Below are 269,283 nucleotides of genomic sequence, written 5' to 3'. Positions count from 1 at the left end.
TCCAAACCAAAGTGAAATAAACGTACTTAATACATACGCAACACTATAAGCTAACTATTTACACCCGTCACAATTTCAACCACATTAAATCAAGTTAGCCACGATGCCAGCAAGCGTTTAACTCAACAATCAGTGCACGTGAGCATCAAACAGTGACAAGCCACGCACTAGACGCCGTGGCTAAGCTATCGTTAGCACAGCTTCTTCACATTGACACAGTTTGGCGTCTTACCGGCTGCCTCTCTGGTGTTTGTAGATGCTCTGATCTGTATGGGCGACTTACAATGATAGATAAACAGTCTCTGCCTGGTGCTGCTGCTTGTCTGCTTCACCTGTGCTGGTGTGCGCCACTTATACCGGTCCGGCCGCGATCGATGTCACGAAGGTTCCGCCTCCCATTTTTGCTGACGTGTCTAAATCTCAAGTTTGACTTAACACCTCCCACTCGATCTTCCTATGGAAACACTGGGGAGATCGCCGGCTTTAGAGGCAAACTTGGTGGTCGACAGGATTGATTGCTGATTTAGCACTGATCCTCTGCAGGTAGTAAGACGATGAGTCGCCTGACGTCCCTGTGAAGGAGGATGGCTTGGATTTTCTCCCTTTCCTTTGGATGAGTGGTTTTCCTTTTCAGAGCTCTTGTCAAGGGAACGCAGTAGCTTGGGAAGACTCTGACGTTGACGTCCCTCACAATGCCTTCTTTGTCCGGATTTGTGCTGACGACTCTGCCAAGCTTGAACTGTCCTCTGAGCGCATTTTGGTCGCTTACCCAGACAATATCCCCAATGGCGACGTTCCTCTGCGCTGTGTGCCACTTGCTCCTAATGAATAAGTTGGGACCTGCGAGTTGGCTCCAGCTCCTCCAGAACTTAGTCACCTCAGACTGCATTGCTCTGAGTCTCTTGTAGGGGTAGCTGGAAAAGTCGAAGGTTTTGATGTCCCCACTCTGAGATGCTCGGCCAAGAAGGAGACTGTTGGGAGTGACATAATGAATGCAGTCCTCTCGACTCTGCACCCTGGCATCGATTGGCCGCTCGTTTGCAAGGTTGGCTGCAATATGAAGAGTTGTCTGGAACTCACTGTAGCTGAGTGAAAGCTCCTTCCCAAGACTGTGCAGCGCCCTCTTTACAATGCGAACAGCAGCTTCTGCAGCACCATTTCTGTGTGGAGAGTCGGCCGGATGAATTTTCCACATCCACTCTGTCCTGTTTTTGGCTGCGGTCTCCTCCAAGCCTGCTCTGTTTAGGTCGTCCAGGAATCTGTACATTTCCTCCAAGACTGGCTTTGCTCCCATGAAATTGGTGCCCGGATCTGACCAGATTTTCCTTGGATGCCCTCTGAAAGCTGTGAACCTTTGATAGGCCATGAGGAAGCCCTCGGTTGACAGGGTGTTAACTAGCTCGGTGTGGATAGCTCTACTGGCCATGCAGCAAAAGACAACTCCCCAGACCTTGAGTGTCACTCTCTTCTTGACATCATCTTTTACTTGATAGGGTCCAAAGAGGTCAACGGATGTGAATTCAAATGGTGCAGCAGGCTCAGTCCTCTCTGGCGGTAAGTCACTCATTACTTGCTGACATTTCTTTGCTTTTGCCTTTCTGCAGACTATGCAGCCATCAACAACCTTCTGAGCGATTCTCCTCCCCTTTATGACCCATGCCTTCTTCCTCATTTTGAGAAGGGTTTCAGCAACTCCGCCATGAGACTCATTGTGGGCCGCCCGCGCCAGAAGAGTGGACACCCAGGCATCATAGGGAAGGATGGGGACAACAATTTGATCTTCTTTGAAGATCTGCACTCTGCCCCCGCAAACCAACAGCCCAGAATCTTGGTCTCTATAAACTACCAGTCTGTCTGAAGTTGCTCTTGGGATCGTTGCACCCTCTTGTGCTGCAAGAAAAATGTCTCTTAGGGCATCCTGTCGTTCCCTTACTGTGACGACTCCCGTTGAACAGACTGCCTCCCACTTTGGACTGTCCATGGCTTGATTTTGTCGGACAAACTTTTTTGCTGCTCTCCAGATGAATGCAACCGTCTTGACCAGTCGAGTTAGATCACTGAACCGCTTGACATCCACTAGGCTTCGGATGATTGAGCCTGCAGGTGGTCTCCTCTGCTCTGTTTGGTTCTCTTTGAGACTCCGTCTTGGGTCCTGCTTGGGTTCTTGTTTCATTGCCTTTGCTCTCGTAAGTGCAGCAGCAAATGCCTTCTTTTGCAGCTTGTTGACACTTTCTCTGGCTGTGGCTGCAAGTCCTTTGGCAGACTGGATCGGCCATTCATCCATTGGCAGGCTCAGGAACTTTGAACCATTCTGCCACTCTGAGTTCTCATCCAGGTCCTGAGGAGTGGCTCCTCTGGTGATTCTATCAGCAATGTTCTGTGGGCCAGGAATCCACCACCAGTCCTGGATCCTTGTGTTACTCTGAATCTCCCCAATCCTGTTGGCAAAAAATGTCTGATAGCCATAGCTATCCCGTTGAATAGCACCAAGGACGGTCTGGCTGTCAACAAAATGGTACCACTTATCAACTTGGATGCGACTGTGACGTTCAAAGTATTTCTTCAGCCGTGAGGCAAACACTGCTCCGCACATCTCTGCTTTGACAGCTTCACCTCTTTGATCCAAGGGAGTTAGTTTGGCTTTGGATTCCACTAATCTGATGATTGGGCCCTGGTTTGTGTTCCACCTCAAGTAGATCACGGCTCCATAAGCGTGCTCACTTCCATCGGAAAAAGTGATTGCTGTGGGTCTTTCAGTGAAGCCTGGAGGAGTCAGTGCTCTGGTAAACTTGACTTTGCCGAGCTGGACATACTCCTCAAAAAGTTTTATTGCATCTTCCCTGAGGTTATCTGAGAGTGCTGTGTCCCATGTCTCTTTTACTGGATGGCCTCCGCCCTTTGCTTCTTGGAATGCTCTCCTAACCAGGATGGCTCCCTTCTGTTTTGCAGGAGTTACCAGGCCGAGTGGATCATACAGCCCTGATACTTGGCTGAGCAGCTCTCGTCGTGTCAGGGGGTTTGGTGTCTGGGCTCTGATTTGTTCTAGAAGAAGATCCTGGCCAAGTCGCATCTTTTTCTTTCTCTTTGAGAAGTTGATCGCGACCATGATATGGAGTTTGTCCTCTTCTACCATGTAGCCCAGACCAAGCGCTTTGTTGTCGTCATCACGCATTTGGTTTGGTAGGATCATGGTTCCTGTTGCTTTTTCCTCCAGCCTGTCACTGCACTCTTTCCTCCCACTTTGCCCAGAAAAGACCCAAGGCTTGAGCTCAAACCCTCCAGCTTTGAGGATGCGCTCCACATTTGCGGTTATGGTTTTCAGTCGGTCTAGGTCGTTGTGAGATGTAAGAATGTCATCTACGTAGCTGTCCTTTTGGAGAACTTGCCGCTCCTCTTGAAGGTGGGTGAAAGGAGGGAGGTTAGCAGTTTCACGCATTGCTAGTTGTGCAATGCACCCTGCTGGCTTGTCACCAATGTTTACTCTCGTGATGGCATACTCTCCCAGTTCCTCCTCTTCTGAGTCACGCCACAAGAATCTGTGCAGGTGCACCTCTCTGTCTTCCAACCAGACTGAATTATACATTTTCCTGATGTCCCCCAGAGCAGCATACTTTCCACCCCTGAACCTGAGAAGAACAGCACGAATCTGGTTGAGAACGTCTGGGCCTTTCATTAGCAGGTCATTCAGGCTCACACCTCTGAACTTTTGACTGCTGTTCCAGACGAGCCTTACAGGGGTTGTGACAGAGTGCGGGTTAGGAGCAATGAGATGGCTTACGTACCATACTGGCCCATCCCAGTTGATGATCATGCTGTTTGACAACTTGACTGCAGCCCTCCGATCGACCATGTCATGCACTTGAGCAGCATAAGCAACCTTCCACTTGGGTTCTTTGGCGAGTTGTTTTTCAGTTCTGAGAAACGTGGCCTCAACTGTCCTCTTATTGTTTGGTAAAGAGGCGGGATCTTCTAGCCATGGGTACCTGGCATGCCAGTGTGGTTCCCTGCTATGGCTGTCCTCCATGACATAAGTGAGGCCTTCTCTGACTACCTCAAGCTCCCTCTCCTCAGCAAGGGTCATTTCTTTACCTCCTGGCTGGCAGTTTCCACAGCGGCAACCTCCGCACTTAGGTTCACATGCCGCTCCGATGCTATCCCACCTCCACCACTCTAGGAAGTCCCGATGGGTGGCTGAAGTCTTTGACTCCTGGATCTGCATGGTGATTTGGCTGTTTGGTGGAGGTTTCTCTGGGTCCCTGTTGGTGAGTTCCTCATATTTAACAGCTGCTGCTCTCATTGATCTGGCAAAGTGTGTCTTGGACATGTGGGCTGACACTGTGAGTTTCTCAAAGAGTTCAGGATGTGATCCTCCAACAGTCTTTCCCAGGGGTCCGTCCCACAGCACGAGGTCCCCGACGGCTTTGACTCTCTGAGGTGCTAGTCGACCTTCCCTGTGGCTGATGAGCAGGTTTATTTCTCTTGGTCTCACCAGCTCATCCAGTGACACTTCTGGGAAGAACTTCTGGAGCTGACTTGGTGTCACATGCCTGTGGACGTCTGCAATGCTGTCAAGTCCATAACAAACTAACTGGTGCAGTTTGAGAGTGCCTCTGGGGGTTTTTACTCGAATCTTCAGGAGGTATCTCTTTGTTTCAACACAAGCCTTCATTCCCCCCACTCCGTGGACAACTAGTGTGATCACTTCACTTCTGAGGTTCAGCCTACTTGCAGCCTTGTGGGTTATGTAATTGGTATCTGACGCCAAATCAATTAATGTTCCAATCTTCTGGCCAGCATTTGCTGTTACCTCTAGAAGCATCATTACCACCGGCAGCTCTTGTAGCCCGCTTTCCATTAAGAGGCCCGGCTGGTCTTTTACAGTGTTGAAGACTCTGGACGCAACATTGGAAAACACGTCTCTACATTGGTTTGCCAGCTCAGGTGAGAGTTTACTGAAGAACTCCTCTTGCTCCTCTGTGTATCTCCTCCTGCCTTTATCCTCCTCTGGACCAAATCTGCTCCTCTTCTGACCTGCGTTATTTCCCCTTGTCTCAGCGTTGGGGCACAGGTAATAATGGTGTGCAGGAGTGCTTCCATCTTTGCAGTCTTGGTTTCTGCACAGAAAGCCAGGTTTGCAGGATGAGCTGTCATCATGGACCTCGAGACACTCTCTGCATGCCCCCAACTTTCTAACAGCAGCTTTCCTCTCTGCCAGCTTTAGGCCCCGGAACTGCTTACAAAAGTAAAGTTTCTTTCTGTGCTTTGGGTCCCCACAAACCACACACCCTACAGAGCTGCTGCCTGCCTTGACTGACCTGGTTCTGGCATGTCTTGGCTCCACCCTGGGCTCTCTCCTGCTTGGCTCCTCCTCTCTTAGCTGCTCAAGCTGCTCATATATGCTTTCTTGCTCTTTGAGGAATGCCAAGAGGCTATCGAATCGGTTCTCTGGGGCCACAGCATTCCTTCTATCAGCCACATAGACAAGCCATTCCTTTTTGAGAGTTTCTGGAAGTTTGCTTTCAATGGATTTTGTGACAAGAGGATTTTTGATAGCATCTGTGCTTCCAAGGTCACTCAGGTCCTGAAGTGCCTTCTCCACAGTTTGAATCAGCTCCACTATCTTCCGTGGCTGAGTACTCCTGACAGCTGGCATTTTTTGTAACTCTTCCACAATTTCAATGGCGATGGAGGTTTGGTTGCCATAGCGATTACCCAGGACACGGAAGATGTCATCAGCAGTGTTGTAAGTGGTGAGGTGCAGATCTCTTGTGATTTTATCATCAATGCTGTCCAGCAGCTGAATCTTCTTCACCTCTTTTGAGCCGGTTGGCTCCCCCTGCTTTTGAAGTGCTTCCCAGTCTTTCCTCCATCTGTAAAAGTCACGTTTGTTGCCAGTAAACTTGGGGAGGGCTGCTGGTTTTAACTTTATGGATGGGGTGGAATTACTCAAGTTAATCGATGACTGCATTTGTCTTTCAGCATCATCCTTTATCCTTGCCTGTATGACATCAGCCTTTCTAGACACCAACATGGGGATGTGGAGATCAAGCTCTTTTAGACGACATTGAAATTCATGCTGTGCATCTGGAGGGACCCATTGCTGCCACTGCCTGTACGCTTCCTTTGCAGTTTTTGCCAGCCCCTTCAGGTGGTCGAGCATGAAATCATACGCCTCCTGGCTGATGTCTAGCTGAACAGCAGCAACACGCTCACACTCCTCTTCTGCTGCCTGGACTGCGATTGACATCTCAATCCTTCCAAATTTGGCCCACAGAACTTCCTGGATTAGGCTTCTTGTCCCTTTTAGCTTCAGCTCACACTCTTTTGCAGTTTTTTCCAGATCGGCTTTTTGCTGATTGGTTAACACAGCTTCTTCACCTGCGTCCAACTGCGCCTCCAGCTCTGCAATAAGTCCAGCCTCCACATCATCATTTGCCTGCATGACCTTTCCAGCCTCAATTGTGAGTTTACTGTAGCTGTCCCTGAGCTCCTCTTCAGACATATCAGCATATGTTCTTGTTGTACTGTTGACCAGGCGAGAAAACAACCTCTTGGCTGTTGTCCTCTCCATTTTAAGTTGCTCCACAGCTTTTCCACTCGCTTGGTCCACCATGTCTCCACCTGCTGGTTGTTCACAGAAGTCCAACTCTTTTGGTGCCTTAATGTCTTTCTTGGTGACGCCTTTTCCCAGGCTGATTGTTTGCTTGTTTCCCGCCAGGACTCCAGATTTTTCCTCTAGCTGATCCAGCTGAAGCTCCCGGATTTCCACTCTCCTGGCTGTCCCGTTTCCCGGTCTCCCGGTTTTTCACTGTCAAGTTCCCTTTGGTTTCATACAATCCCCACTTGAAGGGGATGAGCCATCTACCCAGAGATGTAGGAAGCGTATTCACTCAATAAATAAGCGGCTTGTCCTGTTTTGCATCTTTTATTTTCATTTGCAATTTAGGGTGCAGTTTGCCAGTTGAAATTAGGTGAAAAACCTTTCAATAAAAAAAAAAAAAAGAAAGAAAAAGGAACACATTTAAATTCTGTGCAAAGTCACAAATCCCATGCCTTACAAATTACTGCAATAGAGAATAAGCAAATTAAGCTTTAATACAATACCAGGTAAGCATGAATCAGGTATGAATTCCACCACTTCCCATATATTTATTGCTGTTTTTATTTATATATTTTATATATATATTTTAATGTGTTCTTAAATTATTACCAATTATAATAAATAAATAAAATTCAGTTAGCTTTCAAATCATTTCCAAACCAAAGTGAAATAAACGTACTTAATACATACGCAACACTATAAGCTAACTATTTACACCCGTCACAATTTCAACCACATTAAATCAAGTTAGCCACGATGCCAGCAAGCGTTTAACTCAACAATCAGTGCACGTGAGCATCAAACAGTGACAAGCCACGCACTAGACGCCGTGGCTAAGCTATCGTTAGCACAGCTTCTTCACATTGACACAGTTTGGCGTCTTACCGGCTGCCTCTCTGGTGTTTGTAGATGCTCTGATCTGTATGGGCGACTTACAATGATAGATAAACAGTCTCTGCCTGGTGCTGCTGCTTGTCTGCTTCACCTGTGCTGGTGTGCGCCACTTATACCGGTCCGGCCGCGATCGATGTCACGAAGGTTCCGCCTCCCATTTTTGCTGACGTGTCTAAATCTCAAGTTTGACTTAACAGCCAGCCTTAGAGGGCCAGCCTTAGAGGGCCAGCCTTAGAGGGCCAGCCTTAAGGGGCCATCCTTAAAGGGCCAGCCTTAGAGGGCCAGCTTAAAGGGCCAGCTTAAAGGACCAGCCTTAAAGCTGTAGCCTTAAAGGGCCAGCCTTAGAGGGCCAGCCTTACAGGGCCCGCTTAAAGGGCCAGCCTTACAGGGCCCGCTTAAAGGGCCAGCTTAAAGGGCCAGCTTGAAGGGCCAGCTTAAAGGGCCAGCCTTAGAGGGCCAGCCTTAAAGGGCCAGCCTTACATGGCCGACCTTAGAGGGCCAGCCTTAGAGGGCCAGCCTTAGAGGGCCAGCCTTAGAGGGCCAGCCTTAGAGGGCCAGCTTAAAGGGCCAGCCTTAGAGGGCCAGCCTTAGAGGGCCAGCCTTAGAGGGCCAGCCTTAAGGGGCCATCCTTAAAGGGCCAGCCTTAGAGGGCCAGCTTAAAGGGCCAGCTTAAAGGACCAGCCTTAAAGCTGTAGCCTTAAAGGGCCAGCCTTAGAGGGCCAGTCTTACAGGGCCCGCCTTAGAGGGCCAGCCTTAAAGGGCCAGCCTTAGAGGGCCAGCTTAAAGGGCCAGCTTAAAGGGCCAGCCTTAGAGGGCCAGCCTTAGAGGGCCAGCTTAAAGGGCCAGCTTAAAGGGCCAGCCTTAGAGGGCCAGCCTTAGAGGGCCAGCCTTAGAGGGCCAGCCTTAAAGGGCCAGCCTTAGAGGGCCAGCCTTACAGGGCCAGCTTAAAGGGCCAGCTTAAAGGGCCAGCCTTAGAGGGCCAGCCTTAAAGGGCCAGCCTTAGAGGGCCAGCCTTAGAGGGCCAGCTTAAAGAGCCAGCCTTAGAGGGCCAGCCTTAGAGGGCCAGCCTTAAGGGGCCATCCGTAAAGGGCCAGCCTTAGAGGGCCAGCTTAAAGGGCCAGCTTAAAGGGCCAGCCTTAAAGCTGTAGCCTTAAAGGGCCAGCCTTAGAGGGCCAGCCTTAGAGGGCCAGTCTTAGAGGGCCAGCATTAGAGGGCCAGCCTTAGAGGGCCAGCCTTAGAGGGCCAGCTTTAGAGGGCCAGCCTTAAAGGGCCAGCCTTAAAGGGCCATCCTGAAAGGGCCATCCTGAAAGGGCCAGCCTTAGAGGGCCAGCCTTACATGGCCGACCTTAGAGGGCCAGCCTTAGAGGGCCAGCCTTAGAGGGCCAGCCTTAGAGGGCCAGCCTTAGAGGCCCAGCCTTAGAGGGCCAGCCTTAAAGGGCCAGCCTTAGAGGGCCAGCCTTAGAAGGCCAGCCTTAGAAGGCCAGCGAGGGTCAGCCTTAAAGGGTTAGCTTAAAGTGCCAGCCTTAAAGGGCCAGTCTTAGGGGGCCAGCGAGGGTCAGCCTTAAAGGGTTAGCTTAAAGTGCCAGTCTTAGAGGGCCAGCCTTAGAGGGCAGCCTTAAAGGGTCAGCTTAGAGGGCCAGACTTGGAGGGCCAGCTTTAGAGGGCCGGCTTAAAAGGCCAGCCTTAATGCGCCAGCTTTAGAGGGCCAGTGTAACCCATGTCTTCCCACCAGCCTAATCATGAGCAGCCATATGACTTGGTCAGCTGACGGTAGGTCCCCTCCTGATTGGCTGTCTGTGCTGCAAGGAAGCAGTAAAAGGCCAGCAGGTGCAGGTCATCAGTGGCTCCTGCTGTGGTTGGTCAACAAGCTGCATGCTCACAACCCTCTTTGATATCCATACCTACAGAAAACAACTTCGCGGTAAGCCTTTCCATTTCACCGGCCATGTCTGTGGCCGCTACATCTGAATGGATATATTATGTATATATATTATATATTATTATCTGTGTGTATATATATATTTCAACTGCTAAACTCATTGCTCGACAGTAAAGTGGGATGAATGCCACAAGTGAACTTTTACTGTCATTATGAAGGATGGCCATCTTGAATTGGATGTATAAGTGTTGGATTATTTACCGGTACATTTTGTAAAGTGGACTGACATGTTAATACCTGTTTCTGGCATTAAAGGGCCAGCCTTGAAGGGCCGCCTTAAAGCTCTAGCCTTAAAGGGTCAGCTTAAAGGGCCAGCCTTAGAGGGCCAGCCTTAAAGGGCCAGCCTTAGAGGGCCAGCCTTACAGGGCCATCTTAAAGGGCCAGCTTAAAGGGCTAGCCTTAGAGGGCCAGCCTTAAAGGGCCAGCTTAAAGGGCCAGCTTAAAGGGCCAGCCTTAGCGGCCCAGCCTTAGAGGGCCAGCCTTAGAGGGCCAGCTGAAAGGGCCAGCCTTAGAGGGCCAGCCTTAGAGGGCCAGCCTTAGAGGGCCAGCCTTACGGGGCCATCCTTAGAGGGCCAGCCTTAGAGGGCCAGCCTTAGAGGGCCAGCTTAAAGGGCCAGCTTAAAGGGCCAGCCTTAAAGCTGTAGCCTTAAAGGGCCAGCCTTAGAGGGCCAGCCTTACAGGGCCCGCTTAAAGGGCCAGCCTTACAGGGCCCGCTTAAAGGGCCAGTTTAAAGGGCCAGCTTGAAGGGCCAGCTTAAAGGGCCAGCCTTAGAGGGCCAGCCTTAAAGGGCCAGCCTTACATGGCCGACCTTAGAGGGCCAGCCTTAGAGGGCCAGCCTTAGAGGGCCAGCCTTAGAGGGCCAGCCTTAGAGGGCCAGCCTTAGAGGGCCAGCTTAAAGGGCCAGCCTTAGAGGGCCAGCCTTAAAGGGCCAGCCTTAGAGGGCCAGCCTTAGAGGGCCAGCCTTAGAGGGCCAGCCTTAGAGGGCCAGCCTTAGAGGGCCAGCTTAAAGGGCCAGCCTTAGAGGGCCAGCCTTAGAGGGCCAGCCTTAGAGGGCCAGCCTTAGAGGGCCAGCCTTAAGGGGCCATCCTTAAAGGGCCAGCCTTAGAGGGCCAGCTTAAAGGGCCAGCTTAAAGGACCAGCCTTAAAGCTGTAGCCTTAAAGGGCCAGCCTTAAAGGGCCAGCCTTAGAGGGCCAGCCTTACAGGGCCCGCTTAAAGGGCCAGCCTTACAGGGCCCGCTTAAAGGGCCAGCTTAAAGGGCCAGCCTTAGAGGGCCAGCCTTTAAGGGCCAGCCTTAAAGGCCAGCCTTAAAGGGCCAGCCTTAGAGGGCCAGCCTTACAGGGCCAGCTTAAAGGGCCAGCTTAAAGGGCCAGCCTTAGAGGGCCAGCCTTAAAGGGCCAGCCTTAAAGGGCCAGCCTTAGAGGGCCAGCCTTAGAGGGCCAGCCTTAGAGGGCCAGCTTAAAGAGCCAGCCTTAGAGGGCCAGCCTTAGAGGGCCAGCCTTAAGGGGCCATCCGTAAAGGGCCAGCCTTAGAGGGCCAGCCTTAGAGGGCCAGCTTAAAGGGCCAGCTTAAAGGGCCAGCCTTAAAGCTGTAGCCTTAAAGGGCCAGCCTTAGAGGGCCAGCCTTACAGGGCCCGCTTAAAGGGCCAGCCTTACAGGGCCCGCTTAAAGGGCCAGCTTAAAGGGCCAGCCTTAGAGGGCCAGCCTTAAAGGGCCAGCCTTAGAGGGCCAGCCTTAAAGGGCCAGCGTTAGAGGGCCAGCCTTACAGGGCCAGCTTAAAGGGCCAGCTTAAAGGGCCAGCCTTAAAGGGCCATCCTGAAAGGGCCAGCCTTAAAGGGCCATCCTGAAAGGGCCAGCCTTAAAGGGCCAGCCTTGAAGGGCCAGCCTTAGAGGGCCAGCCTTACAGGGCCAGCTTAAAGGGCCGACCTTAGAGGGCCAGCCTTAAAGGGCCAGCTTAAAGGGCCAGCTTAAAGGGCCAGCCTTAGAGGGCCAGCCTTAGAGGGCCAGCCTTACAGGGCCCGCTTAAAGGGCCAGCCTTAAAGGGCCAGCCTTAGAGGGCCAGCCTTAAAGGGCCAGCCTTTGAGGGCCAGCCTTAGAGGGCCAGCCTTTGAGGGCCAGCCTTAGAGGGCAAGCCTTAAGGGGCCAGCTTAAAGGGCCAGCTTAAAGGGCCAGCCTTAGAGGGCCAGCCTTAGAGGGCCAGTCTTAGAGGGCCAGCATTAGAGGGCCAGCCTTAGAGGGCCAGCCTTAGAGGGCCAGCTTTAGAGGGCCAGCCTTAAAGGGCCAGCCTTAAAGGGCCATCCTGAAAGGGCCATCCTGAAAGGGCCAGCCTTAGAGGGCCAGCCTTACATGGCCGACCTTAGAGGGCCAGCCTTAGAGGGCCAGCCTTAGAGGGCCAGCCTTAGAGGCCCAGCCTTAGAGGCCCAGCCTTAAAGGGCCAGCCTTAGAGGGCCAGCCTTAGAAGGCCAGCCTTAGAAGGCCAGCGAGGGTCAGCCTTAAAGGGTTAGCTTAAAGTGCCAGCCTTACAGGGCCATCTTAAAGGGCCAGCTTAAAGGGCTAGCCTTAGAGGGCCAGCCTTAAAGGGCCAGCTTAAAGGGCCAGCCTTAGCGGCCCAGCCTTAGAGGGCCAGCCTTAGAGGGCCAGCTGAAAGGGCCAGCCTTAGAGGGCCAGCCTTAGAGGGCCAGCCTTAGAGGGCCAGCCTTAGAGGGCCAGCCTTAAGGGGCCATCCTTAGAGGGCCAGCCTTAGAGGGCCAGCCTTAGAGGGCCAGCTTAAAGGGCCAGCCTTAAAGCTGTAGCCTTAAAGGGCCAGCCTTAGAGGGCCAGCCTTACAGGGCCCGCTTAAAGGGCCAGCCTTACAGGGCCCGCTTAAAGGACCAGCTTAAAGGGCCAGCTTGAAGGGCCAGCTTAAAGGGCCAGCCTTAGAGGGCCAGCCTTAAAGGGCCAGCCTTACATGGCCGACCTTAGAGGGCCAGCTTTAGAGGGCCAGCCTTAGAGGGCCAGCCTTAGAGGGCCAGCTTAAAGGGCCAGCCTTAGAGGGCCAGCCTTAGAGGGCCAGCCTTAGAGGGCCAGCCTTAAGGGGCCATCCTTAAAGGGCCAGCCTTAGAGGGCCAGCTTAAAGGGCCAGCTTAAAGGACCAGCCTTAAAGCTGTAGCCTTAAAGGGCCAGCCTTAGAGGGCCAGCCTTACAGGGCCCGCCTTAGAGGGCCAGCCTTAAAGGGCCAGCCTTAGAGGGCCAGCCTTACAGGGCCAGCTTAAAGGGCCAGCTTAAAGGGCCAGCCTTAGAGGGCCAGCCTTAAAGGGCCAGCCTTAGAGGGCCAGCCTTAGAGGGCCAGCTTAAAGGGCCAGCTTAAAGGGCCAGCCTTAGAGGGCCAGCCTTAGAGGGCCAGCTTAAAGGGCCAGCTTAAAGGGCCAGCCTTAGAGGGCCAGCCTTAGAGGGCCAGCCTTAGAGGGCCAGCCTTAAAGGGCCAGCCTTAGAGGGCCAGCCTTACAGGGCCAGCTTAAAGGGCCAGCTTAAAGGGCCAGCCTTAGAGGGCCAGCCTTAGAGGGCCAGCTTAAAGAGCCAGCCTTAGAGGGCCAGCCTTAGAGGGCCAGCCTTAAGGGGCCATCCGTAAAGGGCCAGCCTTAGAGGGCCAGCCTTAGAGGGCCAGCTTAAAGGGCCAGCTTAAAGGGCCAGCCTTAAAGCTGTAGCCTTAAAGGGCCAGCCTTAGAGGGCCAGCCTTACAGGGCCCGCTTAAAGGGCCAGCCTTACAGGGCCCGCTTAAAGGGCCAGCTTAAAGGGCCAGCCTTAGAGGGCCAGCCTTAGAGGGCCAGACTTAGAGGGCCAGCCTTACAGGGCCAGCTTAAAGGGCCAGCTTAAAGGGCCAGCCTTAAAGGGCCAGCCTTAAAGGGCCATCCTGAAAGGGCCAGCCTTAAAGGGCCAGCCTTAAAGGGCCAGCCTTGAAGGGCCAGCCTTAGAGGGCCAGCCTTAGAGGGCCAGCCTTACAGGGCCAGCTTAAAGGGCCGACCTTAGAGGGCCAGCCTTAAAGGGCCAGCTTAAAGGGCCATCTTAAAGGGCCAGCTTAAAGGGCCAGCCTTAGAAGGCCAGCCTTAGAGGGCCAGCCTTACAGGGCCCGCTTAAAGGGCCAGCCTTAAAGGGCCAGCCTTAAAGGGCCATCCTGAAAGGGCCAGCCTTAGAGGGCCAGCCTTAAAGGGCCAGCTTAAAGGGCCAGCCTTAGAGGGCCAGCCTTTGAGGGCCAGCCTTAGAGGGCAAGCCTTAAGGGGCCAGCTTAAAGGGCCAGCTTAAAGGGCCAGCCTTAGAGGGCCAGCCTTAGAGGGCCAGTCTTAGAGGGCCAGCATTAGAGGGCCAGCCTTAGAGGGCCAGCCTTAGAGGGCCAGCTTTAGAGGGCCAGCCTTAAAGGGCCAGCCTTAAAGGGCCATCCTGAAAGGGCCATCCTGAAAGGGCCAGCCTTAGAGGGCCAGCCTTACATGGCCGACCTTAGAGGGCCAGCCTTAGAGGGCCAGCCTTAGAGGGCCAGCCTTAGTGGGCCAGCCTTAGAGGCCCAGCCTTAGAGGGCCAGCCTTAGTGGGCCAGCCTTAGAGGCCCAGCCTTAGAGGGCCAGCCTTAAAGGGCCAGCCTTAGAGGGCCAGCCTTAGAAGGCCAGCCTTAGAAGGCCAGCGAGGGTCAGCCTTAAAGGGTTAGCTTAAAGTGCCAGCCTTAAAGGGCCAGTCTTAGGGGGCCAGCGAGGGTCAGCCTTAAAGGGTTAGCTTAAAGTGCCAGTCTTAGAGGGCCAGCCTTAGAGGGCAGCCTTAAAGGGTCAGCTTAGAGGGCCAGCCTTAGAGGGCCAGCCTTAGAGGGCCAGCTTAAAGGGCCAGCTTAAAGGGCCAGCCTTAAAGCTGTAGCCTTAAAGGGCCAGCCTTAGAGGGCCAGCCTTACAGGGCCCGCTTAAAGGGCCAGCCTTACAGGGCCCGCTTAAAGGGCCAGCTTAAAGGGCCAGCTTGAAGGGCCAGCTTAAAGGGCCAGCCTTAGAGGGCCAGCCTTAAAGGGCCAGCCTTACATGGCCGACCTTAGAGGGCCAGCCTTAGAGGGCCAGCCTTAGAGGGCCAGCCTTAGAGGGCCAGCTTAAAGGGCCAGCCTTAGAGGGCCAGCCTTAGAGGGCCAGCCTTAGAGGGCCAGCCTTAGAGGGCCAGCCTTAAGGGGCCATCCTTAAAGGGCCAGCCTTAGAGGGCCAGCTTAAAGGACCAGCCTTAAAGCTGTAGCCTTAAAGGGCCAGCCTTAGAGGGCCAGCCTTACAGGGCCCGCTTAAAGGGCCAGCCTTACAGGGCCAGCCTTAGAGGGCCAGCCTTAGAGGGCCAGCCTTAGAGGGCCAGCCTTAAGGGGCCATCCTTAAAGGGCCAGCCTTAGAGGGCCAGCTTAAAGGGCCAGCTTAAAGGACCAGCCTTAAAGCTGTAGCCTTAAAGGGCCAGCCTTAGAGGGCCAGCCTTACAGGGCCCGCTTAAAGGGCCAGCCTTACAGGGCCCGCTTAAAGGGCCAGCTTAAAGGGCCAGCCTAAAGGGCCAGCCTTAGAGGGCCAGCCTTTAAGGGCCAGCCTTAAAGGCCAGCCTTAAAGGGCCAGCCTTAGAGGGCCAGCCTTACAGGGCCAGCTTAAAGGGCCAGCTTAAAGGGCCAGCCTTAGAGGGCCAGCCTTAGAGGGCCAGCTTAAAGGGCCAGCTTAAAGGGCCAGCCTTAAAGCTGTAGCCTTAAAGGGCCAGCCTTAGAGGGCCAGCCTTACAGGGCCCGCTTAAAGGGCCAGCCTTACAGGGCCCGCTTAAAGGGCCAGCTTAAAGGGCCAGCTTGAAGGGCCAGCTTAAAGGGCCAGCCTTAGAGGGCCAGCCTTAAAGGGCCAGCCTTACATGGCCGACCTTAGAGGGCCAGCCTTAGAGGGCCAGCCTTAGAGGGCCAGCCTTAGAGGGCCAGCTTAAAGGGCCAGCCTTAGAGGGCCAGCCTTAGAGGGCCAGCCTTAGAGGGCCAGCCTTAGAGGGCCAGCCTTAAGGGGCCATCCTTAAAGGGCCAGCCTTAGAGGGCCAGCTTAAAGGACCAGCCTTAAAGCTGTAGCCTTAAAGGGCCAGCCTTAGAGGGCCAGCCTTACAGGGCCCGCTTAAAGGGCCAGCCTTACAGGGCCAGCCTTAGAGGGCCAGCCTTAGAGGGCCAGCCTTAGAGGGCCAGCCTTAAGGGGCCATCCTTAAAGGGCCAGCCTTAGAGGGCCAGCTTAAAGGGCCAGCTTAAAGGACCAGCCTTAAAGCTGTAGCCTTAAAGGGCCAGCCTTAGAGGGCCAGCCTTACAGGGCCCGCTTAAAGGGCCAGCCTTACAGGGCCCGCTTAAAGGGCCAGCTTAAAGGGCCAGCCTAAAGGGCCAGCCTTAGAGGGCCAGCCTTTAAGGGCCAGCCTTAAAGGCCAGCCTTAAAGGGCCAGCCTTAGAGGGCCAGCCTTACAGGGCCAGCTTAAAGGGCCAGCTTAAAGGGCCAGCCTTAGAGGGCCAGCCTTAAAGGGCCAGCCTTAAAGGGCCAGCCTTAGAGGGCCAGCCTTAGAGGGCCAGCCTTAGAGGGCCAGCTTAAAGAGCCAGCCTTAGAGGGCCAGCCTTAGAGGGCCAGCCTTAAGGGGCCATCCGTAAAGGGCCAGCCTTAGAAGGCCAGCCTTAGAGGGCCAGCTTAAAGGGCCAGCTTAAAGGGCCAGCCTTAAAGCTGTAGCCTTAAAGGGCCAGCCTTAGAGGGCCAGCCTTACAGGGCCCGCTTAAAGGGCCAGCCTTACAGGGCCCGCTTAAAGGGCCCGCTTAAAGGGCCAGCCTTAGAGGGCCAGCCTTAAAGGGCCAGCCTTAGAGGGCCAGCCTTAAAGGGCCAGACTTAGAGGGCCAGCCTTACAGGGCCAGCTTAAAGGGCCAGCTTAAAGGGCCAGACTTAAAGGGCCATCCTGAAAGGGCCAGCCTTAAAGGGCCAGCCTTAAAGGGCCAGCCTTAAAGGGCCAGCCTTAGAGGGCCAGCCTTACAGGGCCAGCTTAAAGGGCCGACCTTAGAGGGCCAGCCTTAAAGGGCCAGCTTAAAGGGCCAGCTTAAAGGGCCAGCCTTAGAGGGCCAGCCTTAGAGGGCCAGCCTTACAGGGCCCGCTTAAAGGGCCAGCCTTAAAGGGCCATCCTGAAAGGGCCAGCCTTAGAGGGCCAGCCTTAAAGGGCCAGCTTAAAGGGCCAGCCTTAGAGGGCCAGCCTTAGAGGGCCAGCCTTTGAGGGCCAGCCTTAGAGGGCAAGCCTTAAGGGGCCAGCTTAAAGGGCCAGCTTAAAGGGCCAGCCTTAGAGGGCCAGCCTTAGAGGGCCAGTCTTAGAGGGCCAGCATTAGAGGGCCAGCCTTAGAGGGCCAGCCTTAGAGGGCCAGCTTTAGAGGGCCAGCCTTAAAGGGCCAGCCTTAAAGGGCCATCCTGAAAGGGCCATCCTGAAAGGGCCAGCCTTAGAGGGCCAGCCTTACATGGCCGACCTTAGAGGGCCAGCCTTAGAGGGCCAGCCTTAGAGGGCCAGCCTTAGAGGCCCAGCCTTAGAGGCCCAGCCTTAAAGGGCCAGCCTTAGAGGGCCAGCCTTAGAAGGCCAGCCTTAGAGGCCCAGCCTTAGAGGCCCAGCCTTAAAGGGCCAGCCTTAGAGGGCCAGCCTTAGAAGGCCAGCCTTAGAAGGCCAGCGAGGGTCAGCCTTAAAGGGTTAGCTTAAAGTGCCAGCCTTAAAGGGCCAGTCTTAGAGGGCCAGCCTTAGAGGGCAGCCTTAAAGGGTCAGCTTAGAGGGCCAGCCTTGGAGGGCCAGCTTTAGAGGGCCGGCTTAAAAGGCCAGCCTTAATGCGCCAGCTTTAGAGGGCCAGTGTAACCCATGTCTTCCCACCAGCCTAATCATGAGCAGCCATATGACTTGGTCAGCTGACGGTAGGTCCCCTCCTGATTGGCTGTCTGTGCTGCAAGGAAGCAGTAAAAGGCCAGCAGGTGCAGGTCATCAGTGGCTCCTGCTGTGGTTGGTCAACAAGCTGCATGCTCACAACCCTCTTTGATATCCATACCTACAGAAAACAACTTTGCGGTAAGCCTTTCCATTTCACCGGCCATGTCTGTGGCCGCTACATCTGAATGGATATATTATGTATATATATTATATATTATTATCTGTGTGTATATATATATTTCAACTGCTAAACTCATTGCTCGACAGTAAAGTGGGATGAATGCCACAAGTGAACTTTTACTGTCATTATGAAGGATGGCCATCTTGAATTGGATGTATAAGTGTTGGATTATTTACCGGTACATTTTGTAAAGTGGACTGACATGTTAATACCTGTTTCTGGCATTAAAGGGCCAGCCTTGAAGGGCCGCCTTAAAGCTCTAGCCTTAAAGGGTCAGCTTAAAGGGCCAGCCTTAGAGGGCCAGCCTTAAAGGGCCAGCCTTAGAGGGCCAGCCTTACAGGGCCATCTTAAAGGGCCAGCTTAAAGGGCTAGCCTTAGAGGGCCAGCCTTAAAGGGCCAGCTTAAAGGGCCAGCCTTAGCGGCCCAGCCTTAGAGGGCCAGCCTTAGAGGGCCAGCTGAAAGGGCCAGCCTTAGAGGGCCAGCCTTAGAGGGCCAGCCTTAGAGGGCCAGCCTTAAGGGGCCATCCTTAGAGGGCCAGCCTTAGAGGGCCAGCCTTAGAGGGCCAGCTTAAAGGGCCAGCCTTAAAGCTGTAGCCTTAAAGGGCCAGCCTTAGAGGGCCAGCCTTACAGGGCCCGCTTAAAGGGCCAGCCTTACAGGGCCCGCTTAAAGGACCAGCTTAAAGGGCCAGCTTGAAGGGCCAGCTTAAAGGGCCAGCCTTAGAGGGCCAGCCTTAAAGGGCCAGCCTTACATGGCCGACCTTAGAGGGCCAGCTTTAGAGGGCCAGCCTTAGAGGGCCAGCCTTAGAGGGCCAGCTTAAAGGGCCAGCCTTAGAGGGCCAGCCTTAGAGGGCCAGCCTTAGAGGGCCAGCCTTAAGGGGCCATCCTTAAAGGGCCAGCCTTAGAGGGCCAGCTTAAAGGGCCAGCTTAAAGGACCAGCCTTAAAGCTGTAGCCTTAAAGGGCCAGCCTTAGAGGGCCAGCCTTACAGGGCCCGCCTTAGAGGGCCAGCCTTAAAGGGCCAGCCTTAGAGGGCCAGCCTTACAGGGCCAGCTTAAAGGGCCAGCTTAAAGGGCCAGCCTTAGAGGGCCAGCCTTAAAGGGCCAGCCTTAGAGGGCCAGCCTTAGAGGGCCAGCTTAAAGGGCCAGCTTAAAGGGCCAGCCTTAGAGGGCCAGCCTTAGAGGGCCAGCTTAAAGGGCCAGCTTAAAGGGCCAGCCTTAGAGGGCCAGCCTTAGAGGGCCAGCCTTAGAGGGCCAGCCTTAAAGGGCCAGCCTTAGAGGGCCAGCCTTACAGGGCCAGCTTAAAGGGCCAGCTTAAAGGGCCAGCCTTAGAGGGCCAGCCTTAGAGGGCCAGCTTAAAGAGCCAGCCTTAGAGGGCCAGCCTTAGAGGGCCAGCCTTAAGGGGCCATCCGTAAAGGGCCAGCCTTAGAGGGCCAGCCTTAGAGGGCCAGCTTAAAGGGCCAGCTTAAAGGGCCAGCCTTAAAGCTGTAGCCTTAAAGGGCCAGCCTTAGAGGGCCAGCCTTACAGGGCCCGCTTAAAGGGCCAGCCTTACAGGGCCCGCTTAAAGGGCCAGCTTAAAGGGCCTGCCTTAGAGGGCCAGCCTTAGAGGGCCAGCCTTAAAGGGCCAGCCTTAGAGGGCCAGCCTTAAAGGGCCAGACTTAGACGGCCAGCCTTACAGGGCCAGCTTAAAGGGCCAGCTTAAAGGGCCAGCCTTAAAGGGCCAGCCTTAAAGGGCCATCCTGAAAGGGCCAGCCTTAAAGGGCCAGCCTTAAAGGGCCAGCCTTGAAGGGCCAGCCTTAGAGGGCCAGCCTTAGAGGGCCAGCCTTACAGGGCCAGCTTAAAGGGCCGACCTTAGAGGGCCAGCCTTAAAGGGCCAGCTTAAAGGGCCATCTTAAAGGGCCAGCTTAAAGGGCCAGCCTTAGAAGGCCAGCCTTAGAGGGCCAGCCTTACAGGGCCCGCTTAAAGGGCCAGCCTTAAAGGGCCAGCCTTAAAGGGCCATCCTGAAAGGGCCAGCCTTAGAGGGCCAGCCTTAAAGGGCCAGCTTAAAGGGCCAGCCTTAGAGGGCCAGCCTTTGAGGGCCAGCCTTAGAGGGCAAGCCTTAAGGGGCCAGCTTAAAGGGCCAGCTTAAAGGGCCAGCCTTAGAGGGCCAGCCTTAGAGGGCCAGTCTTAGAGGGCCAGCATTAGAGGGCCAGCCTTAGAGGGCCAGCCTTAGAGGGCCAGCTTTAGAGGGCCAGCCTTAAAGGGCCAGCCTTAAAGGGCCATCCTGAAAGGGCCATCCTGAAAGGGCCAGCCTTAGAGGGCCAGCCTTACATGGCCGACCTTAGAGGGCCAGCCTTAGAGGGCCAGCCTTAGAGGGCCAGCCTTAGTGGGCCAGCCTTAGAGGCCCAGCCTTAGAGGGCCAGCCTTAGTGGGCCAGCCTTAGAGGCCCAGCCTTAGAGGGCCAGCCTTAAAGGGCCAGCCTTAGCGGGCCAGCCTTAGAAGGCCAGCCTTAGAAGGCCAGCGAGGGTCAGCCTTAAAGGGTTAGCTTAAAGTGCCAGCCTTAAAGGGCCAGTCTTAGGGGGCCAGCGAGGGTCAGCCTTAAAGGGTTAGCTTAAAGTGCCAGTCTTAGAGGGCCAGCCTTAGAGGGCAGCCTTAAAGGGTCAGCTTAGAGGGCCAGCCTTAGAGGGCCAGCCTTAGAGGGCCAGCTTAAAGGGCCAGCTTAAAGGGCCAGCCTTAAAGCTGTAGCCTTAAAGGGCCAGCCTTAGAGGGCCAGCCTTACAGGGCCCGCTTAAAGGGCCAGCCTTACAGGGCCCGCTTAAAGGGCCAGCTTAAAGGGCCAGCTTGAAGGGCCAGCTTAAAGGGCCAGCCTTAGAGGGCCAGCCTTAAAGGGCCAGCCTTACATGGCCGACCTTAGAGGGCCAGCCTTAGAGGGCCAGCCTTAGAGGGCCAGCCTTAGAGGGCCAGCCTTAGAGGGCCAGCCTTAGAGGGCCAGCTTAAAGGGCCAGCCTTAGAGGGCCAGCCTTAGAGGGCCAGCCTTAGAGGGCCAGCCTTAGAGGGCCAGCCTTAAAGGGCCAGCCTTAGAGGGCCAGCTTAAAGGACCAGCCTTAAAGCTGTAGCCTTAAAGGGCCAGCCTTAGAGGGCCAGCCTTACAGGGCCCGCTTAAAGGGCCAGCCTTACAGGGCCCGTTTAAAGGGCCAGCTTAAAGGGCCAGCCTTAGAGGGCCAGCCTTTAAGGGCCAGCCTTAAAGGCCAGCCTTAAAGGGCCAGCCTTAGAGGGCCAGCCTTACAGGGCCAGCTTAAAGGGCCAGCTTAAAGGGCCAGCCTTAGAGGGCCAGCCTTAAAGGGCCAGCCTTAAAGGGCCAGCCTTAGAGGGCCAGCCTTAGAGGGCCAGCCTTAGAGGGCCAGCTTAAAGAGCCAGCCTTAGAGGGCCAGCCTTAGAGGGCCAGCCTTAAGGGGCCATCCGTAAAGGGCCAGCCTTAGAGGGCCAGCCTTAGAGGGCCAGCTTAAAGGGCCAGCTTAAAGGGCCAGCCTTAAAGCTGTAGCCTTAAAGGGCCAGCCTTAGAGGGCCAGCCCTACAGGGCCCGCTTAAAGGGCCAGCCTTACAGGGCCCGCTTAAAGGGCCAGCTTAAAGGGCCAGCCTTAGAGGGCCAGCCTTAAAGGGCCAGCCTTAGAGGGCCAGCCTTAAAGGGCCAGACTTAGAGGGCCAGCCTTACAGGGCCAGCTTAAAGGGCCAGCTTAAAGGGCCAGCCTTAAAGGGCCATCCTGAAAGGGCCAGCCTTAAAGGGCCAGCCTTAAAGGGCCAGCCTTAAAGGGCCAGCCTTGAAGGGCCAGCCTTGAAGGGCCAGCTTAAAGGGCCGACCTTAGAGGGCCAGCCTTAAAGGGCCAGCTTAAAGGGCCAGCCTTAGAGGGCCAGCCTTAGAGGGCCCGCTTAAAGGGCCAGCCTTAAAGGGCCAGCCTTAAAGGGCCATCCTGAAAGGGCCAGCCTTAGAGGGCCAGCCTTAAAGGGCCAGCTTAAAGGGCCAGCCTTAGAGGGCCAGCCTTAGAGGGCCAGCCTTTGAGGGCCAGCCTTAGAGGGCAAGCCTTAAGGGGCCAGCTTAAAGGGCCAGCTTAAAGGGCCAGCCTTAGAGGGCCAGCCTTAGAGGGCCAGCCTTAGAGGGCCAGCATTAGAGGGCCAGCCTTAGAGGGCCAGCCTTAGAGGGCCAGCCTTAGAGGGCCAGCCTTAAAGGGCCAGCCTTAGAGGGCCAGCTTAAAGGACCAGCCTTAAAGCTGTAGCCTTAAAGGGCCAGCCTTAGAGGGCCAGCCTTACAGGGCCCGCTTAAAGGGCCAGCCTTACAGGGCCCGTTTAAAGGGCCAGCTTAAAGGGCCAGCCTTAGAGGGCCAGCCTTTAAGGGCCAGCCTTAAAGGCCAGCCTTAAAGGGCCAGCCTTAGAGGGCCAGCCTTACAGGGCCAGCTTAAAGGGCCAGCTTAAAGGGCCAGCCTTAGAGGGCCAGCCTTAAAGGGCCAGCCTTAAAGGGCCAGCCTTAGAGGGCCAGCCTTAGAGGGCCAGCCTTAGAGGGCCAGCTTAAAGAGCCAGCCTTAGAGGGCCAGCCTTAGAGGGCCAGCCTTAAGGGGCCATCCGTAAAGGGCCAGCCTTAGAGGGCCAGCCTTAGAGGGCCAGCTTAAAGGGCCAGCTTAAAGGGCCAGCCTTAAAGCTGTAGCCTTAAAGGGCCAGCCTTAGAGGGCCAGCCCTACAGGGCCCGCTTAAAGGGCCAGCCTTACAGGGCCCGCTTAAAGGGCCAGCTTAAAGGGCCAGCCTTAGAGGGCCAGCCTTAAAGGGCCAGCCTTAGAGGGCCAGCCTTAAAGGGCCAGACTTAGAGGGCCAGCCTTACAGGGCCAGCTTAAAGGGCCAGCTTAAAGGGCCAGCCTTAAAGGGCCATCCTGAAAGGGCCAGCCTTAAAGGGCCAGCCTTAAAGGGCCAGCCTTAAAGGGCCAGCCTTGAAGGGCCAGCCTTGAAGGGCCAGCTTAAAGGGCCGACCTTAGAGGGCCAGCCTTAAAGGGCCAGCTTAAAGGGCCAGCCTTAGAGGGCCAGCCTTAGAGGGCCCGCTTAAAGGGCCAGCCTTAAAGGGCCAGCCTTAAAGGGCCATCCTGAAAGGGCCAGCCTTAGAGGGCCAGCCTTAAAGGGCCAGCTTAAAGGGCCAGCCTTAGAGGGCCAGCCTTAGAGGGCCAGCCTTTGAGGGCCAGCCTTAGAGGGCAAGCCTTAAGGGGCCAGCTTAAAGGGCCATCTTAAAGGGCCAGCCTTAGAGGGCCAGCCTTAGAGGGCCAGCCTTAGAGGGCCAGCATTAGAGGGCCAGCCTTAGAGGGCCAGCCTTAGAGGGCCAGCTTTAGAGGGCCAGCCTTAAAGGGCCAGCCTTAAAGGGCCATCCTGAAAGGGCCATCCTGAAAGGGCCAGCCTTAGAGGGCCAGCCTTACATGGCCGACCTTAGAGGGCCAGCCTTAGAGGGCCAGCCTTAGAGGCCCAGCCTTAGAGGCCCAGCCTTAAAGGGCCAGCCTTAGAGGGCCAGCCTTAGAAGGCCAGCCTTAGAAGGCCAGCGAGGGTCAGCCTTAAAGGGTTAGCTTAAAGTGCCAGCCTTAAAGGGCCAGTCTTAGAGGGCCAGCGAGGGTCAGCCTTAAAGGGTTAGCTTAAAGTGCCAGCCTTAAAGGGCCAGTCTTAGAGGGCCAGCCTTAGAGGGCAGCCTTAAAGGGTCAGCTTAGAGGGCCAGCCTTGGAGGGCCAGCTTTAGAGGGCCGGCTTAAAAGGCCAGCCTTAATGCGCCAGCTTTAGAGGGCCAGTGTAACCCATGTCTTCCCACCAGCCTAATCATGAGCAGCCATATGACTTGGTCAGCTGACGGTAGGTCCCCTCCTGATTGGCTGTCTGTGCTGCAAGGAAGCAGTAAAAGGCCAGCAGGTGCAGGTCATCAGTGGCTCCTGCTGTGGTTGGTCAACAAGCTGCATGCTCACAACCCTCTTTGATATCCATACCTACAGAAAACAACTTTGCGGTAAGCCTTTCCATTTCACCGGCCATGTCTGTGGCCGCTACATCTGAATGGATATATTATGTATATATATTATATATTATTATCTGTGTGTATATATATATTTCAACTGCTAAACTCATTGCTCGACAGTAAAGTGGGATGAATGCCACAAGTGAACTTTTACTGTCATTATGAAGGATGGCCATCTTGAATTGAATGTATAAGTGTTGGATTATTTACCGGTACATTTTGTAAAGTGGACTGACATGTTAATACCTGTTTCTGGCATTAAAGGGCCAGCCTTGAAGGGCCGCCTTAAAGCTCTAGCCTTAAAGGGTCAGCTTAAAGGGCCAGCCTTAGAGGGCCAGCCTTAAAGGGCCAGCCTTAGAGGGCCAGCCTTACAGGGCCATCTTAAAGGGCCAGCTTAAAGGGCTAGCCTTAGAGGGCCAGCCTTAAAGGGCCAGCTTAAAGGGCCAGCCTTAGCGGCCCAGCCTTAGAGGGCCAGCCTTAGAGGGCCAGCTGAAAGGGCCAGCCTTAGAGGGCCAGCCTTAGAGGGCCAGCCTTAAGGGGCCATCCTTAGAGGGCCAGCCTTAGAGGGCCAGCCTTAGAGGGCCAGCTTAAAGGGCCAGCTTAAAGGGCCAGCCTTAAAGCTGTAGCCTTAAAGGGCCAGCCTTAGAGGGCCAGCATTAGAGGGCCAGCCTTAGAGGGCCAGCCTTAGAGGGCCAGCTTTAGAGGGCCAGCCTTAAAGGGCCAGCCTTAAAGGGCCATCCTGAAAGGGCCATCCTGAAAGGGCCAGCCTTAGAGGGCCAGCCTTACATGGCCGACCTTAGAGGGCCAGCCTTAGAGGGCCAGCCTTAGAGGCCCAGCCTTAGAGGCCCAGCCTTAAAGGGCCAGCCTTAGAGGGCCAGCCTTAGAAGGCCAGCCTTAGAAGGCCAGCGAGGGTCAGCCTTAAAGGGTTAGCTTAAAGTGCCAGCCTTAAAGGGCCAGTCTTAGAGGGCCAGCGAGGGTCAGCCTTAAAGGGTTAGCTTAAAGTGCCAGCCTTAAAGGGCCAGTCTTAGAGGGCCAGCCTTAGAGGGCAGCCTTAAAGGGTCAGCTTAGAGGGCCAGCCTTGGAGGGCCAGCTTTAGAGGGCCGGCTTAAAAGGCCAGCCTTAATGCGCCAGCTTTAGAGGGCCAGTGTAACCCATGTCTTCCCACCAGCCTAATCATGAGCAGCCATATGACTTGGTCAGCTGACGGTAGGTCCCCTCCTGATTGGCTGTCTGTGCTGCAAGGAAGCAGTAAAAGGCCAGCAGGTGCAGGTCATCAGTGGCTCCTGCTGTGGTTGGTCAACAAGCTGCATGCTCACAACCCTCTTTGATATCCATACCTACAGAAAACAACTTTGCGGTAAGCCTTTCCATTTCACCGGCCATGTCTGTGGCCGCTACATCTGAATGGATATATTATGTATATATATTATATATTATTATCTGTGTGTATATATATATTTCAACTGCTAAACTCATTGCTCGACAGTAAAGTGGGATGAATGCCACAAGTGAACTTTTACTGTCATTATGAAGGATGGCCATCTTGAATTGAATGTATAAGTGTTGGATTATTTACCGGTACATTTTGTAAAGTGGACTGACATGTTAATACCTGTTTCTGGCATTAAAGGGCCAGCCTTGAAGGGCCGCCTTAAAGCTCTAGCCTTAAAGGGTCAGCTTAAAGGGCCAGCCTTAGAGGGCCAGCCTTAAAGGGCCAGCCTTAGAGGGCCAGCCTTACAGGGCCATCTTAAAGGGCCAGCTTAAAGGGCTAGCCTTAGAGGGCCAGCCTTAAAGGGCCAGCTTAAAGGGCTAGCCTTAGCGGCCCAGCCTTAGAGGGCCAGCCTTAGAGGGCCAGCTTAAAGGGCCAGCTTAAAGGGCCAGCCTTAAAGCTGTAGCCTTAAAGGGCCAGCCTTAGAGGGCCAGCCTTACAGGGCCCGCTTAAAGGGCCAGCCTTACAGGGCCCGCTTAAAGGGCCAGCTTAAAGGGCCAGCTTGAAGGGCCAGCTTAAAGGGCCAGCCTTAGAGGGCCAGCCTTAAAGGGCCAGCCTTACATGGCCGACCTTAGAGGGCCAGCCTTAGAGGGCCAGCCTTAGAGGGCCAGCCTTAGAGGGCCAGCCTTAGAGGGCCAGCTTAAATGGCCAGCCTTAGAGGGCCAGCCTTAGAGGGCCAGCCTTAGAGGGCCAGCCTTAAGGGGCCATCCTTAAAGGGCCAGCCTTAGAGGGCCAGCTTAAAGGGCCAGCTTAAAGGACCAGCCTTAAAGCTGTAGCCTTAAAGGGCCAGCCTTAGAGGGCCAGCCTTACAGGGCCCGCTTAAAGGGCCAGCCTTACAGGGCCCGCTTAAAGGGCCAGCTTAAAGGGCCAGCCTTAGAGGGCCAGCCTTTAAGGGCCAGCCTTAAAGGCCAGCCTTAAAGGGCCAGCCTTAGAGGGCCAGCCTTACAGGGCCAGCTTAAAGGGCCAGCTTAAAGGGCCAGCCTTAGAGGGCCAGCCTTAAAGGGCCAGCCTTAAAGGGCCAGCCTTAGAGGGCCAGCCTTACAGGGCCCGCTTAAAGGGCCAGCCTTACAGGGCCCGCTTAAAGGGCCAGCTTAAAGGGCCAGCCTTAGAGGGCCAGCCTTAAAGGGCCAGCCTTAGAGGGCCAGCCTTAAAGGGCCAGACTTAGAGGGCCAGCCTTACAGGGCCAGCTTAAAGGGCCAGCTTAAAGGGCCAGCCTTAAAGGGCCATCCTGAAAGGGCCAGCCTTAAAGGGCCAGCCTTAAAGGGCCAGCCTTAAAGGGCCAGCCTTAAAGGGCCAGCCTTGAAGGGCCAGCCTTAGAGGGCCAGCCTTACAGGGCCAGCTTAAAGGGCCGACCTTAGAGGGCCAGCCTTAAAGGGCCAGCTTAAAGGGCCAGCTTAAAGGGCCAGCCTTAGAGGGCCAGCCTTAGAGGGCCAGCCTTACAGGGCCCGCTTAAAGGGCCAGCCTTAAAGGGCCAGCCTTAAAGGGCCATCCTGAAAGGGCCAGCCTTAGAGGGACAGCCTTAAAGGGCCAGCTTAAAGTGCCAGCCTTAGAGGGCCAGCCTTAGAGGGCCAGCCTTTGAGGGCCAGCCTTAGAGGGCAAGCCTTAAGGGGCCAGCTTAAAGGGCCAGCTTAAAGGGCCAGCCTTAGAGGGCCAGCCTTAGAGGGCCAGTCTTAGAGGGCAAGCATTAGAGGGCCAGCCTTAGAGGGCCAGCCTTAGAGGGCCAGCTTTAGAGGGCCAGCCTTAAAGGGCCAGCCTTAAAGGGCCATCCTGAAAGGGCCATCCTGAAAGGGCCAGCCTTAGAGGGCCAGCCTTACATGGCCGACCTTAGAGGGCCAGCCTTAGAGGGCCAGCCTTAGAGGGCCAGCCTTAGAGGCCCAGCCTTAGAGGCCCAGCCTTAAAGGGCCAGCCTTAGAGGGCCAGCCTTAGAAGGCCAGCCTTAGAAGGCCAGCGAGGGTCAGCCTTAAAGGGTTAGCTTAAAGTGCCAGCCTTAAAGGGCCAGTCTTAGAGGGCCAGCGAGGGTCAGCCTTAAAGGGTTAGCTTAAAGTGCCAGCCTTAAAGGGCCAGTCTTAGAGGGCCAGCCTTAGAGGGCAGCCATAAAGGGTCAGCTTAGAGGGCCAGCCTTGGAGGGCCAGCTTTAGAGGGCCGGCTTAAAAGGCCAGCCTTAATGCGCCAGCTTTAGAGGGCCGGCTTAAAAGGCCAGCCTTAATGCGCCAGCTTTAGAGGGCCAGTGTAACCCATGTCTTCCCACCAGCCTAATCATGAGCAGCCATATGACTTGGTCAGCTGACGGTAGGTCCCCTCCTGATTGGCTGTCTGTGCTGCAAGGAAGCAGTAAAAGGCCAGCAGGTGCAGGTCATCAGTGGCTCCTGCTGTGGTTGGTCAACAAGCTGCATGCTCACAACCCTCTTTGATATCCATACCTACAGAAAACAACTTTGCGGTAAGCCTTTCCATTTCACCGGCCATGTCTGTGGCCGCTACATCTGAATGGATATATTATGTATATATATTATATATTATTATCTGTGTGTATATATATATTTCAACTGCTAAACTCATTGCTCGACAGTAAAGTGGGATGAATGCCACAAGTGAACTTTTACTGTCATTATGAAGGATGGCCATCTTGAATTGGATGTATAAATGTTGGATTATTTACCGGTACATTTTGTAAAGTGGACTGACATGTTAATACCTGTTTCTGGCATTAAAGGGCCAGCCTTGAAGGGCCGCCTTAAAGCTCTAGCCTTAAAGGGTCAGCTTAAAGGGCCAGCCTTAGAGGGCCAGCCTTAAAGGGCCAGCCTTAGAGGGCCAGCCTTACAGGGCCATCTTAAAGGGCCAGCTTAAAGGGCTAGCCTTAGAGGGCCAGCCTTAAAGGGCCAGCTTAAAGGGCCAGCCTTAGCGGCCCAGCCTTAGAGGGCCAGCCTTAGAGGGCCAGCTGAAAGGGCCAGCCTTAGAGGGCCAGCCTTAGAGGGCCAGCCTTAGAGGGCCAGCCTTAAGGGGCCATCCTTAGAGGGCCAGCCTTAGAGGGCCAGCCTTAGAGGGCCAGCTTAAAGGGCCAGCTTAAAGGGCCAGCCTTAAAGCTGTAGCCTTAAAGGGCCAGCCTTAGAGGGCCAGCCTTACAGGGCCCGCTTAAAGGGCCAGCTTAAAGGGCCAGCTTGAAGGGCCAGCTTAAAGGGCCAGCCTTAGAGGGCCAGCCTTAAAGGGCCAGCCTTACATGGCCGACCTTAGAGGGCCAGCCTTAGAGGGCCAGCCTTAGAGGGCCAGCCTTAGAGGGCCAGCTTAAAGGGCCAGCCTTAGAGGGCCAGCCTTAGAGGGCCAGCCTTAGAGGGCCAGCCTTAGAGGGCCAGCCTTAAGGGGCCATCCTTAAAGGGCCAGCCTTAGAGGGCCAGCTTAAAGGGCCAGCTTAAAGGACCAGCCTTAAAGCTGTAGCCTTAAAGGGCCAGCCTTAGAGGGCCAGCCTTACAGGGCCCGCTTAAAGGGCCAGCCTTACAGGGCCCGCTTAAAGGGCCAGCTTAAAGGGCCAGCCTTAGAGGGCCAGCCTTTAAGGGCCAGCCTTAAAGGCCAGCCTTAAAGGGCCAGCCTTAGAGGGCCAGCCTTACAGGGCCAGCTTAAAGGGCCAGCTTAAAGGGCCAGCCTTAGAGGGCCAGCCTTAAAGGGCCAGCCTTAAAGGGCCAGCCTTAGAGGGCCAGCCTTAGAGGGCCAGCCTTAGAGGGCCAGCTTAAAGAGCCAGCCTTAGAGGGCCAGCCTTAGAGGGCCAGCCTTAAGGGGCCATCCGTAAAGGGCCAGCCTTAGAGGGCCAGCCTTAGAGGGCCAGCCTTAGAGGGCCAGCCTTAGAGGGCCAGCTTAAAGGGCCAGCTTAAAGGGCCAGCCTTAAAGCTGTAGCCTTAAAGGGCCAGCCTTAGAGGGCCAGCCTTACAGGGCCCGCTTAAAGGGCCAGCCTTACAGGGCCCGCTTAAAGGGCCAGCTTAAAGGGCCAGCCTTAGAGGGCCAGCCTTAAAGGGCCAGCCTTAGAGGGCCAGCCTTAGAGGGCCAGCCTTAGAGGGCCAGCCTTACAGGGCCAGCTTAAAGGGCCAGCCTTAAAGGGCCATCCTGAAAGGGCCAGCCTTAAAGGGCCAGCCTTAAAGGGCCAGCCTTAAAGGGCCAGCCTTAAAGGGCCAGCCTTGAAGGGCCAGCCTTAGAGGGCCAGCCTTACAGGGCCAGCTTAAAGGGCCGACCTTAGAGGGCCAGCCTTAAAGGGCCAGCTTAAAGGGCCAGCTTAAAGGGCCAGCCTTAGAGGGCCAGCCTTACAGGGCCCGCTTAAAGGGCCCGCTTAAAGGGCCAGCCTTAAAGGGCCATCCTGAAAGGGCCAGCCTTAGAGGGCCAGCCTTAAAGGGCCAGCTTAAAGGGCCAGCCTTAGAGGGCCAGCCTTAGAGGGCCAGCCTTTGAGGGCCAGCCTTAGAGGGCAAGCCTTAAGGGGCCAGCTTAAAGGGCCAGCTTAAAGGGCCAGCCTTAGAGGGCCAGCCTTAGAGGGCCAGTCTTAGAGGGCCAGCCTTAGAGGGCCAGCTTTAGAGGGCCAGCCTTAAAGGGCCAGCCTTAAAGGGCCATCCTGAAAGGGCCATCCTGAAAGGGCCAGCCTTAGAGGGCCAGCCTTACATGGCCGACCTTAGAGGGCCAGCCTTAGAGGGCCAGCCTTAGAGGGCCAGCCTTAGAGGCCCAGCCTTAGAGGCCCAGCCTTAAAGGGCCAGCCTTAGAGGGCCAGCCTTAGAAGGCCAGCCTTAGAAGGCCAGCGAGGGTCAGCCTTAAAGGGTTAGCTAAAAGTGCCAGCCTTAAAGGGCCAGTCTTAGAGGGCCAGCCTTAGAGGGCAGCCTTAAAGGGTCAGCTTAGAGGGCCAGCCTTGGAGGGCCAGCTTTAGAGGGCCGGCTTAAAAGGCCAGCCTTAATGCGCCAGCTTTAGAGGGCCAGTGTAACCCATGTCTTCCCACCAGCCTAATCATGAGCAGCCATATGACTTGGTCAGCTGACGGTAGGTCCCCTCCTGATTGGCTGTCTGTGCTGCAAGGAAGCAGTAAAAGGCCAGCAGGTGCAGGTCATCAGTGGCTCCTGCTGTGGTTGGTCAACAAGCTGCATGCTCACAACCCTCTTTGATATCCATACCTACAGAAAACAACTTTGCGGTAAGCCTTTCCATTTCACCGGCCATGTCTGTGGCCGCTACATCTGAATGGATATATTATGTATATATATTATATATTATTATCTGTGTGTATATATATATTTCAACTGCTAAACTCATTGCTCGACAGTAAAGTGGGATGAATGCCACAAGTGAACTTTTACTGTCATTATGAAGGATGGCCATCTTGAATTGGATGTATAAGTGTTGGATTATTTACCGGTACATTTTGTAAAGTGGACTGACATGTTAATACCTGTTTCTGGCATTAAAGGGCCAGCCTTGAAGGGCCGCCTTAAAGCTCTAGCCTTAAAGGGTCAGCTTAAAGGGCCAGCCTTAGAGGGCCAGCCTTAAAGGGCCAGCCTTAGAGGGCCAGCCTTACAGGGCCATCTTAAAGGGCCAGCTTAAAGGGCTAGCCTTAGAGGGCCAGCCTTAAAGGGCCAGCTTAAAGGGCCAGCCTTAGCGGCCCAGCCTTAGAGGGCCAGCCTTAGAGGGCCAGCTGAAAGGGCCAGCCTTAGAGGGCCAGCCTTAGAGGGCCAGCCTTAGAGGGCCAGCCTTACGGGGCCATCCTTAGAGGGCCAGCCTTAGAGGGCCAGCCTTAGAGGGCCAGCTTAAAGGGCCAGCTTAAAGGGCCAGCCTTAAAGCTGTAGCCTTAAAGGGCCAGCCTTAGAGGGCCAGCCTTACAGGGCCCGCTTAAAGGGCCAGCCTTACAGGGCCCGCTTAAAGGGCCAGCTTAAAGGGCCAGCTTGAAGGGCCAGCTTAAAGGGCCAGCCTTAGAGGGCCAGCCTTAAAGGGCCAGCCTTACATGGCCGACCTTAGAGGGCCAGCCTTAGAGGGCCAGCCTTAGAGGGCCAGCTTAAAGGGCCAGCCTTAGAGGGCCAGCCTTAGAGGGCCAGCCTTAGAGGGCCAGCCTTAGAGGGCCAGCCTTAAGGGGCCATCCTTAAAGGGCCAGCCTTAGAGGGCCAGCTTAAAGGGCCAGCTTAAAGGACCAGCCTTAAAGCTGTAGCCTTAAAGGGCCAGCCTTAGAGGGCCAGCCTTACAGGGCCCGCTTAAAGGGCCAGCCTTACAGGGCCCGCTTAAAGGGCCAGCTTAAAGGGCCAGCCTTAGAGGGCCAGCCTTTAAGGGCCAGCCTTAAAGGCCAGCCTTAAAGGGCCAGCCTTAGAGGGCCAGCCTTACAGGGCCAGCTTAAAGGGCCAGCTTAAAGGGCCAGCCTTAGAGGGCCAGCCTTAAAGGGCCAGCCTTAAAGGGCCAGCCTTAGAGGGCCAGCCTTAGAGGGCCAGCCTTAGAGGGCCAGCTTAAAGAGCCAGCCTTAGAGGGCCAGCCTTAGAGGGCCAGCCTTAAGGGGCCATCCGTAAAGGGCCAGCCTTAGAGGGCCAGCCTTAGAGGGCCAGCTTAAAGGGCCAGCTTAAAGGGCCAGCCTTAAAGCTGTAGCCTTAAAGGGCCAGCCTTAGAGGGCCAGCCTTACAGGGCCCGCTTAAAGGGCCAGCTTAAAGGGCCAGCCTTAGAGGGCCAGCCTTAAAGGGCCAGCCTTAGAGGGCCAGCCTTAAAGGGCCAGACTTAGAGGGCCAGCCTTACAGGGTCAGCTTAAAGGGCCAGCTTAAAGGGCCAGCCTTAAAGGGCCATCCTGAAAGGGCCAGCCTTAAAGGGCCAGCCTTAAAGGGCCAGCCTTAAAGGGCCAGCCTTGAAGGGCCAGCCTTAGAGGGCCAGCCTTACAGGGCCAGCTTAAAGGGCCGACCTTAGAGGGCCAGCCTTAAAGGGCCAGCTTAAAGGGCCAGCTTAAAGGGCCAGCCTTAGAGGGCCAGCCTTTGAGGGCCAGCCTTACAGGGCCCGCTTAAAGGGCCAGCCTTAAAGGGCCAGCCTTAGAGGGCCAGCCTTAAAGGGCCAGCTTAAAGGGCCAGCCTTAGAGGGCCAGCCTTAGAGTGCCAGCCTTTGAGGGCCAGCCTTAGAGGGCAAGCCTTAAGGGGCCAGCTTAAAGGGCCAGCTTAAAGGGCCAGCCTTAGAGGGCCAGCCTTAGAGGGCCAGTCTTAGAGGGCCAGCATTAGAGGGCCAGCCTTAGAGGGCCAGCCTTAGAGGGCCAGCTTTAGAGGGCCAGCCTTAAAGGGCCAGCCTTAAAGGGCCATCCTGAAAGGGCCATCCTGAAAGGGCCAGCCTTAGAGGGCCAGCCTTACATGGCCGACCTTAGAGGGCCAGCCTTAGAGGGCCAGCCTTAGAGGGCCAGCCTTAAAGGGCCAGCCTTAGAGGGCCAGCCTTAGAAGGCCAGCCTTAGAAGGCCAGCGAGGGTCAGCCTTAAAGGGTTAGCTTAAAGTGCCAGCCTTAAAGGGCCAGTCTTAGGGGGCCAGCGAGGGTCAGCCTTAAAGGGTTAGCTTAAAGTGCCAGTCTTAGAGGGCCAGCCTTAGAGGGCAGCCTTAAAGGGTCAGCTTAGAGGGCCAGACTTGGAGGGCCAGCTTTAGAGGGCCGGCTTAAAAGGCCAGCCTTAATGCGCCAGCTTTAGAGGGCCAGTGTAACCCATGTCTTCCCACCAGCCTAATCATGAGCAGCCATATGACTTGGTCAGCTGACGGTAGGTCCCCTCCTGATTGGCTGTCTGTGCTGCAAGGAAGCAGTAAAAGGCCAGCAGGTGCAGGTCATCAGTGGCTCCTGCTGTGGTTGGTCAACAAGCTGCATGCTCACAACCCTCTTTGATATCCATACCTACAGAAAACAACTTTGCGGTAAGCCTTTCCATTTCACCGGCCATGTCTGTGGCCGCTACATCTGAATGGATATATTATGTATATATATTATATATTATTATCTGTGTGTATATATATATTTCAACTGCTAAACTCATTGCTCGACAGTAAAGTGGGATGAATGCCACAAGTGAACTTTTACTGTCATTATGAAGGATGGCCATCTTGAATTGGATGTATAAGTGTTGGATTATTTACCGGTACATTTTGTAAAGTGGACTGACATGTTAATACCTGTTTCTGGCATTAAAGGGCCAGCCTTGAAGGGCCGCCTTAAAGCTCTAGCCTTAAAGGGTCAGCTTAAAGGGCCAGCCTTAGAGGGCCAGCCTTAAAGGGCCAGCCTTAGAGGGCCAGCCTTACAGGGCCATCTTAAAGGGCCAGCTTAAAGGGCTAGCCTTAGAGGGCCAGCCTTAAAGGGCCAGCTTAAAGGGCCAGCCTTAGCGGCCCAGCCTTAGAGGGCCAGCCTTAGAGGGCCAGCTGAAAGGGCCAGCCTTAGAGGGCCAGCCTTAGAGGGCCAGCCTTAGAGGGCCAGCCTTAAGGGGCCATCCTTAGAGGGCCAGCCTTAGAGGGCCAGCCTTAGAGGGCCAGCTTAAAGGGCCAGCTTAAAGGGCCAGCCTTAAAGCTGTAGCCTTAAAGGGCCAGCCTTAGAGGGCCAGCCTTACAGGGCCCGCTTAAAGGGCCAGCCTTACAGGGCCCGCTTAAAGGGCCAGCTTAAAGGGCCAGCTTGAAGGGCCAGCTTAAAGGGCCAGCCTTAGAGGGCCAGCCTTAAAGGGCCAGCCTTACATGGCCGACCTTAGAGGGCCAGCCTTAGAGGGCCAGCCTTAGAGGGCCAGCCTTAGAGGGCCAGCTTAAATGGCCAGCCTTAGAGGGCCAGCCTTAGAGGGCCAGCCTTAGAGGGCCAGCCTTAAGGGGCCATCCTTAAAGGGCCAGCCTTAGAGGGCCAGCTTAAAGGGCCAGCTTAAAGGACCAGCCTTAAAGCTGTAGCCTTAAAGGGCCAGCCTTAGAGGGCCAGCCTTACAGGGCCCGCTTAAAGGGCCAGCCTTACAGGGCCCGCTTAAAGGGCCAGCTTAAAGGGCCAGCTTAAAGGGCCAGCCTTAGAGGGCCAGCCTTAAAGGGCCCGCTTAAAGGGCCAGCCTTACAGGGCCCGCTTAAAGGGCCAGCTTAAAGGGCCAGCTTGAATGGCCAGCTTAAAGGGCCAGCCTTAGAGGGCCAGCCTTAAAGGGCCAGCCTTACATTGCCGACCTTAGAGGGCCAGCCTTAGAGGGCCAGCCTTAGAGGGCCAGCCTTAGAGGGCCAGCTTAAAGGGCCAGCCTTAGAGGGCCAGCCTTAGAGGGCCAGCCTTAGAGGGCCAGCCTTAGAGGGCCAGCCTTAGAGGGCCAGCCTTAAGGGGCCATCCTTAAAGGGCCAGCCTTAGAGGGCCAGCCTTAGAGGGCCAGCTTAAAGGACCAGCCTTAAAGCTGTAGCCTTAAAGGGCCAGCCTTAGAGGGCCAGCCTTACAGGGCCCGCTTAAAGGGCCAGCTTAAAGGGCCAGCTTAAAGGGCCAGCCTTAGAGGGCCAGCCTTAGAGGGCCAGCCTTAGAGGGCCAGCCTTAAAGGGCCAGCCTTAGAGGGCCAGCCTTACAGGGCCAGCTTAAAGTGCCAGCTTAAAGGGCCAGCCTTAGAGGGCCAGCCTTAAAGGGCCATCCTTAGAGGGCCAGCCTTAGAGGGCCAGCCTTAGAGGGCCAGCTTAAAGAGCCAGCCTTAGAGGGCCGGCCTTAGAGGGCCAGCCTTAAGGGGCCATCCGTAAAGGGCCAGCCTTAGAGGGCCAGCCTTAGAGGGCCAGCTTAAAGGGCCAGCTTAAAGGGCCAGCCTTAAAGCTGTAGCCTTAGAGGGCCAGCCTTAGAGGGCCAGCCTTACAGGGCCCGCTTAAAGGGCCAGCCTTACAGGGCCCGCTTAAAGGGCCAGCTTAAAGGGCCAGCCTTAGAGGGCCAGGCTTAGAGGGCCAGCCTTAAAGGGCCAGCCTTAGAGGGCCAGCCTTAAAGGGCCAGACTTAGAGGGCCAGCCTTACAGGGCCAGCTTAAAGGGCCATCTTAAAGGGCCAGCCTTAAAGGGCCAGCCTTAAAGGGCCATCCTGAAAGGGCCAGCCTTAAAGGGCCAGCCTTAAAGGGCCAGCCTTGAAGGGCCAGCCTTACAGGGCCAGCTTAAAGGGCCGACCTTAGAGGGCCAGCCTTGAAGGGCCAGCCTTAGAGGGCCAGCCTTACAGGGCCAGCTTAAAGGGCCGACCTTAGAGGGCCAGCCTTAAAGGGCCAGCTTAAAGGGCCATCTTAAAGGGCCAGCTTAAAGGGCCAGCCTTAGAGGGCCAGCTTTAGAGGGCCAGCCTTACAGGGCCCGCTTAAAGGGCCAGCCTTAAAGGGCCAGCCTTAAAGGGCCATCCTGAAAGGGCCAGCCTTAGAGGGCCAGCCTTAAAGGGCCAGCTTAAAGGGCCAGCCTTAGAGGGCCAGCCTTTGAGGGCCAGCCTTTGAGGGCCAGCCTTAGAGGGCAAGCCTTAAGGGGCCAGCTTAAAGGGCCAGCTTAAAGGGCCAGCCTTAGAGGGCCAGCCTTAGAGGGCCAGTCTTAGAGGGCCAGCATTAGAGGGCCAGCCTTAGAGGGCCAGCCTTAGAGGGCCAGCTTTAGAGGGCCAGCCTTAAAGGGCCAGCCTTAAAGGGCCATCCTGAAAGGGCCATCCTGAAAGGGCCAGCCTTAGAGGGCCAGCCTTACATGGCCGACCTTAGAGGGCCAGCCTTAGAGGGCCAGCCTTAGAGGGCCAGCCTTAGAGGCCCAGCCTTAGAGGGCCAGCCTTAAAGGGCCAGCCTTAGAGGGCCAGCCTTAGAAGGCCAGCCTTAGAAGGCCAGCGAGGGTCAGCCTTAAAGGGTTAGCTTAAAGTGCCAGCCTTAAAGGGCCAGTCTTAGGGGGCCAGCGAGGGTCAGCCTTAAAGGGTTAGCTTAAAGTGCCAGTCTTAGAGGGCCAGCCTTAGAGGGCAGCCTTAAAGGGTCAGCTTAGAGGGCCAGCCTTGGAGGGCCAGCTTTAGAGGGCCGGCTTAAAAGGCCAGCCTTAATGCGCCAGCTTTAGAGGGCCAGTGTAACCCATGTCTTCCCACCAGCCTAATCATGAGCAGCCATATGACTTGGTCAGCTGACGGTAGGTCCCCTCCTGATTGGCTGTCTGTGCTGCAAGGAAGCAGTAAAAGGCCAGCAGGTGCAGGTCATCAGTGGCTCCTGCTGTGGTTGGTCAACAAGCTGCATGCTCACAACCCTCTTTGATATCCATACCTACAGAAAACAACTTTGCGGTAAGCCTTTCCATTTCACCGGCCATGTCTGTGGCCGCTACATCTGAATGGATATATTATGTATATATATTATATATTATTATCTGTGTGTATATATATATTTCAACTGCTAAACTCATTGCTCGACAGTAAAGTGGGATGAATGCCACAAGTGAACTTTTACTGTCATTATGAAGGATGGCCATCTTGAATTGGATGTATAAGTGTTGGATTATTTACCGGTACATTTTGTAAAGTGGACTGACATGTTAATACCTGTTTCTGGCATTAAAGGGCCAGCCTTGAAGGGCCGCCTTAAAGCTCTAGCCTTAAAGGGTCAGCTTAAAGGGCCAGCCTTAGAGGGCCAGCCTTAAAGGGCCAGCCTTAGAGGGCCAGCCTTACAGAGCCATCTTAAAGGGCCAGCTTAAAGGGCTAGCCTTAGAGGGCCAGCCTTAAAGGGCCAGCTTAAAGGGCCAGCCTTAGCGGCCCAGCCTTAGAGGGCCAGCCTTAGAGGGCCAGCTTAAAGGGCCAGCTTAAAGGGCCAGCCTTAAAGCTGTAGCCTTAAAGGGCCAGCCTTAGAGGGCCAGCCTTACAGGGCCCGCTTAAAGGGCCAGCCTTACAGGGCCCGCTTAAAGGGCCAGCTTAAAGGGCCAGCTTGAAGGGCCAGCTTAAAGGGCCAGCCTTAGAGGGCCAGCCTTAAAGGGCCAGCCTTACATGGCCGACCTTAGAGGGCCAGCCTTAGAGGGCCAGCCTTAGAGGGCCAGCCTTAGAGGGCCAGCTTAAATGGCCAGCCTTAGAGGGCCAGCCTTAGAGGGCCAGCCTTAGAGGGCCAGCCTTAAGGGGCCATCCTTAAAGGGCCAGCCTTAGAGGGCCAGCTTAAAGGGCCAGCTTAAAGGACCAGCCTTAAAGCTGTAGCCTTAAAGGGCCAGCCTTAGAGGGCCAGCCTTACAGGGCCCGCTTAAAGGGCCAGCCTTACAGGGCCCGCTTAAAGGGCCAGCTTAAAGGGCCAGCCTTAGAGGGCCAGCCTTAGAGGGCCAGCCTTTAAGGGCCAGCCTTAAAGGCCAGCCTTAAAGGGCCAGCTTTAGAGGGCCAGCCTTACAGGGCCAGCTTAAAGGGCCAGCTTAAAGGGCCAGCCTTAGAGGGCCAGCCTTAAAGGGCCAGCCTTAAAGGGCCAGCCTTAGAGGGCCAGCCTTAGAGGGCCAGCCTTAGAGGGCCAGCTTAAAGAGCCAGCCTTAGAGGGCCAGCCTTAAGGGGCCATCCGTAAAGGGCCAGCCTTAGAGGGCCAGCCTTAGAGGGCCAGCTTAAAGGGCCAGCTTAAAGGGCCAGCCTTAAAGCTGTAGCCTTAAAGGGCCAGCCTTAGAGGGCCAGCCTTACAGGGCCCGCTTAAAGGGCCAGCCTTACAGGGCCCGCTTAAAGGGCCAGCTTAAAGGGCCAGCCTTAGAGGGCCAGCCTTAAAGGGCCAGCCTTAGAGGGCCAGCCTTAAAGGGCCAGACTTAGAGGGCCAGCCTTACAGGGCCAGCTTAAAGGGCCAGCTTAAAGGGCCAGCCTTAAAGGGCCATCCTGAAAGGGCCAGCCTTAAAGGGCCAGCCTTAAAGGGCCAGCCTTAAAGGGCCAGCCTTAAAGGGCCAGCCTTGAAGGGCCAGCCTTAGAGGGCCAGCCTTACAGGGCCAGCTTAAAGGGCCGACCTTAGAGGGCCAGCCTTAAAGGGCCAGCTTAAAGGGCCAGCTTAAAGGGCCAGCCTTAGAGGGCCAGCCTTAGAGGGCCAGCCTTACAGGGCCCGCTTAAAGGGCCAGCCTTAAAGGGCCAGCCTTAAAGGGCCATCCTGAAAGGGCCAGCCTTAGAGGGCCAGCCTTAAAGGGCCAGCTTAAAGTGCCAGCCTTAGAGGGCCAGCCTTAGAGGGCCAGCCTTTGAGGGCCAGCCTTAGAGGGCAAGCCTTAAGGGGCCAGCTTAAAGGGCCAGCTTAAAGGGCCAGCCTTAGAGGGCCAGCCTTAGAGGGCCAGTCTTAGAGGGCAAGCATTAGAGGGCCAGCCTTAGAGGGCCAGCCTTAGAGGGCCAGCTTTAGAGGGCCAGCCTTAAAGGGCCAGCCTTAAAGGGCCATCCTGAAAGGGCCAGCCTTAGAGGGCCAGCCTTACATGGCCGACCTTAGAGGGCCAGCCTTAGAGGGCCAGCCTTAGAGGGCCAGCCTTAGAGGCCCAGCCTTAGAGGCCCAGCCTTAAAGGGCCAGCCTTAGAGGGCCAGCCTTAGAAGGCCAGCCTTAGAAGGCCAGCGAGGGTCAGCCTTAAAGGGTTAGCTTAAAGTGCCAGCCTTAAAGGGCCAGTCTTAGAGGGCCAGCGAGGGTCAGCCTTAAAGGGTTAGCTTAAAGTGCCAGCCTTAAAGGGCCAGTCTTAGAGGGCCAGCCTTAGAGGGCAGCCATAAAGGGCCAGCTTAAAGGGCCAGCCTTAGCGGCCCAGCCTTAGAGGGCCAGCCTTAGAGTGCCAGCTGAAAGGGCCAGCCTTAGAGGGCCAGCCTTAGAGGGCCAGCCTTAGAGGGCCAGCCTTAAGGGGCCATCCTTAGAGGGCCAGCCTTAGAGGGCCAGCCTTAGAGGGCCAGCTTAAAGGGCCAGCTTAAAGGGCCAGCTTAAAGGGCCCGCTTAAAGGGCCAGCTTAAAGGGCCAGCTTGAAGGGCCAGCTTAAAGGGCCAGCCTTAGAGGGCCAGCCTTAGAGGGCCAGCTTAAAGGGCCAGCCTTAGAGGGCCAGCCTTAGAGGGCCAGCCTTAGAGGGCCAGCCTTAGAGGGCCAGCCTTAAGGGGCCATCCTTAAAGGGCCAGCTTAAAGGGCCAGCTTAAAGGACCAGCCTTAAAGCTGTAGCCTTAAAGGGCCAGCCTTAGAGGGCCAGCCTTACAGGGCCCGCTTAAAGGGCCAGCCTTACAGGGCCCGCTTAAAGGGCCAGCTTAAAGGGCCAGCTTAAAGGGCCAGCCTTAGAGGGCCAGCCTTACAGGGCCCGCTTAAAGGGCCAGCCTTACAGGGCCCGCTTAAAGGGCCAGCTTAAAGGGCCAGCTTGAAGGGCCAGCTTAAAGGGCCAGCCTTAGAGGGCCAGCCTTAAAGGGCCAGCCTTACATGGCCGACCTTAGAGGGCCAGCCTTAGAGGGCCAGCCTTAGAGGGCCAGCTTAAAGGGCCAGCCTTAGAGGGCCAGCCTTAGAGGGCCAGCCTTAGAGGGCCAGCCTTAGAGGGCCAGCCTTAAGGGGCCATCCTTAAAGGGCCAGCCTTAGAGGGCCAGCTTAAAGGGCCAGCTTAAAGGACCAGCCTTAAAGCTGTAGCCTTAAAGGGCCAGCCTTAGAGGGCCAGCCTTACAGGGCCCGCTTAAAGGGCCAGCCTTACAGGGCCCGCTTAAAGGGCCAGCTTAAAGGGCCAGCTTAAAGGGCCAGCCTTAGAGGGCCAGCCTTAGAGGGCCAGCCTTAGAGGGCCAGCCTTAAAGGGCCAGCCTTAGAGGGCCAGCCTTACAGGGCCAGCTTATAGTGCCAGCTTAAAGGGCCAGCCTTAGAGGGCCAGCCTTAAAGGGCCAGCCTTAGAGGGCCAGCCTTAGAGGGCCAGCTTAAAGAGCCAGCCTTAGAGGGCCAGCCTTAAGGGGCCATCCGTAAAGGGCCAGCCTTAGAGGGCCAGCCTTAGAGGGCCAGCTTAAAGGGCCAGCTTAAAGGGCCAGCCTTAAAGCTGTAGCCTTAAAGGGCCAGCCTTAGAGGGCCAGCCTTACAGGGCCCGCTTAAAGGGCCAGCCTTACAGGGCCCGCTTAAAGGGCCAGCTTAAAGGGCCAGCCTTAGAGGGCCAGCCTTAGAGGGCCAGCCTTAAAGGGCCAGCCTTAGAGGGCCAGCCTTAAAGGGCCAGACTTAGAGGGCCAGCCTTACAGGGCCAGCTTAAAGGGCCATCTTAAAGGGCCAGCCTTAAAGGGCCAGCCTTAAAGGGCCATCCTGAAAGGGCCAGCCTTAAAGGGCCAGCCTTAAAGGGCCAGCCTTGAAGGGCCAGCCTTAGAGGGCCAGCCTTACAGGGCCAGCTTAAAGGGCCGACCTTAGAGGGCCAGCCTTAAAGGGCCAGCTTAAAGGGCCATCTTAAAGGGCCAGCTTAAAGGGCCAGCCTTAGAGGGCCAGCCTTAGAGGGCCAGCCTTACAGGGCCCGCTTAAAGGGCCAGCCTTAAAGGGCCAGCCTTAAAGGGCCATCCTGAAAGGGCCAGCCTTAGAGGGCCAGCCTTAAAGGGCCAGCTTAAAGGGCCAGCCTTAGAGGGCCAGCCTTAGAGGGCCAGCCTTTGAGGGCCAGCCTTAGAGGGCAAGCCTTAAGGGGCCAGCTTAAAGGGCCAGCTTAAAGGGCCAGCCTTAGAGGGCCAGCCTTAGAGGGCCAGTCTTAGAGGGCCAGCATTAGAGGGCCAGCCTTAGAGGGCCAGCTTTAGAGGGCCAGCTTTAGAGGGCCAGCTTTAGAGGGCCAGCCTTAAAGGGCCATCCTGAAAGGGCCATCCTGAAAGGGCCAGCCTTAGAGGGCCAGCCTTACATGGCCGACCTTAGAGGGCCAGCCTTAGAGGGCCAGCCTTAGAGGGCCAGCCTTAGAGGGCCAGCCTTAGAGGCCCAGCCTTAGAGGGCCAGCCTTAAAGGGCCAGCCTTAGAGGGCCAGCCTTAGAAGGCCAGCCTTAGAAGGCCAGCAAGGGTCAGCCTTAAAGGGTTAGCTTAAAGTGCCAGCCTTAAAGGGCCAGTCTTAGGGGGCCAGCGAGGGTCAGCCTTAAAGGGTTAGCTTAAAGTGCCAGCCTTAAAGGGCCAGTCTTAGAGGGCCAGCCTTAGAGGGCAGCCTTAAAGGGTCAGCTTAGAGGGCCAGCCTTGGAGGGCCAGCTTTAGAGGGCCAGCTTTAGAGGGCCGGCTTAAAAGGCCAGCCTTAATGCGCCAGCTTTAGAGGGCCAGTGTAACCCATGTCTTCCCACCAGCCTAATCATGAGCAGCCATATGACTTGGTCAGCTGACGGTAGGTCCCCTCCTGATTGGCTGTCTGTGCTGCAAGGAAGCAGTAAAAGGCCAGCAGGTGCAGGTCATCAGTGGCTCCTGCTGTGGTTGGTCAACAAGCTGCATGCTCACAACCCTCTTTGATATCCATACCTACAGAAAACAACTTTGCGGTAAGCCTTTCCATTTCACCGGCCATGTCTGTGGCCGCTACATCTGAATGGATATATTATGTATATATATTATATATTATTATCTGTGTGTATATATATATTTCAACTGCTAAACTCATTGCTCGACAGTAAAGTGGGATGAATGCCACAAGTGAACTTTTACTGTCATTATGAAGGATGGCCATCTTGAATTGGATGTATAAGTGTTGGATTATTTACCGGTACATTTTGTAAAGTGGACTGACATGTTAATACCTGTTTCTGGCATTAAAGGGCCAGCCTTGAAGGGCCGCCTTAAAGCTCTAGCCTTAAAGGGTCAGCTTAAAGGGCCAGCCTTAGAGGGCCAGCCTTAAAGGGCCAGCCTTAGAGGGCCAGCCTTACAGGGCCATCTTAAAGGGCCAGCTTAAAGGGCTAGCCTTAGAGGGCCAGCCTTAAAGGGCCAGCTTAAAGGGCCAGCCTTAGCGGCCCAGCCTTAGAGGGCCAGCCTTAGAGGGCCAGCTGAAAGGGCCAGCCTTAGAGGGCCAGCCTTAGAGGGCCAGCCTTAGAGGGCCAGCCTTAAGGGGCCATCCTTAGAGGGCCAGCCTTAGAGGGCCAGCCTTAGAGGGCCAGCTTAAAGGGCCAGCTTAAAGGGCCAGCCTTAAAGCTGTAGCCTTAAAGGGCCAGCCTTAGAGGGCCAGCCTTACAGGGCCCGCTTAAAGGGCCAGCCTTACAGGGCCCGCTTAAAGGGCCAGCTTAAAGGGCCAGCTTGAAGGGCCAGCTTAAAGGGCCAGCCTTAGAGGGCCAGCCTTAAAGGGCCAGCCTTACATGGCCGACCTTAGAGGGCCAGCCTTAGAGGGCCAGCCTTAGAGGGCCAGCCTTAGAGGGCCAGCCTTAGAGGGCCAGCTTAAAGGGCCAGCCTTAGAGGGCCAGCCTTAGAGGGCCAGCCTTAAGGGGCCATCCTTAAAGGGCCAGCCTTAGAGGGCCAGCTTAAAGGGCCAGCTTAAAGGACCAGCCTTAAAGCTGTAGCCTTAAAGGGCCAGCCTTAGAGGGCCAGCCTTACAGGGCCCGCCTTAGAGGGCCAGCCTTAAAGGGCCAGCCTTAGAGGGCCAGCCTTACAGGGCCAGCTTAAAGGGCCAGCTTAAAGGGCCAGGCTTAGAGGGCCAGCCTTAAAGGGCCAGCCTTAGAGGGCCAGCCTTAGAGGGCCAGCTTAAAGGGCCAGCTTAAAGGGCCAGCCTTAGAGGGCCAGCCTTAGAGGGCCAGCCTTAGAGGGCCAGCCTTACAGGGCCAGCTTAAAGGGCCAGCTTAAAGGGCCAGCCTTAGAGGGCCAGCCTTAAAGGGCCAGCCTTAGAGGGCCAGCCTTAGAGGGCCAGCTTAAAGAGCCAGCCTTAGAGGGCCAGCCTTAGAGGGCCAGCCTTAAGGGGCCATCCGTAAAGGGCCAGCCTTAGAGGGCCAGCCTTAGAGGGCCAGCTTAAAGGGCCAGCTTAAAGGGCCAGCCTTAAAGCTGTAGCCTTAAAGGGCCAGCCTTAGAGGGCCAGCCTTACAGGGCCCGCTTAAAGGGCCAGCCTTACAGGGCCCGCTTAAAGGGCCAGCTTAAAGGGCCAGCCTTAGAGGGCCAGCCTTAGAGGGCCAGCCTTAAAGGGCCAGCCTTAGAGGGCCAGCCTTAAAGGGCCAGACTTAGAGGGCCAGCCTTACAGGGCCAGCTTAAAGGGCCAGCTTAAAGGGCCAGCCTTAAAGGGCCAGCCTTAAAGGGCCATCCTGAAAGGGCCAGCCTTAAAGGGCCAGCCTTAACGGGCCAGCCTTGAAGGGCCAGCCTTAGAGGGCCAGCCTTAGAGGGCCAGCCTTACAGGGCCAGCTTAAAGGGCCGACCTTAGAGGGCCAGCCTTAAAGGGCCAGCTTAAAGGGCCATCTTAAAGGGCCAGCTTAAAGGGCCAGCCTTAGAGGGCCAGCCTTAGAGGGCCAGCCTTACAGGGCCCGCTTAAAGGGCCAGCCATAAAAGGGCCAGCCTTAAAGGGCCATCCTGAAAGGGCCAGCCTTAGAGGGCCAGCCTTAAAGGGCCAGCTTAAAGGGCCAGCCTTAGAGGGCCAGCCTTTGAGGGCCAGCCTTTGAGGGCCAGCCTTAGAGGGCAAGCCTTAAGGGGCCAGCTTAAAGGGCCAGCTTAAAGGGCCAGCCTTAGAGGGCCAGCCTTAGAGGGCCAGTCTTAGAGGGCCAGCATTAGAGGGCCAGCCTTAGAGGGCCAGCCTTAAAGGGCCAGCCTTAAAGGGCCATCCTGAAAGGGCCATCCTGAAAGGGCCAGCCTTAGAGGGCCAGCCTTACATGGCCGACCTTAGAGGGCCAGCCTTAGAGGGCCAGCCTTAGAGGGCCAGCCTTAGAGGCCCAGCCTTAGAGGGCCAGCCTTAAAGGGCCAGCCTTAGAGGGCCAGCCTTAGAAGGCCAGCCTTAGAAGGCCAGCGAGGGTCAGCCTTAAAGGGTTAGCTTAAAGTGCCAGCCTTAAAGGGCCAGTCTTAGGGGGCCAGCGAGGGTCAGCCTTAAAGGGTTAGCTTAAAGTGCCAGTCTTAGAGGGCCAGCCTTAGAGGGCAGCCTTAAAGGGTCAGCTTAGAGGGCCAGCCTTGGAGGGCCAGCTTTAGAGGGCCGGCTTAAAAGGCCAGCCTTAATGCGCCAGCTTTAGAGGGCCAGTGTAACCCATGTCTTCCCACCAGCCTAATCATGAGCAGCCATATGACTTGGTCAGCTGACGGTAGGTCCCCTCCTGATTGGCTGTCTGTGCTGCAAGGAAGCAGTAAAAGGCCAGCAGGTGCAGGTCATCAGTGGCTCCTGCTGTGGTTGGTCAACAAGCTGCATGCTCACAACCCTCTTTGATATCCATACCTACAGAAAACAACTTTGCGGTAAGCCTTTCCATTTCACCGGCCATGTCTGTGGCCGCTACATCTGAATGGATATATTATGTATATATATTATATATTATTATCTGTGTGTATATATATATATTTCAACTGCTAAACTCATTGCTCGACAGTAAAGTGGGATGAATGCCACAAGTGAACTTTTACTGTCATTATGAAGGATGGCCATCTTGAATTGGATGTATAAGTGTTGGATTATTTACCGGTACATTTTGTAAAGTGGACTGACATGTTAATACCTGTTTCTGGCATTAAAGGGCCAGCCTTGAAGGGCCGCCTTAAAGCTCTAGCCTTAAAGGGTCAGCTTAAAGGGCCAGCCTTAGAGGGCCAGCCTTAAAGGGCCAGCCTTAGAGGGCCAGCCTTACAGGGCCATCTTAAAGGGCCAGCTTAAAGGGCTAGCCTTAGAGGGCCAGCCTTAAAGGGCCAGCTTAAAGGGCCAGCCTTAGCGGCCCAGCCTTAGAGGGCCAGCCTTAGAGGGCCAGCTGAAAGGGCCAGCCTTAGAGGGCCAGCCTTAGAGGGCCAGCCTTAGAGGGCCAGCCTTAAGGGGCCATCCTTAGAGGGCCAGCCTTAGAGGGCCAGCCTTAGAGGGCCAGCTTAAAGGGCCAGCTTAAAGGGCCAGCCTTAAAGCTGTAGCCTTAAAGGGCCAGCCTTAGAGGGCCAGCCTTAGAGGGCCAGCCTTACAGGGCCCGCTTAAAGGGCCAGCCTTACAGGGCCCGCTTAAAGGGCCAGCTTGAAGGGCCAGCTTAAAGGGCCAGCCTTAGAGGGCCAGCCTTAAAGGGCCAGCCTTACATGGCCGACCTTAGAGGGCCAGCCTTAGAGGGCCAGCCTTAGAGGGCCAGCCTTAGAGGGCCAGCCTTAGAGGGCCAGCTTAAAGGGCCAGCCTTAGAGGGCCAGCCTTAGAGGGCCAGCCTTAAGGGGCCATCCTTAAAGGGCCAGCCTTAGAGGGCCAGCTTAAAGGGCCAGCTTAAAGGACCAGCCTTAAAGCTGTAGCCTTAAAGGGCCAGCCTTAGAGGGCCAGCCTTACAGGGCCCGCCTTAGAGGGCCAGCCTTAAAGGGCCAGCCTTAGAGGGCCAGCCTTACAGGGCCAGCTTAAAGGGCCAGCTTAAAGGGCCAGGCTTAGAGGGCCAGCCTTAAAGGGCCAGCCTTAGAGGGCCAGCCTTAGAGGGCCAGCTTAAAGGGCCAGCTTAAAGGGCCAGCCTTAGAGGGCCAGCCTTAGAGGGCCAGCCTTAGAGGGCCAGCCTTACAGGGCCAGCTTAAAGGGCCAGCTTAAAGGGCCAGCCTTAGAGGGCCAGCCTTAAAGGGCCAGCCTTAGAGGGCCAGCCTTAGAGGGCCAGCTTAAAGAGCCAGCCTTAGAGGGCCAGCCTTAGAGGGCCAGCCTTAAGGGGCCATCCGTAAAGGGCCAGCCTTAGAGGGCCAGCCTTAGAGGGCCAGCTTAAAGGGCCAGCTTAAAGGGCCAGCCTTAAAGCTGTAGCCTTAAAGGGCCAGCCTTAGAGGGCCAGCCTTACAGGGCCCGCTTAAAGGGCCAGCCTTACAGGGCCCGCTTAAAGGGCCAGCTTAAAGGGCCAGCCTTAGAGGGCCAGCCTTAGAGGGCCAGCCTTAAAGGGCCAGCCTTAGAGGGCCAGCCTTAAAGGGCCAGACTTAGAGGGCCAGCCTTACAGGGCCAGCTTAAAGGGCCAGCTTAAAGGGCCAGCCTTAAAGGGCCAGCCTTAAAGGGCCATCCTGAAAGGGCCAGCCTTAAAGGGCCAGCCTTAAAGGGCCAGCCTTGAAGGGCCAGCCTTAGAGGGCCAGCCTTAGAGGGCCAGCCTTACAGGGCCAGCTTAAAGGGCCGACCTTAGAGGGCCAGCCTTAAAGGGCCAGCTTAAAGGGCCATCTTAAAGGGCCAGCTTAAAGGGCCAGCCTTAGAGGGCCAGCCTTAGAGGGCCAGCCTTACAGGGCCCGCTTAAAGGGCCAGCCTTAAAGGGCCAGCCTTAAAGGGCCATCCTGAAAGGGCCAGCCTTAGAGGGCCAGCCTTAAAGGGCCAGCTTAAAGGGCCAGCCTTAGAGGGCCAGCCTTTGAGGGCCAGCCTTAGAGGGCAAGCCTTAAGGGGCCAGCTTAAAGGGCCAGCTTAAAGGGCCAGCCTTAGAGGGCCAGCCTTAGAGGGCCAGTCTTAGAGGGCCAGCATTAGAGGGCCAGCCTTAGAGGGCCAGCCTTAAAGGGCCAGCCTTAAAGGGCCATCCTGAAAGGGCCATCCTGAAAGGGCCAGCCTTAGAGGGCCAGCCTTACATGGCCGACCTTAGAGGGCCAGCCTTAGAGGGCCAGCCTTAGAGGGCCAGCCTTAGAGGCCCAGCCTTAGAGGGCCAGCCTTAAAGGGCCAGCCTTAGAGGGCCAGCCTTAGAAGGCCAGCCTTAGAAGGCCAGCGAGGGTCAGCCTTAAAGGGTTAGCTTAAAGTGCCAGCCTTAAAGGGCCAGTCTTAGGGGGCCAGCGAGGGTCAGCCTTAAAGGGTTAGCTTAAAGTGCCAGTCTTAGAGGGCCAGCCTTAGAGGGCAGCCTTAAAGGGTCAGCTTAATGGGCCAGCCTTAGAGGGCCAGCCTTACAGGGCCATCTTAAAGGGCCAGCTTAAAGGGCTAGCCTTAGAGGGCCAGCCTTAAAGGGCCAGCTTAAAGGGCCAGCCTTAGCGGCCCAGCCTTAGAGGGCCAGCCTTAGAGGGCCAGCTGAAAGGGCCAGCCTTAGAGGGCCAGCCTTAGATGGCCAGCCTTAGAGGGCCAGCCTTAAGGGGCCATCCTTAGAGGGCCAGCCTTAGAGGGCCAGCCTTAGAGGGCCAGCTTAAAGGGCCAGCTTAAAGGGCCAGCTTAAAGGGCCCGCTTAAAGGGCCAGCTTAAAGGGCCAGCTTGAAGGGCCAGCTTAAAGGGCCAGCCTTAGAGGGCCAGCCTTAAAGGGCCAGCCTTACATGGCCGACCTTAGAGGGCCAGCCTTAGAGGGCCAGCCTTAGAGGGCCAGCTTAAAGGGCCAGCCTTAGAGGGCCAGCCTTAGAGGGCCAGCCTTAGAGGGCCAGCCTTAGAGGGCCAGCCTTAAGGGGCCATCCTTAAAGGGCCAGCTTAAAGGGCCAGCTTAAAGGACCAGCCTTAAAGCTGAAGCCTTAAAGGGCCAGCCTTAGAGGGCCAGCCTGACAGGGCCCGCTTAAAGGGCCAGCCTTACAGGGCCCGCTTAAAGGGCCAGCTTAAAGGGCCAGCTTAAAGGGCCAGCCTTAGAGGGCCAGCCTTACAGGGCCCGCTTAAAGGGCCAGCCTTACAGGGCCCGCTTAAAGGGCCAGCTTAAAGGGCCAGCTTGAAGGGCCAGCTTAAAGGGCCAGCCTTAGAGGGCCAGCCTTAAAGGGCCAGCCTTACATGGCCGACCTTAGAGGGCCAGCCTTAGAGGGCCAGCCTTAGAGGGCCAGCTTAAAGGGCCAGCCTTAGAGGGCCAGCCTTAGAGGGCCAGCCTTAGAGGGCCAGCCTTAGAGGGCCAGCCTTAGAGGGCCAGCCTTAAGGGGCCATCCTTAAAGGGCCAGCCTTAGAGGGCCAGCTTAAAGGGCCAGCTTAAAGGACCAGCCTTAAAGCTGTAGCCTTAAAGGGCCAGCCTTAGAGGGCCAGCCTTACAGGGCCCGCTTAAAGGGCCAGCCTTACAGGGCCCGCTTAAAGGGCCAGCTTAAAGGGCCAGCTTAAAGGGCCAGCCTTAGAGGGCCAGCCTTAGAGGGCCAGCCTTAGAGGGCCAGCCTTAAAGGGCCAGCCTTAGAGGGCCAGCCTTACAGGGCCAGCTTAAAGTGCCAGCTTAAAGGGCCAGCCTTAGAGGGCCAGCCTTAAAGGGCCAGCCTTAGAGGGCCAGCCTTAGAGGGCCAGCTTAAAGAGCCAGCCTTAGAGGGCCAGCCTTAGAGGGCCAGCCTTAAGGGGCCATCCGTAAAGGGCCAGCCTTAGAGGGCCAGCCTTAGAGGGCCAGCTTAAAGGGCCAGCTTAAAGGGCCAGCCTTAAAGCTGTAGCCTTAAAGGGCCAGCCTTAGAGGGCCAGCCTTACAGGGCCCGCTTAAAGGGCCAGCCTTACAGGGCCCGCTTAAAGGGCCAGCTTAAAGGGCCAGCCTTAGAGGGCCAGCCTTAGAGGGCCAGCCTTAAAGGGCCAGCCTTAGAGGGCCAGCCTTAAAGGGCCAGACTTAGAGGGCCAGCCTTACAGGGCCAGCTTAAAGGGCCATCTTAAAGGGCCAGCCTTAAAGGGCCAGCCTTAAAGGGCCATCCTGAAAGGGCCAGCCTTAAAGGGCCAACCTTAAAGGGCCAGCCTTGAAGGGCCAGCCTTAGAGGGCCAGCCTTACAGGGCCAGCTTAAAGGGCCGACCTTAGAGGGCCAGCCTTAAAGGGCCAGCTTAAAGGGCCATCTTAAAGGGCCAGCTTAAAGGGCCAGCCTTAGAGGGCCAGCCTTAGAGGGCCAGCCTTACAGGGCCCGCTTAAAGGGCACGCCTTAAAGGGCCATCCTGAAAGGGCCAGCCTTAGAGGGCCAGCCTTAAAGGGCCAGCTTAAAGGGCCAGCCTTAGAGGGCCAGCCTTAGAGGGCCAGCCTTTGAGGGCCAGCCTTAGAGGGCAAGCCTTAAGGGGCCAGCTTAAAGGGCCAGCTTAAAGGGCCAGCCTTAGAGGGCCAGCCTTAGAGGGCCAGCATTAGAGGGCCAGCCTTAGAGGGCCAGCTTTAGAGGGCCAGCTTTAGAGGGCCAGCTTTAGAGGGCCAGCCTTAAAGGGCCATCCTGAAAGGGCCATCCTGAAAGGGCCAGCCTTAGAGGGCCAGCCTTACATGGCCGACCTTAGAGGGCCAGCCTTAGAGGGCCAGCCTTAGAGGGCCAGCCTTAGAGGGCCAGCCTTAGAGGGCCAGCCTTAGAGGCCCAGCCTTAGAGGGCCAGCCTTAAAGGGCCAGCCTTAGAGGGCCAGCCTTAGAGGGCCAGCCTTAGAGGGCCAGCCTTAGAGGGCCAGCCTTAGAGGGCCAGCCTTAAGGGGCCATCCTTAAAGGGCCAGCCTTAGAGGGCCAGCTTAAAGGGCCAGCTTAAAGGACCAGCCTTAAAGCTGTAGCCTTAAAGGGCCAGCCTTAGAGGGCCAGCCTTACAGGGCCCGCTTAAAGGGCCAGCCTTACAGGGCCCGCTTAAAGGGCCAGCTTAAAGGGCCAGCTTAAAGGGCCAGCCTTAGAGGGCCAGCCTTAGAGGGCCAGCCTTAGAGGGCCAGCCTTAAAGGGCCAGCCTTAGAGGGCCAGCCTTACAGGGCCAGCTTAAAGTGCCAGCTTAAAGGGCCAGCCTTAGAGGGCCAGCCTTAAAGGGCCAGCCTTAGAGGGCCAGCCTTAGAGGGCCAGCTTAAAGAGCCAGCCTTAGAGGGCCAGCCTTAGAGGGCCAGCCTTAAGGGGCCATCCGTAAAGGGCCAGCCTTAGAGGGCCAGCCTTAGAGGGCCAGCTTAAAGGGCCAGCTTAAAGGGCCAGCCTTAAAGCTGTAGCCTTAAAGGGCCAGCCTTAGAGGGCCAGCCTTACAGGGCCCGCTTAAAGGGCCAGCCTTACAGGGCCCGCTTAAAGGGCCAGCTTAAAGGGCCAGCCTTAGAGGGCCAGCCTTAGAGGGCCAGCCTTAAAGGGCCAGCCTTAGAGGGCCAGCCTTAAAGGGCCAGACTTAGAGGGCCAGCCTTACAGGGCCAGCTTAAAGGGCCATCTTAAAGGGCCAGCCTTAAAGGGCCAGCCTTAAAGGGCCATCCTGAAAGGGCCAGCCTTAAAGGGCCAGCCTTAAAGGGCCAGCCTTGAAGGGCCAGCCTTAGAGGGCCAGCCTTACAGGGCCAGCTTAAAGGGCCGACCTTAGAGGGCCAGCCTTAAAGGGCCAGCTTAAAGGGCCATCTTAAAGGGCCAGCTTAAAGGGCCAGCCTTAGAGGGCCAGCCTTAGAGGGCCAGCCTTACAGGGCCCGCTTAAAGGGCACGCCTTAAAGGGCCAGCCTTAAAGGGCCATCCTGAAAGGGCCAGCCTTAGAGGGCCAGCCTTAAAGGGCCAGCTTAAAGGGCCAGCCTTAGAGGGCCAGCCTTAGAGGGCCAGCCTTTGAGGGCCAGCCTTAGAGGGCAAGCCTTAAGGGGCCAGCTTAAAGGGCCAGCTTAAAGGGCCAGCCTTAGAGGGCCAGCCTTAGAGGGCCAGCATTAGAGGGCCAGCCTTAGAGGGCCAGCTTTAGAGGGCCAGCTTTAGAGGGCCAGCTTTAGAGGGCCAGCCTTAAAGGGCCATCCTGAAAGGGCCATCCTGAAAGGGCCAGCCTTAGAGGGCCAGCCTTACATGGCCGACCTTAGAGGGCCAGCCTTAGAGGGCCAGCCTTAGAGGGCCAGCCTTAGAGGGCCAGCCTTAGAGGCCCAGCCTTAGAGGGCCAGCCTTAAAGGGCCAGCCTTAGAGGGCCAGCCTTAGAAGGCCAGCCTTAGAAGGCCAGCAAGGGTCAGCCTTAAAGGGTTAGCTTAAAGTGCCAGCCTTAAAGGGCCAGTCTTAGGGGGCCAGCGAGGGTCAGCCTTAAAGGGTTAGCTTAAAGTGCCAGCCTTAAAGGGCCAGTCTTAGAGGGCCAGCCTTAGAGGGCAGCCTTAAAGGGTCAGCTTAGAGGGCCAGCCTTGGAGGGCCAGCTTTAGAGGGCCGGCTTAAAAGGCCAGCCTTAATGCGCCAGCTTTAGAGGGCCAGTGTAACCCATGTCTTCCCACCAGCCTAATCATGAGCAGCCATATGACTTGGTCAGCTGACGGTAGGTCCCCTCCTGATTGGCTGTCTGTGCTGCAAGGAAGCAGTAAAAGGCCAGCAGGTGCAGGTCATCAGTGGCTCCTGCTGTGGTTGGTCAACAAGCTGCATGCTCACAACCCTCTTTGATATCCATACCTACAGAAAACAACTTTGCGGTAAGCCTTTCCATTTCACCGGCCATGTCTGTGGCCGCTACATCTGAATGGATATATTATGTATATATATTATATATTATTATCTGTGTGTATATATATATTTCAACTGCTAAACTCATTGCTCGACAGTAAAGTGGGATGAATGCCACAAGTGAACTTTTACTGTCATTATGAAGGATGGCCATCTTGAATTGGATGTATAAGTGTTGGATTATTTACCGGTACATTTTGTAAAGTGGACTGACATGTTAATACCTGTTTCTGGCATTAAAGGGCCAGCCTTGAAGGGCCGCCTTAAAGCTCTAGCCTTAAAGGGTCAGCTTAAAGGGCCAGCCTTAGAGGGCCAGCCTTAAAGGGCCAGCCTTAGAGGGCCAGCCTTACAGGGCCATCTTAAAGGGCCAGCTTAAAGGGCTAGCCTTAGAGGGCCAGCCTTAAAGGGCTAGCCTTAGAGGGCCAGCCTTAAAGGGCCAGCTTAAAGGGCCAGCCTTAGCGGCCCAGCCTTAGAGGGCCAGCCTTAGAGGGCCAGCTGAAAGGGCCAGCCTTAGAGGGCCAGCCTTAGAGGGCCAGCCTTAGAGGGCCAGCCTTAGAGGGCCAGCCTTAAGGGGCCATCCTTAGAGGGCCAGCCTTAGAGGGCCAGCCTTAGAGGGCCAGCTTAAAGGGCCAGCTTAAAGGGCCAGCCTTAAAGCTGTAGCCTTAAAGGGCCAGCCTTAGAGGGCCAGCCTTACAGGGCCCGCTTAAAGGGCCAGCCTTACAGGGCCCGCTTAAAGGGCCAGCTTAAAGGGCCAGCTTGAAGGGCCAGCTTAAAGGGCCAGCCTTAGAGGGCCAGCCTTAAAGGGCCAGCCTTACATGGCCGACCTTAGAGGGCCAGCCTTAGAGGGCCAGCCTTAGAGGGCCAGCCTTAGAGGGCCAGCCTTAGAGGGCCAGCTTAAAGGGCCAGCCTTAGAGGGCCAGCCTTAGAGGGCCAGCCTTAAGGGGCCATCCTTAAAGGGCCAGCCTTAGAGGGCCAGCTTAAAGGGCCAGCTTAAAGGACCAGCCTTAAAGCTGTAGCCTTAAAGGGCCAGCCTTAGAGGGCCAGCCTTACAGGGCCCGCCTTAGAGGGCCAGCCTTAAAGGGCCAGCCTTAGAGGGCCAGCCTTACAGGGCCAGCTTAAAGGGCCAGCTTAAAGGGCCAGCCTTAGAGGGCCAGCCTTAAAGGGCCAGCCTTAGAGGGCCAGCCTTAGAGGGCCAGCTTAAAGGGCCAGCTTAAAGGGCCAGCCTTAGAGGGCCAGCCTTAGAGGGCCAGCCTTAGAGGGCCAGCCTTACAGGGCCAGCTTAAAGGGCCAGCTTAAAGGGCCAGCCTTAGAGGGCCAGCCTTAAAGGGCCAGCCTTAGAGGGCCAGCCTTAGAGGGCCAGCTTAAAGAGCCAGCCTTAGAGGGCCAGCCTTAGAGGGCCAGCCTTAAGGGGCCATCCGTAAAGGGCCAGCCTTAGAGGGCCAGCCTTAGAGGGCCAGCTTAAAGGGCCAGCTTAAAGGGCCAGCCTTAAAGCTGTAGCCTTAAAGGGCCAGCCTTAGAGGGCCAGCCTTACAGGGCCCGCTTAAAGGGCCAGCCTTACAGGGCCCGCTTAAAGGGCCAGCTTAAAGGGCCAGCGTTAGAGGGCCAGCCTTAGAGGGCCAGCCTTAGAGGGCCAGCCTTAAAGGGCCAGCCTTAGAGGGCCAGCCTTAAAGGGCCAGACTTAGAGGGCCAGCCTTACAGGGCCAGCTTAAAGGGCCAGCTTAAAGGGCCAGCCTTAAAGGGCCAGCCTTAAAGGGCCATCCTGAAAGGGCCAGCCTTAAAGTGCCAGCCTTAAAGGGCCAGCCTTGAAGGGCCAGCCTTAGAGGGCCAGCCTTAGAGGGCCAGCCTTACAGGGCCAGCTTAAAGGGCCGACCTTAGAGGGCCAGCCTTAAAGGGCCAGCTTAAAGGGCCATCTTAAAGGGCCAGCTTAAAGGGCCAGCCTTAGAGGGCCAGCCTTAGAGGGCCAGCCTTACAGGGCCCGCTTAAAGGGCCAGCCTTAAAGGGCCAGCCTTAAAGGGCCATCCTGAAAGGGCCAGCCTTAGAGGGCCAGCCTTAAAGGGCCAGCTTAAAGGGCCAGCCTTAGAGGGCCAGCCTTAAAGGGCCAGCTTAAATGGCCAGCCTTAGAGGGCCAGCCTTTGAGGGCCAGCCTTAGAGGGCAAGCCTTAAGGGGCCAGCTTAAAGGGCCAGTCTTAGAGGGCCAGCATTAGAGGGCCAGCCTTAGAGGGCCAGCCTTAAAGGGCCAGCCTTAAAGGGCCATCCTGAAAGGGCCATCCTGAAAGGGCCAGCCTTAGAGGGCCAGCCTTACATGGCCGACCTTAGAGGGCCAGCCTTAGAGGGCCAGCCTTAGAGGGCCAGCCTTAGAGGCCCAGCCTTAGAGGGCCAGCCTTAAAGGGCCAGCCTTAGAGGGCCAGCCTTAGAAGGCCAGCCTTAGAAGGCCAGCGAGGGTCAGCCTTAAAGGGTTAGCTTAAAGTGCCAGCCTTAAAGGGCCAGTCTTAGGGGGCCAGCGAGGGTCAGCCTTAAAGGGTTAGCTTAAAGTGCCAGTCTTAGAGGGCCAGCCTTAGAGGGCAGCCTTAAAGGGTCAGCTTAGAGGGCCAGTGTAACCCATGTCTTCCCACCAGCCTAATCATGAGCAGCCATATGACTTGGTCAGCTGACGGTAGGTCCCCTCCTGATTGGCTGTCTGTGCTGCAAGGAAGCAGTAAAAGGCCAGCAGGTGCAGGTCATCAGTGGCTCCTGCTGTGGTTGGTCAACAAGCTGCATGCTCACAACCCTCTTTGATATCCATACCTACAGAAAACAACTTTGCGGTAAGCCTTTCCATTTCACCGGCCATGTCTGTGGCCGCTACATCTGAATGGATATATTATGTATATATATTATATATTATTATCTGTGTGTATATATATATTTCAACTGCTAAACTCATTGCTCGACAGTAAAGTGGGATGAATGCCACAAGTGAACTTTTACTGCCATTATGAAGGATGGCCATCTTGAATTGGATGTATAAGTGTTGGATTATTTACCGGTACATTTTGTAAAGTGGACTGACATGTTAATACCTGTTTCTGGCATTAAAGGGCCAGCCTTGAAGGGCCGCCTTAAAGCTCTAGCCTTAAAGGGTCAGCTTAAAGGGCCAGCCTTAGAGGGCCAGCCTTAAAGGGCCAGCCTTAGAGGGCCAGCCTTACAGGGCCATCTTAAAGGGCCAGCTTAAAGGGCTAGCCTTAGAGGGCCAGCCTTAAAGGGCCAGCTTAAAGGGCCAGCCTTAGCGGCCCAGCCTTAGAGGGCCAGCCTTAGAGGGCCAGCTGAAAGGGCCAGCCTTAGAGGGCCAGCCTTAGAGGGCCAGCCTTAGAGGGCCAGCCTTAAGGGGCCATCCTTAGAGGGCCAGCCTTAGAGGGCCAGCCTTAGAGGGCCAGCTTAAAGGGCCAGCTTAAAGGGCCAGCTTAAAGGGCCCGCTTAAAGGGCCAGCTTAAAGGGCCAGCTTGAAGGGCCAGCTTAAAGGGCCAGCCTTAGAGGGCCAGCCTTAGAGGGCCAGCCTTACATGGCCGACCTTAGAGGGCCAGCCTTAGAGGGCCAGCCTTAGAGGGCCAGCCTTAGAGGGCCAGCCTTAGAGGGCCAGCTTAAAGGGCCAGCCTTAGAGGGCCAGCCTTAGAGGGCCAGCCTTAGAGGGCCAGCCTTAAGGGGCCATCCTTAAAGGGCCAGCTTAAAGGGCCAGCTTAAAGGACCAGCCTTAAAGCTGTAGCCTTAAAGGGCCAGCCTTAGAGGGCCAGCCTTACAGGGCCCGCTTAAAGGGCCAGCCTTACAGGGCCCGCTTAAAGGGCCAGCTTAAAGGGCCAGCTTAAAGGGCCAGCCTTAGAGGGCCAGCCTTAAAGGGCCCGCTTAAAGGGCCAGCCTTACAGGGCCCGCTTAAAGGGCCAGCTTAAAGGGCCAGCTTGAATGGCCAGCTTAAAGGGCCAGCCTTAGAGGGCCAGCCTTAAAGGGCCAGCCTTACATTGCCGACCTTAGAGGGCCAGCCTTAGAGGGCCAGCCTTAGAGGGCCAGCCTTAGAGGGCCAGCTTAAAGGGCCAGCCTTAGAGGGCCAGCCTTAGAGGGCCAGCCTTAGAGGGCCAGCCTTAGAGGGCCAGCCTTAAGGGGCCATCCTTAAAGGGCCAGCCTTAGAGGGCCAGCTTAAAGGGCCAGCTTAAAGGACCAGCCTTAAAGCTGTAGCCTTAAAGGGCCAGCCTTAGAGGGCCAGCCTTACAGGGCCCGCTTAAAGGGCCAGCTTAAAGGGCCAGCTTAAAGGGCCAGCCTTAGAGGGCCAGCCTTAGAGGGCCAGCCTTAGAGGGCCAGCCTTAGAGGGCCAGCCTTACAGGGCCAGCTTAAAGTGCCAGCTTAAAGGGCCAGCCTTAGAGGGCCAGCCTTAAAGGGCCATCCTTAGAGGGCCAGCCTTAGAGGGCCAGCCTTAGAGGGCCAGCTTAAAGAGCCAGCCTTAGAGGGCCGGCCTTAGAGGGCCAGCCTTAAGGGGCCATCCGTAAAGGGCCAGCCTTAGAGGGCCAGCCTTAGAGGGCCAGCTTAAAGGGCCAGCTTAAAGGGCCAGCCTTAAAGCTGTAGCCTTAGAGGGCCAGCCTTAGAGGGCCAGCCTTACAGGGCCCGCTTAAAGGGCCAGCCTTACAGGGCCCGCTTAAAGGGCCAGCTTAAAGGGCCAGCTTGAAGGGCCAGCTTAAAGGGCCAGCCTTAGAGGGCCAGCCTTAAAGGGCCAGCCTTACATGGCCGACCTTAGAGGGCCAGCCTTAGAGGGCCAGCCTTAGAGGGCCAGCTTAAAGGGCCAGCCTTAGAGGGCCAGCCTTAGAGGGCCAGCCTTAGAGGGCCAGCCTTAGAGGGCCAGCCTTAAGGGGCCATCCTTAAAGGGCCAGCCTTAGAGGGCCAGCTTAAAGGGCCAGCTTAAAGGACCAGCCTTAAAGCTGTAGCCTTAAAGGGCCAGCCTTAGAGGGCCAGCCTTACAGGGCCCGCTTAAAGGGCCAGCCTTACAGGGCCCGCTTAAAGGGCCAGCTTAAAGGGCCAGCTTAAAGGGCCAGCCTTAGAGGGCCAGCCTTAGAGGGCCAGCCTTAGAGGGCCAGCCTTAAAGGGCCAGCCTTAGAGGGCAAGCCTTACAGGGCCAGCTTAAAGTGCCAGCTTAAAGGGCCAGCCTTAGAGGGCCAGCCTTAAAGGGCCAGCCTTAGAGGGCCAGCCTTAGAGGGCCAGCTTAAAGAGCCAGCCTTAGAGGGTCAGCCTTAGAGGGCCAGCCTTAAGGGGCCATCCGTAAAGGGCCAGCCTTAGAGGGCCAGCCTTAGAGGGCCAGCTTAAAGGGCCAGCTTAAAGGGCCAGCCTTAAAGCTGTAGCCTTAAAGGGCCAGCCTTAGAGGGCCAGCCTTACAGGGCCCGCTTAAAGGGCCAGCCTTACAGGGCCCGGTTAAAGGGCCAGCTTAAAGGGCCAGCCTTAGAGGGCCAGCCTTAGAGGGCCAGCCTTAAAGGGCCAGCCTTAGAGGGCCAGCCTTAAAGGGCCAGACTTAGAGGGCCAGCCTTACAGGGCCAGCTTAAAGGGCCATCTTAAAGGGCCAGCCTTAAAGGGCCAGCCTTAAAGGGCCATCCTGAAAGGGCCAGCCTTAAAGGGCCAGCCTTAAAGGGCCAGCCTTGAAGGGCCAGCCTTAGAGGGCCAGCCTTACAGGGCCAGCTTAAAGGGCCGACCTTAGAGGGCCAGCCTTAAAGGGCCAGCTTAAAGGGCCATCTTAAAGGGCCAGCTTAAAGGGCCAGCCTTAGAGGGCCAGCCTTAGAGGGCCAGCCTTACAGGGCCCGCTTAAAGGGCACGCCTTAAAGGGCCAGCCTTAAAGGGCCATCCTGAAAGGGCCAGCCTTAGAGGGCCAGCCTTAAAGGGCCAGCTTAAAGGGCCAGCCTTAGAGGCCCAGCCTTAGAGGGCCAGCCTTAAAGGGCCAGCCTTAGAGGGCCAGCCTTAGAAGGCCAGCCTTAGAAGGCCAGCGAGGGTCAGCCTTAAAGGGTTAGCTTAAAGTGCCAGCCTTAAAGGGCCAGTCTTAGGGGGCCAGCGAGGGTCAGCCTTAAAGGGTTAGCTTAAAGTGCCAGTCTTAGAGGGCCAGCCTTAGAGGGCAGCCTTAAAGGGTCAGCTTAGAGGGCCAGACTTGGAGGGCCAGCTTTAGAGGGCCGGCTTAAAAGGCCAGCCTTAATGCGCCAGCTTTAGAGGGCCAGTGTAACCCATGTCTTCCCACCAGCCTAATCATGAGCAGCCATATGACTTGGTCAGCTGACGGTAGGTCCCCTCCTGATTGGCTGTCTGTGCTGCAAGGAAGCAGTAAAAGGCCAGCAGGTGCAGGTCATCAGTGGCTCCTGCTGTGGTTGGTCAACAAGCTGCATGCTCACAACCCTCTTTGATATCCATACCTACAGAAAACAACTTTGCGGTAAGCCTTTCCATTTCACCGGCCATGTCTGTGGCCGCTACATCTGAATGGATATATTATGTATATATATTATATATTATTATCTGTGTGTATATATATATTTCAACTGCTAAACTCATTGCTCGACAGTAAAGTGGGATGAATGCCACAAGTGAACTTTTACTGTCATTATGAAGGATGGCCATCTTGAATTGGATGTATAAGTGTTGGATTATTTACCGGTACATTTTGTAAAGTGGACTGACATGTTAATACCTGTTTCTGGCATTAAAGGGCCAGCCTTGAAGGGCCGCCTTAAAGCTCTAGCCTTAAAGGGTCAGCTTAAAGGGCCAGCCTTAGAGGGCCAGCCTTAAAGGGCCAGCCTTAGAGGGCCAGCCTTACAGGGCCATCTTAAAGGGCCAGCTTAAAGGGCTAGCCTTAGAGGGCCAGCCTTAAAGGGCCAGCTTAAAGGGCCAGCCTTAGCGGCCCAGCCTTAGAGGGCCAGCCTTAGAGGGCCAGCTGAAAGGGCCAGCCTTAGAGGGCCAGCCTTAGAGGGCCAGCCTTAGAGGGCCAGCCTTAGAGGGCCAGCCTTAAGGGGCCATCCTTAGAGGGCCAGCCTTAGAGGGCCAGCCTTAGAGGGCCAGCTTAAAGGGCCAGCTTAAAGGGCCAGCCTTAAAGCTGTAGCCTTAAAGGGCCAGCCTTAGAGGGCCAGCCTTACAGGGCCCGCTTAAAGGGCCAGCCTTACAGGGCCCGCTTAAAGGGCCAGCTTAAAGGGCCAGCTTGAAGGGCCAGCTTAAAGGGCCAGCCTTAGAGGGCCAGCCTTAAAGGGCCAGCCTTACATGGCCGACCTTAGAGGGCCAGCCTTAGAGGGCCAGCCTTAGAGGGCCAGCCTTAGAGGGCCAGCCTTAGAGGGCCAGCTTAAAGGGCCAGCCTTAGAGGGCCAGCCTTAGAGGGCCAGCCTTAAGGGGCCATCCTTAAAGGGCCAGCCTTAGAGGGCCAGCTTAAAGGGCCAGCTTAAAGGACCAGCCTTAAAGCTGTAGCCTTAAAGGGCCAGCCTTAGAGGGCCAGCCTTACAGGGCCCGCCTTAGAGGGCCAGCCTTAAAGGGCCAGCCTTAGAGGGCCAGCCATACAGGGCCAGCTTAAAGGGCCAGCTTAAAGGGCCAGCCTTAGAGGGCCAGCCTTAAAGGGCCAGCCTTAGAGGGCCAGCCTTAGAGGGCCAGCTTAAAGGGCCAGCTTAAAGGGCCAGCCTTAGAGGGCCAGCCTTAGAGGGCCAGCCTTAGAGGGCCAGCCTTACAGGGCCAGCTTAAAGGGCCAGCTTAAAGGGCCAGCCTTAGAGGGCCAGCCTTAAAGGGCCAGCCTTAGAGGGCCAGCCTTAGAGGGCCAGCTTAAAGAGCCAGCCTTAGAGGGCCAGCCTTAGAGGGCCAGCCTTAAGGGGCCATCCGTAAAGGGCCAGCCTTAGAGGGCCAGCCTTAGAGGGCCAGCTTAAAGGGCCAGCTTAAAGGGCCAGCCTTAAAGCTGTAGCCTTAAAGGGCCAGCCTTAGAGGGCCAGCCTTACAGGGCCCGCTTAAAGGGCCAGCCTTACAGGGCCCGCTTAAAGGGCCAGCTTAAAGGGCCAGCTTAAAGGGCCAGCCTTAGAGGGCCAGCCTTAGAGGGCCAGCCTTAGAGGGCCAGCCTTAAAGGGCCAGCCTTAGAGGGCCAGCCTTACAGGGCCAGCTTAAAGTGCCAGCTTAAAGGGCCAGCCTTAGAGGGCCAGCCTTAAAGGGCCAGCCTTAGAGGGCCAGCCTTAGAGGGCCAGCTTAAAGAGCCAGCCTTAGAGGGCCAGCCTTAGAGGGCCAGCCTTAAGGGGCCATCCGTAAAGGGCCAGCCTTAGAGGGCCAGCCTTAGAGGGCCAGCTTAAAGGGCCAGCTTAAAGGGCCAGCCTTAAAGCTGTAGCCTTAAAGGGCCAGCCTTAGAGGGCCAGCCTTACAGGGCCCGCTTAAAGGGCCAGCCTTACAGGGCCCGCTTAAAGGGCCAGCTTAAAGGGCCAGCCTTAGAGGGCCAGCCTTAGAGGGCCAGCCTTAAAGGGCCAGCCTTAGAGGGCCAGCCTTAAAGGGCCAGACTTAGAGGGCCAGCCTTACAGGGCCAGCTTAAAGGGCCATCTTAAAGGGCCAGCCTTAAAGGGCCAGCCTTAAAGGGCCATCCTGAAAGGGCCAGCCTTAAAGGGCCAGCCTTAAAGGGCCAGCCTTGAAGGGCCAGCCTTAGAGGGCCAGCCTTACAGGGCCAGCTTAAAGGGCCGACCTTAGAGGGCCAGCCTTAAAGGGCCAGCTTAAAGGGCCATCTTAAAGGGCCAGCTTAAAGGGCCAGCCTTAGAGGGCCAGCCTTAGAGGGCCAGCCTTACAGGGCCCGCTTAAAGGGCACGCCTTAAAGGGCCAGCCTTAAAGGGCCATCCTGAAAGGGCCAGCCTTAGAGGGCCAGCCTTAAAGGGCCAGCTTAAAGGGCCAGCCTTAGAGGGCCAGCCTTAGAGGGCCAGCCTTTGAGGGCCAGCCTTAGAGGGCAAGCCTTAAGGGGCCAGCTTAAAGGGCCAGCTTAAAGGGCCAGCCTTAGAGGGCCAGCCTTAGAGGGCCAGCATTAGAGGGCCAGCCTTAGAGGGCCAGCTTTAGAGGGCCAGCTTTAGAGGGCCAGCTTTAGAGGGCCAGCCTTAAAGGGCCATCCTGAAAGGGCCATCCTGAAAGGGCCAGCCTTAGAGGGCCAGCCTTACATGGCCGACCTTAGAGGGCCAGCCTTAGAGGGCCAGCCTTAGAGGGCCAGCCTTAGAGGGCCAGCCTTAGAGGCCCAGCCTTAGAGGGCCAGCCTTAAAGGGCCAGCCTTAGAGGGCCAGCCTTAGAAGGCCAGCCTTAGAAGGCCAGCAAGGGTCAGCCTTAAAGGGTTAGCTTAAAGTGCCAGCCTTAAAGGGCCAGTCTTAGGGGGCCAGCGAGGGTCAGCCTTAAAGGGTTAGCTTAAAGTGCCAGCCTTAAAGGGCCAGTCTTAGAGGGCCAGCCTTAGAGGGCAGCCTTAAAGGGTCAGCTTAGAGGGCCAGCCTTGGAGGGCCAGCTTTAGAGGGCCGGCTTAAAAGGCCAGCCTTAATGCGCCAGCTTTAGAGGGCCAGTGTAACCCATGTCTTCCCACCAGCCTAATCATGAGCAGCCATATGACTTGGTCAGCTGACGGTAGGTCCCCTCCTGATTGGCTGTCTGTGCTGCAAGGAAGCAGTAAAAGGCCAGCAGGTGCAGGTCATCAGTGGCTCCTGCTGTGGTTGGTCAACAAGCTGCATGCTCACAACCCTCTTTGATATCCATACCTACAGAAAACAACTTTGCGGTAAGCCTTTCCATTTCACCGGCCATGTCTGTGGCCGCTACATCTGAATGGATATATTATGTATATATATTATATATTATTATCTGTGTGTATATATATATTTCAACTGCTAAACTCATTGCTCGACAGTAAAGTGGGATGAATGCCACAAGTGAACTTTTACTGTCATTATGAAGGATGGCCATCTTGAATTGGATGTATAAGTGTTGGATTATTTACCGGTACATTTTGTAAAGTGGACTGACATGTTAATACCTGTTTCTGGCATTAAAGGGCCAGCCTTGAAGGGCCGCCTTAAAGCTCTAGCCTTAAAGGGTCAGCTTAAAGGGCCAGCCTTAGAGGGCCAGCCTTAAAGGGCCAGCCTTAGAGGGCCAGCCTTACAGGGCCATCTTAAAGGGCCAGCTTAAAGGGCTAGCCTTAGAGGGCCAGCCTTAAAGGGCTAGCCTTAGAGGGCCAGCCTTAAAGGGCCAGCTTAAAGGGCCAGCCTTAGCGGCCCAGCCTTAGAGGGCCAGCCTTAGAGGGCCAGCTGAAAGGGCCAGCCTTAGAGGGCCAGCCTTAGAGGGCCAGCCTTAGAGGGCCAGCCTTAGAGGGCCAGCCTTAAGGGGCCATCCTTAGAGGGCCAGCCTTAGAGGGCCAGCCTTAGAGGGCCAGCTTAAAGGGCCAGCTTAAAGGGCCAGCCTTAAAGCTGTAGCCTTAAAGGGCCAGCCTTAGAGGGCCAGCCTTACAGGGCCCGCTTAAAGGGCCAGCCTTACAGGGCCCGCTTAAAGGGCCAGCTTAAAGGGCCAGCTTGAAGGGCCAGCTTAAAGGGCCAGCCTTAGAGGGCCAGCCTTAAAGGGCCAGCCTTACATGGCCGACCTTAGAGGGCCAGCCTTAGAGGGCCAGCCTTAGAGGGCCAGCCTTAGAGGGCCAGCCTTAGAGGGCCAGCTTAAAGGGCCAGCCTTAGAGGGCCAGCCTTAGAGGGCCAGCCTTAAGGGGCCATCCTTAAAGGGCCAGCCTTAGAGGGCCAGCTTAAAGGGCCAGCTTAAAGGACCAGCCTTAAAGCTGTAGCCTTAAAGGGCCAGCCTTAGAGGGCCAGCCTTACAGGGCCCGCCTTAGAGGGCCAGCCTTAAAGGGCCAGCCTTAGAGGGCCAGCCTTACAGGGCCAGCTTAAAGGGCCAGCTTAAAGGGCCAGCCTTAGAGGGCCAGCCTTAAAGGGCCAGCCTTAGAGGGCCAGCCTTAGAGGGCCAGCTTAAAGGGCCAGCTTAAAGGGCCAGCCTTAGAGGGCCAGCCTTAGAGGGCCAGCCTTAGAGGGCCAGCCTTACAGGGCCAGCTTAAAGGGCCAGCTTAAAGGGCCAGCCTTAGAGGGCCAGCCTTAAAGGGCCAGCCTTAGAGGGCCAGCCTTAGAGGGCCAGCTTAAAGAGCCAGCCTTAGAGGGCCAGCCTTAGAGGGCCAGCCTTAAGGGGCCATCCGTAAAGGGCCAGCCTTAGAGGGCCAGCCTTAGAGGGCCAGCTTAAAGGGCCAGCTTAAAGGGCCAGCCTTAAAGCTGTAGCCTTAAAGGGCCAGCCTTAGAGGGCCAGCCTTACAGGGCCCGCTTAAAGGGCCAGCCTTACAGGGCCAGCTTAAAGGGCCAGCTTAAAGGGCCAGCGTTAGAGGGCCAGCCTTAGAGGGCCAGCCTTAGAGGGCCAGCCTTAAAGGGCCAGCCTTAGAGGGCCAGCCTTAAAGGGCCAGACTTAGAGGGCCAGCCTTACAGGGCCAGCTTAAAGGGCCAGCTTAAAGGGCCAGCCTTAAAGGGCCAGCCTTAAAGGGCCATCCTGAAAGGGCCAGCCTTAAAGTGCCAGCCTTAAAGGGCCAGCCTTGAAGGGCCAGCCTTAGAGGGCCAGCCTTAGAGGGCCAGCCTTACAGGGCCAGCTTAAAGGGCCGACCTTAGAGGGCCAGCCTTAAAGGGCCAGCTTAAAGGGCCATCTTAAAGGGCCAGCTTAAAGGGCCAGCCTTAGAGGGCCAGCCTTAGAGGGCCAGCCTTACAGGGCCCGCTTAAAGGGCCAGCCTTAAAGGGCCAGCCTTAAAGGGCCATCCTGAAAGGGCCAGCCTTAGAGGGCCAGCCTTAAAGGGCCAGCTTAAAGGGCCAGCCTTAGAGGGCCAGCCTTAAAGGGCCAGCTTAAAGGGCCAGCCTTAGAGGGCCAGCCTTTGAGGGCCAGCCTTAGAGGGCAAGCCTTAAGGGGCCAGCTTAAAGGGCCAGTCTTAGAGGGCCAGCATTAGAGGGCCAGCCTTAGAGGGCCAGCCTTAAAGGGCCAGCCTTAAAGGGCCATCCTGAAAGGGCCATCCTGAAAGGGCCAGCCTTAGAGGGCCAGCCTTACATGGCCGACCTTAGAGGGCCAGCCTTAGAGGGCCAGCCTTAGAGGGCCAGCCTTAGAGGCCCAGCCTTAGAGGGCCAGCCTTAAAGGGCCAGCCTTAGAGGGCCAGCCTTAGAAGGCCAGCCTTAGAAGGCCAGCGAGGGTCAGCCTTAAAGGGTTAGCTTAAAGTGCCAGCCTTAAAGGGCCAGTCTTAGGGGGCCAGCGAGGGTCAGCCTTAAAGGGTTAGCTTAAAGTGCCAGTCTTAGAGGGCCAGCCTTAGAGGGCAGCCTTAAAGGGTCAGCTTAGAGGGCCAGTGTAACCCATGTCTTCCCACCAGCCTAATCATGAGCAGCCATATGACTTGGTCAGCTGACGGTAGGTCCCCTCCTGATTGGCTGTCTGTGCTGCAAGGAAGCAGTAAAAGGCCAGCAGGTGCAGGTCATCAGTGGCTCCTGCTGTGGTTGGTCAACAAGCTGCATGCTCACAACCCTCTTTGATATCCATACCTACAGAAAACAACTTTGCGGTAAGCCTTTCCATTTCACCGGCCATGTCTGTGGCCGCTACATCTGAATGGATATATTATGTATATATATTATATATTATTATCTGTGTGTATATATATATTTCAACTGCTAAACTCATTGCTCGACAGTAAAGTGGGATGAATGCCACAAGTGAACTTTTACTGCCATTATGAAGGATGGCCATCTTGAATTGGATGTATAAGTGTTGGATTATTTACCGGTACATTTTGTAAAGTGGACTGACATGTTAATACCTGTTTCTGGCATTAAAGGGCCAGCCTTGAAGGGCCGCCTTAAAGCTCTAGCCTTAAAGGGTCAGCTTAAAGGGCCAGCCTTAGAGGGCCAGCCTTAAAGGGCCAGCCTTAGAGGGCCAGCCTTACAGGGCCATCTTAAAGGGCCAGCTTAAAGGGCTAGCCTTAGAGGGCCAGCCTTAAAGGGCCAGCTTAAAGGGCCAGCCTTAGCGGCCCAGCCTTAGAGGGCCAGCCTTAGAGGGCCAGCTGAAAGGGCCAGCCTTAGAGGGCCAGCCTTAGAGGGCCAGCCTTAGAGGGCCAGCCTTAAGGGGCCATCCTTAGAGGGCCAGCCTTAGAGGGCCAGCCTTAGAGGGCCAGCTTAAAGGGCCAGCTTAAAGGGCCAGCTTAAAGGGCCCGCTTAAAGGGCCAGCTTAAAGGGCCAGCTTGAAGGGCCAGCTTAAAGGGCCAGCCTTAGAGGGCCAGCTTAGAGGGCCAGCCTTACATGGCCGACCTTAGAGGGCCAGCCTTAGAGGGCCAGCCTTAGAGGGCCAGCCTTAGAGGGCCAGCCTTAGAGGGCCAGCTTAAAGGGCCAGCCTTAGAGGGCCAGCCTTAGAGGGCCAGCCTTAGAGGGCCAGCCTTAAGGGGCCATCCTTAAAGGGCCAGCTTAAAGGGCCAGCTTAAAGGACCAGCCTTAAAGCTGTAGCCTTAAAGGGCCAGCCTTAGAGGGCCAGCCTTACAGGGCCCGCTTAAAGGGCCAGCCTTACAGGGCCCGCTTAAAGGGCCAGCTTAAAGGGCCAGCTTAAAGGGCCAGCCTTAGAGGGCCAGCCTTAAAGGGCCCGCTTAAAGGGCCAGCCTTACAGGGCCCGCTTAAAGGGCCAGCTTAAAGGGCCAGCTTGAATGGCCAGCTTAAAGGGCCAGCTTAAAGGGCCAGCTTGAATGGCCAGCTTAAAGGGCCAGCCTTAGAGGGCCAGCCTTAAAGGGCCAGCCTTACATTGCCGACCTTAGAGGGCCAGCCTTAGAGGGCCAGCCTTAGAGGGCCAGCCTTAGAGGGCCAGCTTAAAGGGCCAGCCTTAGAGGGCCAGCCTTAGAGGGCCAGCCTTAGAGGGCCAGCCTTAGAGGGCCAGCCTTAAGGGGCCATCCTTAAAGGGCCAGCCTTAGAGGGCCAGCTTAAAGGGCCAGCTTAAAGGACCAGCCTTAAAGCTGTAGCCTTAAAGGGCCAGCCTTAGAGGGCCAGCCTTACAGGGCCCGCTTAAAGGGCCAGCTTAAAGGGCCAGCTTAAAGGGCCAGCCTTAGAGGGCCAGCCTTAGAGGGCCAGCCTTAGAGGGCCAGCCTTAGAGGGCCAGCCTTACAGGGCCAGCTTAAAGTGCCAGCTTAAAGGGCCAGCCTTAGAGGGCCAGCCTTAAAGGGCCATCCTTAGAGGGCCAGCCTTAGAGGGCCAGCCTTAGAGGGCCAGCTTAAAGAGCCAGCCTTAGAGGGCCGGCCTTAGAGGGCCAGCCTTAAGGGGCCATCCGTAAAGGGCCAGCCTTAGAGGGCCAGCCTTAGAGGGCCAGCTTAAAGGGCCAGCTTAAAGGGCCAGCCTTAAAGCTGTAGCCTTAGAGGGCCAGCCTTAGAGGGCCAGCCTTACAGGGCCCGCTTAAAGGGCCAGCCTTACAGGGCCCGCTTAAAGGGCCAGCTTAAAGGGCCAGCTTGAAGGGCCAGCTTAAAGGGCCAGCCTTAGAGGGCCAGCCTTAAAGGGCCAGCCTTACATGGCCGACCTTAGAGGGCCAGCCTTAGAGGGCCAGCCTTAGAGGGCCAGCTTAAAGGGCCAGCCTTAGAGGGCCAGCCTTAGAGGGCCAGCCTTAGAGGGCCAGCCTTAGAGGGCCAGCCTTAAGGGGCCATCCTTAAAGGGCCAGCCTTAGAGGGCCAGCCTTACAGGGCCCGCTTAAAGGGCCAGCCTTACAGGGCCCGCTTAAAGGGCCAGCTTAAAGGGCCAGCTTAAAGGGCCAGCCTTAGAGGGCCAGCCTTAGAGGGCCAGCCTTAGAGGGCCAGCCTTAAAGGGCCAGCCTTAGAGGGCAAGCCTTACAGGGCCAGCTTAAAGTGCCAGCTTAAAGGGCCAGCCTTAGAGGGCCAGCCTTAAAGGGCCAGCCTTAGAGGGCCAGCCTTAGAGGGCCAGCTTAAAGAGCCAGCCTTAGAGGGTCAGCCTTAGAGGGCCAGCCTTAAGGGGCCATCCGTAAAGGGCCAGCCTTAGAGGGCCAGCCTTAGAGGGCCAGCTTAAAGGGCCAGCTTAAAGGGCCAGCCTTAAAGCTGTAGCCTTAAAGGGCCAGCCTTAGAGGGCCAGCCTTACAGGGCCCGCTTAAAGGGCCAGCCTTACAGGGCCCGCTTAAAGGGCCAGCTTAAAGGGCCAGCCTTAGAGGGCCAGCCTTAGAGGGCCAGCCTTAAAGGGCCAGCCTTAGAGGGCCAGCCTTAAAGGGCCAGACTTAGAGGGCCAGCCTTACAGGGCCAGCTTAAAGGGCCATCTTAAAGGGCCAGCCTTAAAGGGCCAGCCTTAAAGGGCCATCCTGAAAGGGCCAGCCTTAAAGGGCCAGCCTTAAAGGGCCAGCCTTGAAGGGCCAGCCTTAGAGGGCCAGCCTTACAGGGCCAGCTTAAAGGGCCGACCTTAAAGGGCCAGCTTAAAGGGCCATCTTAAAGGGCCAGCTTAAAGGGCCAGCCTTAGAGGGCCAGCCTTAGAGGGCCAGCCTTACAGGGCCCGCTTAAAGGGCACGCCTTAAAGGGCCAGCCTTAAAGGGCCATCCTGAAAGGGCCAGCCTTAGAGGGCCAGCCTTAAAGGGCCAGCTTAAAGGGCCAGCCTTAGAGGCCCAGCCTTAGAGGGCCAGCCTTAAAGGGCCAGCCTTAGAGGGCCAGCCTTAGAAGGCCAGCCTTAGAAGGCCAGCGAGGGTCAGCCTTAAAGGGTTAGCTTAAAGTGCCAGCCTTAAAGGGCCAGTCTTAGGGGGCCAGCGAGGGTCAGCCTTAAAGGGTTAGCTTAAAGTGCCAGTCTTAGAGGGCCAGCCTTAGAGGGCAGCCTTAAAGGGTCAGCTTAGAGGGCCAGACTTGGAGGGCCAGCTTTAGAGGGCCGGCTTAAAAGGCCAGCCTTAATGCGCCAGCTTTAGAGGGCCAGTGTAACCCATGTCTTCCCACCAGCCTAATCATGAGCAGCCATATGACTTGGTCAGCTGACGGTAGGTCCCCTCCTGATTGGCTGTCTGTGCTGCAAGGAAGCAGTAAAAGGCCAGCAGGTGCAGGTCATCAGTGGCTCCTGCTGTGGTTGGTCAACAAGCTGCATGCTCACAACCCTCTTTGATATCCATACCTACAGAAAACAACTTTGCGGTAAGCCTTTCCATTTCACCGGCCATGTCTGTGGCCGCTACATCTGAATGGATATATTATGTATATATATTATATATTATTATCTGTGTGTATATATATATTTCAACTGCTAAACTCATTGCTCGACAGTAAAGTGGGATGAATGCCACAAGTGAACTTTTACTGTCATTATGAAGGATGGCCATCTTGAATTTGATGTATAAGTGTTGGATTATTTACCGGTACATTTTGTAAAGTGGACTGACATGTTAATACCTGTTTCTGGCATTAAAGGGCCAGCCTTGAAGGGCCGCCTTAAAGCTCTAGCCTTAAAGGGTCAGCTTAAAGGGCCAGCCTTAGAGGGCCAGCCTTAAAGGGCCAGCCTTAGAGGGCCAGCCTTACAGGGCCATCTTAAAGGGCCAGCTTAAAGGGCTAGCCTTAGAGGGCCAGCCTTAAAGGGCCAGCTTAAAGGGCCAGCCTTAGCGGCCCAGCCTTAGAGGGCCAGCCTTAGAGGGCCAGCTGAAAGGGCCAGCCTTAGAGGGCCAGCCTTAGAGGGCCAGCCTTAGAGGGCCAGCCTTAGAGGGCCAGCCTTAAGGGGCCATCCTTAGAGGGCCAGCCTTAGAGGGCCAGCCTTAGAGGGCCAGCTTAAAGGGCCAGCTTAAAGGGCCAGCCTTAAAGCTGTAGCCTTAAAGGGCCAGCCTTAGAGGGCCAGCCTTACAGGGCCCGCTTAAAGGGCCAGCCTTACAGGGCCCGCTTAAAGGGCCAGCTTAAAGGGCCAGCTTGAAGGGCCAGCTTAAAGGGCCAGCCTTAGAGGGCCAGCCTTAAAGGGCCAGCCTTACATGGCCGACCTTAGAGGGCCAGCCTTAGAGGGCCAGCCTTACAGGGCCCGCTTAAAGGGCCAGCCTTACAGGGCCCGCTTAAAGGGCCAGCTTAAAGGGCCAGCTTAAAGGGCCAGCCTTAGAGGGCCAGCCTTAGAGGGCCAGCCTTAGAGGGCCAGCCTTAAAGGGCCAGCCTTAGAGGGCAAGCCTTACAGGGCCAGCTTAAAGTGCCAGCTTAAAGGGCCAGCCTTAGAGGGCCAGCCTTAAAGGGCCAGCCTTAGAGGGCCAGCCTTAGAGGGCCAGCTTAAAGAGCCAGCCTTAGAGGGTCAGCCTTAGAGGGCCAGCCTTAAGGGGCCATCCGTAAAGGGCCAGCCTTAGAGGGCCAGCCTTAGAGGGCCAGCTTAAAGGGCCAGCTTAAAGGGCCAGCCTTAAAGCTGTAGCCTTAAAGGGCCAGCCTTAGAGGGCCAGCCTTACAGGGCCCGCTTAAAGGGCCAGCCTTACAGGGCCCGCTTAAAGGGCCAGCTTAAAGGGCCAGCCTTAGAGGGCCAGCCTTAGAGGGCCAGCCTTAAAGGGCCAGCCTTAGAGGGCCAGCCTTAAAGGGCCAGACTTAGAGGGCCAGCCTTACAGGGCCAGCTTAAAGGGCCATCTTAAAGGGCCAGCCTTAAAGGGCCAGCCTTAAAGGGCCATCCTGAAAGGGCCAGCCTTAAAGGGCCAGCCTTAAAGGGCCAGCCTTGAAGGGCCAGCCTTAGAGGGCCAGCCTTACAGGGCCAGCTTAAAGGGCCGACCTTAAAGGGCCAGCTTAAAGGGCCATCTTAAAGGGCCAGCTTAAAGGGCCAGCCTTAGAGGGCCAGCCTTAGAGGGCCAGCCTTACAGGGCCCGCTTAAAGGGCACGCCTTAAAGGGCCAGCCTTAAAGGGCCATCCTGAAAGGGCCAGCCTTAGAGGGCCAGCCTTAAAGGGCCAGCTTAAAGGGCCAGCCTTAGAGGCCCAGCCTTAGAGGGCCAGCCTTAAAGGGCCAGCCTTAGAGGGCCAGCCTTAGAAGGCCAGCCTTAGAAGGCCAGCGAGGGTCAGCCTTAAAGGGTTAGCTTAAAGTGCCAGCCTTAAAGGGCCAGTCTTAGGGGGCCAGCGAGGGTCAGCCTTAAAGGGTTAGCTTAAAGTGCCAGTCTTAGAGGGCCAGCCTTAGAGGGCAGCCTTAAAGGGTCAGCTTAGAGGGCCAGACTTGGAGGGCCAGCTTTAGAGGGCCGGCTTAAAAGGCCAGCCTTAATGCGCCAGCTTTAGAGGGCCAGTGTAACCCATGTCTTCCCACCAGCCTAATCATGAGCAGCCATATGACTTGGTCAGCTGACGGTAGGTCCCCTCCTGATTGGCTGTCTGTGCTGCAAGGAAGCAGTAAAAGGCCAGCAGGTGCAGGTCATCAGTGGCTCCTGCTGTGGTTGGTCAACAAGCTGCATGCTCACAACCCTCTTTGATATCCATACCTACAGAAAACAACTTTGCGGTAAGCCTTTCCATTTCACCGGCCATGTCTGTGGCCGCTACATCTGAATGGATATATTATGTATATATATTATATATTATTATCTGTGTGTATATATATATTTCAACTGCTAAACTCATTGCTCGACAGTAAAGTGGGATGAATGCCACAAGTGAACTTTTACTGTCATTATGAAGGATGGCCATCTTGAATTTGATGTATAAGTGTTGGATTATTTACCGGTACATTTTGTAAAGTGGACTGACATGTTAATACCTGTTTCTGGCATTAAAGGGCCAGCCTTGAAGGGCCGCCTTAAAGCTCTAGCCTTAAAGGGTCAGCTTAAAGGGCCAGCCTTAGAGGGCCAGCCTTAAAGGGCCAGCCTTAGAGGGCCAGCCTTACAGGGCCATCTTAAAGGGCCAGCTTAAAGGGCTAGCCTTAGAGGGCCAGCCTTAAAGGGCCAGCTTAAAGGGCCAGCCTTAGCGGCCCAGCCTTAGAGGGCCAGCCTTAGAGGGCCAGCTGAAAGGGCCAGCCTTAGAGGGCCAGCCTTAGAGGGCCAGCCTTAGAGGGCCAGCCTTAGAGGGCCAGCCTTAAGGGGCCATCCTTAGAGGGCCAGCCTTAGAGGGCCAGCCTTAGAGGGCCAGCTTAAAGGGCCAGCTTAAAGGGCCAGCCTTAAAGCTGTAGCCTTAAAGGGCCAGCCTTAGAGGGCCAGCCTTACAGGGCCCGCTTAAAGGGCCAGCCTTACAGGGCCCGCTTAAAGGGCCAGCTTAAAGGGCCAGCTTGAAGGGCCAGCTTAAAGGGCCAGCCTTAGAGGGCCAGCCTTAAAGGGCCAGCCTTACATGGCCGACCTTAGAGGGCCAGCCTTAGAGGGCCAGCCTTAGAGGGCCAGCCTTAGAGGGCCAGCCTTAGAGGGCCAGCTTAAAGGGCCAGCCTTAGAGGGCCAGCCTTAGAGGGCCAGCCTTAAGGGGCCATCCTTAAAGGGCCAGCCTTAGAGGGCCAGCTTAAAGGGCCAGCTTAAAGGACCAGCCTTAAAGCTGTAGCCTTAAAGGGCCAGCCTTAGAGGGCCAGCCTTACAGGGCCCGCCTTAGAGGGCCAGCCTTAAAGGGCCAGCCTTAGAGGGCCAGCCATACAGGGCCAGCTTAAAGGGCCAGCTTAAAGGGCCAGCCTTAGAGGGCCAGCCTTAAAGGGCCAGCCTTAGAGGGCCAGCCTTAGAGGGCCAGCTTAAAGGGCCAGCTTAAAGGGCCAGCCTTAGAGGGCCAGCCTTAGAGGGCCAGCCTTAGAGGGCCAGCCTTACAGGGCCAGCTTAAAGGGCCAGCTTAAAGGGCCAGCCTTAGAGGGCCAGCCTTAAAGGGCCAGCCTTAGAGGGCCAGCCTTAGAGGGCCAGCTTAAAGAGCCAGCCTTAGAGGGCCAGCCTTAGAGGGCCAGCCTTAAGGGGCCATCCGTAAAGGGCCAGCCTTAGAGGGCCAGCCTTAGAGGGCCAGCTTAAAGGGCCAGCTTAAAGGGCCAGCCTTAAAGCTGTAGCCTTAAAGGGCCAGCCTTAGAGGGCCAGCCTTACAGGGCCCGCTTAAAGGGCCAGCCTTACAGGGCCCGCTTAAAGGGCCAGCTTAAAGGGCCAGCGTTAGAGGGCCAGCCTTAGAGGGCCAGCCTTAAAGGGCCAGCCTTAGAGGGCCAGCCTTAAAGGGCCAGACTTAGAGGGCCAGCCTTACAGGGCCAGCTTAAAGGGCCAGCTTAAAGGGCCAGCCTTAAAGGGCCAGCCTTAAAGGGCCATCCTGGAAGGGCCAGCCTTAAAGGGCCAGCCTTAAAGGGCCAGCCTTGAAGGGCCAGCCTTAGAGGGCCAGCCTTAGAGGGCCAGCCTTACAGGGCCAGCTTAAAGGGCCGACCTTAGAGGGCCAGCCTTAAAGGGCCAGCTTAAAGGGCCATCTTAAAGGGCCAGCTTAAAGGGCCAGCCTTAGAGGGCCAGCCTTAGAGGGCCAGCCTTACAGGGCCCGCTTAAAGGGCCAGCCTTAAAGGGCCAGCCTTAAAGGGCCATCCTGAAAGGGCCAGCCTTAGAGGGCCAGCCTTAAAGGGCCAGCTTAAAGGGCCAGCCTTAGAGGGCCAGCCTTTGAGGGCCAGCCTTAGAGGGCAAGCCTTAAGGGGCCAGCTTAAAGGGCCAGCTTAAAGGGCCAGCCTTAGAGGGCCAGCCTTAGAGGGCCAGTCTTAGAGGGCCAGCATTAGAGGGCCAGCCTTAGAGGGCCAGCCTTAAAGGGCCAGCCTTAAAGGGCCATCCTGAAAGGGCCATCCTGAAAGGGCCAGCCTTAGAGGGCCAGCCTTACATGGCCGACCTTAGAGGGCCAGCCTTAGAAGGCCAGCCTTAGAAGGCCAGCGAGGGTCAGCCTTAAAGGGTTAGCTTAAAGTGCCAGCCTTAAAGGGCCAGTCTTAGGGGGCCAGCGAGGGTCAGCCTTAAAGGGTTAGCTTAAAGTGCCAGTCTTAGAGGGCCAGCCTTAGAGGGCAGCCTTAAAGGGTCAGCTTAGAGGGCCAATGTAACCCATGTCTTCCCACCAGCCTAATCATGAGCAGCCATATGACTTGGTCAGCTGACGGTAGGTCCCCTCCTGATTGGCTGTCTGTGCTGCAAGGAAGCAGTAAAAGGCCAGCAGGTGCAGGTCATCAGTGGCTCCTGCTGTGGTTGGTCAACAAGCTGCATGCTCACAACCCTCTTTGATATCCATACCTACAGAAAACAACTTTGCGGTAAGCCTTTCCATTTCACCGGCCATGTCTGTGGCCGCTACATCTGAATGGATATATTATGTATATATATTATATATTATTATCTGTGTGTATATATATATTTCAACTGCTAAACTCATTGCTCGACAGTAAAGTGGGATGAATGCCACAAGTGAACTTTTACTGTCATTATGAAGGATGGCCATCTTGAATTGGATGTATAAGTGTTGGATTATTTACCGGTACATTTTGTAAAGTGGACTGACATGTTAATACCTGTTTCTGGCATTAAAGGGCCAGCCTTGAAGGGCCGCCTTAAAGCTCTAGCCTTAAAGGGTCAGCTTAAAGGGTCAGCTTAAAGGGCCAGCCTTAGAGGGCCAGCCTTAAAGGGCCAGCCTTAGAGGGCCAGCCTTACAGGGCCATCTTAAAGGGCCAGCTTAAAGGGCTAGCCTTAGAGGGCCAGCCTTAAAGGGCCAGCTTAAAGGGCCAGCCTTAGCGGCCCAGCCTTAGAGGGCCAGCCTTAGAGGGCCAGCTGAAAGGGCCAGCCTTAGAGGGCCAGCCTTAGAGGGCCAGCCTTAGAGGGCCAGCCTTAAGGGGCCATCCTTAGAGGGCCAGCCTTAGAGGGCCAGCCTTAGAGGGCCAGCTTAAAGGGCCAGCTTAAAGGGCCAGCTTAAAGGGCCCGCTTAAAGGGCCAGCTTAAAGGGCCAGCTTGAAGGGCCAGCTTAAAGGGCCAGCCTTAGAGGGCCAGCCTTAAAGGGCCAGCCTTACATGGCCGACCTTAGAGGGCCAGCCTTAGAGGGCCAGCCTTAGAGGGCCAGCTTAAAGGGCCAGCCTTAGAGGGCCAGCCTTAGAGGGCCAGCCTTAGAGGGCCAGCCTTAGAGGGCCAGCCTTAAGGGGCCATCCTTAAAGGGCCAGCTTAAAGGGCCCGCTTAAAGGGCCAGCCTTACAGGGCCCGCTTAAAGGGCCAGCTTAAAGGGCCAGCTTAAAGGGCCAGCCTTAGAGGGCCAGCCTTACAGGGCCCGCTTAAAGGGCCAGCCTTACAGGGCCCGCTTAAAGGGCCAGCTTAAAGGGCCAGCTTGAAGGGCCAGCTTAAAGGGCCAGCCTTAGAGGGCCAGCCTTAAAGGGCCAGCCTTACATGGCCGACCTTAGAGGGCGAGCCTTAGAGGGCCAGCCTTAGAGGGCCAGCTTAAAGGGCCAGCCTTAGAGGGCCAGCCTTAGAGGGCCAGCCTTAGAGGGCCAGCCTTAGAGGGCCAGCCTTAAGGGGCCATCCTTAAAGGGCCAGCCTTAGAGGGCCAGCTTAAAGGGCCAGCTTAAAGGACCAGCCTTAAAGCTGTAGCCTTAAAGGGCCAGCCTTAGAGGGCCAGCCTTACAGGGCCCGCTTAAAGGGCCAGCCTTACAGGGCCCGCTTAAAGGGCCAGCTTAAAGGGCCAGCTTAAAGGGCCAGCCTTAGAGGGCCAGCCTTAGAGGGCCAGCCTTAGAGGGCCAGCCTTAAAGGGCCAGCCTTAGAGGGCCAGCCTTACAGGGCCAGCTTAAAGTGCCAGCTTAAAGGGCCAGCCTTAGAGGGCCAGCCTTAAAGGGCCAGCCTTAGAGGGCCAGCCTTAGAGGGCCAGCTTAAAGAGCCAGCCTTAGAGGGCCAGCCTTAGAGGGCCAGCCTTAAGGGGCCATCCGTAAAGGGCCAGCCTTAGAGGGCCAGCCTTAGAGGGCCAGCTTAAAGGGCCAGCTTAAAGGGCCAGCCTTAAAGCTGTAGCCTTAAAGGGCCAGCCTTAGAGGGCCAGCCTTACAGGGCCCGCTTAAAGGGCCAGCCTTACAGGGCCCGCTTAAAGGGCCAGCTTAAAGGGCCAGCCTTAGAGGGCCAGCCTTAGAGGGCCAGCCTTAAAGGGCCAGCCTTAGAGGGCCAGCCTTAAAGGGCCAGACTTAGAGGGCCAGCCTTACAGGGCCAGCTTAAAGGGCCATCTTAAAGGGCCAGCCTTAAAGGACCAGCCTTAAAGGGCCATCCTGAAAGGGCCAGCCTTAAAGGGCCAGCCTTAAAGGGCCAGCCTTGAAGGGCCAGCCTTAGAGGGCCAGCCTTACAGGGCCAGCTTAAAGGGCCGACCTTAGAGGGCCAGCCTTAAAGGGCCAGCTTAAAGGGCCATCTTAAAGGGCCAGCTTAAAGGGCCAGCCTTAGAGGGCCAGCCTTAGAGGGCCAGCCTTACAGGGCCCGCTTAAAGGGCACGCCTTAAAGGGCCAGCCTTAAAGGGCCATCCTGAAAGGGCCAGCCTTAGAGGGCCAGCCTTAAAGGGCCAGCTTAAAGGGCCAGCCTTAGAGGGCCAGCCTTAGAGGGCCAGCCTTTGAGGGCCAGCCTTAGAGGGCAAGCCTTAAGGGGCCAGCTTAAAGGGCCAGCTTAAAGGGCCAGCCTTAGAGGGCCAGCCTTAGAGGGCCAGTCTTAGAGGGCCAGCATTAGAGGGCCAGCCTTAGAGGGCCAGCTTTAGAGGGCCAGCTTTAGAGGGCCAGCTTTAGAGGGCCAGCCTTAAAGGGCCATCCTGAAAGGGCCATCCTGAAAGGGCCAGCCTTAGAGGGCCAGCCTTACATGGCCGACCTTAGAGGGCCAGCCTTAGAGGGCCAGCCTTAGAGGGCCAGCCTTAGAGGGCCAGCCTTAGAGGCCCAGCCTTAGAGGGCCAGCCTTAAAGGGCCAGCCTTAGAGGGCCAGCCTTAGAAGGCCAGCCTTAGAAGGCCAGCAAGGGTCAGCCTTAAAGGGTTAGCTTAAAGTGCCAGCCTTAAAGGGCCAGTCTTAGGGGGCCAGCGAGGGTCAGCCTTAAAGGGTTAGCTTAAAGTGCCAGCCTTAAAGGGCCAGTCTTAGAGGGCCAGCCTTAGAGGGCAGCCTTAAAGGGTCAGCTTAGAGGGCCAGCCTTGGAGGGCCAGCTTTAGAGGGCCGGCTTAAAAGGCCAGCCTTAACGCGCCAGCTTTAGAGGGCCAGTGTAACCCATGTCTTCCCACCAGCCTAATCATGAGCAGCCATATGACTTGGTCAGCTGACGGTAGGTCCCCTCCTGATTGGCTGTCTGTGCTGCAAGGAAGCAGTAAAAGGCCAGCAGGTGCAGGTCATCAGTGGCTCCTGCTGTGGTTGGTCAACAAGCTGCATGCTCACAACCCTCTTTGATATCCATACCTACAGAAAACAACTTTGCGGTAAGCCTTTCCATTTCACCGGCCATGTCTGTGGCCGCTACATCTGAATGGATATATTATGTATATATATTATATATTATTATCTGTGTGTATATATATATTTCAACTGCTAAACTCATTGCTCGACAGTAAAGTGGGATGAATGCCACAAGTGAACTTTTACTGTCATTATGAAGGATGGCCATCTTGAATTGGATGTATAAGTGTTGGATTATTTACCGGTACATTTTGTAAAGTGGACTGACATGTTAATACCTGTTTCTGGCATTAAAGGGCCAGCCTTGAAGGGCCGCCTTAAAGCTCTAGCCTTAAAGGGTCAGCTTAAAGGGCCAGCCTTAGAGGGCCAGCCTTAAAGGGCCAGCCTTAGAGGGCCAGCCTTACAGGGCCATCTTAAAGGGCCAGCTTAAAGGGCTAGCCTTAGAGGGCCAGCCTTAAAGGGCCAGCTTAAAGGGCCAGCCTTAGCGGCCCAGCCTTAGAGGGCCAGCCTTAGAGGGCCAGCTGAAAGGGCCAGCCTTAGAGGGCCAGCCTTAGAGGGCCAGCCTTAGAGGGCCAGCCTTAAGGGGCCATCCTTAGAGGGCCAGCCTTAGAGGGCCAGCCTTAGAGGGCCAGCTTAAAGGGCCAGCTTAAAGGGCCAGCTTAAAGGGCCCGCTTAAAGGGCCAGCTTAAAGGGCCAGCTTGAAGGGCCAGCTTAAAGGGCCAGCCTTAGAGGGCCAGCCTTAAAGGGCCAGCCTTACATGGCCGACCTTAGAGGGCCAGCCTTAGAGGGCCAGCCTTAGAGGGCCAGCCTTAGAGGGCCAGCTTAAAGGGCCAGCCTTAGAGGGCCAGCCTTAGAGGGCCAGCCTTAGAGGGCCAGCCTTAAGGGGCCATCCTTAAAGGGCCAGCTTAAAGGGCCAGCTTAAAGGACCAGCCTTAAAGCTGTAGCCTTAAAGGGCCAGCCTTAGAGGGCCAGCCTTACAGGGCCCGCTTAAAGGGCCAGCCTTACAGGGCCCGCTTAAAGGGCCAGCTTAAAGGGCCAGCTTAAAGGGCCAGCCTTAGAGGGCCAGCCTTACAGGGCCCGCTTAAAGGGCCAGCCTTACAGGGCCCGCTTAAAGGGCCAGCTTAAAGGGCCAGCTTGAAGGGCCAGCTTAAAGGGCCAGCCTTAGAGGGCCAGCCTTAAAGGGCCAGCCTTACATGGCCGACCTTAGAGGGCCAGCCTTAGAGGGCCAGCCTTAGAGGGCCAGCTTAAAGGGCCAGCCTTAGAGGGCCAGCCTTAGAGGGCCAGCCTTAGAGGGCCAGCCTTAGAGGGCCAGCCTTAAGGGGCCATCCTTAAAGGGCCAGCCTTAGAGGGCCAGCTTAAAGGGCCAGCTTAAAGGACCAGCCTTAAAGCTGTAGCCTTAAAGGGCCAGCCTTAGAGGGCCAGCCTTACAGGGCCCGCTTAAAGGGCCAGCCTTACAGGGCCCGCTTAAAGGGCCAGCTTAAAGGGCCAGCTTAAAGGGCCAGCCTTAGAGGGCCAGCCTTAGAGGGCCAGCCTTAGAGGGCCAGCCTTAAAGGGCCAGCCTTAGAGGGCCAGCCTTACAGGGCCAGCTTAAAGTGCCAGCTTAAAGGGCCAGCCTTAGAGGGCCAGCCTTAAAGGGCCAGCCTTAGAGGGCCAGCCTTAGAGGGCCAGCTTAAAGAGCCAGCCTTAGAGGGCCAGCCTTAGAGGGCCAGCCTTAAGGGGCCATCCGTAAAGGGCCAGCCTTAGAGGGCCAGCCATAGAGGGCCAGCTTAAAGGGCCAGCTTAAAGGGCCAGCCTTAAAGCTGTAGCCTTAAAGGGCCAGCCTTAGAGGGCCAGCCTTACAGGGCCCGCTTAAAGGGCCAGCCTTACAGGGCCCGCTTAAAGGGCCAGCTTAAAGGGCCAGCCTTAGAGGGCCAGCCTTAGAGGGCCAGCCTTAAAGGGCCAGCCTTAGAGGGCCAGCCTTAAAGGGCCAGACTTAGAGGGCCAGCCTTACAGGGCCAGCTTAAAGGGCCATCTTAAAGGGCCAGCCTTAAAGGGCCAGCCTTAAAGGGCCATCCTGAAAGGGCCAGCCTTAAAGGGCCAGCCTTAAAGGGCCAGCCTTGAAGGGCCAGCCTTAGAGGGCCAGCCTTACAGGGCCAGCTTAAAGGGCCGACCTTAGAGGGCCAGCCTTAAAGGGCCAGCTTAAAGGGCCATCTTAAAGGGCCAGCTTAAAGGGCCAGCCTTAGAGGGCCAGCCTTAGAGGGCCAGCCTTACAGGGCCCGCTTAAAGGGCCAGCCTTAAAGGGCCAGCCTTAAAGGGCCATCCTGAAAGGGCCAGCCTTAGAGGGCCAGCCTTAAAGGGCCACCTTAAAGGGCCAGCCTTAGAGGGCCAGCCTTAGAGGGCCAGCCTTTGAGGGCCAGCCTTAGAGGGCAAGCCTTAAGGGGCCAGCTTAAAGGGCCAGCTTAAAGGGCCAGCCTTAGAGGGCCAGCCTTAGAGGGCCAGTCTTAGAGGGCCAGCATTAGAGGGCCAGCCTTAGAGGGCCAGCTTTAGAGGGCCAGCTTTAGAGGGCCAGCTTTAGAGGGCCAGCCTTAAAGGGCCATCCTGAAAGGGCCATCCTGAAAGGGCCAGCCTTAGAGGGCCATCCTTACATGGCCGACCTTAGAGGGCCAGCCTTAGAGGGCCAGCCTTAGAGGGCCAGCCTTAGAGGGCCAGCCTTAGAGGCCCAGCCTTAGAGGGCCAGCCTTAAAGGGCCAGCCTTAGAGGGCCAGCCTTAGAAGGCCAGCCTTAGAAGGCCAGCAAGGGTCAGCCTTAAAGGGTTAGCTTAAAGTGCCAGCCTTAAAGGGCCAGCCTTAGAGGGCCAGCCTTAGAGGGCCAGCTTAAAGGGCCAGCTTAAAGGGCCAGCCTTAAAGCTGTAGCCTTAAAGGGCCAGCCTTAGAGGGCCAGCCTTAAAGGGCCCGCTTAAAGGGCCAGCCTTACAGGGCCCGCTTAAAGGGCCAGCTTAAAGGGCCAGCTTGAAGGGCCAGCTTAAAGGGCCAGCCTTAGAGGGCCAGCCTTAAAGGGCCAGCCTTACATGGCCGACCTTAGAGGGCCAGCCTTAGAGGGCCAGCCTTAGAGGGCCAGCCTTAGAGGGCCAGCCTTAGAGGGCCAGCTTAAAGGGCCAGCCTTAGAGGGCCAGCCTTAGAGGGCCAGCCTTAAGGGGCCATCCTTAAAGGGCCAGCCTTAGAGGGCCAGCTTAAAGGGCCAGCTTAAAGGACCAGCCTTAAAGCTGTAGCCTTAAAGGGCCAGCCTTAGAGGGCCAGCCTTACAGGGCCCGCCTTAGAGGGCCAGCCTTAAAGGGCCAGCCTTAGAGGGCCAGCCTTACAGGGCCAGCTTAAAGGGCCAGCTTAAAGGGCCAGGCTTAGAGGGCCAGCCTTAAAGGGCCAGCCTTAGAGGGCCAGCCTTAGAGGGCCAGCTTAAAGGGCCAGCTTAAAGGGCCAGCCTTAGAGGGCCAGCCTTAGAGGGCCAGCCTTAGAGGGCCAGCCTTACAGGGCCAGCTTAAAGGGCCAGCTTAAAGGGCCAGCCTTAGAGGGCCAGCCTTAAAGGGCCAGCCTTAGAGGGCCAGCCTTAGAGGGCCAGCTTAAAGAGCCAGCCTTAGAGGGCCAGCCTTAGAGGGCCAGCCTTAGAGGGCCAGCCTTAAGGGGCCAGCCTTAGAGGGCCAGCCTTAGAGGGCCAGCTTAAAGGGCCAGCTTAAAGGGCCAGCCTTAAAGCTGTAGCCTTAAAGGGCCAGCCTTAGAGGGCCAGCCTTACAGGGCCCGCTTAAAGGGCCAGCCTTACAGGGCCCGCTTAAAGGGCCAGCTTAAAGGGCCAGCCTTAGAGGGCCAGCCTTAGAGGGCCAGCCTTAAAGGGCCAGCCTTAGAGGGCCAGCCTTAAAGGGCCAGACTTAGAGGGCCAGCCTTACAGGGCCAGCTTAAAGGGCCAGCTTAAAGGGCCAGCCTTAAAGGGCCAGCCTTAAAGGGCCATCCTGAAAGGGCCAGCCTTAAAGGGCCAGCCTTAAAGGGCCAGCCTTGAAGGGCCAGCCTTAGAGGGCCAGCCTTAGAGGGCCAGCCTTACAGGGCCAGCTTAAAGGGCCGACCTTAGAGGGCCAGCCTTAAAGGGCCAGCTTAAAGGGCCATCTTAAAGGGCCAGCTTAAAGGGCCAGCCTTAGAGGGCCAGCCTTAGAGGGCCAGCCTTACAGGGCCCGCTTAAAGGGCCAGCCTTAAAGGGCCAGATTTAAAGGGCCATCCTGAAAGGGCCAGCCTTAGAGGGCCAGCCTTAAAGGGCCAGCTTAAAGGGCCAGCCTTAGAGGGCCAGCCTTTGAGGGCCAGCCTTAGAGGGCAAGCCTTAAGGGGCCAGCTTAAAGGGCCAGCTTAAAGGGCCAGCCTTAGAGGGCCAGTCTTAGAGGGCCAGCATTAGAGGGCCAGCCTTAGAGGGCCAGCCTTAAAGGGCCAGCCTTAAAGGGCCATCCTGAAAGGGCCATCCTGAAAGGGCCAGCCTTAGAGGGCCAGCCTTACATGGCCGACCTTAGAGGGCCAGCCTTAGAGGGCCAGCCTTAGAGGGCCAGCCTTAGAGGCCCAGCCTTAGAGGGCCAGCCTTAAAGGGCCAGCCTTAGAGGGCCAGCCTTAGAAGGCCAGCCTTAGAAGGCCAGCGAGGGTCAGCCTTAAAGGGTTAGCTTAAAGTGCCAGCCTTAAAGGGCCAGTCTTAGGGGGCCAGCGAGGGTCAGCCTTAAAGGGTTAGCTTAAAGTGCCAGTCTTAGAGGGCCAGCCTTAGAGGGCAGCCTTAAAGGGTCAGCTTAGAGGGCCAGCCTTGGAGGGCCAGCTTTAGAGGGCCGGCTTAAAAGGCCAGCCTTAATGCGCCAGCTTTAGAGGGCCAGTGTAACCCATGTCTTCCCACCAGCCTAATCATGAGCAGCCATATGACTTGGTCAGCTGACGGTAGGTCCCCTCCTGATTGGCTGTCTGTGCTGCAAGGAAGCAGTAAAAGGCCAGCAGGTGCAGGTCATCAGTGGCTCCTGCTGTGGTTGGTCAACAAGCTGCATGCTCACAACCCTCTTTGATATCCATACCTACAGAAAACAACTTTGCGGTAAGCCTTTCCATTTCACCGGCCATGTCTGTGGCCGCTACATCTGAATGGATATATTATGTATATATATTATATATTATTATCTGTGTGTATATATATATTTCAACTGCTAAACTCATTGCTCGACAGTAAAGTGGGATGAATGCCACAAGTGAACTTTTACTGTCATTATGAAGGATGGCCATCTTGAATTGGATGTATAAGTGTTGGATTATTTACCGGTACATTTTGTAAAGTGGACTGACATGTTAATACCTGTTTCTGGCATTAAAGGGCCAGCCTTGAAGGGCCGCCTTAAAGCTCTAGCCTTAAAGGGTCAGCTTAAAGGGCCAGCCTTAGAGGGCCAGCCTTAAAGGGCCAGCCTTAGAGGGCCAGCCTTACAGGGCCATCTTAAAGGGCCAGCTTAAAGGGCTAGCCTTAGAGGGCCAGCCTTAAAGGGCCAGCTTAAAGGGCCAGCCTTAGCGGCCCAGCCTTAGAGGGCCAGCCTTAGAGGGCCAGCTGAAAGGGCCAGCCTTAGAGGGCCAGCCTTAGAGGGCCAGCCTTAGAGGGCCAGCCTTAAGGGGCCATCCTTAGAGGGCCAGCCTTAGAGGGCCAGCCTTAGAGGGCCAGCTTAAAGGGCCAGCTTAAAGGGCCAGCTTAAAGGGCCCGCTTAAAGGGCCAGCTTAAAGGGCCAGCTTGAAGGGCCAGCTTAAAGGGCCAGCCTTAGAGGGCCAGCCTTAAAGGGCCAGCCTTACATGGCCGACCTTAGAGGGCCAGCCTTAGAGGGCCAGCCTTAGAGGGCCAGCTTAAAGGGCCAGCCTTAGAGGGCCAGCCTTAGAGGGCCAGCCTTAGAGGGCCAGCCTTAAGGGGCCATCCTTAAAGGGCCAGCTTAAAGGGCCAGCTTAAAGGACCAGCCTTAAAGCTGAAGCCTTAAAGGGCCAGCCTTAAAGGGCCAGCCTGACAGGGCCCGCTTAAAGGGCCAGCCTTACAGGGCCCGCTTAAAGGGCCAGCTTAAAGGGCCAGCTTAAAGGGCCAGCCTTAGAGGGCCAGCCTTACAGGGCCCGCTTAAAGGGCCAGCCTTACAGGGCCCGCTTAAAGGGCCAGCTTAAAGGGCCAGCTTGAAGGGCCAGCTTAAAGGGCCAGCCTTAGAGGGCCAGCCTTAAAGGGCCAGCCTTACATGGCCGACCTTAGAGGGCCAGCCTTAGAGGGCCAGCCTTAGAGGGCCAGCTTAAAGGGCCAGCCTTAGAGGGCCAGCCTTAGAGGGCCAGCCTTAGAGGGCCAGCCTTAGAGGGCCAGCCTTAGAGGGCCAGCCTTAAGGGGCCATCCTTAAAGGGCCAGCCTTAGAGGGCCAGCTTAAAGGGCCAGCTTAAAGGACCAGCCTTAAAGCTGTAGCCTTAAAGGGCCAGCCTTAGAGGGCCAGCCTTACAGGGCCCGCTTAAAGGGCCAGCCTTACAGGGCCCGCTTAAAGGGCCAGCTTAAAGGGCCAGCTTAAAGGGCCAGCCTTAGAGGGCCAGCCTTAGAGGGCCAGCCTTAGAGGGCCAGCCTTAAAGGGCCAGCCTTAGAGGGCCAGCCTTAGAGGGCCAGCCTTACAGGGCCAGCTTAAAGTGCCAGCTTAAAGGGCCAGCCTTAGAGGGCCAGCCTTAAAGGGCCAGCCTTAGAGGGCCAGCCTTAGAGGGCCAGCTTAAAGAGCCAGCCTTAGAGGGCCAGCCTTAGAGGGCCAGCCTTAAGGGGCCATCCGTAAAGGGCCAGCCTTAGAGGGCCAGCCTTAGAGGGCCAGCTTAAAGGGCCAGCTTAAAGGGCCAGCCTTAAAGCTGTAGCCTTAAAGGGCCAGCCTTAGAGGGCCAGCCTTACAGGGCCCGCTTAAAGGGCCAGCCTTACAGGGCCCGCTTAAAGGGCCAGCTTAAAGGGCCAGCCTTAGAGGGCCAGCCTTAGAGGGCCAGCCTTAAAGGGCCAGCCTTAGAGGGCCAGCCTTAAAGGGCCAGACTTAGAGGGCCAGCCTTACAGGGCCAGCTTAAAGGGCCATCTTAAAGGGCCAGCCTTAAAGGGCCAGCCTTAAAGGGCCATCCTGAAAGGGCCAGCCTTAAAGGGCCAGCCTTAAAGGGCCAGCCTTGAAGGGCCAGCCTTAGAGGGCCAGCCTTACAGGGCCAGCTTAAAGGGCCGACCTTAGAGGGCCAGCCTTAAAGGGCCAGCTTAAAGGGCCATCTTAAAGGGCCAGCTTAAAGGGCCAGCCTTAGAGGGCCAGCCTTAGAGGGCCAGCCTTACAGGGCCCGCTTAAAGGGCACGCCTTAAAGGGCCAGCCTTAAAGGGCCATCCTGAAAGGGCCAGCCTTAGAGGGCCAGCCTTAAAGGGCCAGCTTAAAGGGCCAGCCTTAGAGGGCCAGCCTTAGAGGGCCAGCCTTTGAGGGCCAGCCTTAGAGGGCAAGCCTTAAGGGGCCAGCTTAAAGGGCCAGCTTAAAGGGCCAGCCTTAGAGGGCCAGCCTTAGAGGGCCAGTCTTAGAGGGCCAGCATTAGAGGGCCAGCCTTAGAGGGCCAGCTTTAGAGGGCCAGCTTTAGAGGGCCAGCTTTAGAGGGCCAGCCTTAAAGGGCCATCCTGAAAGGGCCATCCTGAAAGGGCCAGCCTTAGAGGGCCAGCCTTACATGGCCGACCTTAGAGGGCCAGCCTTAGAGGGCCAGCCTTAGAGGGCCAGCCTTAGAGGGCCAGCCTTAGAGGCCCAGCCTTAGAGGGCCAGCCTTAAAGGGCCAGCCTTAGAGGGCCAGCCTTAGAGGGCAGCCTTAAAGGGTCAGCTTAGAGGGCCAGCCTTGGAGGGCCAGCTTTAGAGGGCCGGCTTAAAAGGCCAGCCTTAATGCGCCAGCTTTAGAGGGCCAGTGTAACCCATGTCTTCCCACCAGCCTAATCATGAGCAGCCATATGACTTGGTCAGCTGACGGTAGGTCCCCTCCTGATTGGCTGTCTGTGCTGCAAGGAAGCAGTAAAAGGCCAGCAGGTGCAGGTCATCAGTGGCTCCTGCTGTGGTTGGTCAACAAGCTGCATGCTCACAACCCTCTTTGATATCCATACCTACAGAAAACAACTTTGCGGTAAGCCTTTCCATTTCACCGGCCATGTCTGTGGCCGCTACATCTGAATGGATATATTATGTATATATATTATATATTATTATCTGTGTGTATATATATATTTCAACTGCTAAACTCATTGCTCGACAGTAAAGTGGGATGAATGCCACAAGTGAACTTTTACTGTCATTATGAAGGATGGCCATCTTGAATTGGATGTATAAGTGTTGGATTATTTACCGGTACATTTTGTAAAGTGGACTGACATGTTAATACCTGTTTCTGGCATTAAAGGGCCAGCCTTGAAGGGCCGCCTTAAAGCTCTAGCCTTAAAGGGTCAGCTTAAAGGGCCAGCCTTAGAGGGCCAGCCTTAAAGGGCCAGCCTTAGAGGGCCAGCCTTACAGGGCCATCTTAAAGGGCCAGCTTAAAGGGCTAGCCTTAGAGGGCCAGCCTTAAAGGGCCAGCTTAAAGGGCCAGCCTTAAAGGGCCAGCTTAAAGGGCCAGCCTTAGCGGCCCAGCCTTAGAGGGCCAGCCTTAGAGGGCCAGCTGAAAGGGCCAGCCTTAGAGGGCCAGCCTTAGAGGGCCAGCCTTAGAGGGCCAGCCTTAGAGGGCCAGCCTTAAGGGGCCATCCTTAGAGGGCCAGCCTTAGAGGGCCAGCCTTAGAGGGCCAGCTTAAAGGGCCAGCTTAAAGGGCCAGCCTTAAAGCTGTAGCCTTAAAGGGCCAGCCTTAGAGGGCCAGCCTTACAGGGCCCGCTTAAAGGGCCAGCCTTACAGGGCCCGCTTAAAGGGCCAGCTTAAAGGGCCAGCTTGAAGGGCCAGCTTAAAGGGCCAGCCTTAGAGGGCCAGCCTTAAAGGGCCAGCCTTACATGGCCGACCTTAGAGGGCCAGCCTTAGAGGGCCAGCCTTAGAGGGCCAGCCTTAGAGGGCCAGCCTTAGAGGGCCAGCTTAAAGGGCCAGCCTTAGAGGGCCAGCCTTAGAGGGCCAGCCTTAAGGGGCCATCCTTAAAGGGCCAGCCTTAGAGGGCCAGCTTAAAGGGCCAGCTTAAAGGACCAGCCTTAAAGCTGTAGCCTTAAAGGGCCAGCCTTAGAGGGCCAGCCTTACAGGGCCCGCCTTAGAGGGCCAGCCTTAAAGGGCCAGCCTTAGAGGGCCAGCCTTACAGGGCCAGCTTAAAGGGCCAGCTTAAAGGGCCAGCCTTAGAGGGCCAGCCTTAAAGGGCCAGCCTTAGAGGGCCAGCCTTAGAGGGCCAGCTTAAAGGGCCAGCTTAAAGGGCCAGCCTTAGAGGGCCAGCCTTAGAGGGCCAGCCTTAGAGGGCCAGCCTTACAGGGCCAGCTTAAAGGGCCAGCTTAAAGGGCCAGCCTTAGAGGGCCAGCCTTAAAGGGCCAGCCTTAGAGGGCCAGCCTTAGAGGGCCAGCTTAAAGAGCCAGCCTTAGAGGGCCAGCCTTAGAGGGCCAGCCTTAAGGGGCCATCCGTAAAGGGCCAGCCTTAGAGGGCCAGCCTTAGAGGGCCAGCTTAAAGGGCCAGCTTAAAGGGCCAGCCTTAAAGCTGTAGCCTTAAAGGGCCAGCCTTAGAGGGCCAGCCTTACAGGGCCCGCTTAAAGGGCCAGCCTTACAGGGCCAGCTTAAAGGGCCAGCTTAAAGGGCCAGCGTTAGAGGGCCAGCCTTAGAGGGCCAGCCTTAGAGGGCCAGCCTTAAAGGGCCAGCCTTAGAGGGCCAGCCTTAAAGGGCCAGACTTAGAGGGCCAGCCTTACAGGGCCAGCTTAAAGGGCCAGCTTAAAGGGCCAGCCTTAAAGGGCCAGCCTTAAAGGGCCATCCTGAAAGGGCCAGCCTTAAAGTGCCAGCCTTAAAGGGCCAGCCTTGAAGGGCCAGCCTTAGAGGGCCAGCCTTAGAGGGCCAGCCTTACAGGGCCAGCTTAAAGGGCCGACCTTAGAGGGCCAGCCTTAAAGGGCCAGCTTAAAGGGCCATCTTAAAGGGCCAGCTTAAAGGGCCAGCCTTAGAGGGCCAGCCTTAGAGGGCCAGCCTTACAGGGCCCGCTTAAAGGGCCAGCCTTAAAGGGCCAGCCTTAAAGGGCCATCCTGAAAGGGCCAGCCTTAGAGGGCCAGCCTTAAAGGGCCAGCTTAAAGGGCCAGCCTTAGAGGGCCAGCCTTAAAGGGCCAGCTTAAAGGGCCAGCCTTAGAGGGCCAGCCTTTGAGGGCCAGCCTTAGAGGGCAAGCCTTAAGGGGCCAGCTTAAAGGGCCAGTCTTAGAGGGCCAGCATTAGAGGGCCAGCCTTAGAGGGCCAGCCTTAAAGGGCCAGCCTTAAAGGGCCATCCTGAAAGGGCCATCCTGAAAGGGCCAGCCTTAGAGGGCCAGCCTTACATGGCCGACCTTAGAGGGCCAGCCTTAGAGGGCCAGCCTTAGAGGGCCAGCCTTAGAGGCCCAGCCTTAGAGGGCCAGCCTTAAAGGGCCAGCCTTAGAGGGCCAGCCTTAGAAGGCCAGCCTTAGAAGGCCAGCGAGGGTCAGCCTTAAAGGGTTAGCTTAAAGTGCCAGCCTTAAAGGGCCAGTCTTAGGGGGCCAGCGAGGGTCAGCCTTAAAGGGTTAGCTTAAAGTGCCAGTCTTAGAGGGCCAGCCTTAGAGGGCAGCCTTAAAGGGTCAGCTTAGAGGGCCAGTGTAACCCATGTCTTCCCACCAGCCTAATCATGAGCAGCCATATGACTTGGTCAGCTGACGGTAGGTCCCCTCCTGATTGGCTGTCTGTGCTGCAAGGAAGCAGTAAAAGGCCAGCAGGTGCAGGTCATCAGTGGCTCCTGCTGTGGTTGGTCAACAAGCTGCATGCTCACAACCCTCTTTGATATCCATACCTACAGAAAACAACTTTGCGGTAAGCCTTTCCATTTCACCGGCCATGTCTGTGGCCGCTACATCTGAATGGATATATTATGTATATATATTATATATTATTATCTGTGTGTATATATATATTTCAACTGCTAAACTCATTGCTCGACAGTAAAGTGGGATGAATGCCACAAGTGAACTTTTACTGCCATTATGAAGGATGGCCATCTTGAATTGGATGTATAAGTGTTGGATTATTTACCGGTACATTTTGTAAAGTGGACTGACATGTTAATACCTGTTTCTGGCATTAAAGGGCCAGCCTTGAAGGGCCGCCTTAAAGCTCTAGCCTTAAAGGGTCAGCTTAAAGGGCCAGCCTTAGAGGGCCAGCCTTAAAGGGCCAGCCTTAGAGGGCCAGCCTTACAGGGCCATCTTAAAGGGCCAGCTTAAAGGGCTAGCCTTAGAGGGCCAGCCTTAAAGGGCCAGCTTAAAGGGCCAGCCTTAGCGGCCCAGCCTTAGAGGGCCAGCCTTAGAGGGCCAGCTGAAAGGGCCAGCCTTAGAGGGCCAGCCTTAGAGGGCCAGCCTTAGAGGGCCAGCCTTAAGGGGCCATCCTTAGAGGGCCAGCCTTAGAGGGCCAGCCTTAGAGGGCCAGCTTAAAGGGCCAGCTTAAAGGGCCAGCTTAAAGGGCCCGCTTAAAGGGCCAGCTTAAAGGGCCAGCTTGAAGGGCCAGCTTAAAGGGCCAGCCTTAGAGGGCCAGCCTTAGAGGGCCAGCCTTACATGGCCGACCTTAGAGGGCCAGCCTTAGAGGGCCAGCCTTAGAGGGCCAGCCTTAGAGGGCCAGCCTTAGAGGGCCAGCTTAAAGGGCCAGCCTTAGAGGGCCAGCCTTAGAGGGCCAGCCTTAGAGGGCCAGCCTTAAGGGGCCATCCTTAAAGGGCCAGCTTAAAGGGCCAGCTTAAAGGACCAGCCTTAAAGCTGTAGCCTTAAAGGGCCAGCCTTAGAGGGCCAGCCTTACAGGGCCCGCTTAAAGGGCCAGCCTTACAGGGCCCGCTTAAAGGGCCAGCTTAAAGGGCCAGCTTAAAGGGCCAGCCTTAGAGGGCCAGCCTTAAAGGGCCCGCTTAAAGGGCCAGCCTTACAGGGCCCGCTTAAAGGGCCAGCTTAAAGGGCCAGCTTGAATGGCCAGCTTAAAGGGCCAGCCTTAGAGGGCCAGCCTTAAAGGGCCAGCCTTACATTGCCGACCTTAGAGGGCCAGCCTTAGAGGGCCAGCCTTAGAGGGCCAGCCTTAGAGGGCCAGCTTAAAGGGCCAGCCTTAGAGGGCCAGCCTTAGAGGGCCAGCCTTAGAGGGCCAGCCTTAGAGGGCCAGCCTTAAGGGGCCATCCTTAAAGGGCCAGCCTTAGAGGGCCAGCTTAAAGGGCCAGCTTAAAGGACCAGCCTTAAAGCTGTAGCCTTAAAGGGCCAGCCTTAGAGGGCCAGCCTTACAGGGCCCGCTTAAAGGGCCAGCTTAAAGGGCCAGCTTAAAGGGCCAGCCTTAGAGGGCCAGCCTTAGAGGGCCAGCCTTAGAGGGCCAGCCTTAGAGGGCCAGCCTTACAGGGCCAGCTTAAAGTGCCAGCTTAAAGGGCCAGCCTTAGAGGGCCAGCCTTAAAGGGCCATCCTTAGAGGGCCAGCCTTAGAGGGCCAGCCTTAGAGGGCCAGCTTAAAGAGCCAGCCTTAGAGGGCCGGCCTTAGAGGGCCAGCCTTAAGGGGCCATCCGTAAAGGGCCAGCCTTAGAGGGCCAGCCTTAGAGGGCCAGCTTAAAGGGCCAGCTTAAAGGGCCAGCCTTAAAGCTGTAGCCTTAGAGGGCCAGCCTTAGAGGGCCAGCCTTACAGGGCCCGCTTAAAGGGCCAGCCTTACAGGGCCCGCTTAAAGGGCCAGCTTAAAGGGCCAGCTTGAAGGGCCAGCTTAAAGGGCCAGCCTTAGAGGGCCAGCCTTAAAGGGCCAGCCTTACATGGCCGACCTTAGAGGGCCAGCCTTAGAGGGCCAGCCTTAGAGGGCCAGCTTAAAGGGCCAGCCTTAGAGGGCCAGCCTTAGAGGGCCAGCCTTAGAGGGCCAGCCTTAGAGGGCCAGCCTTAAGGGGCCATCCTTAAAGGGCCAGCCTTAGAGGGCCAGCCTTACAGGGCCCGCTTAAAGGGCCAGCCTTACAGGGCCCGCTTAAAGGGCCAGCTTAAAGGGCCAGCTTAAAGGGCCAGCCTTAGAGGGCCAGCCTTAGAGGGCCAGCCTTAGAGGGCCAGCCTTAAAGGGCCAGCCTTAGAGGGCAAGCCTTACAGGGCCAGCTTAAAGTGCCAGCTTAAAGGGCCAGCCTTAGAGGGCCAGCCTTAAAGGGCCAGCCTTAGAGGGCCAGCCTTAGAGGGCCAGCTTAAAGAGCCAGCCTTAGAGGGTCAGCCTTAGAGGGCCAGCCTTAAGGGGCCATCCGTAAAGGGCCAGCCTTAGAGGGCCAGCCTTAGAGGGCCAGCTTAAAGGGCCAGCTTAAAGGGCCAGCCTTAAAGCTGTAGCCTTAAAGGGCCAGCCTTAGAGGGCCAGCCTTACAGGGCCCGCTTAAAGGGCCAGCCTTACAGGGCCCGCTTAAAGGGCCAGCTTAAAGGGCCAGCCTTAGAGGGCCAGCCTTAGAGGGCCAGCCTTAAAGGGCCAGCCTTAGAGGGCCAGCCTTAAAGGGCCAGACTTAGAGGGCCAGCCTTACAGGGCCAGCTTAAAGGGCCATCTTAAAGGGCCAGCCTTAAAGGGCCAGCCTTAAAGGGCCATCCTGAAAGGGCCAGCCTTAAAGGGCCAGCCTTAAAGGGCCAGCCTTGAAGGGCCAGCCTTAGAGGGCCAGCCTTACAGGGCCAGCTTAAAGGGCCGACCTTAGAGGGCCAGCCTTAAAGGGCCAGCTTAAAGGGCCATCTTAAAGGGCCAGCTTAAAGGGCCAGCCTTAGAGGGCCAGCCTTAGAGGGCCAGCCTTACAGGGCCCGCTTAAAGGGCACGCCTTAAAGGGCCAGCCTTAAAGGGCCATCCTGAAAGGGCCAGCCTTAGAGGGCCAGCCTTAAAGGGCCAGCTTAAAGGGCCAGCCTTAGAGGCCCAGCCTTAGAGGGCCAGCCTTAAAGGGCCAGCCTTAGAGGGCCAGCCTTAGAAGGCCAGCCTTAGAAGGCCAGCGAGGGTCAGCCTTAAAGGGTTAGCTTAAAGTGCCAGCCTTAAAGGGCCAGTCTTAGGGGGCCAGCGAGGGTCAGCCTTAAAGGGTTAGCTTAAAGGGCCAGCCTTAGAGGGCCAGCCTTAAAGGGCCAGCCTTAGAGGGCCAGCCTTACAGGGCCATCTTAAAGGGCCAGCTTAAAGGGCTAGCCTTAGAGGGCCAGCCTTAAAGGGCCAGCTTAAAGGGCCAGCCTTAGCGGCCCAGCCTTAGAGGGCCAGCCTTAGAGGGCCAGCTGAAAGGGCCAGCCTTAGAGGGCCAGCCTTAGAGGGCCAGCCTTAGAGGGCCAGCCTTAAGGGGCCATCCTTAGAGGGCCAGCCTTAGAGGGCCAGCCTTAGAGGGCCAGCTTAAAGGGCCAGCTTAAAGGGCCAGCTTAAAGGGCCCGCTTAAAGGGCCAGCTTAAAGGGCCAGCTTGAAGGGCCAGCTTAAAGGGCCAGCCTTAGAGGGCCAGCCTTAAAGGGCCAGCCTTACATGGCCGACCTTAGAGGGCCAGCCTTAGAGGGCCAGCCTTAGAGGGCCAGCTTAAAGGGCCAGCCTTAGAGGGCCAGCCTTAGAGGGCCAGCCTTAGAGGGCCAGCCTTAGAGGGCCAGCCTTAAGGGGCCATCCTTAAAGGGCCAGCTTAAAGGGCCCGCTTAAAGGGCCAGCCTTACAGGGCCCGCTTAAAGGGCCAGCTTAAAGGGCCAGCTTAAAGGGCCAGCCTTAGAGGGCCAGCCTTACAGGGCCCGCTTAAAGGGCCAGCCTTACAGGGCCCGCTTAAAGGGCCAGCTTAAAGGGCCAGCTTGAAGGGCCAGCTTAAAGGGCCAGCCTTAGAGGGCCAGCCTTAAAGGGCCAGCCTTACATGGCCGACCTTAGAGGGCGAGCCTTAGAGGGCCAGCCTTAGAGGGCCAGCTTAAAGGGCCAGCCTTAGAGGGCCAGCCTTAGAGGGCCAGCCTTAGAGGGCCAGCCTTAGAGGGCCAGCCTTAAGGGGCCATCCTTAAAGGGCCAGCCTTAGAGGGCCAGCTTAAAGGGCCAGCTTAAAGGACCAGCCTTAAAGCTGTAGCCTTAAAGGGCCAGCCTTAGAGGGCCAGCCTTACAGGGCCCGCTTAAAGGGCCAGCCTTACAGGGCCCGCTTAAAGGGCCAGCTTAAAGGGCCAGCTTAAAGGGCCAGCCTTAGAGGGCCAGCCTTAGAGGGCCAGCCTTAGAGGGCCAGCCTTAAAGGGCCAGCCTTAGAGGGCCAGCCTTACAGGGCCAGCTTAAAGTGCCAGCTTAAAGGGCCAGCCTTAGAGGGCCAGCCTTAAAGGGCCAGCCTTAGAGGGCCAGCCTTAGAGGGCCAGCTTAAAGAGCCAGCCTTAGAGGGCCAGCCTTAGAGGGCCAGCCTTAAGGGGCCATCCGTAAAGGGCCAGCCTTAGAGGGCCAGCCTTAGAGGGCCAGCTTAAAGGGCCAGCTTAAAGGGCCAGCCTTAAAGCTGTAGCCTTAAAGGGCCAGCCTTAGAGGGCCAGCCTTACAGGGCCCGCTTAAAGGGCCAGCCTTACAGGGCCCGCTTAAAGGGCCAGCTTAAAGGGCCAGCCTTAGAGGGCCAGCCTTAGAGGGCCAGCCTTAAAGGGCCAGCCTTAGAGGGCCAGCCTTAAAGGGCCAGACTTAGAGGGCCAGCCTTACAGGGCCAGCTTAAAGGGCCATCTTAAAGGGCCAGCCTTAAAGGACCAGCCTTAAAGGGCCATCCTGAAAGGGCCAGCCTTAAAGGGCCAGCCTTAAAGGGCCAGCCTTGAAGGGCCAGCCTTAGAGGGCCAGCCTTACAGGGCCAGCTTAAAGGGCCGACCTTAGAGGGCCAGCCTTAAAGGGCCAGCTTAAAGGGCCATCTTAAAGGGCCAGCTTAAAGGGCCAGCCTTAGAGGGCCAGCCTTAGAGGGCCAGCCTTACAGGGCCCGCTTAAAGGGCACGCCTTAAAGGGCCAGCCTTAAAGGGCCATCCTGAAAGGGCCAGCCTTAGAGGGCCAGCCTTAAAGGGCCAGCTTAAAGGGCCAGCCTTAGAGGGCCAGCCTTAGAGGGCCAGCCTTTGAGGGCCAGCCTTAGAGGGCAAGCCTTAAGGGGCCAGCTTAAAGGGCCAGCTTAAAGGGCCAGCCTTAGAGGGCCAGCCTTAGAGGGCCAGTCTTAGAGGGCCAGCATTAGAGGGCCAGCCTTAGAGGGCCAGCTTTAGAGGGCCAGCTTTAGAGGGCCAGCTTTAGAGGGCCAGCCTTAAAGGGCCATCCTGAAAGGGCCATCCTGAAAGGGCCAGCCTTAGAGGGCCAGCCTTACATGGCCGACCTTAGAGGGCCAGCCTTAGAGGGCCAGCCTTAGAGGGCCAGCCTTAGAGGGCCAGCCTTAGAGGCCCAGCCTTAGAGGGCCAGCCTTAAAGGGCCAGCCTTAGAGGGCCAGCCTTAGAAGGCCAGCCTTAGAAGGCCAGCAAGGGTCAGCCTTAAAGGGTTAGCTTAAAGTGCCAGCCTTAAAGGGCCAGTCTTAGGGGGCCAGCGAGGGTCAGCCTTAAAGGGTTAGCTTAAAGTGCCAGCCTTAAAGGGCCAGTCTTAGAGGGCCAGCCTTAGAGGGCAGCCTTAAAGGGTCAGCTTAGAGGGCCAGCCTTGGAGGGCCAGCTTTAGAGGGCCGGCTTAAAAGGCCAGCCTTAACGCGCCAGCTTTAGAGGGCCAGTGTAACCCATGTCTTCCCACCAGCCTAATCATGAGCAGCCATATGACTTGGTCAGCTGACGGTAGGTCCCCTCCTGATTGGCTGTCTGTGCTGCAAGGAAGCAGTAAAAGGCCAGCAGGTGCAGGTCATCAGTGGCTCCTGCTGTGGTTGGTCAACAAGCTGCATGCTCACAACCCTCTTTGATATCCATACCTACAGAAAACAACTTTGCGGTAAGCCTTTCCATTTCACCGGCCATGTCTGTGGCCGCTACATCTGAATGGATATATTATGTATATATATTATATATTATTATCTGTGTGTATATATATATTTCAACTGCTAAACTCATTGCTCGACAGTAAAGTGGGATGAATGCCACAAGTGAACTTTTACTGTCATTATGAAGGATGGCCATCTTGAATTGGATGTATAAGTGTTGGATTATTTACCGGTACATTTTGTAAAGTGGACTGACATGTTAATACCTGTTTCTGGCATTAAAGGGCCAGCCTTGAAGGGCCGCCTTAAAGCTCTAGCCTTAAAGGGTCAGCTTAAAGGGCCAGCCTTAGAGGGCCAGCCTTAAAGGGCCAGCCTTAGAGGGCCAGCCTTACAGGGCCATCTTAAAGGGCCAGCTTAAAGGGCTAGCCTTAGAGGGCCAGCCTTAAAGGGCCAGCTTAAAGGGCCAGCCTTAGCGGCCCAGCCTTAGAGGGCCAGCCTTAGAGGGCCAGCTGAAAGGGCCAGCCTTAGAGGGCCAGCCTTAGAGGGCCAGCCTTAGAGGGCCAGCCTTAAGGGGCCATCCTTAGAGGGCCAGCCTTAGAGGGCCAGCCTTAGAGGGCCAGCTTAAAGGGCCAGCTTAAAGGGCCAGCTTAAAGGGCCCGCTTAAAGGGCCAGCTTAAAGGGCCAGCTTGAAGGGCCAGCTTAAAGGGCCAGCCTTAGAGGGCCAGCCTTAAAGGGCCAGCCTTACATGGCCGACCTTAGAGGGCCAGCCTTAGAGGGCCAGCCTTAGAGGGCCAGCCTTAGAGGGCCAGCTTAAAGGGCCAGCCTTAGAGGGCCAGCCTTAGAGGGCCAGCCTTAGAGGGCCAGCCTTAAGGGGCCATCCTTAAAGGGCCAGCTTAAAGGGCCAGCTTAAAGGACCAGCCTTAAAGCTGTAGCCTTAAAGGGCCAGCCTTAGAGGGCCAGCCTTACAGGGCCCGCTTAAAGGGCCAGCCTTACAGGGCCCGCTTAAAGGGCCAGCTTAAAGGGCCAGCTTAAAGGGCCAGCCTTAGAGGGCCAGCCTTACAGGGCCCGCTTAAAGGGCCAGCCTTACAGGGCCCGCTTAAAGGGCCAGCTTAAAGGGCCAGCTTGAAGGGCCAGCTTAAAGGGCCAGCCTTAGAGGGCCAGCCTTAAAGGGCCAGCCTTACATGGCCGACCTTAGAGGGCCAGCCTTAGAGGGCCAGCCTTAGAGGGCCAGCTTAAAGGGCCAGCCTTAGAGGGCCAGCCTTAGAGGGCCAGCCTTAGAGGGCCAGCCTTAGAGGGCCAGCCTTAAGGGGCCATCCTTAAAGGGCCAGCCTTAGAGGGCCAGCTTAAAGGGCCAGCTTAAAGGACCAGCCTTAAAGCTGTAGCCTTAAAGGGCCAGCCTTAGAGGGCCAGCCTTACAGGGCCCGCTTAAAGGGCCAGCCTTACAGGGCCCGCTTAAAGGGCCAGCTTAAAGGGCCAGCTTAAAGGGCCAGCCTTAGAGGGCCAGCCTTAGAGGGCCAGCCTTAGAGGGCCAGCCTTAAAGGGCCAGCCTTAGAGGGCCAGCCTTACAGGGCCAGCTTAAAGTGCCAGCTTAAAGGGCCAGCCTTAGAGGGCCAGCCTTAAAGGGCCAGCCTTAGAGGGCCAGCCTTAGAGGGCCAGCTTAAAGAGCCAGCCTTAGAGGGCCAGCCTTAGAGGGCCAGCCTTAAGGGGCCATCCGTAAAGGGCCAGCCTTAGAGGGCCAGCCTTAGAGGGCCAGCTTAAAGGGCCAGCTTAAAGGGCCAGCCTTAAAGCTGTAGCCTTAAAGGGCCAGCCTTAGAGGGCCAGCCTTACAGGGCCCGCTTAAAGGGCCAGCCTTACAGGGCCCGCTTAAAGGGCCAGCTTAAAGGGCCAGCCTTAGAGGGCCAGCCTTAGAGGGCCAGCCTTAAAGGGCCAGCCTTAGAGGGCCAGCCTTAAAGGGCCAGACTTAGAGGGCCAGCCTTACAGGGCCAGCTTAAAGGGCCATCTTAAAGGGCCAGCCTTAAAGGGCCAGCCTTAAAGGGCCATCCTGAAAGGGCCAGCCTTAAAGGGCCAGCCTTAAAGGGCCAGCCTTGAAGGGCCAGCCTTAGAGGGCCAGCCTTACAGGGCCAGCTTAAAGGGCCGACCTTAGAGGGCCAGCCTTAAAGGGCCAGCTTAAAGGGCCATCTTAAAGGGCCAGCTTAAAGGGCCAGCCTTAGAGGGCCAGCCTTAGAGGGCCAGCCTTACAGGGCCCGCTTAAAGGGCCAGCCTTAAAGGGCCAGCCTTAAAGGGCCATCCTGAAAGGGCCAGCCTTAGAGGGCCAGCCTTAAAGGGCCACCTTAAAGGGCCAGCCTTAGAGGGCCAGCCTTAGAGGGCCAGCCTTTGAGGGCCAGCCTTAGAGGGCAAGCCTTAAGGGGCCAGCTTAAAGGGCCAGCTTAAAGGGCCAGCCTTAGAGGGCCAGCCTTAGAGGGCCAGTCTTAGAGGGCCAGCATTAGAGGGCCAGCCTTAGAGGGCCAGCTTTAGAGGGCCAGCTTTAGAGGGCCAGCTTTAGAGGGCCAGCCTTAAAGGGCCATCCTGAAAGGGCCATCCTGAAAGGGCCAGCCTTAGAGGGCCATCCTTACATGGCCGACCTTAGAGGGCCAGCCTTAGAGGGCCAGCCTTAGAGGGCCAGCCTTAGAGGGCCAGCCTTAGAGGCCCAGCCTTAGAGGGCCAGCCTTAAAGGGCCAGCCTTAGAGGGCCAGCCTTAGAAGGCCAGCCTTAGAAGGCCAGCAAGGGTCAGCCTTAAAGGGTTAGCTTAAAGTGCCAGCCTTAAAGGGCCAGCCTTAGAGGGCCAGCCTTAGAGGGCCAGCTTAAAGGGCCAGCTTAAAGGGCCAGCCTTAAAGCTGTAGCCTTAAAGGGCCAGCCTTAGAGGGCCAGCCTTAAAGGGCCCGCTTAAAGGGCCAGCCTTACAGGGCCCGCTTAAAGGGCCAGCTTAAAGGGCCAGCTTGAAGGGCCAGCTTAAAGGGCCAGCCTTAGAGGGCCAGCCTTAAAGGGCCAGCCTTACATGGCCGACCTTAGAGGGCCAGCCTTAGAGGGCCAGCCTTAGAGGGCCAGCCTTAGAGGGCCAGCCTTAGAGGGCCAGCTTAAAGGGCCAGCCTTAGAGGGCCAGCCTTAGAGGGCCAGCCTTAAGGGGCCATCCTTAAAGGGCCAGCCTTAGAGGGCCAGCTTAAAGGGCCAGCTTAAAGGACCAGCCTTAAAGCTGTAGCCTTAAAGGGCCAGCCTTAGAGGGCCAGCCTTACAGGGCCCGCCTTAGAGGGCCAGCCTTAAAGGGCCAGCCTTAGAGGGCCAGCCTTACAGGGCCAGCTTAAAGGGCCAGCTTAAAGGGCCAGGCTTAGAGGGCCAGCCTTAAAGGGCCAGCCTTAGAGGGCCAGCCTTAGAGGGCCAGCTTAAAGGGCCAGCTTAAAGGGCCAGCCTTAGAGGGCCAGCCTTAGAGGGCCAGCCTTAGAGGGCCAGCCTTACAGGGCCAGCTTAAAGGGCCAGCTTAAAGGGCCAGCCTTAGAGGGCCAGCCTTAAAGGGCCAGCCTTAGAGGGCCAGCCTTAGAGGGCCAGCTTAAAGAGCCAGCCTTAGAGGGCCAGCCTTAGAGGGCCAGCCTTAGAGGGCCAGCCTTAAGGGGCCAGCCTTAGAGGGCCAGCCTTAGAGGGCCAGCTTAAAGGGCCAGCTTAAAGGGCCAGCCTTAAAGCTGTAGCCTTAAAGGGCCAGCCTTAGAGGGCCAGCCTTACAGGGCCCGCTTAAAGGGCCAGCCTTACAGGGCCCGCTTAAAGGGCCAGCTTAAAGGGCCAGCCTTAGAGGGCCAGCCTTAGAGGGCCAGCCTTAAAGGGCCAGCCTTAGAGGGCCAGCCTTAAAGGGCCAGACTTAGAGGGCCAGCCTTACAGGGCCAGCTTAAAGGGCCAGCTTAAAGGGCCAGCCTTAAAGGGCCAGCCTTAAAGGGCCATCCTGAAAGGGCCAGCCTTAAAGGGCCAGCCTTAAAGGGCCAGCCTTGAAGGGCCAGCCTTAGAGGGCCAGCCTTAGAGGGCCAGCCTTACAGGGCCAGCTTAAAGGGCCGACCTTAGAGGGCCAGCCTTAAAGGGCCAGCTTAAAGGGCCATCTTAAAGGGCCAGCTTAAAGGGCCAGCCTTAGAGGGCCAGCCTTAGAGGGCCAGCCTTACAGGGCCCGCTTAAAGGGCCAGCCTTAAAGGGCCAGCCTTAAAGGGCCATCCTGAAAGGGCCAGCCTTAGAGGGCCAGCCTTAAAGGGCCAGCTTAAAGGGCCAGCCTTAGAGGGCCAGCCTTTGAGGGCCAGCCTTAGAGGGCAAGCCTTAAGGGGCCAGCTTAAAGGGCCAGCTTAAAGGGCCAGCCTTAGAGGGCCAGTCTTAGAGGGCCAGCATTAGAGGGCCAGCCTTAGAGGGCCAGCCTTAAAGGGCCAGCCTTAAAGGGCCATCCTGAAAGGGCCATCCTGAAAGGGCCAGCCTTAGAGGGCCAGCCTTACATGGCCGACCTTAGAGGGCCAGCCTTAGAGGGCCAGCCTTAGAGGGCCAGCCTTAGAGGCCCAGCCTTAGAGGGCCAGCCTTAAAGGGCCAGCCTTAGAGGGCCAGCCTTAGAAGGCCAGCCTTAGAAGGCCAGCGAGGGTCAGCCTTAAAGGGTTAGCTTAAAGTGCCAGCCTTAAAGGGCCAGTCTTAGGGGGCCAGCGAGGGTCAGCCTTAAAGGGTTAGCTTAAAGTGCCAGTCTTAGAGGGCCAGCCTTAGAGGGCAGCCTTAAAGGGTCAGCTTAGAGGGCCAGCCTTGGAGGGCCAGCTTTAGAGGGCCGGCTTAAAAGGCCAGCCTTAATGCGCCAGCTTTAGAGGGCCAGTGTAACCCATGTCTTCCCACCAGCCTAATCATGAGCAGCCATATGACTTGGTCAGCTGACGGTAGGTCCCCTCCTGATTGGCTGTCTGTGCTGCAAGGAAGCAGTAAAAGGCCAGCAGGTGCAGGTCATCAGTGGCTCCTGCCGTGGTTGGTCAACAAGCTGCATGCTCACAACCCTCTTTGATATCCATACCTACAGAAAACAACTTTGCGGTAAGCCTTTCCATTTCACCGGCCATGTCTGTGGCCGCTACATCTGAATGGATATATTATGTATATATATTATATATTATTATCTGTGTGTATATATATATTTCAACTGCTAAACTCATTGCTCGACAGTAAAGTGGGATGAATGCCACAAGTGAACTTTTACTGTCATTATGAAGGATGGCCATCTTGAATTGGATGTATAAGTGTTGGATTATTTACCGGTACATTTTGTAAAGTGGACTGACATGTTAATACCTGTTTCTGGCATTAAAGGGCCAGCCTTGAAGGGCCGCCTTAAAGCTCTAGCCTTAAAGGGTCAGCTTAAAGGGCCAGCCTTAGAGGGCCAGCCTTAAAGGGCCAGCCTTAGAGGGCCAGCCTTACAGGGCCATCTTAAAGGGCCAGCTTAAAGGGCTAGCCTTAGAGGGCCAGCCTTAAAGGGCCAGCTTAAAGGGCCAGCCTTAGCGGCCCAGCCTTAGAGGGCCAGCCTTAGAGGGCCAGCTGAAAGGGCCAGCCTTAGAGGGCCAGCCTTAGAGGGCCAGCCTTAGAGGGCCAGCCTTAAGGGGCCATCCTTAGAGGGCCAGCCTTAGAGGGCCAGCCTTAGAGGGCCAGCTTAAAGGGCCAGCTTAAAGGGCCAGCTTAAAGGGCCCGCTTAAAGGGCCAGCTTAAAGGGCCAGCTTGAAGGGCCAGCTTAAAGGGCCAGCCTTAGAGGGCCAGCCTTAAAGGGCCAGCCTTACATGGCCGACCTTAGAGGGCCAGCCTTAGAGGGCCAGCCTTAGAGGGCCAGCTTAAAGGGCCAGCCTTAGAGGGCCAGCCTTAGAGGGCCAGCCTTAGAGGGCCAGCCTTAAGGGGCCATCCTTAAAGGGCCAGCTTAAAGGGCCAGCTTAAAGGACCAGCCTTAAAGCTGAAGCCTTAAAGGGCCAGCCTTAAAGGGCCAGCCTGACAGGGCCCGCTTAAAGGGCCAGCCTTACAGGGCCCGCTTAAAGGGCCAGCTTAAAGGGCCAGCTTAAAGGGCCAGCCTTAGAGGGCCAGCCTTACAGGGCCCGCTTAAAGGGCCAGCCTTACAGGGCCCGCTTAAAGGGCCAGCTTAAAGGGCCAGCTTGAAGGGCCAGCTTAAAGGGCCAGCCTTAGAGGGCCAGCCTTAAAGGGCCAGCCTTACATGGCCGACCTTAGAGGGCCAGCCTTAGAGGGCCAGCCTTAGAGGGCCAGCTTAAAGGGCCAGCCTTAGAGGGCCAGCCTTAGAGGGCCAGCCTTAGAGGGCCAGCCTTAGAGGGCCAGCCTTAGAGGGCCAGCCTTAAGGGGCCATCCTTAAAGGGCCAGCCTTAGAGGGCCAGCTTAAAGGGCCAGCTTAAAGGACCAGCCTTAAAGCTGTAGCCTTAAAGGGCCAGCCTTAGAGGGCCAGCCTTACAGGGCCCGCTTAAAGGGCCAGCCTTACAGGGCCCGCTTAAAGGGCCAGCTTAAAGGGCCAGCTTAAAGGGCCAGCCTTAGAGGGCCAGCCTTAGAGGGCCAGCCTTAGAGGGCCAGCCTTAAAGGGCCAGCCTTAGAGGGCCAGCCTTAGAGGGCCAGCCTTACAGGGCCAGCTTAAAGTGCCAGCTTAAAGGGCCAGCCTTAGAGGGCCAGCCTTAAAGGGCCAGCCTTAGAGGGCCAGCCTTAGAGGGCCAGCTTAAAGAGCCAGCCTTAGAGGGCCAGCCTTAGAGGGCCAGCCTTAAGGGGCCATCCGTAAAGGGCCAGCCTTAGAGGGCCAGCCTTAGAGGGCCAGCTTAAAGGGCCAGCTTAAAGGGCCAGCCTTAAAGCTGTAGCCTTAAAGGGCCAGCCTTAGAGGGCCAGCCTTACAGGGCCCGCTTAAAGGGCCAGCCTTACAGGGCCCGCTTAAAGGGCCAGCTTAAAGGGCCAGCCTTAGAGGGCCAGCCTTAGAGGGCCAGCCTTAAAGGGCCAGCCTTAGAGGGCCAGCCTTAAAGGGCCAGACTTAGAGGGCCAGCCTTACAGGGCCAGCTTAAAGGGCCATCTTAAAGGGCCAGCCTTAAAGGGCCAGCCTTAAAGGGCCATCCTGAAATGGCCAGCCTTAAAGGGCCAGCCTTAAAGGGCCAGCCTTGAAGGGCCAGCCTTAGAGGGCCAGCCTTACAGGGCCAGCTTAAAGGGCCAGCTTAAAGGGCCAGCCTTAGAGGGCCAGCCTTAAAGGGCCAGCTTAAAGGGCCATCTTAAAGGGCCAGCTTAAAGGGCCAGCCTTAGAGGGCCAGCCTTAGAGGGCCAGCCTTACAGGGCACGCCTTAAAGGGCCAGCCTTAAAGGGCCAGCCTTAAAGGGCCATCCTGAAAGGGCCAGCCTTAGAGGGCCAGCCTTAAAGGGCCAGCTTAAAGGGCCAGCCTTAGAGGGCCAGCCTTAGAGGGCCAGCCTTTGAGGGCCAGCCTTAGAGGGCAAGCCTTAAGGGGCCAGCTTAAAGGGCCAGCTTAAAGGGCCAGCCTTAGAGGGCCAGCCTTAGAGGGCCAGTCTTAGAGGGCCAGCATTAGAGGGCCAGCCTTAGAGGGCCAGCTTTAGAGGGCCAGCTTTAGAGGGCCAGCTTTAGAGGGCCAGCCTTAAAGGGCCATCCTGAAAGGGCCATCCTGAAAGGGCCAGCCTTAGAGGGCCAGCCTTACATGGCCGACCTTAGAGGGCCAGCCTTAGAGGGCCAGCCTTAGAGGGCCAGCCTTAGAGGGCCAGCCTTAGAGGCCCAGCCTTAGAGGGCCAGCCTTAAAGGGCCAGCCTTAGAGGGCCAGCCTTAGAGGGCAGCCTTAAAGGGTCAGCTTAGAGGGCCAGCCTTGGAGGGCCAGCTTTAGAGGGCCGGCTTAAAAGGCCAGCCTTAATGCGCCAGCTTTAGAGGGCCAGTGTAACCCATGTCTTCCCACCAGCCTAATCATGAGCAGCCATATGACTTGGTCAGCTGACGGTAGGTCCCCTCCTGATTGGCTGTCTGTGCTGCAAGGAAGCAGTAAAAGGCCAGCAGGTGCAGGTCATCAGTGGCTCCTGCTGTGGTTGGTCAACAAGCTGCATGCTCACAACCCTCTTTGATATCCATACCTACAGAAAACAACTTTGCGGTAAGCCTTTCCATTTCACCGGCCATGTCTGTGGCCGCTACATCTGAATGGATATATTATGTATATATATTATATATTATTATCTGTGTGTATATATATATTTCAACTGCTAAACTCATTGCTCGACAGTAAAGTGGGATGAATGCCACAAGTGAACTTTTACTGTCATTATGAAGGATGGCCATCTTGAATTGGATGTATAAGTGTTGGATTATTTACCGGTACATTTTGTAAAGTGGACTGACATGTTAATACCTGTTTCTGGCATTAAAGGGCCAGCCTTGAAGGGCCGCCTTAAAGCTCTAGCCTTAAAGGGTCAGCTTAAAGGGCCAGCCTTAGAGGGCCAGCCTTAAAGGGCCAGCCTTAGAGGGCCAGCCTTACAGGGCCATCTTAAAGGGCCAGCTTAAAGGGCTAGCCTTAGAGGGCCAGCCTTAAAGGGCCAGCTTAAAGGGCCAGCCTTAGCGGCCCAGCCTTAGAGGGCCAGCCTTAGAGGGCCAGCTGAAAGGGCCAGCCTTAGAGGGCCAGCCTTAGAGGGCCAGCCTTAGAGGGCCAGCCTTAAGGGGCCATCCTTAGAGGGCCAGCCTTAGAGGGCCAGCCTTAGAGGGCCAGCTTAAAGGGCCAGCTTAAAGGGCCAGCCTTAAAGCTGTAGCCTTAAAGGGCCAGCCTTAGAGGGCCAGCCTTACAGGGCCCGCTTAAAGGGCCAGCCTTACAGGGCCCGCTTAAAGGGCCAGCTTAAAGGGCCAGCTTGAAGGGCCAGCTTAAAGGGCCAGCCTTAGAGGGCCAGCCTTAAAGGGCCAGCCTTACATGGCCGACCTTAGAGGGCCAGCCTTAGAGGGCCAGCCTTAGAGGGCCAGCCTTAGAGGGCCAGCCTTAGAGGGCCAGCTTAAAGGGCCAGCCTTAGAGGGCCAGCCTTAGAGGGCCAGCCTTAAGGGGCCATCCTTAAAGGGCCAGCCTTAGAGGGCCAGCTTAAAGGGCCAGCTTAAAGGACCAGCCTTAAAGCTGTAGCCTTAAAGGGCCAGCCTTAGAGGGCCAGCCTTACAGGGCCCGCCTTAGAGGGCCAGCCTTAAAGGGCCAGCCTTAGAGGGCCAGCCTTACAGGGCCAGCTTAAAGGGCCAGCTTAAAGGGCCAGCCTTAGAGGGCCAGCCTTAAAGGGCCAGCCTTAGAGGGCCAGCCTTAGAGGGCCAGCTTAAAGGGCCAGCTTAAAGGGCCAGCCTTAGAGGGCCAGCCTTAAAGGGCCAGCTTTAGAGGGCCAGCCTTAGAGGGCCAGCTTAAAGAGCCAGCCTTAGAGGGCCAGCCTTAGAGGGCCAGCCTTAAGGGGCCATCCGTAAAGGGCCAGCCTTAGAGGGCCAGCCTTAGAGGGCCAGCTTAAAGGGCCAGCTTAAAGGGCCAGCCTTAAAGCTGTAGCCTTAAAGGGCCAGCCTTAGAGGGCCAGCCTTACAGGGCCCGCTTAAAGGGCCAGCCTTACAGGGCCCGCTTAAAGGGCCAGCTTAAAGGGCCAGCGTTAGAGGGCCAGCCTTAGAGGGCCAGCCTTAAAGGGCCAGCCTTAGAGGGCCAGCCTTAAAGGGCCAGACTTAGAGGGCCAGCCTTACAGGGCCAGCTTAAAGGGCCAGCTTAAAGGGCCAGCCTTAAAGGGCCAGCCTTAAAGGGCCATCCTGAAAGGGCCAGCCTTAAAGGGCCAGCCTTAAAGGGCCAGCCTTGAAGGGCCAGCCTTAGAGGGCCAGCCTTAGAGGGCCAGCCTTACAGGGCCAGCTTAAAGGGCCGACCTTAGAGGGCCAGCCTTAAAGGGCCAGCTTAAAGGGCCATCTTAAAGGGCCAGCTTAAAGGGCCAGCCTTAGAGGGCCAGCCTTAGAGGGCCAGCCTTACAGGGCCCGCTTAAAGGGCCAGCCTTAAAGGGCCAGCCTTAAAGGGCCATCCTGAAAGGGCCAGCCTTAGAGGGCCAGCCTTAAAGGGCCAGCTTAAAGGGCCAGCCTTAGAGGGCCAGCCTTTGAGGGCCAGCCTTAGAGGGCAAGCCTTAAGGGGCCAGCTTAAAGGGCCAGCTTAAAGGGCCAGCCTTAGAGGGCCAGCCTTAGAGGGCCAGTCTTAGAGGGCCAGCATTAGAGGGCCAGCCTTAGAGGGCCAGCCTTAAAGGGCCAGCCTTAAAGGGCCATCCTGAAAGGGCCATCCTGAAAGGGCCAGCCTTAGAGGGCCAGCCTTACATGGCCGACCTTAGAGGGCCAGCCTTAGAGGGCCAGCCTTAGAGGGCCAGCCTTAGAGGCCCAGCCTTAGAGGGCCAGCCTTAAAGGGCCAGCCTTAGAGGGCCAGCCTTAGAAGGCCAGCCTTAGAAGGCCAGCGAGGGTCAGCCTTAAAGGGTTAGCTTAAAGTGCCAGTCTTAGAGGGCCAGCCTTAGAGGGCAGCCTTAAAGGGTCAGCTTAGAGGGCCAGTGTAACCCATGTCTTCCCACCAGCCTAATCATGAGCAGCCATATGACTTGGTCAGCTGACGGTAGGTCCCCTCCTGATTGGCTGTCTGTGCTGCAAGGAAGCAGTAAAAGGCCAGCAGGTGCAGGTCATCAGTGGCTCCTGCTGTGGTTGGTCAACAAGCTGCATGCTCACAACCCTCTTTGATATCCATACCTACAGAAAACAACTTTGCGGTAAGCCTTTCCATTTCACCGGCCATGTCTGTGGCCGCTACATCTGAATGGATATATTATGTATATATACAGCGGGGAAAATAAGTATTGAACACGTCAACATTTCTCTCAAAAAACATATTTCTAATCGAGCTATTGACATGAAATTTTCACCAGATGTCGGCATCAACCCAAGTAATGCACACATACAAAGAAATCCAAACATTTATGTCCATAAATTAAGTTATGTGTAATAAAGTGAAATGGCACAGGGAATAAGTATTGAACACGCGTACTGAAATTTATTTAATACTTAGTGCAAAAACCTTTGTTGGTGATTACAGCCTCAAGAGGCCTCCTGTATGGAGAAACCAGTCGAATACATTGCTCAGGTGTGATTTTGGCCCATTCATCCACACAAACTGCCTTCAAATCTTCAAGGTTCCGGGGGTCTCTTCTGTGAACCCGGATCTTCAGTTCTTTCCAAAGATTTTCAATTGGATTCAAGTCTGGTGATTGACTGGGCCATTCTAGCAGCTTTATTTTCTTTTTCTTCAACCAGTTGGTTGGGATCGTTGTCTTGCTGAAAGATCCACCCTCTTTTCATCTTCAGCAGCCTGGCAGATGACAGCAGATTCTGATCAAGAATGTCTCGATACTTTTCTCCAGTCATTATTCCTTCAATGATATGAAGTCTACCATACCACATGCTGAAAAACAGCCCCACGCCATGATGCTCCCACCTCCAAACTTGACTGTTGGTATGGTGTTTTGGGGGTGATGTGCAGTGCCATTTTTCCTCCAAACATGTTGTGTCTTATGACATCCGAAGAGTTCAATTTTGGTCTCATCTGACCAGAGTATGTTCTCCCAGAATGTCATGGGTTTATCCAAATGTTGTGTCGCAAACTCCAAACGAGCTTCAACATGCTTCCTCTTCAAAAATGGAGTCTTGCGTGGTGTGTGTGCATGGAGGCCATGGCGGTTGAGTGCATTACTTATTGTTTTCTTTGAAACAACGGTACCTGCTGATTCCAGGTCTTTCTGAAGCTCTCCACGAGTGGTCCTGGGCTGTTGGAGAACCCTGCTGATGATTGTTTTGACTCCTCTGTCTGAAATCTTGCGAGGAGCACCTGGCCGTGGCTGGTTTATGGTAATGCCGTGTTCTTTCCACTTCCGGATGATGGCCCCAATGGTACTCACTGGAACTTTCAGAAGTTTAGAAATGCGCCTGTAACCAATGCCTTCAGTGTGTTTTGCAACAATAAGGCTGCGTAGGTCTTTGGACAGCTCTTTGCTTTTACCCATCATACAATGCTTCTTGTCTAACACCTTGCTGGTGAGAAACCTTTTTAAAAGGCATTAATCAGGACTAAACCAGCTGATATTACTTTGCACTAATAGGGGACAGGTTAACCTTCTAAATACTGACAAACTCCAGCTGCTTTCTTGGCTTTCCAGACCTTTTTACCCCTCCTTTTCTTCATGTGTTCAATACTTATTCCCTGTGCCATTTCACTTTATTACACATAACTTAATTTATGAACATAAATGTTTGGATTTCTTTGTATGTGTGCATTACTTGGGTTGATGCCGACATCTGGTGAAAATTTCATGTCAATAGCTTGATTAGAAATATGTTTTTTGAGAGAAATGTTGACGTGTTCAATACTTATTTTCCCCGCTGTATTATATATTATTATCTGTGTGTATATATATATTTCAACTGCTAAACTCATTGCTCGACAGTAAAGTGGGATGAATGCCACAAGTGAACTTTTACTGTCATTATGAAGGATGGCCATCTTGAATTGGATGTATAAGTGTTGGATTATTTACCGGTACATTTTGTAAAGTGGACTGACATGTTAATACCTGTTTCTGGCATTAAAGGGCCAGCCTTGAAGGGCCGCCTTAAAGCTCTAGCCTTAAAGGGTCAGCTTAAAGGGCCAGCCTTAGAGGGCCAGCCTTAAAGGGCCAGCCTTAGAGGGCCAGCCTTACAGGGCCATCTTAAAGGGCCAGCTTAAAGGGCTAGCCTTAGAGGGCCAGCCTTAAAGGGCCAGCTTAAAGGGCCAGCCTTAGCGGCCCAGCCTTAGAGGGCCAGCCTTAGAGGGCCAGCTGAAAGGGCCAGCCTTAGAGGGCCAGCCTTAGAGGGCCAGCCTTAGAGGGCCAGCCTTAAGGGGCCATCCTTAGAGGGCCAGCCTTAGAGGGCCAGCCTTAGAGGGCCAGCTTAAAGGGCCAGCTTAAAGGGCCAGCTTAAAGGGCCCGCTTAAAGGGCCAGCTTAAAGGGCCAGCTTGAAGGGCCAGCTTAAAGGGCCAGCCTTAGAGGGCCAGCCTTAAAGGGCCAGCCTTACATGGCCGACCTTAGAGGGCCAGCCTTAGAGGGCCAGCCTTAGAGGGCCAGCCTTAGAGGGCCAGCTTAAAGGGCCAGCCTTAGAGGGCCAGCCTTAGAGGGCCAGCCTTAGAGGGCCAGCCTTAAGGGGCCATCCTTAAAGGGCCAGCTTAAAGGGCCAGCTTAAAGGACCAGCCTTAAAGCTGTAGCCTTAAAGGGCCAGCCTTAGAGGGCCAGCCTTACAGGGCCCGCTTAAAGGGCCAGCCTTACAGGGCCCGCTTAAAGGGCCAGCTTAAAGGGCCAGCTTAAAGGGCCAGCCTTAGAGGGCCAGCCTTAAAGGGCCCGCTTAAAGGGCCAGCCTTACAGGGCCCGCTTAAAGGGCCAGCTTAAAGGGCCAGCTTGAATGGCCAGCTTAAAGGGCCAGCCTTAGAGGGCCAGCCTTAAAGGGCCAGCCTTACATTGCCGACCTTAGAGGGCCAGCCTTAGAGGGCCAGCCTTAGAGGGCCAGCCTTAGAGGGCCAGCTTAAAGGGCCAGCCTTAGAGGGCCAGCCTTAGAGGGCCAGCCTTAGAGGGCCAGCCTTAGAGGGCCAGCCTTAAGGGGCCATCCTTAAAGGGCCAGCCTTAGAGGGCCAGCTTAAAGGGCCAGCTTAAAGGACCAGCCTTAAAGCTGTAGCCTTAAAGGGCCAGCCTTAGAGGGCCAGCCTTACAGGGCCCGCTTAAAGGGCCAGCTTAAAGGGCCAGCTTAAAGGGCCAGCCTTAGAGGGCCAGCCTTAGAGGGCCAGCCTTAGAGGGCCAGCCTTAAAGGGCCAGCCTTAGAGGGCCAGCCTTACAGGGCCAGCTTAAAGTGCCAGCTTAAAGGGCCAGCCTTAGAGGGCCAGCCTTAAAGGGCCATCCTTAGAGGGCCAGCCTTAGAGGGCCAGCCTTAGAGGGCCAGCTTAAAGAGCCAGCCTTAGAGGGCCGGCCTTAGAGGGCCAGCCTTAAGGGGCCATCCGTAAAGGGCCAGCCTTAGAGGGCCAGCCTTAGAGGGCCAGCTTAAAGGGCCAGCTTAAAGGGCCAGCCTTAAAGCTGTAGCCTTAGAGGGCCAGCCTTAGAGGGCCAGCCTTACAGGGCCCGCTTAAAGGGCCAGCCTTACAGGGCCCGCTTAAAGGGCCAGCTTAAAGGGCCAGCTTGAAGGGCCAGCTTAAAGGGCCAGCCTTAGAGGGCCAGCCTTAAAGGGCCAGCCTTACATGGCCGACCTTAGAGGGCCAGCCTTAGAGGGCCAGCCTTAGAGGGCCAGCTTAAAGGGCCAGCCTTAGAGGGCCAGCCTTAGAGGGCCAGCCTTAGAGGGCCAGCCTTAGAGGGCCAGCCTTAAGGGGCCATCCTTAAAGGGCCAGCCTTAGAGGGCCAGCTTAAAGGGCCAGCTTAAAGGACCAGCCTTAAAGCTGTAGCCTTAAAGGGCCAGCCTTAGAGGGCCAGCCTTACAGGGCCCGCTTAAAGGGCCAGCCTTACAGGGCCCGCTTAAAGGGCCAGCTTAAAGGGCCAGCTTAAAGGGCCAGCCTTAGAGGGCCAGCCTTAGAGGGCCAGCCTTAGAGGGCCAGCCTTAAAGGGCCAGCCTTAGAGGGCCAGCCTTACAGGGCCAGCTTAAAGTGCCAGCTTAAAGGGCCAGCCTTAGAGGGCCAGCCTTAAAGGGCCAGCCTTAGAGGGCCAGCCTTAGAGGGCCAGCTTAAAGAGCCAGCCTTAGAGGGCCAGCCTTAGAGGGCCAGCCTTAAGGGGCCATCCGTAAAGGGCCAGCCTTAGAGGGCCAGCCTTAGAGGGCCAGCTTAAAGGGCCAGCTTAAAGGGCCAGCCTTAAAGCTGTAGCCTTAAAGGGCCAGCCTTAGAGGGCCAGCCTTACAGGGCCCGCTTAAAGGGCCAGCCTTACAGGGCCAGCCTTACAGGGCCCGCTTAAAGGGCCAGCTTAAAGGGCCAGCCTTAGAGGGCCAGCCTTAGAGGGCCAGCCTTAAAGGGCCAGCCTTAGAGGGCCAGCCTTAAAGGGCCAGACTTAGAGGGCCAGCCTTACAGGGCCAGCTTAAAGGGCCATCTTAAAATGCCAGCCTTAAAGGGCCAGCCTTAAAGGGCCATCCTGAAAGGGCCAGCCTTAAAGGGCCAGCCTTAAAGGGCCAGCCTTGAAGGGCCAGCCTTAGAGGGCCAGCCTTACAGGGCCAGCTTAAAGGGCCGACCTTAGAGGGCCAGCCTTAAAGGGCCAGCTTAAAGGGCCATCTTAAAGGGCCAGCCTTAGAGGGCCAGCCTTAGAGGGCCAGCCTTACAGGGCCCGCTTAAAGGGCACGCCTTAAAGGGCCAGCCTTAAAGGGCCATCCTGAAAGGGCCAGCCTTAGAGGGCCAGCCTTAAAGGGCCAGCCTTAGAGGGCCAGCCTTAGAGGGCCAGCCTTAGAGGGCCAGCCTTTGAGGGCCAGCCTTAGAGGGCAAGCCTTAAGGGGCCAGCTTAAAGGGCCAGCTTAAAGGGCCAGCCTTAGAGGGCCAGCCTTAGAGGGCCAGTCTTAGAGGGCCAGCATTAGAGGGCCAGCCTTAGAGGGCCAGCTTTAGAGGGCCAGCTTTAGAGGGCCAGCTTTAGAGGGCCAGCCTTAAAGGGACATCCTGAAAGGGCCATCCTGAAAGGGCCAGCCTTAGAGGGCCAGCCTTACATGGCCGACCTTAGAGGGCCAGCCTTAGAGGGCCAGCCTTAGAGGGCCAGCCTTAGAGGGCCAGCCTTAGAGGCCCAGCCTTAGAGGGCCAGCCTTAAAGGGCCAGCCTTAGAGGGCCAGCCTTAGAAGGCCAGCCTTAGAAGGCCAGCAAGGGTCAGCCTTAAAGGGTTAGCTTAAAGTGCCAGCCTTAAAGGGCCAGTCTTAGGGGGCCAGCGAGGGTCAGCCTTAAAGGGTTAGCTTAAAGTGCCAGCCTTAAAGGGCCAGTCTTAGAGGGCCAGCCTTAGAGGGCAGCCTTAAAGGGTCAGCTTAGAGGGCCAGCCTTGGAGGGCCAGCTTTAGAGGGCCGGCTTAAAAGGCCAGCCTTAATGCGCCAGCTTTAGAGGGCCAGTGTAACCCATGTCTTCCCACCAGCCTAATCATGAGCAGCCATATGACTTGGTCAGCTGACGGTAGGTCCCCTCCTGATTGGCTGTCTGTGCTGCAAGGAAGCAGTAAAAGGCCAGCAGGTGCAGGTCATCAGTGGCTCCTGCTGTGGTTGGTCAACAAGCTGCATGCTCACAACCCTCTTTGATATCCATACCTACAGAAAACAACTTTGCGGTAAGCCTTTCCATTTCACCGGCCATGTCTGTGGCCGCTACATCTGAATGGATATATTATGTATATATATTATATATTATTATCTGTGTGTATATATATATTTCAACTGCTAAACTCATTGCTCGACAGTAAAGTGGGATGAATGCCACAAGTGAACTTTTACTGTCATTATGAAGGATGGCCATCTTGAATTGGATGTATAAGTGTTGGATTATTTACCGGTACATTTTGTAAAGTGGACTGACATGTTAATACCTGTTTCTGGCATTAAAGGGCCAGCCTTGAAGGGCCGCCTTAAAGCTCTAGCCTTAAAGGGTCAGCTTAAAGGGCCAGCCTTAGAGGGCCAGCCTTAAAGGGCCAGCCTTAAAGGCCCATCCTTAAAGGGCCATCCTTAAAGGGCCAGCCTTAAAAGGCCAGCCTTAAAGGGCCAGCCTTAAAGGGCCAGCCTTAAAGGGCCAGCCTTAGAGGGCCAGCCTTAAAGGGCCAGCCTTAGAGGGCCAGCCTTACAGGGCCATCTTAAAGGGCCAGCTTAAAGGGCTAGCCTTAGAGGGCCAGCCTTAAAGGGCCAGCTTAAAGGGCCAGCCTTAGCGGCCCAGCCTTAGAGGGCCAGCCTTAGAGGGCCAGCTGAAAGGGCCAGCCTTAGAGGGCCAGCCTTAGAGGGCCAGCCTTAGAGGGCCAGCCTTAAGGGGCCATCCTTAGAGGGCCAGCCTTAGAGGGCCAGCCTTAGAGGGCCAGCTTAAAGGGCCAGCTTAAAGGGCCAGCCTTAAAGCTGTAGCCTTAAAGGGCCAGCCTTAGAGGGCCAGCCTTACAGGGCCCGCTTAAAGGGCCAGCCTTACAGGGCCCGCTTAAAGGGCCAGCTTAAAGGGCCAGCTTGAAGGGCCAGCTTAAAGGGCCAGCCTTAGAGGGCCAGCCTTAAAGGGCCAGCCTTACATGGCCGACCTTAGAGGGCCAGCCTTAGAGGGCCAGCCTTAGAGGGCCAGCCTTAGAGGGCCAGCCTTAGAGGGCCAGCCTTAAAGGGCCAGCCTTAGAGGGCCAGCCTTACAGGGCCAGCTTAAAGTGCCAGCTTAAAGGGCCAGCCTTAGAGGGCCAGCCTTAAAGGGCCATCCTTAGAGGGCCAGCCTTAGAGGGCCAGCCTTAGAGGGCCAGCTTAAAGAGCCAGCCTTAGAGGGCCGGCCTTAGAGGGCCAGCCTTAAGGGGCCATCCGTAAAGGGCCAGCCTTAGAGGGCCAGCCTTAGAGGGCCAGCTTAAAGGGCCAGCTTAAAGGGCCAGCCTTAAAGCTGTAGCCTTAGAGGGCCAGCCTTAGAGGGCCAGCCTTACAGGGCCCGCTTAAAGGGCCAGCCTTACAGGGCCCGCTTAAAGGGCCAGCTTAAAGGGCCAGCTTGAAGGGCCAGCTTAAAGGGCCAGCCTTAGAGGGCCAGCCTTAAAGGGCCAGCCTTACATGGCCGACCTTAGAGGGCCAGCCTTAGAGGGCCAGCCTTAGAGGGCCAGCTTAAAGGGCCAGCCTTAGAGGGCCAGCCTTAGAGGGCCAGCCTTAGAGGGCCAGCCTTAGAGGGCCAGCCTTAAGGGGCCATCCTTAAAGGGCCAGCCTTAGAGGGCCAGCTTAAAGGGCCAGCTTAAAGGACCAGCCTTAAAGCTGTAGCCTTAAAGGGCCAGCCTTAGAGGGCCAGCCTTACAGGGCCCGCTTAAAGGGCCAGCCTTACAGGGCCCGCTTAAAGGGCCAGCTTAAAGGGCCAGCTTAAAGGGCCAGCCTTAGAGGGCCAGCCTTAGAGGGCCAGCCTTAGAGGGCCAGCCTTAAAGGGCCAGCCTTAGAGGGCCAGCCTTACAGGGCCAGCTTAAAGTGCCAGCTTAAAGGGCCAGCCTTAGAGGGCCAGCCTTAAAGGGCCAGCCTTAGAGGGCCAGCCTTAGAGGGCCAGCTTAAAGAGCCAGCCTTAGAGGGCCAGCCTTAGAGGGCCAGCCTTAAGGGGCCATCCGTAAAGGGCCAGCCTTAGAGGGCCAGCCTTAGAGGGCCAGCTTAAAGGGCCAGCTTAAAGGGCCAGCCTTAAAGCTGTAGCCTTAAAGGGCCAGCCTTAGAGGGCCAGCCTTACAGGGCCCGCTTAAAGGGCCAGCCTTACAGGGCCCGCTTAAAGGGCCAGCTTAAAGGGCCAGCCTTAGAGGGCCAGCCTTAGAGGGCCAGCCTTAAAGGGCCAGCCTTAGAGGGCCAGCCTTAAAGGGCCAGACTTAGAGGGCCAGCCTTACAGGGCCAGCTTAAAGGGCCATCTTAAAATGCCAGCCTTAAAGGGCCAGCCTTAAAGGGCCATCCTGAAAGGGCCAGCCTTAAAGGGCCAGCCTTAAAGGGCCAGCCTTGAAGGGCCAGCCTTAGAGGGCCAGCCTTACAGGGCCAGCTTAAAGGGCCGACCTTAGAGGGCCAGCCTTAAAGGACCAGCTTAAAGGGCCATCTTAAAGGGCCAGCTTAAAGGGCCAGCCTTAGAGGGCCAGCCTTAGAGGGCCAGCCTTACAGGGCCCGCTTAAAGGGCACGCCTTAAAGGGCCAGCCTTAAAGGGCCATCCTGAAAGGGCCAGCCTTAGAGGGCCAGCCTTAAAGGGCCAGCTTAAAGGGCCAGCCTTAGAGGGCCAGCCTTAGAGGGCCAGCCTTTGAGGGCCAGCCTTAGAGGGCAAGCCTTAAGGGGCCAGCTTAAAGGGCCAGCTTAAAGGGCCAGCCTTAGAGGGCCAGCCTTAGAGGGCCAGTCTTAGAGGGCCAGCATTAGAGGGCCAGCCTTAGAGGGCCAGCTTTAGAGGGCCAGCTTTAGAGGGCCAGCTTTAGAGGGCCAGCCTTAAAGGGACATCCTGAAAGGGCCATCCTGAAAGGGCCAGCCTTAGAGGGCCAGCCTTACATGGCCGACCTTAGAGGGCCAGCCTTAGAGGGCCAGCCTTAGAGGGCCAGCCTTAGAGGGCCAGCCTTAGAGGCCCAGCCTTAGAGGGCCAGCCTTAAAGGGCCAGCCTTAGAGGGCCAGCCTTAGAAGGCCAGCCTTAGAAGGCCAGCAAGGGTCAGCCTTAAAGGGTTAGCTTAAAGTGCCAGCCTTAAAGGGCCAGTCTTAGGGGGCCAGCGAGGGTCAGCCTTAAAGGGTTAGCTTAAAGTGCCAGCCTTAAAGGGCCAGTCTTAGAGGGCCAGCCTTAGAGGGCAGCCTTAAAGGGTCAGCTTAGAGGGCCAGCCTTGGAGGGCCAGCTTTAGAGGGCCGGCTTAAAAGGCCAGCCTTAATGCGCCAGCTTTAGAGGGCCAGTGTAACCCATGTCTTCCCACCAGCCTAATCATGAGCAGCCATATGACTTGGTCAGCTGACGGTAGGTCCCCTCCTGATTGGCTGTCTGTGCTGCAAGGAAGCAGTAAAAGGCCAGCAGGTGCAGGTCATCAGTGGCTCCTGCTGTGGTTGGTCAACAAGCTGCATGCTCACAACCCTCTTTGATATCCATACCTACAGAAAACAACTTTGCGGTAAGCCTTTCCATTTCACCGGCCATGTCTGTGGCCGCTACATCTGAATGGATATATTATGTATATATATTATATATTATTATCTGTGTGTATATATATATTTCAACTGCTAAACTCATTGCTCGACAGTAAAGTGGGATGAATGCCACAAGTGAACTTTTACTGTCATTATGAAGGATGGCCATCTTGAATTGGATGTATAAGTGTTGGATTATTTACCGGTACATTTTGTAAAGTGGACTGACATGTTAATACCTGTTTCTGGCATTAAAGGGCCAGCCTTGAAGGGCCGCCTTAAAGCTCTAGCCTTAAAGGGTCAGCTTAAAGGGCCAGCCTTAGAGGGCCAGCCTTAAAGGGCCAGCCTTAAAGGCCCATCCTTAAAGGGCCATCCTTAAAGGGCCAGCCTTAAAAGGCCAGCCTTAAAGGGCCAGCCTTAAAGGGCCAGCCTTAAAGGGCCAGCCTTAGAGGGCCAGCCTTAAAGGGCCAGCCTTAGAGGGCCAGCCTTACAGGGCCATCTTAAAGGGCCAGCTTAAAGGGCTAGCCTTAGAGGGCCAGCCTTAAAGGGCCAGCTTAAAGGGCCAGCCTTAGCGGCCCAGCCTTAGAGGGCCAGCCTTAGAGGGCCAGCTGAAAGGGCCAGCCTTAGAGGGCCAGCCTTAGAGGGCCAGCCTTAGAGGGCCAGCCTTAAGGGGCCATCCTTAGAGGGCCAGCCTTAGAGGGCCAGCCTTAGAGGGCCAGCTTAAAGGGCCAGCTTAAAGGGCCAGCCTTAAAGCTGTAGCCTTAAAGGGCCAGCCTTAGAGGGCCAGCCTTACAGGGCCCGCTTAAAGGGCCAGCCTTACAGGGCCCGCTTAAAGGGCCAGCTTAAAGGGCCAGCTTGAAGGGCCAGCTTAAAGGGCCAGCCTTAGAGGGCCAGCCTTAAAGGGCCAGCCTTACATGGCCGACCTTAGAGGGCCAGCCTTAGAGGGCCAGCCTTAGAGGGCCAGCCTTAGAGGGCCAGCCTTAGAGGGCCAGCTTAAAGGGCCAGCCTTAGAGGGCCAGCCTTAGAGGGCCAGCCTTAAGGGGCCATCCTTAAAGGGCCAGCCTTAGAGGGCCAGCTTAAAGGGCCAGCTTAAAGGACCAGCCTTAAAGCTGTAGCCTTAAAGGGCCAGCCTTAGAGGGCCAGCCTTACAGGGCCCGCCTTAGACGGCCAGCCTTAAAGGGCCAGCCTTAGAGGGCCAGCCTTACAGGGCCAGCTTAAAGGGCCAGCTTAAAGGGCCAGCCTTAGAGGGCCAGCCTTAAAGGGCCAGCCTTAGAGGGCCAGCCTTAGAGGGCCAGCTTAAAGGGCCAGCTTAAAGGGCCAGCCTTAGAGGGCCAGCCTTAGAGGGCCAGCCTTACAGGGCCAGCTTAAAGGGCCAGCTTAAAGGGCCAGCCTTAGAGGGCCAGCCTTAAAGGGCCAGCCTTAGAGGGCCAGCCTTAGAGGGCCAGCTTAAAGAGCCAGCCTTAGAGGGCCAGCCTTAGAGGGCCAGCCTTAAGGGGCCATCCGTAAAGGGCCAGCCTTAGAGGGCCAGCCTTAGAGGGCCAGCTTAAAGGGCCAGCTTAAAGGGCCAGCCTTAAAGCTGTAGCCTTAAAGGGCCAGCCTTAGAGGGCCAGCCTTACAGGGCCCGCTTAAAGGGCCAGCCTTACAGGGCCCGCTTAAAGGGCCAGCTTAAAGGGCCAGCGTTAGAGGGCCAGCCTTAGAGGGCCAGCCTTAAAAGGCCAGCCTTAGAGGGCCAGCCTTAAAGGGCCAGACTTAGAGGGCCAGCCTTACAGGGCCAGCTTAAAGGGCCAGCTTAAAGGGCCAGCCTTAAAGGGCCAGCCTTAAAGGGCCATCCTGAAAGGGCCAGCCTTAAAGGGCCAGCCTTAAAGGGCCAGCCTTGAAGGGCCAGCCTTAGAGGGCCAGCCTTAGAGGGCCAGCCTTACAGGGCCAGCTTAAAGGGCCGACCTTAGAGGGCCAGCCTTAAAGGGCCAGCTTAAAGGGCCATCTTAAAGGGCCAGCTTAAAGGGCCAGCCTTAGAGGGCCAGCCTTAGAGGGCCAGCCTTACAGGGCCCGCTTAAAGGGCCAGCCTTAAAGGGCCAGCCTTAAAGGGCCATCCTGAAAGGGCCAGCCTTAGAGGGCCAGCCTTAAAGGGCCAGCTTAAAGGGCCAGCCTTAGAGGGCCAGCCTTTGAGGGCCAGCCTTAGAGGGCAAGCCTTAAGGGGCCAGCTTAAAGGGCCAGCTTAAAGGGCCAGCCTTAGAGGGCCAGCCTTAGAGGGCCAGTCTTAGAGGGCCAGCATTAGAGGGCCAGCCTTAGAGGGCCAGCCTTAAAGGGCCAGCCTTAAAGGGCCATCCTGAAAGGGCCATCCTGAAAGGGCCAGCCTTAGAGGGCCAGCCTTACATGGCCGACCTTAGAGGGCCAGCCTTAGAGGGCCAGCCTTAGAGGGCCAGCCTTAGAGGCCCAGCCTTAGAGGGCCAGCCTTAAAGGGCCAGCCTTAGAGGGCCAGCCTTAGAAGGCCAGCCTTAGAAGGCCAGCGAGGGTCAGCCTTAAAGGGTTAGCTTAAAGTGCCAGCCTTAAAGGGCCAGTCTTAGGGGGCCAGCGAGGGTCAGCCTTAAAGGGTTAGCTTAAAGTGCCAGTCTTAGAGGGCCAGCCTTAGAGGGCAGCCTTAAAGGGTCAGCTTAGAGGGCCAGTGTAACCCATGTCTTCCCACCAGCCTAATCATGAGCAGCCATATGACTTGGTCAGCTGACGGTAGGTCCCCTCCTGATTGGCTGTCTGTGCTGCAAGGAAGCAGTAAAAGGCCAGCAGGTGCAGGTCATCAGTGGCTCCTGCTGTGGTTGGTCAACAAGCTGCATGCTCACAACCCTCTTTGATATCCATACCTACAGAAAACAACTTTGCGGTAAGCCTTTCCATTTCACCGGCCATGTCTGTGGCCGCTACATCTGAATGGATATATTATGTATATATATTATATATTATTATCTGTGTGTATATATATATTTCAACTGCTAAACTCATTGCTCGACAGTAAAGTGGGATGAATGCCACAAGTGAACTTTTACTGTCATTATGAAGGATGGCCATCTTGAATTGGATGTATAAGTGTTGGATTATTTACCGGTACATTTTGTAAAGTGGACTGACATGTTAATACCTGTTTCTGGCATTAAAGGGCCAGCCTTGAAGGGCCGCCTTAAAGCTCTAGCCTTAAAGGGTCAGCTTAAAGGGCCAGCCTTAGAGGGCCAGCCTTAAAGGGCCAGCCTTAAAGGCCCATCCTTAAAGGGCCATCCTTAAAGGGCCAGCCTTAAAAGGCCAGCCTTAAAGGGCCAGCCTTAAAGGGCCAGCCTTAAAGGGCCAGCCTTAGAGGGCCAGCTTTACAGGGCCATCTTAAAGGGCCAGCTTAAAGGGCTAGCCTTAGAGGGCCAGCCTTAAAGGGCCAGCTTAAAGGGCCAGCCTTAGAGGGCCAGCCTTAGAGGGCCAGCCTAAAGGGCCAGCCTTAGAGGGCCAGCCTTAGAGGGCCAGCCTTAGAGGGCCAGCCTTAAAGGGCCAGCCTTAAAGGGCCAGCCTTAAAGGGCCATCCTGAAAGGGCCATCCTGAAAGGGCCAGCCTTAGAGGGCCAGCCTTACATGGCCAGCCTTAGAGGGCCAGCCTTAGAGGGCCAGCCTTAGAGGGCCAGCCTTAAGGGGCCATCCTTAAAGGGCCAGCCTTAGAGGGCCAGCCTTAGAGGGCCAGCTTAAAGGGCCAGCTTAAAGGGCCAGCCTTAAAGCTGTAGCCTTAAAGGGCCAGCCTTAGAGGGCCAGCCTTACAGGGCCCGCTTAAAGGGCCAGCCTTACAGGGCCCGCTTAAAGGGCCAGCTTAAAGGGCCAGCCTTAGAGGACCAGCCTTAGAGGGCCAGCCATAGAGGGCCAGCCTTAGAGGGCCAGCCTTAAAGGGCCAGCCTTAGAGGGCCAGCCTTAAAGGGCCAGCCTTAGAGGGCCAGCCTTACAGGGCCAGCTTAAAGGGCCAGCTTAAAGGGCCAGCCTTAAAGGGCCAGCCTTAAAGCTGTAGCTTTAAAGGGCCAGCCTTACAGGGCCAGCCTTACAGGGCCCGCTTAAAGGGCCAGCTTAAAGGGTCAGCCTTAGAGGGCCAGCCTTAGAGGGCCAGCCTTAGAGGGCCAGCCTTAAAGGGCCAGCCTTAGAGGGCCAGTCTTAGAGGGCCAGCCTTAGAGGGCCAGCCTTAAAGGGCCAGCCTTAGAGGGCCAGCCTTAAAGGGCCAGCCTTAGAGGGCCAGCCTTACAGGGCCATCTTAAAGGGCCAGCTTAAAGGGCTAGCCTTAGAGGGCCAGCCTTAAAGGGCCAGCTTAAAGGGCCAGCCTTAGCGGCCCAGCCTTAGAGGGCCAGCCTTAGAGGGCCAGCTGAAAGGCCCAGCCTTAGAGGGCCAGCCTTAGAGGGCCAGCCTTAGAGGGCCAGCCTTAAGGGGCCATCCTTAGAGGGCCAGCCTTAGAGGGCCAGCCTTAGAGGGCCAGCTTAAAGGGCCAGCTTAAAGGGCCAGCTTAAAGGGCCCGCTTAAAGGGCCAGCTTAAAGGGCCAGCTTGAAGGGCCAGCTTAAAGGGCCAGCCTTAGAGGGCCAGCCTTAAAGGGCCAGCCTTACATGGCCGACCTTAGAGGGCCAGCCTTAGAGGGCCAGCCTTAGAGGGCCAGCCTTAGAGGGCCAGCTTAAAGGGCCAGCCTTAGAGGGCCAGCCTTAGAGGGCCAGCCTTAGAGGGCCAGCCTTAAGGGGCCATCCTTAAAGGGCCAGCTTAAAGGGCCAGCTTAAAGGACCAGCCTTAAAGCTGTAGCCTTAAAGGGCCAGCCTTAGAGGGCCAGCCTTACAGGGCCCGCTTAAAGGGCCAGCCTTACAGGGCCCGCTTAAAGGGCCAGCTTAAAGGGCCAGCTTAAAGGGCCAGCCTTAGAGGGCCAGCCTTAAAGGGCCCGCTTAAAGGGCCAGCCTTACAGGGCCCGCTTAAAGGGCCAGCTTAAAGGGCCAGCTTGAATGGCCAGCTTAAAGGGCCAGCCTTAGAGGGCCAGCCTTAAAGGGCCAGCCTTACATTGCCGACCTTAGAGGGCCAGCCTTAGAGGGCCAGCCTTAGAGGGCCAGCCTTAGAGGGCCAGCTTAAAGGGCCAGCCTTAGAGGGCCAGCCTTAGAGGGCCAGCCTTAGAGGGCCAGCCTTAGAGGGCCAGCCTTAGAGGGCCAGCCTTAAGGGGCCATCCTTAAAGGGCCAGCCTTAGAGGGCCAGCTTAAAGGGCCAGCTTAAAGGACCAGCCTTAAAGCTGTAGCCTTAAAGGGCCAGCCTTAGAGGGCCAGCCTTACAGGGCCCGCTTAAAGGGCCAGCTTAAAGGGCCAGCTTAAAGGGCCAGCCTTAGAGGGCCAGCCTTAGAGGGCCAGCCTTAGAGGGCCAGCCTTAAAGGGCCAGCCTTAGAGGGCCAGCCTTACAGGGCCAGCTTAAAGTGCCAGCTTAAAGGGCCAGCCTTAGAGGGCCAGCCTTAAAGGGCCATCCTTAGAGGGCCAGCCTTAGAGGGCCAGCCTTAGAGGGCCAGCCTTAGAGGGCCAGCTTAAAGAGCCGGCCTTAGAGGGCCGGCCTTAGAGGGCCAGCCTTAAGGGGCCATCCGTAAAGGGCCAGCCTTAGAGGGCCAGCCTTAGAGGGCCAGCTTAAAGGGCCAGCTTAAAGGGCCAGCCTTAAAGCTGTAGCCTTAGAGGGCCAGCCTTAGAGGGCCAGCCTTACAGGGCCCGCTTAAAGGGCCAGCCTTACAGGGCCCGCTTAAAGGGCCAGCTTAAAGGGCCAGCCTTAGAGGGCCAGGCTTAGAGGGCCAGCCTTAAAGGGCCAGCCTTAGAGGGCCAGCCTTAAAGGGCCAGACTTAGAGGGCCAGCCTTACAGGGCCAGCTTAAAGGGCCATCTTAAAGGGCCAGCCTTAAAGGGCCAGCCTTAAAGGGCCATCCTGAAAGGGCCAGCCTTAAAGGGCCAGCCTTAAAGGGCCAGCCTTGAAGGGCCAGCCTTACAGGGCCAGCTTAAAGGGCCGACCTTAGAGGGCCAGCCTTGAAGGGCCAGCCTTAGAGGGCCAGCCTTACAGGGCCAGCTTAAAGGGCCGACCTTAGAGGGCCAGCCTTAAAGGGCCAGCTTAAAGGGCCATCTTAAAGGGCCAGCTTAAAGGGCCAGCCTTAGAGGGCCAGCTTTAGAGGGCCAGCCTTACAGGGCCCGCTTAAAGGGCCAGCCTTAAAGGGCCAGCCTTAAAGGGCCATCCTGAAAGGGCCAGCCTTAGAGGGCCAGCCTTAAAGGGCCAGCTTAAAGGGCCAGCCTTAGAGGGCCAGCCTTTGAGGGCCAGCCTTTGAGGGCCAGCCTTAGAGGGCAAGCCTTAAGGGGCCAGCTTAAAGGGCCAGCTTAAAGGGCCAGCCTTAGAGGGCCAGCCTTAGAGGGCCAGTCTTAGAGGGCCAGCATTAGAGGGCCAGCCTTAGAGGGCCAGCCTTAGAGGGCCAGCTTTAGAGGGCCAGCCTTAAAGGGCCAGCCTTAAAGGGCCATCCTGAAAGGGCCATCCTGAAAGGGCCAGCCTTAGAGGGCCAGCCTTACATGGCCGACCTTAGAGGGCCAGCCTTAGAGAGCCAGCCTTAGAGGGCCAGCCTTAGAGGGCCAGCCTTAGAAGCCCAGCCTTAGAGGGCCAGCCTTAAAGGGCCAGCCTTAGAGGGCCAGCTTAAAGGGCCAGCCTTAGAGGGCCAGCCTTAGAGGGCCAGCCTTAGAGGGCCAGCCTTAGAGGGCCAGCCTTAAGGGGCCATCCTTAAAGGGCCAGCCTTAGAGGGCCAGCCTTAGAGGGCCAGCTTAAAGGGCCAGCTTAAAGGGCCAGCCTTAAAGCTGTAGCCTTAAAGGGCCAGCCTTAGAGGGCCAGCCTTACAGGGCCCGCTTAAAGGGCCAGCCTTACAGGGCCCGCTTAAAGGGCCAGCCTTAGAGGGCCAGCCTTAGAGGGCCAGCCTTAGAGGCCCAGCCTTAGAGGGCCAGCCTTAAAGGGCCAGCCTTAGAGGGCCAGCCTTAGAAGGCCAGCCTTAGAAGGCCAGCGAGGGTCAGCCTTAAAGGGTTAGCTTAAAGTGCCAGCCTTAAAGGGCCAGTCTTAGAGGGCCAGCGAGGGTCAGCCTTAAAGGGTTAGCTTAAAGTGCCAGCCTTAAAAGGCCATTCTTAGAGGGCCAGCCTTGGAGGGCCAGCTTTAGAGGGCCGGCTTAAAAGGCCAGCCTTAATGCGCCAGCTTTAGAGGGCCAGTGTAACCCATGTCTTCCCACCAGCCTAATCATGAGCAGCCATATGACTTGGTCAGCTGACGGTAGGTCCCCTCCTGATTGGCTGTCTGTGCTGCAAGGAAGCAGTAAAAGGCCAGCAGGTGCAGGTCATCAGTGGCTCCTGCTGTGGTTGGTCAACAAGCTGCATGCTCACAACCCTCTTTGATATCCATACCTACAGAAAACAACTTTGCGGTAAGCCTTTCCATTTCACCGGCCATGTCTGTGGCCGCTACATCTGAATGGATATATTATGTATATATATTATATATTATTATCTGTGTGTATATATATATTTCAACTGCTAAACTCATTGCTCGACAGTAAAGTGGGATGAATGCCACAAGTGAACTTTTACTGTCATTATGAAGGATGGCCATCTTGAATTGGATGTATAAGTGTTGGATTATTTACCGGTACATTTTGTAAAGTGGACTGACATGTTAATACCTGTTTCTGGCATTAAAGGGCCAGCCTTGAAGGGCCGCCTTAAAGCTCTAGCCTTAAAGGGTCAGCTTAAAGGGCCAGCCTTAGAGGGCCAGCCTTAAAGGGCCAGCCTTAAAGGCCCATCCTTAAAGGGCCATCCTTAAAGGGCCAGCCTTAAAAGGCCAGCCTTAAAGGGCCAGCCTTAAAGGGCCAGCCTTAGAGGGCCAGCCTTACAGGGCCATCTTAAAGGGCCAGCTGAAAGGGCTAGCCTTAAAGGGCCAGCCTTAAAGGGCCAGCCTTAGAGGGCCAGCCTTACAGAGCCATCTTAAAGGGCCAGCTTAAAGGGCTAGCCTTAGAGGGCCAGCCTTAAAGGGCCAGCTTAAAGGGCCAGCCTTAGCGGCCCAGCCTTAGAGGGCCAGCCTTAGAGGGCCAGCTTAAAGGGCCAGCCTTAGAGGGCCAGCCTTAGAGGGCCATCCTTAAGGGGCCTTCCTTAAAGGGCCAGCCTTAAAGGGCCAGCCTTAGAGGGCCAGCCTTACAGGGCCCTCTTAAAGGGCCAGCTTAAAGGGCCAGTTTAAAGGGCCAGCCTTAAAGCTGTAGCTTTAAAGGGCCAGCCTTAGAGGGCCAGCCTTACAGGGCCCGCTTAAAGGGCCAGCCTTACAGGGCCCGCTTAAAGGGCCAGCTTAAAGGGCCAGCTTAAAGGGCCAGCCCTAGAGGGCCAGCCTTAAAGGGCCAGCCTTACATGGCCGACCTTAGAGGGCCAGCCTTAGAGGGCCAGCCTTAGAGAGCCAGCCTTAGAGGGCCAGCTTAAAGGGCCAGCCTTAGAGGGCCAGCCTTAGAGGGCCAGCCTTAAGGGGCCATCCTTAAAGGGCCAGCCTTAGAGGGCCACCCTTAGAGGGCCAGCTTAAAGGGCCAGCTTAAAGGGCCAGCCTTAAAGCTGTAGCCATAAAGGGCCAGCCTTAGAGGGCCAGCCTTACAGGGCCCGCTTAAAGGGCCAGCCTTACAGGGCCCGCTTAAAGGGCCAGCTTAAAGGGCCAGCTTAAAGGGCCAGCCTTAGAGGGCCAGCCTTAGAGGGCCAGCCTTAGAGGGCCAGCCTTAAGGGGCCATCCTTAAAGGGCCAGCCTTAGAGGGCCAGCCTTAGAGGGCCAGCTTAAAGGGCCAGCTTAAAGGGCCAGCCTTAGAGGGCCAGCCTTACAGGGCCATCTTAAAGGGCCAGCTGAAAGGGGGCCAGCTTAAAGGGCCAGCTTAAAGGGCCAGCCTTAAAGCTGTAGCCTTAAAGGGCCAGCCTTAGAGGGCCAGCCTTACAGGGCCCGCTTAAAGGGCCAGCCTTACAGGAACCGCTTAAAGGGCCAGCTTAAAGGGCCAGCTTAAAGGGCCAGCCCTAGAGGGCCAGCCTTAAAGGGCCAGCCTTACATGGCCGATCTTAGAGGGCCAGCCTTAGAGGGCCAGCCTTAGAGAGCCAGCCTTAGAGGGCCAGCTTAAAGGGCCAGCCTTAGAGGGCCAGCCTTAAGGGGCCATCCTTAAAGGGCCAGCCTTAGAGGGCCAGCTTAAAGGGCTAGCTTAAAGGGCCAGCCTTAAAGCTGTAGCCTTAAAGGGCCAGCCTTAGAGGGCCAGCCTTACAGGGCCCCCTTAAAGGGCCAGCCTTACAGGGCCCGCTTAAAGGGCCAGCTTAAAGGGCCAGCTTAAAGGGCCAGCCTTAGAGGGCCAGCCTTAGAGGGCCAGCCTTAGAGGGCCAGCCTTAGAGGGCCAGCCTTAAGGGGCCATCCTTAAAGGGCCAGCCTTAGAGGGCCAGCTTAAAGGGCCAGCTTAAAGGGCCAGCCTTAAAGCTGTAGCCTTAAAGGGCCAGCCTTAGAGGGCCAGCCTTAAGGGGCCATCCTTAAAGGGCCAGCCTTAGAGGGCCAGCCTTAGAGGGCCAGCCTTAAAGGGCCATCCTTAAAGGGCCAGCCTTAAAAGGCCAGCCTTAAAGGGCCAGCCTTAAAGGGCCAGCCTTAGAGGGCCAGCCTTACAGGGCCATCTTAAAGGGCCAGCTGAAAGGGCTAGCCTTAAAGGGCCAGCCTTAAAGGGCCAGCCTTAGAGGGCCAGCCTTACAGAGCCATCTTAAAGGGCCAGCTTAAAGGGCTAGCCTTAGAGGGCCAGCCTTAAAGGGCCAGCTTAAAGGGCCAGCCTTAGCGGCCCAGCCTTAGAGGGCCAGCATTAGAGGGCCAGCTTAAAGGGCCAGCCTTAGAGGGGCAGCCTTAGAGGGCCAGCCTTAGAGGGCCAGCCTTAAGGGGCCTTCCTTAAAGGGCCAGCCTTAGAGGGCCAGCCTTAGAGGGCCTGCCTTACAGGGCCCGCTTAAAGGGCCAGCTTAAAGGGCCAGCTTAAAGGGCCAGCTTAAAGGGCCAGCCTTAAAGCTGTAGCCTTAAAGGGCCAGCCTTAGAGGGCCAGCCTTACAGGGCCCGCTTAAAGGGCCAGCCTTACAGGAACCGCTTAAAGGGCCAGCTTAAAGGGCCAGCTTAAAGGGCCAGCTTAAAGGGCCAGCCCTAGAGGGCCAGCCTTAAAGGGCCAGCCTTACATGGCTGACCTTAGAGGGCCAGCCTTAGAGGGCCAGCCTTAGAGAGCCAGCCTTAGAGGGCCAGCTTAAAGGGCCAGCCTTAGAGGGCCAGCCTTAGAGGGCCAGCCTTAGAGGGCCAGCTTAAAGGGCCAGCCTTAGAGGGCCAGCCTTAGAGGGCCATCCTTAAGGGGCCTTCCTTAAAGGGCCAGCCTTAAAGGGCCAGCCTTAGAGGGCCAGCCTTACAGGGCCCTCTTAAAGGGCCAGCTTAAAGGGCCAGTTTAAAGGGCCAGCCTTAAAGCTGTAGCTTTAAAGGGCCAGCCTTAGAGGGCCAGCCTTACAGGGCCCGCTTAAAGGGCCAGCCTTACAGGGCCCGCTTAAAGGGCCAGCTTAAAGGGCCAGCCTTAGAGGGCCAGCCTTAAAGGGCCAGCCTTAAAGGCCCATCCTTAAAGGGCCATCCTTAAAGGGCCAGCCTTAAAAGGCCAGCCTTAAAGGGCCAGCCTTAAAGGGCCAGCCTTAGAGGGCCAGCCTTACAGGGCCATCTTAAAGGGCCAGCTGAAAGGGCTAGCCTTACAGGGCCAGCCTTAAAGGGCCAGCCTTAGAGGGCCAGCCTTACAGAGCCATCTTAAAGGGCCAGCTTAAAGGGCTAGCCTTAGAGGGCCAGCCTTAAAGGGCCAGCTTAAAGGGCCAGCCTTAGCGGCCCAGCCTTAGAGGGCCAGCCTTAGAGGGCCAGCTTAAAGGGCCAGCCTTAGAGGGCCAGCCTTAGAGGGCCATCCTTAAGGGGCCTTCCTTAAAGGGCCAGCCTTAAAGGGCCAGCCTTAGAGGGCCAGCCTTACAGGGCCCTCTTAAAGGGCCAGCTTAAAGGGCCAGTTTAAAGGGCCAGCCTTAAAGCTGTAGCTTTAAAGGGCCAGCCTTAGAGGGCCAGCCTTACAGGGCCCGCTTAAAGGGCCAGCCTTACAGGGCCCGCTTAAAGGGCCAGCTTAAAGGGCCAGCTTAAAGGGCCAGCCCTAGAGGGCCAGCCTTAAAGGGCCAGCCTTACATGGCCGACCTTAGAGGGCCAGCCTTAGAGGGCCAGCCTTAGAGAGCCAGCCTTAGAGGGCCAGCTTAAAGGGCCAGCCTTAGAGGGCCAGCCTTAGAGGGCCAGCCTTAAGGGGCCATCCTTAAAGGGCCAGCCTTAGAGGGCCACCCTTAGAGGGCCAGCTTAAAGGGCCAGCTTAAAGGGCCAGCCTTAAAGCTGTAGCCATAAAGGGCCAGCCTTAGAGGGCCAGCCTTACAGGGCCCGCTTAAAGGGCCAGCCTTACAGGGCCCGCTTAAAGGGCCAGCCTTAGAGGGCCAGCCTTAGAGGGCCAGCCTTAAGGGGCCATCCTTAAAGGGCCAGCCTTAGAGGGCCACCCTTAGAGGGCTAGCCTTAGAGGGCCAGCCTTAAAGGGCCAGCTTAAAGGGCCAGCCTTAGCGGCCCAGCCTTAGAGGGCCAGCATTAGAGGGCCAGCTTAAAGGGCCAGCCTTAGAGGGGCAGCCTTAGAGGGCCAGCCTTAGAGGGCCAGCCTTAAGGGGCCTTCCTTAAAGGGCCAGCCTTAGAGGGCCAGCCTTAGAGGGCCTGCCTTACAGGGCCCGCTTAAAGGGCCAGCTTAAAGGGCCAGCTTAAAGGGCCAGCTTAAAGGGCCAGCCTTAAAGCTGTAGCCTTAAAGGGCCAGCCTTAGAGGGCCAGCCTTACAGGGCCCGCTTAAAGGGCCAGCCTTACAGGAACCGCTTAAAGGGCCAGCTTAAAGGGCCAGCTTAAAGGGCCAGCTTAAAGGGCCAGCCCTAGAGGGCCAGCCTTAAAGGGCCAGCCTTACATGGCTGACCTTAGAGGGCCAGCCTTAGAGGGCCAGCCTTAGAGAGCCAGCCTTAGAGGGCCAGCTTAAAGGGCCAGCCTTAGAGGGCCAGCCTTAGAGGGCCAGCCTTAGAGGGCCAGCTTAAAGGGCCAGCCTTAGAGGGCCAGCCTTAGAGGGCCATCCTTAAGGGGCCTTCCTTAAAGGGCCAGCCTTAAAGGGCCAGCCTTAGAGGGCCAGCCTTACAGGGCCCTCTTAAAGGGCCAGCTTAAAGGGCCAGTTTAAAGGGCCAGCCTTAAAGCTGTAGCTTTAAAGGGCCAGCCTTAGAGGGCCAGCCTTACAGGGCCCGCTTAAAGGGCCAGCCTTACAGGGCCCGCTTAAAGGGCCAGCTTAAAGGGCCAGCCTTAGAGGGCCAGCCTTAAAGGGCCAGCCTTAAAGGCCCATCCTTAAAGGGCCATCCTTAAAGGGCCAGCCTTAAAAGGCCAGCCTTAAAGGGCCAGCCTTAAAGGGCCAGCCTTAGAGGGCCAGCCTTACAGGGCCATCTTAAAGGGCCAGCTGAAAGGGCTAGCCTTACAGGGCCAGCCTTAAAGGGCCAGCCTTAGAGGGCCAGCCTTACAGAGCCATCTTAAAGGGCCAGCTTAAAGGGCTAGCCTTAGAGGGCCAGCCTTAAAGGGCCAGCTTAAAGGGCCAGCCTTAGCGGCCCAGCCTTAGAGGGCCAGCCTTAGAGGGCCAGCTTAAAGGGCCAGCCTTAGAGGGCCAGCCTTAGAGGGCCATCCTTAAGGGGCCTTCCTTAAAGGGCCAGCCTTAAAGGGCCAGCCTTAGAGGGCCAGCCTTACAGGGCCCTCTTAAAGGGCCAGCTTAAAGGGCCAGTTTAAAGGGCCAGCCTTAAAGCTGTAGCTTTAAAGGGCCAGCCTTAGAGGGCCAGCCTTACAGGGCCCGCTTAAAGGGCCAGCCTTACAGGGCCCGCTTAAAGGGCCAGCTTAAAGGGCCAGCTTAAAGGGCCAGCCCTAGAGGGCCAGCCTTAAAGGGCCAGCCTTACATGGCCGACCTTAGAGGGCCAGCCTTAGAGGGCCAGCCTTAGAGAGCCAGCCTTAGAGGGCCAGCTTAAAGGGCCAGCCTTAGAGGGCCAGCCTTAGAGGGCCAGCCTTAAGGGGCCATCCTTAAAGGGCCAGCCTTAGAGGGCCACCCTTAGAGGGCCAGCTTAAAGGGCCAGCTTAAAGGGCCAGCCTTAAAGCTGTAGCCATAAAGGGCCAGCCTTAGAGGGCCAGCCTTACAGGGCCCGCTTAAAGGGCCAGCCTTACAGGGCCCGCTTAAAGGGCCAGCTTAAAGGGCCAGCTTAAAGGGCCAGCCTTAGAGGGCCAGCCTTAGAGGGCCAGCCTTAGAGGGCCAGCCTTAAGGGGCCATCCTTAAAGGGCCAGCCTTAGAGGGCCAGCCTTAGAGGGCCAGCTTAAAGGGCCAGCTTAAAGGGCCAGCCTTAGAGGGCCAGCCTTACAGGGCCATCTTAAAGGGCCAGCTGAAAGGGGGCCAGCTTAAAGGGCCAGCTTAAAGGGCCAGCCTTAAAGCTGTAGCCTTAAAGGGCCAGCCTTAGAGGGCCAGCCTTACAGGGCCCGCTTAAAGGGCCAGCCTTACAGGAACCGCTTAAAGGGCCAGCTTAAAGGGCCAGCTTAAAGGGCCAGCCCTAGAGGGCCAGCCTTAAAGGGCCAGCCTTACATGGCCGATCTTAGAGGGCCAGCCTTAGAGGGCCAGCCTTAGAGAGCCAGCCTTAGAGGGCCAGCTTAAAGGGCCAGCCTTAGAGGGCCAGCCTTAGAGGGCCAGCCTTAGAGGGCCAGCCTTAAGGGGCCATCCTTAAAGGGCCAGCCTTAGAGGGCCAGCCTTAGAGGGCCAGCCTTAGAGGGCCAGCTTAAAGGGCCAGCTTAAAGGGCCAGCCTTAAAGGGCCAGCCTTAGAGGGCCAGCCTTACAGGGCCCCCTTAAAGGGCCAGCCTTACAGGGCCCGCTTAAAGGGCCAGCTTAAAGGGCCAGCTTAAAGGGCCAGCCTTAGAGGGCCAGCCTTAGAGGGCCAGCCTTAGAGGGCCAGCCTTAGAGGGCCAGCCTTAAGGGGCCATCCTTAAAGGGCCAGCCTTAGAGGGCCAGCTTAAAGGGCCAGCTTAAAGGGCCAGCCTTAAAGCTGTAGCCTTAAAGGGCCAGCCTTAGAGGGCCAGCCTTAAGGGGCCATCCTTAAAGGGCCAGCCTTAGAGGGCCAGCCTTAGAGGGCCAGCCTTAAAGGGCCATCCTTAAAGGGCCAGCCTTAAAAGGCCAGCCTTAAAGGGCCAGCCTTAAAGGGCCAGCCTTAGAGGGCCAGCCTTACAGGGCCATCTTAAAGGGCCAGCTGAAAGGGCTAGCCTTAAAGGGCCAGCCTTAAAGGGCCAGCCTTAGAGGGCCAGCCTTACAGAGCCATCTTAAAGGGCCAGCTTAAAGGGCTAGCCTTAGAGGGCCAGCCTTAAAGGGCCAGCTTAAAGGGCCAGCCTTAGCGGCCCAGCCTTAGAGGGCCAGCCTTAGAGGGCCAGCTTAAAGGGCCAGCCTTAGAGGGGCAGCCTTAGAGGGCCAGCCTTAGAGGGCCAGCCTTAAGGGGCCTTCCTTAAAGGGCCAGCCTTAGAGGGCCAGCCTTAGAGGGCCTGCCTTACAGGGCCCGCTTAAAGGGCCAGCTTAAAGGGCCAGCTTAAAGGGCCAGCTTAAAGGGCCAGCCTTAAAGCTGTAGCCTTAAAGGGCCAGCCTTAGAGGGCCAGCCTTACAGGGCCCGCTTAAAGGGCCAGCCTTACAGGAACCGCTTAAAGGGCCAGCTTAAAGGGCCAGCTTAAAGGGCCAGCCCTAGAGGGCCAGCCTTAAAGGGCCAGCCTTACATGGCTGACCTTAGAGGGCCAGCCTTAGAGAGCCAGCCTTAGAGGGCCAGCCTTAGAGGGCCAGCTTAAAGGGCCAGCCTTAGAGGGCCAGCCTTAGAGGGCCAGCCTTAGAGGGCCAGCCTTAGAGGGCCAGCCTTAAGGGGCCATCCTTAAAGGGCCAGCCTTAGAGGGCCAGCCTTAGAGGGCCAGCTTAAAGGGCCAGCTTAAAGGGCCAGCCTTAAAGCTGTAGCCTTAAAGGGCCAGCCTTAGAGGGCCAGCCTTACAGGGCCCGCTTAAAGGGCCAGCCTTACAGGGCCCGCTTAAAGGGCCAGCTTAAAGGGCCAGCTTAAAGGGCCAGCCTTAGAGGGCCAGCCTTAGAGGGCCAGCCTTAGAGGGCCAGCCTTAAGGGGCCATCCTTAGAGGGCCAGCCTTAGAGGGCCAGCCTTAGAGGGCCAGCTTAAAGGGCCAGCTTAAAGGGCCAGCCTTAAAGCTGTAGCCTTAAAGGGCCAGCCTTAGAGGGCCAGCCTTAAGGGGCCATCCTTAAAGGGCCAGCCTTAGAGGGCCAGCCTTAGAGGGCCAGCCTTAGAGGGCCAGCTTAAAGGGCCAGCTTAAAGGGCCAGCCTTAAAGCTGTAGCCTTAAAGGGCCAGCCTTAGAGGGCCAGCCTTACAGGGCCCGCTTAAAGGGCCAGCCTTACAGGGCCCGCTTAAAGGGCCAGCTTAAAGGGCCAGCTTAAAGGGCCAGCCTTAGAGGGCCAGCCTTAGAGGGCCAGCCTTAGAGGGCCAGCCTGAGAGGGCCAGCCTTAGAGGGCCAGCCTTAAGGGGCCATCCTTAGAGGGCCAGCCTTACAGGGCCATCTTAAAGGGCCAGCTGAAAGGGCTAGCCTTAAAGGGCCAGCCTTAAAGGGCCAGCCTTAGAGGGCCAGCCTTACAGAGCCATCTTAAAGGGCCAGCTTAAAGGGCTAGCCTTAGAGGGCCAGCCTTAAAGGGCCAGCTTAAAGGGCCAGCCTTAGCGACCCAGCCTTAGAAGGCCAGCCTTAGAGGGCCAGCTTAAAGGGCCAGCCTTAGAGGGCCAGCCTTAGAGGGCCAGCCTTAGAGGGCCAGCCTTAAGGGGCGTTCCTTAAAGGGCCAGCCTTAGAGGGCCAGCTTAAAGGGCCAGCCTTAGAGGGCCAGCCTTAGATGGCCAGCCTTAGAGGGCCAGCCTTAGTTCGCCAGCCTTAAGGGGCCATCCTTAAAGGGCCAGCCTTAGAGGGCCAGCCTTAGAGGGCCAGCTTAAAGGGCCAGCTTAAAGGGCCAGCCTTAAAGCTGTAGCCTTAAAGGGCCAGCCTTAGAGGGCCAGCCTTACAGGGCCCGCTTAAAGGGCCAGCTTAAAGGGCCAGCCTTAGAGGGCCAGCCTTAGAGGGCCAGCCTTAGAGGGCCAGCCTTAGAGGGCCAGCCTTAGAGGCCCAGCCTTAGAGGGCCAGCCTTAAAGGGCCAGCCTTAGAGGGCCAGCCTTAGAAGGCCAGCCTTAGAAAGCCAGCGAGGGTCAGCCTTAAAGGGTTAGCTTAAAGTGCCAGCCTTAAAGGGCCAGGCTTAGAGGGCCAGCGAGGGTCAGCCTTAAAGGGTTAGCTTAAAGTGCCAGCCTTAAAAGGCCAGTCTTAGAGGGCCAGCCTTGGAGGGCCAGCTTTAGAGGGCCGGCTTAAAAGGCCAGCCTTAATGCGCCAGCTTTAGAGGGCCAGTGTAACCCATGTCTTCCCACCAGCCTAATCATGAGCAGCCATATGACTTGGTCAGCTGACGGTAGGTCCCCTCCTGATTGGCTGTCTGTGCTGCAAGGAAGCAGTAAAAGGCCAGCAGGTGCAGGTCATCAGTGGCTCCTGCTGTGGTTGGTCAACAAGCTGCATGCTCACAACCCTCTTTGATATCCATACCTACAGAAAACAACTTTGCGGTAAGCCTTTCCATTTCACCGGCCATGTCTGTGGCCGCTACATCTGAATGGATATATTATGTATATATATTATATATTATTATCTGTGTGTATATATATATTTCAACTGCTAAACTCATTGCTCGACAGTAAAGTGGGATGAATGCCACAAGTGAACTTTTACTGTCATTATGAAGGATGGCCATCTTGAATTGGATGTATAAGTGTTGGATTATTTACCGGTACATTTTGTAAAGTGGACTGACATGTTAATACCTGTTTCTGGCATTAAAGGGCCAGCCTTGAAGGGCCGCCTTAAAGCTCTAGCCTTAAAGGGTCAGCTTAAAGGGCCAGCCTTAGAGGGCCAGCCTTAAAGGGCCAGCCTTAGAGGGCCAGCCTTACAGGGCCATCTTAAAGGGCCAGCTTAAAGGGCTAGCCTTAGAGGGCCAGCCTTAAAGGGCCAGCTTAAAGGGCCAGCCTTAGCGGCCCAGCCTTAGAGGGCCAGCCTTAGAGGGTCAGCTTAAAGGGCCAGCCTTAGAGGGCCAGCCTTAAAGGGCCAGCCTTAAAGGCCCATCCTTAAAGGGCCATCCTTAAAGGGCCAGCCTTAAAAGGCCAGCCTTAAAGGGCCAGCCTTAAAGGGCCAGCCTTAGAGGGCCAGCCTTACAGGGCCATCTTAAAGGGCCAGCTTAAAGGGCTAGCCTTAGAGGGCCAGCCTTAAAGGGCCAGCTTAAAGGGCCAGCCTTAGAGGGCCAGCCTTAGAGGGCCAGCCTAAAGGGCCAGCCTTAGAGGGCCAGCCTTAGAGGGCCAGCTTTAGAGGGCCAGCCTTAAAGGGCCATCCTGAAAGGGCCAGCCTTAGAGGGCCAGCCTTACATGGCCGACCTTAGAGGGCCAGCCTTAGAGGGCCAGCCTTAAGGGGCCATCCTTAAAGGGCCAGCCTTAGAGGGCCAGCCTTAGAGGGCCAGCTTAAAGGGCCAGCTTAAAGGGCCAGCCTTAAAGCTGTAGCCTTAAAGGGCCAGCCTTAGAGGGCCAGCCTTACAGGGCCCGCTTAAAGGGCCAGCCTTACAGGGCCCGCTTAAAGGGCCAGCTTAAAGGGCCAGCCTTAGAGGACCAGCCTTAGAGGGCCAGCCTTAGAGGGCCAGCCTTAGAGGGCCAGCCTTAAAAGGCCAGCCTTAAAGGGCCAGCCTTAAAGGGCCAGCCTTAGAGGGCCAGCCTTACAGGGCCATCTTAAAGGGCCATCTTAAAGGGCCAGCCTTAGAGGGCCAGCCTTAGAGGGCCAGCCTTAGAGGGCCAGCCTTAGAGGGCCAGCCTTAAGGGGCCATCCTTAAAGGGCCAGCCTTAGAGGGCCAGCCTTAGAGGGCCAGCTTAAAGGGCTAGCTTAAAGGGCCAGCCTTAAAGCTGTAGCCTTAAAGGGCCAGCCTTACAGGGCCAGCCTTACAGGGCCCGCTTAAAGGGCCAGCCTTACAGGGCCCGCTTAAAGGGCCAGCTTAAAGGGCCAGCCTTAGAGGGCCAGCATTAGAGGGCCAGCCTTAGAAGGCCAGCCTTAGAGGGCCAGCCTTAAAGGGCCAGCCTTAGAGGGCCAGCCTTAGAGGGCCAGCCTTAGAGGGCCAGCCTTACAGAGCCAGCTTAAAGGGCCAGCTTAAAGGGCCAGCCTTAAAGGGGCAGCCTTAAAGGGCCAGCCTTAGAGGGCCAGCCTTAAAGGGCCAGCTTAAAGGGCCAGCCTTAAAGCTGTAGCTTTAAAGGGCCAGCCTTAGAGGGCCAGCCTTACAGGGCCCGCTTAAAGGGCCAGCTTAAAGGGTCAGCCTTAGAGGGCCAGCCTTAGAGGGCCAGCCTTAGAGGGCCAGCCTTAAAGGGGCCAGCCTTAGAGGGCCAGCCTTAGAGGGCCAGCCTTAGAGGGCCAGCCTTAGAGGGCCAGCCTTAGAGGGCCAGCCTTAAAGGGCCAGCCTTAGAGGGCCAGCCTTACAGGGCCAGTTTAAAGGGCCAGCTTAAAAGGCCCGCCTTAAAGGGCCAGCCTTAGAGGGCCAGCCTTAAAGGGCCAGCATTAGAGGGCCAGCCTTAAAGGGCCAGCCTTAAAGGGCCAGCCTTAAAGGGCCATCCTGAAAGGGCCAGTTTTAAACGGCCAGCCTTAGAGGGCCAGCCTTAAAGTGCCAGCCTTAAAGGGCCAGCCTTAAAGGGCCAGCCTTAGAGGGCCAGCCTTAGAGGGCCAGCCTTAAAGGGCCAGCCTTAAAGGGCCAGCCTTAGAGGGCCAGCCTTACAGGGCCATCTTAAAGGGCCAGCTTAAAGGGCTAGCCTTAGAGGGCCAGCCTTAAAGGGCCAGCTTAAAGGGCCAGCCTTAGAGGGCCAGCCTTAGAGGGCCAGCCTAAAGGGCCAGCCTTAGAGGGCCAGCCTTAGAGGGCCAGCCTTAGAGGGCCAGCCTTAAGGGCCAGCTTAAAGGGCCAGCCTTAAAGCTGTAGCCTTAAAGGGCCAGCCTTAGAGGGCCAGCCTTAGAGGGCCTGCTTAAAGGGCCAGCCTTACAGGGCCCGCTTAAAGGGCCAGCTTAAGGGGCCAGCCTTAGAGGACCAGCCTTAGAGGGCCAGCCATAGAGGGCCAGCCTTAGAGGGCCAGCCTTAAAGGGCCAGCCTTAGAGGGCCAGCCTTAAAGGGCCAGCCTTAGAGGGCCAGCCTTACAGGGCCAGCTTAAAGGGCCAGCTTAAAGGGCCAGCCTTAAAGGGCCAGCCTTAAAGGGCCAGCCTTAAAGCTGTAGCTTTAAAGGGCCAGCCTTAGAGGGCCAGCCTTACAGGGCCCGCTTAAAGGGCCAGCTTAAAGGGTCAGCCTTAGAGGGCCAGCCTTAGAGGGCAAGCCTTAGAGGGCAAGCCTTAGAGGGCCAGCCTTAAAGGGCCAGCCTTAGAGGGCCAGCCTTAGAGGGCCAGCCTTAGAGGGCCAGCCTTAAAGGGCCAGCCTTAGAGGGCCAGCCTTACAGGGCCAGTTTAAAGGGCCAGCTTAAAAGGCCCGCCTTAAAGGGCCAGCCTTAGAGGGCCAGCCTTAAAGGGCCAGCATTAGAGGGCCAGCTTTAGAGGGCCAGCCTTAAAGGGCCAGCCTTAAAGGGCCATCCTGAAAGGGCCAGTTTTAAACGGCCAGCCTTAGAGTTCCAGCCTTAAAGTGCCAGCCTTAAAGGGCCAGCCTTAGAGGGCCAGCTTTAGAGGGCCAGCCTTAAAGGGCCATCCTTAAAGGGCCATCCTTAAAGGGCCAGCCTTAGAGGGCAAGCCTTACAGGGACAGCTTAAAGGGCCGACCTTAAAGGGCCGACCTTAAAGGGCCAGCCTTAGAGGGCCAGCCTTAGAGGGCCAGCCTTAGAGGGCCAGCCTTAGAGGGCCAGCCTTAGAGGCCCAGCCTTAGAGGCCCAGCCTTAGAGGGCCAGCCTTACAGGGCCAGCCTTAGAGGGCCAGCCTTAGAAGGCCAGCCTTAGAAGGCCAGCGAGAGTCAGCCTTAAAGGGTTAGCTTAAAGTGCCAGCCTTAAAGGGCCAGTCTTAGAGGGCCAGCCTTAGAGGGCAGCCATAAAGGGTCAGCTTCGAGGGCCAGCCTTGGAGGGCCAGCTTTAGAGGGCCGGCTTAAAAGGCCAGCCTTAATGCGCCAGCTTTAGAGGGCCAGTGTAACCCATGTCTTCCCACCAGCCTAATCATGAGCAGCCATATGACTTGGTCAGCTGACGGTAGGTCCCCTCCTGATTGGCTGTCTGTGCTGCAAGGAAGCAGTAAAAGGCCAGCAGGTGCAGGTCATCAGTGGCTCCTGCTGTGGTTGGTCAACAAGCTGCATGCTCACAACCCTCTTTGATATCCATACCTACAGAAAACAACTTTGCGGTAAGCCTTTCCATTTCACCGGCCATGTCTGTGGCCGCTACATCTGAATGGATATATTATGTATATATATTATATATTATTATCTGTGTGTATATATATATTTCAACTGCTAAACTCATTGCTCGACAGTAAAGTGGGATGAATGCCACAAGTGAACTTTTACTGTCATTATGAAGGATGGCCATCTTGAATTGGATGTATAAGTGTTGGATTATTTACCGGTACATTTTGTAAAGTGGACTGACATGTTAATACCTGTTTCTGGCATTAAAGGGCCAGCCTTGAAGGGCCGCCTTAAAGCTCTAGCCTTAAAGGGTCAGCTTAAAGGGCCAGCCTTAGAGGGCCAACCTTAAAGGGCCAGCCTTAGAGGGCCAGCCTTACAGGGCCATCTTAAAGGGCCAGCTTAAAGGGCTAGCCTTAGAGGGCCAGCCTTAAAGGGCCAGCTTAAAGGGCCAGCCGTAGCGGCCCAGCCTTAGAGGGCCAGCCTTAGAGGGTCAGCTTAAAGGGCCAGCCTTAGAGGGCCAGCCTTAAAGGGCCAGCCTTAAAGGCCCATCCTTAAAGGGCCATCCTTAAAGGGCCAGCCTTAAAAGGCCAGCCTTAAAGGGCCAGCCTTAAAGGGCCAGCCTTAGAGGGCCCGCTTAAAGGGCCAGCTTAAAGGGCCAGCCTTAGAGGACCAGCCTTAGAGGGCCAGCCTTAGAGGGCCAGCCTTAGAGGGCCAGCCTTAAAAGGCCAGCCTTAGAGGGCCAGCCTTAAAGGGCCAGCCTTAGAGGGCCAGCCTTACAGGGCCAGCTTAAAGGGCCAGCTGAAAGGGCCAGCCTTAAAGGGCCAGCTTAAAGGGCCAGCCTTAAAGCTGTAGCTTTAAAGGGCCAGCCTTAGAGGGCCAGCCTTACAGGGCCCGCTTAAAGGGCCAGCTTAAAGGGTCAGCCTTAGAGGGCCAGCCTTAGAGGGCCAGCCTTAGAGGGCCAGCCTTAAAGGGCCAGCCTTAGAGGGCCAGCCTTAGAGGGCCAGTCTTAGAGGGCCAGCCTTAGAGGGCCAGCCATAAAGGGCCAGCCTTAGAGGGCCAGCCTTAAAGGGCCAGCCTTAGAGGGCCAGCCTTACAGGGCCAGTTTAAAGGGCCAGCCTTACATGGCCCGCCTTAAAGGGCCAGCCTTAGAGTGCCAGCTTTAAAGGGCCAGCATTAGAGGGCCAGCTTTAGAGGGCCAGCCTTAAAGGGCCAGCCTTAAAGGGCCATCCTGAAAGGGCCAGTTTTAAACGGCCAGCCTTAGAGGGCCAGCCTTAAAGTGCCAGCCTTAAAGGGCCAGCCTTAGAGGGCCAGCTTTAGAGGGCCAGCCTTAAAGGGCCATCCTTAAAGGGCCATCCTTAAAGGGCCAGCCTTAGAGGGCAAGCCTTACAGGGACAGCTTAAAGGGCCGACCTTAAAGGGCCAGCCTTAGAGGGCCAGCCTTAGAGGGCCAGCCTTAGAGGGCCAGCCTTAGAGGGCCAGCCTTAGAGGGCCAGCCTTAGAGGGCCAGCCTTACATGGCCGACCTTAGAGGGCCAGCCTTAAAGGGCCAGCCTTAAAGGGCCAGCCTTAGAGGGCCAGCCTTACAGGGCCATCTTAAAGGGCCAGCTTAAAGGGCTAGCCTTAGAGGGCCAGCCTTAAAGGGCCAGCTTAAAGGGCCAGCCTTAGAGGGCCAGCCTTAGAGGGCCAGCCTAAAGGGCCAGCCTTAGAGGGCCAGCCTTAGAGGGCCAGCTTTAGAGGGCCAGCCTTAAAGGGCCAGCCTTAAAGGGCCATCCTGAAAGGGCCATCCTGAAAGGGCCATCCTGAAAGGGCCAGCCTTAGAGGGCCAGCCTTACATGGCCGACCTTAGAGGGCCAGCCTTAGAGGGCCAGCCTTAGAGGGCCAGCCTTAAGGGGCCATCCTTAAAGGGCCAGCCTTAGAGGGCCAGCCTTAGAGGGCCAGCTTAAAGGGCCAGCTTAAAGGGCCAGCCTTAAAGCTGTAGCCTTAAAGGGCCAGCCTTAGAGGGCCAGCCTTACAGGGCCCGCTTAAAGGGCCAGCCTTACAGGGCCAGCTTAAAGGGCCAGCCTTAGAGGACCAGCCTTAGAGGGCCAGCCATAGAGGGCCAGCCTTAGAGGGCCAGCCTTAAAGGGCCAGCCTTAGAGGGCCAGCCTTAAAGGGCCAGCCTTAGAGGGCCAGCCTTACAGGGCCAGCTTAAAGGGCCAGCTTAAAGGGCCAGCCTTAAAGGGCCAGCTTAAAGGGCCAGCCTTAAAGCTGTTGCTTTAAAGGGCCAGCCTTAGAGGGCCAGCCTTACAGGGCCCGCTTAAAGGGCCAGCTTAAAGGGTCAGCCTTAGAGGGCCAGCCTTAGAGGGCCAGCCTTAGAGGGCCAGCCTTAAAGGGCCAGCCTTAGAGGGCCAGCCTTAGAGGGCCAGTCTTAGAGGGCCAGCCTTAGAGGGCCAGCCTTAAAGGGCCAGCCTTAGAGGGCCAGCCTTAAAGGGCCAGCCTTAGAGGGCCAGCCTTACAGGGCCAGTTTAAAGGGCCAGCTTAAAAGGCCCGCCTTAAAGGGCCAGCCTTAGAGGGCCAGCCTTAAAGGGCCAGCATTAGAGGGCCAGCTTTAGAGGGCCAGCCTTAAAGGGCCATCCTGAAAGGGCCAGTTTTAAACGGCCAGCCTTAAAGGGCCAGCATTAGAGGGCCAGCCTTAAAGGGCCATCCTTAAAGGGCCATCCTTAAAGGGCCAGCCTTAGAGGGCAAGCCTTACAGGGACAGCTTAAAGGGCCGACCTTAAAGGGCCAGCCTTAGAGGGCCAGCCTTAGAGGGCCAGCCTTAGAGGGCCAGCCTTAGAGGGCCAGCCTTAGAGGCCCAGCCTTAGAGGGCCAGCCTTAAAGGGCCAGCCTTAGAGGGCCAGCCTTAGAAGGCCAGCCTTAGAAGGCCAGCGAGAGTCAGCCTTAAAGGGTTAGCTTAAAGTGCCAGCCTTAAAGGGCCAGTCTTAGAGGGCCAGCCTTAGAGGGCAGCCATAAAGGGTCAGCTTAGAGGGCCAGCCTTGGAGGGCCAGCTTTAGAGGGCCGGCTTAAAAGGCCAGCCTTAATGCGCCAGCTTTAGAGGGCCAGTGTAACCCATGTCTTCCCACCAGCCTAATCATGAGCAGCCATATGACTTGGTCAGCTGACGGTAGGTCCCCTCCTGATTGGCTGTCTGTGCTGCAAGGAAGCAGTAAAAGGCCAGCAGGTGCAGGTCATCAGTGGCTCCTGCTGTGGTTGGTCAACAAGCTGCATGCTCACAACCCTCTTTGATATCCATACCTACAGAAAACAACTTTGCGGTAAGCCTTTCCATTTCACCGGCCATGTCTGTGGCCGCTACATCTGAATGGATATATTATGTATATATATTATATATTATTATCTGTGTGTATATATATATATTTCAACTGCTAAACTCATTGCTCGACAGTAAAGTGGGATGAATGCCACAAGTGAACTTTTACTGTCATTATGAAGGATGGCCATCTTGAATTGGATGTATAAGTGTTGGATTATTTACCGGTACATTTTGTAAAGTGGACTGACATGTTAATACCTGTTTCTGGCATTAAAGGGCCAGCCTTGAAGGGCCGCCTTAAAGCTCTAGCCTTAAAGGGTCAGCTTAAAGGGCCAGCCTTAGAGGGCCAGCCTTAAAGGGCCAGCCTTAAAGGCCCATCCTTAAAGGGCCATCCTTAAAGGGCCAGCCTTAAAAGGCCAGCCTTAAAGGGCCAGCCTTAAAGGGCCAGCCTTAAAGGGCCAGCCTTAGAGGGCCAGCCTTACAGGGCCATCTTAAAGGGCCAGCTTAAAGGGCTAGCCTTAGAGGGCCAGCCTTAAAGGGCCAGCTTAAAGGGCCAGCCTTAGAGGGCCAGCCTTAGAGGGCCAGCTTAAAGGGCCAGCCTTAGAGGGCCAGCCTTAGAGGGCCAGCCTTAGAGGGCCAGCCTTAAGGGGCCATCCTTAAAGGGCCAGCCTTAGAGGGCCAGCCTTAGAGGGCCAGCTTAAAGGGCCAGCTTAAAGGGCCAGCCTTAAAGCTGTAGCCTTAAAGGGCCAGCCTTAGAGGGCCAGCCTTAGAGGGCCAGCCTTAGAGGGCCAGCCTTAAAGGGCCAGCCTTAGAGGGCCAGCCTTAGAGGGCCAGCCTTAGAGGGCCAGCCTTACAGGCCCAGCTTAAAGGGCCAGCTTAAAGGGCCAGCCTTAAAGGGGCAGCCTTAAAGGGCCAGCCTTAGAGGGCCAGCCTTAAAGGGCCAGCTTAAAGGGCCAGCCTTAAAGCTGTAGCTTTAAAGGGCCAGCCTTAGAGGGCCAGCCTTACAGGGCCCGCTTAAAGGGCCAGCTTAAAGGGTCAGCCTTAGAGGGCCAGCCTTAGAGGGCCAGCCTTAGAGGGCCAGCCTTAAAGGGCCAGCCTTAGAGGGCCAGCCTTAGAGGGCCAGCCTTAGAGGGCCAGCCTTAGAGGGCCAGCCTTAAAGGGCCAGCCTTAGAGGGCCAGCCTTAAAGGGCCAGCCTTAGAGGGCCAGCCTTACAGGGCCAGTTTAAAGGGCCAGCTTAAAAGGCCCGCCTTAAAGGGCCAGCCTTAGAGGGCCAGCCTTAAAGGGCCAGCATTAGAGGGCCAGCTTTAGAGGGCCAGCCTTAAAGGGCCAGCCTTAAAGGGCCATCCTGAAAGGGCCAGTTTTAAACGGCCAGCCTTAGAGGGCCAGCCTTAAAGTGCCAGCCTTAAAGGGCCAGCCTTAAAGGGCCAGCCTTAGAGGGCCAGCCTTAGAGGGCCAGCCTTAAAGGGCCATCCTTAAAGGGCTATCCTTAAAGGGCCAGCCTTAGAGGGCAAGCCTTACAGGGACAGCTTAAAGGGCCGACCTTAAAGGGCCGACCTTAAAGGGCCAGCCTTAGAGGGCCAGCCTTAGAGGGCCAGCCTTAGAGGGCCAGCCTTAGAGGGCCAGCCTGAGAGGCCCAGCCTTAGAGGGCCAGCCTTAAAGGGCCAGCCTTAGAGGGCCAGCCGTAGAAGGCCAGCCTTAGAAGGCCACCGAGGGTCAGCCTTAAAGGGTTAGCTTAAAGTGCCAGCCTTAAAGGGCCAGTCTTAGAGGGCCAGCCTTAGAGGGCAGCCATAAAGGGTCAGCTTAGAGGGCCAGCCTTGGAGGGCCAGCTTTAGAGGGCCGGCTTAAAAGGCCAGCCTTAATGCGCCAGCTTTAGAGGGCCAGTGTAACCCATGTCTTCCCACCAGCCTAATCATGAGCAGCCATATGACTTGGTCAGCTGACGGTAGGTCCCCTCCTGATTGGCTGTCTGTGCTGCAAGGAAGCAGTAAAAGGCCAGCAGGTGCAGGTCATCAGTGGCTCCTGCTGTGGTTGGTCAACAAGCTGCATGCTCACAACCCTCTTTGATATCCATACCTACAGAAAACAACTTTGCGGTAAGCCTTTCCATTTCACCGGCCATGTCTGTGGCCGCTACATCTGAATGGATATATTATGTATATATATTATATATTATTATCTGTGTGTATATATATATATTTCAACTGCTAAACTCATTGCTCGACAGTAAAGTGGGATGAATGCCACAAGTGAACTTTTACTGTCATTATGAAGGATGGCCATCTTGAATTGGATGTATAAGTGTTGGATTATTTACCGGTACATTTTGTAAAGTGGACTGACATGTTAATACCTGTTTCTGGCATTAAAGGGCCAGCCTTGAAGGGCCGCCTTAAAGCTCTAGCCTTAAAGGGTCAGCTTAAAGGGCCAGCCTTAGAGGGCCAGCCTTAAAGGGCCAGCCTTAAAGGCCCATCCTTTTTTTTTTTTTTTTTTTTTTTTTTTTTTTTTTTTTTTTTTGTCCCGTCCAGCCAATGGGGCAGATAGTATTGTTGATCTAATTGCCCTTACATGCTAGACAGATTTGCTCTGTGTCAGGAAAGGTGTTGGCTACAACTTCCCTGTACCATGAAATTTTATTTGCCGTTATTTGATGTCTTTGTTATGCCATTTGGGACGACCGGACCGGAGCAAGAAGAAGAACAGAAAAGAAGAAGAGAGAAGAGAAAGGTGGGGTCGGGGGGGGGGGGGGGGGGGGGGGGGAGTAGAGGGAGAGACAAAAACAGCAGCAACAAGAATTCCCAAAACAACAACAGTGACAAACAGAACAGTTAAATGTCAATGATGGCTAAGGGTCACACTGGAGATGATATCAGTGAAATGAAACAGTCCATCTTACCAGTAGCAATAGTAACAATGGGGACATGACCCATGATAGTAAACACAATTGCAACCATACAGTTACAGTAATTAAAATCTCATTGCTTGACATCATTATTACTGTAATAATAGCATACCAATACTATATAAACATCAGGGATAAGAGAGTAGATTGTATAGAGAAGCACCCATGTGCTGTGAGTGCCCATATGGAGGTGTGTTGTGTATGTGAATGCAAGTGTGTGAATGTGTAATTGTCACTGAGAATGACAAAAGGAGAGAGACTGCCTTCTACCACCCAGCAAACCCCGCCCCGCGCAGCCAGGTCAAGCCCCCACCGCCAGAGATCCTCCGGCCCCGTGGGTGTGGGCAAAGCCAGGGCCGACTCCCCAAGACCCGCCCCCGAAGCAACCCCCCGAAGAGACCAGCAAGAGGCCATGGAGGAGCAATCCCAACCGGCAACAGGGCGCCAGCAGGCCGGAGGAGAGCCGCACCCCCGAGACCAGCGGGAGACCATACCCTACTAGGGCAGAAGGGCATCGAAGGCCACACACCCGTGGGCACAGGGGCGCCCCCGCCGGCCGGAAGGGAGCCCGTCCACGGCCGGAGGCACCGCCTCCCGCCCCCCACACACCCCCAGGAAGCAGAACCCGGCCCGCCCCAGGTAACCCCAGGCCCGACCACCGACATAGGACCGCCCCGGCCAGGACAGAAGAGGCCCGGGCACACTGCCCCATGGAGGACCGGGCGGTTGAGATGGAACACCCTACGCCAGACCCCCGCAGAGCCCCCCCCCGTATATCTACATGGCCATATACCCACATACACATCCACACATATACATATATATATATACATATATATATATAATTATAATAAAACTAATCATTAATTATCTAAGTATTTAAAACAATAAATACATAAAATAAACTCAGACACATGCACACCCCATCCACTCAATACACACACATGCTGTGGACGTCCCCGGGTGGGGCATCCGGGGCATCACAGGGTGGGGGACCCAGGGGTCCCAGACCCACAACCAGGCCCCAAGCCCAGGGAGGTACGGACCGCCAAGGCATAGCACCCCCAGACTCCCCTCGACCACGGCATCAGGGCTACTGCAATGTGGCAGACAAAGGAGCGGGCGAGGGGAGGAGGCCCGCACATGAGCAAGCGGAGGGGGCGAGCAGGCGAGTGGTGAGGCGCTCCACTGCGCCGGCCGACATCCACCGGGCAGCTCACCCCCGTGAGGGAGAGCCATAGCTCCAAGTCACGGGGAGGCCACGCACCAGAGCCGAGGAGTTAAGACCAGCGCAAGGCCCCCGAAGGACCCCACCATCCACCGGGAGGGCCAGCCCCCCCCGCCCCCAGAACCAGCAGCGCTCCGCCCACGTACCGGAGAACCATCCCCGACGAGCCCTAAGGCAAGACTGGGGATGGGCAAAGACAGGGACAGCGATGCGGCAGAGCATAGGACCAGTGGGAGCAGACACCCAAACGCCCGAAAGAGCACCGCCCCCCCAGCAGGCCCCACCCCGAGGAGCATGATCCCCATCCCCACACGCCACCCCGGCCCCCGTACCCACGAGCAGGATCAGGTCCCCCCCCCAACACACAGCCCGGTCCCCGCAGCAGCCACCACAGCGCAACGACCCCAAGCCACCACCGTAGACTTCAGGCCACCAGCAGCGCGGACCCCACTGCCTGGAGGCCGGTGAACGCCCCCCCAAGGGCACGTTGGCGCCCGCGACCCAGGACAGATCCAGGGAGGTAGCGCCAACCATGACACCAGGGCAAGCCCCGGCGTCAGCTGGTTCCGGCGGGACCCCCAGGAAGGCCAGGCAGACCAGACCAAAATATCCTGCAGCCCAGGGCACCCCGAGCGAGCCGCCAAGCCCCAGCAGCCAGCGGGCCAATCGCGGGGGTAGGTAGTAGGCTCTCCGGTCCAGCCCGCTACACCTGTGTGTGTGAAGATGGTATTGTGTAGATAGTGCAATTAAAAATAGGCCTGTCCCATAGGGCTGACCTATGTGTGTGGTGTATGTGTATGTGTGTGTGTGTGTGTGGAAGGAAGCTGAGCAATGGTGGGTCCCCTGCCTGCCCAGACCCCCCCCCCAGAACTGAGTGTCTAAGGTGCGGTTAAAATTGAAGGGTGACCAGCCAGAGGAATGCCGAGGACAAAAGGGCATCCGCAAGGAAACCCTTCGCCCCCGGCAAAACCAGTTGCAGGCCACCCCCCAAAGTCCTACATGTATGTGAGGTGGTGCAGTGCAGCAGGGAGGATCGGGGCCCCACACACGCCCACCCCGCACTACCGGCCAACCGAGCCAGGCAAGCCAGCCGCCCGGAGCAAGCCCTGGGCCACAGGACCAACCACGGGCCCCACCCAGCCCATCGTGGCGGCCAGTCCGGCCTGCCAGCTCCCCCCCGGAGGGCCCCACCAGAGATTGAGCCAGCTATGCCACCCCCGGACCACCAGGAGCCGCGGACAAACCACACGCCACGAGGCTGCTCCTACAACCACCAGAACAGCAGGAACCGCGCCCCGGCAGCACATCCGTCACCATGGCAGCCCAGGGAGTGACACCACAGAGACCGCAGGAGAACCGGGACCCGCATGGGGAAGAGCCCAACCCCACCCCCCGGGCTCGTGAGCCAAGAGTGCCAGGGCGGGACAGAGAAACACACACCAGGCAGCAGAGCCCACCAGGCAGACGATACCCCAACAGCCGCAAAAAGTGAATGCCCCCCCCAGTCCCACCCTCCACCACAGCGCCGACCCGTCTCCACCACATCTCCCATCCACCCACGGACCCGCCAAGTAGGACACCCCGGAGGCGGGAAGACCGCCACCAGACCGGAGACAGAAGGGGCCAACCAGACACCGGCAAATAGCAGGGGCCGCCCGTGAGCCACCGGCCAGCCCCACCCCCCAACCCTTGGTCGAGGCCCCCCCACGACCCAGAGCCCACCACCCCGCCCCCCAAGCAAGCCCCCCGCTAATCCCGGCCCACGCCGCGCAGAGCACCACCCCCACCGCTATCCGCCCCGCTACCCACGCACCCACAGCCAGCCCCCCACCCGCCCGCCCCACATCCACCACATCCCAGCCATCCCTCCACCGAAGGGAGGGAAGCAGGTAATGCCCCACCCCAGCACCGCACCTCCCCACCCAGAGCCCAAGCTGCACAAACGAGACCCCCCCTCCCGTATGAGCTTACCAGGCGCCCCACCCGGGGCCATACACCTACCATACACAAAAATTAAAATTGAGAATAAAAATAAAAAATAAAAAATAAAAAATAAATAAATAAATAAATAAATAAAAATAAAGTTAAGTAATTGATAATAATAATAATAATAATAGTAACCATAATAATAATAGTAGTAATAATAATAATAATAACAATAATAATAATAATAACAATAATAGTAATAACAATAATAGTAATAATAATAATATTTATTGATAGTTATGTATGTATAATAATGATACTACTATTGATACTTAATATATAATAATTTATATAAAATATATTTTCTAATAATTTAGATCTTTTAACTATTTTAGATATGATAATAATAAATATATACATGCATACCTACACACACACACATATATAGCCATGTACATACCTAAGAGGGAAGGCTCTGCAAGGGCAGCGGGGTATAACCACCCGTGCCCACACCAAGGGCAGGGCCAAAGCCTCCCATGCCCACACCCCACGGTCCCACACAGTAGCCAGGCCAGAGCACCCAGGGCAAACCCGGCCCACCCCCAGGGGCGAGGGAGGCCGCGGAGGAACCAGCGCCACCGGACGCACACAGGCCCCCCCCAGCAGCAGCAGGCGCCCACCACCCACAGGATGCGGCTCCCCGTCTACCCACCACCCCGAGGGACGGCCTGCACCACCCCCGGGACGACCACCACCACCCACCCACGCCCCATCCCCAGATCCGGACAGCCCCCCACCAACCCCCACCTGAACCTCCAGGGGGTCAGCCCAGCAGGAAGGGACAGAGATACACGGTACCCACCCGCTCACCCCCCAGACGCCAGGGCAACCCGGCGACCAAGACCATGCCCCAAGCCAGAGGAACGAGACCGCCAGGGGCAGAGACAGGCACACTCAGCCCTTCGAGAATTACAAAAAGAGATTAATTTAAGAGATTAATTATTGGAGCCCATATAGATTGAAATTCTGACAGTTGTTCTTTGGATTCAGCAGACATTCTCTCAATTGCTATATGATCTAACAGAAGATTTTTGTAAAAGGCTATGTTCAGTTTTTTTTTGGATTTCCAATTGATAAGAATGGTTTTCTTGGCAATGCTTAACGCTGTGATGAGGAGTTGTGTGTGATTTGTTTCTACGTTGACTGTAGAAAGATCACCCAACAAGCATAATACAGGTGAGGAAGGAATAGAGGTCCCAAGTGCCAAAGAAAGGTCCTCGCACACTGCTTGCCAGAAATTACTAATGGGGGCACATGCCCACATGGAGTGTAAATAATCATCTACTACATGATCTGGGCAGTATACACAGATGTTGGAGTCGGTTAGACCCATTTTAAACATTCTCTGCCCTGTGTAGTGTACTCTATGAATGGTTTTGAACTGAACCAACTGTAGGTTGGGATTTTTTATTAAACGGAACGAATTAAGGCATATTTGCTTCCAGAACTCAGGGTCACAGCTTGTAGATAAATCTAGGTTCCATTTGGAGACTGGAACCCCAACGGTGTTGTCACACTTTGACAAGAGAATGTACAACTTGGATAATGTTTGGGGAGCGGATATGTTTAAGAATTGGTCAATGGTGGGATAGCTTTCCCAAGATATGTTACGAAACCTAGCTCTAATTATGGATTTAATTTGTGAGTATTCAAGAAATGTATTCTGGCTTAACCCATACTGTGTAACAAGGTAAGTGAATGACACAAACTTTCCCCCCCTTATGATATTTTCCAAGCAACTTATTCCTTTGTCATGCCATGTTGTAAAATCCAAGGGTTTTTTTTAAAGCAATATATCAGGGTTATTCCAGATCGGAGTGTACTGGCAAGGATTGAGCGAGGACCTGGTTATTTTTAAAAATTCCCACCAAGCTGTCAGAGTGGTTTTAATATTTATGCTTTTAAAACAATCGTGTTTCCTAAGGATTTGACTTATGAAAGGTAAGTTAAAGATGGGGATTTCTTGGCTAAATGATTGTTCAATGTCTAGCCATAACTGATCCAAGGGGTTAGGTTTTATCCATTTTAAGATATACTGTAGCCTATTTGCCAGGAAGTAATTGGAGAAATTTGGCAGTTCTAAGCCCCCACATTCTTTAGATTTTTGTAATGTTTTTAGGCTTATTCGTGCTGGCTTATTTTTCCAAAGAAATTTATTTATATATGAGTCTAATGACTTAAACCAAGTTATAGATGGTTTGGTTGGGATCATAGAGAACAGATAATTGATCCTTGGTAATATCATCATTTTCACAGTGGACACTCTGCCCATAAGAGAGATCGGCAAAGTTCTCCAACGTTCAAGATCATCCTCAATCGATTTCAACAGTGGGGTATAATTCAAGCTGATCAGGTCTGACAGATTGGAGGAAATGTTGATGCCCAAATACCTGATATTCCCTGAACGCAGTGGTATAGAGGGGGTGCTCTGGAAAACAAAATTGATGGGCAATACTATGGATTTAGACCAGTTAATAGAGTAGTCCGAGAAGGTGCTAAAGTTATTGATGAGTGTGATAGCTTGGTGAAGTGAGAAGTGTGAGTTTTTTAGGAAGAGTAACACATCATCAGCATAAAGGCTTATCTTATGATGAACATTTGTTGTCTGGATCCCTTTAATATTTCCATGTTGTTTATTTCCATGTTGTCGAAAACAATGAGGGGGAGAGTGGACAACCTTGCCTAGTACCTCTTTGTAAAGTGAATTCTGGAGAGATCAGATTATTGGTTCGAACGGAGGCCTTTGGGATGCTATATAATATTTGGATCCACGTTCTAAATGACTCGCCAAAGCCAAATTTCTGTAGGGTTGCAAAGAGAAATTTCCAGTTAACTCTGTCGAATGCCTTTTCAGCGTCTAGTGAGACGATTGTGGTTTCCAAATTATGGATGATAGAGTGATCAATCAGATTAGTTAAGCGGCGTACATTGCTAACTGAGTGTCTCCCCTTGATAAATCCTGATTGATCGGGATGTATTATATGAGGGGTAACTTTTTCCAGTCTTCTAGCTAATACTTTGCATATTATTTTAAGATCCGCATTAATAAGTGAAATTGGACGATAACTGGAAGGTAATGTTGGGTCCTTTTCTGATTTTAGCAAAAGACTGATTGTAGCAGAATTCATATATGGGGGTAGGCGTGCATTTTCTTTTATTTCCTGAACCATTTTAAAAAAAACTGGGGCTAGCAGTGACCAGAATGTTTTATAAAATTCGGCAGGAAACCCGTCCGGTCCTGGTGCCTTGTTATTTGGCATTTCCTGTAGAGCATCATAAAGATCTGTTAGTGAAATGGGTAAGTCCAGGGTTGTCACCTGATTTTTTTCTAATTTTGGTAATTCTATGGTACTTAGAAATGTTTCAATATCTGGATCAGAAGGGTTAATCTGAGGTGTGTATAGTCTTTTATAAAAGTCCCTAAAGACTGAATTAATTTCCTCCGGAAGGTGAGTGATGTTACCTTCTGAGTTTCTAATGGAGGAGATAGAGTTTTTTTCTTTATTGAGTTTTAGTTGGTTAGCTAAGAATTTTCCAGATTTATTGGCATGTTCAAACTTCTCCAAACGTAGTCTTTGTAATTGGAACTGAATTTTCTTATCAGTAATTTCTTTTAAATCTAATGTCAGTTTTCTAAGATTATTCAGAGTATTCTCATCCTGTGAATTTGCATAAGCAGTTTCAAGGAGTTTAATTTTTTCCTCCAATTCCAATTCCAATAATCTTTCTTTCTTTTTCTTATATGATGAGTAGGAGATAATTTTCCCGCGCATTACTACTTTTGCTGTCTCCCAGAGAACACAAGCCGAGGTTCCCGGTTGGTCATTAAAATCTAAAAACATTGTCCACTCTCTCTCAAAGTCGTTTAAAAAGTCTGGGTCTTTAAGCAATGATGTATTAAATCTCCAGCATTTAGTAGGTGTACTTGTGGTTTGGTTAGTGAGAAAGAGAGAGACTGGTGCGTGATCACTAATAATGATAGGGTGTATGTGAATATTTGATATGTCAGATAAGATTGAGCTACTTGTTAAGAAGTAGTCAATTCGGGAGTACGTGTGGTGCACTGGTGAGAAATACGTATATTCTCTGTGAGTAGGGTGATAAGAGCGCCAAGCATCACAAAGACCAAAATCAGACATATATTTTTTCAGTGTTGTTGTTGCTTGAGACTCACGATGTCCCCCAGCTGGGCTAGACCTATCTAAATCTGGATTAAATACCAAGTTGAAGTCCCCTCCCAAGATCAAGCTTGAATCCAGGTGTGCAGAGAGAGAAGAAAAAAAGGTGTGAAAGAAAGAGGGGTCATCAACGTTAGGGCCATATATGTTGGCAATGCAAAATTTAACATTGTCCACCGATATGTTGATTATTATATATCTACCTTCTATGTCTATAGTATTGTTGAGCAGTGTAAAATTGACCCTCCGGCTAATTAAAATGGCTACGCCCCTCTGTTTGGAGTTGTAGTTTGCTAGGTATATGTGTGGAAACTGTGGTGAGTGAAATGTATGGGCAGCTGCATTGGAGATGTGAGTCTCTTGCAATAAGACAATGTCTGCTTGGATATTCTTTAGATGGTTAAACATTTTTTGTCTTTTTTCTCGAGACCCGACTCCCCTGACATTCCAAGTGACAAATTGCAGTGAGGACATCCTAGACTAGCTTATGATGATATGTGTGTGTATATATGTGCAAGTGTGAAGTATATGTGCCTGTAGGTAGTGTAAGCATATACTATTACATATATGCTTAAAGTGCACATGGGCATATTATAATGTAGTCCTCCTGATCTGACTAGTGAAGGTGTAATGTTGGTGTATGCATGTGTGAGATATGCGTGTGTGTAAGTGGCAGTGTTGTAGGTTTATGTGTCAGATGTACAGTACGAGCCACCTGTGTACATGGATGTGTGCCTTTATGTACAATGTTTGTATTTGCGGGTTTGTGATTATGTGAGTGTGTGTGAACTGTATAGACATGCTGGTACAGAAAACAGACAAGTGACAAACAGGAATATAAGTGAGTGAAAGAGGGGAAAGACAGTGAGAAAGTGTGCAAGACAGGGAGGAAAGGAATGAGGTGACATGCAAGGGAGAAAAATGGGGAGTAATTTGAAGGCAGAGTGCAGGCGTTAACGAGGATGAGCGCGTTATGATATACGAACCTTTATCATGTAACTATGAAAAAGTAGGACGTTACCTTACCTTACCAAGCATATTCGGTTACCATGTTAGAATGATTAATACAGCCACGGTGTAATTTCACGATCGCGGTATAGCTGTCCATTAACGAAGAGTTTGTCCACTGTGATGACAGCTCGGCACCCCTCGTTGATGAACTTTTTTCGGATAGGGAACAGGCGACGGCGTCTGTCGAGGATCTCCCTTGGGAACTGGTCGTTCACGCTGAAGTCCGTCCCCTTCAGCTCTCGGCCTCGGCCTTTCACCTGCTCCTTCTGCTTGAAGTGTTCAAATTTTGCCACGATGGGTCTCGGTCTTGTATTTCCTGGCTTCTTGGCTCCCAGGCGGTGGACGCGATGGAAGGTGATGTCCCCGATGACGTCAGCCGGGAGCTTGAGCCGTTGCGCCATGAAGGCCCTTACGGATTCTTCCGGGTCTTCCTCTGATTTCTCTGGAATTCCTGCAAAGACGAGGTTGTCCCTCATGCTTCGAGCCTGAAGGTCCAAGATCGTTTCCTTCATGGACTTGTTTTCCTGGCGGAGTTGTGAAACTCCGTCGGTGAGGGACTTCACCGATTCACGGAGGGTTGCGTTCTCCGTCACCAAGGAGATTATTTGTTTTTGGCTGAAGTCCAGAGACTCACGGATGGCCTGAAATTCTTTATGGAGTACCTCGACAAGAGCCAGGCGGCCGTCCAAGCAAATCACCCTCTTGTCGATGGAATCGAGGATGTCCTTGATGTCTGTGCCTGGTGGCGACGTCTCCCCAGGGGAGTCCTCAGGACGGCTACGCTTGGAGTTCGGCGTCTTGGGTGACTTGCCCGACTTGCCCATGACGATACTATCGAAGCAACCGTCGATGTACTCCTCCAGATCTTCCAGGTTTGTTTTTTGAGAACTGTAACTTTTCCAGCAGTTAAATACGTTGGTTTATATCTAAGGATACTTTGCGGATGTTTAAATAGTTAAGATTGTTTGGGAGCGCTGTATTCCGCTTGTCTGACCTGCGCGCGTCACGTACCCTCTCGCGAGATTACAGCATCACGCCATCCAAGCACTCAAGTGTGATGCATTTCACTGTACTTTGTCAAGCACGCCTCCTTTTGCCCTCAAAATACAAGGGCAACAGGACAATACCTTGGTACTTTATGGAAACTACATGAGGAGCCGGGCTTTTAACTGGAACTGGAAAGACTTGCGGCCCCGCACTGTCAGAAGTGGGATTTGAACACACGCCTCATTAGAGACTGCAACCTGAATGCAGCGCCTTCGACCACTCGGCCATCCTGACCCTACAGGTCTCGCTCCTTCTGTTCCCTGAGAAACTAGGTCAGCTGTGGAATTGATCAAACATCAGGATGGCCACATCAATAAAAACAGAACAAAAAATTATATCTAGAGCAGTAAAAGGCCTGATTAGCTCAGCCGTAGAGTATGAGACTCTTAATCTCATGGTCGTGGGTTCGAGCCCCATATTGGGGATTCAGCATTTTTATTGATACATCTGAAAGATATCTTTCCCTGTATGTTTCAGGATCCATTTGAAGGTTCTCTTAATGGTTTTTAAATGCCTTAGGGGTTGTGGGCCTTCTTATTTTTCTGAATTTCTTTTACGTGATGAACCCTCGCGGTCCATCAGGTCCTCGAACACCGACCTGTTATGTATTCCTAGCCCATCAGTCATCCGGGAAATATGGATTGTGTGTCCAAACTGGGGATGGACGCTCGTGTATACACCTTCAGACATCAAGCACATATCCTTGTTCTTATTTGTCATCTTGATTTTTTTGTAAAAGGAGGTCTTGAAAGGCCATGTTTCCACCCAGTTTTGAACTGGGGACCTTTTGCGTGTGAGGCAAACGTGATAACCACTACACTATGGAAACCTGAAGGAAGGGGCTTTTAAGGGGACTGGTGAAGTCACAAAGCAGTTGCCAAACAATGAAACACGACGATGTGTCCGAAGTGGGGGCAGATTGGGGCTGACTCCAAATGAGTCTTAATTAGTGTTTTGGTGTTGCAGAAACTGTGGCAGCCTTCTTGTGCACCGGCGGGAATGAACTCAAAGGACAGAGCTCTTGCTTTACATGCAGGAGATAGTGGGTTTGATACCTGTATTCTCCACATGGTATGTTATGGCTTTTTCTTGCCAACAAAAGCGTTCTTGATCTCCGACATCGTACCTTATACTTTGATTGATTGCATGTGTGAGGGAGCTGCCAATCATCCCTCTTTGATCAGGTGTATGCCCCACCTACACACGGCCATGTTTCCTATTTGTGTATATAGCTGGCTTTTGTTATTTACACATACATCCTGGTTAGTACTTTAATTATATTTGTTTGCCATTTAAGTTGTTTCATTGCCACCTTAGTTAGTTTTCATTTAGAAGTCATTGGTTTGGTTCCTAATTTCTCATCAGTTTCTCCTTTCTTACGAGAAGGTGATTGATCGGGGCACAAGCATGGAGGTGCGCCCATGGGAGTGCAGGCTAGAGGCTGATCACCTTGATTGGACTCTCCCAAGTGTCACCTGGAGGAGGGGGTGGGGGGGGTTAACTGTATAGTTTCTGGGTAAATGTAGTTAAATGTAGTCTAGTGCTTAAAATGTATCCAGAAAGTGGAACTTAAGTGTGCTAATATTGAAAGGCTTTTGGAACATAAAAGAAAAGTGTTGAAATTGTAAATATGGTACCTTTTAGATAAATTGCCTCACCCTCTCATTGGGGAATTATGGTTGGCCCTTCATGGGTAAAAGGGGCTGGTGAATTGCTGGGCGGAAGGCCTGTTGTGTGTGTGCTGGGGAAAATACTGTTGGACTGTCTGGTCTGGGGTGCGCTTCAGAGGCTATGGCTATCCTGGGCTCGTAAGAGGCCATTTTAAAAACTAAAATCTTACAGCATGCTAATGAATCATTAGCATCAGCAATGAAGCCCCATGAGGCTTGGAACCATTTTAGTCAACTGGTTAGAGAATGGATTCATTTCTTGAATCTTCATGTGCACACGAAACCACCTGCTGGCCGTGGATCGAATTACAGGCGGATGTATCTTCATGTGTGATGCATTGAATGCTCATCTGTTTTGGCTCTTGGAAATTATGTACCACAAAAAAATGTATAACCGAATGATTAATCTACAAAGTGTAAGATAAAATATACAGTATATATAAAATACTGAATGTTTTCTTGTCCATAAATGCCATGTATCATGTGATATGGCTAGCTTCATCATGGTTGTGTTGTTTATACTGTAATATGTTACTATTATAATGTAGTACTATTAACCTTACCATGGATGGGTGAAGGTCATGTGGTACAATTCTGGCCCCTCCCTCAAATGAATCAAGCCTTGGTACACGCTTTGTAGAAGTGCCCACTCGATTTTTCGACACACACTTCGAAGCCCTGGCACCTCATCACTACTAATGATGTTTACTGATGTGATACAGGTGTGGTCAAAACTAGTGTATTTGTATATCACCACACAAGTGGACAGACAATACAATTCCAAAAGCAACACACACCTGCCATGACCCTGATTCGACCAGGGTTGCTGCGGCCACAACACAGAGTACGAACCACGATACCGTTACGGCTGTGAGCTATGCTTTTCTGGGCAAGAACCATAAACTCAGATTCGGAGGTGCAGATTGCTCATTCCAGCTGCTTCAAATTTGTCTGTGAGCAAAGCTTGAATTTTAGACTCAAATCAATTGAAAAGGCTGTCATGCACGTTTTCCTTTTATTAGAATAAAATGTAGATAGAATGAATATAATGTCAGTTATCACCCTCATATCCATTTGCTTAGACAATAGAAAGTGTTTGACTGTGCTGAAGAGGGAATGTTCCTGTGACCCTGATCTCAGACCCCCAGTGACCCCCAGGTCCTGGAGGTGCCTGGATGCGCCAACAGCAACCCTGCCTGCAGATGTTTCTGTTAATCCTGCAAGAATGTGTCAAGATAAGAACTCATAAAACAATAAAAGTAATAACTCTCACATATACACACACACATTGACAAACAAATACAGCTTGTGCAACTGCCCCCCCCCCCTTATAGTTGCACGACCATGTAGTAGGGATCCCCGAAAGAGAATATAAAAAGAGAGTGTGAACTGCATATTCAGAATGGAGTGGCATGTCACTGGGTATGTGGTTTCACTCTCCTCGCTGCGAGTAACTTTGAATATTGTTGTCTGTCTCTTCTGTATTTCTGGATTTAAGTGTTTTTAAATGTGTCACAGGAGTTTGAACCTGACACCTTTGTGCCACTAGCTCAAAACAAAAATAGCAGTAGTTTGAGGTTAGGATCTGGATTGTCACTGTTTTGCCAAGAGTAAAATGGGTTCGAGAGAGAGGTCCTATTTGGCAAGACAAGAAAAAAGCAACAATCCAGAAGCTAGAGAGAGATGCTGATGCATGCTTTTATTTCCAGTCGTATTGACTATTGCAATGCCCTGCTTTCTGGTCTTCCTAAAAGAAACATCACAAGTCTACAACTTTTACAGACCAACTTTTGATGCATGTGTGCTGACGAGGACCAGAAGGCAGGCGCATATTACACCGCTTCTAAAATCACTGCATTGGCTCCGTGTATGTTTCAGGTTCGATTTGAAGGTTCTCGTAATGGTTTTTAAATGTCTTAGGGGTTGTGGGCCTTCTTATCTTTCTGAATTACTTATAAGTTACGAACCCTCGCGGACCCTCAGGTCCTCCGACACCGGCCTGTTATGTATTTCCAGAGTTAAAACATGGACACACACGATGAGGCATCTTTCCAGTTTTATGGCCCCGTTTGTGGAACAGCCTGCTGGAGGACCTGAGGGCCGTAGAGAACGTTGAGATTTTTACAAATAGGCTCAAAACCCGCCTATTTAATTTGGCTTTTAACTCTTGCTCCTAGTATACTCTTTTTTTAACTTTTGAACTTGACTTTTATTTAATGATTATTTTATACCCTATACCTTTTATTTTGGATCTTAACCAAATGTTTTTTATAGTTTTACACATGCTTATTTTAGTTTTTATTAATGTTCCTATAGATTTCATTTTTATGTTTATTTCTATATATACATTAAGGGAAAAGACCACAAGGAAATGCGCACAAGGAATAATTCTCACTTGTGGCCACTCAGACTGGCATTATTTCACCAATCCTGTTCAAAGCTCAGCACTTCATATGATTTCCATAGTGTTGTGGTAACCATGTGCCCCTAACCTGTGAAAGGTCCCCAGTTCAAAACTGTCATAAATAAGCAGGGTGACATGGCATTCATAGCAGAGGATAGTTTTCATCCATCGATCTAAAGCACCAGATGAAGGCTTTCGCTCAGGAAAACCGAAATCTGTGACACCGTGGTGAAGTTAGTTTCACGTTGGATATTCTCCTCCATAGAAACGGCGGTCGTTCCCCTCACTGTGCCGGCCGGGCTGCTCTCTCCTGCTGCGGGGAGCTCACACGGAAGTCCCGCCCTCTATGCCGCTTGTTCGGACTAGGGACCGTCAATAAATTTCCATTCATTTCTATTCCATTGAAGAGAGTTTGCTAAAAAAAAAAAATTAAATCACACCAGAAATAATTCGGTGTGCAGAGAAGGTGATTGGCTGCAATTTTCCGTCCCTCCAGATCTGTACGCCTCCAGGACCCTGAGGTGTGCAGAAAGGATTGTGGCCGATCCCTCTCACCCCGGACACAGACTCTTCGAGACGCTCCCCTCTGGCAGGAGGCTGCGGCCCATCAGGACCAAAACCTCACGCCACAAGAACAGTTTCTTCCCGTCTGCTGTCAGTCTCATCAACAAAGCCCGGAACCCCACCTGACACTCTTCACACCCCACCTCTGCCTCATCCTGCCACTTTGACACTTTCATTGTATATGTTACATTAACGCTCAGTTTGGACAATCAGACTGCACTTCCGGAATAACAAACAAAAAACAGATGTTAAATAGATGTGTCTGCACCTACTATACCAAAACAAATTCCTCGTATGTGTTTGATCATACATGGCAATAAACCTTTTCTGATTCTGAAGCCCATTTTTAGAAGTTTTATATTTTATTGGGCTTCATATGACATTTTAACATTAAAAATTGAAAGATTTTGTATTATAGCATGCAGGCCATGCGACCTTGGCACTTCAAATCACTTTATGTTAATCACCTTGTATTAATATTACAATGCATACCTTGTCACTGTTGGTGAGCTATAATAGATTAATTATTTGAGTGGTGTTCTCGCTGCCTTCAGGGAAAAGACACTGGTCTATTTGCTCCAGGGCCACCAGACTGGTTGACAGCCTGTATCCTCAAAACAACTGGAACTGCTAAAGGGACACCATTTGTCGGATTGTTTTCATTGTCCCCATCTCATGTCCTGTGCTGCCCTGTCCAGCTGCTGAACTTTGGGTTACTGTGTTAATACCTTCTGCACAAAGTATTGCTGGAGTATTAAAAAGCAGTATATTAACTCCATCTGTGAAATTTGGCTGTTATGCACGTGCTATGCTGCATAAAAAAATCATTGACAAATGTATTCATTGAATTATTGGGCTAATATTTTGAATGACTTACAATAAATCCATTTCATGTGAAAACTGGCCTCGTAGTACTATGCACACCTTTTTGTTTTTCAAATAATGTTTAATCAGATTTAATATGAATTTGTTACACAAGTCATTATCAATACCTTCCAGGTCATATGACCTTTGACCTACAAACCACTTTGTATCAGAAGGAATTGTCTGTTAGTACCATACACACCTTTTTGATTTGGTACTTAACTTTACTAGGATTCGTGATTATTTTTTTACACAAATCATTATCAATAGCTTCCAGGTCATGTGATCTTTGACCTCCAAACCACTTTGTATCAGTAGGAATGGTTTCCTAGTACCATACATGCCTTTTTACTTTGCTACTCAACTCTGCTAGGATTTTATATGTATTTTTTATATGAACTATTATCAACAGCTTCCAGGTCATTAGACCCCTGACCTCCAAACCACTTTGTATCAGTAGGACTTGTCTGCGAGTACCATACACGCCTTTTTGCTTTGCTACTCAACTTTGTAACGATCGCGGCCTCCTATGGAGGTAACGAGGCTACAACGCAAAAAGGAAGGTCGCGGGGGGAGTGGATATCAGCTATAAGAAAAAAAAAGGAAACTGTCGAAAATGTTGGGTTGCCACACCACGGCAGTTTAATTACACCAAAACCAACCCCGCATGTCATCCCCTCCCAACCAACCTAACTAACTAACCAACTAACTAACTCAACGTCCCACCCGCCAACAAAGACAACCATGAAACACCCAAATTAATCCCGAAAGTGTACCCCCCACCCCGCAAGTGTCCCAAAGTTCCCGAAGAGTCAGTGCTTGTCCACAAAACAGAGGTGAAAGCCGCGGTTCCACTCACGGACGCGCATCCACTTCTCCGTCCAATCCCTGGGTCCGGAACCTTGCCCAAAGTCCAATTGCTCAAGCCAGGAGGGAAAAGGAAATCCCGTCAGCTGTCGCTTGACAAAGTTGGCCCTCGTGGTGTTGTGGAAAAAAATTCTATCATCCTAAGTAGGATAGAGAATGCCTGAAATAAATACATAGCTCTGGCAGTTTTTATTACCTTTGCAAAACAAAGGGGTCAGACAACACACAGTATGCATGGCGGTCTGTAGGTGTCTGGCCAAGAGTGGCCTCTTGGCGGGAACTTTTATACTCCATAGCATGCAAATGAATTACATTACAAGAGAAAAGAGACTTTCTTGTCACTCCCCCGATGCCACCCTCATGTATGGGGGTTAGTCTACACACCCAATCTTCTGGCACGGTTTGTCACACCCATGCGAGACAACCTCCTAGGGTCAGCCATTTGGTGGGACATCCTGATGTCCCCTTATCCCATGAAGGTAAAGCTTTGATCAAAGAATGACTCATCTGACACTGCCCCGACACTGTCCCTAACCCCAGGTTACAGATAGCCTCCTGCTGTGCCACCATCTTTGAAGGGACAGCAGGATGTGCTCGGATGCAAATGTTGAAGCTCTACAAAAGGCCTTAAAGTAATTCACACAATGTGTAACCTATGTTATACCTGTGAAATATAGTCAACCGGGATAGACTCCAGCCTACCCGCAATCCCAGTGGGACTAAGCAACACGGGAAAAAGACGAATGGATGTCCAGGTGTCTTAAAGTGTTTGTCTTCAACTTCTGTGGTAGATGCTGTCCGTATGGCATCAACGATGTGGTAAACATGATGTGTATGATTTGAGATGTTAGATTGCCAAATCATGTCGAAGTCCTTGTGCCTCTGTTGATGGCTTGCTGTTGTTCTACCATGTTGTATTCAATCAGTCAGTCAGTCAGCCAGCCAATCCTCTTGATTGTAGCACTTGTTCTTAGGCTGCAGGAGCTTGCGGTGCGAACTCGTGGACTCCATCCAAACACGCAGTTGAGAAGGTTGAGTGCGTCATGGACATTTCTTCCGTTCTGGTTGTTGTTGTAGTTGTAGTCCTCTAGTGTTCAGGTAGTGTCTTTCTGCCTTGACCGATCTGTGTGCAGGTCTCTCATATGACCACGCTGACAGTGGAGTCTTGCCTCTGCTGGAACTCCAACACGTCCTCTCCATGGCCCCCAGGGCCAACAGATGTCAGGTCACTCGACACCCACTGAGAACATAGAAAGAAATGAATGAGCAACACAACATTTTACCATCTACGTGATACATGTCAGATGTGTTCCCTACACATGACTAATCTCGAGAGCAGTAGGCAACCATCATGTAGTGTCTGACTGAATACGACACTTTGTTCATATTTTGGCCATTGACGTTGATTGTAAATGAACCTTAAAATTTTCAAATTGTCAGGAGAAAGCCCACGTAAGCATGAGGAGAACATGAAACTCCACACAGAAAGGTTCTCAAACCTTCTTGCTGTGAGACAGCAGTGCTAACCACTCTGCCATCATGTCACCAATATCAATTTTAACTTTAATTTTAACATCCACCCTCTGCATTTAAGTTTTTTCCAAACAATACAAGGTTTCACTGAATTTAAACCAACACACCCTCTGGTCTCTGCCTGAATTTGCATTGTCACACTGTAGTAGTGTTCCTTGCTCACAGCTGGAAATTTGGGTTTCAAAGAACCATTTGACACATTGGCACTATGGAAGGCAAAGTGCCAAATACAGTAATATAGTAAAGAAAAAACAAGATACAGTAACTTACCAAAGTCTTCAGCGTGTTGTGCAATCAATGGAGTGTCATTACTACTGCTGATCACTGATCATTATCAACCTCTAATGTTGGAACTCATACCTACCTTTGTTTCACTCACTTTGGTTTTGGAGAAACCAATTATAGTAACAAAAAATATATCATGTCCAATTGTTAACCATGATTACTCAACAAAATCGCAATCTCCCCCCTTTTGACACATGTACTTCCCATGTGTCAACTTTTAAAAGCATTGGCAGTTCCCTGTAAAATCAAATGATGGTTATCTTTTTTATACATCTGCAAACAGTAATCTGTGAAGCTGGACAACATCAAACAAAGTTACACCAATTCAAACTCTGGATCCTGAAGAAGTGTCCTGTGGATCAAACTGAAGTTAAAATGATGACACACCCTGCCAGGTGTGTGAATGACTTCAAGTGTTACAGTGTTAATGTTAGTACATGTTAGTACTGTTAAACAGTTTTCAACAAAAAAGATGTCACGTTTCGGCCATATATGACATGTCTTCTCCTCCTCCAGGAGAATGTGCTTTCCTAATGTGGAACAATGAAGGTTAGGCTGGAATAGTTCATAGTAGTTGATGTCTCTCCACAACACAAGAACAACCCTGAAAGAACAATCACATTTAAATTTCAGTCAATTTAAATTTTTGTCACAGTCCACTGTCCCCCATGAAGAACCCTGCTGTCGGTGTGTCGCACTCATAGTCGTCATGTCAGGATGTCATTTGCAACACTTAAAAGGTCCAAGTTCCTTTGAAAGTCGGATTGTCCTAATTTACAAGGCCTTTTTCGTAATAGCTAATTTTTAGATGGTTCTGCATACCCTAAATGAACTATCTACATTTTAGCAGATTTAATTTATGCCTCTTGATGCTAAAAGAGCAGAACAGCCTAATATGTTCTTTGCATGTGTCTATTAGTAAACTAATCATTGGGTTTGTTCTGTATTTCCCAAAGTGATGGTCAAGGATGGCTTCAGCCTCACATTCACACTCACACAGACAAACAAGACAACACAACAATGAAAAACCAGCTGGACAGTCCTTTCTGAATGTATTTTTGCCGAAAATACTTTTCAAAAAATTCAATTTTAGGACTGTAAAAAATTAACAAATTGTTTGTGCATTCCCAATCGAATGTAATATAGCATGCTTGTACAAAAAAAAGGCCCACAATATTCCATTTGTCACTGTGTCTCTTTTAGATAGAGACCCATGAGGAATGGAATCATTGACGTCAAAAAAATGGTACCTGAGTACCCCAAATGTGCATCAAGGCAGCACTTATGCCCAGAACAAAATATTTGTGAGATAAACATTCCCCTAACAGCTATCCCTATGTTCATATCTTTTATCAAATTTCTCATCACCATAGAAAGGTATGATGTGCATTGAAGACCTTGCAGAGCATCAATTTGCATTAATTGTGTGTGTGTGTGTGTGTGTGTGTGTGTGTGTGTGTATGTGTGTGAGAAAGTACATTCTTAACCTCCTCCACCAGTTGAGCACTCATGTCACCAGTTTGCATCTTCCTTTGATATGCATACAGCTGATTGGCCTCTTGCTTCACCAAAGTGTGAACATCAGGGTCAGTGTAAGTTTTTACAACTTCACCTCCATCTGAATTAGAAAATAGGCCATTTGGTCCTTTGCACCATATGCCAACAAATTTAATTTTTGAAGTTGAATTTTCTCTGAAACAGAAAATCCAATGGTGACTTGTCTTTGGTCCACTTCACCTGATTGGCCAACGAAGTTAACATAATTGCCATTCAACTTTGTAGAGGTTAGGAATTTGTCACTCTTAGTAAGTGTGTTTCATCAGAAAGGAAAAGAAATAACCATATTTTGTATACTATGTCGTCTTATAGCATATTCTAAAAGAGAGAAGTAGATCATATTCTACATAGTTATCAGCAAGAGGGGCTGATTTAAGCCAAGACTCTAAACAAAAGGAAGAAGGACAGAGCATATAGATGTGTGTGTGTGTGTGTGTGTTACTGTCAACTTCAGTATCATCCTTGGCATCAGATGAGTCAGAGTAGGCATGATCCCATCACGCCCCACCTCCTTGCTTCCTTCCACCTTGCTTGTTAAGAAAGTTCTCCATCAAGTCTTTGGTCCAAAGTCTCCTTTTGCTGCACATGCCAGGGTCATATTGCTGTCCCAGTCTCTTCTCTGGATGTCCTCCTTGCAGGTGGCCATTTGTTGCCACCCATGGATTCTGGTACATGGCTTGTCCTTGCATCAAAGGTGTGATCCATCCGGTCAAAAGTGAGATCCATCCAGTTCTAATTCGGCCACATTCCGCTTTAGTGGCTGGTGATGTGATTGTCGTCACCGTGAACACCATGTCAGCAAACATCTGCAGAACTCTTCAGTGGTCAGGGAAAGTGGGACAACTTCACTAAACACAAGCAGGGCTGTTATGGCCTCCCCACACGCCTTCCTTACACCATTGTCCCACTCATGGTCTCCACCATCAGTCACAGGATACTTGCTAAGCATCCGTTTGGATACGAGCGACAATGCATGTCTGGAAGGGATCGTTTGCAGTTAGAACACAGCTCATGTGTTGGATCTTCTTCAGGTCTTGGTGAAGATGAAACTGGACATAATGGCATGGCTGATGATATTGGACTCATCGTGCATGTTGTTGTATCAGGATGTTGTTGTCAGGTTGTTGGCAGAGCAAGGGTGGAGGTGTGCGATCAAGATCATGGTCCACTCTGAGACACTGAGGCACTGTAGGAGAAAGAGAAGGAAGACCTATTCTGAGAAGTCTTGTCTGTTCTTTTCATGTCAGTGTGTGTTGCAGATCTTCATCATCTATGTAACGATCATCATTACAAGTCTTAGTTGCAAGCCGTGCTCTCTGCCCTCAATGGTTTTTAGCCTTTTTCATTTTTTTCCCCAAAGAGTCCATGCCCTAAACATAATTCTTGACTGCTCTTTGATTTTCTCTCAATTAATTATTTTTCTTTTAAACAATGCAATGTGATGTTTTCCCTTATCACCATTTTTCCCAACAAAAATCTCACTTATCTATTTTGTTTAACTCACTTTCTCTTGTTCTCAAAAGTTCCCCATATTAGTGTTTTTTTTATGCATGCTTTCCTCATTTTTTTTTCTTTACCTATAGTTGCTTGTTTACCAGATTTCCCATATTTACAGATGTCACTCGGTTGTGCACAATTCCCTTAAGACAAGGTCGTCACCCCGAATCCGTGTTGTTCCTTCGGCACAATCCACGACAAAGCCGAGCTGTATCCAATGAATAATGCGTAATCCACTCTTTATCACTTCAAGATTTTGTTTGCATTAATTTATATCCAATATACAATTGTGCATGATTCACTCCTATTGTCTAATCTATTACTATCTATTAATCTATTACTGAGGTCTCATCAGCACAAAACAGCTACAAGCGCAACTCACTCTTTGTTGTTACAGAGGTCTTGTTCGCGCAATGGTGCGCGACTCACTCACAATTTTTTTGGTTTATTTTTTATATTATTGAGGTCTTGTCCGCCCATACCATGCGTAACTCACTCAATGTTGTTACTGAGATCTTATTAGCATGAAAGTATACCCAGTATACTCTGATACGCGATTCACTCATGTTCCAGAGATCTTATCCGTACCGACAAGTGACCAAATGTGCATATGGGAAACACTACAACACTTACATATAAACATGCAACTAATGCTCAAATATAGTAATTATTTCAGGATTCTCACCATCAAAAAAAACGTAGTTCCACTCTTGATAAGAGATTCCAGTGGTGATGGTCTGGAATCCTGGACGGTCAGCCCTGAAAATCTCTGAATGTCACTGACAGAGAGGCTGGAGGAAAAAAATAATTCCAGGATGATCAGTCGCTGTCCGCCACAGGTCCAGATCCAATCAGCCAAGGAATCCCACTTCTGACACCAAATTGTTGTGGAAAAAATTTCTATCATCCTAAGTAGGATAGAGAATGCCTGAAATAAATACATAGCTCTGGCAGTTTTTATTACCTTTGCAAAACAAAGGGGTCAGACAACATACAGTATGCATGGCGGTCTGTAGGTGTCTGGCCAAGAGTGGCCTCTTGGCGGGAACTTTTATACTCCATAGCATGCAAATGATTTACATTACAATAGAAAAGAGACATTCTTGTCACTCCCCCGATGCCACCCTCATGTATGGGGGTTAGTCTACACACCCAATCTTCTGGCACGGTTTGTCACACCCATGCGAGACAACCTCCGAGGGTCAGCCATTTGGTGGGACATCCTGATGTCCCCTTATCCCATGAAGGTAAAGCTTTGATCAAAGAATGACCTCCTCCGACACTGCCCCGACACTGTCCCTAACCCCAGGTTACAGATAGCCTCCTGCTGTGCCACCATCTTTGAAGGGACAGCAGGATGTGCTCGGATGCAAATGTTGAAGCTCTACAAAAGGCCGTAAAGTAATTCAAACAATGTGTAACCTATGTTATACCGGTGAAATATAAAATTTTCCATCACAGGTTCTAACTAGGCTACCACAGTTTCTGCATTACCAAACACTAATTCAGATGTTGGGACTCATTTTCAGTCAACAAGACCATGTCAACAAAGGTCCTGCAGGAGATGAGGTGACCGAGAGGTTAAGGTGCTGGACTGCTAATCCATTGTGTTCTGCGTGCATGGGTTTGAATCCCATCCTCATGGGACTATACCAATGCAGTAGTTTTGACACCACCTGTGTTTTTAGGAAACATCATTAGAATGCAATTAATCAAAGTATCAGGTACGATGTTGGAGATGGAGAATGCTTTTTTAGCAGGAAAAAGACACAATATACCATTTGGAGAATGCAGGCATCGATTCCACTTCATCAATGAAATGTTTTCCGCATGTTGCACAATTTTCCACAGGAAAGAAATCTTGACGATGTATCACCAAAAGTGCTGAACCGCCCAATGTGTGGCTGAAACTAGTGCACAAGGAATAACTTGTTTAAGTGAACCTTTTAAACCTCGATGACCCATCAAGAAGTCAACCTTTGTTGGTTCAATTCTCCCAGTCACGATGAGGATGTGTGCTGGTTTAGTGCATATGCAGAACTTAGTTCCCATCGTGTAAGCATGTTTGGTGTGTTTGAGGGGGTATAGCTCAGTGGTAGAGCATTTGACTGCAGATCAAGAGGTCTCCGGTTCAAATCCGGATGCCCCCTGATGCACTCCTTCGGTTTAAGAATAGTCTAAGAGTACATGAATGCATGGCTCATAATAGCAACAACTTCGGTGTAATATAACTCCAGATTGTTTCCCTTTTTGCATGGCTCCTTTCTACATTCTTCACACTGACATGAAATTTCTGCAGTGGCTTTTGTCCAATTTCCTCGCGGAAGAACCCCCCCCCCCCCCCCCCCCCCGACCCCCCACGTCTAAGAGAAAGTCCAGCCGCACCACAAAACAAAGTCATTTCAGCTGCTTTTACCCACGATCTTATCTTTTCCGTGCTGACTCAAAGCTCAGGACCATGGGACCAGAGCTCTGCCTTTGGGCTCAGCTCCCACATCACTGTGGCGGACCAGTGGAGCATCCAACATAGATCAACTGGTAAACTGTCATGTTAGATGCCAAGAACAAGACGCCAAGGTACCTTGAACTCCTCCAGTGGGGGTCAGATCTCTTCCCCAACACATAGACAATTTCATTGAAATGTCAAGACAACCTCTTTTGTCCTGCTAATGTGGTCTGTTTTGTTAGCCCAAATGTCCAAAATCACAAGGGTTTTGCCTTTGTAGGGAGCATTGTAGTACATGTCACATGTGTACTACACATGACATTAGAAAGGATGGGAATTTCTTCAACACAACAAGATTTCTGATTCAAAAACATTTTGTTGAAGAAAAGCCCATTATTTCTGGAACATCTTATGTGAACTAAAATTCTCCCTACAAAGGAGAGATCTTGGTCCATTTGGACAATTGTCAATCTGCCCCCACTTTGGACACATCATCATGTTTCATTGTTTGGCCACTGCTTTCTGAGTTTCGCCAGTACTCTTATAACCCCCCCCCCCCCCCTCCTCCACTCCGGGTTTCCATAAATCAGTGGTTATCCCGTTTGCCTCACACGCATAAGGCCCCCTGTTTAAAACTGGGTGGAAACATGGGCTTTCTATTCCCTGTTTTACAAAATAACTGGTGGTCTAGTGGCTAGGGTTCGGTGCTCTCACCGCCGCGGCCCGGTTTTCGATTCCCGGTCAGGGAATTGACATTTGGATAGGTTTTTACTGGAGAGAGGATTTGTCTTCGGCCTCGGTGGAATGGTTGGGGTCATCTTGAAGCGCTATTTGGGAACAATAACTCACGGACTCGGTTTCTTCACTATTACATGACAAGAGACTGGTCTAGAGAACGCGGCCAGGATGAGGTTTGGGGTATTTGTCTGACGCTGATGGATAGATCCTGGACTCATTTCCGATCCCACATCTCTTTTACAAAATACAAAGGATTCCTTGGAGAATGCGGGTATCGATTCTGCTGCATCTCGCATGCTAAGCAAGCACTTTACCATTTGAGGTAATTCCCCTGGTTTGGGGTATTTGTCGGATGCTAAGGGGTAGATCCAATCCCAACATCTCTTCTACAAAAGGTGAAGAACTCCTTGGAGACTGTGGGCATTGATCCCAAACAAGACAAGACAAGGTGCTAGACAGGAGAATGCAGTTAGGACTGGGTTTAGGGTGATACCTATGGCTGTATTTGGCCTAGATATTGGGATTGGGGCCCGGATTAGTGTTTGGTACTTGGGAACATTTAATCACAAAAAACAAAAGAGGTTTTGGAGAATGCGGGCATTGAACCCACTACCTCTCACATGCAAAGCGAGCGCTCTACAATTTGAGCTAATTCCCCTGCTGTTGCAGCATTGGCAGAGAAATCTTCTGGCATACTCTACGTGTCCTTGCAGAGATGAAGTGGCCCTGGTCCCGAAATGTCCACCTCCAAGATGGACTGAGGTCTTAAACTACCCACATGGACAAGCCAAATATCTTCTGGACAAAAAGAGTTCATGGTCAGACACGACAAAGGTTGAGCCGGTCACCCGAACATGAAACTTTTGATCTGAGTGTCCGGGATTCAAGTCCCTGTTCAGGTGACCAGGTCTGAGGTCCACTTGCAAACGCCTCCTTTTTGCCCTCAATATACGAGGGCAACAGGACAATCCCTTGGTACTCTATGGAAACTATATGAGGAGCCTGGCTTTTAACTGGAACTGGAAAGACTTGTGGCCCCGCACACAAACCAAGTATCTTCTGATCAGCTGATCCTTGACATCAGCTGTCACAGACATTGGCGTCGTTTGGGGACCTCATCCTGATCCACGGTTACCACTGATTTGTAGAGTAAGTCAATAAGTCATCATACTCTTACTGTTAAAGGAAGACACAGTCCAAACACTCGATTGCTGCAAGGCAAGTAGGTTCCACCAAGACTTGAACTTGGATCACTGGATTCAGGGTCCAGAGTGCTAACCATTACACCATGGAACCCTTTGTTTTGGATGTGACTGGCACCTTCTGGCGTAACAATGGAGGCTTTGCAAACCAGGACACCAACTTTCCTCTTTGATGAGCACAAAGTATTTTTGGGTACAATCCAGGGGTCTTGTGCTCTCACGGAAATGGCTGTCCTTTTCCAACAGGAGTTGAGATGAAATGTATTCAAATAGACAAACTGCATTGATAACTCAATCAGAATTTCTCAGTTTGCCAATTTCAGACTGCGTGACAAAGACTCAAGTCCAACTCCATGGACAGGGAAGCGGAGGTCCTTCAGACAAGACGGTATTGCCATTTTTTCCTGGCAGACATAACATGAGCAAAGGGATTGTCCTTCGAGCCGGACTTGAACCAGCTACATAAGGATGCCAGCTTGAACCACTTCAGTACGCCGCTCTTCCAACTGAGCTATCGAAGGTCTTGCTGTTCTGAGGCTAGTGAGTACGGCCGAGCGTTCGACGGCGTCTCATCGAGGTTGTGGCTGAGAATGCCACTATTGACAGAATTTGGATTAGATAATCAAGTCTTGTGGTGGAGAGTCTCAGGTGGAGAGTCTCAGGTCGAGAGGTGTGACGTTTCTGATCGAATTCAGAGGTCATCAGTTGGTCCTGAAAACGGTCTTGGCACTTTTTTTCACGATGAAAGGTATGAAAACAGCCCTGTTGCATTGGCCGGGAATCGGACGCGGGTCTACCACGTGGATCGATCCTGGACTCATTTCCGATCGTAACATCGCTTTTACAAAAGGCAAAGAACTCCTAGAAGACTGCGGGCATTGATCCCACAGCAAGACAAGACAAGGTGATACCTATGGCTGTATTTGGCCTAGATATCGGGATTGGGGCCCGGATTAGTGTTTGGTACTTGGGAACATTTAATCACAAAAAACAAAAGAGCTTTTGGAGAATGCGGGCATTGATCCCGCTCCCCCTCACATGCGAAGCGAGCGCTCTACCATTTGAGCTAATTCCCCTGCTGTTGCAGCATTGGCAGAGAAGGTCCAGTCTTATAACTATTTTGGTTCCTTTGCTGGACTACGTCAAAGCGACACAGACTCTGCCTTTCTGAGTGCAAACCTAACGCAGTCCCTGGTGGTCTAGTGGCTAGGATTCAGCGCTTTCACCGCTGCGGCCCGGGTTCGATTCCCGGTCAGGGAATTGACATTTGGCTAGGTTTTGACTGGAGATAGAGTCGCCAGATCGTCAACCTCCCACCTGGAGGCGAACTCGTCGCCCACAGTACCGAGGCCATGTCGGCGAAGACGGCAGTACATGGCACAGACACAGCTTCACTCTTCCCCCACTTTAGGCCCCGACTGAAAAAGCAGAACCCCCCATCGCAGCTAAAATAGCCCACTTGGGAGAGCGTTGGACTGGAGTTCTAAAGGTCCTCACAATAAACCTCACTCCTCCTGATGGTCGTTACGTCTTTCAATAATGGGGTGTTAAAATGTGGATTGTCAAAAGGAACAAAGACAATCCATCTGCAACCTGGTCAACGGACAGGTAAACAGTGCAGGTACCCTGCTTTGTGCGGCTCCTTTTCAGTGTCCTCCATTGTCAGCGAACCTCACAAGGTCACAGTTTTTTCCTGATCAGGGCACCGTTTTAGGTTGTGTGGATGAGTGGTCTAAAGCACCCGATGAAGGCTCCTTTTGCTCAGCGGGCACTGGTTGAAATCCCACAGCTGGCATTTTCCTGGTCAGGTCCATTATCCACGACTGGAATGATTTGGCAGCAAAGGACTGTCAGATTGTACAACACACCCGAGCACCTCATGAGCAGAGTTATCCTTTTCCGGGAAAGAACCAAAAACTCTGACTCGAAGGTGCTGATTGCTGCTCCCAGTTGCTTCTAATTCGTCTGCGAGCAAAAATTGAATTTTAGAGTCTGGTTAATTGAAAAGATTTGCTAGCTAGCCAGGAGTTGAAACTTGAATCTTCTGAGATGAGTTATCCTTTGCCCCACTATTCGTACAACAAAAGGACCTGTCATTTAAGGTTAGCTTCTGGATTGTCACTGTTTCGCCAAGACTACAATTGGGTTGAGAGAAAAGTACTTTTTAGACAAGACAATAACAAAAGCAACACACACCTGCCATGACCCAGGGTTGGTGCGGACACAACAATGAGTACGAACCACGATATGATTACAGCTGTCTAACCCGTAGACAACACGTCATCCACTGTGCCACTAGCCATTCAACAAAATAACCTGGAGTTTAAGGTTGGGTTCTAACTAGGCTACCACAGTTTCTGCATTACCAAACACTAATTCAGATGTTGGGACTCATTTTCAGTCAACAAGACCATGTCAACAAAGGTCCTGCAGGAGATGAGGTGACCGAGAGGTTAAGGTGCTGGACTGCTAATCCATTGTGTTCTGCGTGCATGGGTTTGAATCCCATCCTCATGGGACTATACCAATGCAGTCGTTTTGACACCACCTGTGTTTTTAGGAAACATCATTAGAATGCAATTAATCAAAGTATCAGGTACGATGTTGGAGATGGAGAATGCTTGTTTAGCAGGAAAAAGACACAATATACCATTTGGAGAATGCAGGCATCGATTCCACTTCATCAATGAAATGTTTTCCGCATGTTGCACAACTTTCCACAGGAAAGAAATCTTGACGATGTATCACCAAAAGTGCTGAACCGCCCAATGTGTGGCTGAAACTAGTGCACAAGGAATAACTTGTTTAAGTAAACCTTTTAAACCTCGATGACCCATCAAGAAGTCAACCTTTGTTGGTTCAATTCTCCCAGTCTCGATGAGGATGTGTGCTGGTTTAGTGCATATGCAGAACTTAGTTCCCATCGTGTAAGCATGTTTGGTGTGTTTGAGGGGGTATAGCTCAGTGGTAGAGCATTTGACTGCAGATCAAGAGGTCTCCGGTTCAAATCCGGATGCCCCCTGATGCACTCCTTCGGTTTAAGAATAGTCTAAGAGTACATGAATGCATGGCTCAACTTCGGTCTAATATAACTCGAGATTGTTTCCCTTTTTGCATGGCTCCTTTCTACATTCTTCACACTGACATGAAATTTCTGCAATGGCTTTTGTCCAATTTCCTCGCGGATGACACAGCCCCCCCCCCACCCCCCACGTCTAAGAGAAAGTCCAGCCGCACCACAAAACAAAGTCATTTCAGCTGCTTTTACCCACGATCTTATCTTTTCCGTGCTGACTCAAAGCTCAGGACCATCGGACCAGAGCTCTGCCTTTGGGCTCAGCTCCCACATCACTGTGGCGGACCAGTGGAGCATCCAACTAGATCAACTGGTAAACTGTCATGTTAGATGCCAAGAACAAGACGCCAAGGTACCTTGAACTCCTCCAGTGGGGGTCAGATCTCTTCCCCAACACATAGACAATTTCATTGAAATGTCAAGACAACCTCTTTTGTCCTGCTAATGTGGTCTGTTTTGTTAGCCCAAATGTCCAAAATCACAAGGGTTTTGCCTTTGTAGGGAGCATTGTAGTACATGTCACATGTGTACTACACATGACATTAGAAAGGATGGGAATTTCTTCAACACAACAAGATTTCTGATTCAAAAACATTTTGTTGAAGAAAAGCCCATTATTTCTGGAACATCTTATGTGAACTAAAATTCTCCCTACAAAGGAGAGATCTTGGTCCATTTGGACAATTGTCAATCTGCCCCCACTTTGGACACATCATCATGTTTCATTGTTTGGCCACTGCTTTCTGAGTTTCGCCAGTACTCTTATAACCCCCCCCCCGCCCCCCTCCACTCCGGGTTTCCATAAATTAGTGGTTATCCCGTTTGCCTCACACGCACAAGGCCCCCTGTTTAAAACTGGGTGGAAACATGGGCTTTCTATTCCCTGTTTTACAAAATAACTGGTGGTCTAGTGGCTAGGGTTCGGTGCTCTCACCGCCGCGGCCCGGTTTTCGATTCCCGGTCAGGGAATTGACATTTGGATAGGTTTTTACTGGAGAGAGGATTTGTCTTCGGCCTCGGTGGAATGGTTGGGGTCATCTTGAAGGGCTATTTGGGAACAATAACTCACGGACTCGGTTTCTTCACTATTACATGACAAGAGACTGGTCTAGAGAACGCGGCCAGGATGAGGTTTGGGGCATTTGTCTGACGCTGATGGATAGATCCTGGACTCATTTCCGATCCCACATCTCTTTTACAAAATACAAAGGATTCCTTGGAGAATGCGGGTATCGATTCTGCTGCATCTCGCATGCTAAGCAAGCACTTTACCATTTGAGGTAATTCCCCTGGTTTGGGGTATTTGTCGGATGCTAAGGGGTAGATCCAATCCCAACATCTCTTCTACAAAAGGTGAAGAACTCCTTGGAGACTGTGGGCATTGATCCCAAACAAGACAAGACAAGGTGCTAGACAGGAGAATGCAGTTAGGACTGGGTTTAGGGTGATACCTATGGCTGTATTTGGCCTAGATATTGGGATTGGGGCCCGGATTAGTGTTTGGTACTTGGGAACATTTAATCACAAAAAACAAAAGAGGTTTTGGAGAATGCGGGCATTGAACCCACTACCTCTCACATGCAAAGCGAGCGCTCTACAATTTCAGCTAATTCCCCTGCTGTTGCAGCATTGGCAGAGAAATCTTCTGGCATACTCTACGTGTCCTTGCAGAGATGAAGTGGCCCTGGTCCCGAAATGTCCACCTCCAAGATGGACTGAGGTCTTAAACTACCCACATGGACAAGCCAAATATCTTCTGGACAAAAAGAGTTCATGGTCAGACACGACAAAGGTTGAGCCGGTCACCCGAACATGAAACTTTTGATCTGAGTGTCCGGGATTCAAGTCCCTGTTCAGGTGACCAGGTCTGAGGTCCACTTGCAAACGCCTCCTTTTTGCCCTCAATATACGAGGGCAACAGGACAATCCCTTGGTACTCTATGGAAACTATATGAGGAGCCTGGCTTTTAACTGGAACTGGAAAGACTTGTGGCCCCGCACACAAACCAAGTATCTTCTGATCAGCTGATCCTTGACATCAGCTGTCACAGACATTGGCGTCGTTTGGGGACCTCATCCTGATCCACGGTTACCACTGATTTGTAGAGTAAGTCAATAAGTCATCATACTCTTACTGTTAAAGGAAGACACAGTCCAAACACTCGATTGCTGCAAGGCAAGTAGGTTCCACCAAGACTTGAACTTGGATCACTGGATTCAGGGTCCAGAGTGCTAACCATTACACCATGGAACCCTTTGTTTTGGATGTGACTGGCACCTTCTGGCGTAACAATGGAGGCTTTGCAAACCAGGACACCAACTTTCCTCTTTGATGAGCACAAAGTATTTTTGGGTACAATCCAGGGGTCTTGTGCTGTAACGGAAATGGCTGTCCTTTTCCAACAGGAGTTGAGATGAAATGTGGTGCCAGCGGAACTGCCTCCAGATCAACACGGGGAAAACCAGAGAGCTGGTGGTGGATTTCCGCAGGCGCATCCACTCTCCTCCAACACCAGTGAACATTCAGGGAATGGACATTGAGATGGTGACATCTTACAAGTACCTGGGTGTTCATCTCAACAATAGACTGGACTGGACTCATCACACAGAAGCACTTTACAGGAAGGGCATGAGCAGACTCTATCTGCTCAGGAGACTGAGGTCTTTTGGAGTGCAAGGGGCACTCCTCAAGACGTTCTATGACTCTGTTGTGGCTTCAGCCATTTTCCAGGGAGTGGTCTGCTGGGGCAGCAGCATTTCGGCTGCGGATAGGAAGAGACTGGATAAGATCATCAGGAAGGCCAGCTCTGCACTGGGTTGCCCCCTTGACCCAGTGGAGGTGGTGGGAGAGAGGAGGATGTTGGCTAAGCTATCATCCATGTTGGAGAACAACTCCCACCCCCTGCAGGACACCTTGACAGCACTTGAAAGCTCCTTCAGCGATAGACTGCTTCACCCCAAGTGTGTGAAGGAGCGATATCGCAGGTCTTTTCTTCCTGCAGCTGTCAGGCTGTACAACCAGCACTGCTCCCAATAGACTTCTACACTGCTATGTACATCTGTGTAATACTTTGCTTTTTACATTCAGTATAGTTACTCCAGACCCCATTCACTGTGCAATATCTGATCAACCTCCATGTGCAATATTAAGGCTCTAAATGCAATATATTAAGTTCTATGTGAAGTATTTCTATAATGCCTCATATTAACTCACTAGCAAGATCTCAGTGTATAGACTGGTCATATATATCATCTCGTCTCATATTATCTACATACTGTATTGTATATAACTCTGGGAAAAACTGTTGATTTTTGTTAATACTTGAGTCGTTATATTGTTTATTTTTCTATATTGTGTATTTTGTACTGCTTAACTGATTCTGTACTCTTGCTGCTGTGCAATACAAATTTCCCCACTGAGGGACGAATAAAGGCATATCTTAATCTTAATCTTAATCTTAAATGTATTCAAATAGACAAACTGCATTGATAACTCAATCAGAATTTCTCAGTTTGCCAATTTCAGACTGCGTGACAAAGACTCAAGTCCAACTCCATGGACAGGGAAGCGGAGGTCCTTCAGACAAGACGGTATTGCCATTTTTTCCTGGCAGACATAACATGAGCAAAGGGATTGTCCTTCGAGCCGGACTTGAACCAGCTACATAAGGATGCCAGCTTGAACCACTTCAGTACGCCGCTCTTCCAACTGAGCTATCGAAGGTCTTGCTGTTCTGAGGCTAGTGAGTACGGCCGAGCGTTCGACGGCGTCTCATCGAGGTTGTGGCTGAGAATGCCACTATTGACAGAATTTGGATTAGATAATCAAGTCTTGCGGTGGAGAGTCTCAGGTGGAGAGTCTCAGGTCGAGAGGTGTGACGTTTCTGATCGAATTCAGAGGTCATCAGTTGGTCCTGAAAACGGTCTTGGCACTTTTTTTCACGATGAAAGGTATGAAAACAGCCCTGTTGCATTGGCCGGGAATCGGACGCGGGTCTACCACGTGGATCGATCCTGGACTCATTTCCGATCGTAACATCGCTTTTACAAAAGGCAAAGAACTCCTAGAAGACTGCGGGCATTGATCCCACAGCAAGACAAGACAAGGTGATACCTATGGCTGTATTTGGCCTAGATATCGGGATTGGGGCCCGGATTAGTGTTTGGTACTTGGGAACATTTAATCACAAAAAACAAAAGAGCTTTTGGAGAATGCGGGCATTGATCCCGCTCCCCCTCACATGCGAAGCGAGCGCTCTACCATTTGAGCTAATTCCCCTGCTGTTGCAGCATTGGCAGAGAAGGTCCAGTCTTATAACTATTTTGGTTCCTTTGCTGGACTACGTCAAAGCGACACAGACTCTGCCTTTCTGAGTGCAAACCTAACGCAGTCCCTGGTGGTCTAGTGGCTAGGATTCAGCGCTTTCACCGCTGCGGCCCGGGTTCGATTCCCGGTCAGGGAATTGACATTTGGCTAGGTTTTGACTGGAGATAGAGTCGCCAGATCGTCAACCTCCCACCTGGAGGCGAACTCGTCGCCCACAGTACCGAGGCCATGTCGGCGAAGACGGCAGTACATGGCACAGACACAGCTTCACTCTTCCCCCACTTTAGGCCCCGACTGAAAAAGCAGAACCCCCCATCGCAGCTAAAATAGCCCACTTGGGAGAGCGTTGGACTGGAGTTCTAAAGGTCCTCACAATAAACCTCACTCCTCCTGATGGTCGTTACGTCTTTCAATAATGGGGTGTTAAAATGTGGATTGTCAGAAGGAACAAAGACAATCCATCTGCAACCTGGTCAACGGACAGGTAAACAGTGCAGGTACCCTGCTTTGTGCGGCTCCTTTTCAGTGTCCTCCATTGTCAGCGAACCTCACAAGGTCACAGTTTTTTCCTGATCAGGGCACCGTTTTAGGTTGTGTGGATGAGTGGTCTAAAGCACCAGATGAAGGCTCCTTTTGCTCAGCGGGCACTGGTTGAAATCCCACAGCTGGCATTTTCCTGGTCAGGTCCATTATCCACGACTGGAATGATTTGGCAGCAAATGACTGTCAGATTGTACAACACACCCGAGCACCTCATGAGCAGAGTTATCCTTTTCCGGGAAAGAACCATAAACTCTGACTCGAAGGTGCTGATTGCTGCTCCCAGTTGCTTCTAATTCGTCTGCGAGCAAAAATTGAATTTTAGAGTCTGGTTAATTGAAAAGATTTGCTAGCTAGCCAGGAGTTGAAACTTGAATCTTCTGAGATGAGTTATCCTTTGCCCCACTATTCGTACAACAAAAGGACCTGTCATTTAAGGTTAGCTTCTGGATTGTCACTGTTTCGCCAAGACTACAATTGGGTTGAGAGAAAAGTACTTTTTAGACAAGACAATAACAAAAGCAACACACACCTGCCATGACCCAGGGTTGGTGCGGACACAACAATGAGTACGAACCACGATATGATTACAGCTGTCTAACCCGTAGACAACACGTCATCCACTGCGCCACTAGCCATTCAACAAAATAACCTGGAGTTTAAGGTTGGGTTCGAAGCATGAGGGACAACCTCGTCTTTGCAGGAATTCCGGAGAAATCCGAGGAAGACCCGGAAGAATCCGTAAGGGCCTTCATGGCGCAACGGCTCAAGCTCCCGGCTGACGTCATCGGGGACATCACCTTCCATCGCGTCCACCGCCTGGGAGCCAAGAAGCCAGAAAATACAAGACCGAGACCCATCGTGGCAAAATTTGAACACTTCAAGCAGAAGGAGCAGGTGAAAGGCCGAGGCCGAGAGCTGAAGGGGACGGACTTCAGCGTGAACGACCAGTTCCCAAGGGAGATCCTCGACAGATGCCGTCGCCTGTTCCCTATCCGAAAAAAGTTCATCAACGAGGGGTGCCGAGCTGTCATCACAGTGGACAAACTCTTCGTTAATGGACAGCTATACCGCGATCGTGAAATTACACCGTGGCTGTATTAATCATTCTAACATGGTAACCGAATATGCTTGGTAAGGTAAGGTAACGTCCTACTTTTTCATAGTTACATGATAAAGGTTCGTATATCATAACGCGCTCATCCTCGTTAACGCCTGCACTCTGCCTTCAAATTACTCCCCATTTTTCTCCCTTGCATGTCACCTCATTCCTTTCCTCCCTGTCTTGCACACTTTCTCACTGTCTTTCCCCTCTTTCACTCACTTATATTCCTGTTTGTCACTTGTCTGTTTTCTGTACCAGCATGTCTATACAGTTCACACACACTCACATAATCACAAACCCGCAAATACAAACATTGTACATAAAGGCACACATCCATGTACACAGGTGGCTCGTACTGTACATCTGACACATAAATCTACAACACTGCCACTTACACACACGCATATCTCACACATGCATACTCCAACATTACACCTTCACTAGTCAGATCAGGAGGACTACATTATAATATGCCCATGTGCACTTTAAGCATATATGTAATAGTATATGCTTACATTACCTACAGGCACATATACTTCACACTTGCACATCTATACACACACATATCATCATAAGCTAGTCTAGGATGTCCTCACTGCAATTTGTCACTTAGAATGTCAGGGGAGTCGAGTCTCGAGAAAAAAGACAAAAAATGTTTAACCATCTAAAGAATATCCAAGCAGACATTGTCTTATTGCAAGAGACTCACATCTCCAATGCAGCTGCCCATACATTTCACTCACCACAGTTTCCACACATATACCTAGCAAACTACAACTCCAAACAGAGGGGCGTAGCCATTTTAATTAGCCGGAGGGTCAATTTTACACTGCTCAACAATACTATAGACATAGAAGGTAGATATATAATAATCAACATATCGGTTGACAATGTTAAATTTTGCATTGCCAACATATATGGCCCTAATGTTGATGACCCCTCTTTCTTTCACACCTTTTTTTCTTCTCTCTCTGCACACCTGGATTCAAGCTTGATCTTGGGAGGGGACTTCAACTTGGTATTTAATCCAGATTTAGATAGGTCTAGCCCAGCTGGGGGACATCGTGAGTCTCAAGCAACAACAACACTGAAAAAATATATGACTGATTTTGGTCTTTGTGATGCTTGGCGCTCTTATCACCCTACTCACAGAGAATATACGTATTTCTCACCAGTGGACCACACGTACTCCCGAATTGACTACTTCTTAACAAGTAGCTCAATCTTAAGATTAAGATTAAGATTAAGATATGCCTTTATTCGTCCCTCAGTGGGGAAATTTGTATTGCACAGCAGCAAGAGTACAGAATCAGTTAAGCAGTACAAAATACACAATATAGAAAAATAAACAATATAAACGACTCAAGTATTAACAAAAATCAACAGTTTTTCCCAGAGTTATATACAATACAGTATGTAGATAATATGAGACGAGATGAGATATATGACCAGTCTATACACTGAGATCTCAATTTTAATTTTTGTGTATGGTAGGTGTATGGCCCCGGGTGGGGCGCCTGGTAAGCTCATACGGGAGGGGGGGTCTCGTTTGTGCAGCTTGGGCTCTGGGTGGGGAGGTGCGGTGCTGGGGTGGGGCATTACCTGCTTCCCTCCCTTCGGTGGAGGGATGGCTGGGTTGTGGTGGATGTGGGGCGGGCGGGTGGGGGGCTGGCTGTGGGTGCGTGGGTAGCGGGGCGGATAGCGGTGGGGGTGGGGCTCTGCGCGGCGTGGGCCGGGATTAGCGGGGGGCTTGCTTGGGGGGCGGGGTGGTGGGCTCTGGGTCGTGGGGGGGCCTCGACCAAGGGTTGGGGGGTGGGGCTGGCCGGTGGCTCACGGGCGGCCCCTGCTATTTGCCGGTGTCTGGTTGGCCCCTTCTGTCTCCGGTCTGGTGGCGGTCTTCCCGCCTCCGGGGTGTCCTACTTGGCGGGTCCGTGGGTGGATGGGAGATATGGTGGAGACGGGTCGGCGCTGTGGTGGAGGGTGGGACTGTGGGGGGCATTCACTTTTTGCGGCTGTTGGGGTATCGTCTGCCTGGTGGGCTCTGCTGCCTGGTGTGTGTGTCTCTGTCCCGCCCTGGCACTCTTGGCTAACGAGCCCGGGGGGTGGGGTTGGGCTCTTCCCCATGCGGGTCCCGGTTCTCCTGCGGTCTCTGTGGTGTCACTCCCTGGGCTGCCATGGTGACGGATGTGTTGCCGGGGCGCGGTTCCTGCTGTTCTGGTGGTTGTAGGAGCAGCCTCGGGGCGTGTGGTTTGTCCGCGGCTCCTGGTGGTCCGGGGGTGGCATAGCTGGCTCAATCTCTGGTGGGGCCCTCCGGGGGGGAGCTGGCAGGCCGGACTGGCCGCCACGATGGGCTGGGTGGGGCCCGTGGTTGGTCCTGTGGCCCAGGGCTTGCTCCGGGCGGCTGGCTTGCCCGGCTCGGTTGGCCGGTAGTGCGGGGTGGGCGTGTGTGGGGCCCCGATCCTCCCTGCTGCACTGCACCACCTCACATACATGTAGGACTTTGGGGGGTGGCCTGCAACTGGTTTTGCCGGGGGCGAAGGGTTTCCTTGCGGATGCCCTTTTGTCCTCGGCATTCCTCTGGCTGGTCACCCTTCAATTTTAACCGCACCTTAGACACTCAGTTCTGGGGGGGGGTCTGGGCAGGCAGGGGACCCACCATTGCTCAGCTTCCTTCCACACACACACACACACATACACATACACCACACACATAGGTCAGCCCTATGGGACAGGCCTATTTTTAATTGCACTATCTACACAATACCATCTTCACACACACAGGTGTAGCGGGCTGGACCGGAGAGCCTACTGCCTACCCCCGCGATTGGCCCGCTGGCTGCTGGGGCTTGGCGGCTCGCTCGGGGTGCCCTGGGCTGCAGGATATTTTGGTCTGGTCTGCCTGGCCTTCCTGGGGGTCCCGCTGGAACCAGCTGACGCCGGGGCTTGCCCTGGTGTCATGGTTGGCGCTACCTCCCTGGATCTGTCCTGGGTCGCGGGCGCCAACGTGCCCTTGGGGGGGCGTTCACCGGCCTCCAGGCAGTGGGGTCCGCGCTGCTGGTGGCCTGAAGTCTACGGTGGTGGCTTGGGGTTGTTGCGCTGTGGTGGCTGCTGCGGGGACCGGGCTGTGTGTTGGGAGGGGACCTGATCCTGCTCGTGGGTACGGGGGCCGGGGTGGCGTGTGGGGATGGGGAGCATGCTCCTCGGGGTGGGGCCTGCTGGGGGGGCGGTGCTCTTTCGGGCGTTTGGGTGTCTGCTGCCACTGGTCCTATGCTCTGCCGCATCGCTGTCCCTGTCTTTGCCCATCCCCAGTCTTGCCTTAGGGCTCGTCGGGGATGGTTCTCCGGTACGTGGGCGGAGCGCTGCTGGTTCTGGGGGCGGGGGGGGGGCTGGCCCTCCCGGTGGATGGTGGGGTCCTTCGGGGGCCTTGCGCTGGTCTTAACTCCTCGGCTCTGCTGCGTGGCCTCCCCGTGACTTGGAGCTATGGCTCTCCCTCACGGGGGTGAGCTGCCCGGTGGATGTCGGCCGGCGCAGTGGAGCGCCTCACCACTCGCCTGCTCGCCCCCCTCCGCTTGCTCATGTGCGGGCCTCCTCCCCTCGCCCGCTCCTTTGTCTGCCACACTGCAGTAGCCCTGATGCCGTGGTCGAGGGGAGTCTGGGGGTGCTATGCCTTGGCGGTCCGTACCTCCCTGGGCTCGGGGCCTGGTTGTGGGTCTGGGACCCCTGGGTCCCCCACCCTGTGATGCCCCGGACGCCCCACCCGGGGACGTCCACAGCATGTGTGTGTATTGAGTGGATGGGGTGTGCATGTGTCTGAGTTTATTTTATGTATTTATTGTTTTAAATACTTAGATAATTAATGATTAGTTTTATTATAATTATAAAATATGTATATATATATGTATATGGGGGGCTCTGCGGGGGTCTGGCGTAGGGTGTTCCATCTCAACCGCCCGGTCCTCCATGGGGCAGCCCGGGCCTCTTCTGTCCTGGCCGGGGCGGTCCTATGTCGGTGGTCGGGCCTGGGGTTACCAGGGGCGGGCCGGGTTCTGCTTCCTGGGGGTGTGTGGGGGGCGGGAGGCGGTGCCTCCGGCCGTGGACGGGCTCCCTTCCGGCCGGCAGGGGCGCCCCTGTGCCCACGGGTGTGTGGCCTTCGATGCCCTTCTGCCCTAGTAGGGTATGGTCTCCCGCTGGTCTCGGGGGTGCGGCTCTCCTCCGGCCTGCTGGCGCCCTGTTGCCGGTTGGGATTGCTCCTCCATGGCCTCTTGCTGGTCTCTTCGGGGAGTTGCTTCGGGGGCGGGTCTTGGGGAGTCGGCCCTGGCTTTGCCCACACCCACGGGGCCGGAGGATCTCTGGCGGTGGGGGCTTGACCTGGCTGCGCGGGGCGGGGTTTGCTGGGTGGTAGAAGGCAGTCTCTCTCCTTTTGTCATTCTCAGTGACAATTACACATTCACACACTCGCATTCACATACACAACACACCTCCATATGGGCACTCACAGCACATGGGTGCTTCTCTATACAATCTACTATCTTATCCCTGATGTTTATATAGTATTGGTATGCTATTATTACAGTAATAATGATGTCAAGCAATGAGATTTTAATTACTGTAACTGTATGGTTGCAATTGTGTTTACTATCATGGGTCATGTCCTCATTGTTACTATTGCTATTGGTAAGTTGGACTGTTTCATTCCACTGATATCATCTCCAGTGTGACCCTTAGCCATCATTGACATTTAACTGTTCTGTTTGTCACTGTTGTTGTTTTGGGAATTCTTGTTGCTGCTGTTTTTGTCTCTCCCTCTACTGCCCCCCCCCCCCCCCCCCGACCCCACCTTTCTCTTCTCTCTTCTTCTTTTCTGTTCTTCTTCTTGCTCCGGTCCGGTCGTCCCAAATGGCATAACAAAGACATCAAATAACGGCAAATAAAATTTCATGGTACAGGGAAGTTGTAGCCAACACCTTTCCTGACACAGAGCAAATCTGTCTAGCATGTAAGGGCATTTAGATCAACAATACTATCTGCCCCAATGGCTGGACGGGACAAAAAAAAAAAAAAAAAAAAATAAAGGTTGGGTTCTAACTAGGCTACCACATTTTCTGCATTACCAAACACTAATTCAGATGTTGGGACTCATTTTCAGTCAACAAGACCATGTCAACAAAGGTCCTGCAGGAGATGAGGTGACCGAGAGGTTAAGGTGCTGGACTGCTAATCCATTGTGTTCTGCGTGCATGGGTTTGAATCCCATCCTCATGGGACTATACCAATGCAGTCGTTTTGACACCACCTGTGTTTTTAGGAAACATCATTAGAATGCAATTAATCAAAGTATCAGGTACGATGTTGGAGATGGAGAATGCTTTTTTAGCAGGAAAAAGACACAATATACCATTTGGAGAATGCAGGCATCGATTCCACTTCATCAATGAAATGTTTTCCGCATGTTGCACAATTTTCCACAGGAAAGAAATCTTGACGATGTATCACCAAAAGTGCTGAACCGCCCAATGTGTGGCTGAAACTAGTGCACAAGGAATAACTTGTTTAAGTGAACCTTTTAAACCTCGATGACCCATCAAGAAGTCAACCTTTGTTGGTTCAATTCTCCCAGTCACGATGAGGATGTGTGCTGGTTTAGTGCATATGCAGAACTTAGTTCCCATCGTGTAAGCATGTTTGGTGTGTTTGAGGGGGTATAGCTCAGTGGTAGAGCATTTGACTGCAGATCAAGAGGTCTCCGTTTCAAATCCGGATGCCCCCGATGCACTCCTTCGGTTTAAGAATAGTCTAAGAGTACATGAATGCATGGCTCATAATAGCAACAACTTCGGTGTAATATAACTCGAGATTGTTTCCCTTTTTGCATGGCTCCTTTCTACATTCTTCACACTGACATGAAATTTCTGCAGTGGCTTTTGTCCAATTTCCTCGCGGATGACACAGCCCCCCCCCCCCCCCCGACCCCCCCCCCCCCCCCCCCCCCAAGAGAAAGTCCAGCCGCACCACAAAACAAAGTCATTTCAGCTGCTTTTACCCACGATCTTATCTTTTCCGTGCTGACTCAAAGCTCAGGACCATCGGACCAGACCTAAATTCATGAGGAGCCGGGCTTTTAACTGGAACTGGAAAGACTTGCAGCCCCGCACTGTCTACTCTGAGCCCTCCCGGATGACTGAGCTCCTCACCCTATCTCTTAGGGTGAGTCCAGCTACCCTACGGAGGAAACTCATTTCAGCCGCCTGTATCCGAGATGTCATTCTTTCGGTCATGACCCAAAGCTCATGACCATAGGTGAGGGTGGGAACATAGATCGACCGGTAAATTGAAAGCTTTTTTAACCACGACGGTCCGTTACAGCGACCGCATTACTGCCGAGGCTGCGCCGATCCGTCTGTCGACCTCACGCTCCCACTTTCCCTCACTCGTGACCATACCTAAGATACCTAAACTCCTCCACCTGGGGTAGGACCTCATTCCCAACCCGGAGGGAGCACTCCACCCTTTTACGACTGAGAACCACGGCCTCTGATTTGGAGGTACTGAGTCTCATCCCAGACGCTTCGCACTCAGATGCAAACCGTCCCACTAAACGCTGAAGGTCACAGCCCGTAGAGGCCATAAGAACCACATCATCTGCAAATAGCAGAGATGAGATTCTAAGGCCCCTGAAACAGATTCCCTCAACACCTTGGCTGCGCCTAAAAATTCTGGGATGTCCATAAGTGCACTTGGCACCAGGACACCCTTGGCTGCAGGTCTATGATCGACTTTGCAGTCGTGTCATCAGACCTGCGTCCGCATGTTCTGGACAGGCGGGTGAAGAGAGGGGCTGAGCTGTCAACTGATCACCACCTGGTGATGAGTTGGATTAGATGGCGGGGAGGATGCTGGACAGACCTGGTAGACCCAAACGAGTAGTGAGGGTGTGCTGGGAACGTCTGGCAGAGTCTCCCGTTCGTCGAGTCTTCAACTCTCACCTCTGGCAGAGCTTCGCCTGCATCCCTCCCGGGGGAGGACCGGGATATTGAGTCCGAATGGGCCATATTCCGTGCCTCCATTGCTGAGGTGGCTGACCGGAGCTGCGGCCGCAAGGCGGTCGGTGCCAGTCGTGGCGGCAGGCCCCGAACCCGATGGTGGACACCAGAGGTCAGGGCCGCCATCAAGCTGAAGAAGGAGTCCTATCGAGCATTGATGGCTTGTGGGACTCCGGAAGCAGCTGACAGGTACTGTCAGGCCAAACGGTTCGCGGCTTCGGCGGTTGTCGAGGCAAAAACTCGGGTGTGGGAGGAATTCGGTGAGGCCATGGAGCACGACTTTTGGTCGGCCTCGAAGGGGTTCTGGCAAACCGTCCGGACCCTCCGAAAAGGGAAGCATTGCCCAGTCCACACTGTTTACAGTGGAGACGGGGCCTGCTGACCTCGACTGGGGATTTGTTTTGGTGAAGTAGGTGCAGACACATCCATTAAAAAATGAAAATACAAAATATACAGTATACAGGTTAAATATATGTACACAGTCTGTTTTTTGTTTGTTGTTCCGGGACTGCAGTCTGATTGTTTTTCCTAAGAGTCCAAACTGAGCGTTAATTTAACGCATATAGAGTGTCAAAGTGGCAGGATGAGGCAGAGGTGGGGTGTGAACAGTGTCGGGGGGGGGGGGGGGGGGGGGGGTTCCGGGACTTGTTGATGAGGCTGACAGCAGACGGGAAGAAACTGTTCTTGTGGCGTGAGGTTTTGGTCCTGATGGACCGCAGCCTCCTCTCAAAGAGACTGTGTCCGGGTTGAGAAGGATCGGCCACAATCCTTTTCTGCACGCCTTAGGGTCCTGGAGGCGTACAGATCCTGGAGGGACGGGAGATTGCAGGAGGTGAGGATGGACTCAATGATGGAGCTGTAGAAGTGCACCAACATTGTCTTTGGCAGGATGAATTTCTTCAGCTGCCATAGGAACGTAGGAAGTACATCCTCTGCTGTGCCTTCTTGATGAGGGAGCTGATGTTCGGCTCCCACTGGAGGTCCTGGGAGATGATGGTACCCAGGATGCGGAAGGACTCCACAATGTCAATCGTAGAGTCACAGAGGGTGATGGGGACAGGAGAGGCTGAGTTCTTCCTGTTGTCCACAACCATCTCCACTGTTTTTAAGGCGTTGAGCTCCAGGTTGTTCAGGTTGCACCAAGTCACCAGATGGTCAACCTCTCACCTGTAGGCAAACTTGTCGCCGTCAGAGATGAGTCCGATGAGGGTGGTGTCGTCCGCAGACTTCGGGAGCTTGACAGACTGGTGACTGGAGGTGCAACTGTTTGTGTACAGGGAGAAGAGCAGAGGAGAAAGAACGCAGCCCTGGGGGGATCAGGTGCTGACGGTTTTTGTATCTGAGATGTGTTTCCCCAGCTTCACGCACTGTTTCCTGTCAGACAGGAAGTCTGTAATCCACCTGCAGGTGGAGTCAGGCACGCTCAGCTGGGAGAACTTCTCCTGGAGCAGAGTTGGGAGGATGGTGTTGAAGGCGGAGCTGAAGTCAACAAACAGGAGCCTAGCATAGGTTCCTGCGGAGTCCAGGTGCTGGAGGACCAACACACCAAGGCAGCCGTCCGCAGCGCCATTTTGGAAACACGTGGTGGCATGGGAATAAATGACTACATGGTAATCAGGTGGTTAGGTGTCAGTGGTTCCAGACACATGGGTTGTTTACATTGTCCACAGTAAGAGGGTGATTATTCACAACAGACATGGCTTCCTAAAGAAAGGTTCTCAAGGAACTGTCACTCAACCTGCCAGCACTGTTTGCTAGGACTGAAATGAGCACGCTTTTGATGGTTCTGATCTGGCGCTCCCAAACACCTCCCATATGGCTTGCATTTATGACAAAGTTGCATTGCTTGTCTGCCAGGTATTCTGTTACTCTTTCTGTGTTTATTTCCTTTAGAGACTTTTCCATTTCATTTTTAGTTCAAACTAAGTATGTTCCCTGATCTGATCGGATGTGCCAAACAGCACCTCTGATGGCAATGAAGCATCTTGGGGCATTTATGAATGAGTCAGTGGTCAAGTCCTCCAGCATCTCTATGTGAACACCTCCAGAACATAGACAAGTGAATAGTAGACTGTACTGTTTTTGTTCTTTACACCCTTGTTTTGTGTGAAAGGGGCCAAAACAATCCATGCCACCATAGGTAATTGGTGGAGAAGGCTCAATGTGGTCTTGAGGTAAGTCAGCCATCTTTTGTTCCTCTGTGGCTCATCGAGCTTTCCGGCATGGGATGCACTGTCAAATATGTTGAGCCACTGCTTTGCTCCCTCCCATGATCCAGTAGTCATTTGCTCTGAGTTAATTCAAGAACCAATATAGTTCTGAGATTGGACCTTCTCTGCCAATTCAGGAAAAGCAGGGGAATTAGCTCAAATGGTATAGCGCTTGCTTTGCATGTGAGAGGTAGCGGGATTGATTGCCTAAATTCTACAAGGAATCCTTTGTTTTATTGGCTAATTGTAGGCCATTCGCGCACCCCGAGGTTACAGAGGTCAAAGGTAAGCCCATATTCAGCAGCACAGTGGCGAAAGGTAAATTTATGTGCATTACCGTTTCCACAGGTTCTCGATTTGTACAACCCGGCATTAATACCTCTTAGTGTAATTCTACCTTACTGGTGGATGCCTTCTTCTGGTCGCTCCTCAGGGCTGACCTCTGGTAGTGGTGCGGTGGACCCGACGTGAGTGATAGGTTACCGACCGAGAACATGACTGGTGTTTGTGCCCTGATTTCTTTCCTTCCTCCAATAACAGATTGTCAATTGATGTGGAGCGCCTAGTGCATAGTGCTACTTCCGTAGGGTCTAGCAAAGAGGGGCTCATTGGTTCCAATTCCAGCAGTCCTCTACTGGTATTTCCATACTTTTTTATCAGAGGTCATGTTGAGATACAAAGCCTGTTTTCAGGAGAAATGCAAGACCCCGGGATACAATAGGTCTTCTTTGTACACTTTTCAGCAGCAGACATTTTGAAAAGCACCCCTGGTTTACTGCCCAGGAGTAACAGCCTCGGCCACTCTGGAATGAAGGGTGACGCCACTTCAAGATGCAAGAAGCTGTCAGGAGTGGGATTTGAAACCACGCCTCATTTGAGACTGCACCCTGAAGCAGTGCCTTCGACCACTCGGCCACCCTGACCCTCCAGAGGCTACTTTTTAAAAGTCATTCACACACTCTGCGTTTTGTTTCCCATGTGGGTATTATGTTATGTTAGTCCAGATTAACAGCCTAGTTATTTGTGTCAGTCCCAGGGACCATTTCCAGACCCTCGTGTGACACTTGTGTTGGACTCTTTTGGAGAGCCCTTGCATTCTTCCCAATAGGTAAACCCTTTGTATCGGTGCCAAATATATACGGGATTCCCCACCTGCTGACTGAATGACACACGACAAATGGCGTCGTCTCAACGTTGCAAGCAGTTACTGTCTAGAAGAGTAAAGGCAGCATTGCCAGGTTGACATGCTCAGCTGGCACTATGGCTTAGCTGGTGAAAGTGCCTGTCTAATAAACAGGAGATCCTGGGTTCAAATCCCAGCAGTACCTGGGTGCTTGGTCCGTGAAACTTTGGCAGCTGAATTTTGATCCACGTACCTCTTTTTGTCACTTGCCCTTCAAAAACGAGTCTACGGTGCATCCACACCTGACATGATTGTTGTGGATCCCATTACGCCAGAAGGAGCTAAATCCAAAGAGTATGACATTGTGATGTTTTGTCATTCAGTGCCACTTTGCATAGGCTCAGCCACTTTTCTTCGACATGTGGTTCAGTGGTAGAATTCTCGCTTGCCAAGCGGGAGCCCTGGGTCCAATTCCCAGCCAATGCAGAGTATCTCAGCTTGTACCTTTCTTTAGAGTTCATGTGAAAAAGTACAAAGGCTCTTTTTCCTGCGAAAGGGCAGAACTCAGAATGACACCTGAAAAGTAAGAGAACGGACCACCTGACAGTTAAGGTGGACAGCACTTGAGTATTTGCACATTTCTGTCAGAAGTAGAAACGTATTGAAACCTTACTGCAGTGATGCTGATGTAGTCTCTGTGCAATTGGTCAGAGCGTTGGACGGCCCCGCTTGTGTTGTTGACATTTGCTGCCAGCCAATCAGGATGCGAGACAGATGTCAGACAAGCAGAGAGACTTTGGAGAAATGAAGTCAGGTATTTGAATCCCGTCTAAGCCAGCAGTCAAGTCACAGTTTTCTTCTCCACAATATTATTTTTTTCCAATTAATCCCTATATAATTACAAATTATTCCTATCAGGCTTATATTGATACCAGTGCTTGAAATAAAATACAAAATCAATGCAATGTCACAAAGAATATTTATTTATCAGGTTGCCACACTCAAGAACACCGTCAATAATAATAAAAAAATCTACATGTAAGCAGTTATGAATAAAGAATATACACATTGTTCACTTATTTTGCCGCCTTTGTTTCTCCTTTTCATAAAACGGAGAGGCCTGGAACTCCCTCCAGCTCATCTCTTTTCCCATCCTGTGCTCTCTATAGATGGAGAACACTTTGGCAGGACAGTAGATGTACTTCTCTGAAGCCAGTGTGGATGCGGGGGCTTTTCCGGCCCTGCTTCAGCTGCATCCTGCAGAGGCACTTTCGGACAGGGGGTGGAGGAGATTCATCCCTCTTTCTCTTCTTCTGCTGTTTTTCCTCCACCCTCTTTCTTGTCTCATCCACCTCTCGCTGGAAGAAGTCTGTTTGACTGAAATCTTTAAATGGCATCTTAGGGTCTGTCAGACCTTCTGCAGCACTAAGATTATCTGACAGGGCCTTGTTGATGAACGTCGTGGTTGATGTCCCATCCACTTGATATTTTGATTTTGGTTGGCCACAGCACAGACATGGTTTTTGTTTGAGTTTTTTGGCACAGGAGGTGGTGGCTGCTGCTCCAACGGGGTATGAGCAGGTGGTGGTGGTGAAATAACCATCTCTGCAGGCAGTGTCACTACAGGCACAAGATGCAACTATTCCAACAAAGGGACAAATGATTACGTTTTTACCTGGCTTTGCTTTGGCTGAGCGAGAAGTCCTTTCAGGCAAGAAAACAGCAAAAAGCAACACACACCAGCCGTGACTCAGACAAAACACAGAATACAAACAACAACACGATTACGGCTATAAGCTATCCTTTTTTAGGTGAGAACCATGAACTCCTACTCAGAGGTGCGGATTGCTCATTCTCGCTGCTTCAAATTTGCCTGCGAGCAAACCTTGAACTTTAGACTCAGATCAATCGAAATGTTTGCCGACGCTCTTTCTCTGTCTTGTTGCCGTTTCTCATTGAGGTTTCCTGACTGAGAGCAGATCGGCCTCACGGCTGGTTGGTTGTCTTCCGTGCACGGGCAGACCTTTCCAGCAAGCAATGGTAGTGCTGGGCTGGTCGTTTCTTGCTCGGTCTGGCTGCACTCGCAAGCCAAGGAGCTTGGCGCGGTGCTGCACCTGCCTCTTGTTTTAAACACGGGATAAGGGGAGAGCGCGAACGCAGTCCCCCACTACCACAAATTATGCAGTCGAGATTCCCGCATTTGGGGAATTCGCAGAGGTCAGCTCAACCCATGTGCAATGGCTGAGCCTCGCCCTGGGTGAACCACCTTCTTGATCATGGTATCTCCCCTGGCAGGTAAGTATGAGTTGCACCGGTCCCGCCCGGACTAGTCTCTCGCACATGCCACATGCTGAGTGGTGGTCTCATCAGGTCGCCCACAACAAGCCCAGCCACTTGACCTGTGTCCAAATTCAGAGACAGGACTCTGGTTATCTCAAGGAGTCAGTCTGTATGGCACTCTTGTGACTTCATTCTGAGCAAAGGCAGCGGCAGCAAGTGGCTTAGTGCAGTTGCTGCAGACGTTCAATGCGGAGACTGAAGTACTGACTCCACGTCCCTAGTCACACCATGTAACATGAGAGGCCAATATGTTTAACCCTGACACGTGTAGATGTGCAAGGTCGTTGTGAGTCAGTGGGTTGTCAGGTTCAAACTCCTGTGACACTTGGAAAAACACTTAAATCCAGAAATACAGAAGAGACAGACAACAATATTCAAAGTTACTCGCAGTGAGGAGAGTGAAACCACATACCCAGTGACATGCCGCTCCACTGAGTATGTAGTTCAAACTCCTCTTTATTTATTCTCTTTCGGGGGTCCCTACTACATGGTCATGCAACTCTAGTGGTGGCAGTTGCACGAGCTGTATTTGTTTCTCTATGTGTATGTGTGTGTATGTGAGAGGAATTACTTTTATTGTTTTATGAGTTCTTATCTTGACACGTTCTTGCAGTATTAACGTGAACATCTGCAGGGTTGCGGTTGGTGCATCCAGGCACCTCCAGGACCTGGGGGTTGCTGGGGGTCTCTGATCAGGGTCACAGGAACATTTCTTCTTCAGCACATTCAAACACTCTTTCGATTGTCTAAGCAAATGGATATAAGGGTGATAACTGATGCTATATTCATTCTATCTACATTTTATTCTAACAAGGATCTATCCCTGAGCATCCGACAAATGCTCTGTCTCACCCTAAACCCAGTCCTGACAGCATTCTCAGTCGAGGACCTTGTCTTATTGTGTTGTCCATGTTTTGTTTATATTTCTGTTGTCAGTCGCTTCAGGATGACAACGGTTTGTGCTTCAAGATGACCCCAACCATTCGACCGAGGCCGAAGACAAATCCTATCTCCAGTCAAAACCTACCCAAACGTCAATTCCCTGACCGGGAATCGAACCCGGGCCGCGGCGGTGAGAGCGCCGAATCCTAGCCACTAGACCACCAGGGACTGCTTTATGTCTGCACTCAGCAAGGCAGAGACAGTGTCACTTTGACGTACTCCAGCAAAGGAACCAAAATAGTTCTGTGACTGGACCTTCTCTGCCAACATTGCAGCAGCAGGGGAATTACCGCAGATAGTAGAGCGCTTCCCTTAAATGTTAGACCCGAACCTCTTTTGTTTTGCTAATGTGGTCTGTTTTCTTAGCCCCGCAAATGTCCAAATGCACAATGTTTTTGCCTTTGTCGAGAGCATTGTAGTACATATGACATTTATGCTACATATGACATCAGAAATGATGGATATTTCTTCAACAGAACATGACGTCTGATTCAAAACATTTACTTGAAATGTTGGAGAGAAAAAAATGGAGTCGCTGAAACACATATGCAAGGCACTGCTGGGATTTGAACCCAGGACCTCCTGTTTACGAGACAGGAACTTTGACCAACTAAGCCACAGCGCCGGCGAAGGAGTGTCTTCAGTGTTAGGCGAACCACTGCATGACGGAAACCACACCAGTGGCCAGGCTTTCAACAGGACTGGTGAAATCCTGCCAGTGTAAGCGGACCGAATCCACGATTATTCTCCTCCTTGGTCTTCGCTGTGTCAAGGATGAGGATGTTGTTTGCATGCAACGACACCACAGCGGCCACCTCCTTCCTATGAGCCCCTTCGTGCAGGCCAGTGACGCACCCGATCAGTCATCCGGGAAATATGGATTGTGTGTCCAAACTGGGGACAGATGCCCGTGTACACACCTTCAGGGATCAAGCACATATCCTTGTTCCCATTTGTCACCTTGATTTTTTTGTGAAAGAAGGAATTGAACGGCCTTGCTTCCACCCAGTTTCCAACTAGGGACCTTTTGCATGTAAGGCAAACGTGCTAACCACTACACTATGAAGGGTGAGCCCTTTAAGGGGACTGGTGAAGCAGTTGCCAAACAATGACACAAGACGATGTGTCCAAAGTGGGGGCATATTGACAATTGTCCAAATCGACAAATTTTTCTCCCTTGTAGGGAAAATTGTTCCACAAATTATGGGCTTTTCTTCAACAAAACATGAAATCACAATCACGGCTTGACAGGTTTGGCTTGTAACCTCCTCTAACGTTGTCTGGAGGGGTGGTCCTTTGATGAATGAAGTTAAGGTCCTTTCAGCCTGCCAATAAGCATTTTCAAACTATTGGCAAAGTCGCAACGTAAACAGGGATTGTGCTCAAACCCAGGCTTGAACCACGGACCTTTAAATCTTAATTCTCGCACTCGCCCGACTGAGCGATTCAGCTGAAAGGTGGTGTTCCACTTTTTCAGTAGAGGCTAAAAGAGGGGCCAGGGTGAAGCTGTGTTTCTGCCACATGTGTTGCTGTGTACCTGGCCCAGGGTGTTCTCATCTTGGGTTGGTATGTCCCCATGCTGGTAATGTGGGGTCTACTCTTCTCCGCCTGAACAGGGACTTGAACCCTGGACAATCAGATTAAAAGTCTGATGCTCTACCAACTGAGCTATCCAGGCCCTTGATGAATGAGGACAACTCACAAGGCAAAATCTTCTGGCATACTGTACTTGACCTTGCAGAGATGAAGAAGCCCCTGTCCCGAAATTGCCACCTCCAAGATCGACGGAGGTCTTAAACTGCCCACATGGACAAGCCTAATATCTTGTGGACAAAAAGAGTTAATGGTCAGACAAGACAAAGGTTGAGCCAATCACCTGAACAATAAACTTTTGATCTGAGTGTCCGGGATTCAAGTCCCTGTTCAGGTGACCAGGTGGCCACAAGCCCTCCAACTAATGCACCTGCAGTTTAAGGCTATGTTCTGGATTATCAGTGTTTCGCCAAGAGTAAAATTGGGTCGAGCGAGAAGTCCTTTCAGGCAAGAAAACAACAAAAAGCAACACACACCAGCCGTGACTCAGACAAAACACAGAATACAAACAACAACACGATTACGGCTATAAGCTATCCTTTTTTAGGTGAGAACCATGAACTCCTACTCAGAGGTGCGGATTGCTCATTCTCGCTGCTTCAAATTTGCCTGCGAGCAAACCTTGAACTTTAGACTCAGATCAATCGAAATGGTTGCCGACGCCCCTTTCTCTGTCTTGTCGCCGTTTCTCATTGAGGTTTCCTGACTGAGAGCAGATCGGCCTCATGGCTGGTTGGTTGTCTCCCGCGGACGGGCAGACATTTTCAGCAAGCATTGGTAGTGCTGGGCTGGTCGTTTCTTGCTTGGTCTGGCTGCACTCGCAAGCCAAGGAGCTCAGCGCGGTGCTGCACCTGCCTCTTGTTTTAAACACAGGATAAGGGGAGAGCGCGAACACAGTCCCCCACTACCACAAATTATGCAGTCGAGATTCCCACGTTTGGGGAATTCGCAGAGGTCAGCTCAACCCATGTGCAATGGCTCGACCCTGGGTGAACCACCTTCTTGATCATGGTATCTCCCCTGCCAGGTAAGTATGAGTTGCACCGGTCCCGCCCGGACTAGTCTCTCGCACATGCCACATGCTGAGTGGTGGTCTCATCAGGTCGCCCACAACAAGCCCAGCCACTGGACGTACTCTGAGTTAAATTCAAAATCATTTCCAGTGAGGTTAATTTCCAATAATTGTAAAAGTTGTTTCTGGGGTCTTGTCCTGTCAGGGTATTCATCAAATATGTATTATAGCTTCTAGGCCCCTCTTGGTATCGATATTCGTGTACATATTGTCCACGTCTAGCGAAAAAAAGAAGGCCTGGGCCGGCAATTTAATTTTTTTGGACTAACTCTGTGACGAGTTGGCGATAGGAACCGGGTTCGGATCCCAGGATGCAGAGGACACCGTGTTCAGTTGCACTTCAAGTCTTTTAATTGGCTTACGTGACAACGAGGGGGTAACCAAGGACAACGGCATGTAAAAGGAACGAAAAGATGCCGCGGGTAAAAACCAGGAAATCAAAGTACTAACAGGGATCGAGGGGGCCACAGGGCGTGCAGCAGGAGTAGTCCACGTCGACTGGAGGGCACCCGGGATAGTCATGTAACCAGAAGGTCAGACGCGAGAGCATATGGCGTGGAGACCAGAACAATAGCCGAGTACCCTCCAGTCGCCACAGGTGGGTATAAATGGGGGAAATGGAATGAGGAACAGCTGTGGCACGTCCTGTGGCTCCTCCCAAGGTGGGAGTGGAGAAATCTAAAAGGGACAACAGAATTAGTAAGCAATATAAACAAGGAACAAGACTATACCACCCAAGCTACCGAATCATAGTTCAGGTGGAGCGTGACAGTATTCCCCCCCTCCATCAATGGACGCCACCTGGCGGAGCTCCAGGCTTGTTGGGGAACCTGCGATAGAAATCGGATATGAGGGTTTTGTCAATAATAAGTGATCTCGGGATCCATGATCGGTCCTCGGGACCGTAGCCCTCCCAGTCGATCAGAAACTGCGTTCCCCTGCCTCGGCGTCTTGCATCCAGGATGGACCTTACTGTGAACGCAGGGTGGCCGTCAACCTGCCGTGCGGGAGGTGGTGATGCAGGGGGGGGGATTCAGGGCGGATGAAGCCACCGGCTTGAGTTGGGACACATGGAATACAGGGTGGCGTTTGATAGATGCTGGAAGTATAAGGTGTGTGGTCACAGGATTGATCATGTGTTTAATCTCGTATGGCCCAATGAATCGAGGGGACAGTTTCCTAGATTCGCCTGCCAGGGAGATGTTGCGGGATGCCAGCCATACCTTCTGGCCAGGTTTGTAGTTCGGGGCTGGTTTGCGGTGGCGGTTGGCCAGCCTCTGGTTGCGCCTGGCGGTACGCGAGAGGGCGACCCTGGTGTTGCGCCAAACCCGGTGAGCCCGACGGAGTAAGGCAGCCAAGGAGGGGACTGTGCACTCGGGTTCCTGGGAGGAAAAGATGGGGGGTTGAAAGCCATGAACAACATGGAATGGCGAGAGGCCTGTCGCGGAGCAGACCAGGGTATTGTGGGCGTACTCTACCCAAGGGAGGTAGGTGGACCAGGAAGACGGACGCTGGTGACAAACACATCTCAAGGCTGCCCCCAAGTCCTGGTTAGCACGCTCGGATTGTCCGTTGGACTGCGAGTGGTAGCCTGATGACAGGCTGGGTCGGGCCCCCAGGGACTTACAGAAAGCCCTCCAAGTGGCTGAAGAAAATTGAGGGCCCCTGTCAGACACTATGTCCTGTGGGATCCCGTGCAGGTGGACCACATGCAGGACCAAGAGTTTGGCCGTCTCCATTGAGGAGGGGAGCTTGCGGAGGGGGACGAAGTGTGTCAATTTGGAAAATCTGTCCACAATGGTCAGAATAACGGTAAAGCCACTAGATGGGGGTAATCCGGTAACAAAGTCCAAAGCGATATGGGTCCAGGGCCGGGACGGGACTGGAAGGGGTCGTAGCAATCCAGCAGGAGGCTGATGAGAAGATTTATTCCTGGCGCAGACGGAGCAGGCTGCGACAAAGCTCCTGGTGTCAGCATGAAGGGTAGGCCACCAGAACCGCTGAGCCAGGAGGAAGGCGGTCCGTCGAGCCCCGGGGTGGCAGGCGATTTTAGAGGCGTGAGCCCACACCAGCACCTCGGGACGGAGTGCCGCCGGGACGAACAAGCGGTTGGGGGGGCATCCAGCTGGGGTGGGTGAGTCCTTGGCCGCCTCTGCCACGCGCCTCTCTACCTCCCATCGCAGGGCCCCTATGATTCGGGACTGTGGCAGGATGGTCTCTGGGAGGGAGTCCTCAACTGCGGGCGCAAACATCCTGGACAGGGCATCAGGCTTCCCATTGAGTGACCCCGGGCGAAAGGTGATGCAGAAGTCAAACCTGGTAAGGAAGAGGGCCCACCTTGCCTGCCGGGGGTTCAGGCGGTGGGCAGAGCGGATGTAGGCCAGATTCCGATGGTCCGTGTAGATGGTAAAGGGGTGAGTGGCGCCCTCCAGCCAATGCCTCCATTCTTGTAAGGCCAGTACCACCGCCAGGAGCTCCCGATTCCCAATGTCATAATTACTCTCGGCCGGAGATAGACGACGGGAGAGGAAGGCACAGGGGTGCAGTTTCTGATCGGTGGTGGAGCGCTGGGAGAGCACGGCCCCGACCCCAGAGTCGGAAGCGTCGACCTCAACAAAAAAAGGGAGAGAGGGGTTAGGATGTACCAGTACGGGAGCAGACGTAAACAGGGATTTGAGGCGCTGGAAGGCCTTTGTAGCCTCAGGAGACCACACAAAGGGTACCTTGGATGAAGTAAGCTTATTCAAGGGTTCTGCCACCTTACTGAAGTTCCGAATAAAACGACGGTAAAAGTTGGCGAACCCCAGGAACCTCTGCAACAGCTTCCTTGACGTAGGAGTAGGCCAGTCAACCACTGCCTGAACCTTGGCAGGGTCGGGTCTGAGTTGGCCTTTCTCCACTATAAACCCCAGGAAAGACACAGAGGAAGCATGAAACGTACACTTCTGGGGTTTGACAAATAGTCTGTTCTCCAGGAGTCTCTGGAGGACTAATCGGACCTGCTGGCGGTGTACCGAAACGGAGGGGGAAAAAATTTAAATATCGTCCAGGTAAACGAACACGAAACGACCAATCATGTCCCGCAAGATATCATTTATCAGGCATTGGAAGACGGCAGGGGCGTTAGTAAGGCCGAAGGGCATCACAAGGTATTCGAAATGCCCGAGTGGCGTATTAAAGGCCGTTTTCCACTCATCGCCCTCTCGGACACGCACCAGGTGATAGGCGCTACGTAGATCGAGCTTAGTAAACACGGCGGCCTCGTGCAGGGAAGTAAAAGCAGAATAGAGAAGGGGAAGGGGATATTGATTCCTGACCGTGATTTTATTAAGAGCACGAAAGTCGATGCAGGGGCGTAGGGAGCCGTCTTTGTTTTTGACAAAGAAGAACCCTGCCGCGAGGAGGGAAGATGATGGTCGGATGTGACCGGCAGCGAGGGAGGTGGAGATGTACTCCTCGAGAGCACAGTGTTCGGGTTGAGAGATATTGTACAAGCGTGATGCGGGGAGTGGTGACCCGGGAAGCAAATCAATGGCGCAGTCATAGGAAGGGTCATGGCCCGGTCTTTGCGGAACACGTCACTAATGGAATGATACTCCCCCGGAACCAGGGACAGGTCAGGGCGGTCAATGGTGGTTAAGCCGACAGGGGGCGCGGGGGGTAAGGCGGCACGAAGACAACGGCTGTGACAATATGCACTCCAGTTGGAAATAGTTAAAGTCTTCCAATCAAAGTTAGGACCGTGCTGGCGAAGCCAGGGGAGCCCAAGTACTAACGGCGCTGAGCGAGAGGGCATAAGAAAAAATTTAGTGACCTCTTGGTGGTTACCCGACAGTAGTAAGGATAAGGTGCATGTCTGATGCGTAATACAAGCCAGGTGGCGCCCATCAAGCGAGCGGACATTCTTGTGGTGGACAAGTTCGACTGTGGGAATTTTAAGAGAACTGACCAGTCCGCTATCGATGAAGTTCTCATCTGCCCCGGAGTCAATTAATGCAGTGATGGGAGAAGCTCCCCCCGCCCATGATATCGTACCTTCGACCTGAAGTCGACCCACCAGGGAGGATGACGTCGCCGGTGTGGTAGGAGCGGGGAGTGCCAGCAGCTGGGGAATATCCCCGGTGGAGGATGAGCGTTGACGTGATGGGCGTACCGGGCAGCGGGAAATCATATGTGTGGGGCTCCTGCAGTACAGGCACAGCCGCAGGCGTAGACGGCGACTCCTCTCCGCCGACGAAAGGCGGCTGGCTCCCAGCTGCATGGGGACGACGCCCCTGACGTCGTCAGACGGCGCTCCGCCACTAGAGGAGGGAGGAAGGAGCGGAGCCGGAAGAGCCCCGGGAGGTGGAGGTTGGAGCCGGCGTGTTGGTATGAGAGGCTCCGCCCTCCGCTGCGCGGTGCGCTCCCGCAGCCGGTTGTCAAGGCTAATGGATAGCAAGATTAGCTCCTCCAGCGTCTGCGTCTCATCCCGAGCGGCCAACTCGTCCTGCACACGTTGGCTGAGGCTTGCCCGGTACGCGCTTCGCAGCGCCTTGTCATTCCAGCCGCTCTCTGCCGCCAGGATACGGAAGGAGATTGAGTGGTCGGCCACTGACGCGCCGTCCTGCCGAATCACGAGGAGGCGGCTGCCTGCCTCTCTCTCTCTCACCGGATGGTCAAATACGCTCCGGAGTTCCGCGATGAACAGAGGTAGGCTGGCGCATAGTTCTGGTTTCACCTCACACACCGACATCGCCCAGCTTGCCGCACGTCCCGCTAGCAAGCTGAGCATGTACTCCACCTTGGCTGCTTCCGTGGCATATGTGTGAGGCTGTTGTGCAAAAATGAGGGAGCACTGGTGGATGACCAACCGGCATTGTCCGAAATCCCCTTCGTACCTCATGGGGTGGGGGATACTGGGCTCCCGGGGGAAGTAGTTGGGAGACAACGCGCCAGCTGCGCTTCCGGCGGCATGTGGAAGAGGATCTGGCGTGGAGGTAGCGGGCCTGCTTGACAGCTGCGCGTGTAGCTCCCTAACGAGTGTGGTTAGCTCGTTAAGGGTTTGCTCGTGATGGCTTATTCGCTGGCCGTGGGCTCTGAGGGCTTGTCGCACCCCGTCGTCCTCTGCGGGATCCATACCTGACTCGGCTATTCTGTGACGAGTTGGCGATAGGAACCGGGTTCGGATCCCAGGATGCAGAGGACACCGTGTTCAGTTGCACTTCAAGTCTTTTAATTGGCTTACGTGACAACGAGGGGGTAACCAAGGACAACGGCATGTAAAAGGAACGAAAAGATGCCGCGGGTAAAAACCAGGAAATCAAAGTACTAACAGGGATCGAGGGGGCCACAGGGCGTGCAGCAGGAGTAGTCCACGTCGACTGGAGGGCACCCGGGATAGTCATGTAACCAGAAGGTCAGACGCGAGAGCATATGGCGTGGAGACCAGAACAATAGCCGAGTACCCTCCAGTCGCCACAGGTGGGTATAAATGGGGGAAATGGAATGAGGAACAGCTGTGGCACGTCCTGTGGCTCCTCCCAAGGTGGGAGTGGAGAAATCTAAAAGGGACAACAGAATTAGTAAGCAATATAAACAAGGAACAAGACTATACCACCCAAGCTACCGAATCATAGTTCAGGTGGAGCGTGACAAACTCGACAAAATTGTAGGTATCTTTCACATAAGCCAAATGTTTGTTGGAGAGTGGGTTAAGATAGAAGTCAATAAATATAGCCGTACCATATGTTTCACTACCACAATCCGATACAATTGGTCTACCCGGGGGATGTGGTGTGGGGGATTCCAAGTCTCGGGTTTTGATGGATTTTTGATAGATGAGTTCTTTGATGATTTTTCGAACTAGGGGTATCGTTTGTGTATACATGGGTTGTGTAAGTTTTTTATAAGTGGGGTCCCCTGATTGTCTTTGTCCTTCCCAGACGTACTGTTCTCTGCTAAGAATTACTATAGATGATCCCTTGTCCACTGGTTTGATAACTATGGAGCTATCCCTATTCAATTCCTTTAGTGCGGCTCTTTCCCTTTTGGTTAGGTTATCCTTTTCCTCAGGTTTTTGTTCGGCTAGTTCCCTATCTTTTCTAATTAGGGTGTGTAGGGCGGGGGAGATTGTGTTACAGGGGGGGAGGGGGGCAAATCGAGGGGGGATGGAACTTTGGCTATGCGCTTTTTTCTTCTTCTTCTCTACCGAAAAATTCAATAAGTCTAAGCCGTCTATGATATTCTTGCACATCCCAAAGTAGTCTTTTGTGTTTTTCCAATTTATAATTCTTGTTTTCTGATTGAGTAGGTATAAAAGGTAGGCCTTTTGGATAACAGGCATTGCTTCAGCAGTGGACGTGGTCTGGGTATGCAGTCTGGGTCTGTGTGGAACAGATTGTCCTGCAGAAGCGGGATGGACGGTAGTCTATCCTAAATATACTCATTGAGGGTCCTCAGTAGGCATTAGTATGGTGAGTGATTAACTAATGGGATGAAAACTGCCGCCTCCAGGAAGACCCGCTTGGCCTCTTTCCAAAGGGCCTGCAACTGCCTGGAGGTGGTCTCTTTGAATTTCTGAGTTCTACTGTTGATCCCGAAGGACAACACCAGTTTTTCCATGCTTGTCCTCAAGGAGATTTGTTGTTTATTTTGCGTGCGACCGAGTTGGTGGCGGTGCAGGGGACAGCGTTCCTCAAAATCCCTCCGTCATCGATCATGTCCACCATGATGTCCCCATGAGTCAAGTGTGGTCCCGCGGCATTACCTATGGAGACACGATTGGCTTGATGAACCATTTCAGATACATTCAATCCTGAAAAATGACACATAAATATGTGAATGACTGCCTTGGCGAGTAGCGCCTCGGCTACTCCTAAAGGTGGCCCCGCGGAAAGCTGTCAACCTGCAGATCTGGGAAGTCATGTGGTGGGAACCGGGACACGTTAGAATCTCCCAGGATGACAAATTTCTTCCACACGGTAAGTTTCCGGTCGACCATTTTCCTGGTGGTGTTCCAATGTCGCTGGACCAGTTGCTTTTGGCTCCCGCCAATTGAGCCGGACATGGAGCTGTCGAAACTGATGTCCGCCAGCAGCTCTTCCCATTGGCCTTCTTTTTCCACAGGTGATTTCGTTGGCGGCGTGGAAGTCAGCAGTGGGGTGTCGTCAAGTAAGTTCTCTGACTCCCAACGGCAGAGGGCCTCTGTTGCCGGGGAGGGGGCCGGGTCCATGGGGGAAACCACTTCCCCTCGCGCCATCAGGTCCAGGTGCAGGGACAGCTGGTCCCCGTACTCGTCGGGTTCCTCTTGTTGGCAAGTAATGCAACACGAACCACGTCTGCAGTTGTCGGGAAAGGGTCCTCTTGTTTATTTAATACAGCACTTATATAGACCTCATGAACAATAACGATGACGTGGATTTCCAGAATTCAGTCCCTATCTGGTCATGCCTCCTGACTGGACCTAAGTATTTTGGCAGAACATCTTGGACTCCAAACATCCGAAAACATCTTGTGTAACAATCAGGTCAGGTTGGCCTCCCCAAGTCACGTAGCCCTCTTAAGTTCAACTAGAGTTTACCAAGAAGAAAAGTCATATGCAATGTGCGAAAGAGTAGTCATTTTACAATATATTCCCCCCTTATGGGGGTACCAAACTCCCAAAACAACAAATAATGTCTCTTGGTCCAGTCTTGGCCCCTTGGCACGTTACCATTTCCGAAGAGAATTCACATATGACATTCAAGGGGATCTCGCTGCCCTCCTGGAACATGGGCCTGGGGAAGGGGAAGTGTTGTGGTCTGGGATTCAAGGCCCAGGGCGAGAGCAGAATTGGTTAAGAGCAATGTTTCTGCTCACATTTTCACCGCCCAGAGGATTATTGTGCCTCTGTACAAACGGTGTTGGCCATCTTCAGTCCCTTTCTTCGACCACCCGCCGATGGTCAGCACGATGTCATCTGGAGGGACCCTTTGTAATGAGGGGCTCCTTTCGTCGAGATGAGGTGGTGACTTGCCACATCACATGTAGGAGGAGGGCGGTCCTCCGGAATGGTTCAGTCGGCGGGTTCCCTTGGTTGGCGCCAACTTCGCTGGAACATTCCCTTCCTAACTCTGACCCTATGCTTACTATTTGAGTGTCTGGTGACTATTGCAATTTATGAGTTACATAAATAACATATCCACTACACCCTTTAATATATAAATGGAATCTAACTGCAAAACAAATCTAAACAAAACACACCTTTGTGTCTATAGTGAGCGTGTAAAGTCCTTAATGCTCTAAAGTACTGTATAAGGCAACTGGAATAGTGAGTGACTGATATACTCCTAACATAGTAAGTAGTGCTGAACAACTGAACCAGTACACGTGTTACTACTGATTGACTGGTATTACCCACACTTATTAACTGTAAGTGAGTGCAGTCCCGTCAAGTCCCTTGCCCTTCTAGATCAGTCCTGTCCATGGCATGGCGGTTTCTCAAGCAATATCAGCATAGTTCGTGGAGAGGACTCGCATAGTGACTTAAAGATGGTGATGTTCAGCTCAAGGTCCGGCTCCCTTGCCAATCATAGCAACAGTCATACCTCATGGCTCATCGAGTCCTCTGAGTCAGTGCCATCATCCTCACGATCGTCCGGATTGGGAAATAGGTAAGGCTGCTCAACCACCTTATAGGGTCCCAATCGTCTTGGCTCGTGCCACTTTCGCCTGTACACTTTGATGTACACCTGGTTGCCTGGCACCACCAAGTCACCTTTGTCGACTCAGGAACCCTTTTTTCTCCTGCACATAGATAGCTCCATGTATGGCAGTTAACATATTTTATATAGTCAATTCATTTTGCAACTGCTCAAGTGGGGGCCCTTTATAAGGCCCTCTCAAATGCAGTGCTGGCATGGGTCGACCCGTAAGCATCTCATGCGGTGTTAGATGTGTAATTCTGTTAGTTTGCATGCGATAGCTCATTAATGCAATTGTTAGTGCATCCGCACAATTTAACTTTGCGCTAGCACAGATTTTACTGAGCTTGGCTTTGAGTGTCCCATTTACTCGTTCTACCATTCCCTGGGACTGGGGATGATAGACAAACCCGAACCTTTGTTTTATTCGCAGTTGTTGTACAATATGGTTTGGGTTTGGGTTTGGGTTAGGGTTAGGCTAACCCTACTTTTTGCACGAACGCCGGACCATTGTCTGAACTTATTTCTGATGGTTAGGATGAACTTTTTATAATACAATTTATACACGATCTCTCGTACCATTGGCATTGTCTGCCGAACAATTGGATTTTGTAGTTTTCTATATCTTTGATCGTTCAGCTGTCGATAAACCTCTTGGGTGTACTGTTCTCGTCCCAAAATCACCACCGCGCTCTCTTTATCTGCTGGTTTGATTACGATTTGTCTGTTTGTTCTTAATTCTTTTAAAGCTTTGGCCTCGGCCCTGGAAATGTTCATCTTTTCGCGTCTTGCCCGCATGATTTGGGTGAACGCTTCCAAATCCTGAACCACGGACCTTTAAATCTTAATTCTCGCACTCGCCCAACTGAGCGATTTCAGCTGCAAAGGTGGTGTTCCACTTTTTCAGTAGAGGCTAAAAGAGGGGCCAGGGTGAAGCTGTGTTTCTGCCACATGTGTTGCTGTGTACCTGGCCCAGTGTGTTCTCATCTTGGGTTGGTATGTCCCCATGCTGGTAATGTGGGGTTGACTCTTCTCCACCTGAACCGGGACTTGAACCCTGGACAATCAGATTAAAAGTCTGATGCTCTACCAACTGAGCTATCCAGGGCCTTGATGAATGAGGACAACTCACAAGGCAAAATCTTCTGGCATACTGTACTTGACCTTGCAGAGATGAAGAAGCCCCTGTCCCGAAATGGCCACCTCCAAGATCGACAGAGGTCTTAAACTGACCACATGGACAAGCCTAATATCTTCTGGACAAAAAGAGTTAATGGTCAGACAAGACAAAGGTTGAGCCAATCACCTGAACATTAAACTTTTGATCTGAGTGTCCGGGATTCAAGTCCCTGTTCAGGTGACCAGGTGGCCACGAGCCCTCCAACTAATGCACCTGCAGTTTAAGGCTATGTTCTGGATTATCAGTGTTTCGCCAGGAGTAAAATTGGGTCGAGCGAGAAGTCCTTTCAGGCAAGAAAACAACAAAAAGCAACACACACCAGCCGTGACTCAGACAAAACACGGAGCGCCGTCTGATGACGTCGGGAGTGTCGTCCCCATGCAACTGGGAGCCAGTCGCCTTTCGTCAGTGGAGAGGAGTCACCGTCAACACCTGTGGCTGTGCCTGTACTGTGGGAGTCCTACACACAATTTCCCGCTGTCCAGTTCGCCCAGCACGCCAACGCTCTTCCTCCACCAGGGATATTCCCCAGCTGCTGGCACTGCCCGCTCCAACCACACCGGCTGCGTCATCCGCTTTGGTGGGCCGACTTCTGGTGGAAGGTACGATATCCTGGGCGGGGGAAGCTTCTCCTACCACAGCATTAATTGACTCTGGGGCGGACGAGAACTTCATTGATAGCGGACTGGTCAGTTCTCTCAACATTCCTACTGTTGAGCTTGTCCCCCACAAGAATGTCTGCTTGCTAGATGAACATCACCTGGCATGCATTACGCATCAGACGTGTGCCACATCCTTGGTGCTGCCGGGTAACCACCACAAGGTCACAATTTTTTTTCTTATGCACTCTCGCTCAGCTCTGTTAGTACTCGGCCTCCCCTGGCATCCCGTGCGTCATTCAGCGCCACTTTGCAGAGGCACATCCACTCGACAATTTAATTTGTTCTCCGACAGTGTTTCCCAATGTGGCATTGGTGGTTCAGTGGTAGAATTCTCGCTTGCCAAGCGGGAGGCCCGGGTCCGATTCCCGGCCAATGCAGTATATCTCAGCTTGTACCTTTCTTTAGAGCTCATGTTGAAAAAGTACAAAGGCTCTTTTCCTGCGAAAGGGCAGTATTCAGAATGACACCTGAAACGTAACAGACCGGACCACCGGAGAGTTAAGGTGGACAGCACTTAGTGAAACCTGACTGCAGTCATGCTGTTGTAGTCTCTGTCGCGCAATTGGTCAGCGCGTTTGGCTGTTAACTGAGAGGTTGGTGGTTCGAGCCCACCCAGGGACTCTCAATTCACACATTTGTTGGACTTTGGACTCCCTCCCTTGTATGAACATTTTTCCCCATTGGCGAACTGTTTTTGTGTTGGTGCCAGATGCACTGCTGGCACTGTGGCTAAGCTGGTCAAAGTGCCTGTCTAGTAAACAGGAGATCCTGGGTTCAAATCCCAGCAGTGCCTGGGTGCTTGGTCAGTGAAACTTTGGCAGCTGATTTGTGAACCATGTACTTCTTTTTGTAACCTGCCCTTCAAGAACGAATTGACGTTGCATCCACAGCTGACGTGATTGTTGTGGATCCCATTACGCCAGAAGGTGCTTGAATCGAAAGAGTATGACATTGTGATGTGTTGTCATTCAGCGCCACTTTGCAGAGGCTCATCCACTTGACAGTTGAATTTTTTTTCTCTTACAGTGTGTCCCCACGTGGCATTGGTGGTTCAGTGGTAGAATTCTCACTTGCCAAGCGGGGGCCGCGCGCGTGTTGTTGACATTTGCTGCCAGCCAATCAGGATGCGACACAGACGTCAGACAAGCAAAGAGACTCGCCTGCCACGCGGGCATGATTACCATTACCATCTATCAGGGATGGCAACTGAATTAAGAATCAATGCCAGAAACCTGCCACATGATTTCAGATAATGTTTTGATGCAGACTGGTCATGATGCCTCTGATTCATTCAATTAATTAATTAATTAATTAAAATTAATTAAACCACTACCTGTGAGAGGTAAGGTACACCATTGCTCTAAACATTGATAGAATAGTTAGTAATGGAGTTAGTAGTGAATAACTAACAATGCTTGTGGGGATTTTTTTGGTGTTGGACATCTTTCAGATAAATAAACATGCAAACTGACCCGGGAACATCATGGCTGTTCCTGGCAAATGAACATAACAGGAGGGTTAAGATGACTACACTTCCAAAGTTCTCAGCTATGACTGAACCTCTCGCTCCTTTGTTCCCTGAGAAACTAGGTTGGGTGTGGAATTGATCAAACATCAAGAAGACCACATCAATTCAAAAAAATTAAAAAGTGATATCGTGGCAGAAAAATGCCCGGTTAGCTCAGTCGGGAGAGCATGAGACTCTTAATCTCAGGGTCGTGGGTTCGAGCCCCACATTGGGCGGTTCAGCTCTTTTGGTGATACATCTTAAAGATTTCTTTCCTGTGGAAAATTCTGCAACATGCGGAAAACATTTCATTCGAAGTACACAAAAACAAATCCCATTCTTGTAGGACCACAAATGGTAGAGCGCTCACTTCGCATGTGAGATGAAGTGGAATCGATGTCAGTTATGTCAGTCAGGATTTGGTCAAGGTTGTTGTGTGGTTTTGGCATGGATAAGGCTATGTATCTAAATTTAGGAGGAGTCCATGGTCTGTAAACATACTGAGGTACTCCCACTGCTGTTGCGGAACTTGCGGGACCTTGCAAATTTCCCCACTGAGGGACGAATAAAGGCATATCTTATCTTCTACCATAGGGTAGGCTTTTGGCAAGAAGTAGGATTCTTAATCCTACTTCTTGCCATTCTTAATGCTTTCCCAAGTTCCAACATTTCCTTGGGAGCGAGTTTGATAACCGAGCCCACCCAGGGACTCTCAATTCACACGTGTTGGACTTTGGACTCCCTCCCTTGTATGAACATTTTTCCCCATTGGCGAACTGTTTTTTTGTGTTGGTGCCAGATGCACAGCTGGCGCTGTGGCTAAGCTGGTCAAGGTGCCTGTCTCGCACTGTATCTTCAATTTAATTATTGAGAATGGCGTTTACCCACAGTCCTGGAAGATCGCAAAGGTGCTTGGTCGAAAAGGTTTACTTAAACAAGTTATTCAGGGAAGGGGCCTACCTTGACCGCCTGAACAGGGACTTGAACCCTGGACCCTCAGATTAAAAGTCTGATGCTCTACCAACTGAGCTATCCAGGCCTTTATGGAATGCGGACAACTCACAAGGTAAAATCTTCTGGCATACTGTACTTGACCTTGCAGAGATGAGAGCTTCTTCTCTGGCTCTCAACAAAGGCGGTCGCATCTTTCCCCTCTCCTCCCTATCCCCTATCTTCCCTGCTTTGTTGTTCCCTGTCCATCCTGTCGATGTAGTTTGACTTGATTCTTTGTCACGCAGTCTGAAATTGGCAAACTGAGAAATTCTGATTGAGTGACCAATGCAGTCTGTCTATTTTAATACATTTCGTCTCAACTCATGTTGAAAAAGGACAGAGCCATTTCCCTGAGAGCACAAGACCCCTGGATTGTACCCAAAAATACTTTGCGTTCATCAAAGAGTAAAGCTGGTGTCCTGGTTTGCAATGCCTCGATTGTTACACCAGAAGGTGCGAGTCACATCCAAAACAAAGGGCATGCTGGACGCATAGCATGCGTTAGTATGGCTTCAACTGAACAGAAGTTGGCAGCGTGTGCGTCTCTGTGGCGCAATCGGTCAGCGCGCTCGGCTGTTAACCGGGAGGCTGGTGGTTCGAGCCCACCCAGGGACGTTCTCTGGATGTCACCAGTGTCACTGTTCATTCATGTTTGCGCTCCACTCTTGCACAGCACTTGTGTGGTTCCCAATTGGCCAAACTGCGTGTCAATGACTTTTCAAAAGCACATTCCAGCTTCCATGGTCTAACACATTTGATCAGAAGTTAGGTTGATCAAGTCACAGATTTCAGTTTGTTTCTGCACAGGTCTGGTGAAACACAGAAGCTCTGCTTGAAAATATTATCTTTTGCAAAAGCGCCAGCCAGGATTATAGATTAAGAGACGACGGAATGCTTTTATGTTAAAAGGAATCAAGTCAAACCCCATCAACTGGTAAGCAGGGGCCCTTAAGAGAAGACACTGTATACTGTTGTGATTTTTTGACAGACATGTCTAGTAAACAGGAGATCCTGGGTTCAAATCCCAGCAGTGCCTTCTCTGTGTTTCAGCAGCTCCTATGCTGTTATTTAAAAGAAATGTTGTTCTTCTTCTGTTGAATAAAGACCCATCATTTCTGATGTCATATGTAGTATACATGTCACATGTACTACAATGCTCCCTACAAAGACAATACCCTTGTGTATTTGGACATTTGCAGGTTTAAGAAAACAGACCACATTAGCCAAATATCTTCTGGACAAAAGAGTGGTCAGACAAGACAAAGTTTGAGCCAGTCACCTGAACATTAGACTTTTGATCTGAGTGTCCGGGATTCAAGTCCCTGTTCAGGTGACCAGTGATAGGGTCTGAGGTCCACTTGCAAACGCCTCCTTTTTGCCCACAAAATACAAGGGCAACAGGACAATCCCTTGGTACTTTATGGAAACAATGTGAGGTGCCTGGCTTTTAACTAGAAGTGGAAAGACTTGTGTAGCCCCTCACACAAACCATGTGTCTTCCTCCCATGCACATGTTGCCAGCTGATCCTTGACATCAGCAAAAATTTGGTTCTAGGACAATGGGGTCACCTGCCCCCATTGGTCTTTTCCAAGGAGTCACGGTGGCCGAGAGGTTAAGGCGTTGGACTCGAAATCCAATGGGGTTTCCCCGCACAGGTTGGAATCCTGTCTGTGACGCTTTGGCTGGGCATTTGTTGCCGCCATGCTGTTTACCTTGTGGTGGAGTACTGTTGGTTATGAGGGCCGGGGTGTTGTCCTTTCACGGCCCGCATTCTCTACACTGGAGGTCTGAATTTTGGGTAGAGGATAATGGGGTCCACTGTCCCCATTGATCTGCTTCTTGCAGTCTCGGTGGCCGAGAGGTTTGTTGCCACTCTGCTTTGACATGCTGTTTTCTTTACCTCTCCTCGGTCTTTCAGCGGCCTTGTCGAGGGTGTTTCACAGGTGGGTGGGTGGTGTGATGTTGGATATGGGGGCCAGTGGGTTGTAGCCCTTTTGTTGTTCCTGGAGCACATAAAGAAGAGTGGCCAGTACGGGGGGTCGAGCCCATGACCTTGGCGTTATGAGCACCACACGCTGACCAACTGAGCTAACCGGGATAGCGGCAGAGAGCTGCTGGAATGACAAGGCGCTACGAAACGCGTATCGGGCGAGCCTCAGCGTCTGGGTGACCGGCTGCGTCATCCGCTTTGGCGGGCCGACTTCAGGTGGAAGGTACGATATCCTGGGCGGGGGAAGCTTCTCCTACCACAGCATTAATTGACTCTGGGGCGGACGAGAACTTCATTGATAGCGGACTGGTCAGTTCTCTCAACATTCCTACTGTTGAGCTTGTCCCCCACAAGAATGTCCGCTCGCTAGATGAACATCACCTGGCATGCATTACGCATCAGACGTGCGCCATATCCTTGGTGCTGTCGGGTAACCACCACAAGGTCACAATTTTTTTTCTTATGCCCTCTCGCTCAGCTCTGTTAGTACTCGGCCTCCCCTGGCATCCCGTGCGTGTGTTGTGATTGTGATGTTTTGTCATTCAGCGCCACTTTGCAGCAGCACATCCACTCGACAATTTAATTTGTTCTCCGACAGCGTTTACCAATGTGGCATTGGTGGTTCAGTGGTAGAATTCTCGCTTGCCAAGCGGGAGGCCCGGGTCCGATTCCCGGCCAATGCAGTATATCTCAGCTTGTACCTTTCTTTAGAGCTCATGTTGAAAAAGTACAAAGGCTCTTTTCCTGCGAAAGGGCAGTATTCAGAATGACACCTGAAACGTAACAGACCGGACCACCGGAGAGTTAAGGTGGACAGCACTTAGTGAAACCTGACTGCAGTCATGCTGTTGTAGTCTCTGTCGCGCAATTGGTCAGCGCGTTTGGCTGTTAACTGAGAGGTTGGTGGTTCGAGCCCACCCAGGGACTCTCAATTCACACATTTGTTGGACTTTGGACTCCCTCCCTTGTATGAACATTTTTCCCCATTGGCGAACTGTTTTTGTGTTGGTGCCAGATGCACTGCTGGCACTGTGGCTAAGCTGGTCAAAGTGCCTGTCTAGTAAACAGGAGATCCTGGGTTCAAAGCCCAGCAGTGCCTGGGTGCTTGGTCAGTGAAACTTTGGCAGCTGATTTGTGAACCATGTACTTCTTTTTGTCACTTGCCCTTCAAGAACGAATTGACGTTGCATCCACAGCTGACGTGATTGTTGTGGATCCCATTACGCCAGAAGGTGCTTGAATCCAAAGAGTATGACATTTTTGATGTGTTGTCATTCAGCGCCACTTTGCAGAGGCTCATCCACTTGACAGTTGAATTTTTTTTCTCTTACAGTGTGTCCCCACGTGGCATTGGTGGTTCAGTGGTAGAATTCTCACTTGCCAAGCGGGGGCCGCGCGCGTGTTGTCGACATTTGCTGCCAGCCAATCAGGATGCGACACAGACGTCAGACAAGCAAAGAGACTCGCCTGCCACGCGGGCATGATTACCATTACCATCTATCAGGGATGGCAACTGAATTAAGAATCAATGCCAGAAACCTGCCACAGGATTTCAGATAATGTTTTGATGCAGACTGGTCATGATGCCTCTGATTCGTTCAATTAATTAATTAAAATTAATTAAACCACTACCTGTGAGAGGTAAGGTACACCATTGCTCTAAACATTGATAGAATAGTTAGTAATGGAGTTAGTAGTGAATAACTAACAATGCTTGTGGGGATTTTTTTGGTGTTGGACATCTTTCAGATAAATAAACATGCAAACTGACCCGGGAACATCATGGCTGTTCCTGGCAAATGAACATAACAGGAGGGTTAAGATGACTACACTTCCAAAGTTCTCAGCTATGACTGAACCTCTCGCTCCTTTGTTCCCTGAGAAACTAGGTTGGGTGTGGAATTGATCAAACATCAAGAAGACCACATCAATTCAAAAAAATTAAAAAGTGATATCGTGGCAGAAAAATGCCCGGTTAGCTCAGTCGGGAGAGCATGAGACTCTTAATCTCAGGGTCGTGGGTTCGAGCCCCACATTGGGCGGTTCAGCTCTTTTGGTGATACATCTTAAAGATTTCTTTCCTGTGGAAAATTCTGCAACATGCGGAAAACATTTCATTCGAAGTACACAAAAACAAATCCCATTCTTGTAGGACCACAAATGGTAGAGCGCTCACTTCGCATGTGAGATGAAGTGGAATCGATGTCAGTTATGTCAGTCAGGATTTGGTCAAGGTTGTTGTGTGGTTTTGGCATGGATAAGGCTATGTATCTAAATTTAGGAGGAGTCCATGGTCTGTAAACATACTGAGGTACTCCCACTGCTGTTGCGGAACTTGCGGGACCTTGCAAATTTCCCCACTGAGGGACGAATAAAGGCATATCTTATCTTCTACCATAGGGTAGGCTTTTGGCAAGAAGTAGGATTCTTAATCCTACTTCTTGCCATTCTTAATGCTTTCCCAAGTTCCAACATTTCCTTGGGAGCGAGTTTGATAACCGAGCCCACCCAGGGACTCTCAATTCACACGTGTTGGACTTTGGACTCCCTCCCTTGTATGAACATTTTTCCCCATTGGCGAACTGTTTTTTTGTGTTGGTGCCAGATGCACAGCTGGCGCTGTGGCTAAGCTGGTCAAGGTGCCTGTCTCGCACTGTATCTTCAATTTAATTATTGAGAATGGCGTTTACCCACAGTCCTGGAAGATCGCAAAGGTGCTTGGTCGAAAAGGTTTACTTAAACAAGTTATTCAGGGAAGGGGCCTACCTTGACCGCCTGAACAGGGACTTGAACCCTGGACCCTCAGATTAAAAGTCTGATGCTCTACCAACTGAGCTATCCAGGCCTTTATGGAATGCGGACAACTCACAAGGTAAAATCTTCTGGCATACTGTACTTGACCTTGCAGAGATGAGAGCTTCTTCTCTGGCTCTCAACAAAGGCGGTCGCATCTTTCCCCTCTCCTCCCTATCCCCTATCTTCCCTGCTTTGTTGTTCCCTGTCCATCCTGTCGATGTAGTTTGACTTGATTCTTTGTCACGCAGTCTGAAATTGGCAAACTGAGAAATTCTGATTGAGTGACCAATGCAGTCTGTCTATTTTAATACATTTCGTCTCAACTCATGTTGAAAAAGGACAGAGCCATTTCCCTGAGAGCACAAGACCCCTGGATTGTACCCAAAAATACTTTGCGTTCATCAAAGAGTAAAGCTGGTGTCCTGGTTTGCAATGCCTCGATTGTTACACCAGAAGGTGCGAGTCACATCCAAAACAAAGGGCATGCTGGACGCATAGCATGCGTTAGTATGGCTTCAACTGAACAGAAGTTGGCAGCGTGTGCGTCTCTGTGGCGCAATCGGTCAGCGCGCTCGGCTGTTAACCGGGAGGCTGGTGGTTCGAGCCCACCCAGGGACGTTCTCTGGATGTCACCAGTGTCACTGTTCATTCATGTTTGCGCTCCACTCTTGCACAGCACTTGTGTGGTTCCCAATTGGCAAACTGCGTGTCAATGACTTTTCAAAAGCACATTCCAGCTTCCATGGTCTAACACATTTGATCAGAAGTTAGGTTGATCAAGTCACAGATTTCAGTTTGTTTCTGCACAGGTCTGGTGAAACACAGAAGCTCTGCTTGAAAATATTATCTTTTGCAAAAGCGCCAGCCAGGATTATAGATTAAGAGACGACGGAATGCTTTTATGTTAAAAGGAATCAAGTCAAACCCCATCAACTGGTAAGCAGGGGCCCTTAAGAGAAGACACTGTATACTGTTGTGATTTTTTGACAGACATGTCTAGTAAACAGGAGATCCTGGGTTCAAATCCCAGCAGTGCCTTCTCTGTGTTTCAGCAGCTCCTATGCTGTTATTTAAAAGAAATGTTGTTCTTCTTCTGTTGAATAAAGACCCATCATTTCTGATGTCATATGTAGTATACATGTCACATGTACTACAATGCTCCCTACAAAGACAATACCCTTGTGTATTTGGACATTTGCAGGTTTAAGAAAACAGACCACATTAGCCAAATATCTTCTGGACAAAAGAGTGGTCAGACAAGACAAAGTTTGAGCCAGTCACCTGAACATTAGACTTTTGATCTGAGTGTCCGGGATTCAAGTCCCTGTTCAGGTGACCAGTGATAGGGTCTGAGGTCCACTTGCAAACGCCTCCTTTTTGCCCACAAAATACAAGGGCAACAGGACAATCCCTTGGTACTTTATGGAAACAATGTGAGGTGCCTGGCTTTTAACTAGAAGTGGAAAGACTTGTGTAGCCCCTCACACAAACCATGTGTCTTCCTCCCATGCACATGTTGCCAGCTGATCCTTGACATCAGCAAAAATTTGGTTCTAGGACAATGGGGTCACCTGCCCCCATTGGTCTTTTCCAAGGAGTCACGGTGGCCGAGAGGTTAAGGCGTTGGACTCGAAATCCAATGGGGTTTCCCCGCACAGGTTGGAATCCTGAAACCATAAAAGGCTTACAGCACCTGGTATTCCCAGTCGGTCTCCCATCCAAGTACTAACCAGGCCCGCCCCTGCTTAGCTTCCGAGATCGGACGGGATCGGGCGTTTTCAGGGTAGTATGGCCGTAAGTTGCCAGGTCAACTGAAAAGATCCTATTTGAAGGCGACGCAGGCCAAACTAGACTCCAGCAAAAAGTGTCAAACAGCGCCCTCTGCTGTCAGGCAAGAGCAGAAACCATAAAAAGCTTACAGCACCTGGTATTCCCAGGCGGTCTCCCATCCAAGTACTAACCAGGCCCGCCCCTGCTTAGCTTCCGAGATCGGACGAGATCGGGCGTTTTCAGGGTAGTATGGCCGTAAGCTGCCAGGACAACTGAAAAGATCCTATCTGAAGGCGACGCAGGCCAAACTAGACTCCAGCAAAAAGTGTCAAACAGCGCCCTCTGCTGTCAGGCAAGAGCAGAAACCATAAAAAGCTTACAGCACCTGGAATTCCCAGGCGGTCTCCCATCCAAGTATTAAACAGGCCCGCCCCTGCTTAGCTTCCGAGGTCGGACGAGATCGGGCATTGTGAGGGGAGTATGGCCATAAGCTGCCAGGTCAACTGAAAAGATCTTATTTGAAGGCGACGCAGGCCAAACTAGATCCAGCAAAAAGTGTCAAACAGCGCCCTCTGCTGTCAGGCAAGAGCAGAAACCATAAAAAGCTTACAGCACCTGGTATTCCCAGGCGGTCTCCCATCCAAGTACTAACCAGGCACACCCCTGCTTAGCTTCCGAGATCGGGCGTTTTCAGGGTAATATGGCCGTAAGCTGCCAGGGCAACTGAAAAGATCCTATTTGAAGGCGACGCAGGCCAAACTAGAGGCCAGCAAAAAGTGTCAAACAGCGCCCTCTGCTGTCAGGCAAGAGCAGAAACCATAAAAAGCTTACAGCACCTGGTATTCCCAGGCGGTCTCCCATCCAAGTACTAACCAGGCCCGCCCCTGCTTAGCTTCCGAGATCGGACGAGATCGGGCATTTTCAGGGTAGTATGGCCGTAAGCTGCCAGGGCAACTGAAAAGATCCTATTTGAAGGTGACGCAGGCCAAACTAGACTCCAGCAAAAAGTGTCAAACAGCGCCCTCTGCTGTCAGGCAAGAGCAGAAACCATAAAAGGCTTACAGCACCTGGTATTCCCAGGCGGTCTCCCATCCAAGTACTAACCAGGCCCGCCCCTGCTTAGCTTCCGAGATCGGACGAGATCGGGCTTTTTCAGGGTAGTATGGCCGTAAGCTGCCAGGGCAACTGAAAAGATCCTATTTGAAGGCGACGCAGGCCAAACTGGACTCCAGCAAAAAAGTGTCAAACAGCGCCCTCTGCTGTCAGGCAAGAGCAGAAACCATAAAAAGCTTACAGCACCTGGTATTCCCAGGCGGTCTCCCATCCAAGTACTAACCAGGCACACCCCTGCTTAGCTTCCGAGATCGGGCGTTTTCAGGGTAGTATGGCCGTAAGCTGCCAGGGCAACTGAAAAGATCCTATTTGAAGGTGACGCAGGCCAAACTAGACTCCAGCAAAAAGTGTCAAACAGCGCCCTCTGCTGTCAGGCAAGAGCAGAAACCATAAAAGGCTTACAGCACCTGGTATTCCCAGGCGGTCTCCCATCCAAGTACTAACCAGGCCCGCCCCTGCTTAGCTTCCGAGATCGGACGAGATCGGGCTTTTTCAGGGTAGTATGGCCGTAAGCTGCCAGGGCAACTGAAAAGATCCTATTTGAAGGCGACGCAGGCCAAACTGGACTCCAGCAAAAAAGTGTCAAACAGCGCCCTCTGCTGTCAGGCAAGAGCAGAAACCATAAAAAGCTTACAGCACCTGGTATTCCCAGGCGGTCTCCCATCCAAGTACTAACCAGGCACACCCCTGCTTAGCTTCCGAGATCGGGCGTTTTCAGGGTAGTATGGCCGTAAGCTGCCAGGGCAACTGAAAAGATCCTATTTGAAGGCGACGCAGGCCAAACTAGACGCCAGCAAAAAGTGTCAAACAGCGCCCTCTGCTGTCAGGCAAGAGCAGAAACCATAAAAAGCTTACAGCACCTGGTATTCCCAGGCGGTCTCCCATCCAAGTACTAACCAGGCCCGCCCCTACTTAGCTTCCGAGATCGGACGAGATCGGGCATTTTCAGGGTAGTCTAGCAGTAAGCTGCCAGGGCAACTGAAAAGATCCTATTTGAAGGCGACGCAGGCAAAACTAGACTACAGCAAAAAGTGTCAAACAGCGCCCTCTGCTGTCAGGCAAGAGCAGAAACCATAAAAAGCTTACAGCACCTGGTATTCCCAGGCGGTCTCCCATCCAAGTACTAACCAGGCCCACCCCTGCTTAGCTTCCGAGATCGGACGAGATCGGGCGTTTTCAGGGTAGTATGGCCGTAAGCTGCCAGGACAACTGAAAAGATCTTATTTGAAGGCGACGCAGGCCAAACTAGACTCCAGCAAAAAGTGTCAAACAGCGCCCTCTGCTGTCAGGCAAGAGCAGAAACCATAAAAAGCTTACAGCACCGTGTATTCCCAGGCGGTCTCCCATCCAAGTACTAACCAGGCCCACCCCTGCTTAGCTTCCGAGATCGGACGAGATCGGGCGTTTTCAGGGCAGTATGGCCGTAAGCTGCCAGATCAACTGAAAAGATCCTATTTGAAGGCGACGCAGGCCAAACTAGACTCCAGCAAAAAGTGTCAAACAGCGCCCTCTGCTGTCAGGCAAGAGCAGAAACCATAAAAAGCTTACAGCACCTGGTATTCCCAGGCGGTCTCCCATCCAAGTACTAACCAGGCCCTCCCCTGCTTAGCTTCCGAGATCGGACGAGATCGGGCATTTTCAGGGTAGTATGGCCGTAAGCTGCCAGGGCAACTGAAAAGATCCTATTTGAAGGTGACGCAGGCCAAACTAGACTCCAGCAAAAAGTGTCAAACAGCGCCCTCTGCTGTCAGGCAAGAGCAGAAACCATAAAAAGCTTACAGCACCTGGTATTCCCAGGCGGTCTCCCATCCAAGTACTAACCAGGCACACCCCTGCTTAGCTTCCGAGATCGGGCGTTTTCAGGGTAGTATGGCCGTAAGCTGCCAGGGCAACTGAAAAGATCCTATTTGAAGGCGACGCTGGCCAAACTAGACGCCAGCAAAAAGTGTCAAACAGCGCCCTCTGCTGTCAGGCAAGAGCAGAAACCATAAAAAGCTTACAGCACCTGGTATTCCCAGGCGGTCTCCCATCCAAGTACTAACCAGGCCCGCCCCTGCTTAGCTTCCGAGATCGGACGAGATCGGGCATTTTCAGGGTAGTATAGCCGTAAGCTGCCAGGGCAACTGAAAAGATCCTATTTGAAGGCGACGCAGGCAAAACTAGACTACAGCAAAAAGTGTCAAACAGCGCCCTCTGCTGTCAGGCAAGAGCAGAAACCATAAAAAGCTTACAGCACCTGGTATTCCCAGGCGGTCTCCCATCCAAGTATTAACCAGGCCCACCCCTTCTTAGCTTCCTAGATCGGACGAGATCGGGCGTTTTCAGGGTAGTATGGCCGTACGCTGCCAGGGCAACTGAAAAGATCCTATTTGAAGGCGACGCAGGCAAAACTAGACTACAGCAAAAAGTCTCAAACAGCGCCCTCTGCTGTCAGGCAAGAGCAGAAACCATAAAAAGCTTACAGCACCTGGTATTCCCAGGCGGTCTCCCATCCAAGTACTAACCAGGCCCACCCCTGCTTAGCTTCCGAGATCGGACGATATCGGGCGTTTTCAGGGTAGTATGGCCGTAAGCTGCCAGGGCAACTGAAAAGATCCTATTTGAAGGCGACGCAGGCCAAACTGGACTCCAGCAAAAAAGTGTCAAACAGCGCCCTCTGCTGTCAGGCAAGAGCAGAAACCATAAAAAGCTTACAGCACCTGGTATTCCCAGGCGGTCTCCCATCCAAGTACTAACCAGGCCCGCCCCTGCTTAGCTTCCGAGATCGGACGAGATCGGGCATTTTCAGGGTAGTCTAGCAGTAAGCTGCCAGGGCAACTGAAAAGATCCTATTTGAAGGCGACGCAGGCAAAACTAGACTACAGCAAAAAGTGTCAAACAGCGCCCTCTGCTGTCAGGCAAGAGCAGAAACCATAAAAAGCTTACAGCACCTGGTATTCCCAGGCGGTCTCCCATCCAAGTACTAACCAGGCCCACCATGCTTAGCTTCCGAGATCGGACGAGATCGGGCGTTTTCAGGGTAGTATGGCCGTAAGCTGCCAGGACAACTGAAAAGATCTTATTTGAAGGCGACGCAGGCCAAACTAGACTCCAGCAAAAAGTGTCAAACAGCGCCCTCTGCTGTCAGGCAAGAGCAGAAACCATAAAAAGCTTACAGCACCTGGTATTCCCAGGCGGTCTCCCATCCAAGTACTAACCAGGCCCGCCGCTGCTTAGCTTCCGAGATCGGACGAGATCGGGCGTTTTCAGGGTAGTATGGCCGTAAGCTGCCAGGTCAAATGAAAAGATCCTATTTGAAGGTGACGCAGGCCAAACTAGACTCTGGCAAAAAGTGTCAAACAGCGCCCTCTGCTGTCAGGCAAGAGCAGAAACCATAAAAAGCTTACAGCACCTGGTATTCCCAGGCGGTCTCCCATCCAAGTACTAACCAGGCCCGCCCCTGCTTAGCGTCCGAGATCGGGCGTTTTCAGGGTAGTATGGCCGTAAGCTGCCAGATCAACTGAAAAGATCCTATTTGAAGGCGACGCAGGCCAAACTAGACTCCAGCAAAAAGTGTCAAACAGCGCCCTCTGCTGTCAGGCAAGAGCAGAAACCATAAAAAGCTTACAGCACCTGGTATTCCCAGGCGGTCTCCCATCCAAGTACTAACCAGGCCCACCCCTGCTTAGCTTCCGAGATCGGGCTTTTACAGGGTAGTATGGCCGTAAGCTGCCAGGTCAACTGAAAAGATCCTATTTGAAGGTGACGCAGGCCAAACTAGACTCCAGCAAAAAGTGTCAAACAGCGCCCTCTGCTGTCAGGCAAGAGCAGAAACCATAAAAAGCTTACAGCACCTGGTATTCCCAGGCGGTCTCCCATCCAAGTACTAATCAGGCCCGCCCCTGCTTAGCTTCCAAGATCGGACGAGATCGGACGAGATCGGGCGTTTTCAGGGTAGTATGGCCGTAAGCTGCCACATCAACTGAAAAGATCCTATTTGAAGGCGACGCAGGCCAAACTAGACTCCAGCAAAACATGTCAAACAGCGCCCTCTGCTGTCAGGCAAGAGCAGAAACCATGAAAAGCCTACAGCACCTGGTATTCCCAGGCAGTCACCCATCCAAGTACTAACCAGGCCCGCCCCTGCTTAGCTTCCGAGATCGGACGAGATCGGGCGTTTTCAGGGTAGTATGGCCGTAAGCTGCCAGATCAACTGAAAAGATCCTATTTGAAGGCGACGCAGGCCAAACTAGACTCCAGCAAAAAGTGTCAAACAGCGCCCTCTGCTGTCAGGCAAGAGCAGAAACCATAAAAAGCTTACAGCACCTGGTATTCCCAGGCGGTCTCCCATCCAAGTACTAACCAGGCCCACCCCTGCTTAGCTTCCGAGATCGGGCTTTTACAGGGTAGTATGGCCTAAGCTGCCAGGTCAACTGAAAAGATCCTATTTGAAGGTGACGCAGGCCAAACTAGACTCCAGCAAAAAGTGTGAAACAGCGCCCTCTGCTGTCAGGCAAGAGCAGAAACCATAAAAAGCTTACAGCACCTGGTATTCCCAGGCGGTCTCCCATCCAAGTACTAACCAGGCCCGCCCCTGCTTAGCTTCCGAGATCGGACGAGATCGGGCGTTTTCAGGGTAGTATGGCCGTAATCTGCCACATCAACTGAAAAGATCCTATTTGAAGGCGACGCAGGCCAAACTAGACTCCAGCAAAAAGTGTCAAACAGCGCCCTCTGCTGTCAGGCAAGAGCAGAAACCATAAAAAGCTTACAGCACCTGGTATTCCCAGGCGGTCTCCCATCCAAGTACTAACCAGGCCCGCCCCTGCTTAGCTTCCGAGATCGGACGAGATCGGGCGTTTTCAGGGTAGTATGGCCGTAAGCTGCCAGGTCAACTGAAAAGATCCTATTTGAAGGTGACGCAGGCCAAACTAGACTACAGCAAAAAGTGTCAAACAGCGCCCTCTGCTGTCAGGCAAGAGCAGAAACCATAAAAAGCTTACAGCACCTGGTATTCCCAGGCGGTCTCCCATCCAAGTACTAACCAGGCCCGCCCCTGCTTAGCTTCCGAGATCGGACGAGATCGGGCGTTTTCAGGGTAGTATGGCCGTAAGCTGCCAGGTCAACTGAAAAGATCCTATTTGAAGGTGACGCAGGCCAAACTAGACTCTGGCAAAAAGTGTCAAACAGCGCCCTCTGCTGTCAGGCAAGAGCAGAAACCATAAAAAGCTTACAGCACCTGGTATTCCCAGGCGGTCTCCCATCCAAGTACTAACCAGGCCCGCCCCTGCTTAGCGTCCGAGATCGGGCGTTTCCAGGGTAGTATGGCCGTAAGCTGCCAGGTCAACTGAAAAGATCCTATTTGAAGGTGACCCAGGCCAAACTAGACTCCAGCAAAACATGTCAAACAGCGCCCTCTGCTGTCAGGCAAGAGCAGAAACCATGAAAAGCCTACAGCACCTGGTATTCCCAGGCAGTCACCCATCCAAGTACTAACCAGGCCCGCCCCTGCTTAGCTTCCGAGATCGGACGAGATCGGGCGTTTTCAGGGTAGTATGGCCGTAAGCTGCCAGATCAACTGAAAAGATCCTATTTGAAGGCGACGCAGGCCAAACTAGACTCCAGCAAAAAGTGTCAAACAGCGCCCTCTGCTGTCAGGCAAGAGCAGAAACCATAAAAAGCTTACAGCACCTGGTATTCCCAGGCGGTCTCCCATCCAAGTACTAACCAGGCCCACCCCTGCTTAGCTTCCGAGATCGGGCTTTTACAGGGTAGTATGGCCGTAAGCTGCCAGGTCAACTGAAAAGATCCTATTTGAAGGTGACGCAGGCCAAACTAGACTCCAGCAAAACATGTCAAACAGCGCCCTCTGCTGTCAGGCAAGAGCAGAAACCATAAAAAGCTTACAGCACCTGGTATTCCCAGGCGGTCTCCCATCCAAGTACTAACCAGGCCCGCCCCTGCTTAGCTTCCGAGATCGGACAACATCAGGCGTTTTCAGGGTAGTATGGCCGTAAGGTGCTAGGGCCCATTGTCCACCATCAAGGTGACTTCAACCGACCCTTCACTATCCTTCATCTCTGTGCAGTCCATATTTTAAAAGCTGTTAGCCAGGCAATCGGCAGCAAAACCAAATGCAAAAAATCTAAGGAATTTGCTACCTACTGTTTTGCTGCTGTCCAAAACAGCACAGATGTTGAAACATCGCTACAAATTTTTCATCATATGTGCGTTGTTTTCTTCAGCGAAGAAGAAAACAACTTGCTTCGGGGGAGTCTAAAGCATCTGCAGAAGGTCATGAAGATCCACAAAGCTGAGCCTCTGACCGAGGTCTGTGAGAAGGGAGACCCTGGATCAGCAAATTAGTTTGTGGATCAGTCACCCTTTACCAAAGCCTTCTGGCAAAAAAGGGACCAAGCTTAGTCTGACATTTCTCATCAAGAAAAAATGGACAGGCCAATGCATACTTCTGCCCAGGTGTTGTGGACATTCTTTTGAGGAAATACATGGGCCTCTTTCCTCTCTGGAGTGGAATTGCACTGGGCGATCTTAAAAGATACGATAAGACTGTCAAAAAAACTAATCAAACCAAAAAAAGCAGAGAAACCAACTGTTATGTGGAGATGTGGTTTGGGCTGGTAAAAAACTCTGTTTTACAGAGAAGAAGGCATTTAAGACCAGCGGAATTTGTGAACATCATGTACAGTGCACTGCAGGGACGGTATGTGGAACATCTAAACGAGCACAACTTACCAATAGAAATACTGTACAGAGGAAAAGACTCTCATTTAATGCCAGAGGATGACCATCAGGAGGCCTGGAATAAACGCAGCAGTACTGCTAAGTCTGGAAAACAGGATGACATGGAGCAGAAGCGGGATGCGTCTTTTCCACCAGACACTGACGAAGCAGCAGAAGAGGCAAATTGTGCCTTCTGGCTTGCTGCAGTGAGCCCTGCGTCTTGACCAACAAGAAAGGGAGCAGATTGTGCTTCCTCTAACGCACAGCAGATGGCACCATCTGGTGAAGGGGTGTCACACAGTATGTTGATACAATACGTTGCCTATTCTCCCTAGTCCTCTCCCTGGTCCTCTCCCTAGTCCTCTCCCTAGTGCTCAGTGTAGTTGCATGTAGGTGTACACAGATATTTTTTGAAGTCGTTGCTCAGTTATTTGTGTAATGATTTCAGTTTGTTCATGTGGAACAAAAAACAGTGTACCTGTTAGATCCGAGTGGATATGCTGCAGAAAAGAAGGCGTCAAAAATGGCTGCAAACAAAACTAAAGTAAATATTTATGCTTACAACTCACATTATGTAAAATAATACATGTTTTTCCAGGGAATACCTGCACATGAGAAGGGTGCGCCACAAAGCAAAAGACTGGTATTGATTGGGAAGGGGCGGTGATGAAACATCCACTGCAAAAGGATGGAAGCAGTTGTGGTGTCATCGTAGCCAAGGTAATTTACGGGATACAATTGAGCATAATTGGACTTGAAACCTACTCTATTAACAAAATTATGTCTAGATGGCAAAGGAAATTATTCAGACGTTTCTAAGGATCCCCAATATAATGTTTTCTACAACGACAGACAGCATGAGAACTGAAAGAAAAACAATGGCCCTTGAACTTCTGCAGGGATCAGGTAGCTAATAGGTCATCAATTTATAAGGTACATTTTTAATGCACTTATTGAAAATATAATGATTTTGTAGTTTTCCAAATGGATTCCTGGTGTGTGATCTGTGCCTCCAAAGACCCACCTACATCTACTGCTGCCACAGCTACATAGACTGTGAAGAGTGATACTGGTTGGGTAAGATTGATAATGCAGAATGACATTACATTTACAGGACATTAATTGTTGATTTTGACAGTTTCATTTTTTCCCATTATGACAGATTTAATGTGACATATGTGACCGGTGGTTTCACGGGGAATGCGTTGGAATAAAAATTGACGATCTCAAGAAAGCGGAAGATAATCACTGGCTTTGTCCTCTGTGCCAATAAAAGTTGATGTTGGCAGAACATTGTGTTTTAAGTGTTTTGTCTTGTGTGTCTTAAGTGTGTCTTGTCCAGCCTTTACGGCAGATCTAGATACCCCTCCATGCTAAACAGATTTACTATGCCAGGGAAAAGTGTAAGCTACAATTACCATGTTACATAAAACTGTCATGATCTGTGTTGTTGCTCTGCTGCCTCCTGCTGCCTCTTCTCTTTTAGTACACCTTGATTGGCAGCAGGCGGGCTTCTTCTGCACACCAGAGCCCAATAGCCCTGGGATTACTTATCATCCCTGCTCCTAGCTGCAAACCACCAGATTGGGACAATCTGGTGAAAGCAACGCTTTGACCCCTCACTTTCTGGCTTTTACCTGTATTGTACTGAGTACCTGCCCGCTGGTTTCTGCATCCGTGTTTTTGGTTCCAGCACCTAACGCGTCATTTTCCTGAATCCCTTTAACTACAGTGTTTTTGTTTTAACTTGGACTGCTCCTTGAGTAGGCTGCACTGTGTCGAGTGGTTAGTGTGCAGGCCACACAGCTAGGAAACTTGAGTTCTATTCCACCTTCTGTGTGGAGTTTGCATGATCTCCCCGTGCATGTGTGGGTTTTTCTCTGGTCACTTCGGTTTCCTCCCCCATTCCAAAAACATGCTAGGTTAATTGGCCACTCCAAATTGGCCATAGGTATGAATGTGAGTGTGAATGGTTGTTTGTCTATATGTGCCCTGGGATTGGCTGGCCACCAGTCCAGGGTGTATTCCCTAACACAGCTGGGATAGTCTCCAGCATGCACGCGACCCTTGTGAGGATAAGCAGTAGAAAATTAATGAAAGAATGAATGCTCCCTGAGTTGTGCTTTTGTTGCAACTTTGCCTCATTGTTTGGACACCTCCTGTTCTATGTATCGACTTCTATCCACTTCCGATGCAGAGAACCTACTCCATGCATTTGTCATGTCTCACCTCTATTACTGTGTGCTGCTTGTGCTGCTTTCTGGTCTTCCAATGTCTAGTTTGTAAAGCTTGCCGTTAGTACCTTCAGGTACGACCACGCTACCATTTGAGCCACAATGCCCCAACAAGGACAAGAAAGAAGAATGCGGGCTCGAGAGCCTTTTCCATTGGGGCTCCAGCATTGTGGAATGCCCTAACTGCTGATACTAGAGCTGTTACCTCAGTGGAAATGTTAAAGTCTCAACTCAAGACTTATTTGTACACTTTAGCATTTAGTTAATAGTATTCCCGGCCTGATTGACTGCCACTCCTATGGTACCATCATAAGAGTCCTACTGATACAAAGTGGTTTGGAGGTCAAGGATCCTGACCTGGGCGCTATTGGTATTTATGTAAACATTTTTTTTTATATAAAATCTTGGGAAAGTTTAGTAGCAAAGCAGAAATGCCTGTATGGTACTAGCAGACAATTCCTACAAAGTGGTTTGGAGGTCAAAGGTCACATGACCTGGAAGCTATTGATAATGATTTGTGTAAAAAATCATCAAAAATCCTAGTAAAGTTGAGTAGCAAATCAAAAAAACGTGTACGGTACTAGCAGACAATTCCTACTGATACAAAGTGGTTTAGAGGTCAAAGGGCACATGACCTGGAAGCTATTGATAATGATTTGTGTAAAAAAATTCATCAATAATCCTAGTAAGGTAAGTAGCAAAGCAAAAAGGCGTGTATGGTGCTAGCAGACAATTCCTACTGATACAAAGCGGTTTGGAGGTCAAAGGTCACATGACCTGGAAGCTATTGATAATAGTTCATTTCAAAAAATTACATAAAATCTTAGGAAAGTTGAGTAGCAAAGCAATAAGACCTGTACGGTACTAACAGACAAGTGCAACTGATACAAAGTAGTTTGGAGGTCAAGGGTCATATGACCTTGAAGCTATTGATAATATTTAATTTCCAAATATTATATAAAATCCCAGAAAAGTTGAGTCGCAAAGCAAAAAGGCATGTATGGTACTAGCAGACAATTCCTACTGATACAAAGTGGTTTGGAGGTCAAAGGTCACATGATATGGCAGCTATTGATAATATTTAATTTCAAAAAATTATATAAAATCCCAGCAAAGTTGAGTAGCAAGCAAAAAGGCGTGTATGGTACTAGCAGACAATTCCTACTGATACAAAGTGGTTTGGAGGTCAAAGGTCACATGACCTGGAAGCTATTGATAATAGTTCATTTCAAAAAATTACATAAAATCTTAGGAAAGTTGAGTAGCAAAGCAAAGAACCATGTACGGTACGAACAGACAAGTCCAACTGATACAAAGTGGTTTGGAGGTCAAGGGTCATATGACCTGGAAGCTATTGATAATAGTTCATTTCAAAAAATTACATAAAATCCTAGCAAAGTTGAGTAGAAAAGCAATAAGGCGTGTACGGTACTAGCAGATAAGTCCAACTGATACAAAGTGGTTTGGAGGTCAAGGGTCGTATGACCTGGAAGCAATTGATAATGATTTGTGTAAAAAATTCATCAAAAATCCTAGTAAAGATGTAATGGCCACAGAAGTTCATCAGCTGAGGTAGTGGGGTCCATCAGTGCGGCATTTCCACTGTTTTACATCCAAGCATATTGTCACTCATCTACTTTTACACACAGCATAACACACAGCATAATACATTTGCATACATAAACCGGAGTTATGTCAGCTTCCAGCCAGCAGGTGTCAGACGAGGACGACAGAGTGGACGGGGCTGAAACAGCCCAGGACCTGACCGCTCCTTGAGCCTTGCCGACATGTCACCTACAGGCATAGCCACACAGCAGTCACTGAACTGTCCAGCCTGTTGGGGTCCATGTATTTGGACCAGCCAGATCAGGACGCCGCACAGGCTGATGAGGGCGATGACGAAACAGGGCTGTACACTCAGCACACTCAGTCAAGAGAAGGGGCTTAGAGCGGCAATGGAGACGATGACGGCAGAATTAAAGGCATATGTGGACACCAAGCTACAACATTTTGATCAAGTTGTGGTAGCCTGCTTGAAACGCCGAGATGCAAGGTGGGACGAAGCGCTTAAGAAGACCCTGACCAAGAGTCGCCTGCCCTGGAGACCTGCTAGTTTCTCCACCCCTGCACCTCCAGCGTCAGGCAGCAACCAGCCGCCCGCCATCAATGCCACCTTTCCCATTCCGCCGGCTGTCACAGCGAGGATGGAGTTTCCCCAGTTTGGAGAGTCCAGGAGTTCTGCTGATGTAACAGAATTCATTGAGCAATGTGAGAACTTCCTGGCTCTCAGGCCTCTGAGTGATGCCGAACTGGTGGGAACCCTCAATGCAGTCCTAAAGGGACCTGCACGAAGCTCGTGGTTGGCTGCCCGCAGTAAAATAACATGCTGGGCTACCTTCAAGCAGTCCTTTCTTGAGGCTTTTTTACCCACCGACTACCAATCTGAGATCGAAGAGCAGCTCCGTTCCAATGTGCAAACCCCCAATCAGTGTCTGCGTGACTTTGCGTATGATTACCGCGCCCTGTGCCTGAAATGGAGACCCGACATGGAGGAAGAGGAAATCGTGCGGCGCATACTCGGTGCCTGTAACCCAAGGCTGGCCAGCGTGTTGCGGGGTATCGTATCCACAGTGGACCAGATGGTTAAGGTTGTCTCCCTGATCGAGAGGGACTGGAGCAACACCAAAGACTATTGGAGTCGTGTACAACAGGCTAACCCAGTGAAAAGGCCGGGCAAGAAGGCGGAGCAGGGGTCAAGCCAAAGCACAGCAGCTGACCTCGCCTTTGCAGTGGGAGAAAAAGCCCTTTTGGTCGTGCCTGTAAGCCTGCGAGGTTCGCATGGGGATGCAGTCCTTGACTCAGGGTGCTCCTACTCCCTGATTAGTCACTCCTTGTGGAAGGCAATAAGGAAGGAGGGGGAAATCCTAGAGCCAAGCGGAATTCCAAGGTTCATCATGGCCAATGGGCAAGAGAAAAGGGCACTTGGAAAAGCCACCCTGCTCCTCACCCTGCAGGACTTCCACGGCACTCTGGTAGTACATGTGATGCCTGACAACCATTTGTGTATGCCGCTGCTCCTAGGTCTTGACTTCATGGCCCTGACTGAGATCACTCTGAAACCTCATCTCCGCAAGTATGCTATGTCAGGTGGGAAAGAGTTTAGGTTTCTCAACAAAACCCGAGATAAACTACACTGGAATCATACTCAATCTTCTGTGAATTTTTACATGGCTGTTGACGAGGAGCCCAAAGGCCACCCATCCAACATTCCATTCTTTGAGGCTCAGCCCGAAGTTGTGAGGCCGCTGCTGCAGAAGTGGCCAAACGTTTGGACTGAGACCACTGGTGCCACCCGGATCATTACCCATAAAATCAGGACGACCGATGAGGTGCCGGTGAGGCGGAGCGCTTACAGGGTGTCCTGCCAAAAACAGCAGATAATCGAAGAGCGATTGAGCCATCAACATCGCCGTGGGCATCGCCTGTAGTGCTGACTCCCCGGAAGGATGGGGCACCCCGGTTCTGCTTGGATTACAGGGGCCTCAATGCTAAAACACTGCATGATGCGTACCCCATGCCCCTGGTCCATGAGATATTGGAGTCCCTGCTCGGCACCACCTATTTCAGCTCCCTGGACTTGCAGAGTGGATACTGGCAAGTGGCCATGGATGTGGAGTGCAAGCCGAAGACTGCCATGACCACCCACCTAGGCCTGTTCCAGTTCAAGGTTATGCCTTTTGGACTGCAGAACGCTGGGGCTACCTTCCAGCGGTTGATGGAGACCGTCTTGGGTGAGCTCAGAGGGAGGACCTGTTTCATGTACATTGACGACATCATTGTATTCTCGAAGACAGAGGAACATCTCCTCGACCTTGACGCTGTGTTCGAAAATTACATCAAGCCAACTTAACGCTCAACGTGAAAAAGTGCCACTTACTCCAACGCCAGCTCACCTTTTTGGGACATCTGGTTTCCGGGAAAGGGGTGGAGGTGGATCCAGCTAAGATCTCTGCTATTACTGCCTACCCGCCGCCAACCAACCTGAAAAGTCTCCAGAGGTTTCTGGGGTTGGTGGGCTGGTACCATAAATTCATCCCCAGGCTCGCTGACTTAGCAGCGCCCTTAAACCATCTAAAAAAGAAGGATGTGTCTTGGGAATGGAGCCCAAGTTGCCAAGAGGCCTTCAACCACCTCAAAGCCTTGCTGCAGTCACCGCCATTTCACCCGATGGGGGGTTCCTAAATACATGGTGTCCGACCGTGACCCCCAGTTCACTAGTCAGTTGATGTCCCGGTTGTGTGAAGCTTGGGGAGTGTCCCATAAGCTGACCACAGCCTACCACACCCAAACAAACATGACTGAAAGAGTCAATCGGACCTTAAAAACAATGATTGCCTCCTTTGTGGGGAACCATCATCAAGACTGGGATGGATGGTTGCCTGAGTTCCGTCTCGCTCTCAACACCGCAGTCCACGAGACAACAGGCACCACTCCCGCCATGTTGGCCCTTGGTAGGAACTTGATGGGACCGCTGGAACGACTGGTACACAAAGCTCCATCACCACACACATCCGCATACCACACAATACACACACACACACAGTTGCACAATGAAGTGGAGAGACATGTTGGTGCGGCCAAAGCTCGACAAGCCAGATATTGTAATGCAGGTCGCAGAGATGTACACTTCGCTGTCGGGGATCTGGTCTGCGTTAGGGCACACCCACTATCCAAAGCTTCGGCAAAATTCTATGCCAAACTTGCTCCCAGATGGGTAGGCCCTGCTCGGGTAGAGAAGCAATTAGGTCCTGTAAACTATAAATGTGGTAGACATGAAGTCCTATTACGGCCCCGGTAAGCCGCTGGCTGGGGGGGGGGGTGTAATGGGCACAGAAGTCCATCAGCTGAGGTAGTGGGGTCCATAAGTGCTTCGCTACGATATACTCAGCTGTAAGAAAAACTACTGCCATGATCTGTGTACGGGGAAACAGGTACAGGACCATATATACGTGCATCACCATTGTTACCATGCATCCTCCTCATCTGCAAGAGCGACTGCAGTGAGCAGACACGCCTGTAGGTGGTTGGAGAAAGAGAAAAATTGTGACGTCACACACCCGAGGGGATGCTGAGAGCCGGCGTTTTAGCCACTGTGATGGAAAAATTTATATTTCACAGGTATAACATAGGTTACACATTGTGTGAATTACTTTAAGGCCTTTTGTAGAGCTTCAACATTTGCATCCGAGCACATCCTGCTGTCCCTTCAAAGATGGTGGAACAGCAGGAGGCTATCTGTAACCTGGGGTTAGGGACAGTGTCGGGGCAGTGTCAGAGGAGGTCATTCTTTGATCAAAGCTTTACCTTCATGGGATAAGGGGACATCAGGATGTCCCACCAAATGGCTGACCCTAGGAGGTTGTCTCGCATGGGTGTGACAAACCGTGCCAGAAGATTGGGTGTGTAGACTAACCCCCATACATGAGGGTGGCATCGGGGGAGTGACAAGAAAGTCTCTTTTCTCTTGTAATGTAATTCATTTGCATGCTATGGAGGATAAAAGTTCCCGCCAAGAGACCACTCTTGGCCAGACACCTACAGACCACCATGCATACTGTGTGTTGTCTGACCCCTTTGTTTTGCAAAGGTAATAAAAACTGCCAGAGCTATGTATTTATTTCAGGCATTCTCTATCCTACTTAGGATGATAGAAATTTTTTCCACAACACCACGAGGGCCAACTTTGTCAAGCGACAGCTGACGGGATTTCCTTTTCCCTCCTGGCTTGAGCAATTGGACTTTGGGCAAGGTTCCAGACCCAGGGATTGGACGGAGAAGTGGATGCGCGTCCGTGAGTGGAACCGCGGCTTTCACCTCTGTTTTGTGGACAAGCACTGACTCTTCGGGAACTTTGGGACACTTGCGGGGTGGGGGGTACACTTTCGGGATTAATTTGGGTGTTTCATGGTTGTCTTTGTTGGCGGGTGGGATGTTGAGTTAGTTAGTTGGTTAGTTAGTTAGGTTGGTTGGGAGGGGATGACATGCGGGGTTGGTTTTGGTGTAATTAAACTGCCGTGGTGTGGCAACCCAACATTTTCGACAGTTTCCTTTTTTTTTCTTATAGCTGATATCCACTCCCCCCGCGACCTTCCTTTTTGCGTTGTAGCCTCGTTACCTCCATAGGAGGCCGCGATCGTTACAAAGTTGAGTAGCAAAGCAAAAAGGCGTGTATGGTACTCGCAGACAAGTCCTACTGATACAAAGTGGTTTGGAGGTCAGGGGTCTAATGACCTGGAAGCTGTTGATAATAGTTCATATAAAAAATACATATAAAATCCTAGCAGAGTTGAGTAGCAAAGTAAAAAGGCATGTATGGTACTAGGAAACCATTCCTACTGATACAAAGTGGTTTGGAGGTCAAAGATCACATGACCTGGAAGCTATTGATAATGATTTGTGTAAAAAAATAATCACGAATCCTAGTAAAGTTAAGTACCAAATCAAAAAGGTGTGTATGGTACTAACAGACAATTCCTTCTGATACAAAGTGGTTTGTAGGTCAAAGGCCATATGACCTGGAAGGTATTGATAATGACTTGTGTAACAAATTCATATTAAATCTGATTAAACATTATTTGAAAAACAAAAAGGTGTGCATAGTACTACGAGGCCAGTTTTCACATGAAATGGATTTATTGTAAGTCATTCAAAATATTAGCCCAATAATTCAATCAATACATTTGTCAATGATTTTTTTATGCAGCATAGCACGTGCATAACAGCCAAATTTCACAGATGGAGTTAATATACTGCTTTTTAATACTCCAGCAATACTTTGTGCAGAAGGTATTAACACAGTAACCCAAAGTTCAGCAGCTGGACAGGGCAGCACAGGACATGAGATGGGGACAATGAAAACAATCCGACAAATGGTGTCCCTTTAGCAGTTCCAGTTGTTTTGAGGATACAGGCTGTCAACCAGTCTGGTGGCCCTGGAGCAAATAGACCAGTGTCTTTTCCCTGAAGGCAGCGAGAACACCACTCAAATAATTAATCTATTATAGCTCACCAACAGTGACAAGGTATGCATTGTAATATTAATACAAGGTGATTAACATAAAGTGATTTGAAGTGCCAAGGTCGCATGGCCTGCATGCTATAATACAAAATCTTTCAATTTTTAATGTTAAAATGTCATATGAAGCCCAATAAAATATAAAACTTCTAAAAATGGGCTTCAGAATCAGAAAAGGTTTATTGCCATGTATGATCAAACACATACGAGGAATTTGTTTTGGTATAGTAGGTGCAGACACATCTATTTAAAAAAGAATGAAAAATACAAAATATGAGAAATACTAAATATACAGAATAACAGTATAGATATATGTACACAGTCTGTTTTTTGTTTGTTATTCCGGAAGTGCAGTCTGATTGTCCAAACTGAGCGTTAATGTAACGTATACAATGAAAGTGTCAAAGTGGCAGGATGAGGCAGAGGTGGGGTGTGAAAAGTGTCAGGTGGGGTTCCGGGCTTTGTTGATGAGACTGACAGCAGACGGGAAGAAACTGTTCTTGTGGCGTGAGGTTTTGGTCCTGATGGACCGCAGCCTCCTGCCAGAGGGGAGCGTCTCGAAGAGTCTGTGTCCGGGGTGAGAGGGATCGGCCACAATCCTTTCTGCACACCTCAGGGTCCTGGAGGCGTACAGATCTGGAGGGACGGGAAATTGCAGCCAATCACCTTCTCTGCACACCGAATTATTATTTGACACGGTTGTGGATCAATTTCTGGTGTGATTTAATTTTTTTTTTAGCAAACTCTCTTCGATGGAATAGAAATGAATGGAAATTTATTGACGGTCCCTAGTCCGAACAAGCGGCATAGAGGGCGGGACTTCCGTGTGAGCTCCCCGCAGCAGGAGAGAGCAGCCCGGCCGGCACAGTGAGGGGAACGACCGCCGTTTCTATGGAGGAGAATATCCAACGTGAAACTAACTTCACCACGGTGTCACAGATTTCGGTTTTCCTGAGCGAAAGCCTTCATCTGGTGCTTTAGATCGATGGATGAAAACTATCCTCTGCTATGACTGCCATGTCACCCTGCTTATTTATGACAGTTTTGAACTGGGGACCTTTCACAGGTTAGGGGCACATGGTTACCACAACACTATGGAAATCATATGAAGTGCTGAGCTTTGAACAGGATTGGTGAAATAATGCCAGTCTGAGTGGCCACAAGTGAGAATTATTCCTTGTGCGCATTTCCTTGTGGTCTTTTCCCTTAATGTATATATAGAAATAAACATAAAAATGAAATCTATAGGAACATTAATAAAAACTAAAATAAGCATGTGTAAAACTATAAAAACATTTGGTTAAGATCCAAAATAAAAGGTATAGGGTATAAAATAATCATTAAATAAAAGTCAAGTTCAAAAGTTAAAAAAAGAGTATAATAGGAGCAAGAGTTAAAAGCCAAATTAAATAGGCGGGTTTTGAGCCTATTTGTAAAAATCTCAACGTTCTCTACGGCCCTCAGGTCCTCCAGCAGGCTGTTCCACAAACGGGGCCATAAAACTGGAAAGATGCCTCATCGTGTGTGTCCATGTTTTAACTCTGGAAATACATAACAGGCCGGTGTCGGAGGACCTGAGGGTCCGCGAGGGTTCGTAACTTATAAGTAATTCAGAAAGATAAGAAGGCCCACAACCCCTAAGACATTTAAAAACCATTACGAGAACCTTCAAATCGAACCTGAAACATACACGGAGCCAATGCAGTGATTTTAGAAGCGGTGTAATATGCGCCTGCCTTCTGGTCCTCGTCAGCACACGTGCATCAAAAGTTGTTCTGTAAAAGTTGTAGACTTGTGATGTTTCTTTTAGGAAGACCAGAAAGCAGGGCATTGCATTAGTCAATACGACTGGAAATAAAAGCATGCATCAGCATCTCTCTCTAGCTTCTGGATTGTTGCTTTTTTCTTGTCTTGCCAAATAGGACCTCTCTCTCGAACCCATTTTACTCTTGGCAAAACAGTGACAATCCAGATCCTAACCTCAAACTACTGCTATTTTTGTTTTGTTTTGTTTTGAGAGTTATTACTTTTATTGTTTTATGAGTTCTTATCTTGACACATTCTTGCAGGATTAACAGAAACATCTGCAGGCAGGGTTGCTGTTGGCGCATCCAGGCACCTCCAGGACCTGGGGGTCACTGGGGGTCTGAGATCAGGGTCACAGGAACATTCCCTCTTCAGCACAGTCAAACACTTTCTATTGTCTAAGCAAATGGATATGAGGGTGATAACTGACATTATATTCATTCTATCTACATTTTATTCTAACAAAAGGAAAATGTGCATGACAGCCTTTTCAATTGATTTGAGTCTAAAATTCAAGCTTTGCTCACAGACAAATTTGAAGCAGCTGGAATGAACAATCTGCACCTCCGAATCTGAGTTTATGGTTCTTGCCCAGAAAAGCATAGCTCACAGCCGTAACAGTATCGTGGTTCGTACTCTGTGTTGTGGCCGCAGCAACCCTGGTCGAATCAGGGTCATGGCAGGTGTGTGTTGCTTTTGGAATTGTATTGTCTGTCCACTTGTGTGGTGATATACAAATACACTAGTTTTGACCACACCTGTATCACATCAGTAAACATCATTAGTAGTGATGAGGTGCCAGGGCTTCGAAGTGTGTGTCGAAAAATCGAGTGGGCACTTCTACAAAGCGTGTACCAAGGCTTGATTCATTTGAGGGAGGGGCCAGAATTGTACCACATGACCTTCACCCATCCATGGTAAGGTTAATAGTACTACATTATAATAGTAACATATTACAGTATAAACAACACAACCATGATGAAGCTAGCCATATCACATGATACATGGCATTTATGGACAAGAAAACATTCAGTATTTTATATATACTGTATATTTTATCTTACACTTTGTAGATTAATCATTCGGTTATACATTTTTTTGTGGTACATAATTTCCAAGAGCCAAAACAGATGAGCATTCAATGCATCACACATGAAGATACATCCGCCTGTAATTCGATCCACGGCCAGCAGGTGGTTTCGTGTGCACATGAAGATTCAAGAAATGAATCCATTCTCTAACCAGTTGACTAAAATGGTTCCAAGCCTCATGGGGCTTCATTGCTGATGCTAATGATTCATTAGCATGCTGTAAGATTTTAGTTTTTAAAATGGCCTCTTACGAGCCCAGGATAGCCATAGCCTCTGAAGCGCACCCCAGACCAGACAGTCCAACAGTATTTTCCCCAGCACACACACAACAGGCCTTCCGCCCAGCAATTCACCAGCCCCTTTTACCCATGAAGGGCCAACCATAATTCCCCAATGAGAGGGTGAGGCAATTTATCTAAAAGGTACCATATTTACAATTTCAACACTTTTCTTTTATGTTCCAAAAGCCTTTCAATATTAGCACACTTAAGTTCCACTTTCTGGATACATTTTAAGCACTAGACTACATTTAACTACATTTACCCAGAAACTATACAGTTAACCCCCCCCCACCCCCTCCTCCAGGTGACACTTGGGAGAGTCCAATCAAGGTGATCAGCCTCTAGCCTGCACTCCCATGGGCGCACCTCCATGCTTGTGCCCCGATCAATCACCTTCTCGTAAGAAAGGAGAAACTGATGAGAAATTAGGAACCAAACCAATGACTTCTAAATGAAAACTAACTAAGGTGGCAATGAAACAACTTAAACGGCAAACAAATATAATTAAAGTACTAACCAGGATGTATGTGTAAATAACAAAAGCCAGCTATATACACAAATAGGAAACATGGCCGTGTGTATGTGGGGCATACACCTGATCAAAGAGGGATGATTGGCAGCTCCCTCACACATGCAATCAATCAAAGTATAAGGTACGATGTCGGAGATCAAGAACGCTTTTGTTGGCAAGAAAAAGCCATAACATACCATGTGGAGAATACAGGTATCAAACCCACTATCTCCTGCATGTAAAGCAAGAGCTCTGTCCTTTGAGTTCATTCCCGCCGGTGCACAAGAAGGCTGCCACAGTTTCTGCAACACCAAAACACTAATTAAGACTCATTTGGAGTCAGCCCCAATCTGCCCCCACTTCGGACACATCGTCGTGTTTCATTGTTTGGCAACTGCTTTGTGACTTCACCAGTCCCCTTAAAAGCCCCTTCCTTCAGGTTTCCATAGTGTAGTGGTTATCACGTTTGCCTCACACGCAAAAGGTCCCCAGTTCAAAACTGGGTGGAAACATGGCCTTTCAAGACCTCCTTTTACAAAAAAATCAAGATGACAAATAAGAACAAGGATATGTGCTTGATGTCTGAAGGTGTGTACACAAGCATCCATCCCCAGTTTGGACACACAATCCATATTTCCCGGATGACTGATGGGCTAGGAATACATAACAGGTCGGTGTTCGAGGACCTGATGGACCGCGAGGGTTCATCACGTAAAAGAAATTCAGAAAAATAAGAAGGCCCACAACCCCTAAGGCATTTAAAAACCATTAAGAGAACCTTCAAATGGATCCTGAAACATACAGGGAAAGATATCTTTCAGATGTATCAATAAAAAAGCTGAATCCCCAATATGGGGCTCCAACCCACGACCATGAGATTAAGAGTCTCATACTCTACGGCTGAGCTAATCAGGCCTTTTACTGCTCTAGATATAATTTTTTGTTCTGTTTTTATTGATGTGGCCATCCTGATGTTTGATCAATTCCACAGCTGACCTAGTTTCTCAGGGAACAGAAGGAGCGAGACCTGTAGGGTCAGGATGGCCGAGTGGTCGAAGGCGCTGCATTCAGGTTGCAGTCTCTAATGAGGCGTGTGTTCAAATCCCACTTCTGACAGTGCGGGGCCGCAAGTCTTTCCAGTTCCAGTTAAAAGCCCGGCTCCTCATGTAGTTTCCATAAAGTACCAAGGTATTGTCCTGTTGCCCTTGTATTTTGAGGGCAAAAGGAGGCGTTTGCAAGAGGACCTCAGACCTGGTCACCTGAACAGGGACTTGAATCCGGGACACTCAGATCAAAAGTTTCATGTTCGGGACCAAATGGTCCTTCGAGCCGAATATCTTCCCAGTGACCTGCAAGATCCAGAGGGAGGCAGGGATGTTCTGTGCCTCCATTGTCGAGGCGGCAGTGGCCCTAAGGTGGTCAGGGCCTGTCGTGGCGGTAATCCTAGAACCCGTTGGTAAGGGATGCCGTCAAGCTGAAGGAGTTCTATTGGGCCTTTTTGGCTCATGGGACTTCAGCTGACAGGAACCGACAGACCAAGCGGTCCGCGGCTTTGGCATTCGCTGAGGCAAAAACTCTGACATGGGAGGAGTTTGGAGAAGCCATGGAGAAGGACTTCCGGACGGCTTCGAAGAGATTCTGGATCCGGCGTCTCAGGAAAGGAAAGCAGTACACAGTGAAGACGCTGTCAAACGCTTGGCTGTACTCATTCGCACCAAAGCAACAAGACCTTCGATAGCTCAGTTGGAAGAGCGGAGGACTGTAGTGGTTCAAGCTGGCATCCTTAGGTCGCTGGTTCAAGTCCGGCTCGAAGGACAAGCTGTTTCTTGTGTTATGTCTGCCGGCAAAGAATGGCAATACCGTCTTGTCTGAAGGACCTCCGCTTCCCTGTCAATGGAGTTGGACTTGAGTCTTTGTCACGCAGTCTGACATTGGCAAACGGAGTAATTCTGATTGAGTGATCATTTGAGTGTCTATTTGAATACGTTTCATCTCAACTCCTGTTGGAAAAGGACAGCCATTTCCGTGAGAGCACAAGACCCCTGGATTGTACCCGAAAATACTTTGCACTCATCAGAGAGTAAAGTTGTTGTCCTGGTTTGCAAAGCCTCCATTGTTACGCCAGAAGGTGCCAGTCACATCCAAAACAAAGGGTTCCATGGTGTAATGGTTAGCACTCTGGACTCTGAATCCAGTGGTCCAAGTTCAAGTCTTGGTGGAACCTACTTGCCCTGCAGCAATTGAGTGTTTGGACTGAGTCTTCCTGTAAGAGTATGATGACTTATTGACTTAATCTACAAATAAGTGGTAACTGTGGATCAGGATGAGGTCCCCAAAACGACGCCAATGTCTGTGACAGCTGATGTCAAGCTGATCAGAAGATACTTGGTTTGTGTGCGGGGCCACAAGTCTTTCCAGTTCCAGTTAAAAGCCAGTCTCCTCATGTAGTTTCCGTAGAGTACCAAGGGATTATCCTGTTGCCCTCGTAGTTTGAGGGCAAAAAGGAGGCGTTTGCAAGTGGACTTCAGACCTGGTCACCTGAACAGGGACTTGAATCCAGTTTCATGTTCAGGTGACAGGCTCAACCTTTGTCTTGTCTGACCATGAACAAGATATTTGGCTTGTCCATGTGGGCTGTTTAAGACCTCAGTCCATCTTGGAGGTGGAAATTTCGGGACCAGGGCTTCTTCATCTCAACAAGGACAAGTCTAGAGAACACGGCCAGGATTAGGTTTGGGGTATTTGTCTGACGCTGATGGATAGATCCTGGACTCAATTCTGATCCCAACATCTCTTCGACAAAAAATGTATTACGGAAAAGGATTCCTATGAGAATGCAGGTATCAATTCTGCTACTTCTCACATGCTAAGCGAGCGCTCTACCATTTGAGCTAATTCCCCTGCTGTTGCAGCGTTGGCAGAGAAGGTCCAGTCTCAGAACTATTTTGGTTCCTTTGCTGGACTACGTCAATGCCGCCGCGGCATTGGTTCGATTCCCGGTCAAAGAATTGAGATTTGGATAGGTTTTGACTGGAGATAGAGTCGCCAGATGGTCAACCTCCCACCTGTAGGCAGACTCGTCGCCCACATTACTGAGGCCACATCGGCGATGACGACAGGACTTGGCACAGACGTAGCTTCACCCTTCCCCCACTTTTGGCACCAACTGAAAAAGCAAGAACCAAAAACTCTGACTTGGAGGTGCTGATTGCTGCTTCCAGTTGCTTCCTATTCGTCTGTGAGCAACACCGGAATTTTAGAGTCAGGTTCATTGAAAAGGTTTGCAAGCTAGCCAGGACCAGCGGCATCCACCTGCAGGAGGATTTGGTGGTCCTTCTCCAACTGGACAACATCTGCCACAGTCCAGGGCGGTGGCAACTTCTGATTGGCCGGCCTATGCCGCATCTGCACAATCTGAAATATGTCAACAACTAGGCAGGAAGAGAAGGGGGCTTTTTGCAGCTGCGCCGTTCTAAGACGCGCTTAAAATGGTAGACCAACAGGGAGTATGATAATTAATCTCAAGTCTATAATTTATTGATGTGTTTTATTCGTATTTCTGTCGTCAGTCGCTTCAGGATGACAGCAGTTCGCAGATAGCGCTTAAAGATGACCCTAACCGTTCGACCGAGGACCAACCCAAATTCTCCACTCAAAACCTGTCCAAATGTCAGTTTCCTGACCGGGAATCGAACGTTATGGCTGCACTCTGAGAGACTGTGTCACTTTGACGTACTCCAGCAAAGGAACCAAAATAGTTGTTAGACTGGACCTTCTCTGCCAACGCTGCTCCAGCAGGGGAATTAGCTCAAATGGTAAAGCGCTCGCTTAGCATGTGAAAGGTAGTGGGATCAATGCGTTCTACATAATCTCTTTTGTTTTTTGTGATGAAATTTTCCCAAGTAGCGCTTGCTTAGCATGTGAGAGGTAGGGGGATCAATGCCCACAGTCTCCAAGGAGTTATTTGCCCTTTGTAGAAGAGAAGTTGGGATTGGATCTACATCCGACAAATACCTAAAACCAGAACAAAATTCTCAGCGATGACTGAACATCTTGCTCCTTCTGTTCGTTGAGAAACTAGGACAGCTGAGGAATTGATCAAACATCAGGAAGGCAACATCAATAACAACAAAACAAAAAATGATGTTCAGGGCATAAAAAGGCCCGATTAGCTCAGTCGATAGAGAATGAGACTCTTAATCTCAGTGTCGTTTGTTCAAGCCCCACATTGGGCGATTCAGCACTTTTATTGATACATCTTGAAGGTGATTATTCATTATATTGTTTTAGTTTATTATACTCATCTCACAGTTTGTCTTGATACACCCACATGCCCGCATGGCTGTACTCTGAAAGGCAGAGACTGTGTCGCTTTGATGTACTCCAGCAAAGGAACCAAAATAGTTATGAGACTGGACCTTCCCTGCCAACAGCAGCGGAATTAGCTCAAATGGTAGAGCGCTCGCTTAGCATGTGAGAGGTTGCGGGATCAATGCCCGCATTCTCCATAGTCTCTTCTGTTTTTTGTGATTAAATGTTCCAAGTACCGAACACTAATCTGGGCCCCAATCCCGATATCTAGGCCAAATACAGCCATAGGTATCACCCTAAACCCAGTCCTAACTGCATTCTCCAGTCTAGCACCTTGTCTTGTCTTGTTTTGGGATCAATGCCCGCAGTCTCCTAGGAGTTCTTGGCCTTTTGTAGAATAGATGTTGGGATTGGATCTACCCCTTAGCATTCGACAAATACCCCAAACCCGGGGAATTGCCTCAAATGGTAAAGTGCTTGCTTAGCATGCGAGAAGTAGCAGAATCCATACCCGCATTCTCCAAGGAATCCTTTGTATTTTGTAAAAGAGATGTCGGGATCGGAAATGAGTCCACGATCGATCCCTCAGCATCAGACAAATACCCCAAACCTAATCCTGGCCATGTTCTGTAGACTAGTCTCTTGTCATGGCATAATGAAGAATCCCAGTCCGTGATTTATTGTTCTAAAGTAGCGCTTCAAGGTGACCCCAACCATTCCACAGAGGCCGAAGACAAATCCTATCTCCAGGAAAAACCAATCCAGCCGCAGCAGTGAGAGCACTGAATCCTAGCCACTAGACCACCAGGGACTGCTTTTGGTCTGCACTCAGACCACAGGAGGAAGATAAAAGAGATTGGTTTCACATTTAAAACTTCTCCTCACTGCCTGAACAAGGACTTGAACCCTGGACCCTCAGATTAAAAGTCTGATGCTCTACCAGCTTAGCTATCCAGGCCCTTGATAAACGAGGACAACTCAATGAAGACAAAATCTTCTGGCATACTGTACTTGTCCTTGCAGAGATGAAGAAGCCCCGGTCCCGAAATGTCCACCTCCAAGATGGACGGAGGTCTTAAACTGCCCACATGGACAAGCCAAATATCTTTTGGACAAAAAGAGTTCATGGTCAGACAAGACAAAGGTTGAGCCTGTCACCTCAACATGAAACGTTTGATCTGAGTGTCCGGGATTCAAGTCCCTGTTCAGGTACCAGGTCTGAGGTCCACTTGCAAACGCCTCCGTTTTGCCCTCAAAATACGAGGGCAACAGGACAATCCCTTGGTACTTTATGGAAACTACATGAGTAGCCTGGCTTTTAACTGGAACTGGAAAGACTTGTGGCCCTGCACACAAACCAAGTATCTTCTGATCAGCTGATCCTTGACATCAGCTGTCACAGACATTGGCGTCGTTTGGGGACCTCATCCTGATCCATGGTTACCACTGATTTGTAGAGTAAATCAATAAGTCATCATATTCTTACTGTTAAGGAAGACACAGTCCAAACACTCGATTGCTGCAGGGCAAGTCGGTTCCACCAAGACTTTATACCATGGAACCCTTTGTTTTGGATGACTGGCACCTTCTGGCATAACAATGGAGGCATTGCAAACCAGGACACCAACTTTACTCTTTGATGAGCGCAAAGTATTTTGGGGTACAATCCAAGGGTCTTGTGCTCTCCAACAGGAGTTGAGATGAAACGTATTCAAATAGACAAACTGCATTGGCCACTCATTCAGAATTTCTCGGTTTGCCAATTTCAGACTGTGTGACAAAGACTCAAGTCCAACTCCATTGACAGGGAAGGTGAGGTCCTTCAGAAAAGACGGTATTGCCATTCTTTCCAGACACAACATAAGCAAAAGGCTTGTCTTTCGAGACGGACTTGAACTAGCGACCTAAGGATGCCAGCTAGAACCACTACAGTCTTCCGCTCTTCCAACTGACCTATGGAAGGTCTTGTTGTTTTGGGGTGAGTGAGTACAGCCGGGCGTTCGACGATGTCTCATTGAGGTTCTCTAACGCGCTGTGGCTGGGAATGCCACTATGGACAGGATTTGGATTAGATAATCAAGTATTGTGGTGGAGAGTCTGAGGTGGAAAGTCTCAGGTGGAGACTTTCTGATCGAATTCAGAGGTCATCAGTTGGTCCCGAAAACTGTCTGGGCACTTTTTTCACGATGAAAGGTATGAAAACAGCCCTGCTGCATTGGCCAGGAATCAGATCCGGGTCTCCCACGCGGATCGATCGTGGATTCATTTCCGGTCCCAACATCTCTTCTACAAAAGGCAAAGAACTCCCAGGAGACTGCGGACATTGATCCCACAACAAGACAAGACAAGGTGCTAGACAGGAGAATGCTAGACAGGACAATGCTAGACAGGACTGGGTTTAGGGTGATACCTATAGCTGTATTTGGCCTCGATATCGGGATTGGGGCCCGGATTAGTGTTCGGTACTTGGGAACATTTAATCACAAAAAAGAAAAGTGCTTTTTGAGAATGCGGGCATTGATCCCGCTACCTCTCACATGCTAAGCAAGCGCGCTACCCTGCTGATGCATTGTTGGCAGAGAAGGTCCAGTCTCATTCCTATTTTGGTTCCTTTGCTGGAGTACGTCAACGCGACACAGTCTCTGCCTTTCTGACTGCAGCCACGATGCAGTCCCTGGTGCTCTAGTGGCGGATTTGGGTTGGTCCTTGGTCGAACAGTTCGGGTAATCTTGAAGCGCTATCTGTGAACTGCTGTCATCCTGAGGCGACTGAATAAAACATCAATAAATGATGGACTTGAGTTTCTGGTAAGTACTACACAACAAGATAAGGTGCTGGACTGGAGAAGGCAGTTAGGACTGGGTTTAGGGTTAGGCCTAAGGCTGTATTTGGCATAGAAATTGGTATTGGGGCTCAGATTATTGTTTGGTACATGGGAACAATAAATCACGGACTGGGTTTCTTCACTATTACATGACAAGAGACTGGTCTAGAGAACACGGCCAGGATTAGGTTTGGGGTATTTGTCTGATGCTGATGGATAGATCCTGAAATCAATTTTGTCATCTCTTCTACAAAAAACAGATTTTGGAAAAGGATTCCTTGGCGAATGCGGGTATCAATTCTGTAGGGTTACGATTCGGGTAGAGCAAACCCGTCTCACTAGAACAAGACCTCTCTCAATCTTTTTCTCCAAGTGCTCAGCTGTGTTGTACAATCTGACAGTCCTTTGATGCCAAGTCATTCCAGTCGTGGATAATGGACCTGACCAGGAAAATGCCAGCTGTGGGATTTCAACCAGTGATACAACTAATTTAACTAATTGATGTCCCTGTGAGAACAGCCACCTACATTCAGTGGACACTCAGCAGAGGAGGGGAAAAGATAGTTGGTCAAATTACAAGCCTAGCAAAGAGGGGCTTGTTTGTTCAATTCCTGCAGTCCTCTTCTGGTATTTCCATGACTCTGGTTTTCATACTTTTCATCCGAGGTCATGTTGAAGTACAAAGAATGTTTTCCGGAGAAACGCAAGACCCCAGGATGCAATAGGTCTGCTTTGTACACTTCTCAGCAGCGGTCATGTTGAAAAGCACCCCTGGTTTACGCCACTTCAAGATGCAAGAAGCTGTCAGAAGTGGGATTCGAACCCACGCCTCATTAGAGACTGCAACCTGAATGCAGCGCCTTTGACCGCTCGGCCATCCTGACCCTCCATGTCTTGCTCCTTCTGTCCCCTGAGAAACTAGGTCAGTTGTGGACTTGATCAAACATCAGGATGGCCACATCAATAAAAACAGAGCAAAAAATCATATATAGAGCAGCAAAAGGCCTGATTAGCTCAGTCGGTAGAGCATGAGACTCTTAATCTCATGGTAGTTGGTTGGAGCCCCACATTGGGCGATTCAGCACTTTTATTGATACATCTGAAAGATATCTTTCATGTTGAAAATTGTTCAACATGCAGAAAACATTTCATTCCAAATACACAAAAACAAGTCTTTTGACCAAAGGCCTGGGGGCTCACTTCGTAGGGCATCAGACTTTTAATCTGAGGGTCAAGAGTTCAAGTCCCTTCAAAGATCAAGCACATATCCTTGTTCCCATTTGTCACCTTGATTTTTTGTAAAAGAAGGACTTGGAAGGCCATGTTTCCACCCAGTTTCGAACTGGGGACCTTTTGCGTGTGAGGCAAACGTGACAACCACTATACTATGGAAACCCAACGGAAGGGGCTTTTAAGGGGACTGGCGAAGTCACAAAGCAGTTGCCAAACAATGGACGATGTGTCCAAAGTGGGGGCAGATTGACAATTGTCCAAATGGACAAAGATTTCTCCTTTGTAGGGAAAATTGTTCCAGAAATAATGGGCTTTTCTTCAACAAAACAAGACATCACAATCGCGGCTTGAAAGAAACACCTTAGCCACCCTCGGGCTCACCTTGATATCTCTGTGGACTCAACTTGTGCCCTTGGAGTCAATGGTTTGGCTTGTAACCTCCTCTAACCTTGTCTGGGTGCATATAAGTACTAGCATAGAAGTGTTTCAAATGTACTTCTTCCCTGAGATCATATTTATCCTCTCTTGTAGAGAAGTATTGGATGACATTTTTAGCTAATTGCTTATTTTTAGCCTTATGCATTGAGTTTCTGGTAAGTACTACACAACAAGATAAGGTGCTCGACTGGAGAAGGCAGTTAGGACTGGGTTTAGGGTTAGACCTAAGGCTTTTTTGGCATAGAAATCGGGACTTGGGATCAGATTAGTGTTTGGTACTTGGGAACAATAAATCACGGACTGGGTTTATTCACGATTGCATTACAAGAGACTCGTCTAGAGAACACGGCCAGGTGGACTCAACGTGTGCCCTTGAGGTCACTGGTTTGTCTTGTAACCTCATCTCTGGCCTTTTGAAGAATGAAGCCAGCCAATAAGCCTTTTCAAACTGTTTGCCAAGTCGCAACATGAACAGGGATTGTGCTGAATCCCAGGCTTGAATCAGGGACCTTCAGAACGTCAGTCTAACACTCTCCCAAGTGAGTATTTCAGCTTTTAAGGTGGCGTTCTGCTTTTTCAGTCATTTGCTAAAAGTGGGGGCAGTGGGAAGCTGTGTCTGTGCCACGTATGTTGCTGTGTACCTGGTCCAGTGTGTTCTCAACTTGGGTTGGAATGTCCCCATGCTGGTAACGGGTGGGGAATACAGTCCGTTGATGAGGATACAGAAAAGGTACAGAAAATGGATGGTTTTCATTGGTTGACGTCCCCAGATATATAGTGTAGTGGACAGTATCACCCCCTGTCATGTGGAAAACTGGTGCACAATTCCCAGACATGGAGTTCCTGTTTTGTATGTCACAATGTGACATATAACCTTCAGTAGGGTTACGATTCGGGTAGAGCAAACCCGAAGACCTCTCTCAATCTTTTTCTCCAAGTGCTCAGCTGTGTTGTACAATATGACAGTCCTTTGATGCCAAGTCATTCCAGTCGTGGATAATGGACCTGACCAGGAAAATACCAGTTGTGGGATTTCAACCAGTGATACAACTAATTTAACTAATTGATGTCCCTGCGAGAACAGCCACCTACATTCAGTGGACACTCAGCAGAGGAGGGGAAAAGATAGTTGGTCAAATTACAAGCCTAGCAAAGAGGGGCTTGTTTGTTCAATTCCTGCAGTCCTCTTCTGGTATTTCCATGACTCTGGTTTTCATACTTTTCATCCGAGGTCATGTTGAAGTACAAAGAGTGTTTTCCGGAGAAACGCAAGACCCCAGGATGCAATAGGTCTGCTTTGTACACTTTTCAGCAGCGGTCATGTTGAAAAGCACCCCTGGTTTACTGGGTGACGCCACTTCAAGATGCAAGAAGCTGTCAGAAGTGGGATTCGAACCCACGCCTCATTAGAGACTGCAACCTGAATGCAGCGCCTTCGACCGCTCGGCCATCCTGACCTTCCAGGTTTTGCTCCTTCTCTCCCCTGAGAAACTAGGTCAGTTGTGGAATTGATCAAACATCAGGATGGCCACATCAATAAAAACAGAACAAAAAATGATATCTAGAGCAGAAAAAGGCCTGGTTAGCTCAGTCAGTAGAGCATGAGACTCTTAATCTCATGGTAGTTGGTTGGAGCCCTACATTGGGTGATTCAGCACTTTTACATCTGAAAGATATCTTTCCTGTTGAAAACTGTTCAACATGCAGAACACATTTCATTCCAAATACACAAAAACAAGTCCTTTGACCAAAGGCCTGGGGGCTCACTTCGTAGGGCATCAGACTTTAAATCTGAGTGTCAAGAGTTCAAGTCCCTTCAGAGATCAAGCACAAGTCCTTGTTCCTATTTGTCACCTTAACTTTTTTTTGTAAAAGAAGGACTTGAATGGCCATGTTTCCACCCAGTTTCGAACTGGGGACCTTTTGCGTGTTAGGCAAACGTGATAACCGCTACACTATGGAAACCTGAAGGAAGAGGCTTTTAAGGGGACTGAGCTCAATTTTATTCCACACATTAAAAATGTTACAAAAACAGGATTTTATTTTTCATTTAAAGAATACAGCCAGAGTCCGCCCGTTCCTCTCTCGGGCAAATAGAGAGATGCTGATGCATGCTTTTATTTCCAGTCGTATTGACTATTGCAATGCCCTGCTTTCTGGTCTTCCTAAAAGAAACATCACAAGTCTACAACTTTTACAGAACAACTTTTGCTGCACGTGTGCTGACGAGGACCAGAAGGCAGGCGCATATTACACCGCTTCTAAAATCACTGCATTGGCTCCCTGTATGTTTCAGGATCCATTTGAAGGTTCTCTTAATGGTTTTTAAATGCCTTGGGGGTTGTGGGCCTTCTTATTTTTTCTGAATTTCTTTTACGTTATGAACCCTCGCGGCCCATCAGGTCCTCCAACACCGACCTGTTATGTATTCCCAGCCCATCAGTCATCCGGGAAATATGGATTGTGTGTCCAAACTGGGGATGGATGCTCGTGTATACACCTTCAGACATCAAGCAAATATCCTTGTTCCCATTTGTCATCTTGATTTTTTTGTAAAAGGAGGTCTTGAAAGGCCATGTTTCCACCCAGTTTCGAACTGGGGACCTTTTGCGTGTGAGGCAAACGTGATAACCACTACACTATGGAAACCTGAAGGATGGGGCTTTTAAGGGGACTGGTGAAGTCACAAAGCAGTTGCCAAACAATGAAACACGACGATGTGTCCAAAGTGGGGGCAGATTGACAATTGTCCAAATGGACAAAGATGTCTCCTTTGTAGGGAAAATTGTTCCAGAAATAATGGGCTTTTCTTCAACAAAACAAGACATCACAATCGCGGCTTGAAAGAAACACCTTAGCCACCCTCGGGGTCACTTTGATATCTCGGTGGACTCAACTTGTGCCCCTGGAGTCAATGGTTTGTAACCTCCTCTAACATTGTCTGGATGGCTGGATGTCTGGCCTTTTGAAGAATGAAGTTAAGGTCCTTTCAGCCAGCCAATAAGCCTTTTCAAATTATTTGCCAAGTCACAACATAAACAGGGATTGTTCTGAAAACCGGTCTTGAACCAGGGACCTTTAGAACTTCAGTCTAACGTTCTCCTAAGTGAGTATTTCAGCTTCTCAGGTGGTGTTCTGCTTTTTCAGTCGTGGGTAAAAGTGGGGGCAGGGTGAATCTGTGTCTGTGCCACGTATGTTGCTGTGTACCTGGTCCAGTGTGTTCTCAACTTGGGTTGGAATGTCCCCATGCCGGTAACGGGTGGGGAATACAGTCCGTTGATGAGGATAAGAGCTACAGAAAATAGGAAGGATTTCACTGGTTGAAGTCTCCAGCTACCATAAAAACGGTCATGGGCCACAAGCCTGTTCTGAATTCCGCTTTGGCCAATCGACACTACATCAAGTCAGCAGCAGTCCTTGTTAGTATAGTGGCCAGTATCTCCGCCTGTCACATGGAAGATTACGCGGTTCGATTCCCAGACGGGGAGTTCCTGTTTTGTGTGTCACGTTGAACCTTGAGCAGGGTTGCGGTTGCAACAACCAGTCCGGGAGAACAAGACCTCTATTCATCTTCTTCTCCAAGTGCTCAGCTGTGTTGTACAATCTGACAGTCCTTTGCTACCAAATCATTCCAGTCGTGGATAATGGACCTGACAAGGAAAATGACAGCTGTGGGATTTCAACCAGTGGCTCCTCAGCGAAAGGAGCCTTAATCTGGTGCTTCAGACACTCATCCGCACAACCCAAAACGGTGCCCTGATCAGGAAAAAACTGTGACCTTGTGAGGTTCGCTGACAACGGAGGACACTGAAATGGAGCCGCACAAAGGAGGGTACCTGCACTGTTTACGTGTCCGTCGACCAGGTAGACCGGGATTCGATTGGCGGACTTGGAATTGTTTTTATGTGCAGTGACAGCAGTTCACAGACAGCGCTGAAAGATGACCCGAACCGTTCGACCGAGGACCAAGACAAATCCTATCTCCAGTCAAAACCTAACCAAATGTCAGTTCCCTGACCGGTGTTAGGGTTAAACCCAAAACATTATCACCCACTGTGAAAGAAGACACAAAGACGTGAGATATAGGCTTGCAAGGAGAGTGATCAGAGACTGTTCAGTAACATTCATCCAACCTACTCTGAAAAACAGTCTCTGCTCTCCTTCTTTTATTAAAGTTTAGGTGTGCCCTATTACATAGGTCTCAATCGTCTAAGGGAGGGGGAACAGTTCACACGGTTGAGACTGGTTTCAACATCAAGCAAGCATATTTTGAGAAAGCAAAGACAGATAGGAGACATCAAGCTTATTTTGAGAAAGCAGAATGTCTCAAGGAGACATCCTGTTATTGAGTGTCTAAAGGAATGTGATGAGTTATGCAAACGTGTGATCTATGTGCATGTAATAGTAACTTGGATAATATGAAGCAAGCTTATTGAATTTGATTACATGATATATACAGCTTTATTCCAACTACCGGGAATCGAACAACGGCCGCGGTGGTGAGAGCACCAAGTCCCAGCCACTAGACAACCAGGGACTGCATCATGTCTGCACTCTGAAAGGCAGAGACTGTGTCGCTTTGACGTACTCCAGCAAAGGAACCAAAATAGTTCTGAGACTGGACCTTCTCTGCCAACACTGCATCAGCAGGGGAATTAGCTCAAATGGTAGAGCGCTCGCATTCTCCATGAACTCCTTTGTTTTTTGATGAAATGTTCCCAAGTAGCGAATACTAATCCGGGCCCCAATCCCGATATCTAGGCCAAATACAGCCATAGGTATCACCCTAAACTGGATTCAGAGTCCAGAGTGCTAACCATTACACCATGGAACCCTTTGTTTTGGATGTGACTGGCACCTTCTGGCGTAACAATGGAGGCTTTGCAAACCAGGACAACAACTTTACTCTCTGATGAGCGCAAAGTATTTTCGGGTACAATCCAGGGGTCTTGTGCTCTCATGGAAATGGCTGTTCTTTTCCAACAGGAGTTGAGATGAAACGTATTCAAATAGACACTCAAATGATCACTCAATCAGAATTACTCCGTTTGCCAATTTCAGACTGCGTGACAAAGACTCAAGTCCAACTCCATTGACAGGGAAGCGGAGGTCCTTCAGACAAGACGGTATTGCCATTCTTTGCTGGCAGACATAACACAAGAAACAGCTTGTCTTTCGAGCCGGACTTGAACCAGCGACCTAGGGATGCCAGCTTGAACCACTACAGTCCTCCGCTCTTCCAACTGAGCTATCGAAGGTCTTGTTGCTTTGGTGCGAATGAGTACAGCCAAGCGTTTGACAGCGTCTTCACTGTGTACTGCTTTCCTTTCCTGAGACGCCGGATCCAGAATCTCTTCGAAGCCGTCCGGAAGTCCTTCTCCATGGCTTCTCCAAACTCCTCCCATGTCAGAGTTTTTGGCTCAGCGAATGCCAAAGCCGCGGACCGCTTGGCCTGTCGGTTCCTGTCAGCTGAAGTCCCATGAGCCAAAAAGGCCCAATAGAACTCCTTCAGCTTGACGGCATCCCTCACCAACGGTATCCACCAACGGGTTCTAGGATTACCGCCACGACAGGCCCTGACCACCTTAGGGCCACTGCCGCCTCGACAATGGAGGCACAGAACATCCCTGCCTCCCTCTGGATCTTGCAGGTCACTGGGAAGATATTTAGCTCGAAGGACCATTTGGTCCCGAACATGAAACTTTTGATCTGAGTGTCCCGGATTCAAGTCCCTGTTCAGGTGACCAGGTCTGAGGTCCTCTTGCAAACGCCTCCTTTGCCCTCAAAATACAAGGACAACACCTTGGTACTTTATGGAAACTACATGAGGAGCCGGGCTTTTAACTGGAACTGGAAAGACTTGCGGCCCCAAACTGTCAGAAGTGGGATTTGAACCCACGCCTCATTAGAGACTGCAACCTGAATGCAGCGCCTTCGACCGCTCGTCCATCCTGACCCTCCAGGTCTCGCTCCTTCTGTTCCCTGAGAAACTAGGTCAGCTGTGGAATTGATCAAACATCAGGATGGCCACATCAATAAAAACAGAACAAAAAATGATATCTAGAGCAGCAAAAGGCCTGATTAGCTCAGTCGGTAGAGCATGAGACTCTTAATCTCATGGTCGTGGGTTCGCGCCCCATATTGGGCGATTCAGCACTTTTATTGATACATCTGAAAGATATCTTTCCTGTTGAAAACTGTTCAACATGCAGAAAACATTTCATTCCAAATACACAAAAACAAGTCTTTTGACCAAAGGCCTGGGGGCTCACTTCGTAGGGCATCAGACTTTAAATCTGAGTGTCAAGAGTTCAAGTCCCTTCAGAGATCAAGCACAAGTCCTTGTTCCTATTTGTCACCTTAACTTTTTTTGTAAAAGAAGGACTTGAATGGCCATGTTTCCACCCAGTTTCAAATTGGGAACCTTTTGCGTGTTAGGCAAACGTGGTAACCGCTACACTATTGTTAGGGTTAAACCCAAAACATTATCACCCACTGTGAAAGAAGACACAAAGACGTGAGATATAGGCTTGCAAGGAGAGTGATCAGAGACTGTTCAGTAACATTCATCCAACCTACTCTGAAAACAGTCTCTGCTCTCCTTCTTTTTATTAATTAGAGTTTAGGTGTGCCCTATTACATAGGTCTCAATCGTCTAAGGGAGGGGGAACAGTTCACACGGTTGAGACTGGTTTCAACATCAAGCATATTTTGAGAAAGCAAAGACAGATAGGAGACATCAAGCTTATTTTGAGAAAGCAGAATGTCTCAAGGAGACATCCTGTTATTGAGTGTCTAAAGGAATGTGATGAGTTGTGCAAACGTGTGATCTATGTGCATGTAATAGTAACTTGGATAATATGAAGTAAGCTTATTGAATGTGCTTTATTCCAACAATATGTGTTTCAAAAACATTGTGCATTTGGACATTTGCGGGGCTAAGAAAACAGACCACATTAGCAAAACAAAAGAGGTTCGGGTCTAACATTTAAGGGAAGCGCTCTACTATCTGAGGTAATTCCCCTGCTGCTGCAATGTTGGCAGAGAAGGTCCAGTCACAGAACTATTTTGGTTCCTTTGCTGGAGTACGTCAAAGTGACACTGTCACTGTCAAGGCAGAGCCTTGCTGAGTGCAGACATAAGGCAGTTCCTGGTGGTCTAGTGGATAGGATTCGGCGCTCTCACCGCCGCGGCCCGGGTTCGATTCCCGGTCAGGGAATTGACATTTGGGTAGGTTTTGACTGGAGATAGGATTTGGCCTCGGTCGAATGGTCGGGGTCATCTTGAAGCACAAACCTTGAAGCGACTGACAACAGAAATATAAACAAAACATGGACACACAATGGACAACACAATAAGACAAGGTCCTCGACTGAGAATGCTGTCAGGACTGGGTTTAGGGTGAGACAGAGCATTTGTCGGATGCTCAGGGATAGATCCTTGTTAGAATAAAATGTAGATAGAATGAATATAGCATCAGTTATCACCCTTATATCCATTTGCTTAGACAATAGAAAGAGTGTTTGAATGTGCTGAAGAAGAAATGTTCCTGTGACCCTGATCAGAGACCCCCAGCAACCCCCAGGTCCTGGATGTGCCTGGATGCGCCAACCGCAACCCTGCAGATGTTCACGTTTATCCTGCAAGAACGTGTCAAGATAAGAACTCATAAAACAATAAAAGTAATTCCTCTCACATACACACACATACACATAGAGAAACAAATACAGCTCGTGCAACTGCCACCACTAGAGTTGCATGACCATGTAGTAGGGACCCCCAAAAGAGAATAAATAAAGAGGAGTTTGAACTGCATACTCAGTGGAGCGGCATGTCACTGGGTATGTGGTTTCACTCTCCTCGCTGCGAGTAACTTTGAATATTGTTGTCTGTCTCTTCTGTATTTCTGCATTTAAGTGTTTTTACAAGTGTCACAGGAGTTTGAACCTGACAACCCACTGACTCACAACGACCTTGCACATCTACACGTGTCAGGGTTAAACATATTGGCCTCTCATGTTACATGGTGTGACTAGGGACGTGGAGTCAGTACTTCAGTCTCCGCATTGAACGTCTGCAGCAACTGCACTAAGCCACTTGCTGCCGCTGCCTTTGCTCAGAATGAAGTCACAAGAGTGCCATACAGACTGACTCCTTGAGATAACCAGAGTCCTGTCTCTGAATTTGGACACAGGTCAAGTGGCTGGGCTTGTTGTGGGCGACCTGATGAGACCACCACTCAGCATGTGGCATGTGCGAGAGACTAGTCCGGGCGGGACCGGTGCAACTCATACTTACCTGCCAGGGGAGATACCATGATCAAGAAGGTGGTTCACCCAGGGCGAGGCTCAGCCATTGCACATGGGTTGAGCTGACCTCTGCGAATTCCCCAAATGCGTGAATCTCGACTGCATAATTTGTGGTAGTGGGGGACTGCGTTCGCGCTCTCCCCTTATCCCGTGTTTAAAACAAGAGGCAGGTGCAGCACCGCGCCAAGCTCCTTGGCTTGCGAGTGCAGCCAGACCGTGCAAGAAACGACCAGCCCAGCACTACCAATGCTTGCTGGAAAGGTCTGCCCGTCCACGGGAGACAACCAACCAGCCGTGAGGCCGATCTGCTCTCAGTCAGGAAACCTCAATGAGAAACGGCAACAAGACAGAGAAAGAGCGTCGGCAACCATTTCGATTGATCTGAGTCTAAAGTTCAAGGTTTGCTCGCAGGCAAATTTGAAGCAGCGAGAATGAGCAATCCGCACCTCTGAGTAAGAGTTCATGGTTCTCACCCAAAAAACGATAGCTTGTAGCCGTGTGTTGTTGTTTGTATTCTGTGTTTTGTCTGAGTCACGGCTGGTGTGTGTTGCTTTTTGCTGTTTTCTTGCCTGAAAGGACTTCTCGCTCAGCCAAAGCAAAGCCAGGTAAAAACGTAATCATTTGTACCTTTGTTGGAATAGTTGCATCTTGTGCCTGTAGTGACACTGCCTGCAGTGATGGTTATTTCACCACCACCACCTGCTCATACCCCATTGGAGCAGCAGCAACCACCTCCTGTGTCAAAAAACTCAAACAAAAACCATGTCTGTGCTGTGGCCAACCAAAATGAAAATATCAAGTGGATGGGACATCAACCACGACGTTCATCAACAAGGCCCTGTCAGATAATCTTATTGCTGCAGAAGGTCTGGCAGACCCGAAGATGCCATTTAAAGATTTCAGTCAAACAGACTTCTTCCAGCGAGAGGTGGATGAGACAAGAAAGAGGGTGGAGGAAAAACAGCAGAAGAAGAGAAAGAGGGAGGAATCTCCTCCACCCCCTGTCCGAAAGTGCCTCTGCAGGATGCAGCTGAAGCAGGGCCGGAAAAGCCCCCGCATCCACACTGGCTTCAGAGAAGTACATCTACTGTCCTGCCAAAGTGTTCTCCATCTATAGAGAGCACAGGATGGGAAAAGAGATGAGCTGGAGGGAGTTCCAGGCCTCTTCTTTCTATGAAAAGGAGAAACAAAGGCGGCAAAATAAGTGAACAATGTGTATATTCTTTATTCATAACTGCTTACATGTAGATTTTTTTATTATTATTGAGAGTGTTCTTGAGTGTGGCAACCTGATAAATAAATATTCTTTGTGACATTGCATTGATTTTGTATTTTATTTCAAGCACTGCTATCAATATAAGCCTGATATGAATAGTTTGTAATTATATAGGGATTAATTGGAAAAAAATAATATTGTGGAGAAGAAAACTGTGACTTGACTGCTGGCTTAGACGGGATTCAAATACCTGACTTCATTTCTCCAAAGTCTCTCTGCTTGTCTGACATCTGTCTCGCATCCTGATTGGCTGGCAGCAAATGTCAACAACACAAGCAATTGCACAGAGACTACATCAGCATCACTGCAGTAAGGTTTCAATAAGTTTCTACTTCTGACAGAAATGTGCAAATACTCAAGTGCTGTCCACCTTAACTGTCAGGTGGTCCGTTCTCTTACGTTTCAGGTGTCATTCTGAGTTCTACCCTTTTGCAGGAAAAAGAGCCTTTGTACTTTTTCACATGAACTCTAAAGAAAGGTACAAGCTGATATACACTGCATTGGCTGGGAATTGGACCCGGGCCTCCCTCTTAGCAAGCGAGATTTCTACCACTGAACCACCAATGCCACATGGGTTTGTACTGTCGGAGAAAAGTGGCTGAGCCTATGCAAAGTGGCGCTGAATGACAAAACATCACAATGTCATACTCTTTGGATTCAAGCACTTTCTGGCGTAACGGGATCCACAACAATCATGTCAGGTGTGGATGCACCGTAGACTCGTTTTTGAAGGGCAAGTGACAAAAAGAGGTACGTGGCTCAAAATTCAGCTGCCAAAGTTTCACGGACCAAGCACCCAGGTACTGCTGGGATTTGAACCCAGGATCTCCTGTTTATTAGACAGGCACTTTCACCAGCTAAGCCATAGTGCCAGCTGAGCATGTCAACCTGGCAATGCTGCCTTTACTCTTCTAGACAGTAACTGCTTGCACTGTTGAGACAACAGCATTTGTCGTGTGTCATTCGGTCAGCAGGTGGGGAATCCCGTATATATTTGGCACCAATACAAAGGGTTTACCTATTGGGAAGAATGCAAGGGCTCTCCAAAAGAGTCCAACACAAGTGTCACACGAGGGTCTGGAAATGGTCCCTGGGACTGACACAAATAACTAGGTTGTTAATCTGGACTAACATAACATAATACCCACATGGGAAACAAAACGCAGAGTGTGTGAATGCCTTTTAAAAAGTGGCCTCTGGAGGGTCAGGGTGTCCGAGTGGTCGAAGGCACTGCCTTCAGATTGCAGTCTCGAATGAGGCGTGGGTTCGAATCCCACTAGTGACAGCTTCTTGCATCTTGAAGTGGCGTCACCCTTCATTCTAGAGTGGCCGAGGCTGTTACTCCTGGGCAGTAAACCAGGGGTGCTTTTCAAAATGTCTGCTGCTGAAAAGTGTACAAAGAAGACCTATTGTATCCCGGGGCCTTGCATTTCTCCTGAAAACAGGCTTTGTATCTCAACATGACCTCTGATAAAAAGTATGAAAACCAGAGTCATGGAAATACCAGTAGAGGACTGCTGGAATTGGAACCAATGAGCCCCTCTTTGCTAGACATGTAATTTGACCAACTAAAGCATCGTGCCTGTGAAGCATGCAAACTTGACTTGAATGGTGCCTTTAGTAGAAAAGGAAATCCTGTGCATCTGGCACGGACACAAAAACAGTTCACCAATGGGGAAACATGTTCATACAAGGGAGGGAGACCAAAGTGTCAATTGTCACCAGGGAAACACCCTCGAGAGGTAAACAAAACAGCATGTCAAAGCAGAGCGTCAACAATCCTCTCAGTCACCAAGACTGCAAGGAGCAGATCAATGGGGGCAGTGGCCCCCATTATCCTCTACCCAAAATTTAGACCACGAGTGCAGAGAATGCGGACCGTGAAGGAACAACAAAAGCCCCCGTCGACAACACCCTGCCCCTCATAACCCCCCGGCCCCATAACCAACAGCGCAGAACCCAGTGAACTGCGAAACACCCCCATCAAGGCAACCAACCGACCAGGTAAAGGTAAAGAAAACAGCATGGCACGGAGAATGCGGTCTGTTAAGGATGAGTTAGTCGATTTTAGCTGGAAACATTTGATGCAATGGTGTCCTGTGGTCGATTAGCTCAGTTGGTCAGAGCGTGGTGCTAATAAAGCCACGGTCATGGGTTCATTGGAGGAAGGAAAGAAATCGGGGCACAAACACCAGTCATGTTCTCGGTCGGTAACCTATCACTCACGTCGGGTCCACCGCACCACTACCAGAGGTCAGCCCTGAGGAGCGACCAGAAGAAGGCATCCACCAGTAAGGTAGAATTACACTAAGAGGTATTAATGCCGGGTTGTACAAATCGGGAACCTGTGGACATAAATTTACCGTTCGCCACTGTGCTGCTGAATATAAGCTTACCTTTGACATCTGTAACCTCGGGGTGCGCGAATGGCCTACAATTAGCCAATAAAACAAAGGATTCCTTGTAGAATTTAGGCAATCAATCCCGCTACCTCTCACATGCAAAGCAAGCGCTATACCATTTGAGCTAATTCCCCTGCTTTTCCTGAATTGGCAGAGAAGGTCCAATCTCAGAACTATATTGGTTCTTGAATTAACTCAGAGCAAATGACTACTGGATCATGGGAGGGAGCAAAGCAGTGGCTCAACATATTTGACAGTGCATCCCATGCCGGAAAGCTCGATGAGCCACAGAGGAACAAAAGATGGCTGACTTACCTCAAGACCACATTGAGCCTTCTCCACCAATTACCTATGGTGGCATGGATTGTTTTGGCCCCTTTCACACAAAACAAGGGCGTAAAGAACAAAAACAGTACAGTCTACTATTCACTTGTCTATGTTCTGGAGGTGTTCACATAGAGATGCTGGAGGACTTGACCACTGACTCATTCATCAATGCCCCAAGATGCTTCATTGCCATCAGAGGTGCTGTTTGGCACATCCGATCAGATCAGGGAACATACTTAGTTTGAACTAAAAATGAAATGGAAAAGTCTCTAAAGGAAATAAACACAGAAAGAGTAACAGAATACCTGGCAGACAAGCAATGCAACTTTGTCATAAATGCAAGCCATATGGGAGGTGTTTGGGAGCGCCAGATCAGAACCATCAAAAGCGTGCTCATTTCAGTCCCAGCAAACAGTGCTGGCAGGTTGAGTGATAGTTCCTTGAGAACCTTTCTTTAGGAAGCCATGTCTGTTGTGAATAATCACCCTCTTACTGTGGACAATGTAAACAACCCATGTGTCTGGAACCACTGACACCTAACCACCTGATTACCATGTAGTCATTTATTCCCATGCCACCACGTGTTTCCAAAATGGCACTGCTGTCAAGTCAAACCCTTGTCCAAAATAATTTAGATAAGGCAGACAGGAAAAAAATAAATAAAAAGATAAATAAAAATAAAAAATACTTTTCATGGCCCTCATTAAGGGAATAATAAATTTTCGTTGCAATTAGCACCTTATTTTACTAAATTAAACACGGGAGATCAGGTGGGGAACATCTAAACCGGAAGTGGGAATCAGTTTTAAGCGCACCTGGGCGTCTGCATTAGGGCACTTCCTTTCTCAGCAGGTAAGGCTGCAGACAAGTGGTATCGAGAAGGTAGTCAGAACTGCACCCCAAACCTTGCGCAAACTGGAGCTATACAACACTGAAGAGGCAGCCGGTAAGAAATTCCTTTTAATATTAGCGCTGTGGTTTAACGCACCCGTGCCACGTAAGGCACGGCTTTTTTTTGGATGTGATGGCCGCTGGTGACGCGCGCCTCACTTTAGTTATTGGTACTAGATTAAAAGTATTAACACGGTGCAATTAGTTAGAAAGTGGGGTCTGGAACACCGTCGATCGCCTGTGTCGCGTAGGTGCACACGGCGGCTCGCGGTGGTTCATTTAATTGGCACCAATTGAGCTGATCAGCGAGCTTTGGGCATCGAAGGAACGCGCTATGCTCATTTCTTTTCAGTGGGCCTATATTATTTAGAGCTTTTATAATAATAATTTTAGTTACGTGGCAAGATGGGGGCAATGCAAATGGTTTAATAAATAGATCAAATAAAATAACGAAATAATGAAGTAAAGAATAAGTTAATAAATGCAGGTTAAGGGGACAAAATTATTCCAACCGTTGTTAAACTGTTTAATGGTTAATATACTGCTGAACATGATTTATATCTTATATAAATACTTGCATATGTATATTATTGAGCATATTATATATATTTAGAAATATGTATATTGTGTATACTTATACTTTCCCCTTTTTTTTTGTTGAAGGTTTTCACCTATGCACTATGTGCTACACTGCTGTGCTACACTACGCTGTGCTGTGCTGTGCTGTGCTGTACATTGTCACAACAAGACTTGTGCCTCACCAAATAAAACCCAAAAACAGCGAAAGCATCGAGTGAATCCAGTCTTTCCTCAGTGTGGCTACTCAGACCCCCTTTTTCAAGTTCAGGGGATGCGCAAGGCAAGAAGGAACTTGACAGCTGCGGACGGCTGCCTTGGTGTGTTGGTCCTCCAGCACCTGGACTCCGCAGGAACCTATGCTAGGATCCTGTTTGTGGACTTCAGCTCCGCCTTCAACACCATCCTCCCAACTCTGCTCCAGGAGAAGTTCTCCCAGCTGAGCGTGCCTGACTCCACCTGCAGGTGGATTACAGACTTCCTGTCTGACAGGAAACAGTGCGTGAAGCTGGGGAAACACATCTCAGATACAAAAACCGTCAGCACCTGATCCCCCCAGGGCTGCGTTCTTTCTCCTCTGCTCTTCTCCCTGTACACAAACAGTTGCACCTCCAGTCACCAGTCTGTCAAGCTCCCAAAGTCTGCGGACGACACCACTCTCATCGGACTCATCTCTGACGGCGACAAGTTTGCCTACAGGTGAGAGGTTGACCATCTGGTGACTTGGTGCAACCTGAACAACCTGGCGCTCAACGCCTTAAAAACAGTGGAGATGGTTGTGGACAACAGGAAGAACTCAGCCTCTCCTGTCCCCATCACCCTCTGTGACTCTACGATTGACATTGTGGAGTCCTTCCGCATCCTGGGTACCATCATCTCCCAGGACCTCCAGTGGGAGCCGAACATCAGCTCCCTCATCAAGAAGGCACAGCAGAGGATGTACTTCCTACGTTCCTATGGCAGCTGAAGAAATTCTTCCTGCCAAAGACAATGTTGGTGCACTTCTACAGCTCCATCATTGAGTCCATCCTCATCTCCTGCAATCTCCCGTCCCTCCAGGATCTGTACGCCTCCAGGACCCTAAGGCGTGCAGAAAAGGATTGTGGCCGATCCTTCTCAACCCGGACACAGTCTCTTTGAGAGGAGGCTGCGGTCCATCAGGACCAAAACCTCACGCCACAAGAACAGTTTCTTCCCGTCTGCTGTCAGCCTCATCAACAAGTCCCGGAACCCCCCCCCCCCCCCCCCCCCCCCCCCCGACACTGTTCACACCCCACCTCTGCCTCATCCTGCCACTTTGACACTCTATATGCGTTAAATTAACGCTCAGTTTGGACTCTTAGGAAAAACAATCAGACTGCAGTTCCGGAACAACAAACAAAAACAGACCGTGTACATATATTTATACTGTATACTGTATATTTTGTATTTTCACTTTTTAATAGATGTGTCTGCACCTACTTCACCAAAACAAATCCCCAGTCGAGGTCAGCAGGCCCCGTCTCCACTGTAAACAGTGTGGACTGGGCAATGCTTCCCTTTTCGGAGGGTCCGGACGGTTTGCCAGAACCCCTTCGAGGCCGACCAAAAGTCGTGCTCCATGGCCTCACCGAATTCTTCCCACACCCGAGTTTTTGCCTCGACAACCGCCGAAGCCGCGAACCGTTTGGCCTGACAGTACCTGTCAGCTGCTTCCGGAGTCCCACAAGCCATCAACGCTCGATAGGACTCCTTCTTCAGCTTGATGGCGGCCCTGACCTCTGGTGTCCACCATCGGGTTCGGGGCCTGCCGCCACGACTGGCACCAACCGCCTTGCGCCCGCAGCTCCGGTCAGCCGCCTCAGCAATGGAGGCACGGAATATGGCCCATTCGGACTCAATATCCCGGTCCTCCCCCGGGATGCAGGCGAAGCTCTGCCAGAGGTGAGAGTTGAAGACTCGACGAACGGGAGACTCTGCCAGACGTTCCCAGCACACCCTCACTACTCGTTTGGGTCTACCAGGTCTGTCCAGCATCCTCCCTCGCCATCTAATCCAACTCATCACCAGGTGGTGATCAGTTGACAGCTCAGCCCCTCTCTTCACCCGCCTGTCCAGAACATGCGGACGCAGGTCTGATGACACGACTGCAAAGTCGATCATAGACCTGCAGCCAAGGGTGTCCTGGTGCCAAGTGCACTTATGGACATCCCAGAATTTCTAGGCGCAGCTAAGGTGTTGAGGGAATCTGTTTCAGGGGCCTTAGAATCTCATCTCTGTTATTTGCAGATGATGTGGTTCTTATGGCCTCTACGGGCTGTGACCTTCAGCGCTTACTGGGACGGTTTGCATCTGAGTGCGAAGCGTCTGGGATGAGACTCAGTACCTCCAAATCAGAGGCCGTGGTTCTCAGTCGTAAAAGGGTGGAGTGCTCCCTCCGGGTTGGGAATGAGGTCCTACCCCAGGTGGAGGAGTTTAGGTATCTTAGGTATGGTCACGAGTGAGGGAAAGTGGGAGCGTGAGGTCGACAGACGGATCAGCGCAGCCTCGGCAGTAATGCGGTCGCTGTAACGGACCGTCGTGGTTAAAAAAGCTTTCAATTTACCGGTCGATCTATGTTCCCACCCTCACCTATGGTCATGAGCTTTGGGTCATGACCGAAAGAATGACATCTCGGATACAGGCGGCTGAAATGAGTTTCCTCCGTAGGGTAGCTGGACTCACCCTAAGAGATAGGGTGAGGAGCTCAGTCATCCGGGAGGGCTCAGAGTAGAGCCGCTTCTCCTTCACATCGAGAGGAGTCAGTTGAGGTGGCTCGGGCATCTAGTCCGGATGCCTCACGGACGCCTCCCTGGTGAGGTGTTCCGGGCATACCCAGCCGGGAAAAGGCCCCGGGGCAGACCTAGGACACGCTGGAGGGATTATGTCTCACAGCTGGCCTGGGAACACCTTGGTGTCCTCCCGGTGGAGATGGAGGAGGTGGCCGGGGACCGGGAAATCTAGGCTTCCCTACTAAGACTGCTGCCCCCCGCGACCTGGACCTGGATAAGCGGAGGAAAATGGATGGACGGATGGATGGATGGATGGACTTGTATACTAAAATGAGATGGAGATAATTGCAATATTTGTCGGAATAGTTCTGGAACAAATGGTGGAAGGAGTATCTGACCAACACTGCTCTGAGACAAAGATGGCATACGCCAAGAAGAAACATGCAAGTTGGAGATGTGGTGATCGTCAAAGAGGAGGAGGTTCCCCGAAACGAATGGAAACTGGCTGGGATTTTTCAAGTCCATAAGAGTGACAATGGACTAGTGAGGACAGTTACGGTGTTTCACGATGCTTCAATGTCCCGCAATGGCGTGTGAATGCACTCAAGAGCAATAAATGCATCGAGAACAGCAGTAAAGGAAGCGTGAACTCTTTACTGGACCAGGTCAGCTAAGTAACAAAGACCATACATCTGCAAGCTCTTCAAAGGACACGTAAAGAGTACAGCCATAGCAGAGGATGGTTTCGATCCGTCGACCTCTGGGTTATGGGCCCAGCACGCTACCACTGCGCCACTCTGCTGCTGACATCTGTACAAGTACCCAGCTTTGTGCGGCTCCTTTTGAGTGTCCTCTGTTGTCAGTGAACCTCACAAGGTCACAGTTTTTTTTCCTGATCAGGGCACCGTTTTAGGTTGGGTGGATGAGTGATCGAAAGCGCCAGATTAAGGTTCCTTAAGCTCAGGAGGCACTGGTTGAAATCCCACAGCTGGCATTTTCCTGGTCAGCTCCATTATCCACGACTGGAATGATTTGGCAGCAAAAGACTGTCAGATTGTACAAGACACCTGAACACCTTGAGAAGAAGATTAAGAGAGGTTTTGTTCTAATGAGAAGGGTTTGTTTGTTGACATTGTGACATACAAAAGAAGAACTCCCCGTCGGGGAATCGAACCCCGGTCTCCGGCGAGCAGGCCTTTTTCTGCTTAACCTGGCCTTTTTGATCAAATCCACAGCTGACCGAGTTTCTCTGGGAAGACAAGAAGCGAGAGGTTCAGTCATCACTGGGAACTTTGGAAGTGTAGTCACCTTAAGTCAGGTCTGCTTTGGTGAACTTCAGAGGCATCATGACCAGTCTGCATCAAAACATTATCTGAAATCCTGTTGCAGGTTTCTGGCATTGATTCTTAATTCAGTTGCCATCCCTGATCGATGGTAATGGTAATGGTAATCATGCCCGCGTGGCAGGCGAGTCTCTTTACTTGGCTGACGTCTGTGTCGCATCCTGATTGGCTGGCAGCAAATGTCAACAAACTGCAAAGTGGCGCTGAGTGACAAAACATCACAATCACAACACACACACGGGATGCCAGGGGAGGCCGAGTACTAACAGAGCTGAGCGAGAGGGCATAAGAAAAAAATTTGTGACCTTGTGGTGGTTACCCGACAGCACCAAGGATATGATGCGCGTCTGATGCGTAATGCATGCCAGGTGATGTTCATCTAGCGAGCGGACATTCTTGTGGGGGACAAGCTCAACAGTAGGAATGTTGAGAGAACTGACGAGTCCGCTATCAATGAAGTTCTCGTCCGCCCCAGAGTCAATTAATGCTGTGGTAGGAGAAGCTTCCCCCGCCCAGGATATCGTACCTTCCACCTGAAGTCGGCCCACCAAAGCGGATGACGCAGCCGGTGTGGTTGGAGCGGGCAGTGCCAGCAGCTGGGGAATATTCCTGGTGGAGGAAGAGCGTTGGCGTGCTGGGCGAACTGGACAGCGGGAAATTGTGTGTAGGACTCCCACAGTACAGGCACAGCCACTGCTGGAGCAGGGAGGGAGGAGTGGTGCCGGAAGAGCCCCAGGAGGAGGGATTTGGAGCCGACGTGTGGGTCGGAGAGGCTCCGCCCTCTGCTGTGTGCTGCGCTCCCGCAGCCGGTTGTCGAGTCGATTGGATAGCGACAGAGAGCGGCTGGAATGACAAGGCGCTGCGGAGCGCATATCGGGCGAGTGTTAGAATAAAATGTAGATACAGGTATTATTTTGTTAGTTATCACCCTTATATCCATTTGCTTAGACAATAGAAAGTGTTTGAATGTGCTGAAGAAAGAATGTTCCCGTGACCCTAATCAGAGACCCTCAGCGACCCCCAGGTCCTGGAGGTGCTTGGATGCACCAACAGCAACTCTGCAGATGCTCATGTTAATCCTGCAAGAATGTGTTAAGATAAGAACTCATAAAACATTAAAAGTAATTGCTCTCACATACACACACTCACATAGACAAACAAATACAGCTCGTGCAACTGTCTTCTCCACCCCCCCCCCCCCCCCCCCTTAGAGTTGCACGACCATGTAGTAGGGACCCCCGAAAGAGAATAAAAGGAGAGGAGTGTGAACTGCATATTCAGAGTGGAGCGGCATGTCACTGGGTATGTGGTTTCACTCTCCTCGCTGCGAGAAACTTTGAATATTGTTGTCTGTCTCTTCTGTATTTTTGTATTTAAGTGTTTTTACAAGTGTCACAGGAGTTTGAACCTGACAAATACTCACTTAGGAGAACGTTAGACTGAAGTTCTAAAGGTCCCTGGTTCAAGCCCGGTTTTCAGAACAATCCCTGTTTATTTTGTGACTTGGCAAATAGTTTGAAAAGGCTTATTGGCTGGCTGAAAGGACCTTAACTTCATTCTTCAAAAGGCCAGACATCCAGCCATCCAGACAAGGTTAGAGGAGGTTACAAGCCTATTTACAAACCATTGACTCCAAGGGCACAAGTTGAGTCCATCGAGATATCAAAGTGACCCCGAGGGTGGCTAAGGTGTTTCTTTCAAGCCGCGATTGTGATGTCTTGTTTTGTTGAAGAAAAGCCCATTATTTCTGGAACAATTTTCCCTACAAAGGAGACATCTTTGTCCATTTGGACAATTGTCAATCTGCCCCCACTTTGGACACATCGTCGTGTTTCATTGTTTGGCAACTGCTTTGTGACTTCACCAGTCCCCTTAAAAGCCCCTTCCTTCAGGTTTCCATAGTGTAATGGTTATCACATTTGCCTAACACGCAAACGGTCCCCAGGTCGAAACTGGGTGGAAAGATGGCCTTTCAAGTCCTTCTTTTACAAAAAAAAGTCAAGGTGACAAATAGGAACAAGGACATGTGCTTGATCTCTGAAGGGACTTGAACTCTTGATACTCAGAGTCTGATGCCCTACGAAGTGAGCCCCCAGGCCTTTGGTCAGAAGATTTGTTTTTGTGTATTTGGAATGAAATGTTTTCTGCATGTTGAACAATTTTCAACAGGAAAGATATCTTTCAGATGTATCAATAAAACTGCTGCCTGTCGCTGCCACACTCTTTGCATTTCACAGCTATTTTACAGTCTTTGGCTACATGTTTTGTGGTAGCGCAACAGCGAAAACAGATTGAGTTTTCTTTTAGATAAGCTTTTCTCTCATCTAACGGTTTGACCCTAAACCCACGACATTTTGATAAGGGGTGTGGCTTGGTATGTATTGGGCATTGATCTGCTGGCTCATCTGTTTTCTTTTCTTTAACACTGTTACTTGTAGGTTTTGCTGTTACCTCTGTTTTTCTCACTGAAACTGTTTTGGGATTGTTATATTGTTTTGCATATCTTTCATGTTTTGTCTGAGTTACAGCGCAGTTCGATGAGAACGCAAAACTTGGATCGTTTCGGGTTTTTGCTTGCCTGGATATAAAACTTACAAAGTAAGTGAATGGTGGAAAGGAAACCCTGTGTTCTTCTTTGTACATAGACCTGAGTGATATCCAGCGTTCTTGCAGACCGTAGGGAAGCTTCTCGACAATAGGATTTACACCCCTAGCTGTGTCAAGATAAGCTAGACCATGCAGATATCCCTCTGCCTTAGCTGCCTGAATCTCCAAAAGAATGTCCCCTAACTCTCTGAGACGCTGATTATCTTTGTTCGAGATTTTAGGGAAGTTTTAGTTTTGACAAAAGAGCATTCTCAATGACCTCTGGTGAGCCATAGTTATCATCTAACCTCTCCCACACCAAAGCTACTCCTGCTGTAATGTTGTGAACATGTGCGGACCTGATACGCATAGCCTGTGTGGAAGACTCGGGGCCGAGCCACCTTAACAGTAAATCAAGCTCTTCTCTAGCTGTTAAATTAAGCCCTCTAATCACATCCTGGAAAGAGGTTTTCCAGGCCCAGTAGTTTTCTGGACAGTCATCAAATTTCAAAAGTCCAGAGCTCACAAGTTCTCTTCTAACGAGATGTTTAGTAAGATCAGTCATTTGTGCTGGTTCACAAGGATAGTCTCTGAGGCTAGCTGTGTGAGACACTGGAGCAGGAGGACAATGTGAGGACCTATTTTGATTGTAATCAAACATAACCTCACCATTAACAAAGGTCGTAGGCTGGTTTGTGACGGTGCCGGGGAGCGGATACCACTGGACTGAAGATGGTGGTGCTGGTAATGATGCTCGTGGTGCTGGCGTGGATGTGGTGAGTGGCTGCTGTGGGACCAGAGCTGGCTGCTGAGCGTCGGGTGTCACATAGTGAGCCTTCACATACTCGCTGGTGTGTTGAGCGGTGTCCTCTGGAGGGATCTGTGCCAGGTCTTCGAGAGAGCTGCCTTCCACTGCTGCTGCGCCTTCATAGACTGCTGCTTCAGCTGCGGCTGCCGTGGCACTTCTCTCGATCTTTAGCACATACAGACTGGCCTCCAGTTCTGCTTTGCGTTGTGCTGCTTCAGCCTCTATTTTAGCCTTTGCTTTCATCATTTCTGCTTCTCGGGCTGCATATTTCGCCTCCACCAGGGCTGCTTCGGCACTAGCCCTTGCTTTGGTGGCTGCGGAGCTGGTTGAGGACCTGCTGGACCTTGAAGTCTTTGTTTTTGAGGCGACTGACCTGGTGTCGTAGAGCTTTTGCGGCTGGTCCGACTCGTTTTGCTGCTCCATCTTGTATCGTCTGGACACGTGCTTTAGTAACAGCAGATGGTGTTTTAGCCCGCTGTGTAACAGTCCTTTTACTATTCTGTCCTCACGATGGTGTGACGTCTACCAAGGCTAGACAGATAGCAAACAACCAAAGAAATACTCCGTGGCCATGTATGTTCTTAGAGCTTTACTTGGCTTGCAGGCAGTAATCTCTTGTAACAAGTTGTAAAACTGTAATACACAAATAAAACAGTGTATCAGCAATGTGTACAGGCTTCATCAAAAATGAAAGAAAATGCAAAGTGAAAGTATAAAAAACTCAAAATGAAAACGTTTAGCCTAGCTAACAGTCACATGTGCAAATCTAGCATAGCATTCACATTCAACTGTAGCTCAAAATGCTAGTTTACGTTTTATTAAACACTCATATTTGCAGAAACACATATAAAACTTCAAAACCTACGGACTAAGATACCCCAAGGCTGAAAACTGCAGATGAACCGTCACTGATGTGCACTGTGTGGTGGCTGTGTGCAGACTGAGTAGCTGGAACATGTTTGGGCAAAAACGAAAGCTATCTCAAGTTTGGCCACAAGGGGGCAGCGTGAGAGTGTGTGATTAACTAAGATTTGTCTTGAAAAATGCAAAAATAAATGTGATAACAGTACATTCTTAGTATTTGGGTGTTTTTTCTTTTAATTGTGGTAATTGTTTTTAATTCTGTAAAGCACTTTGTGTTGCATGTATTTGCAGGAAAAGTGCTATACAAATATTGTTGATTTGATTAGTCAAGAGAACATCAACAAAAATCAAAGGATTTCTCGCATGCGAAGCGAGCACACTACCATTTGGGCTAGATCGCTTGCTGTTGCAGCGTTGGCAGAGAACTATTTTGGTTCCTTTGCTGGAGTGTTGAAGAAAAGCCCATTATTTCTGGAACATGTAAAATGAACTACAATTTTCCCAACAAAGGAGAAATCTTTGTCAATTTGGACAATTGTCAATCTGCCTCCACTTTGGACACATTGTCTTGTTTCATTGTTCGGCAACTGCTTTGTGACTTCGGCAGTCCCTTTCCCCCCGGTTTCCACAGTGTAGTGGTTATCACATAACACGCAAAAGGTCTCCAGTTTGAAACTGGGTGGAGACATGGCCGTTCAATTACTACTTTTACAAAAAAAGCAAGGTGACAAATGGGAATAAGGATATGCAGATGGCAGAAGATGGTTTCGATCCATTGACCTCTGGGTTATGAGCCCAGCACACTTCCTCTGAGGTCCTTCAGACAAGAGCAAACAGCTTGTCCTTCGAGCCGGACTTGAACCAGCGACCTAAGGATGCAAGCTTGAACCACTACAGTCCTCCACTCTTCCAACTGAGCTATCGAAGGGCTTGTTGGTTTGGGGCGAGTGAGTACATCTGAGTGTTCCACGGCGTCTCATTGAGGTTGCGGGCTCCAACACGCTGTGGCTGAGAATGCCACTTTTGACAGAATTTTGGAGATAATCAAGTCTCAGGTAGAGATGATCGACTTTTCTGATCGAATTCAGAGGTCATGTGTTGGTCCCGAAAACGGTCTTGGCACTTTTTTCACCAATGAAAGGTATAATAACAGCCCTGTTGCATTGCCTGGGAATCGGACCCAGGTCGTGGCATGGCAGGCGAGAACTCTACCACTGATCCACCAATGCCTGCATAGGCACAGTGGAATTGTGTTGCAGGTCGAAGTCGAAGGACCATTTGGTTCCTAATTCATGTCCGTCAAAAAAATCACAACAGTGCACAGTGTCTTCTCTAAGAGTCAGAGTAAGATTCCTAGTTTACTTGTAGATTTGAGTTCAAACACATATCAGTGGTAAACGATTCAACTCAACTTGTGCGCTTGGAGTCAATGATTTGGTTTGTAACCTTCTCTAACATTGTCTGAATGGGTGGCCTTTTGAAGAATGAAATTAAGGTCCTTTCAGCCAGCCAATGAGGCTTTTCAAACTATTTGAAAAGTCGCAACAGAAACAGGGATTGTGTTCAAACCTGGGCTTGAACCATGGACCCTTTGAATGTCAGTCAAACGCTTTCCCAAGTGAGCTATTTCAGCTGTAAAGGCGGTGGTCTGCTTTTTCAGTCGGGGCGGTCAGGGTCAAACTGTGTCTGTGCCACGTGTGTTGCTGTGTTCCTGGTCCAGTGTGTTCTCATCTTGGGTTGGAATGTCCCCATGCTGGTAACGGGTGGGGAATACAGCAGGGGGGAATCCCGTACATTTGGCACCGATACAAAGGGTTGCAAATTGGGAAGAATGCAAGGGCTCCAACACAAGTGTCACACTTCTGACAGCTTCTTGCGTCTTGAAGTGGCGTCACCCCCATTCTAAAGTGTCTGAGGCTTCTGCTCCTGGGCAGTAAACCAGGGGTGCTTTTTAACATGTCTGCTGCTGAAAAGTGTACAAAGAAGACCAATCGCACCATGGGGTCTTGCATTTCTCCAGAAAACAGTCTTTGTACCTTAAGATGACCTCTGATAAAAAGTATGAAAACCAGAGTCATGGAAATACCAGTAGAGGACTACTGGACTTGGAACCAACGAGCCCCTCTTTCCTAGGCATGTAATTTAACAACTCAAGCATAGTGCCTGCAAAGCATGCAAACTTGACAATGGTGCCTTTAGTAGAAAAGGAAATCCTGTGTATCTGGCACGGACACAATAATAGTTTGCCAATGGGGAAAAAAAGTTCATAAGTGACCAAATTGGATTTCGAGTCCAACGCCTTAACCGCTCGGCCACCGTGACTGCATGGAAAAGACAAATGGGGGCAGGTGGACCCCATTGTCCTGGAACACAAATTTCGACCATGAGCAACGATCAGTACACCACCACCTGTGGTCGGTTAGCTCAGTTGGTCAGAGTGTGGTGCTAATAACGCCAAGGTTCAACCCCCGTATTGACCACTCTTCTTTATGTGCTCCAGGAACAACAAAAGCTCATGGTGACAACCCACCAGAGAGTGGACCCCATCCACAGGTGGGTGATCACCCACCCACGTGTGAAACACCCTTGACAAGGCTGCAGAAAGACCAGGGAGAGGTAGAGAAAACAGCATGTCAAAACAGAGCGGCAACAAACACCTTGGTCACCAAGACTGCAAGGAGCAGATCAATGGGGGCAGTGGACCCCATTATCCTCTACCCAAAATTTAGACCACAAGTGCAGAGAATGCGGACTGTGAAGGAACAACAAAAGCCCATGTCGACAACACCCCAGCCCTCATTACCAACAGTACACCACCACAAGGAAAACAGCATGGCGGTGACAAAAGCCCAGGCCTAAAACTCCCCGGGCCCCATAACCAACAGCGCACAACCCAGTCAACTGTGAAACACCCCCATCAAGGCTGCCAACCGCCCGGGGAAAGGTAAAAAAAAATAGTACGGCCCCGAAATTGCCACCTCCAAGATCGACTGAGGTCTTATACTGCCTACATGGACAAGCCAAATATCTTCTGGACAAAAAGACTAGTGTACCCCCGTACACAAAACAAGTATCTTCCTCGCATGCTGCCAGCTGATCCTTGACATCAGCTGTCACAGACATTCAAGTCATTTGGGGAACTCATCCTGATCCAGGGTTACCACTGATTTGTAGAGTAAGTAAATAAGTCACCATACACTTACTGTTAAAGGAAGACACAGTCCAAACACTCGATTGCTGCAGGGCAAGTAGGTTCCACCAAGACTTGAACTTGGATCACTGGATTCAGAGTGCTAACCATTACACCATGGAACCTGCAAGCGCATTTTAGGGTCCTGAAGTACACACTGTCAGACTACATTAGAGTTGATAGAACTTCACTGTGCACTGCTTTCCTTTCCCGAGACGCCGAATGGTGGTCCAGAATCTCTTCGAAGCCGTCCGGAAGTCATTCTCCATGGCCTCTCCAAACTCCTCCCATGTCAGAGTTTTTGCCTCAGCGAATGCCACGGACCGCTTGGACTGTCGGTTCCTGTCAGCTGAAGTCCCATAAGCCAAAAAGGCCTAATAGAACTCCTTCAGCTTGACGGCATCCCTCACCAATGGTATCCACCAATGGGTTCTAGGATAACCGCCACGACAAGCTGCGACCACCTTACGGACACAGCCACCTCGACAATGGAGGCACAGAACACCCCTGCTTCCCTCTGAACATGGTCGAAGCTCTGCACACAAGGAATACTTTTCTTTCCTACAGTTATAAATAAGCAATGTGACATGGTAGTGTACAGGACGTCTTCAGGCTGGTGCAACACACCCGAGCACCTCATGAAGAGCAGAGCTGTCCTTTCCGGGCGAAATCCATGAACTTGGAGGTGCAGTTTGCCCATTTGCAGGCAAAATTGCATTTTATTTTGGAGAGGTTGCCGAGCGAGCCAGGAGTTGAACCTGGAATCTTCTAATCTGTAGCCGGATGCTTTATCCATTGCACCACTTGCCTACACAATAAGACAAGGTGCTTGGCAGGAGAATGTAATTGGGACTGGGTTTTGATTGATATCTGTGGCTGTTTATGACGCCAAAATTGTGATTGGGACTTGGTAATTTACTCACTGACTGAGGATGCTGAGGGACTGATCCTGGACTCATTTCTGATCCCAACATCTATTCTATTATAAAACAAAGGATTCCTTGGAGAATGCAGGTATCGATCCCACTACCGTTCACATGCAAAGCGAGATCTACCATTTGAGCTAATGCCCCTGCTGTTGTACTGTAGGCAGAGAAGGTCTCATAACTATTTTGGTTCTTTTGATGGACACACTGTCAGGACCTTTCTGAGTGCAGCCAGAATACCGTCCCTGGTGGTCTAGTGGTCGGGAGTCAGTGCTCTCACTGCCGCGGCACAGGTTCCATACCTGTTCAGGGAACTGACTTTGGGCAGGTAATGACTATAGATCGGATTTGTCTTTGGCCTCGGTCGAATAGGTGGAAATATGGCCTTTCAATTCATTAGTTTACAAAAAAAAATCAAGGTGACGAATGGGAACAAGGATATGTGCCTGATCTCTGAAGGTGTGCACACGAGCATCTGTCCCCAGTTTGGACACACAATCCATATTTCCCGGATGACTGATCGGGTGCATTTGCCTTTAGCCATGAATTAATTAGCCGGCTCAGTTCATAGAGCATTAGACTTTTAATCTGAGGGTCCAAGGTTCAAGATCTGTTCAGGCGGTGAGTTGTGGGCCCCTTCCCTTAAATGTTAAACCCCAACCTCTTTGCTCTTGCTAATGTGGTCTATTTTCTTAGCCCCACAAATGTCCAAATTCACAATGGTTTTGCCTTTGAGAGCATTGTAGTACATATGACATGTATACTACATATGACATCAGAAATGATGGGTATTTCTTCAACAGAACAAGACATCTGATTCAAAACATTTACTTGACATGTTGGAGAGAAAAAAACAGCAAAGGAGTCGCAGAAACACCGACAAGGCACTGCTGGGATTTGAACCTAGGGTCTCCTGTTTACAAGACAGGAACTTTGACCAACTAATCCACAGCGTCGGTGAAGGGCTGTCGTCAGTGTTAGGTGAACCACTGCGTGAAGGAAACCACACGAGTGGCCAGGCTTTCAACAGTACTGGTGAAATCATGCCAGTCTAAGCGGACAGAACCGACGATTATTCACCTCCTTGGTCTTCGCTGTGTCGAGGATGAGGATGTTGTTTGCACGCAACGACACCACAGCGGCCACCTCCTTCCTAAAAGCCCCTTCGTGCAGGCCTGTGATGCACCCGATCAGTCATCTGGGAAATATGGATTGTGTGTCCAAACTAGGGACAGATGCTCGTGTACACACCTTCAGAGATCAAGCAGATATCCTTGTTCTCTTGTGCTCTTTGTCACCTTGATTTTTTTGTAAAAGAAGGAATTGAAAGGCCATGTTTCCACCCAGTTTGGATATAGGGACCCTTTGCGTTTGAGGCAAACGTGATAACCACTACACTGTGGAAACCTGAAAGAAGGGGCTTTTAAGGGGACTGGCGAAGTCACAAAGCAGTTACCAAACAATGAAACACGACAATGTGTCCAAATTGGGGGCAGACTGACAATTGTCCAAATTGACAAATATTTCTCCTTTGTAGGGAAAATTGTTGGGGAATAATGGGCTTTTCTTCAACAAAATAAGAAATCACAATTGTGGCTTTAAAGGTTTAAAAGCTAGCTGTGAAACAAACACCTGAGCCACCCTCGGGCTCACCTTGATGTTTCAGTGGACTCATCTTGTGCACTTGGAGTCAATGATTTGGCTTGTCACCGCCTCCAACATTGACTGGATGGGTGGCCTTTTGAAGAATGAAGTTAATGTCCTTTCAGCCAGCCAATAAGCCTTTTCAAACTATTTGCAAAATCGCAACATGGACAGGAATTGTGCTGAAACTCGGGCTTGAAACAAGCACCTTTAAAACTTCAGTCTAACACTCTCCCAAGTAAGCTATTTCAGCTGCAAAGGTGGCGTTCTGCTTTTGTGGTCTGGGCGAAAAGTGGGGGTAGGAGGAAGCTGTTTCTGTGCCACGTCCTATGTTGTTTTATACCTGGCCCAATGTGTTCTCATCTTGGGTTGGAATGTCCCCATGCTGGTAACGGGTGTGGAATACAGTCCATTGATGAGGATAAGCGGTACAGAAAATGGATGGATTTCACTGGTTGAAGTTGTCAGCTACCACAAAAATGGTCATGCGCCACGAGCCTGTTCTGAATTCCCCTTTGGCCAATCGACACAACAACAATTTTCAGAATTGTAGACAGTTGTGTGATTTCCCGACGGGAAGCTCCTGTTTTGTATGTCACAATTTCATGTTGAAACTTGAGCAGGGTTACGATTGCAACAACCAGTAGGGTAAAGCAAACCCGTCTTGATTGTTACGACTGATTGTCCTCTGGTCTTCATGAGGTGCTCGGGTGTGATGCACCAGTCCTGGAAGATGGCAAAGGTGCATGGTCAAAAAGGTTTACTTAAACAAGTTATTCCTTGTGTGCACGGTCAGCTCATTGGCCTTCTCACTGTTGAGGACGAGGGAGCAGAAATCTGCTGGCATACTGTACTTGACCACAGTAGGAGGAAAAAACAGGTTGGCTTGACATTTAAGGGAACATGGACTTGAACCCTGGACCCTCAGATTAAAAGTCTGATGCTCTACCAACTGAGCTATCCAGGCCCTTGATGAAAGAGGAGAACTCACAAGGCAAAATCTGCTAGCATACTGTACTTGACCTTGCAGACATGAATAAACCGTGGTCCTGAAATTGTCACCTCCAAGATCGACTGAGGTCTTAAACTGCCCACATGGACAATCCAAATATCTTCTGGACAAAAAGAGTTCATGGTCAGACAAGACAAAGGTTGAGCCAGTCACCTGAACATTAAACTTTTGATCTGAGCGTCCAGGATTCGAGTCCCTGTTCAGGTGACCAGGTCTGAGGTCCACTTTGCAAATGCCTCATTTTTGCCCTCAAAAAAGGGCAACAGGACAATCCCTTGGTACTTTATGGAAACTACATGAGGAGCCTGGCTTTTAACTGGAACTGGAAAGACTTGTGTAGCCCCGCACACAAACCAAGTGTCTTCCTCACATGCTGCCAGCTGATCCTTGACATCAGCTGTCACAGACATTCACGTCATTTGAGGAACTCATCTTGATCCACAGTCACCACTGATTTGGAGAGTAAGTAAATAAGTCATCATACACTTACTGTTAAAGGAAGACACAGTCCAAACACTCGATTGCTGCAGGGCAAGAAGGTTCTTGGATCACTGGATTCAGAGTCCAGAGTGCTAACCATTACACTACAGAACCTACAAGTGCATTGTAGGGTCCTGAAGTTGATAGAACTTCACTGGGCAATGCTTTCCTTTCCCGAGATGCCGGATGGTGGTCCAGAATCTCTTCGAAGCCGTCCGGAAGTCATTCTCCATGGCTTCCCCAACCCCCCCCCCCCCCTGTCAGTTGAAGTCCTATGAGCCAAAAAGATCTTCAGCTTGACGGCATCCCTTACCAATGGTATCCACCAATGGGTTCTAAGATTACCGCCACGGCAAGCACCGACCACCTTACGGCCACAGCCGCCCCGACAATGGAAGCACAGAACACCCCTGCCTCCTCTGAACATGGTCGAAGCTCTGCACAAAAGGATTACTTCTATTCCTACTGTTATAAATGAGCAATGTGACATGGTAGTGTACAGGATGTCTGCAGGCTGGTGCAACACACCCGACCACCTCATGAAGAGCAGAGCTGTCCTTTTCCGGGCAAAACCCATGAACTCGGACTCGGAGGTGCAGTTTGCCCATTTCAGCTGCTCCAAATTTGTCTGCAGGCAAAACTTTAATTTTAGACTCAGGTCAATTGGAAAGGTTGGCGAGTCCCAGGGGTTGAACCTGGAATCTTCTGATCCGTAGTCAGATGCGTTATTCATTGCACCCACTGTACTTGACCACAGTAGGAGGACAAAAGAGGTTGGTTTGACATTTAAGGGAAGGGGTCACTTGAACAGGTCTTGAACCCTGGACCCTGCGAATAAAAAGCTGATGCTCCAACTGCGCTATACAGGCCCTTGATGAATGAGGGGAACTCACAAGGCAAAAACTTCTGACATACTGTACTTGACCTTGCCATGGACAGAGATGAAGAAGCCCCGGTCCCGAAATTGCCATAGATACAGCCTGCAGTTAGCAAGTCATAATCAGAAGGAATATCGACTTTTGACTTCAATATTTATGCAACTGAACAATAAACTCCCATGCAAAATGGAGCCAAAATGGATACAATCTAGGGTTACAACAGTAACCTTCCCATACCTTTATAGAAACAAACCAAAACCAACCTCACTTGAGTTGGATTGACCAAAGGAACCATGCAAAAACGGAAACAATCGAGTTATATTACACCGATTCGAGACACATTACCACAAGTTGTTGCAATTCTCAAGGGTGTTTGAGCCACGCATCCATGTACTTTTAGACTATTCTTAAATAGTAAATAATAAATAAAATAA

The 269,283-nt window shown here is 52.1% G+C and overlaps 1 long non-coding RNA gene, 59 other non-coding genes and 13 pseudogenes across 61 annotated transcripts; 23 read left to right on the top strand and 50 right to left on the bottom strand.

Annotated features, from left to right (window-relative positions):
• Positions 1-148,548: 148,548 nt before the first annotated feature.
• trnal-cag (transfer RNA leucine (anticodon CAG)) lies at positions 148,549-148,630 on the bottom strand. Its single transcript has one exon. It is a non-coding gene; the product is annotated as a tRNA-Leu (tRNA).
• A 522-nt stretch (positions 148,631-149,152) lies between these two features.
• On the bottom strand, positions 149,153-149,225 carry trnav-cac (transfer RNA valine (anticodon CAC)). Its single transcript has one exon. It is a non-coding gene; the product is annotated as a tRNA-Val (tRNA).
• A 12,490-nt stretch (positions 149,226-161,715) lies between these two features.
• Positions 161,716-161,787, top strand: trnac-gca (transfer RNA cysteine (anticodon GCA)). The gene has a single exon. It is a non-coding gene; the product is annotated as a tRNA-Cys (tRNA).
• A 2,258-nt stretch (positions 161,788-164,045) lies between these two features.
• Positions 164,046-164,117, bottom strand: trnaq-cug (transfer RNA glutamine (anticodon CUG)). Its single transcript has one exon. It is a non-coding gene; the product is annotated as a tRNA-Gln (tRNA).
• Positions 164,118-165,211: 1,094 nt separating this feature from the next.
• Positions 165,212-165,283, top strand: trnae-uuc (transfer RNA glutamic acid (anticodon UUC)). The gene has a single exon. It is a non-coding gene; the product is annotated as a tRNA-Glu (tRNA).
• A 1,690-nt stretch (positions 165,284-166,973) lies between these two features.
• Positions 166,974-167,045, top strand: trnac-gca (transfer RNA cysteine (anticodon GCA)). Its single transcript has one exon. It is a non-coding gene; the product is annotated as a tRNA-Cys (tRNA).
• A 2,236-nt stretch (positions 167,046-169,281) lies between these two features.
• On the bottom strand, positions 169,282-169,353 carry trnaq-cug (transfer RNA glutamine (anticodon CUG)). The gene has a single exon. It is a non-coding gene; the product is annotated as a tRNA-Gln (tRNA).
• A 2,137-nt stretch (positions 169,354-171,490) lies between these two features.
• trnae-uuc (transfer RNA glutamic acid (anticodon UUC)) lies at positions 171,491-171,562 on the top strand. The gene has a single exon. It is a non-coding gene; the product is annotated as a tRNA-Glu (tRNA).
• Positions 171,563-178,766: 7,204 nt separating this feature from the next.
• On the top strand, positions 178,767-178,838 carry trnac-gca (transfer RNA cysteine (anticodon GCA)). Its single transcript has one exon. It is a non-coding gene; the product is annotated as a tRNA-Cys (tRNA).
• A 6,745-nt stretch (positions 178,839-185,583) lies between these two features.
• On the bottom strand, positions 185,584-185,747 carry LOC131102501 (U1 spliceosomal RNA). Its single transcript, XR_009119474.1, has one exon. It is a non-coding gene; the product is annotated as a U1 spliceosomal RNA (small nuclear RNA).
• Positions 185,748-186,822: 1,075 nt separating this feature from the next.
• On the bottom strand, positions 186,823-186,894 carry trnae-cuc (transfer RNA glutamic acid (anticodon CUC)). The gene has a single exon. It is a non-coding gene; the product is annotated as a tRNA-Glu (tRNA).
• Positions 186,895-187,277: 383 nt separating this feature from the next.
• trnat-cgu (transfer RNA threonine (anticodon CGU)) lies at positions 187,278-187,351 on the bottom strand. The gene has a single exon. It is a non-coding gene; the product is annotated as a tRNA-Thr (tRNA).
• Positions 187,352-188,331: 980 nt separating this feature from the next.
• On the bottom strand, positions 188,332-188,404 carry trnak-uuu (transfer RNA lysine (anticodon UUU)). Its single transcript has one exon. It is a non-coding gene; the product is annotated as a tRNA-Lys (tRNA).
• Positions 188,405-189,195: 791 nt separating this feature from the next.
• On the bottom strand, positions 189,196-189,354 carry LOC131102438 (U1 spliceosomal RNA). The gene has a single exon (XR_009119434.1). It is a non-coding gene; the product is annotated as a U1 spliceosomal RNA (small nuclear RNA).
• Positions 189,355-200,199: 10,845 nt separating this feature from the next.
• Positions 200,200-200,270, top strand: trnag-gcc (transfer RNA glycine (anticodon GCC)). The gene has a single exon. It is a non-coding gene; the product is annotated as a tRNA-Gly (tRNA).
• Positions 200,271-200,440: 170 nt separating this feature from the next.
• On the top strand, positions 200,441-200,514 carry trnan-guu (transfer RNA asparagine (anticodon GUU)). The gene has a single exon. It is a non-coding gene; the product is annotated as a tRNA-Asn (tRNA).
• A 98-nt stretch (positions 200,515-200,612) lies between these two features.
• On the top strand, positions 200,613-200,686 carry trnat-agu (transfer RNA threonine (anticodon AGU)). The gene has a single exon. It is a non-coding gene; the product is annotated as a tRNA-Thr (tRNA).
• Positions 200,687-201,563: 877 nt separating this feature from the next.
• trnak-cuu (transfer RNA lysine (anticodon CUU)) lies at positions 201,564-201,636 on the top strand. Its single transcript has one exon. It is a non-coding gene; the product is annotated as a tRNA-Lys (tRNA).
• Positions 201,637-202,366: 730 nt separating this feature from the next.
• trnak-uuu (transfer RNA lysine (anticodon UUU)) lies at positions 202,367-202,439 on the bottom strand. The gene has a single exon. It is a non-coding gene; the product is annotated as a tRNA-Lys (tRNA).
• A 495-nt stretch (positions 202,440-202,934) lies between these two features.
• On the top strand, positions 202,935-203,008 carry trnan-guu (transfer RNA asparagine (anticodon GUU)). Its single transcript has one exon. It is a non-coding gene; the product is annotated as a tRNA-Asn (tRNA).
• A 980-nt stretch (positions 203,009-203,988) lies between these two features.
• Positions 203,989-204,070, top strand: trnas-cga (transfer RNA serine (anticodon CGA)). The gene has a single exon. It is a non-coding gene; the product is annotated as a tRNA-Ser (tRNA).
• A 926-nt stretch (positions 204,071-204,996) lies between these two features.
• trnag-gcc (transfer RNA glycine (anticodon GCC)) lies at positions 204,997-205,067 on the top strand. The gene has a single exon. It is a non-coding gene; the product is annotated as a tRNA-Gly (tRNA).
• Positions 205,068-205,237: 170 nt separating this feature from the next.
• trnan-guu (transfer RNA asparagine (anticodon GUU)) lies at positions 205,238-205,311 on the top strand. The gene has a single exon. It is a non-coding gene; the product is annotated as a tRNA-Asn (tRNA).
• Positions 205,312-205,409: 98 nt separating this feature from the next.
• Positions 205,410-205,483, top strand: trnat-agu (transfer RNA threonine (anticodon AGU)). Its single transcript has one exon. It is a non-coding gene; the product is annotated as a tRNA-Thr (tRNA).
• Positions 205,484-206,353: 870 nt separating this feature from the next.
• On the top strand, positions 206,354-206,426 carry trnak-cuu (transfer RNA lysine (anticodon CUU)). The gene has a single exon. It is a non-coding gene; the product is annotated as a tRNA-Lys (tRNA).
• A 730-nt stretch (positions 206,427-207,156) lies between these two features.
• Positions 207,157-207,229, bottom strand: trnak-uuu (transfer RNA lysine (anticodon UUU)). The gene has a single exon. It is a non-coding gene; the product is annotated as a tRNA-Lys (tRNA).
• A 495-nt stretch (positions 207,230-207,724) lies between these two features.
• Positions 207,725-207,798, top strand: trnan-guu (transfer RNA asparagine (anticodon GUU)). Its single transcript has one exon. It is a non-coding gene; the product is annotated as a tRNA-Asn (tRNA).
• Positions 207,799-208,861: 1,063 nt separating this feature from the next.
• Positions 208,862-208,980, bottom strand: LOC131102453 (5S ribosomal RNA). Its single transcript, XR_009119447.1, has one exon. It is a non-coding gene; the product is annotated as a 5S ribosomal RNA (ribosomal RNA).
• A 112-nt stretch (positions 208,981-209,092) lies between these two features.
• LOC131102494 (5S ribosomal RNA) lies at positions 209,093-209,211 on the bottom strand. The gene has a single exon (XR_009119472.1). It is a non-coding gene; the product is annotated as a 5S ribosomal RNA (ribosomal RNA).
• Positions 209,212-209,323: 112 nt separating this feature from the next.
• Positions 209,324-209,442, bottom strand: LOC131102483 (5S ribosomal RNA; annotated as a pseudogene).
• A 111-nt stretch (positions 209,443-209,553) lies between these two features.
• Positions 209,554-209,662, bottom strand: LOC131102487 (5S ribosomal RNA; annotated as a pseudogene).
• Positions 209,663-209,774: 112 nt separating this feature from the next.
• Positions 209,775-209,893, bottom strand: LOC131102441 (5S ribosomal RNA). Its single transcript, XR_009119436.1, has one exon. It is a non-coding gene; the product is annotated as a 5S ribosomal RNA (ribosomal RNA).
• Positions 209,894-210,005: 112 nt separating this feature from the next.
• On the bottom strand, positions 210,006-210,124 carry LOC131102464 (5S ribosomal RNA). Its single transcript, XR_009119457.1, has one exon. It is a non-coding gene; the product is annotated as a 5S ribosomal RNA (ribosomal RNA).
• Positions 210,125-210,237: 113 nt separating this feature from the next.
• LOC131102492 (5S ribosomal RNA) lies at positions 210,238-210,346 on the bottom strand (annotated as a pseudogene).
• Positions 210,347-210,458: 112 nt separating this feature from the next.
• LOC131102463 (5S ribosomal RNA) lies at positions 210,459-210,577 on the bottom strand. The gene has a single exon (XR_009119456.1). It is a non-coding gene; the product is annotated as a 5S ribosomal RNA (ribosomal RNA).
• A 113-nt stretch (positions 210,578-210,690) lies between these two features.
• LOC131102491 (5S ribosomal RNA) lies at positions 210,691-210,799 on the bottom strand (annotated as a pseudogene).
• A 112-nt stretch (positions 210,800-210,911) lies between these two features.
• LOC131102477 (5S ribosomal RNA) lies at positions 210,912-211,030 on the bottom strand. Its single transcript, XR_009119469.1, has one exon. It is a non-coding gene; the product is annotated as a 5S ribosomal RNA (ribosomal RNA).
• A 112-nt stretch (positions 211,031-211,142) lies between these two features.
• Positions 211,143-211,261, bottom strand: LOC131102434 (5S ribosomal RNA). Its single transcript, XR_009119430.1, has one exon. It is a non-coding gene; the product is annotated as a 5S ribosomal RNA (ribosomal RNA).
• Positions 211,262-211,373: 112 nt separating this feature from the next.
• Positions 211,374-211,492, bottom strand: LOC131102471 (5S ribosomal RNA). The gene has a single exon (XR_009119464.1). It is a non-coding gene; the product is annotated as a 5S ribosomal RNA (ribosomal RNA).
• A 112-nt stretch (positions 211,493-211,604) lies between these two features.
• LOC131102500 (5S ribosomal RNA) lies at positions 211,605-211,723 on the bottom strand. Its single transcript, XR_009119473.1, has one exon. It is a non-coding gene; the product is annotated as a 5S ribosomal RNA (ribosomal RNA).
• Positions 211,724-211,835: 112 nt separating this feature from the next.
• On the bottom strand, positions 211,836-211,944 carry LOC131102490 (5S ribosomal RNA; annotated as a pseudogene).
• A 112-nt stretch (positions 211,945-212,056) lies between these two features.
• LOC131102465 (5S ribosomal RNA) lies at positions 212,057-212,175 on the bottom strand. Its single transcript, XR_009119458.1, has one exon. It is a non-coding gene; the product is annotated as a 5S ribosomal RNA (ribosomal RNA).
• Positions 212,176-212,287: 112 nt separating this feature from the next.
• Positions 212,288-212,406, bottom strand: LOC131102480 (5S ribosomal RNA; annotated as a pseudogene).
• Positions 212,407-212,518: 112 nt separating this feature from the next.
• On the bottom strand, positions 212,519-212,637 carry LOC131102469 (5S ribosomal RNA). The gene has a single exon (XR_009119462.1). It is a non-coding gene; the product is annotated as a 5S ribosomal RNA (ribosomal RNA).
• A 113-nt stretch (positions 212,638-212,750) lies between these two features.
• Positions 212,751-212,869, bottom strand: LOC131102476 (5S ribosomal RNA). Its single transcript, XR_009119468.1, has one exon. It is a non-coding gene; the product is annotated as a 5S ribosomal RNA (ribosomal RNA).
• Positions 212,870-212,981: 112 nt separating this feature from the next.
• LOC131102472 (5S ribosomal RNA) lies at positions 212,982-213,099 on the bottom strand. The gene has a single exon (XR_009119465.1). It is a non-coding gene; the product is annotated as a 5S ribosomal RNA (ribosomal RNA).
• A 112-nt stretch (positions 213,100-213,211) lies between these two features.
• LOC131102468 (5S ribosomal RNA) lies at positions 213,212-213,330 on the bottom strand. The gene has a single exon (XR_009119461.1). It is a non-coding gene; the product is annotated as a 5S ribosomal RNA (ribosomal RNA).
• A 112-nt stretch (positions 213,331-213,442) lies between these two features.
• On the bottom strand, positions 213,443-213,551 carry LOC131102485 (5S ribosomal RNA; annotated as a pseudogene).
• Positions 213,552-213,663: 112 nt separating this feature from the next.
• Positions 213,664-213,772, bottom strand: LOC131102489 (5S ribosomal RNA; annotated as a pseudogene).
• A 112-nt stretch (positions 213,773-213,884) lies between these two features.
• Positions 213,885-214,013, bottom strand: LOC131102478 (5S ribosomal RNA; annotated as a pseudogene).
• Positions 214,014-214,125: 112 nt separating this feature from the next.
• Positions 214,126-214,244, bottom strand: LOC131102467 (5S ribosomal RNA). Its single transcript, XR_009119460.1, has one exon. It is a non-coding gene; the product is annotated as a 5S ribosomal RNA (ribosomal RNA).
• Positions 214,245-214,356: 112 nt separating this feature from the next.
• On the bottom strand, positions 214,357-214,464 carry LOC131102497 (5S ribosomal RNA; annotated as a pseudogene).
• A 112-nt stretch (positions 214,465-214,576) lies between these two features.
• On the bottom strand, positions 214,577-214,695 carry LOC131102461 (5S ribosomal RNA). Its single transcript, XR_009119455.1, has one exon. It is a non-coding gene; the product is annotated as a 5S ribosomal RNA (ribosomal RNA).
• A 112-nt stretch (positions 214,696-214,807) lies between these two features.
• Positions 214,808-214,926, bottom strand: LOC131102482 (5S ribosomal RNA). The gene has a single exon (XR_009119471.1). It is a non-coding gene; the product is annotated as a 5S ribosomal RNA (ribosomal RNA).
• Positions 214,927-215,038: 112 nt separating this feature from the next.
• On the bottom strand, positions 215,039-215,157 carry LOC131102470 (5S ribosomal RNA). Its single transcript, XR_009119463.1, has one exon. It is a non-coding gene; the product is annotated as a 5S ribosomal RNA (ribosomal RNA).
• Positions 215,158-215,269: 112 nt separating this feature from the next.
• LOC131102486 (5S ribosomal RNA) lies at positions 215,270-215,378 on the bottom strand (annotated as a pseudogene).
• Positions 215,379-215,490: 112 nt separating this feature from the next.
• LOC131102466 (5S ribosomal RNA) lies at positions 215,491-215,609 on the bottom strand. Its single transcript, XR_009119459.1, has one exon. It is a non-coding gene; the product is annotated as a 5S ribosomal RNA (ribosomal RNA).
• Positions 215,610-215,721: 112 nt separating this feature from the next.
• Positions 215,722-215,830, bottom strand: LOC131102488 (5S ribosomal RNA; annotated as a pseudogene).
• A 112-nt stretch (positions 215,831-215,942) lies between these two features.
• On the bottom strand, positions 215,943-216,061 carry LOC131102481 (5S ribosomal RNA; annotated as a pseudogene).
• Positions 216,062-217,149: 1,088 nt separating this feature from the next.
• Positions 217,150-218,050, top strand: LOC131101926 (uncharacterized). 2 transcript variants are annotated; one of them, XR_009119349.1, is made up of 4 exons: positions 217,150-217,503; positions 217,572-217,689; positions 217,760-217,860; positions 217,946-218,050. It is a non-coding gene; the product is annotated as an uncharacterized LOC131101926 (long non-coding RNA). The 2 variants fall into 2 exon arrangements; XR_009119348.1 differs by having other exon boundaries at positions 217,434-217,689.
• Positions 218,051-230,220: 12,170 nt separating this feature from the next.
• On the top strand, positions 230,221-230,293 carry trnav-cac (transfer RNA valine (anticodon CAC)). The gene has a single exon. It is a non-coding gene; the product is annotated as a tRNA-Val (tRNA).
• Positions 230,294-230,815: 522 nt separating this feature from the next.
• trnal-cag (transfer RNA leucine (anticodon CAG)) lies at positions 230,816-230,897 on the top strand. Its single transcript has one exon. It is a non-coding gene; the product is annotated as a tRNA-Leu (tRNA).
• A 612-nt stretch (positions 230,898-231,509) lies between these two features.
• Positions 231,510-231,596, top strand: trnay-gua (transfer RNA tyrosine (anticodon GUA)). The gene is given in 2 exon segments: positions 231,510-231,546; positions 231,561-231,596. It is a non-coding gene; the product is annotated as a tRNA-Tyr (tRNA).
• A 337-nt stretch (positions 231,597-231,933) lies between these two features.
• On the top strand, positions 231,934-232,005 carry trnaq-cug (transfer RNA glutamine (anticodon CUG)). The gene has a single exon. It is a non-coding gene; the product is annotated as a tRNA-Gln (tRNA).
• Positions 232,006-237,718: 5,713 nt separating this feature from the next.
• trnal-cag (transfer RNA leucine (anticodon CAG)) lies at positions 237,719-237,800 on the bottom strand. Its single transcript has one exon. It is a non-coding gene; the product is annotated as a tRNA-Leu (tRNA).
• A 438-nt stretch (positions 237,801-238,238) lies between these two features.
• trnav-cac (transfer RNA valine (anticodon CAC)) lies at positions 238,239-238,311 on the bottom strand. The gene has a single exon. It is a non-coding gene; the product is annotated as a tRNA-Val (tRNA).
• Positions 238,312-239,962: 1,651 nt separating this feature from the next.
• On the bottom strand, positions 239,963-240,044 carry trnal-cag (transfer RNA leucine (anticodon CAG)). Its single transcript has one exon. It is a non-coding gene; the product is annotated as a tRNA-Leu (tRNA).
• Positions 240,045-240,479: 435 nt separating this feature from the next.
• Positions 240,480-240,552, bottom strand: trnav-aac (transfer RNA valine (anticodon AAC)). The gene has a single exon. It is a non-coding gene; the product is annotated as a tRNA-Val (tRNA).
• Positions 240,553-241,163: 611 nt separating this feature from the next.
• On the bottom strand, positions 241,164-241,236 carry trnav-cac (transfer RNA valine (anticodon CAC)). Its single transcript has one exon. It is a non-coding gene; the product is annotated as a tRNA-Val (tRNA).
• Positions 241,237-243,758: 2,522 nt separating this feature from the next.
• Positions 243,759-243,845, bottom strand: trnay-gua (transfer RNA tyrosine (anticodon GUA)). Its single transcript is given in 2 exon segments — positions 243,759-243,794; positions 243,809-243,845. It is a non-coding gene; the product is annotated as a tRNA-Tyr (tRNA).
• A 1,889-nt stretch (positions 243,846-245,734) lies between these two features.
• On the top strand, positions 245,735-245,806 carry trnae-cuc (transfer RNA glutamic acid (anticodon CUC)). Its single transcript has one exon. It is a non-coding gene; the product is annotated as a tRNA-Glu (tRNA).
• Positions 245,807-246,877: 1,071 nt separating this feature from the next.
• LOC131102437 (U1 spliceosomal RNA) lies at positions 246,878-247,041 on the top strand. Its single transcript, XR_009119433.1, has one exon. It is a non-coding gene; the product is annotated as a U1 spliceosomal RNA (small nuclear RNA).
• Positions 247,042-261,560: 14,519 nt separating this feature from the next.
• trnay-gua (transfer RNA tyrosine (anticodon GUA)) lies at positions 261,561-261,647 on the bottom strand. The gene is given in 2 exon segments: positions 261,561-261,596; positions 261,611-261,647. It is a non-coding gene; the product is annotated as a tRNA-Tyr (tRNA).
• Positions 261,648-269,283: the final 7,636 nt, after the last annotated feature.

This window comes from Doryrhamphus excisus, chromosome 14 (assembly GCF_030265055.1).
Source record: "Doryrhamphus excisus isolate RoL2022-K1 chromosome 14, RoL_Dexc_1.0, whole genome shotgun sequence".
Lineage (NCBI taxonomy): Eukaryota > Metazoa > Chordata > Actinopteri > Syngnathiformes > Syngnathidae > Doryrhamphus > Doryrhamphus excisus.
The sequence above is the reverse complement of the archived record's forward strand: the minus strand, read 5'-3'. Positions and strand labels throughout refer to the sequence as shown.